Raw genomic sequence first — 226770 nt, forward strand, 5'->3', positions numbered from 1 at the left:
GCCTGGTGGGCTACCGTCTATGGGGTCGCACAGAGTCAGACACAGCTGAAGCCACTTAGCATCAGCAACAGATACATTAGAAAAAGTAAGAATATATTTTAAGTGACTCCGGAGGGTAAAACTGGACTCTAAAAAATATGTTATTGGAGTCCAGTTTTACCCTCCAGGGTCACTTAAAATATATTCTTACTTTTTCTAATGTATCTGTTACCATTCCCTGGTGGCTCAGAGGTTAAGGCGTCTGCCTGGAATTCGGGAGACCTGGGTTTGATCCCTGGGTCGGGAAGATCCCCTGGAGAAGGAAATGGCAACCCACTCCAGTACTCTTGCCTGGAGAATTCCATGGACAGAGGAGCCTGGTAGGCTACAGTCCATGGCGTTACAAAGAGTCGGACACGACTGAGCGACTTCACTGTTACTATTCTAAATTTTTTTTTTTATTCTTTGTTATTGTTCTGCTCTTTTCTCCCTTTTTTCTTTCTTTACTCCCCCTGACATAAAGTCAAGAGGGAACAGAATAGTAAGAGTAAAAAACAAAATTTAGAAAACTAATAGAAATAGTAGAGAAAATAAGAATATGTAAAATATGTATCAAAAAACCACTGGAGGGTAAAACTGAACTCCGCTCTCAAATAGTAGAAAAACAAAACAAACCAAAACTCCCCCAAACCAACAACAACAACAAAGGCAGAAAAAACCATGCCTGTGAAGGGCAGAGTCTAGGTGGGGAAGGGCTTAGGCAGTGTCACTGTTTAGGTGGGGGTAAGATTTAGACAGGGGTGGGGATGTAGAGTCCTGAGTCTGGACCCATGCCTTCAGAAAAGGCCCTAGTGGGCATGGGCTGGGGGGTGTGGGGGGTGGGGTGGGAGTGGGGTGAGGGTGGCGAGGCCTGGTTGCATCCAGTCAAGAAGGCCTCTTCAATGCCTCTAGCTTCAAGCTGCAGAGGAACAGGCCAGGGCTCCAGGAGGCTCCCCAGGGCCAAGTGGGAAGGGGAACACTGGATGGGTTCTCCACAGCTGCAGGGACCCTCCTCCTGCCGACCCTGCTCTGTCTCCCCTCTCTCTTGTACTCACAGGACCTACATGGGCAGAGAGTGCCCTCAGAGGGGACGCTGAAAGACAAAGGGGACTGTAGAGTGTGGAGGTGGGTCCCCAGAAGATGGAGGTGCCCTGGAGGAGGGAGCCCCTAAAGGAGGAGGGTATGGAAGGATGGGGGCTTGCCCAAACGATGGGGGCCTTGGAGACAGAAGGAAGCTGGAAAGCAGAGGGGGACCCTAGAAGGTGGAGGGGGCCCCTGGGTGGCACAAATCTCAGCCTGGAGGGAGGAGGGGGCCCCCGAGGAAGGAGAAGGCCCCCAAGGGAGGAGGGGGCCCTGGAGGGCAAAGAGGATCCCTGGAGAGTGCCTGGAGAGTGGAGGGGATCCCAGAGAGCAGAGGGGGACCCTAGAAGGTGGAAGTGGCCCCTGAGTGGCACATATCTCAGCCTGGAGGGAGGAGGGGGCCCCAGAGGGCAAAGGGGATCCCTGGAGAGTGCCTGGAGAGTGGAGGGGATCCCAGAGAGCAGAGGGGGACCCTAGAAGGTGGAAGTGGCCCCTAGGTGGTGCAAATCTCGGCCTGGAGGAAGGAGGGGGCCCCCGGAGGGAGGAGGGGGCCCCAGAAGGAGGAGGGGGCCCCAGAGGGCAAAGGGGATCCCTGGAGAGTGCCTGGAGAGTGGAGGGGATCCCAGAGAGCAGAGGGGGACCCTAGAAGGTGGAGGGGGCCCTTGGGTGGTGCAAATTTCAGCCTGGAGGGAGGAGGGCCCCCGAGGGAGGAGAGGGCCCTGGAGGGCAGAGGGGATCCCTGGAGGGTAGAGGTCCTGGTCCAGAGTGTGGATGGGGGTCCACAGAGGGATGAGAGGGAACCCAGATGATGGTGCCCTGAGGGGAGGAGGAAGCTGGAAGGCAGAGGGTGGCCCTGGAGAGTGGAGGGGATCCCAGAGAGCAGAGGGAGGGCCCAAAGGGTGGAGTGCTAGACCTGGGACCTCAAAACACTCCCCAGGGCCAAGTGTGTTGGGACCTACCAAAAGCCATGATAGAATTCAGGGACTAAGGTAGGACTCACGGGAAAAGCTGAGTCATTGTCCAGTGAGGTCATCCCCGCAGATGCCAGGACTTGTCTAATCAGCATACTCCCCGTAACCTGGTTTGAGTTTATCAGGACGTAAAAGACATCCCCCTGCAGCCAATAGCCAATTAGTAAATACCAGGAAACCCCTACAGCCAATAAAGATTAGCCAGTTGGTAAATACTAGGAAACTCCTGCAGCCAATCAGCCCTTGCCAACTCTCTGTTCTAAAACCTATAAATACTGCTGTAAATCTGGGCTCGGGACTCCTTGGTCCACTCCACTGCGTTGGATGTGGCGGGAGCCCTAGCTCAAGCTAGAAATAAAACCCCTTCGTGCTTTTGCATTGCTGTGGACGTCTTATTCTCTCAGTTTTGGGGACTTGGACTCTGGGCATAACAAAGTGGACATGGAAACACCAGGAAGTTCCCTGCTCTGCAACCCTGCAGAGCCTCCCCCAGGATCCTCCCCTCCTTTTCGTGTCCACAGGACCCACCCTGGCAGAGTATGCCCCAAGGACAAGAAGACCCTAGAGGACCGAGGGGGCCCAGAATGCAGAGGGCTCAGCCAGGGGCCTCAAGGGATTCCTGGGTGGGGGGATGCTGAATGAGTGGTGGAATGCCAGGCAGTTCTTACCCCTCAAACCCCAGAAGGAGCCTTTCTTGGCTTGGCTCCCCGCCCACAGGACCCACCCAGGCACAGGGATCCATGAAGAGCAGAGGGTGCCCTGGAGGGCAGAGGTCTCGGCTGGGAGGGTAGAGAGGGCCCCAGAGAGTAGAGGGTCCCCAGAGGGTGAAGGCCCCACCTCAGGGCCCCAGTAGGCTCCCTGGAGTCAAGAGTAAGGGGAACCTCAGGGGCTTCCCCTAATGGATCCTATGCTCCCCTAGTATCCCTCCCCCCATCAAGCAGACACGCCACTCCCTAGCACCCAAACAATCCCCCTCCCCCAGCAGCCCCTCAGTTGCACTGGTCCCCTGGCTTCCACCCACCCAACTCCCCCCACCCAGTAGCTGGTAAGCCCAGGGCTCCTCCTGTCGGCCTGTCTGCTGGAGTGCCCCTCCAGCATCTGCTGAGCGTCCTAGGTCGGGGAGGCCCCAGACTTTTGGTCGCCACCTTGGCTCTGTCTTCCAGAACGTTTTTTTAAATGTAGAGACTTCTTTAATTTTACAGTAGATCAGTGTTTTCCTTTATTGTTTCTTCTTTGCTTTTATGTTTAAAAAGTATATTCCATGCTTTTTCCAAAACCAATCCTTTTCCACACCGATCTGAGATCAAATCTTAACTATATTTTCCTTTGTTGCTTCCTCAGTTTCATTTATATTTAATTTTTTAATAACATGAAATTACAAGGTGTCTGATGTGAAGTATGATTTCATACATTTTCCAGCTAGTTAATCAATATACTAATCCCTGGGAGGGATTGGAGGCAGGAGGCAAGGGGACGACAGAGGATGAGATGGCTGGATGGCATCACTGACTCGATGGACATGAGTCTGAGTGAACTCCGGGAGTTGGTGATGGACAGGGAGGCCTGGCGTGCTGCGATTCATGGGGTCACAAAGAGTCGGACATGACTGAGCGACTGAACTAAACGAAAGTGAATCCCTTTTACTTATTTATTTTAATGTTTAAATTAATTTTTATTGGAGTATAATTGATTTACAATGTTGTGTTAATTTCTGCTGTACAGCAAAGTGAATCAGTTATGTATATATTGTAATACACACAAGAGAAGACTCTACACATGGACATCACCAGATGGTCAACACTGAAATCAGATTGATTATATTCTTTACAGCCAAAGATGGAGAAGCTCTATACAGTCAGCAAAAACAAGACCAGGAGCTGACTGTGGCTCAGATCATGAATTCCTTATTGTCAAATTTAGACTTGAATTGAAGAAAGTAGGGAAAACCACTAGACCATTCAGGTATGACCTAAATCAAATCCCTTACGATTATACAGTGGAAGTGAGAAATAGATTTAAGGGACTAGATCTGATAGATAGAGTGCCTGATGAACTGTGGATGAAAGTTTGTGATATTGTACAGGAGACAGGGGTCAAGATCCCCAAGAAAAAGAAATGCAAAATGGCTATCTGAGGAGGCCTTACAAATAGCTGTGAAAAGAGGAGAAACTAAAGGCAAAGGAGAAAAGGAAAGATATACCCATTTGAATGCAGAATTCCAAATAGCAAGGAGAGATAAGAAAGACTTCCTCAGTGATCAGTGCAAAGAAATAGAGGAAAACAACAGAATGGGAAAGACTAGAGATCTCTTCAGGAAAATTAGAGATACCAAGGAACATTTCACGCAAAGATGGGCTCAATAAAGGACAGAAATGATATGGACCTAACAGAAGCAGAAGATATTAAGAAGAGATGGCAAGAATACACAGAACTGTACAAAAAAGATCTTCACGACCCAGATAATCATGATGGTGTGATCACTCACCTAGAGCAAGACATCCTGGAATGGGAAGTCAAGTGGGCCTTAGAAAGCATCACTACAAACAAAACTAGTGGAGGTGATGGAATTCCAGTTGAACTATTTCAAATCCTGAAAGATGATGCTGTAAAAGTGCTGCACTCAATATGCCAGCAAATTTGGAAAACTCAGCAGTGGCCACAGGACTGGAAGAGGTCAGTTTTCATTCCAGTCCCTAAGAAGGGCAATGCCAAAGAATGTTCAAACTACTGCACAATTGCACTCATCTCACATGCTAGTAAAGTAATGCTCAAAATTCTCCAAGCCAGGCTTCAATAGTACGTGAACTGTCAACTTCCAGATGTTCAAGCTGGTTTTAGAAAAAGCAGAGGAACCAGAGATCAAATTGCCAACATCTGCTGGATCCTCGAAAAAGCAAGAGAGTTCCAGAAAAACATCTATTTCTGCTTTATTGACTATGCCAAAGCCTTTGCCTGTGTGGATCTCAACAAACTGTGGAAAGTTCTGAAAGAGATGGGAATAGCAGACCACCTGACCTGCCTCCTGAGAAATCTATATACAGGTCAGGAAGCAAAAGTTAGAACCTGGACATGGAACAACAGACTGGTTCCAAATAGGAAAAGGAGTACATCAAGGCTGTATATTGTCACCCTGCTTATTAAACTTATATGCAGAGTACATCATGAGAAATGCTGAGCTGGATGAGGCACAAGCTGGAATCAAGATTTCTGTGAGAAATATCAATGACTTCAGATATGCAGATGACACCACCCTTAAGACAGAAAGCGAAGAAGAACTAAAGAGCCTCTTGATGAAAGTGAAAGAGGAGAGTGAAAAAGTTGGCTTAAAACTCAACATTCAGAAAATGAAGATCATGGCATCCAGTCCCATCACTTCATGGCAAACAGATAGGGAAACAGTGGCAGAATTTATTTTGGGGGCTCCAAAATCACTGCAGATGGTGACTGCTGTCATGGAATTAAAAGAAGCTTACTCTTTGGAAGAACAGTTATGACCAACCTAGACAGCATATTAAAAAGCAGAGACATTACTTTGCCAACAAAGGTCCGTCTAGTCAAGGCTATGGTTTTTCCATTAGTCATGTATGTATGTGAGAGTTGGCCTATGAAGAAAGCTGAACACTGAAGAACTGATGCTTTTGAACTGTGGTGTTGGAGAAGACTCTTGAGAGTTCCTTGGACAGCAAGGAGGTCCAACCACTCCATCCTAAAGGGAATCAATCCTGAATATTTATTGGAAGGACTGATGTTGAAGCTGAAACTCCAATACTTTGGCAACCTGATGGGAAGAACAGACTCATTTGAAAAGACCCTGCTGCTGGGGGAGATTGAAGGCTGGGGGAAAAGGGGATAACAGAGGATGAGATGGTTGGATGGCATCACTGACTCAATGGACATGAGTTTGAGTAAACATCGAGACTTCGTGATGGACAGGGAGCAACTTAACTTCTAATCATAAGTTTGGTTTCTACATTTGTGACTCTATTTCTGTTTTGTAAATAAGTACATTTGTACCATTTTTTGAAGTGAAGTGAAAGTTGCTCAGTCATGTCCAGCTCTTCATGACGCCATGGACTGTAGCCCACCAGGCTCCTCTGTCCGTGGAATTCTCCAGGCAAGAATACTGGAGTGGACTGCCATTCCCTTCTCCAGGAGATCTTTGCAACCCAGGGATAGAGACTTGATCTCCTGCAAGGCAGGTAAATTCTTTACCATCTGAGCCACTGCTGCTGTTGCTGCTGCTAAGTCACTTCAGTCATGTCCAACTCTGTGTGACCCCAGAGATGGCAGCCCAGTAGGCTCCCCTGTCCCTGGGATTCTCCAGACAAGAACACTGGAGTGGGTATCTGAGCCACTAGGGAAGCCCATTTTCTTAGACTCCACATATAAGCGATACCACATGATAATTGTTTTTCTCTGTCTGACTTACTTCACTCAGTATGACAATCTCTAGGTCCATCCATGTTGCTGCAAATGGCATTATTTTGTACTTTTTAATAGCTGAGTAATATTCCATTATAAATGTGTACCATATCATCCTTATCCATTCCTCTGTTGATGGACATTTATGTTGCTTACATGTACTAGCTTTTGTAAATAGTGCTGCACTGAACATTGTAGTGACTGTGTCTTCAAATTATGGTTTTCATTGAATCATATGGTAGCTATATTTTTAGTTTTCTTTAAGGAACCTTCATATTGTTCTCCATAGTGGCTATACCAATTGACATTCCCACCAACAGTATAGGAGGATTCCTTTTTTCTCTGCACCATCTGTTGTTTGTGGATTTTTTGATGATGGCCCTTCTGACTGGTGTGAGGTGATACCTCATTGTAGTTTTAATTTGTATTTCTCTGATAATTACTGATGTTGACCATCTTTTCAAGTGCTTTTTAGCCATCTGTATGTCTATCTAGACCTGCCCATTTTTTGATTGGGATGTTTGGTTTTTTGATATTGAGCTGTATGAACTGTTATATATATATGAGATTAATCCCTTCTCTCTCTTCATTTGCAAATATTTTCTCTCATTCTGAGGGTTTTTTCATTTTGTTTATGGTTTACTTTCCAATTTGAAAGCTTTTAATCTCCCACTAGTTCATTTTTTTAAATCACTCTAAGAGATGGATCCAAAAAGAACTTGGTGCAATTTATGTCAAAGAGTGTTCTGCCTATATTTTCCTCTAAGAGTTTCACAGTATCTGGCTTTACAGTCAGGTATTTAATACATTTTGAGTTTCTCTTTCTGTATGGCATTAGGGAATGCTCAAATTTTATCCATTTACATGCAGCTGTTGAGTGTTCCCAGCACCACTTATTGAATAGACTGACTGTTCTGTGTGCACTTGCATAGAAAGTGTATTCTGCTATTTTTGGGTGGTGTGTCCTATAAGTGTCTATTAAGTCTCTCTGGTGTGTCATTTAAGGCTTGTGTTTCCTTATTAATTTTCTGTCTGGATGATCTGTCCATTGGTGTAAGTGGGGTGTTAATGTCACCCACTATTACTGTGTAACTGTTGATTACCCCTTTTATGGCTGTTAGCATATGCCTTGTATACTGAGGTGCTCCCATGTTAGGTGCATATTTACTTGTAATTGTTATATCTTCTTGGATTGATCTTTTGATCATTGTGTAGTGTCCTTCCTTGTCTCTTATAACAGTTTTTATTTCAAAGTTTATTTTGTCTGATAAGTGTATTGCTACTCGAGCATTCTTTTGATTCTATTTGCATGGAATATATTTTTCCATCCCCTCATTTTCAGTCTGTGTCCCTGGTCTGAAGCAGGTCTCTTGTACACAGCATATATATAGATCTCTCTTTTGTATCCATTCAGTCAGTCTGTCTCTTTTGGTTGAAGCATTTAATCCATTTATATTTAAGGTAATTATCAATATGTATGTTCTTATTGCCATTTTCTTAATTGTTTTGGATTTGTTTTTTTTGGTTTTTTCTCCTTTTCTTCTACTCTCTTACGATTTGATGACTATCAAATGTGTTTGGGTTGTTTTTACTTGTGTGTTTCTACTGCAGTTTTTTGGTGTGCACTTCCCATGAGATTTTGGTATAGTAGTCTATATAGGTGTAAGCTTGGTTTTTCCAGTAGAAATGGATGGATGTGAGAGTTGGACCAAGAAGGCTGAGTGTCAAAGAACTGATACTTTCTAACTGCAGCGCTGGAGAAGACTCTTGAGAGTCCCTTGGACTGCAAGATCAAACCAGTCAGTCCTAAAGGAAATCAACCCAAAGTTAGTAGAAGGAAAGTGTTGGTTTCTGCCATACATCAGCATGAATTAGCCACAGCTATACATATACCCCCTCTCTCTTGAACCTCCCTCCCGCCTCCCAGAGCCCAGGTTTGAGTCTCCTGAGTCATACAGCAAATTCTTTTTATTTCCTAACTGATGCTACATAGTTTGTACTGAAGTTTGTTATAGCATTGTAATTATAAGACAGCATTTTTAAAATTTTGTATTATTTTTAATTGGAGGATAATTACTCTACAATACTTTGCCCACCTGATGAAAAGAGCCAGTTCATTGGAAAAGACCCTGTTGCTGGGCAAGACTGAAGGCAGGAGAAGGGGATGACAGAGAAAGAGATGGTTAGATTACATCACTGACTCAATGGACATGAATCTGAGCAACCTCTGGGAGATAGTGAAAGACAGGGAAGCTTGGTGTGCTACAGTCCACAGAGTGCAAAGAGTTGGACACGACTGAGTGACTGAACAACAATAATATTATTCTGAAAGGTGAAAAGCTGGAAGCATTTCCTCTAAGATCAAAAAGAATAAATGATGATAAATGGGATTGTTTCCTTGATTTCTTTCTCTGCTCTTTCATTGTTAGTGTATAGGAATCCAAGAGAGTTCTGTGTATATATTTCGTATCCTGAAACTTTGCCAAATTCATCGAAGAGCTGTAGTCACTTTCTGGTAGCATCTTTAGGATTTTTCTATGTATAGTATATCATTTACAAAGAGTTAGTTTTACTTGAAGCTGGCTTAAACCTCAACATTTAAAAACTGAGATCATGGCATTTGGTCCCATCACTTCATGGCAAATAGATGGGGAAACAATGGAAACAGCGACAGAGTTTATTTTCTTGGGCTCCAAAATCACTGCAGACGGTGACTGCAGCCATAAAATTAAAAGACACTTGTTCCTTGGCAGAAAAGCTATGACAAACCTAGACAGTGTACTAAAAATCAGAGACATTACTTTGCCAACAAACGTCCACTCTCGCCACTATTATTCAGCATAGTATTGGAAGTCCCAGCCACAGCAACTAGAAAACAAAAAGAAATAAAAGGAGTCCAAATTGGAAAAGAATAAGCAAAATTGTTTATAAAGCACAAATCAAGCCTCAGTAGTTTTAATAAAACTGAAATCATATCAAGCATCTTTTCTGACCACAATACTATGAGATTAGAAGTCAGGTACAGTGAAAAAACTGAAAAAGGCACAAACACCTGGAGATTAAATAATATGGCATTAAATAATCGATGAATCACTGAAGAAATCAAAGGGGATGTTAAAAAACATACTGAGAGACAAATGACAGTGAAATCACCATGACCCAGAACCTATGGGAAGCAGCAAAAGCCCTTCTGAGAGGGAAGTTTATAGCAATACAGTCTTACCTCAAGAAACATGAAAAATCACAAATAGGTAACCTAACCCTACACCTAATGCAGTGTGGCTTACTCTAGAGATGGTCAGAGGATCTTGCTGTGATGCATGGCATAGTGTTCTGCCTATATTTTACTCTAAGAGTTTTATAGTTTCTGGAAGTGAAGTGAAGTCGCTCAGTCATGTCCGACTCTTTGCGACCCGGTGGACTGTAGCCTACAAGGCTTCGCTGTCCATGGGATTCTCCAAGCAAGAATACTGGAGTGGGTTGCCATTTCCTTCTCCAGGGGATCTTCCCGATCCAGGGATCAAACCCGGGTCTCCCGCATTGCAGGCAGATGCTTTAACCTCTGAGCCACCAAATCTTTAATCCGTTTTGAGTTTATTTTTGTGTATGGTATTACAGTGTTCTAATTTCATCTAAAAAGATGTAGCTGTCCAGTTTTCCCAGCACCACTTACTGAAGATATGGTCTTTTCTCTGTTGTATCTTCTGGCCTCCTTTGTCAAAACGAAGGTGCCCATAGGTGTGTGGCTTTATCTCTGGGTTTTTTATCTTGTTCCATTGGTCTGTTTTTCTGTCAATACCATACTGTACAAGTTTGCATGCCCACCAACAGTGTAAGAAAGTTCCCTTTTCTCCACACCCTCTCCAGCATTTATTGTTTGTAGACTTTTTGATGATGGCATTTCTGACTGGTATGAGGTGATGCCTCACTGCAGTTTTGATTTGTATTTCTCTGATTATGAGCGATGTTGAGCATCTTTTCCGCTTGTGTCCGTTGGCTTTTGTTGTTTAGTTGCTCAGTCGTGTCTGACTTTTGCGATCCCATGGACTGTAGCTGGCCAGGCTCCTCTGTCCATGGGATTTCCCAGGGAAGAATACTGGAGTGTGTTGCCATTTGCTACTCAGGATATCTCTCAACACAGGGATCAAACCTATATCTCCTGCATTGGCAGGCAGGTTCTTTACCACTGAACCACCAAAGAACTCTATGTTCATTTGCCATCTGTATGTCTTCTTTGGAGAAATGTCTATATAGATCTTCCACCATTTTTGGATTGGGTTGTTTTTGATATTGAGCTGCAGAAGCTGTTTCTATATTTTGAAAATCAATCCCTTGCCAGTTACTTTGTTTTCAAATATTTTCTCTGATTCTGTGGGTTGTCTTTTTGTTTATGGTTTCCTTTCCTGTGCAAAAGCGTTTAAGTTTAATTAGGTCCCATTTACGTGAACCGTGAACTTCCAGATGTTCAAGCTGGATTTAGAAAAGGCAGAGGAACCAGAGATCAAATTGCCAACATCCGCTGGATCATGGAAAAAGCAAGAGAGTTCCAGAAAAAACATCTATTTCTGCTTTACTCACTATGCCAAAGCCTTTGACTGTGTGGATCACAATAAACTGCGGAAAATTCTGAAAGTGATGGGAATACCAGACCACCTGACCTGCCTCTTGAAAAACCTATATGCAGGTGAGGAAGCAACAGTTAGAACTGGACATGGAACAACAGACTGGTTCCAAATAGAAAAAGGAGTACATCAAGGCTGTATATTGTCACCCTGCTTATTTAACTTATATGCAGAGTACATCATGAGAAATGCTGGGCTGGAAGAAGCACAAGCTGGAATCAAGATTGCCAGGAGAAATATCAATAACCTCAGATATGCAGAAGACACCACTCTTATGGCAGAAAGTGAAGAGGAACTAAAGAGCCTCTTGATGAAAGTGAAAGAGATTGAAAAAGTTGGCTTAAAGCTCAACATTCAGAAAACTAAGATCATGGCATCTGGTCCTATCACTTCATAGGAAATAGATGGGGAAAACAGTGGGAACAGTGTCAGACTTTATTTTTTGGGGCTCCAAAACTACTGCAGATGGTGACTGCAGCCATGAAATTAAAAGACGCTTACTCCTTGGAAGGAAAGTTATGACCAACCTAGATAGCATATGAAAAAGCAGAGACATTACTTTGCCAACAAAGGTCCATCCAGCCAAGGCTATGGTTTTTCCTGTGGTCATGTATGGATGTGAGAGTTGGACTGTGAAGAAAGCTGAGCACCGAAGAATTGATGCTTTTGAACTGTGGTGTTGGAGAAGACTCTTGAGAGTCCCTTGAACTGCAAGGAGATCCAACCAGTCCATCCTAAAGGAGATCAGTCCTGGGTGTTCATTGGAAGGACTGATGCTGAGGCTGAAACTCCAGTACTTTGGCCACCTCATGTGAAGAGTTGACTCATTGGAAAAGACTCTGATGCTGGGAGGGATCGGGGGCAGGAGGAGAAGGGGACGACAGAGGATGAGACAGCTGGATGGCATCACCGACTCGATGGATGTGAGTTTGAGTAAACTCCGGGAGTTGGTGGACAGAGAGGCCTGGCTTGCTGCGATTCATGGGGTTGCAGAATCAGACATGACTGAGCTACTGAACTGAACAGTTTACTTTTGTTTTTATTTCCATTAATCTAAGAGGTGGATCGAAAAATAGTGCTCCAATTTATGTCAGAGTGTTCTCCCTATGTTTTCCTCTGTAGTTTTATAGTATCCAGCTTTCATTTAAATCTTTAATCTATTTTGATTTTATTTCTGTGTAGGGCGTGTGTTCTAATTTCATCTATTTATAGGTAGCTGTCTAGTTTTCCCAGCACCACTTCTTGAAGAGAGTGTCTTTTCTCCATTGTATATTCTTGCCTCCTTTGCCACAGATTAGGTGACCATAGGTGTGTGGGTTTGCCTCTGGGCTTTCTATCCGGTTCCATTGATCTATGTTGCTGGTTTTGTGCCAGTAGCTTTGTAGTATAGTCTGAAGTCAGGGACCCTGATTCCTCTAGCTGTTTTTCTTTCTCAGGATTACTTTGGGTATTTGAGGTCTTTCATGTTTCCATACAAATTGTTAAAAAAAATTTTTTTTTCTTATTCTGTGAAAAATGGCATTGGGAGTTAGACAGGGATTGCTCTGAATCTATAGATCACCTTGGGTGCATGTGTGCATGCTTAGTTGGTCAGTCATGTCCAGTTCTTTGCAATTCCATGGACTGTAGCCCACCTGGCTCCCCTGTTCATGGGGTTCTCCAGGCAAGAATACTGGAGTGGGTAGCTGTTCACTTCTCCAGGAGATCTTCCTGACCCAGGGATTTAATCTGGGTTCCTGCATTGTAAGCAGATTTTTTTTTTTTTTTAACCATCTGAGCCACCAGGGAAGCCCAAGTCATTTTCACAATGTTGATTTTTTCAATCCAAGAACATAGTATATCTCTCCATCTGTTGGTGTGATCTCATTTTTTTCATCAGTATCTTGTAGGTTTCTGAGAAAGGTCTTTTGCCTCCTTAGGTAGGTTGATTCCTAGATACTTTATTCTTTTTGATGCAATGGTGAATGAGATTGTTTCTCATCTGTCTGATCTTTTGTTGGTGGTGTATAGAAATGCAAGAGACTTTTGCATAGATTTCTCAGTTTTATTGAGTTTCTCATATATTGTCTTTCGGTTACATTGATATTCTCTACTGTTCTTCCTGTTTTCTATTTTACTGATTTTTATTACTCCACTTCTTATGTTTACTTTGAACTTAATTTCTTCCTCTGCTAATTTCTTAAGGTAGAAGATGAAGTCATTAATTTGATCGTCTCTTCTAATATAGGCTTAGTGCTATCAATTTCCTAAGTATTGTTTTAGCAATATACCATCAATTTTGATGTTTTCATTTTTATTGTTTAACTTGTTTTCTAATTTCTCATTTGATCTCCTTTTAATCCTTAGGTTATTTTGAAGTATGTTACCTCATTTCCAAACATCACTGGATATCTTCCAGAGATCTGTTCCTAATTTCTAATTTAATTCCATTGTGGTCAGAGAATGTCATTTATATGACTTGAATCCTTTAGAATTTAGAATTGTCACTCATTTTTATGACCCCAAATCTGGCTTATCTTGGTATACAGATCACATATACATAAAAAGAATGTGTTGTGTGTGGCAGGTGGAATTTTAGAAATGTTATTCAAGACAGCTGATTGAGAGCGTTGTTCAAGTTTTATATGTTCTCAGTGATTGCTGTGGTCAGAAACAGGAGGGACCTCCAGCCAAATTTTGGTTTGGATATTGAGACACACACGCATACACACGTGCACAGACACACGCACACATCAAAAGAAGATAAACAGGCTTGTTACTCACATTATGAAGTGTTAAGATCCAAAACAGATTGAGTGAGCAGGCACAGAAGACGGGCAGGGAAGGGAGACTGGCTTGGGGTTTCTATAGTTATTAGGGAATAGAGTCAGGATGAGGCTTCCACTTATAGTGTGAATTTCCCGTGATGCCAGAATTTCCCATGATGCCAAGGGATGGGCACTAGGGTTTAGCTAATCAGCATGCCCAGATAGGGAGTGGAGAGGGGAGGTGATGCTTAAAAGCTGGTAGCACTCAGACCTCAAAAATGGAGTCACCTCTATTACAATGGCTTTCTGTCTACTTGTTGGGTCATTTATTGAAATAGCTGATTGTGGCTGTGAGTTTGTCTATTGCTCTCTTTGCAGTTTTATCTGTTTTCCAGGGTTTTATCTGGGACCAGGGATTTCCTGGAGGCTCCGGAGAGCCACTGAGCACTTCCAAGCAGTGGCTGAAGCTGTGCATGCAGATCCCCAGGACAGCAATATGCAGGATCTGCCCCTTGGGATAGCGGCTTGACCATCAACATCACCTGCTTGCTCCTCTGCCTGTGCTGATGAATACAGCAATTGAGCTGCTTCCAGAGGGCCATCCCCATTTTCAGGAGCAGGGGACTGCTCCTGCAGTCGGGGTGACGTTAACCCTGCTATGTGGGGGTCCTAGGAGGTAAGGTAGCCGCTGGCTTCTGCTCCCAAGGTGCTGTGGGAAGTGCTCAATGATGCTGTAGTGTGAACAGGTATTCAGTCTGTTCCAACCCAGCCTCTCCCCTTTGCCCAACCAGAAACATACCCCCTAATAAAGGAATCTGACAGCTGCCTACTTAAATTCTGGAGGAAGCTTGTGCCCTCATAGGTGTTCACATCCAAGGGCTATTGGATGTGAATCTGTGAGCCCATGCTGGGTTTCCACATTTCAGCCATCTACCCTTGCAATATTTGCCATTAGATCATGGCACCCCACTCCAGCACTCTTGCCTGGAAAATCCATGGATGGAGGAGCCTCATGGGCCACAGTCCATGGGGTCGCTAAGAGTCAGACACGACTGAGCAACTTCACTTTCACTTTTCACTTTCATGCACTGGAGAAGGAAATGGCAACCCAGTCCAGTGTTCTTGCCTGGAGAAGCCCAGGGACGGCAGAGCCTGGTGGGCTGCCATCTATGGGGTTGCACAGAGTCGGACGCGACTGAAGCGACTTAGCAGCAGCAGGATGTGCTACTTTTACCTTTGAGTACAATTATCTTACGACCAATCTTTACCATTAGCTCATACTTGCTTAAAAGGAATGATTTAAACAAATTTGCTGTCTGAAAAAGTAAACTGCATGACTGCCATCGATAGAAAACCTAAGTAACACAAGCCACAGACGGACAGTGAAAAAATGAACACAACGAAAATACACAATGTTGTGACATGTGGTAAAACATTTGCCTACTCTGCTTCATCACAGAGAGCACACACCGGCACATGTCCACTTGGCCTGGGCAGCAACACCAAGAGCTGACAAGGGATGAAGTGGGCAGCCCCTATGTATGTCCAAAAACTTCACCTGCACACCCTCTGGGAAGCTGTGGGGAGGCAGGAAGCCTGTGCTGCTCTGCTTGTGTCAGCCAGCTGGACAGGTATTGAGTCTAAGGGGCTGGCAATTTGTGTGACAACCATACGTGATACTTGGGGACACCGTGACAACTACAGTGTCATACAAAGCATCTGTGGGCTCCAGCGGTGACATAGCCCAGGTGCTCCTGCTCCAACTCCACATTCTTCACTGGAGGAAACACTAAATTGCACTCAGAGATTACTGAAAACCAAGATACAATTTTCTCATCCCAATGAATGGGACCCCCTGAATTCTACACCAAACTCCAGGTCCCAGTGTGATCCCCCTTTCCAGCTGGCCAGGCTGAAACTTTACTACCGCACGCTACTCTGTGAAGCCCCTAGCCGGTTCCCTGGCTTTCACGCTGTGCTTCGGACACCCTTCCATGGTGGTAGTGCGGCCCTACAAGGACCACTGGGCGGATCCTACCCCCCACTGAAGTCAGGGGCTTCAGACCTGGGCCTGGCCCCTCCCAGTGGTGCATGTGAAATCTGAACGAAGGGTCATTTCAAGCCACTGTGGATGCCCGTCCTGTGCCTGGGGGGGTGTATGATCATGAGTCTTCAAGTGACTTAGTAAGGAAGCCTGAGGGGCGGCATAATGAACGGAGCTGTGTGCACAAAGGCCCAAGCCTGGATGGGCCAAGGAGCCATTAACAGGGATGGGCACCACTGTTCAGCCTCCAGGGCTCTGCATAGAATGGGGCTGTCCTGGGTGTGAAGGAGCAGAATGCCTGAAAATTGGGGCCAGGATGCTTGCGATCCACAACCTCAACTGCTTCTCTGAGAGGTGGGTCTTTATCACATGTCTGACCCATCCTAGCTGCTATCCGGACACAAGGACCTTGAGCTATCTTGGGCACTATTAAGCACCATAGAAAGTGTCATCCCTATAATCAAGAACCCCTTAGCTAAGTACAGCTTAGCTAAGTACTTACCCCCAGACCCGTCCAGCTGTGCGATCCCAGGAGTTTCTCCAACACCCTCATTCACTTACCACCATCACAGGTTACCTGCCTGTCTGGGGACCACCAGAAAGGAGAGTTTGAAAAACCAAAGTCCTGTTTCCCCCAAAATATTTTTTTATTCTTGCTTACATTTGTGTTTCCAATTGTGAATAAAAAATGCTTAGAAAGTGATTACAAAACATCGTGAACCGGACACGAGGCGTGGGCTCGCCTTCTCTGCGTGAGATGACACAGGGCCTGGCGTCTGGGTCTGGGTCGGCCTGCCTGGGCTCAGTCGGGCTTCTCACTTTCAGAATCTAGAAAACAAAACCGCCACAGCTCATTATAGGCCTGCCGTGACCACGTGAGGCCCTGGAAGCTGGAATGGTGACACCAGAGCGGTCACACGCCTTGGAGGGCCGGGCCGCCTGACCACGACCCAGGCACTATACAGGTAAGACTCCTGGCTGCCTCTGCCATCTGGCCGCCTTCCACACTGAGCAACCGCCTGAACCAGGCAGGGCCTCCCAGGGTCCGCACAACTGTTGCTCTGGAGAGTGAGGGACCTCTGGCTCCTTGGGCATAGAAGCCGCCCCGGCCTCTGGTCAGAGCCAGTGCTGAGGCGGAGCACTGCGGGTGGCTGGAGCAGAACGCCTGACTGCACCTTGGTGGAAACACAGGACAAACAGAACTGGGCAGTGACCCCAGCTGGGTGGAGTGGGAGGAACCACAACTCCCAGCTTGAGTGCTTGCAGCAGGCATGCAGGGGCACTGCCAGCTGAGCAAAAGGCCATCAGGGCCGCTGAGCCAGGAAAACGTGCTGAGCCCTGCAGGGCGCCTCCTCCAACTTGCACCCTGCTGGACAGCAGAGCCGCTCAGGTGACCGGAGGGCAGGTGGCCCAGCCCCCCACCCAGCTCTGTCTGGAGTGAGTCACACAAACCTGGCTTTCTGTTGGACACGGACAGGGCTCAGAGACACCTTTCAGTTGGCCATGAGACTCATACCCTCCATAGGCAGAGGCTACCGTACATCCAAATACAGTTCAGATTCAGAGTCTGAAAGCCGAGTGAACAGGCCAACCTAGGCCCGGAGCCACAGAGCTAGCCTACGAGCCCTGCCCAACACCCCACTCTCATCCTCTGAGTCAGGTCGGCTCAGCGTCAGTCACACCAGATCCTGTCAGGAAGACAGCACCTGCCACTCAGCGCCCTGGCCCCTCCTGGCCGCCCTGGCCTCCTGGGCGAGGTGCTGACAGCAGGCGTGTTGCTGAGAGTGAAGCTGTGCCAGGACAGAGCAGTGCTGCCTGCCAGGGCTGCCCACCCAACGCTCCCTATGAGACTGGCTGGTTCAGCTTCTCTGTGGCCAGAAGTTAAGAAAAAGATGTGGCTCCACACTGTTTTCAAGCAAAAATGTTTATTTTTCTCCTTCAAATATACAATCTCTTGGAGAGTCTGTGCCACTGACCATTCCTGTTACAGGCCAGGACTCCAAACCGCATGTCTGGCACAGCAGGGGGAGTGGGAATAGGGCAGTTTCCACCACCCTCAGGAACCAGGCACACATGATTCTCAATCCAAGGACCCAGGGGCACATTACAGAGAACAGAAATCTCTTACTATAGCTTCATGCCCTGGCAGAAGATTCTGCATAATCACCTAGAAAATTCAATTCTAACTGAATTGATGGAATAATACATTTAAACCAAAAGAATTCAGCCAGTCCTAGTAAAGTTCCAAAGTATAGCAGAACTATAGAATTCACAGCTGGGCAGCCCAACCAGCCGCCTCCCAGTGGGAAGTGGGAAACATCTTGGCCAGTGAGGAGTGGGGCCTTCAGCTCCCACCCTGGGCTGTTGGGTGCCTGTCTGAGATGAGTAGCACTGAAATTTCCAGGAGAGGAACACTCCTACCCCCCAGCACGATGGCTTGGTGCCTGCAGAACAGTCTGGAGGCCAGAGGTGGGCAGAGTAGCTTGTGAAAACATGGGAAAGCTAGGCCCAGGTGACCACAGGCCTCTGTGCAAACAACAGAAAAGGAAGGCAGGCTGGGAGGGGAGGCTGGTGGGCCCCCTGAGCAGAAGGGGCCACACTCTCTCTGCAGAGCAGGTGGCCTGCCTGTGCTTCTGCACCTCCAGACACACACCTTTACCTCCCCCCCACTCATAGCAGCCCTGCAGGCTCTGGGTCATGTCTGCTTACCCAGCACTTTACAGCAGGTTCCACGTAGCCAAACACAGATGCTAACATTCCTGACTAAGAGATCAACTGCCATTAGCAATGCACTGCCCCAATAACCATGCACCCCTGGGCAGTCTGCTGGCAGTGCCCACGGCACTGCAGTTGAGGGAATTTGTCCATCTGTTTGCTATCTGTGACCATACAGCTGGAGAGATTATGAGTACAAAGCAGAGTTACTCTAGCATTTCCAACTCTTCAATATTCAAGGTCACTAGGTCAATTTTTTTTAAAGCATGTACAACAGAAAAGATCAGACTTTAGCTTCAGATTTGTAAACCATTCATATCTCTGCAACTTAAAATGGGAAATAGAGATATCAATGCACAAACCAACTATAAACGAAATACACCTTTTCTGATACACGGTTTTTTAAAATACCTCTTTCCATCAGGGAATGGAAAAGCTGGAATTCAAGGCACTGTACTTCTGCAGGGTTATTACAATGTTCTAACCATCGATTCAAGTACAGGAAGTGAGTGCAAAGACAGCAAGTGTTGACCACAGGAACCTAAGAGAAAATACGGTCTGCAGCAATAAAGGAAGCAAGGATTGCTGCCCATGTGCCAGCTCCCTGGCTGGGCACCCATGAGCAGGCAGCGCAGGACTCGGAGGCCAAACCACAACCCGACTCCTCCAGGCTGTTCAGTGTCTTCCACTGGCAAGTAGTGAGACAGAGAGCTACATGATCTGCAGCCTGGGGCCGGGCATGCTGACCACAGTTGGCCTGAAGAACACAGGGAGGGCTGGCGCATCTGCTGCCCCCAGGCTTGGCCCCGCGTTGAGGCTCCGGCTGCCTGCCTGGGCTGCCCAGGAACCCCAGGACACTGGAGCTGGGATCAGGCTTCCATACTGGCCCAAAGGTGGGGCTGGGAGGCAGGAGAGGGCAGTACCTGGCATGGGCACAGGAAGGGCTGAGGCAGCTCCAGGAATGACCACGGTGGGTACAGGGCTGGGTACCGGGGCCAGACATGGCATCCCCATTGCTGTTCGAGAGGTGTTCATCTACAAGACAAGAAACATGGCTTCAATCAGCTAGCATCACTCAGTGGCCTTGGGGGTCCCTGCAGTTTCTCTATCCTCAGGAGAGGGTGGTCTCAGGACCTGCCCTGGGGCACCTTTTAATGGCTGACAACAGAGTGAAAATGTGAGGCAAGAAGGCAGCCACATGCCGTGAATGTCCACAGGCCAGAGTGGGCTTCAAAGCAGACCCAGCAGGACCTAAGCCCTGAGTAACAGGGAGGGAACAACACACCCCCACCCAAAGACGTCCTGCTTGACTAGTCAGTGCCATTATGGGAGGTCGAGAACAGCTGGGAGCTCTGCAGGGTTGTGCCCAGAGATCTGGAGTCGGGGGCAGGGTGGCGCCTCTGCTCCCTGCACCTCAGGTACAGCCCAGGAAGAGAAGCAGCGCAATGACAGGGAAACGAGCTGTGATGGTTAGTGAGGCCCATGGCCATGATGCAGAAACCTGATGAAGCTACTGCAAGAAAAGAGATGACAGACCAACAGCCTTCAAACTCTCTAGACACAATGTTGGCAGACATAACCAAGCAACTACAAAAAAAAAGATAAATCAGAGCCAAGTGAGGTTTTGCCCCACAAATGCAATGATGTTGTCTCAGCAAAAATCACTGCATCTTACCACTGTTACATACAAAAGGAGAATTCCATGTGATGCTCCCCACAGATGCAGGGGGAGTATCTGAGAAGTTCCACAATCCTTCACAGAAAGCACAGGGGCTGAAGCTGGAGGGTCCCTCCTCCATCTGGAAGGGCCTCTGTAGAACCCACAGCCAACCCTGTGCCAATGGTGAAACGCCAAATGTATTTCCCCTTACCCCTTGCTCCCCTTGCCCCCAGCCAACAACTGTATGGGAAAGTTCCAGCCAATAAAAGAAAAGGAATAAGGAACACGGACTGAAAAGAAAAAGGAAAACCATCCTCATTTGCAGACAAGACCATGCATGGAGAAAACCAAAAAGACCAGACAAACCAATTTCTAGGACAAAGAAGTAAATTTAGCAAGATTGCAGGATACAAGGTACAAAGATAACCATATTTCTATATACTACCAACATAATCTGTAAAAGAATATTTTAAAGTAATAAAATTCATAATCACATTCCAAAACATCAAACTATCTCAGGTTAAATTTAATGAAAGACGTGTAACACCTTTACACTGAAAACTAGAAAACTTCACTGAGAGTAAATTCAGTTCAGTTCAGTTCAGTTCAGTTCAGTTGCTCAGTCGTGTCTGACTCTTTGCGACCCCATGAATCGCAGCATGCCAGGCCTCCCTGTTCATCACCAACTCCAGAGAGAAAATTAGACATAAACAAAGAAATGTCATGTTTATAATAGACTCGCTACTGTTAACATGTCAAATCTTACCCAGATGATCAACAGACTTAATACAATCAGAATAAAAATCCAATAAGGCTATTTTGTAGATATATACAGGCTGTCTCTAAAGTGCAAATGGAACTATTAAAGACCTAGAAAAATCAAGAAATTCTTGGAGGACAAATAAGAAGTATTAACAGATACAAACTATACATAAAAAGATAAACATCAAGAATTTACTGTGTAACACAGAATTATACCTGATATCTTGAAATAACGTATAATGGAATACAATTTGAAAAAAAAAAAAAAAGACCACTAACTAAGCCTTCAGCAAACAAAAGCAGCAAATGCTGGGGAAGGCAGGACTCTGTTTTCCAGAGTTATCACTTATAATATTCGGATGTCCAGTTTTCACCAAGAAATCACAAATATTTACATACCGAAAATGGAAATTATGATCCATACAAAGGGGAAAACTCATTAATAGCAACTGTCCCTGAAGAAGTCTAGACACTGTCCTTACAAAATAAAGACTTTAAATCAACTGTTTCAAACACATTCAAAGAATTAAAGGAAACATGGAGAAAAAGGAAATCAGGATAATGACACATGAACTACATGAGAATATCAATAAAGTCAAAGAAGTTATAAAAGGAACCAAATATTAGAGCTGAAATATTAGAGCGAAAAAGGATAATAACTGAAATTAAAATTCCACTAGAGGCTTCCCTAGTGGCTCAGACAGTAAAGCGTCTGTCTGCAATGCAGGAGACCTGGGTTCGATCCCTCGGTTGGGAAGATCCCCTGGAGAAGGAAATGGCAACCCACTCCAGCATTCTTGCCTGGAAAATCCCATGGATCACAGAGCCTGGTAGGCTACCATCCATGGGATCGCAAAGAGTCGGATACGACTAAGCGATTTCACTTCACTTCAGAGGAGCTCAAAAGCAGATCTGAGCAGGCAGAAAAAGAATCAGCAAATTTGAGACCATATAATTGAAATAGTCAATTCTAAGAAACAGCAAGAGAAAAAAAAAAAGAAGAAGATAAGTGTACAGAGCCTATCAAGAGGAGAAAACTAGAGACAGGGAAAAATACTTGAAGTACAGAAAGAAAAGACTGTCAACCAAGATTCTACACTGAGCAGGTTGAAGGAGAAATTAAGACTTCTAGATAAACAGAAACAAAGGCAGGTTGTTACTAAAAGATTTGCCTCACAAGAAATGCTAAACGAAAAACTTCCATTTCAGGTTGAAATGAAAGGATAATAGACAGTAACTCAAAAGTCATGAGAAGAAATAAATGAAGCAACTACATAGCTAAATACAAAAGCCAATAGTATTATTTAAGTTTGGTTTTAATTCCTTTTTCCCTTATATGATTTAAAAGGCAAATGCATTATATAACAATTATAAATCCATGTGAATGGGCAACAATGTATCAAGATGCAGTCTGTGCAAAAACACAAAGGAGAAGGGATGGAGATATACAGAAGTAAAGTGTTCTCACACTATTGAAACAAGGGGGTATCATTCAAATAAAGCTGTTATAAGGCTAAGATTTTAATTATAAACCCTAAGGTAATCAATAAGAAAATAAAAATATACACAGAAAAGTTAAAAGGGGGAGGAATCAAAGCAACACACTACAAAAAAAAACTTAAGGCAATAATGAAGTAATTGAGGAATAAAAAACTGTAAGAAAAAAAACACAGTAGAAATCTTTTATTATCCATAATTACTTTTAATGTAAATGGATTGAAATCTCCAAATAAAAAACTGTAAGGAAAAAAAAACACAGTAGAAATCTTTTATTATCCATAATTACTTTTAATGTAAATGGATTGAAATCTCCAAATAAAAGATTGGCAGACTGGATAAAAAAGCACAAGTGATCTATATGCTGTCTACAAAATACTCACTTTAGACACAAAAACACAAAGACATGGAAAGTAAAAGGATGGAGGAGAGGAGATCAAGATGGCACAGTAGGAAGATGATGCCAACCTCACCCTCCCCCGTGAACCCATCAAAAATACATCTAATATGTGGAGCAACTCTCTCTGAAAATAAACTGGAAATGGAAAGAAAAATTCTTCTAAAACAAAAGCTGTAAAAGAAAGAGCCATATGAGTGACGTAAGAAGGGAAAAGAGCTATGAGGCTGGGATCTGGGCCCACAGAAGAGAAGGGTGATATGTGGTGGTCACTAGGAGATCTCTCCTGGTGGTGATTTGACCTACATATTCGGTACTTCAGCCCTGGGGTTCAACATGCTGACATTTACAGTACAGGAGTTCCAGAAGGATATATGTCTTCTTCAGTGGTCTGAAAATCAACTGGACTTTGAGGAGGGTGAGAAACCTAGAAACCTAGACCCATGCTTGCTTACTCCCAGGAATGAAGTGTAGGATGGGGTTCTGGAGAGTTTCATGAAACTGCCTAGCATGTGCCCAGCCCCTCTGCCTCTGGAGATTTCCCACCAGGTTGAAAGCTATCATTGCTAAGGAGAGTGTGTAGCTGGGGGTAGAGCTGGCTCAAACCTAACCCTGCATATACATGGGACAACCACGGCTGGTACTCAGAGGCAGCAGATCAGGAGCTGATTGGAGCTGACTAGCCTACTGGGACTGTCCCACTGTACACCCTGCCCCACACCTGGTGCCCACTGCAGCCCTTTCTGCTCTGGCACTGTGCCTCCTGGGGCAAAACTGCCATTTCTAGGAGAGGGCAGAGTGCACACTTAGAGGGAAAGCAACCAGCTCAGCTACCACCCCAGCTTCAGCACCTGGTGACAAGGCCCCACCCCTGATAGGGTAGTGATGACCATTCAGCATAGAAGAAGCTTCAGTTCACACTTGGCTACGGCTCTAGTCCCTCCATCTCTAGCCCCATCATCCACCAGGTGATACCAGACAGCACACCCTGCGGGGGAGACATGACCCATCAGATCCACCTCTCACATCAAAACTGCTGAGCACAGGCAGACTGCATAGAGGTCTCCACGTAAGTACAAGACCAGGATAGGCAACAGTTTCACCAAATTTCGTAGCAAGAGGAAATGTTAAGCAAAGTGAGAAAACAAAGGAATGTCTTTCCAATGAAAGAACAATGACAAAACCACCAATGAACAGAGAGAATTTACCAGATAAAGAGTTCAAAGCATTGGTAATAAGAATGTTAAACAAACTAGGGAAAAGAACAGATGAACACAGAGAGAATTTTAACAAGGAACTAGAAAGTACAAAAGCCAGTCCGAATTGAAGAATGAAATAATTAAAATGAAAAACATACTAGAAAGAATTAACAGAAGACTAAGTAATAGAGAAGAATGCATAAGACAGAATAATGGAAATCATCCAACCAGAATGGTAAAAAGATAAACAAATTTTTAAAAAACGAGAACAGTTTAAGGAACCTCTGAGACAACATCAAGTATGCTAACATTCAAATTATAGAGCTTCCAGAGAGAAGAGAGAGAGTGAAGAGGGTTGAAAATGTATTTAATGAAATTATGGCTGAAAATTTCCTGAACCTGAAGAAAGAAACAGATAGCCAGGTATTCAGAGTATTCCAAACAAGATGAACTGAGAGATATAGACCAAAACATATCATAGTTAAAATGGAAAAAGTTAAATAAAAGAGAAAAATTAAAGGCAGCCAGAGAAAAAGTCACATAAAGTCACATACAAAGGAATACCCATAAGTCTATCAGCTGATTTTTCTGTAGAAACTTTGCAGGCCAAAAGGGAATGGCATGACATACTCAGAGTGGTAAAAGGGAAAAACCTACAACTAGGATTATTTCCAGCAATACTATCATTCAGAATTGAAAGGGAAATAAAGAACTTCTCAAATAAGGAAAGGAAAAACCCCACAAGTAAACACAAATATGTAGTAAAGGCTGTGGGTCAATCACTCAACATAAGCTAGTACAAAGATTATAAGACAAAAGTTAGAAAATCCACTATAACTACAATAAACAGTTAATGTATATACATGAAGATGTAAAATATGACATCCAAAACCTAAAACACAGGGGAAGGTAGTAAAGTGTATTTGAACTTAAATGGCTACCAGTTTAAAAAAGAAAATATATAGGTCAACATATATGAACCTCATGGTAACCACAAATCAAAATACTACAATGGATACACAAAAAATAGAGAAAGTAACACAAGCATATCACTAAAGAAAATCATCAGATCAAAGGGAAGAAACTAAAGGAAAAAGAAAAGACTACAGAATGACAAAAACAACCAGAAAACAAGTAACAAAAAAGCTGTTAAATACACACCTGTATGTATCTAAATGTTTCAATCAAAGACAGAGCAGATAACTGGACCCATCTGTGGGCAAGAGACTCTCTTTAGAGACACACAGACTAGGATTTCTCTGATAGTCTAGTTAGGAATCCAGCTGTCAGTTGCAGGGGTCATGGGTTTAATCCCTGATCCAGGAAGATTCTACATGCCGTGGGGCTACTAAGCCCGTGTGCCACAACTACTGAGCCCGTGTGCTGCAAATACTGGGCCAACATGCCTACAGCTGCTGAAGACTAAGTCTAGAGACTGAGCTCTGCAACGAAAGAAGTCACTGCAATGAAAAGCCTGTGCACTGCAACTAGAGAGTAGACCCTGCTCACCACAACTAGAGAACCTGCATGGAGCAATGAAGACACAGCATAGGCAACAAATAGATGAAATTTTCAAAAGACATGCACACTATTTTACATGCAAATGAAAATGACAAGAAAGCTGGTATCAATACTTACATCTTACAAATAAGACTTAAAGGAAAGTCCATAAAAAGAAAACAAAGGGCATTATATATATATAATGATATAGTGATCAATTTTTAAAAAAAGAATGTAACATTCATACATGCATCCCATATAGCTGCAACTAAATTTATGGAAAACAAATATTAACAGACATAAAAACAAGAAATTAACAATAATAGAAAAATGGTAGGAGAGTTTAACACTTCACTTACATCAAGGGACAGATTCATACAGATGGAAAATCAATAAGGAAACAGTGGTCTTAAATGACACACTAGACCAGATATACATAACATATGTATATATAGGACATTCCATCCCAAAACAGCAGAATGCACATTCTTTTCAAGTTCACATGGAAATGTGCTCCAGGATAGATCACAGACTAGGCCACAAAACAAGTCTCAATAAATATAAGAACACTGAAATTATATCACGCTTCTTTTCCCCCAACCACAACAGTGCGCAACTAGAAACCAATTATTAGAAGAAAAAACACAAACACATGGAGCTTAAATAACATATCTTTAGAAGAAACAATGGGTCAGCGAAGAAATCAAAGAGGAAATCAGAAAAAAAGAGAAATAAAAACAAAAACACACCTTTGTACCACTGATGTGATGCAGCAAAAGTAGATGTAATAGGAAAGATTATAATGATACATACATATCTGAGCATACAAGAAAATCAAGCTATCTTCTACCCAAATGAATTAGAAAAAGAACAAAGCTCAAGTCAGCACAAGAAATAAGGCATTATTTTAAAATAATATTTTTATTGATCTTTATTGAAAAATAATAAAGATCAGAGAGGAAATGAATAAAACAGAGACAAAAAATAGAAAAGATCAATGGAAGCAAGAAATGACTTTTTAAAAGGATAAACAAAATTGAGAAGCTTTTAGCAAGGCTCATTAAGAAAAAAAGAGAATTTAAATAAGCAAAGTAAGATAGGAAAGAGAAGATTACAACCAGTATCAGTGAAACACAATACTGTCAGAGAATATTACAGACAGTTATATGCCAACAAACTGAACAACCTAGAAGGAATGGATAAAAATTTGAGAAACACAAAGTATTCAAAGACTGAATCAGAAAGAAAGAAACAAACTGAACAGATCAATAAGAAATTGAATTAGTGTTAAAAAAAAAAAATCTCCCAGCAAACAAAAGTCCAGGAACAGATTGCTTCCCAGGGAAATTCTACCAAATATAATGAGAAGAGCTAATACCTAGCATCACAAACAATTCCAATAAATGAAGAGGAGGGAACACTCCCAAATTCATTCTACAAGGCTATTATTACCCTGATAAAATTTAGAAAAACGTATTACCCAAAAAAGAAAATTACTTCAGTATCTCTGATGAATACAGACACAAAAATCCTCAAAAATATAAGCAAACCAAATTCAACAATATATAAAAAGAATCATATACCATAGTCAAGTGTGATTTATTCCACAAATACAAAGATAGTTCAAAATCCACAAGTCAATCAGTGTGATACACCACATTAACAAATGGAAGGATAAAAATCACATGATCATTTCAATAAACACAGGAAAAACATTTGACAAAATTCAACTTCCATTCATGATAAGGACTCACAACAAAGTTGGTACAGAAAAAACCGTATTTCAACATAATAAAAGCCATTTATGACACACTGACAGCTAACATACTCAGCTTTTTCCTCTAAAATCAGGAACAAGATAAGGATGCCCACTTTTGCCACTTTCAACATAGTACTTACTGGCAGTCCTAGCCACAGCAACCAGATAAGAAAAAGAAATAAAAGGTATCCAAATTTGAAAGGAAAAAGTAGAAACGTCACTATTTTCAGATGACTTATTATATATAGAAAATTCTAAAGTCCCAACAAAAAACTATGAGAACTAATTAATGAATCCAATAAAGTTGTAGGATATAAGATTGACAAACAGAAACCTATTGCTTTTCTAAACACTAATAATCAACTATCAGAAAGCAATAAAATAATCCCATTTAAAACTGCATCAAAGAGAATAAAATATCTAGGAATAAACTAAACCAAGGAGGCAAAAGGTCTATAACCTAAAGACTATAAAACTAAGGCAAAGGAAACAAAAATAAAAATAAACAAGTGGGACTTAATTAAACTTAAAAACTTCTGCACAGGTAAAAGAAACCTTTGACCCAAAGAAAAGACAACCTATTCAAAGTGAGAAAATATTTGCAAATTATATGACTGATAAGGGGTTAATATCCAAAATAAATAAACAGTTCATATAACTCAATACAAACAAAACACCTTATTTTAAAAAATAAGCAGAGGACTTGAATAGATATTTTTCAAAGAACACATACAGATGACCAAAGGCATATGAAAAGGTTTTCAACACTGGTAATCAGAGAAATATAAGTCAATACCACAATGAGGTATCACCTTACACCTATCACAATAGCTATAACCAAAAAGATCACCAATAGCAAATGTTGGCAAGGATACTGATAAAAGGGTACCCTAGAGAAGGCAATGGCAACCCACTTCAGTACTCTAGCCTGGAAAATCCCATGGACGAAGCAGCCTGGTGGGCTGCAGTCCATGGGGTCGCTGAGAGTCCGGCATGACTGAGCGACTTCACTTTCACTTTTCACTTTTAAAGCACTGGAGAAGGAAATGGCAACCCAACCAGTGTTCTTGCCTGGAGAATCCCAGGGACAGCGGAGCCTGGTGGGCTGCCATCTATGGGGTCGCACAGAGTCAGACACGACTGAAACGATTTAGCAGCAGCAGTACAGGGTTGATGGGAATGCAAATTGGTGGAGCCACTATGGAAAACATTATAGAGGTTTTTAAAAAAACTGAAACTAGAAACACTATATGATCCAGCAATTCCATTCCTGGGTGTGAATCAACAGAAAATGAAAACGCTAATTTAAAAAGATACATGTACCTCAATGCATGTTCACAGCAGCATTATGTACAACAGCCTAAGAAACAGATGAATGGATAAAGATATGTGGTTCACATATATAATGGACTGGACTATTACTCAGCCATAAGAATGAAATTTTGCCATTCGCATCAATATAGATGAAGCTGGAGAGTACTGTGCTTAGTGAAAAAACTCAGAGAGAGAAAGACAAATATTGTATCTGATCAGATATATGTGGAATCTAAAAAAAAATGAACATAACAAAACAGATACAGATTCACAGATATGCAGAAAATAAATTAGTGGCTACCAGTGGGAAGCTGGAGGGAGAGAGGGCAAGACAGTGGCTGGAGATTAAGAGGTATAAACCAATATGTATAAAATAAATAAGCTACAAAGATATACTGTACAGCACAGGGAATATAGCCAACATTTTATAATAATTTTAATGATATACATCTATAAAAATATTGAATCATAATGCTGTATATTTGAAACTAATAAATAGTTTAAATCAACTATCAGTTCAGTTCAGTTCAGTCGCTCAGTCGTGTCCAACTTTTTGCAACTCCATGAACCGCAGCATGCCAGGCCTCCCTGTCCATCACCAACTTGCAGAGTTTACTCAAACTCATGGCCATCGAGTCGGTGATGCCATCCAGCCATCTCATCCTCTGTCGTCCCCATTTTCCTCCTGCCCCCAATTCCTCCCAGCATCAGGGTCTTTTCCAATGAGTCAACTCGTTGCATGAGGTGATCAAAGTACTGGAGTTTCAGCTTTAGCATCAGTCCTTCCAATGAACACTCAGGGCTGATCTCCTTTAGAATGGACTGGTTAGATCTCCTTGCAGTCCAAGGGACTCTCAAGAATCTTCTCCAACACCATAGTTCAAAAGCATCAATTCTTTAGCACTCAGCTTTCCTCACAGTTCAACTCTCACATCCATACATGACTACTGGAAAAACCATTGCCTTGACTAGACAGACCTTTGTTGGCAAAGTAATGTCTCTGCTTTTTCATATGCTATCTAGGTTGGTCATAACTTTCCTTCCAAGGAGCAAGAGTCTTTTAATTTCATGGCTGCAATCACCATCTGCAGTGATTTTGGAGCCCCAAAAAATAAAGTCTGACACTGTTTCCACTGTTTCCCCATCTATTTCCCATGAAGTGATGGGACCAGATGCCATGATCTTTGTTTTCTGAATGTTGAGCTTTAAGCCAACTTTTTCAATCTTCTCTTTCCCTTTCATCAAGAGGCTCTTTAGTTCCTCTTCACTTTCTGCCATAAGGGTGGTGTCATCTGCGTATCTGAGGTTATTGATATTTCTCCCGGCAATCTTGATTCCAGCTTGTGCTTCTTCCAGCCCAGCATTTCTCATGATGTACTCTGCATATAAGTTTAATAAGCAGGGTGACAATATACAGCCTTGACATACTGCTTTTCCTATTTGGAACCAGTCTGTTGTTCCATGTCCAGTTCTGCCTGTTGCTTCCTGAAATGCATATAGGTCAGGAAGGTCTGGTATTCCCATCTCTTTCAGAATTTTCCACAGTTTATTGTGATCCACACAGTCAAAGGCTTTGGCATAGTTAATAAAGAAGGAATAGATGTTTTTCTGGAACTCTCTTGCTTTTTTGATGTTCCAGCGGATGTTGGCAATTTGATCTCTGGTTCCTCAGCCTTTTCTAAATCCAGCTTCAACATCTGGAAGTCCACGGTTCACAAATTGTTGAATCCTGGCTTGGAGAATTTTGAGCATTACTTTACTAGCGTGTGAGATGAGTGTAATTGTGCGGTAGTTGGAGCATTCTTTGGCATTGCCTTTCTTTGGGATTGGAATGAAAATTGACCTTTTCCAGTCCTGTGGCCACTGTGGAGTTTTCGAAATTTGCTGGCATATTGAGTGCAGCACTTTCACAGCACCATCTTTCAGGATTTGAAATATCTCAACTGTAATTCAATTAAGAAAAATTTTTTTAAAGAAAGTAAAATGATGTGAAATAAAACTCCTGAGAGCTCATCCAAGATGGTGCAGCAGGAAGAGCTCAGGCTCACCCCCTCTCAGGAGCATACATACACAAAAAACTGCTGAGGAATCATCAGTAAAAAAAACTGAAAGTGGCCAAAAAAGATATTCTGCATCCAAGGATAGAAAGAATAAACAAAAACAAGATGGTAGGAAGGGTGTACTTGCAATGTAATCAAATCCCATACACACTAGGTGGACTATCCACAAACTGGAGATTAATCACATCACAGAAGTTCTCCCACATGAGTTAGAGCTGTGAGCCCCAAGCCAGGTTTCCAAGCCTGAGGCTCTGATATCAGAGGGAGGAGCCCCAAAAGCACCTGGCTTTGAAGGCCAGCAGGGCTTGACTACAAGAGCTCCACAGGAGCGACTGAACTGAGCTAGGCCACAAAACAGTGCAGAAAGATATAAATCATACAAAGTATACTTTCTAACACAAGGGATGAAATTAAAAAACTAGACGACTGGCATATATACACACACACACACACACATACATACGTACATAGTAAATGACAAACTCAAACAATCAAATAGTCAAAGACATTATCACAAGGAAAACCAGGAAACACCTTCAGTTCAGCCACTCAGTTGGGTCTGACTCTTTGCAACCCCACGAACTGCAGCACAGCAGGCCTCCCTGTCCATCACCAACTCCTGGAGTGTGCTCAAACTCATGTCCCTTAAGTCAGTGATGCCATCCAAACATCTCATCCTCTGCTGTCCCCTTCTCCTCCTGCCTTCACTCTTTCACAGCATCAGGTTCTTTTCAAATGAGTCAGTTCTTTGCATCAGATGGCCAAAGTACTGGAGTTTCAGCTTCAGCCCTTCCAATAAATATTCAGGACTGATTCCCTTTAGAATGGACTGGTTTGATCTCCTTGCAGTCCAAGCGACTCTCAAGAGTATTCTCCAACACCACAGTTCAAAAGCATCAATTCTTTGGTGCTCAGCTTTGTTTACAGTCAAACTCTCACATCCATACATGACTACTGAAAAAACCTAGCTTTGAATATAAGGACCTTTGTCAGCAAAGTAACGTCTCTGCTTTTTAATACACTGTCTAGATTTGTCATAGTTTTTCTTTCAAAGAGCAAGTGTCTTTTAATTTCATGGCTGCAGTCACCATCTACAGTGATTTTGGAGCCCAAGAAAATAAACTCTGTCACTGTTGCCACTGTTTCACCATCTATCTGCCATGACGTGATGGTACTAGATGCCATGATCTTAGTTTTTTGAATGTTGAGTTTTAAGCCAGCTTTTTCACTCTCCTCTTTCACTTTCATCAAGAAGCTCTTTTGTTCCTCTTCACTTTCTGTCATAAGGCTGGTGTCATCTGCGTATCTGAGGTTATTGATATTCCTCCCTGCAATCTTGATTCCAGCTTGTGCTTCATCCAGTCTGGCATTTTGCATGATGCACTCTGCATATAGGTTAAATAAGCAGGGTGACAATATACAGCCTTGACATACTCCTTTTCCTATTTGGAACCAGTCTGTTGTTCCAGGTCCAGTTCTAACTGTTGCTTCTTGACCTGCATACAGATTTCTCAGGAGGCAGGTCAGGTGGTCTGGTATTCCTATCTCTTAAGAATTTTCCAGTTCGTTGTGATCCACACAGTCAAAGGCTTTGGCAAGTTAATAAAACAGAAGTAGATATTTTTCTAGAATTCCCTTGCTTTTTCTATGATCTAACGGATGTTGGCAATGGGATCTCTTGTTCCTCTACCTTTTCTAAATCCAGCTTCAACATCTGGAATTTCACAGTTCACATATTGCTGAAGCCTGGCTTGGAGAATTTTAAGCATTACTTTACTAGAGTGTGAGATGAGTGCAATTGTGTAGTTTGAGGTAGTCTGAGCATTCTTTGGCATTGCCCTTCTTAGGGATTGAAATGAAAACTGACCTTTTCCAGTCCTGTGGCCACTGCTGACTTTTCCAAATTTGCTAGCCTTCTGAGTGCAGCACTTTCACAGCATCATTTTTTAGGATTTGAAATAGCTCAACTGGAATTCCATCACCTCCACTAGCTTTGTTCGTACCAATGCTTCCCAAGGCCCACTTGACTTCATATTCTAGGATGTCTGGCTCTGGCTCACACGATTGTGATTATCTGGGTCATGAAGAACTTTTTTGGATAGTTCTTCTGTGTATTCTTGCCACCTCTTCTTAATATCTTCTGCTTCTGTTAGGTGCATACCATTTCTGTCCCTTATGGTGCCCCATCTTTGAAATGTTCCCTTGGTATGTCTAATTTTCCTGAAGAGATCTGTAGTCTTTCCCATTCTATTGTTTTCCTCAATTTCTTTGCATTGATCACTGAGGGAGGCTTTCTTATCTCTCCTTGCTATTCTTTGGAACTCTGCATTCAGATGGGTGTATCTTTCCTTTTCTCCTTTGCCTTTCACTTCTCTTCTTTTCTCAACTATTTGTAAGGCCTCCTCAGATAACTATTTTTGCATTTTTTTTTTCTTGGGGATGGTTTGATTCCCTGTGTCCTGTACAATGTCATGAACATCTGTCCATAGTTCTTCAGGTACTCTGTCTATCGTGTCTAATCACCTTAGAACAAATTAAAAGGAAAACACAATAGTGTCCAGAGGGAAATTTGTAACTGTAAAAGTCTACATTAAAAAAGAAAGATCTTAAGTCAACAACTTAACTGTATACCATAATAAAGATTATAAGTAAGATAAATATGCAAAATACAGAATAGAAATACAATAAAGAAAAATCAATGAAATAAAAACTTGGTGTTTTAAAAAGATAAAAAGTTGGCAAAGTTTTTAGCCACCAAACTGGATAACTCAGATGAAATATACAATTTCCTAGAAACATATAAACTTCCAAAACAGACTCAAGAGGAAACAGAAAAATCTGAAGAGACCTATAACAAGGATTGAGATTTAATTATTAAGAAAAAAAGAAATTCTCAACAAAGAAAAGCCCCAGGATAAGAAGACTTCCCTGGTGAGCTGTGCTATTTAAAGAATTAATACCAATACTTCTCAAACTCTTCCAAAAAGCTGAAGAGGTGGGAACACTCCCTAAATCATTACATGTAGCCAGCATCACCCTGATATCAAGGCTAGATAAAGATATCACAATAAAAAAATTATAACCTAACACCTTTGATAAATACTAATGCAGAAAGTAGCAAACTGCATTCAGTCAATTCAATGACCAGGTGCAATTTATCTGAGGAATGCAAGGATCATTTAATATATGAAAATCAATCAATATAATATACCATTATAGAATGAAAGATTGAAAAACTATGATCTTAATGCAGAAAAGCCACTTGTCAAAATCTAACACTCTTTCATGACAAAAGCATTCAACATACTAGAAATAAAACAGAATATTCTCAGTATGATGAAGGCTATATATGAAAAATGATGTGAAATATCATTATGATGTGAAAAATCTGAAAGCTTTTCCTTTAAGATGAAGACAAAGATGGCCACTTTGACCATTTCTATTCAATATAGTACTTGGAGTTCTAGCCAGAGAAATTAGGCAAGAAAAGGAAATAGAAGGCATCCAAACTGGAAAGAAAGAAGTGAAATTACCTCTGTTCAGAGATAACACGTTCTTATATGCAGATAGCCCTAAAGAACACACATACACGCAAACACACAAACTGCTAGAATTTATGAATTTAGCAAAGTTGCAGGGTACAAAATCAACACACCACAGTCAGTTGTATTTGTATTCACTAGCGATGAATAATTTGAAAAGGAAATTAAGAAAATAATTACATTTAAAACATAGAGAATAAAATACTTGGGAATAATTTAACTAAGGAGTTGAAAGACTTATACAATGAAAACTGCAAAATACTGCCAAAAGAAGTTAAAGAAAACATAAATAAATGGGAAGACATCCCATATTTATGGATTTGAAGACAATATTGTTACTATGTCAATACAACCCAAAATTAATCTAAACAGATTCAACAAATCACTATCAACGTCTCAATAGCATTTTTTCAAGAAATATAAAAACTCATCCTAAAACTCATTTGGATTTTTAAGGGATTCCAATAACCAAAACCATTTTGAATAAGATCAAAATTGGAAGACTCTTACTTCTTGACTTCAGAACTTACTGCAAAGCCACAGAAATCAAAACACTGTAACGTTAGCAGCAGGATAGACTGTAGACAAGCGGAATCGAATAGAAAATCCAGAAATAAGCCTTTGCATATCTAGGAATTGATTTCCAAAAAGAGTGACAAGAGCATTCGATGGGAAGAGAACACTTTTTTTTTAAAACAAATACTGCTGGGACAACTAGATACCAACATGCAAAAGAATAAAGATGGTCCCTTACCAAACACCACATATAAAAATTAACTCAAAATGGATTAAAAGTTCTAAACATAAGAGCTACAGATATTTAAACTCAGCATCTTTAGAGAACTCTTAGAAAGAAACATGGAGAGAAAGCTTTATAATATTGGATTTGGCAATGATGTACTGGATATGATACCAAAGTCACAGGCAATAAAAGAAAAAAATACATAAACTGGACTTCATGAAAATTAAAAACTTTTATGCATCAAAAGACATTATCAATAGAGCAAAAAGGCAACCCACAGAATGGGAGATGATTTTTGCAAATGATATTATCTGAAAAGAAATTAATATCCAGAATATATAAAGAACTCTTCCAACTCAACAACAACAAAAAACTCAATTCAAAAGCTCTTTCCACTGTACAATGCTGGCTACAATAAGGAGTCTGCAACCTAGAAAAAGGCCCTCACCCTAGCATGCTGACACCCTCATCTCAGACATCAAGCACCCAGGACTGTGAGAAATAAATTTCTTTTGTTTACAGTTTAAAAATGGGCAAAAGACTTGAATCAAAGAAGGTATAGAAATGGCCGATAAGCACCTGAAAAGATGCTCAACATCACCTATTATTAGGGAAGTGCAAAATAAAACTAGAAGATATCACTTCATACCTATCAAGATGACTACTATTTTAAAAAATCAGAACATTTTTATGAAGTGTTAGCAGGGATGTGGAGAAAGGGAAATCCTTATATACTGTTGGTGGGAATGTAAAATAATGCAGCTATCTGGAAAGTAGTTTGGTGATTCCTCAATAAGTTAAAACTATAAATACCATATGATTTAGTGATTCCACTTCTGGAATCCCAAAGAACTGAAGGCAAAGACTCAAAGAAATATCTATATACCCATGTTTATAGTAGCATTATTCACAACAGTTAAAAGAGAGAAGCACCCCAAGTGTCCATCAGTGGATGAATGGATAAAAAAAGTATGGTATGTACATACAAAGGACTATCACTTAGTGTTAAAACACTCTCACTTATGCTACAACATAAGTGAAACCTGAAGACATTATGTTAAGTGAAATAAACCAGTTTACAAAAAGACAAATACAATATGATTCTACATATATTAGGTACCTAAAGAAGTCAAATTCATAGACAGAATGATAGTTGAAAAGAGCTGCAGGAAAGGGGACATATATAAGCAGTTATTTTTCATTGAGTGTAAAGTTTCAGTTCTACAAAATGAAAAAATTTTGTAGACAGATGGTGGTGATGGTTGGACAATATAAATATAATTAATACCACTGAACTGCATATATTTTTAAAAGGTTAAGATGTTAAATTTTATGTTATACGTTTTTGACCACAATTTTTTTTAAAAAACTGAACCTGGAACACATTATACTAAGTGAAATAGGTTAGTGACAAAAGGGCAAATATTGGATGGTTCCTCTTACATGAGGCATGCTGCTGCTGCTGCTGCTACTAAGTCGCTAAAGAGAAGTCAAATCCACAGAGACTGACAGTAGAATAGCGGTTACCAGTGGCTGGATAACCAGTTATCAGAAAGAGGGATTGGCTAGTTGTTCCTTACTGAGTTGTTTCTGTCTGGGATAACAAAAAAGTTCTAGAAATGGATAGTCATGAATAGTTAAGAAAAAACCCAAAACCTTATTAAGAATCGCAGATATCTGAACAGCACAATCAGCAGAGCTGACCAACAGGACGTGGCCCAGCACAGATCCAGAGAGTTGATGTGGTGGAGTCTGAACAGAAAAGTAGCGACTAGCCTGCCTGAGGACTGGGTGCAGACCCTGCAGGGTCTTGGGGCCAGGTTATGAGCTCTCCATTCTGTCCCAGAATAGTGGAGCATAGATTTGAGGAGTTTAATGGAGGTGCAGAGTCAGGAGGGTGCTACAGAAGAGGAACAGAGGAAGTTCAGACGGGGAGTGTGGATATGAGAAGGAATCAAAGAGGATGACCTCAAGCACCTGTGCAGCAGTGACCAAGACTGACAACTTGGGTCAAAAATCCAGTCCTAGCAAGCTTTTAAAGAACTGAAAACACACAAAATTTGTTCTCTTACCACAGTGCATTTAGGCTAAAAAAAAAAAAAAACACTAACAAAAAGATTAATAAATATATTGCTCAGTTGTGTCCAACTCTTTGCAATCCCATGGACTGTAGCATGCCAGGCTCTTCTGTCCATGGGATTTCCCACGCAAGAATACTGAGTGGGTTGCCATTCCCTTCTCCAGGGGATCTTCCTGATCCAGGATTGAACCTGAGTCTCCTGCTTGGCAGGCGCATATTCTTTACCACCTGAGAAGACCCTAATAACTATATTACCTCCATTAATTACTATATTACCTCAAATCACCATGGAAACTATAAAATATTTGAACAGAAGGCTAAAGAAAATGCTACATTTCAAAATCTTTGGAATGCAGCTAGTATCAGTAGAAGGAATTTTATATCCTGAATACCTATATTAAAAAAAGAAGAAAGGCTCAAAATCAATGCACTACATATTTCAAGAAACTTTCTAGAAAAAAGTAATCCAAAGATAGAAACAATAATAAAAGGAAAAAACTAATGAAACATACAATAAAGAATTATCATCAAAGGGATGTGCTCTTTGAAAAGGCTGATAAAATTTATAAACTCAGAGAAATCACCATTATCAGGAATGAAAAACAAGACATCACTGCAAATCCTGCAAACTGTGAAGAGAAGATGTTATAAACAAATTTATGCCAATTAATTGGAAAGCTTGGATAAATTTAGAGATGTACCAATTGTTAGAAAAGAGAATTTAACAGAAAGAATAGAAAACCTAAATGGTACTAAAACTGTGAAGGAAATGAAATCCATAGTGGAAACCTTACCCTCAAGGGATGGAGAGAAATGTGACAAATACGTACAAGCAAAATGTCAACCACAGCTCACAGGCAGAGGGTACCTGAGAGTTCACTGAAGAATTTTCAGTCTTTTGTACATTTGAAACTTTTGAACCTTCCCACACTCAAAAAAATAAAATAAAAGGCCATCATCAAAAAATCTACAAACAATAAATGCTGGGGAGAGTGTGAAGAGAATGTTGGTAGAAATGTAAATCGGTACAGCCACTGTGGGCTTCCCTTGTGGCTCAGCTGGTAAAGAATCCGACTGCAATGCAGGAGACCTGGGTTTCGATCCCTGGATTAGGAAGATCCCCTGGAGAAGGGAAAGGCCACCCACTCCAGTATTCTGGCCTAGAGAATTCCATGGACTGTATAGTCCATGGGTCACAAAAAGTCGGACATGACTGAGCGACTTTCACTTCACTTTATAGCCACTGTAGAGAACAGTATGGAAGCTTCTCAAAAAAGTAAAAATAGAGCTACCATTTGATCCTATAATCCCTCTCCTGGGCATGTATACGGACAAAAACATGGCCCCAGAGGATACATGCACCTCAGTGCTCATTGGAGCACTGTTTACAATAGGCAAGACATGGAAGCAACCTACTTGCCCATGGACAGATGAATAAAGACGTGGCACACATATACAGGGGAACATTACTCACCATTAAAAAGAATGAACTAATGCCTCTTGGAGCAACATGAATGGTCTTAAAGACTGTCATACTGAATGAAGTAAGTCAGACCAAGCAAGACAAATATTGTAAAATATCACTACTGTATGCAAAATCTTAAAAAAAAAAAAGATACAGATGAACTTATTTACAAAACAGAAACAAACTCACAGACTTGAACGAACTTATAGTCACTGCAGGGAAGGACGGGGGAAGGAACAGTTAGGGAGTTTGGGACTGACATGTACATACTGCTATATTTAAAATGGACAGGGACCTCCCTGGTGGTCCAGTGGTTAAGAATCCGCCTTCTAATGCAGGGGACGTGAGTTCCACCCCGGGTTGGGGAAGATCCCACATGCTGCAGGGCCACTAAGCCTGCACATTGGCAACTACTGAGCTCACACACACTCTAGAGCCTGCATGCCACAACTAGGGAGCCTGTGCACCAAACAACAGAAACCCACACACCACAACTAGAGAGAAACCCCCATGCACAACTAGAGAGAAACCCCCATGCACAACTAGAGAACGCCTGTGTGCAACAAAGAGCCCATGGGCCACAATGAAGACTCAGTGCAGCCCCATCCCCCACCAAAAAATGGATAACCAACAAAGACCTACTGTATAGCACAGGGAACTTTGTTCAGTATTATGAAACAACCTAAATGGGAAAAACAATTTGAAAAAAGAACAGATACATGTGTATGTATAACTGAAACACTTTGCTGTACCCTTGAAACTAAGACCACATTATTAATCAACCACATTCCAATATAAAATAAAAAGTTAAAAAAAAAAACAGAATAAAATAAAATCTCCTGGCCCAGATGGCTTCACCAATAAGCTCTGCTAAACATTTCAGGGAGAAATAACATAATCTTGCACAAACTCCCCCAGGAGACTGAAAAAGGGAATACTCCTTCAATGTAGGTTTTGAAGTCAGCAGTCCTGATCCAGGAACAAATCACACAACAGAACCAAAGACAGCAGCTCCTCACTTCTGCCCTACATGTTCTGGGCACACCTGAGCTAAAACACAACAAGAGGTATTCCCCTGGGTACATCATGCAGACTTTGCCAGCTTGGGTTCTGATGGAAGACAGTGAAGGTGGGGCCACCAGGACAAGGCCATATCTGCAAGATGCTGGCCAGTCCCACCTAGACACTGCCCAGCACTGGGTCAGGCCCTACTGCTCTGCTGAGATCTGGAGTCATGGCTTCACTCCCATTCCATCCCCTCAACTCTGGGCAAATCCACCCCCCTTCACCCCCTAATCATGCCCCACTTACAGCCCGTGCCTCGCCAGAGGCCAGGGGCCAGCCTGCTGTGGCTTCCATGTCATGCAATTTCTGCGTCTGCTTCAACTGGTTGAGTGACGGCTTTAGTTGTGTGGCCCCGACCGTCTTGCTTGTCCACTCGTCCACCAGCTTGTGCAGGTCGTCCGTGAAGGTGCCTTTCTTGTTGTTGCTGTTGTTCACCTGCGCCTGGATGTGCAGGGCAGGTTGGGGGCCCGGCTCAGGGCCCGGGACCAGGCTGCTGGTGGAGGACCCTGGGGAGCACACACAGGCCAGGGTTGGTGACACCACACACCAGCACCACTGGCCGGCTGCAGTCATTTAAACCATGGTCTTGCTTAAGCCAGGCAACACCTTGCTTCAGGAGATGGTCTGCATTTGGGGGTCCATGCAGTTTTAGACACAGTGGAGTGATCTCAGGCTACAGGGCTTTGCCAGGCAGCCATCGCCCATCTCAACAGTCAGGGGACAGGATCCCAGCTGCTGGCAGCTTTACACAGTATCCCTTCTGTGCCCACACTGTCCAGGACCATCAGACCTCCCTGTGAGGGAGTTCAGAAAACTGCAGGGTCAGCTGGACACAAACTAGGGGCAGAGTCCTCCAGCTTCTGCTCTCTAAGTTCTAACGTGAGTATTCACAGGAGACTCAATAATACTTTGGGCAGAGTGCTTAGCAGCTGCCAATATCCTTTCAGCAAAGGGAAAACGCTTGCAATAGGTTGGACTGCTGTTTCTGTAAACGATAATGATTTGGTGATCTGGAATTTAAGGCACAGAAACCATACCTCTCCTTACCAGAGCATGTAATAATAATAAGGTGTACAAACACCCAGAACCTTGGTGCCAACTAAGGGGCTGACGCCTGTAGAAGAAGGATCTGTGCAGCCCAGATGCCCACAGAAGGCTTGGGGCTGTGGCTTAGGTGAAGCACACCTGGCCACGTTACTCAAAGATCTTTTTTTGGATCAAAATAGACTTTTTAACTTTTAAAAATTGTGTCCCTTCCCTCCTCCAGTACATAATTTCTGGTTGGCAATTTTGGATAGGCCAATTTTTTAATTTTCTGCACTAAATAAATAACCTACTGACCATCTCTTCAAACAAGTCATTGCCAAACACAGTTTACTTTAGAGGCTAGCAATGAAAAAGCACAGACACAAACAGTTAAACATTAGTGATGAGATTTTACACATGTTGCTATTTCTACATGAACATTTCAGCCCAAAAATAAAAACAGAAAAACTTTTTAAATTAAAAAAAAAAAAAGAGGCATGAGATGAGAGCAGTGGGCGGCCCAGGTAAACTGATACCCATTTTGTCCCGGCATCTCTCCTCTGTGGGGGCACTCATCTTTAGCACTTGAAGGAAATACTCATTCCTACGGTTTTGGAAAAGGAGCCAATTAATGATTGGTAATACATGGATGTTTCGGAGAAGGAAAGCCAGTTAGATGTGAACTGGCGAGAATGCACAAACTCTAGGAGCCACGGAGGCTTGCAAGTGTGCCTGAGGGCGGCTATCTCACCAGGTGGAGGCCCAGCAGCACCCACGGAGGGTGGGCACAGAGCGGGTTCACACCCGCCTACCCGCTGGGCCCTCGGCTCCCGGTCCAGCCGTGGAAACCCTGATGCGCACTAGCCACAATAAAGCCCATGCGATGGAAGCGGACAAGGGGTAAAAAACCCGATAATTACGACTGCTGTGCTCTTTGCCTAGACAGAGACGCTTCAAGGCAGACCCTGCAAGGGAAGAAGAAATGACACAAGACCACAGGGTTAGGCAGGACAGCACACGAGGGGGACAAGCCACCACACTCTAAGCAAAAGTCATCAGTGTGCGAGGAGGAGCAAAGGCCAGCAGTTCAGAAAGAAGGGACCAGCCTCCTGGGCTAACTGGGAGGCCCCCAAGTCAGTGTGGAGGTTCACACGAGCTTCGCCGAGGGGCGGAGGTGCAGGGCCAAGCCCCAAGCTTCAGGTAGAAGTGTGTGTGTCTCTAGAAGCATATTCCAAAAAAAAAAAAAAAAACCAAAAAAGAAAAGAGAGAAAGAGAGATAAAGAAAGAAAAAAAAAAACAATTATAAAAAAAAAAAGCAAAGCACACTGCTTGGCTTTCAAATATAAGGTTTTTGGGAGTCCTGCTGGTTGAGGCAGGATGCCCACTAGAAGTCAGCCAGGAGAGCTCTCAATGGAGCACAGCCTGGCCCTGCCTGGCATAAGGCTCATGGGCAGTTTTCCAAGTGTAAAAAGATACATTGTTTTGCAGATTTGAGGCCAATCCCAGATCTTAGGCTGCCCTGAACAAGCCAGTGATGAGCGTGGAGGGGAAAATATGAGGAGCCCTGTCTACAGAGGCCAGAGGGAAACTGACCCTCATTCTCGGCTGCCTCATCAGGTATTCCCTGTCCATGGGGCAGGGTGAGAGGCCTCCTTACTGCACCATCACTAAGAGGTCCCAGACCCCGTGCTCCCAGAGGCTGCCTGTGCTAAGACAGATGGGCAGTGACTTTAGTGTTTGGCATTGACAATTAGTGCCCACCTGGAGGGCAGATGAGCTGGCCGAAAGGGGCTGCCACACCTGGCTTACCCTGTGGCATTCCAGGCAGCCGAGCAGGCAAAGGTGGGATGGGCAAGGACGGCTCAGGTGCTCCCAAGGTCACTCAGCAAGGCCACGCTAGCATGGAGGGTCTGTTTGTGCTCCCACCCATGGCCCCTTCCCTGGAGCACGATTCCTTACACACCCCCAATCTCCCAAGAGAGTGCCCACCACAGCACGATTCCCAGCCCCCTCACTACGGAAGGCAAGACACTGCTTCCTGTATTGGGGGACAGGGGCAAAGGCTTATTGGGGAAAAGCTGTACTCATTGGTTCAAAAACTAGCTCACACTGAGCTGCACTTATTTTGGCTCATCCTGTTGTGTTCGCTGCGGCTGACTTGGTAAAAAGGGAGGTGATATTCAGTTGGGGTCTGTTATGAGAATAAAATGGAATTGGGCCAGGCAGGAGCAATCCAGACTGATTCTCAGTGGGAACTCTGAAAAGTTTTTGCTGGTCTGTGTCCTGAGATGGACCTCAGCTGAAAGCACAAAGCCCTTTAGGGGTTCCAAGGTACAAAGGGAGGAGGGTTCTGGGCTCTGTGACCGTGCATGTGAACACAGATTTCCTAGTCGAGATCCTGGGGTTGTACTGTCCTCTGGACCACAGCAGTCCCCTACAGACGACCCTGGGACCTGGGACTAAGTACTTCTGCAAGATCCCTGCAGTCTAACCATAACAGGTTCTTTCGAAAGGCTGCTCTGTGCCTGCCTGGCAGCTCCTAGTGTTGCTACAGCTCTGCATTCAGAGCTGTCTCCTATCACCCTCATGGGAAAGAGAACACGCCAGCCAGCCATAGAAGCTGGCTGCTAGAGGGAGTCTGTGCCTGCGATCAGCCAGAAATCAGGGCTCCAGACTGGTTACCCAGTCTTTCTGGTTACCCAGGCAGGGTAAAAGACATCAGACACCAGGACACCATCCTCAGAGCCAGAAAGCAATACCAACCCACACCCTCACTGGACACCGCCTAAGGGATGGAGCATAGCTCCTGGCCATCCATGCCCTGGCTGAACACGGGCCCTGAGGTGACCAGAGCCTGGTCAGCTCCCAGTCCTTAGGGTGGATCTTTAACACAAACAAACCAGATTTGGATCCCTCCACACAGGTCACACTGTCTGGCTCTACAAAACCACAGCTGAACAGGCATCATGTGGCTAACCAGTCCACACTCACGCCAGAGCCCTGTCCATCCTCAAGTGGCCCCTTGAATCTTGTCCCCTGTGTCTGTTCCCTGGCCTAAGTCCTGCTCTAAACACACACCATGCAGACAGCGTCTGATGAACAAGTCTCTACCCAGCCCTGCTGAACCCACACTGTGCTAGTATACACATCGAGTTCCTGCCTACAGAGCAGGATGGAACAAGGTAGCTGCAAGGAACATCAAGCTACAAGGGAGCAATGCAAGGGCAGCAGGCCTGCACAGAACCCACAAAGGGCCCACATGGGATACATCACGGGCCCACTTGTGGCCCACAGGATACCTACATGGGACCCACACATGCCTATAGGAAGCCGACATCAGGCGCACATGGGGAATAATGGTTTTAACCAGCCCCACCCCCTGGTTTCCCATGAAGAGAGAGTCCTCCCCATAGCACTTCCATCCTTAGCCAAGGCTTGGCAAAAGCCAGCTTAGCAACCCCAGAAATACTCCGAGAAGCCTCCACATAGGCAGATGCTAGGGATCTGGGGCTTGGCAGCCTCTCCCAGCTACTGAGAAAACTGTTCTTCCCAGACTGCAAAGGAGCAACACAACTGAATGACCTAACATCTTGTCCTGGTGCAGCTCGTGTCTGCAAGAACCCCATAGCCAGGCCAGGAGTCTCAGGCATCGCCCAGGCCTGCATGCAATGAGGCCCCCCACCCCACTTGCCCCTACATTCACTTTGGCATGGAAACAGAGGCAGCTCCTGGTATGGATGGCCAGCCCTGTCAGGCACCTGATGCTGTTTAGACCCTTGAAGTGCCAGAAGGACACCTCAAATCCCAGGATACATGATGCAGGCAAACTGCTCAAGATGCGGGCCAGGGCAGCCACTATCACATCTGCCTGGGCCAGGCCCTGGAGCCACTATCACACTTGCAGTTTACCAAGCTTCAAATACTAAGAAGCTCACAAGGAACTGGGGCAACAGGCTCAGTGCAGACCAGCCAGGGGCCTCCCCACTCCCCCCGTGGAAGAGGCGAGTCCGTCGGTTACCTTGTGCCTGGCAGCGGTGTCAGGTGCCCTCTTCTGGCACAGGAGACAAACGGGACAGAGACAAAACATCATCCTGAGTGTCTCCGTACCAAGCCACCTAGACCCGAGCATGGAGCTGAAACTTTTCTGGGAAGCATGGGCAAGGAGGAAAGATGTGTCTCAGCTCTACCCTAGGATGACTCCACCCTGAACTTCATTCCCCGAGTGGCACAGGGCCTACCCTGAGGACAGTTCAGCCTGAGTGCCTGGATGAGAATAGTCCCAGGTGAGGGAAGAACCTGGGGGGCTGCACTGTGGCACCTAGCGGTCCCAGAGACAAACTGGCTACAGCATGGACGATACCCGGCCTGCTGCTGCTGGACACGTGAGAAAAACACAGCAGACCTCACTGTTCCATGTGCCCGTGCCTGTCTCTGTTCCGATGAAGAGCGGGGGCAGGGAGGACCAACGGGTCTGACCACAGCTTCTGACTAACAGGACACAACCACTTTCTGAACATGACCTCACACCCCTGACTACAAGCTTCCTTGAAGCCTCCACTGGCTGCAAGGAGGGGTCTGTGCCCAGAGCCTCACTCCCAAGTCTGTCCTTCCCTGAGTGTTGGCCCACCTACAGCTCTGAGGGCTGGCCTGTTCTGACACCCACCGTACGGCAGCACCCACCCCTGGCTTCACCCTGGGTGAAGCCTTCACCCTCCCCTGGCTCTCCATCCTGGGCATGGCTACTTCGCCACCTCAAGTTACCTCCCCACCTCCCCAAGCTGCCTGCAGCTCCACCCCAGGTGCCCCCACCCATCTCTAACCCCTCTTATCTTCTCCAAGCTTCATGGAAGCTGGGACCTTCTTTGTATACTTCAAAGCTTAACACAGGTTTTATTTTGCTAGAGTCCTGTCTCCTGTACAAACTGAAAACATGCTCTTGGCTTTACCTCCAGCTCTGGGCTGGACCAGTTGCCCCCACAAGCCCAGAGCCATGGCCCTCAGCACCCAAGCTCAAGCTCCCTCTGCCCTTGCAGCCAACCCGAAGTCCCCTCGCCTCTCAGCCTTCAGGGGCTGAAGCCAGCCCTAAATATTTCCCTCTGGTCTCTCACTGAGGCATATGCTCAGTCTCCTCTCAGAGCAAAAAGCTCTGTGGTCACCCAGAAACCGGCAGACTACAGGTCCAAGAGAACCCCCTGCAGGGCTCAGCAAATGCCAGCACACATGGGACAGGATGGGCAGTCCTGGGGTATCCCACCCCGTTAGAGTGGCAGTGGCAGGGGCACAGGCTCAACCTTCACATGGCTCAGCTGGAGGCTGCAGTGAGCGGGTCCAGGGCAGGAACCCACAGTACACCCTCCTGACCAGCAACCCCAGAGCATGTGGGGGCCACGTTGTGGCCCCAAGACTAGGAGCTCTGCCATGCTGCTGCTGCTGCTGCTAAGTCGTGTCAGTCATGTCCGACTCTGTGCGACCCCATAGACGGCAGCCCACCAGGCTCCGCCGTCCCTGGGATTCTCCAGGCAAGAACACTGGAGTAGGTTGCCATTTCCTTCTCCAATGCATGAAAGTGAAAAGTGAAAGTGAAGTTGCTCAGTCATGTCTGACTCTTAGCGACCCCATGGACTGTAGCCTACCAGGCTCCTCCATCCACGGGATTTTCCAGGCAAGCATACTGGAGTGGGGTGCCATTGCCTTCTCTGAACTTAGCCATGGTATGCCTAAAAGGGCCACTGTGTGAAAACAGGCAGCATTATTGGATTCATGGCATTGGAGGAAATAAAGCCTTATAGGCCAGCATGTACCACCACCTATAATCAATCTACGTGGGCCAGCTCCCCATTTGCCACCAAGCCATGCCACACACATTTCTTTCTTCCTAGCCACACACACAAGCACAGAATGAAAACATAAACCCTTTGTCCCTACTGAGCCTCAAATAATTTTTTTTATCTTGAAACAATAATTAATAATGATATAAATGAAAACCCTTAAAAAAGAATAGAACCACCTGAGTAGAAAGGTAGCCTGGCAAGGACCTCAGGGGCCACATGGTACTCTTCATTCACACTTTTACCCCAAATGCCCTGCTCTAATCTGCTTCCCACTCCTGGCTGGCCACCCTCAAGCAGTGATACACACATTTGTCTGACTAGGAGATGCCTGGAGATGCCTAGAGGGGCAGGTGCCCTCACCACAGCTTCCCAGGCGAGAGCCAGGCACACACAGGCAGAAGAAAGAGGACGAGCGGGTGATGTGCGAGGTGAGTGGGGAGCCAAGATGCATGCAGGCTCCCAGCCCCCTACTAAACTTGGCAACTAACCTGCAGACCCAAGACGCCTGAGCAGAAACGGGGGTGGGGTGGGGGCTGTTAGCAGACAAGGAGCACTGGGCAGTTCCTGCGCATTTCTCCACAGTCTGATGCCTCTGACCTGGCCCTCCTGGGGAGGGTGCCAAAGTCACTCTGATGGGGATGCACACTGAACTCTGATGGATGCCTGCCATGGATGTGGCCTCAGATCCCAGCAAGCACAATGTATCTTTATTGTACCAGCAAAAGCCAGAGGCCCTAAACCAGCATGTACAATCCAATGGGTAAAAAAGCTTAACGCTTCTGTTGAAAAACAAAAACCTGAAAACCTCACAGCTTCTGAATCATTGGCCAATTGGTCTGAAGGATGGAAACGATTCTGGACAGCCTGAGCAGATGTGCCATTCCTGGACACGGAGTCCCTGGGTACGAGCAGTGTGTTCCAGGGAGGCAGATGATGACTGGGACTTGAGTTTTGATTTAGCAGAGCTTTGGGGAACTGAATAATTGACTTCATCTCTGAGGTCAGTGAGATGAGAGGGAAATACACCAAGTAAAGTGCTCCAGCTAGAGAGAAGGCCAGGAGGGGCCGGGCCCACACACAGGGGCACAGCAGGAGGCTTGGAATCTCTCAGGGTCAGAGATTCCTGACATGACAAGAATGGAGGGGGGGGCTGGGGCATCCTAGCTGGAGCACGTTCTCTCAGCATTTCCACATGCAGGGAGTGGGGCAGTGGGTTAACAGTACTGGATGTTGTGATACGGCCCTTGTACAGAAGTTACACCCTCCAGTGACCTTCTAGAACTGTCTCGGCTCGCTACATGCATGTCTTCAGAGTCCAGACACGTGTGAAACACACCATGCGTCTAGAGAAGGCCGGGGCTGTCTTTTTGTTGTCGCTGGAACTGGGGACAGCAGACGTGTAAATCTGCCACGATTGCAACAGAAATAAAACTACGTCCAACATAAAAAAAGAAAAAAAAAAAACACTAAACAAACGAGTGACAAAAGAAATGCAGAGCACCTTGGGGCCTGGGGCAGAGCGCCAGAGGCTGGGAGTGGGCAAACCACTGCACATGCTTTTGGTGTCCAGGCATGAGCCAGCCAAGAGCATGCACTGGCGCTTTCTGGGGCTAGAAGGGTGGGCATGGACGGGGTTCCATTTTTTATATCAAGTACATGATTTCAATGGGGGTAGGGTAAGGTGTCCTACAAAATGTATGGAAGATAATGAAGACAGGGAGGGGCAAGGGAGAAACCAAGGGCCAGGAGGTGATAAAATACAAAAGAACAAATACAGACAGATGGACACAGACACGGGTCCACTGAGGAATCGAGCGCGAGGTTTGCTACTAGACTTATAGGTCACTCTCTCAGACGTTGGGTGGTAAACCGTCCAGCCTGCAAATGAATATAGAGGGAAGAAAACAAAGAGACAGGCATCAAGTACAGTCTCTGGGATTCCTCCTACACACCACCAGCCATATCAGCCTCTTCACTTAGCATCCACGGCTCCACCTAGCCCAGCCCAAAGGACCACAGCCACTGATCACATAATGGAAAGGAGGTGATGTTGGAGCGGAAGAGAAGCGGACCCCAGGAGAGCGTGCGGGGCAGGGTGGGGGGTGGGCACCAGCAGCGGTCACCACGACTTCTCTGGAGAGAGATGGTGGGGGTGGAGCACCTCATCGCGTAGCCGCTGCATCCACAGCAGCGGTGACGAGCATTTCCTCCTCAAGGCCAATCTCCCAGCTCGAGAGCTGTGCCCTCGTCCCCCCAACTGGCCCTCCTGACAGAAGGACCCATGTTTAGTGGGGAGTGGGGTAGGGTGGGGGTGGGCCAGTGCCTGGGAACTGGCGCAGAGCTCACAGCAGATGCCACATCTGACCTCTCAGTGGTCCTGGCGCCTTCCCCAGGCCGGCTCTTGCAAAGCACACCTCCCTCTGAGCCGCTTACAGCAAGACTTGATGATGGGCAGGCCATCCACTTTTCTCATTCAAAATCTACATCTAAAGTTTTTTTTTTTCCTTAAGAGGCTGTCGGCAGCCTTGGCCGCAGCTCATGTCCCCTCTATGCCACACGGGCCCTATGAGGCTAGCACATGCTCGGAGACGGGCGAGCTGGGAATCACCTGGGCCATGCGCTCCGCCTCCATCACTGGCCAAGCCGGAGCAGATGTCTGCAGACAGGGAGGCCCGCACGGAGCAAGGCTGCTGAGTCTGAACTGCCTTCCCACATGGGTCTGAAGCTGCTGTGGGCCCTGCCCCAGCTTGGGCAGGGTCCTTAGCAGGAGGGGCTCTGCTGCAGTCTGACAAGTGACCTGGGTTGGGGGGAGAAGGGGTGACAGGCACGATGAGGCACCACAGGACAGACCAGCCAGCTCAGGCCACGTCTATCCTCCCTGCTCTTTGCTGGGTGACCTTGGGGAAGCTGAGTCCCTACAGGCAATGGGTACATTGCTGGATCACCCATGTGCAGTTGTCAGGAAGATCGAAGAAAATGATCACTGTTTCCACTGGTGCTAACCTACGTTGCACAAACACTGTGAAAGAACCACGGCCCATCTGCAGATGTACACATGGGCTCAAAGGGGACCCGTGGATTTCCTAAGTCTCTGAAGTCTCATGTTAGCTTTAGGAATTGATATGGAATTCATGTAATTTTGGGTAATCTTAGAAATTCTTGGGTGTGTATCCTGCAGGTTACCTGCAACATGGAGAGGGAAGGCTTAAGGTCAGCTCACTGCTGGCTTCCCACCTGGTGCATTTGGGGCTTTCAACTCACTGGGTCCCCACCCCAGAGTGTGGGGGCTTGGGGTGTGTACTCTTAGTGCCTGGGCATTGTGGTTAAAGGCTGGGGAGCAGGGAGGGTCCCTATCATCCTCTCCCTCCCTCAAGGCAGCTGCTCAACCCCCACTGTCAGGGGCTGACATATATCTGAGAAACGGGATCAGAGGAAGCAGGCCCCTGCCCGGGCAGCACTCTGCAGGGAGGAGCACACTGCAACCCACAGGCAGCTGGGACTCTGGTTCTTCCTTCCTGGCAGGAGGGGTGGAGGCCTTGGCTCTCTCGGGCCTGAAGACACTTCCTTGCTCCAATGAAAGGAGATTCAAGAAGCGCTCTTCCAAGGCCTAGTGCCTGCCTCCCATTTGCCCAGCTCCCACGTCTGAGGGTGGCTAGGAGGGCCCTGGGCCAACCTGTGCTGGAGGCCACGACCTTGAGCTGCTGCACCAGGGGGCTCAGCAACTTCCCCGCCTTCAGCTTGCTCTTGCTGGTCTTTCTCCGGCGGCCAATGGGTGGGGCCGTGTGGAAGAGGCCTAAATTGGGGGGTAGCGGCTTGCCTAGGCGGCGGTACAGGGCCTCAATCTCCTGTTTCTGCTGACTTTGTAGCTCTGAGATCTCCTTCAGATGCCTGTAGGAGAGAAAGGAAGAGGGAAGCCAGATGGGCATTCTGGTCGTTTCCAACATGAGGCCCCTCCAGGAGAGCCCAGAACTGGTAGGATGGGTATGAGGAGTAGAGCCTGCAGGGTAGGCTGGGCAGACAGGCCATGCACAGGGGACACAAGGGCATTTAAACATCACCTTCTGTTTACACCTAAGCCAAATGGGAGTATCACTGAGACCTCTGGCATCAACTCACCCAACAACAGAACTGCATGAAGACTAGCCTAACATATTCAAGTTTTCTGATATATCCAGACTCGTAACATTGCTGCGTTTTTTTTTTTTTTGGGGGGGGGGTACCAGGGGAGGATATGAACAACTTCTCACATTTATGCTTACAATACAAACCCTACTCATAAACATGGGTGAAGAAACAAATAATCAGGGCTCAGAATTGGAAGGCTGCCTTAGCTTATCAGGCAAATAAGTGTTACTTCCTCCATGTGAGGGAACACAGCACAAGAGGCCTCTCAGAGGAGAGAAGCCTGTACAAGCGAGTCTACAGAAAATATGTTATTACCCAGGGCCCTGGGGCTCCAGCTGTGCCCAGGAGAGCTTCCAGCTAAGGCTGACCCCACAAGCAACACTATTCCTGAGAATAGAGCCGAGATGCCAGGTCACATGGGTAGGAAACTGCTGTTAAGACTTGAGTGGAATCACTGTCTGTGGGCAAGGGCAGTTTCTAGGAAAGTCTAGGAAAGGGCTGGGTGGTCCCAGTTGGCCTTCCTCAGGGAGCATGCAGCTAAGGCTGGGGCCCTCTCTGCACAGCCAAGAGCAGGAGAGAGCACAGGCTTCTCCTGCTCACATCTCCATTTCTGGGCCCACTCCAAGAGCCCATAGCCACTCCTTCCCAAGGATTCCAGCCTCTCCCGACCTTAGTAACTAAAGTGTGGGGCCCTCTTGTCCTGAAGGAGACTTCATGGCTTAGCTGTATCTCAGTGACCCTGACCACAGCAGGAGCAAGTAACCTTGCACGGGGAGAGAGCAAGTGCGATCAAGGCCTATGTGTGAGACTGAAGGAGGAGGGGAGGTGTGGGCCCCAGAGACCAGGGACCAGATCTGATGGCAGGGACACTGCCTCTGCCCTGTCACCCAGCCCAAGCAGCTCAAAGTGCGCATGGCAGGACGTGGACTTCAGCTGCCGGACACTTCCCCTGACACCATAGCCCAGACCTGACCTGTTCCACAGGACCTACTTCTCTCGAAGACTCTGCAGCTCTTTCCTGATATCAGCATCCTCAATCTCTGAGTCGTTGTCACTGCTGATGTAGGATGACTGGGAGTGGAAGGAGGTCACGCTGATGGTGGGGACCTTCACGCCCATCCTGCTGGGTGTCTCCAGGCCTGGGGAGCCAGCCCGAGAGGACCTCTGCAGGAAGGCAGCGGCCTTCTTCACAAAGTCACTGGCCACACCACCACTGCTGCTGGGCAGGGAGGCATGCTTCTGCACAGAAGGCCTCCTGCGAGGGGACTCGTCCCCAGAGTCACTGGACATGGGCTCTTCCATGCCGACCTCGATGGAGGAGGCCGTCTGTGCCCGCCGCACAGCCAGCTTCATGTCTGGGCTGCAGGGAGCCTCGTCCAGGTAAACGTCAGGTGGGGCTGAGTACCGCAGGCTATTGGGGGAGGCCAGAGTCCACTCATCCTGGGTGCTGACCACTGAGAACCGGCCCACGGTTTTGGCTGGCGAGCTGCCATCCTGCTGCCCTGGCCACTTCGGAGGGGATCCTGATACCAGAGTGCTGTGAGGCTGGGGTTGGCTGGCCTGGCCACCCTCAATCAACGTCCCCGGGCAGCTCTGCATGGACTCGGCCAAGGTTTCCCCAGGGACCCTGCTGGTCCGGTCTGTGGGCTCCAGATGGGCAGGGATGGCAGAAGCAGGGACATCCTTGGGAAACAGTGGAAAGGAAAAGATTCCACGCAAACACCATCAGAGAGCAAGCCCGCCAACCCACTGAGCATCTCACTGGAGAAAACTTCTTACCTGGGGGGCACTGGGTGCTGCAAGCAAATCTGAGGCCACCTGTGCTCCCTCACGGCCAAGCGTGTGGCTCAAAGATGATTCAGCTGTAGAAACGTTAAAACCATTACTCAGGCTGGTGCAAAGAACAAAGGCAGGAATGACCCAAAAGCAGCCATCCAGAAGAGAAAGGGAGTGGCAGTGAGAAGCGGTGTGTGCAGCTGGAAAACAGAAACTACTGACATCCTAACCCCATCACTTCACAGGAGATGCCCTGTGATCCAGAAAAGGGGGGAGACATCAGCCCAATACTACCCAGATCCCTGAAGACCCCTGGTCAAAACCCTCAGGCACAGCCAGGCCTTCCATGCACCTGATTACCATCGCCTGCCTCACCTGTCCTCTCTATACCCCTGACGTGCCTTGTCTCACCTGACGGCATCGCCTTCTCTCTCCCCGGCATGTTCTGATGATAAAAGGCTCTTATGAGGCCGAGGAAGATCAGAATAATAAGGCTGACTCCTAATCCTGCTGCTCCAAAGTCTATGGAAGGTCCCTGTCATCTGAGACTGTCCCATTTCCCCATCTACAGATGATACATTTGACCAGCCTTCCCAGGTTGCTGTGAAGAGTAAACAATAGAAGCAGAAGGAGCTGATGTGTGGAAGCCTGGCCTGAGTTGGGACCTGCACATAGCAAAGAAAACCAGAGCTGTGTGTTAGCCTGAGCTGAATTGACATGCTGCTGTGCACAGGGGATTGGGGGAGGCATGACAGGGGCTGAAAGAGCCTCCAGCCAGGCTGGGGGGCTGCCCCTGCAGATTCCTGAGAAGACCCAGATCCATCTGTCATGCAGCCCCAACTCTAGGCAATACACAATACTCCTCCCTACACGACTATGGTGAAGATCATCCAATCTTGCTTTGCACACCTCTGGGGACAGGAGGCTCATTACCAACTGTACTCTATCTCTGATCAGCTCTGACCGCCAGAAAAATTGACCTTTTCCAAACTAGAATCTATCTCTTAAGAGTTTCCCTGTCAGTTCCATACTCTGGAAGGCTCCGGCACTCGAAGGCACTGATGCTGCATAAGGTGGCTGCCCATGGTACACAACTCACAGAAAGAAGGCAAAAGGAGATGGAGCGGGCACTCAGGTACAATCTCTAACCTTCCCCCTTGCCCAGCCCACTCCTGCTTCATCCCATGATCCTTATCTTCCCCAGGTAAACACCATATGTTACGCCTTCTGACCCCAATCCCAGAAGCCCCATCCCTCTAAAGTTGTGGCATCTATAAGAATGCAGTGTCCTGGGGTCCAGCCACAGAATCCAACGGTCCACTCCCCTTGTTCTGTGATCTGGGAAGACTGTTCTTGCCACTGATACACACCCATGGTCCCATTACAAGGTCAGCTGGATCCTTATCTTGCCCATCTCTCAAGAAATTACAGGCCGAGAAAGAACCAACACCTTAGATCAGACCAACTCCTTGTGCTAAAACATATGTGTTCAGGTAGACTTCACTTTCACTTCACTTTCATGCACTGGAAAAGGAAATGGCAACCCACTCCAGTGTTCTTGCCTGCAGAATCCCAAGGACGGGAGCCTGGTGGGCTGCCGTCTGTGGGGTCGCACAGAGTCGGACACGACGGACGTGACTTAGAAGAAGTGAAATGAGAACGACAGCAAGAATTCCTGCAGAGATGCACAGTACTCAAAGAAAGTACTGAAGAAATCCTGTTTCAGAACTTCACGGATGGCTCTAGCCTGGCAGCTTCCACAGACCTGTTGGAACTCCCCAGCCCCAGCCCTGCATTCTGTCCAAAATAACCACAGTCACCTTATAATCTCCTATAGAAAGAGGAGCTAGGGGTATCCACCAGAATATACTGAGAGCACTGGGGAGCCAGGCAGGCCCTGTTAAGATCCCAATACCCAGTCAATAGGGCTTTCACCCATTTCCACAGAGGGCTTTCTCTTGGAGTGTGAACACATGGTTTGTGCTAGAACTGCTTCTGCCACATCTGGGTCCCACCCAAGATGCTGTGGGGATGAAGGGTAAAGGAGCAGAATGTTTCAAAGTAAGGAAGGCTGGTAACACCTATGGCTTGTTACCTGTCACTGACGAGGACACGGACTGCTCCAGTGTGACCTCTAATCCAGGGGCCATTTCTGACTTTTCCAACTGAAGAAAGAAACAGAAAAAAAGAGCTGTGAGCCTTACTTGCTAACATCTCTGTAGCAAAACTGCATATCCTCTCCTCCAGTTCAAAGGATGGCCTCCTTCTCCCTAGGCAACTCAAGCAAAGCAAGTGTGGGTGGGTCAGACATGAATTGCCTGGAGACAGTTCCTCGGGCAGTACTCACCGCAGGCTGAAGCAGCACGGCCAGACTGCCCCCAGAGGCCTCTGTACGGGGCTCATCCCCTCTTGGGAGTTCCAGGGTGATGTCTCGGTCACCTGCCTCCACAGGGGTCCCGGCCGAGGCTGAGGAGGTGGGCACGTGCTCCTGGTAGAGCAGAGTCCTCAGCTTCTCGTCCAGGCTCTTGATGGTGCTGTCCACAAAGCCCACCCTTGGGGGCGGCCCTTCTCCATCTGACTCCAAGGCTGAAGGTGGCTGAGGAGGGCCGGTGGGTGCCAGCGGGGGACTGGGGAGCTGGGGAGTGGCCAGACTGATTGCTCCTACCACAGTGGGGAGTGGGGGAAGGGGCTGGCTCACAGTGGGCTGAGGGGCCCCACCAGGGGCAGCAGATGTGGGGGCCAAAGCTGACAGGGGCTCCCCCTTGGTGATGGGCTCTCTGGCTAAGGCAGGATCCCCCAGACCCATGGGGTGAAGGGGGGCCTCCAAAGGTGGGGCACAAGGCCCTCGGCCCATGTCAGGGGACTGTGCAACAAGGTGAGCATCAAGAGTCTCCATTAGTGGCCAGGGAGTCTTATGCTCACTGGCTGGCCCATGAGGGGTTCCTGGGCCCCCGGCCTGCATGGCAGGCCCCGTTGCTGGCTCCAGCTTAGGACTGGCAGCTGGTGGGGCCATGTCTTGGGACAGAGCAGTCACGGGAGGGGATGACGGCACCAAAGGGGCTGGTGCACCACCAGGAAGGTCCCTGGGGCCTGCTTGGCTCAGAAGCTGCAGATCAGTTGAGAAGCTGGGTTTCTCCTTGGAGGATAGCTGGTCTTTAGAGGGTGCTGAATCTAGAAGAAATAGGAAAAATGCCTCTATACTAACCTATTCTGGTCCTATTCACCTGGCACTTTGCTAGCTAAAAAGATGCCTTCTTTGGGCTGGTAGTGCTCTATATACCAGTCCTCTTCTGCTTTTCTCCGACATGCCAACTTCATGCATGTGCTAGCTCCGGCCTGAGACTCCTTGCACACATCTCCCTGCGACCCTGCTTCCCACCTCAGGTTGTGTTCCAGAAGTGTCCCATTCAGCCGCACTAGCACATCCCACCCTCCTTCTGATTTTTCGGTAGCACTTAGCCATCAGGCATAACCTATCCCTGTCTGTTGACTGTCTTTCCATGCCCCCATGTGCCAGGCGAGCTCCATAAAAACAGCTCTTATGACCCTTGCACTGGCCCATTCCACAAAACTGTAAATAAAATTATAAAGTCTTAAGTAGCAAGCAGTACACATTCCCCTGCCCTGGAGAGAACAGTAACTTCTGATAAGCCAGACACCATGCTTTGGTAAGATCAGAAGCTCGGACCAGAGAGAGATCAAGATGAAAGAGTTGAAGGACAACGTGTTCACCACCCTCTGCGAACACATCAAAAATACATCACAGGTGGAACAATTCTCACTAAAATCAAACTGAAGACTGGCAGGAGGCCTTTTGTACAATCAAGTCTGTAAAGATCGACACTGAATCGGGTAGAAAGTGATCGGGTCAGAACCGATGCCCCTAGAAGGGGACACAGAGGTAAAGGGGGATTACATGGGCTTGGAGATCCTTCCTGAGGAGTGAGCGGTATGAACCACATGTTAGACATCCCATCCCTGGGGTCTGACACCGAGAAGATGAGCCCCCTTGGTTGATTTGAAAACCAGTGGGACCAGTGGGATTTAAAAACCAGGAGGGCTGTAAGAAACCTAGAATTTGCTTGTGAAGAGTGTTTACTTCTAGGAGCAAAACAGAGGAAGCAGATTGAAAGTGCCTGGGACTCTGGTCAGTTTCCTGCAACTGATCCAAGGCATGCCCTAGACCACACTGAGCACCCAATCCAGCACCAGTAGCTTCAACACAGCTTCCCACTAGGTCAAAGGCTGCTATGGTGGAGGAAAATGTGCATTTGTGGGAGACAGAGCTGGCTCTCACCCAGCCCTGCATCTGGTCAGGGGTAGGGTGGGACAGCCATTACTGGTGTTCACAGAAGCGACAGACTAGAGCTCTGATTGGTGTGCAGGCACAGTACAAGCACACACACTGGCCTATACCAGGTACCACTCAGATCCTCTTGTTCTAGCACAGATCTCCACTGGAACAAACATTTCATTGTCAGGAGAGTGGGGAGCACATACTCAGAGGGAAAGGAGGCAGCTTGAACTCCACCCTCAGGGATTCTGCTCTAGACTTTGGGACCAGACCCCACCCTTGATAGGGCTGTGATGACCAATGAGCATACAAGAAGCCTCAGATCATACCTGGCTCTGCCTCTAGCCTCTCCATCTCCAATCCTACCTACCATCAAGGTGATACCAGCCCGCACACTCTGGGAAAAGATATGACCCTGCTTAGTTCAGATCCAGTTCTCCCACCAAAGCCACTGGGCAAAGACAGACTGAACAGAGATGCTCCCATACAAGCACAACTCTTTAAGACCAAGACGGGTAACGTTTCACCTAATTTCATAGAGAAAACAGACATTAAGCAAAATGAGAAGACACAGGGACTTCTCTCATATGAAAAAAGGAGAAAAACCCCTGAAAAAATAAATAATAAAACAGAGATAAATAATTTACCAGAAAGAGTTCAAAGCCTTAGTAAAAGAATGCTCAATGAACTAAGGAAGACAACAGATGAACACAGTGAAAATTTTAACAAAGAAGTAGAAAATACAACAAATAAAGTCATAAAATACAACTGAAATGAAAAAACACCAGAAAGGTTTAACAGCAGAGTAAGTGATACAGAAGAATGCCTGAGAGAGCTGGGAGACAGAATAATGGAAACCACCCAATCAGAACAGAAAAAGAATATTAAAAAATGAGAATAAGTTAAGGGACCTCTAGGACAATATCAAGCATACTAACATTTGCATTATTGAGGTTCCAAAGGAGAAAAGGGTAAAAAAAAATGTATTTGATGAAACTATGCCTGAAAACTCTCTGAACCTGAAGAAAAATAGATATCCACATACGGTAAACACAGAGTGTCCCAAACTGAACATATACACCAAGACCTACCATAATTAAAATGGTAAATGTTAAAGACAAAGAATCTGAAGGCAGCAAGAGAAAAACAAAGAGTAACATATAAAGAAACACTCATAAGTCCATCAGCTGATTTTTCTGCAGAAACTTTATAGCCACAAAGGAATGGCTTGACATACCCATAGTGCTAAAAAGGAAAAATCTAAAATTTAGGATAATCTACCCAACCAGATTATCATTCAGAATTAAAAGACAGCTAAAGAACTTCTCAGATAAGGAAAAACTAAAAGTTCATATTTAACCCAACTTTAAAGGAAGTCTTAGATAGTCTTCTCCAAGTGGAAAAAACGGCGTACAACAAAAGGAAAGAATTTATAGGAAGGGAAAATCCCACCAGTAAAGGAAAATACACAGTATATACAGCAAAGACCGTGGATCAAATGCTTATATAAGATTAAAAGACAAAAATTAGAAAGTTGACTATAACTACAATAAACAGTTAAGGGATATACATGGAGATGTAAAATATGACATAAAAAAACACAAAATGTGGTGACTCCACTGGTGGTGCAGTGGTTAAGATTCCACACTTCCACTGCAGGAGGCACAGGTTCAATCCCTGGTTCAGGGAAATAAGATCCTGCATGCTGCGTGGCACAGCCAAAAAAACGAAAAACGAAACACTCACAAAATGTGGGGGAGAGGAGTAAAATAATGGAGATTTTTAAGAATGTGCTTGAACTTAAATGACTGAAATGACCAAATTAAAATAAATAGATATTTAGGTCAACATATGGCTCAGAGGGTAATGTGTCTGCCTACAATGTGGGAGACCCGGGTTTGATCCCTGGGTTGGGAAGATCCTCTGGAGAAGGAAATGGCAACCCACTCCAGTACTCTTGCCTGGAAAATCCCATGGACTGAGAAGCCTGGTAGGCTACAGTCCACGGGATTGCAAAGAGTTGGACACGACTGAGCGACTTCACTCACTCATATGAACCCCATGGCAACCACAAATCAGAATCCTACAGTAGACACACACAAATAGGGAGAAAGTAACACAAGCATACCACTAAACAAAACAATCAAACCACATGAAAAGAAACTAAAAGAAGATGAAAAGAACACAGAACGAAAAAAATGACCCAGAAAACAAGTAATAGAATAGCAATATGTACATACCTACATATAATCACTTTAAATGTCAATGGACTAAATGTTCCAATCAGAAGACATAGAGGAGATGACTGGATAAAAAACAAGACCATCTATTCGAGAGACTCTCTTTGAGTTAAAGATACACAGACTACAAGTGAGGGGATGGAAGGAGATATTTCACAAAAATGAAAAAGACAAGAAAGTTGGTAGCAATACTCCTATTTTACAAAATAGACTTTAAGAGAAAGTCTAGAGGGGGGAGGGAAAGATGGCGGAGGAATAGGACGGGAAGATAACTTTCTCCCTCACAAATTCCTCAAAAGAACATTTCAACGCCGAGCAAACTCCACAAAACAACTTCTGTAGGCTGGCAGAGGACATCAGGCAACCAGAAAAGCAGACCATTGTCTTCAAAAACAGGTAGGAAAAAATATAAAAGACGAAAAAGGAGACAAAGGAGGTGGGGAGGGAGCTCCGTCCCAGGAAGGGAAGCCCGTCCCGGGAAGGGAATTTTAAGAAGAGAGGTTTCCAAACACCAGGAAACACTCTCCCTGCTGAGTGTGTGGCGAGCCTTGGAAACACAGAGGGCAACATAACAGGAAGGAAAAATAGATAAATAATTAAAACCAACAGATTACAAGCCCAACAGTAACTCTCCCAGCGGAAAAGCAGCACAGACGCCTGCATCCGCCATTGGGAAGTGGGGGCAGGGCAGGGACGCGCGGGAGGCGCGGGCTGCAGGGCTTTGCAAGAATCGGGCAGGAACGCCCCTCGCGCACCCAGAACGATCTAACTTGGGCTAGCAAACCAGACTGTGGGATAGCTACCACGCGAAAAGCTCGAACATAAGACACCGCCAGGACCCAGCACAGAGCAAAGGACGGAACAGAAAAAGCCGGCTGCAGACCATTCCCCGCCGGGGACAGGCAGCCAGAGCCGTAAGGACTGGAAAGGGGCAATTGCAGACCCGGAGAGACTTTACGTACCTAACTGCAAGCAGGCTCCTTTGCTAAGACTTCTGGGGGTGCTGGACAGTCACAATCTGCCTCGCGGGGTGCGCCAGTGGTCCACCCAGAGAGCTGAGTGGCAGTGGCGGAAAAGGTGACAAGCCGCGGCGATCGCGCTCGCCAAACTCCTGAGCTACTCGGACCTGGGAAGGGCACAAAGCGCAGTCCCAGCCAAATCTGTGCCTCTGAGGGCTGCCTGAGCGCCGAACCTGAGCGGCTTGGACTGGGGAAGTGCATGCAGCCTAAGGCCGGCCCCAGACGGTTCCCGGCTGAGCATTGTAGAGCCGGAGCAGTTTGAGCCGCGAGAAAGGACAGGTCAAGTGGGGCTGAGATACGGTGTGCACACGACAGTGCTGTTTGTTTGCAGCATCCCCCCTCCCCACAGCGCGACTTAACTAGTGAGCCTAAAAAACCAGCAAACAGAAGAAGTTAAACAGAGGGAACCACCTTGGAAGTGAGCCCACACGGCCCATAACATCAGAGAAGGGCCAAATATATTTTTAATATTTTTAAAATCATTACTTTTTTTTTTTTTTTTGCTTTTTTGGTTTTTTTTTCTTTTTTTTCTAGCTTTTTTTAAATTGTTAAGTCTTCTATTTCTCCTCTAATTTTTATTTCTATAACCTATTATTACTATTTTTAAAAAAAAGACTTTTTTTTTTAAGGCAAACGCCATATATACTCTTTGGATGGTTGTTGGTGTGTTTTTTTTGGTTTGTTTTTTAATAATTCTTTTTTTTTTCTTTCTTCCTTTTTCCTTCTGCTTTTCTTTAATATTGTATCTTTGAAAATCCAACCTCTACTCTAGATTTTTAATCTTTGCTCTTAGGTTTTTGTTGTCAACTTTGTACATTTAAAAACCTAAACTTCACTACCCAAGTTTACCTGAGAGCGAGATTACGGGCTTGACCACTCTCTCCTCCTCTGGACTCTCCTTTTTCTCCACCAGGTGACCTCTGTCTCTTTTCTCCCCCATCTCTTCTCTATCCAACTCTGTGAATCTCTGTGTGTTCCAGACAGTAGAGAACACCTAAGGAACTGGTTACTGGCAGGATTTGTCTCTCTCCTACTCATTCCTCTCTCTTATCCTCCTGGTCACCTCTGTTTACTTCCTCCCTCTCCTCTTCCCCGTATAACTCTGTAAATACCTCTGAGTGGTCCAGACTATAGAGCGCACATAAGGAAGTGACTACTGGCTAGCTTGCTCTCTCCTCTCTTGATCTCACCGCATCTCATTCCAGTTACCTCTAACTACCCCCTCCATCTTCTCTTCTCCTTGTAACTCAGTGAACCTCTCTGAGTGTCCCTCAATGTGGAGAAACTTTTCATCTTTAACCTAGATGTTTTATCATCGGTGCTGTATAGATGGAGAAGTCTAGAGGCTACTGTAAAAATAAAACTGAAAACCAGAAGCAGGAAGCTTAAATCCAAAGCCTGAAAACATTAGAGAACTCTTGAATTCAGGGAACATTAAGCAATAGGAGCTCATCAAATGCCTTCATACCTACACCGAAACCAAGCTCCACCCAAGGGCCAACAAGTTCCAAAACAAGACATACCATGCAAATTCTCCAGCAACACAGGAACACTCCCCTGAGCTTCAATATACAGGCAGCTCAAAATTATCCCAAAACCTTTGATGTTTCATAACCCATTACGGGTCACTCCACTGCACTCCAGAGAGAAGAAACCCAGCTCCACCCACCAAAACTCCAACACAAGCCTCCCTAACCAGGAAACCTTGACAAGCCTCTGATAGAACCCCACCCAAAGTGAGGAAGCTCCATAATAAAGAGAACTCCACAAATTACCAGAATATAAAAAGGCCACCCCAAATGCAGCAATATAACCAAGATGAAGAGACAGAGGAATACTCAGCAGGTAAAGGAACAGGAGAGTTGCCCACCAAACCAAACAAAAGAGGAAGAAGTAGGGAATCTACCGGAGAAGGAATTTCGAATATTGATAGTGAAAATGATCCAAAATCTTGAAATCAAAATGGAAACACAGATAAATAGCCTAGAGAAAAGGATTGAGAAGATGCAAGAAAGGTTTAACAAGGACCTAGAAGAAATAAAAAAGAGTCAAAATATAATGAATAACGCAATAAATGAGATCAGAAACTCTCTGGAGGCAACAAACAGTAGAATAACGGAGGCAGAAGATAGGATTAGTGAAATAGAAGATAGAATGGTAGAAATAAATGAATCAGAGAGGAAACAAGAAAAACGAATTAAAAGAAACGAGGACAATCTCAGAGACCTCCAGGACAATATGAAACGCTCCAACATTCGAATTATAGGAGTCCCAGAAGAAGAAGACAGAAAGAAAGATCATGAGAAAATCCTTGAGGAGATAATAGTTGAAAACTTCCCTAAAATGGGGAAGGAAATAATCACCCAAGTCCAAGAAACACAGAGAGTTCCAAATAGGATAAACCCAAGGCAAAACACCCCAAGACACATATTAATCAAATTAACAAAGATCAAACACAAAGAACAAATATTAAAAGCAGCAAGGGAAAAACAACAAATAACACACAAGGGGATTCCCATAAGGATAACAGCTGATCTTTCAATAGAAACTCTTCAGGCCAGGAGGGAATGGCAAGACATACTTAAAGTGATGAAAGACAATAACCTACAGCCCAGATTACTGTACCCAGCAAGGATCTCATTCAAATACGAAGGAGAAATCAAAAGCTTTACAGACAAGCAAAAGCTGAGAGAATTCAGCACCACCAAACCAGCTCTCCAACAAATTCTAAAGGATATCCTCTAGACAGGAAACACGAAAAGGGTGTATAAACCGGAAACCCAAAACAATAAAGTAAATGGCAACGGGATCATACTTATCAATAATTACCTTAAACGTAAATGGGTTGAACACCCCAACCAAAAGACAAAGACTGGCCGAATGGATACAAAAACAAGACCCCTCTATATGCTGCTTACAAGAGACCCACCTCAAAACAAGGGACACATACAGACTGAAAGTGAAGGGCTGGAAAAAGATATACCATGCAAATAGAGACCAAAAGAAAGCAGGAGTGGCAATACTCATATCCGATAAAATAGACTTTAAAACAAAGGCTGTGAAAAGAGACAAAGAAGGCCACTACATAATGATCAAAGGAACAATCCAAGAAGAAGATATAACAATTATAAATATATATGCACCCAATATAGGAGCACTGCAATATGTAAGACAAATGCTAACAAGTATGAAAAGGGAAATCAACAATAACACAATAATAGTGGGAGACTTTAATACCCCACTCACACCTATGGACAGATCAACTAAACAGAAAATTAACAAAGAAACGCAAACTTTAAATGATACATTAGATCAGTTAGACCTAATTGATATCTATAGGACATTTCACCCCAAAACAATGAATTTCACCTTTTTTTCAAGTGCTCATGGAACCTTCTCCAGGATAGATCACATCCTGGGCCATAAATCTAAACTTGATAAATTCAAAAAAATCGAAATCATTCCAAGCATCTTTTCTGACCATAATGCATTAAGATTAGATCTCAATTACAGGAGAAAAACTATTAAAAATTCCAACATATGGAGGATGAACAACACACTTCTGAATAACCAACAAATCACAGAAGAAATCAAAAAAGAAATCAAAATATGCATAGAAACTAATGAAAATGAAAACACAACAACCCAAAACCTGTGGGACACTATAAAAGCAGTGCTAAGAGGAAAGTTCATAGCAATACAGGCATACCTCAAGAAACAAGAAAAGAGTCAAATAAATAACCTAACTCTACAACTAAAGCAACTAGAAAAGGAAGAGTTGGAGAACCCCAGAGTTAGTAGAAGGAAAGAAATCTTAAAAATTAGGGCAGAAATAAATGCAAAAGAAACAAAAGAGACCATAGCAAAAATCAACAAAGCCAAAAGCTGGTTCTTTGAAAGGATAAATAAAATTGACAAACCATTAGCCAGACTCATCAAGAAGCAAAGAGAGAAAAATCAAATCAATAAAATTAGAAATGAAAATGGAGAGATCACAACAGACAACACAGAAATATAAAGGATCATAAGAGACTACTATCAGCAGTTGTATGCCAATAAAATGGACAACGTGGAAGATATGGACAAATTCTTAGAAAAGTACAATTTTCCAAAACTGAACCAGGAAGAAATAGAAAATCTTAACAGACCCATCACAAGCACGGAAATTGAAACTGTAATCAGAAATCTTTCAGCAAACACAAGCCCAGGTCCAGACGGCTTCACAGCTGAATTCTACCAAAAATTTCGAGAAGAGCTAACACCTATCCTCCTCAAACTCTTCCAGAAAATTGCAGAGGAAGGTAAACTTCCAAACTCATTCTATGAGGCCACCATCACCCTAATACCAAAACCTGACAAAGATGTCACAAAAAAAGAAAACTACAGGCCAATATCACTGATGAACATAGATGCAAAAATCCTCAACAAAATTCTAGCAATCGGAATCCAACAACACATTAAAAAGATCATACACCATGACCAAGTGGGCTTTATCCCAGGGATGCAAGGATTCTTCAATATCCACAAGTCAATCAATGTAATTCACCACATTAACAAATTGAAAAATAAAAACCATATGATTATCTCAATAGATGCAGAGAAGGCCTTTGACAAAATTCAACATCCATTTATGATAAAAACTCTCCAGAAAGCAGGAATAGAAGGAACATACCTCAACATAATAAAAGCTATCTCTGACAAACCTACAGCAAACATTATCCTCAATGGTGAAAGATTGAAAGCATTTCCCCTAAAGTCAGGAACAAGACAAGGATGTTCACTATTCAATATAGTTCTGGAAGTTTTGGCCACAGCAATCAGAGCAGAAAAAGAAATAAAAGGAATCCAAATTGGAAAAGAAGAAGTAAAACTCTCACTGTTTGCAGATGACATGATCCTCTACATGGAAAACCCTAAAGACTCCACCAGAAAATTACTAGAGCTAATCAATGAATATAGTAGAGTTGCAGGATATAAAATCAACACACAGAAATCCCTTGCATTCCTATACATGAATAATGAGAAAGTAGAAAAAGAAATTAAGGAAACAATTCCATTCACCATTGCAACGAAAAGAATAAAATACTTAGGAATATATCTACCTAAAGAAACTAAAGACCTATATATAGAAAACTATAAAACACTGATGAAAGAAATCAAAGAGGACACTAATAGATGGAGAAATATACCATGTTCATGGATCAGAAGAATCAATATAGTGAAAATGAGTATACTACCCAAAGCAATTTACAAATTCAATGCAATCCCTATCAAGCTACCAGCCACATTTTTCACAGAACTAGAACAAATAATTTTAAGATTTGTATGGAAATACAAAAAACCTCGAATAGCCAAAGCAATCTTGAGAAAGAAGAATGGAACTGGAGGAATCAACTTGCCTGACTTCAGGCTCTACTACAAAGCCACAGTCATCAAGACAGTATGGTACTGGCACAAAGACAGACATATAGATCAATGGAACAAAATAGAAAGCCCAGAGATAAATCCACACACATATGGACACCTTATCTTTGACAAAAGAGGCAAGAATATACAATGGAGTAAAGACAATCTCTTTAACAAGTGGTGCTGGGAAAACTGGTCAACCACTTGTAAAAGAATGAAACTAGATCACTTTCTAACACCGCACACAAAAATAAACTCAAAATGGATTAAAGATCTAAATGTAAGATCAGAAACTATAAAACTCCTAGAGGAGAACATAGGCAAAACACTCTCAGAAATAAATCACAGCAGGATCCTCTATGATCCACCTCCCAGAATTCTGGAAATAAAAGCAAAAATAAACAAATGGGATCTAATTAAAATTAAAAGCTTCTGCACAACAAAGGAAAATATAAGCAAGGTGAAAAGACAGCCTTCTGAATGGGAGAAAATAATAGCAAATGAAGCAACTGACAAACAACTAATCTCAAAAATATACAAGCAACTCCTGCAGCTCAATTCCAGAAAAATAAATGACCCAATCAAAAAATGGGCCAAAGAACTAAATAGACATTTCTCCAAAGAAGACATACAGATGGCTAACAAACACATGAAAAGATGCTCAACATCACTCATTATTAGAGAAATGCAAATCAAAACAATGAGGTACCACTTCACACCAGTCAGAATGGCTGTGATCCAAAACTCTGCAAGCAATAAATGCTGGAGAGGGTGTGGAGAAAAGGGAACCCTCCTACACTGTTGGTGGGAATGCAAACTAGTACAGCCACTATGGAGAACAGTGTGGAGATTCCTTAAAAAATTGCAAATAGAACTGCCTTATGACCCAGCAATCCCACTTCTGGGCATACACACTGAGGAAACCAGAATTGAAAGAGACACATGTACCCCAATGTTCATCGCAGCACTGTTTATAATAGCCAGGACATGGAAACAACCTAGATGTCCATCAGCAGATGAATGGATAAGAAAGCTGTGGTACATATACACAATGGAGTATTACTCAGCCGTTAAAAAGAATTCATTTGAATCAGTTCTGATGAGATGGATGAAACTGGAGCCGATTATACAGAGTGAAGTAAGCCAGAAAGAAAAACACCAATACAGTATACTAACACATGTATATGGAATTTAGGAAGATGGCAATGACGACCCTGTATGCAAGACAGGGAAAGAGACACAGATGTGTATAACGGACTTTTGGACTCAGAGGGAGAGAGGAGGGTGGGATGATTTGGGAGAATGACATTCTAACATGTATACTATCATGTAAGAATTGAGTCACCAGTCTATGTCTGACGCAGGATGCAGCATGCTTGGGGCTGGTGCATGGGGATGACCCAGAGAGATGTTATGCGGAGGGAGGTGGGAGGGGGGTTCATGTTTGGGAACGCATGTAAATATTAAAGATTTTAAAATTTAAAAAAATAAAAAACTAAAAAAATAAAAATAAAATAAGAGAAAGTCTATAAAAAAGACAAAGAAGGCCATTATACACTGATAAAGTGACCAATACCAGAAGAGAATATAACATTCTTAATATATATGCACAATATATATGTAATATATTGACTACACTAAAGCCTTTGACTGTGTGGCTCACAACAAACTATGGAAAATTCTTAAAGAGACAGGAATACCAGACCACCTTACCAGTCTCCTGAGAAAACTGGATACAAATTGAGAAGCAACAGTTAGAACTGAACATGGAACAACTGACTGGTTCAAAACTGGGAAAGAAGTATATTGTCACCCTGTTTATTTAACTTCTGTGCAGAGTGCATCATGTGAAATGTTAGGCTGGATGAATTACAAAAACTGAATCAAGACTGATGGGAGGAATATCAACAACCTCAGATATGCAGATGATACCACGCTAATGGCAGAAAATGAAGCGGAACTAAAGAGCCTCTAGATGAGAGTGAAAAAGCTGGCTTAAAAGTCAACACTTAAAAAACTAAGATACCAGGTCCCATATAGTCCCATCACTTCATGGCAAATAGAAGGGGAAATTTGGAAACGGTGGCAGATTTTATCTTCTTGGGCTCCAAAATCAGTGTGGACAGTGACTACAAGCCATGAAATTAAAAGATGCTTGCTCCTTGGAAGAAAAGTTACAATGAACCTAGACAGTATATTAAAAGCAGAGACATCACTTTGCCAACAAATGTCCGTATAGTCAAAGCTATGGTTTTCCTCGTAGTCATGTACTGAAGTGACCATAAAAAAGACTAAGTGTGAAAAGCTTTCAAACTGCGGTGCTGGAGAAGACTGTTGAGAGTCCCCTGGACAGCAGGGAGATCAAACTAGTCAGTCCTAAAGGAAATCATCCCTGAATATTCATTGGATGGACTGTTGCTGAAGCCCCAATACTTTGGCCACCTGATGCAAAGAGCTGACTCACTGGAAAAGATCCTGATGCTGAAGACATCTCTCTGTTAGAGAGCATCACCAACTTGATGAACATGAATTTGAACAAACTCTGGGATATGGGGGAAGACAGAGAAGCCTACACTCTATGGGGTCACAAAGAGTCAGACATGACTTAGCAGCTGAACAAAACCAAATGCAGGTGCACCTAAATATGGAAAGTAAATATTAATAGTCAGAAAAAGGAAAAATTGACAATAAAATAAGAACAGATGATTATAACACTTCACTTATATCAAGGGAGAAATCATACAGACAAAAAACCAATAAAGAAACAGTGGTCTTAACATTAGACCAGTTGGACTTATTATATACCTGTAAGACATTCCATCTAAAAACAGCAGAATATACATTCTCTTCAAGTGCATGTGGAACATTCTCCAGGACAGATCACATGCTAGGCCACAAACTAGTCTCAAAAACTTTAGAGGACAGAAATTACATCAAGCATTTTTTTCTGACAATAATAGTATGAAACTTGGGCTTCCTGGTGGCTTAGAGAGTAAGGAATCTGCCTGTAATGCAGGAGACCTGGGTTGGGAAAATCTTTTGGAGAGGGAATGGCTACCCACTCCCATATTCTTACCTGGAAAATTATATGGATAGAGGACCCTGGTGGGCTATAGTCCATCTGGATGCAAAGAGTCGAACATGACTGAGCAACTAACACTTTCACTTTTCCACTTCCCACTTTTGGGACTTATTACAGGAAGAAAAATGGAGAAAAAAACAAAAACATGGAGACTAAATAGTATGATATTATAAAAACAATGGGTCAATGAAGAAATCAAAGACGTTATCAGCAAACATTTGGAGAAATGAAAATAAAAGCACAACGTTCCAAAATCTACGTGACACAGAAAAGGGAAGTTCTAAGGGGGAAGCAATAAAGGTCTACCTCAAAAAGGAAGAAAAATCTCAAATAAACAACATTGGTTACTGTCTAAAGGAATCAAATAACAAAGCCCAAAGTCAGCAGAAGAAAAGAAATAATCAAGATCAGAGAAGAATAAAATAGAGACCAAAAAAAACCAAAAAACAAAAAACCCACCTCAACAATAGAATAATCAATGAAAACAAGACCCAGCATTTGTTGCCTTTTTTTTTTTTTTTTAGGATAAAATTGATATCTTTATCCAGGCTCATTAAGAAAAAGAGAGAGGACTCAAAATAAGAAATGAAAGAAGAAATAATGAAACCAATATCAAAGATATACAAAAAAATCATACAGGAACAACTTGGACAGCCTAGAATAAATGGATAAAAACCCTAGAAACACACACTCTTCTAAGACTGAATCAGAAATAAATAGACAATTGGAATAGACAGTTAAGTAGTAGTGAAATTGAATTTGTCATCAAAAAACTCCCAACAGACAAAAGTCCAGAACCAGACAGATGACTTCACAGACAAAATTCTACCATATAAAGAAGAGCTAATACCTAGCCTTCCCAAACTATCCCCAAAACTGAAGAGGAGGGATCATTCCCAAATTCATTCTAAGAGGCCACCATTACATCCTGATACTCAGAAAAATACATTTACAAAAGAAAAAAATTACAGGCCAACAACAGTCATATAAAAAGATGGTCAACATCACTAATTATTAGAGAAACGGAAATCAAAACCATAATGAGGTACCACCTCACACCAGTCAGAATAGCCATCCTTGAAAGTCTACAAATAATAAACGCTGGAGAGGACATAAAGAAAAGAACGCTCCGACACTGTTGGTGAGAATGTAAGTTGGTGCAGCCACCATGAAAAACATGTATGGAGGTTCCTCAAAAAGCTAAAAATAGAGTTGCCATATGATCCAGCATGTATCTGGAAAAAACCTATAATTCAAAAAGACACATGTACCCCTATGTTCATAGCAGCATTATTCATAATCATCGATACATGGAAACAACTTAGATGTCCTTCAACAGATGAATAGATAAAGAAGATGTGAGATATATATACAAATACTACTTACCCATAAAAAGAACAAAGCAATGCCATTTGCAGCAACATGGATAGAACTAGAGATTATTATTAAGTGAAGTTTCAGTTAGAAACAGGACAAATACCATATAATATCATTTATATGTAGAATCTGAAATATAACACAGGGGCTTCCCTGTTGGTCCAGTGGTTGAGAATCCACCTGCCAATGCAGGGGACACAGGTTCGATCCCTGGTCTGGGAAGATCCTACATGCCCCCACACTCTAGAGTCCATGTGCCGCCAACTGCTGAAGCCCACACACCTACACCAAAGAGTAGCCCCTGCTCTCTGCAACTAAAGCTCATGCTCAGCAACAAAGACCCAGCACAGCCAAAAATACATAAATAAATAACTTGAAATATAACATATAACACAAATGCATTTATCTACAAAAAAGAAATGAACTCACAGATATAGATAACAGACTTGTGGTTGACAAAGAGTAAGGGGACTGAAGGAGGGTGGATTGAGAGTTTGAGATTAGCAGATGCAAACTATTATATACAGAATGGATAAACAACAAGGTCCCATTATATAGTACAGGGAACTATATTCAATTTCCTGTGATAAACTATCACAGAAACCAATACCAGACAATGCCCTGTGGTTGGGTAGACCAGCTGAAATTGATAGCAATCAAACTGAGACATTAACTGAGATCAATGTTATACCACATGGGAGACAGCCGACATACTCAAACTATCCAAATCAAGCAATGAAAATCATTTGTACCAGCTTGGTAAGGTTAATAGCTTTGATATTTGGGTTCCACATCAGGAACGTCAGGAACATCGCTCAGTCGTGTCTGACCCTTTGCGACCCCATGGACTGTAGCCTACCAGGCTCCTCTGTCCATGGGATTTTCCAAGCAATAGTACTGGAGTGGATTGCCATTTCCTTCTCCAGCGGATCTTCCTGACCCAGGGATCGAACCCAGGTCTCCCGCATTGTAGACAGACCCTTTACCGTCTGAGCCACCAGGGAAGTCTCGTAAGTTAAGCCAAAAAAAAAAAAAAAACACCACAAAAACCCTCTTGAACATAAGTCTACATGTGATCCTCTATTGAAATGCAAGAAAAACATTCCATTTTAAAAACAAATTGTGAAGGGTGATGAAAAGTAGATTCTGTGAAACAATATAGAATGGGAGAGATCGTGGGGCAAGTGAAAGGAACCACCACCACCAACAAAACCGAAGGCCAGTCTTCATCCAAAGAAGGTGATGTCGTGTATACAGTAGGACTGGAAGGGAGTCCTCTATTTGCAAGCTCCTTCAGGAAAACCAAACAATTAATTCCAACAAGTACTGCTCCCAATTAGACCAACTGAAAGCAGCACTTGATGAAAAGCATCCAAAATTAGTCAACAGAAAACGCATCATCTTCCATTAGTATAACACAAGACTGAATGCTTCTTTGATGACCAGGCAAAAACTGTTACAGCTTGGCTGGCAAGTTCTGATTCATCTGCTGTATTGACCAGACACTACACCGGATTTTTGTTTATTTAAGTTTTGCAAATTCTCTTAATGGAAAAATTCCAACTCCCTGGAAGACTATAAAAGACACCTGAAAGAATTCTTGCTCAAAAAGATAAAAAGTTTTGGGAACACGGAGTTATGAAGTTGCCTGAAAAAAGGCAGACATTAGTTTTTGCCACAGGCCTGGGAAAACAGTGATTACATGTCTTTAAAAGAAGCTGAATAAATGATCCCTGATTTCACTTAGGGGGAAAAAAAAAGGAAGCCTACTTTTAGCTGGTACAAACTCAGACAAGCAAAAATTTGCTTCAGAAAACTTTGTTTTGAGATAAATGTATTTACTTCACATGAAAAATTAAGCTATTGTGCCAGCACTATGACACTTCTTTAAATATTTACAAAAACTGGACAGGGCATGGCTCTTAAAGGTAACTGTAGATTGGAATCACCTGGAAGGTACAAGAGAGTGATGCTGGGTCTCATGTGTAGAAATGCAGATTTCACTGTGTAAAGCAGGGCCTGGGCTTCTTCGGTATTATCGGTTTCTTCCTCTCTTTTGTTCTTTCCTGCTTTTTTCTCCTCCCCTTTCTCTCTGTTTTCTCTCACCCTCGCTTCCTGCTTCATGTCTTCAATATTTGTGATTTATAGGAAAAACATGTATTTGGTGTTCATCCATACCTCCTGGCTCACAGATTCCCCAAATCCTTGGACTCTCCTGACCATTAAAAGCATTAATTATACATTACAAGTATAATATTTGGCCTCTTGCCCTCAGTTCCTGAAAATGCTTCACAGAAGATGACTTTTGGGTCCCACCCAAGGGTGGGGACTGGGTGCCAAGAGAACCAACCATGTGATCAGAGGGTTAGAACTTTCAGTCCCAGCCCCTGATTAAGACGGAAGAGAGGTTGGAGGTTGAATTAATCACCAATGGCCAATGATTTAGTCAATTGTGCCTATGTAATGAAGCCTCACCCTGCTTATTTAACTTATATGCAGAGTACATCATGAGAAATGCTGGACTGAATGAAGCACAAGCTGGAATCAAGATTTCCAGGAGAAAATATCAATAACCTCAGATGTGCAGATGACACCACTCTTATGGCAGAAAGCGAAGAACTAAAGAGCCCCCTGATGAAAGAGGAGAGTGAAAAAGTTGGCTTAAAGCTCAACATTCAGAAAACTAAGATCATGGCATCTGGTCCCATCACTTCATGGCAAATAGATGGGGAAACAGTGACAGACTTTATTTTTTTCGGCTCCAAAATCACTGCAGATGGTGATTGCAGCCATGAAATTAAAAGACGCTTACTCCTTGGAAGGAAAGTTATGACCAACCTCAGTTCAGTTCAGTCGCTCAGTACTGTCTAACTCTTTGCGATCCCATGAATTGCAGCACACCAGGCCTCCCTGTCCATCACCAACTCCCGGAGTTCACCCAAACTCACATCCAGAGAGTCAGTGATACCATCCAGGCATCTCATCCTCTGTTGTCCCCTTCTCCTCCTGCCCCCAGTCCCTCCCATCATCAGAGTCTTTTCCAATGAGTCAATTCTTCGCATGAGGTGGTCAAAGTACTGGAGTTTCAGCTTTAGCATCATTCCTTCCAAAGAACACCCAGGACTGATCTCTTTTAGAATGGACTGGATAGATCTCCTTGCAGTCCAAGGGACTCTCAAGAGTCTTCTCCAACACCACAGTTCAAAAGCATCAATTCTTCGGAACTCAGCTTTTTTCACAGTTCAACTCTCACATCTATACAGGACTACTGGAAAAACCATAGCCTTGACTAGACGGACCTTAGTCGGTAAAGTAATGTCTCTGCTCTTGAATATGCTTTCTAGGCTGGTCATAACTTTCCTTCCAAGGAGTAAGCGTCTGTTAATTTCATGGCTGCAATCACCATCTGCAGTGATTCTGGAGCCCAAAAAATTAAAGTCTGACACTGTTTCCACATCTATTTCCCTTGAAGTGACGGGACCAGATGCCATGATCTTAGTTTTCTGAATGTTGAGCTTTAAGCCAACTTTTTCACTCTTCTCTGATCAACCTACACAGCTTATTAAAAAGCAGAGACATTACTTTGCCAACAAAGGTCCGTCTAGTCAAAGCTATGGTTTTTCCAGTAGTCATGTATGGATGTGAGAACTGGTCTATAAAGAAAGCTGAGCACCGAAGAATTGATGCTTTTGAACTGTGGTGTTGGAGAAGACTCTTGAGAGTCCCTTGGACAGCAAGGAGATCCAACCATTCCATCCTAAAGGAAATCAGTCCTGAATATTCATTGGAAGGATTGATGCTGAAGGTCAAACTCCAATATTCTAGCCACTTGATGCGAAGAACTGACTCATTGGAAAAGACCCTGATGCTGGGAAAGATAGAAGGCAGGAGGAAAAGGGGATGACAGAGGATGAGATGGTTGGATGGCATCACCAACTCGATGGACATGAGCTTGAGTAAACTCTGGGAGTTGGTGATGGACAGGGAGGCCTGACGTGCTACAGTCCATGGGGTCGCAAAGAGTCAGACACGACTGAGCACCTGAACTGAACTGAACTGAACTGAATGAAGCCTCCATAAAATCTCTACAGGACAAGGTTCAGAGAGATTCCAGTTGAACACATGGAGACTGGAGAGAGTGGTGAGCCTGGAAAAGGCACAGAAGCTCGACACCATTTCCCAATGCCTTGCCTTATATATCGGTTTGTCTGGCTACTGATTCTTATACTTTTATAATCCTCATGCGAAGAGATGACTCATTGGAAAAGACTCTGATGCTGGGAGGGATTGGGGGCAGGAGGAAAAGGGGACGACAGAGGATGAGATGGCTGGATGGCATCACCGACTTGATGGACCTGAGTTTGAGTGAACTCCAGGAGATGGTGATGGACAGGGAGGCCTGGAGTGCTGTGATTCACGGGGCTGCAAAGAGTTGGACACGACTCAGCAACTGAACTGAACTGATAATAAATCAGTGATCCAGTAAAACACATGTTTCTCTGAGTTCTGTGAGCAATTCAAGCAAATTAAAGGGTCATGGGAAACCCTGATTTATAGCCAGTCACTCAGAAGTACAAGAAACAACCTTAACTTGCAAGTGACATCCTAAGTTAGAGGATGTCTGTTGGAAACTCCAGTTTGTAGCAAGTTGGTTAGATGCACAGATAATAACCTGGGCTTGTGACTGGCATCTAATGTGGAGGGTTGTCCAGTGGAACTAAACTCTTTACCTCTGGAATCTGATTCTATCTCCAGGTAGAAAGTGTCAGAATTGAGTTGAATTCTCAGACATCTTGCTGGCATCTGAGAATTGCTCGCTGGTGTGGGGAAGTCTACACACACATACAAAGTTGGTATTGGGTCTGGGAACCCATTTACAATGTCCTACTCTACACTGGGCTATTGAGGACCTCCAGTAGGATACTGAAAATAAATAGTGATAATGAGTATCTTTATATATTGCTCTCCATCTCAAAAAAAAAAAACAAAAAACAAAGCAGCATATCACCATTAAGTATATTTGCTGTTATTTTTAAAATAGATATCCTTTGTCAGATTAAACAAATGCACTTTTATGTTTATGTTCCTATTATCTAAAGTCATTAATAGATGTTGACTTTTATCAAATGTTTTCCTCCATCTATTGAGATGATCATATGCTTCTTTAATCTGTGCCTCTGGCAAATCACCATTCCACTCACTGGTTCTATGAGCTCAACTTTTCCCCCCCAAATTCCACATACAACTGAAATCAAGGAGTATTTGTCTTTCTCTGCTTGGCTTATTTTACTTAGTATAATGACTGTGATTTCATCCATGCTGTCACAAATGGCAGGATTTCCTTCTTTTTATGGCTGAATATGCCATGTTTTCATTATCCATCCAACTAGTGACACTTAAGATTGTTTTCATATCTTGGCTACTATGGATAATGCTGCATGAACATGGAGATGCAGATATCTCTTTGAAACAGTGATTTCAGTCCCTTTGGATAAATATCCAGAAGTGGGACTGCTGGAACATATGGCAGTTCTATTTTTAAAGTTTCAGGCCTTAAGTTTCCGTCTTTAATCTATTTTAAGTTGATTTTTGTGGGTGGTGTGAGACAGATGTCCGATTTCATTTTTCTCCATTTGGATGTCCAGTTTTCTCAGAACCATTTATTGGAGAAACTAACCTTTCCCCCAACTGTGTACATATGGTGCCCTTGTCATAGATTAGTTGACCATATATACTTGAGTGTATTCTGGGCTCTCTGTTCTGCTGGTCTGTGTCTATTTTTATGTTAATACCATATGCTGTTTTGATTATCATAGCTTTACAATATAGTTTAAAGTCATGAAATGATATACTTTGTTCTTTCTCAAAACTGCTTTGGCTATTTGGCTTTTTTTTGTGATTCCATATGAATTCTAGAATTTTTCTATTTCTGTGAAAAATGACACTGGAATTTTGATGGGGATTGCATTGAATCTGTAGATAAGTTTGGGTAGTACAGACATTTAATTTTTTCAATCAAAGAACATAAGATATGGTTCTATTTATTTCAATCTCTTTCATCAATGTCTCATAGTTTTCAGCACACATGGCTTTCATCTCCTGGTAAAATTTATTCCTCAGTATGATGCTACTATAATTGGGGTTGCTTTCTTAGTTTATTTTTCAGATTGGTTTATAGAAATAAAATTGATTTCTGCATGTTGACTTTGTATTCTGCAACTTCACTAGGTTTATTAATTCTAACAGTTTTTTGATGGAGTCTTTAAGGTTTTCTGTATATTCAGTTCATTTCAGTTCAGTTCCTCAGTCATGTTCGACTCTGTGACCCCATGACTCAGAGCACGCCAGGCCTCCGTCCATCACCAACTCTCGGAGTTTACTCAAACTCATGTCCATCGAGTCGGTGGTGCCATCCAGCCATCTCATCCTCTGTCATCCCCTTCTCCTCTTGCCCCCAATCCCTCCCAGCATCAGAGTCTTTTCCAATGAGTCAATTTTTAGCATGAGGTGGCCAAAGTACTGGAGTTTCAGCTTTAGCATCATTCCCTCCAAAGAACACCCAGGACTGATCTCCTTTAGAATGGACTGGTTAGATCTCCTTGCAGTCCAAGGGACTCTCAGGAGTCTTCTCCAGCACCAGTTCAAAAGCATCAATTCTTTGGTCTCAGCCTTCTTCACAGTCCAACTCTCACATCCATACATGACCACTGGAAAAACCATAGCCTTGACTAGACGGACCTTTGTTGGCAAAGTAATATCTCTGCTTTTGAATATGCTATCTAGGTTGGTCATAACTTTTCTTCCAAGCAGTAAGCGTATATTAGATTATGTCATCTGCAAACAGACACAATTTTACTTCCTTTCTGATTTGGATGCCCTCTATTTCTTCTTCTTGACTAACTGCTCTGGCTAGGACTTCCAGGGTGACATTGAATAGAAGTAATGAAAGTATGAATCCTGTCTTGTTTTTAAACTAAGAGGAAAAGCTTTAGCTTTTCATGATTCAGTATGGTGTTATCCGTGGGCTGATTATATACAGCTTTCATTATGCTGGAGTACATTCCTTTTACACTCTATTTGTTGAGTTTTTTAAATAATTTAAATTTTTTCAAATATCTTCTTTCTTCATCTATTGCCATTATCATATGATTTTCTACTTCATTCTGTCAATATGTTGTATCATATTTATTAATTTACTTATGTTGAGCCATCCTTGCACCTCAGGAATAAATCCCAGATGACTGTAGTGTATGATTCTTTTAATGTGCTCTTGATTCAGTTTGGTAGTATTTTGTTGAGAGTTTCTGTATATAAATGTCATACAGATCCATCAAGGATACTGGGCTGTAACTCTGTTTTCTTATAGTATCCTTGTCCAATTTTGGTATCAGGGTAAAGCTGGCTAGCAAAATGAGTCAGAAGTATTACTTCCTTTTCAGTTTTTTTTTTTTGGAAGAGTTTAAGAAAGATTGTGCTAATTCTTCTTTAAATGTTTAATAGAATTCACCAGTGAAGTTTTCCAGTTCTGCACTTTCCTTTGTCAGGAGATTTTTGGTTACAGATTTAGTTTCTTCATTAGTTACAGGTCCATTCAGATTATCTAATTCTTAATGATTCAGTCTTGATAGTCTGTGTGTTTCTAGGAATTTATCCATTTTTCTAGGTTATTTGATATTTTGGTATGTACTTATTCATGGTATTTTCTCATGATTCTTTTCATTTCTGTATTATTAGATGTAACATCTCCCCTTTCAATTCAGATTTCATTTTCTTAGCCTAGCTAAAGGTTTGCTGACTTTAACTTTTCCAAGAACTAGCTCTCAGTTTCATTGATCTTTTTTTTTTTTTCCCGAGTCTCTATTTCTACTCTAAATTTTGTTGTTTCCTTCTTTCTGCTAACTTTGGGCTAAGTTCATCCTTTCACTAGTTCCTTGAGGTGTGAAGTTAAAGAGTTTGAGATCTTTCTTGTCTTTCAATGTAAGTTTTTGTAACTATAAATTTCCTCTTAAAATTGCTTTTGCTGAACGATGTAAGTTTTGGCACATCATGTTTCCATTTTCCTTTATATCAAGATATTTTTATTTCCTTTTTAATTTCCTCTTTGACCCATTTGTTATTCAGAAATGCATTGCTTAATTTCCATGTATTTTTACACTTTCCAGCTTTCCTCCTGTTGATTTCTAGTTTCATGACATTGTGGTTGGAAAAATAATCTGATGTGATTTCGGTCTTCTTAAATTTGTTAAGACTTGTTTTATAATCTAACAAACAATCTATCTTGGAGAATGTTTCACCCGCACTTGAGAAGAATGTGCACTCTGCTGTTTTGAGTAGAATGTTCTGCTTATGTCTGTTAAGGTCCATTTGTTCTAGGGTCCTTTTGTTCTATATTTTCTCATGGATTTTCCATCTGGAAGGTCTATCCATTATTAAAAGTGAAGTAGTTTAAGTCCCCCACTATTAGTGTACAGACATCTGTTTCTGCCTGCAGACCTGTTAATATTTGCTCCATATATGTAGGTGGTCACATCTTAAGTACATACAGAATTACAACTGCTATATCCTTTTGATAAACTGATTATAGAATGACTTTCATTGCCTCTTGTTACAGATTTTGACTCACAGCCATTTTGTCTGATAACACTGCCCCTGCTCTCTATTGGTTTCCATCAGCCTGTAATATATCCTTCACTTTCAGGATATATACGCCACTAAAGTTGAAGTGAATCTCCTGCAGACAACATACATAGTTTTGTCTTATTTTTTAATTCACTCAGCCACTCTGTACTTTGGCCACCTGATGCAAAGAGCCAATTCATGTAAGATCTTGATGCTGGGAAGGATTGAGGGCAGGAGAAGTGGGAAACACAGGATGAGATGGTTGGATGGCATTGCCGATTAAATGGACATGAGTTTGAGTAAACTCCGGGAGACAGTGAAGGACAGGGAAGCCTAAGCATGCTGCACTTCACAGGGTCCCAAAGAGCAGGACATAATTTAGCAATTGAACAACAACTCTATATTTTGATTAGAGACATTAATTCATTTTCATTTAAAGTAATTATTGATAAATATGGACTTACTAATTGCCATCTTCTTGCTTTCTGTTTCACACTTCTTTCTTCTTCTCTTTCTTCCTTTCTGATCTGACGATTTTCTATAGTGGTATGCTTTATTTCCTTTATCTTTTATGTATAGGTATTTAGTCTGTGACTGCCATGAGGCTTAAAATAAAAATATAGTTATAACAGCCTATATACTTTTACCACTGAATTTTATACTTCCATGTGTTTTCATGAGGCAGGTACAGTGGTGATGAACTCCCTCTACTTTTGTTTGTTTGGGTAAAGTCTTTATTTCTCCTTCATTTCTGAATGACAGCTTTGCCAGTTGAAGTAGGATTCTTAGTCATCAGCTTTTTTCTTTCAGAATTTTGAATATATCATTCCACCCTCTCCTGCCTTACAAGGTTTCTTCTGAGAAATCTGCTGAGAGTTATTTTTTTTCATATAAAACAAGGTTTTTTCTCCCAATTGCTGCTTTCAAAATTCTTTGTCTTTGATTTTTGATAGCTTTATTATAACGTATCTTCGAAAAATCTTCTTTGGGTTACATCTATACAGGGACTTAAGAGATTCATGGACACAGATGTTCATGATCTTGTCCTAGATTTGAGAATTTCTTTTAATTTATTTTTAATTGAAGGATAATTGCTTTACAATATTGTGTTGGTCTCAGCCATACATCAACATGATCCAGCCATAGGTATACATATGTTCCCTCTCCCTGGAACCTCCCTCCTGGAAATTTCTTAAAATAAGTTTCCTGCCCTTTCTCTCTCTCTTCTCTGGGGATGTCCACAGTGAAAATGTTAGTTACTGGATGGAGCCCCATAATTCACATAGGCTTTCTTCACTTTTTTTCATTCCCTTTTCTTCTATGACTTGATAATTTCAAATGACTCATCTTCAAGTTCACAGATTCTGTCTTCAGCTTGATCAAGTCTATATGGCACACTTGATCTCTATTGCATTTTTTTAAACCTCATTCACCATATTTCTTCAGCTCCAGAATTTCTGTTTGGTTCTTCTTACCATTTCTGTTTCTCTGTTAAACTTCTCATTTTTGTTTGTGTATTGTTTTCATGATTTTGTTGTCTACATGTGTTCTCTTATAACTCACCAAGTTTCTTTAAAACAATTAAGTTTGAATTCTATGGCAATTCATAGATCTCCAATTCTTTGTGGCCTGTTACCGGATAATTATTCTGCTCCTTTTGGTGGTGTCATTTCCTTGCTTTTTTCCATGTTTCTTGTAACTTTGTGTTGATGTCTGTGTATTTGATGGATCACTCATCTCTTCTAGACCTTACAAACTGATTTTGGTGGAGAAGACCTTTACCTTCCAGTGGGTACAGGGAAGCTGGTTGGATGGAGTATGTTGATTGCAGGTGCAGGGCAGGCCCAGCACTGTAGTCTCTGTGCAGCTCACCAGCTGAGGTCAGTATTGGCAAGGATGGTATGAGTCCTCAACTGCAGGTAGCTACAGAGGCTGTGGGACTATTGGGGTCTACAATAGTGAGTTTGTGGGCACCTTCTGATCCTTTTTTTCCCATGGGGATTTTATTGCTGATAGGCTACCTCTTAGCACTGGATCCAGCCTGTGGACACTCTCCTGGCAGTGGTAACACAGGTGTCTGATGTATAGCTGCTGATGGCACAGAGACACAGCAGAAGTCTGGAGTGCAGGCACTCACAGAGGGATGATGGCTCCAGGTTCTGGTGTGCTGACTGGTTCACAATGGTGTTGGCTCCAGCATCTCAGGTGCATGAGTGTGCAGCTACCATGCAGCTGGGATCTGAAGCATGGATGCTACCACAACAGCCAGGGTTCTGGGGTCTGGGGTATGCACAGGGTTGAGGGAGGCAGCCGGCAGTCCTGGTCCCAGGGCAGCAGACCAGCAGCTTCTTCTGGGGAGGGAAGAATAAGGTGCAGCAGCATCTCTCTCCCTAGGGTGTCTTGTGGTGGTGATGGCTGCTGGGCTGGTTAACTCCATGGTGAAAGCACCCAGCATTCTCTGTGGAGTAGGCAACTGGGGCCCATGCCCACTATCACTACAGGTTCCTCTGCTGTGAAAGCTGTGGGGAAGTTGCAGCTGCCATGGGGGCGGTAAAGGTCCTTAGCCACAAAGGCTAACAGAGTCCTTCACAGACCTGGCCACTGGGGACCATGGTGGCACAAGCTGTGTAGCTGATACAGATACCTCGATCTTTTTTGTTCCTTGCCATCTCAGCTGATTCCCCCTAATCCTTTCTGTTCATTAATTCTTCATTTCTGCTCCACTGTGTTAACACAGGTTCTTAACTGGAATTCTGAGCCATCCCACGGCCACTTCCGTTCATGTATCGATGTCCAACTGTTGTTTTTATGTGAGGACAGATGCTGATATCTCCTGCTCTGCAATCTTGCTGACATCACTCCACCCCCATTATCCTCTGAGGGTCTATTTCAATCTGATTTTTTAATCTGGGCAGAGTTTTCCACATCTCACATGAACCTTTTGTCCTTTTCTTTTCTTCTCAACAATTATTACCTCTTTTCCAACATTTGAGTGAGTCCACCATTCTCACTATCATGAACAACTTTCTGGTTTGACGATAGAGCATTCATCCCTTCCCTCATGCAGCAGCACTCTTAAATTTCCTCCAGGGAACAGCTTTCTTTATTTTCAAGTTCAGGGATGTGCATATAACTTGGGAACAGGTTGGTCTGTGCAGCCACCTGGTCACATGACTGCTTTAGTTCTGCATAGTGGAGTTAGGCTCAGAACTTCTGAATCCTTCTGAAAAGTGATAATTCTCCTGCCTATATTTGAATCTGGAAGACTATACACTGTAGCTGTTCCAGCAATCTTCTGATCACAAAATATAAATGTGAGGTTTTTAATTATTCAACTTTTTAACATGTATGGCACTCTTCAGATTTTATTTCTTCTTATGTTAGTAAGAAGTGTGCTAAGTTGTATTTCTCCAGGACATATATTTGCCAGATTGTAGCAATGTCCCTTTTTCATTCCTGATATTGACTGTGCCTTCTCTCTTTCCTAGAGTCAGTCTCACCAGTGGCTCACCAGTTTTATTTGCCAAATCAAAGAAACAACTTTAAGCTTTGTTGATACTCTATATATGAACAAAGCTAGTGGAGGTGATGGAATCCCAGTTGAGCTATTCCAAATCCTGAAAGATGATGCTGTGAAAGTGTTACACTCAATATGCCAGCAAATTTGGAAAACTCAGCAATGGTCACAGAACTGGAAAAGTTCAGTTTTCATTCCAATCCCAAAGAAAGGCAATGCCAAAGAATGCTCAAACTACTGCACAATTGCACTCATCTCACACGCTAGTAAAGTGATGCTTAAAATTCTCCAAGTCAGGCTTCAACAACACGTGAACTGTGAACTTCCAGATGTTCAAGCTGGTTTTAGAAAGGCAGAGGAACCAGAGATCAAATTGCCAATATCTGCTGGATCACTGAAAAAGCAAGAGAGTTCCAGAAAAACATCTATTTCTGCTTTACTGACTATGCCAAAGCCTTTGACTGTGTGGATCACAACTAACTCTGGAAAATTCTGAAAGAGATGGGAATACCAGACCACCTGACCTGCCTCTCGAGAAATCTGTATGCAGGTGAGGAAGCAACAGTTAGAACTGGACATGGAACAACAGACTGGTTCCAAACAGGAAAAGGAGTCCATCAAGGCGGTATATTGTTACCCTGCTTATTTCACTTATATGCAGAGTACACCATGAGAAATGTTGGGTTGGATGAAGTACAAGCTAGAATCAAGATTGCCAGGAGAAATATCAATAACCTCAGATATGCAGATGACACCAGCCTTATGGCAGAAAGTGAAGAAGAACTAAAAAGCCTCTTGATGAAAGCCAAAGAGGAGAGTGAAAATGTTGGCTTAAAGCTCAACATTCATTAAACGAAGATCATGGCATCTGGTCCCCTCATTTCATGGGAAATAGATGGGGAAACAGTAGAAACAGTGGCTGACTTTATTTTTCTGGACTCCAAAATCACTGCAGATGGTGACTGCAGCCATGAAATTAAAAGACACTTACTCCTTTGAAGGAAAGTTATGACCAACCTAGATAGCATATTGAAAAGCAGAGACATTACTTTGTCAACAAAGGTCTGTCTAGTCAAGGCTATGATTTTTCCTGTGGTCATGTATGGATGTGAGAGTTGGACTGTGAAGAAAGCTGAGCGCCGAAGAATTTATGCTTTTGAACTGTGGTGTTGGAGAAGACTCTTGAGAGTCCCTTGAACTGCAAGGAGATCCAACCAGTCCATCCTAAAGGAGATCGGTCCTGAGTGTTCATTGGAAGGACCGATGTTGAAGCTGAAACTCGAATACTTTGGCCACCTGATGCAAAGCGCTGCCTCATTGAAAAAGACCTTGATGCTGGGAAAAATTGAGGGCAAGAAGAGAAGGGGACGACAGAGGATGAGATGGTTAGATGGCATCACTGACTCAATGGACATGGGTTTGGGTGGACTCCGGGAGCTGGTAATGGACAGGAAGGCCTGGAATACTGCAGTTCATGGGATTGCAGAGTTGGACACAACTAAGCAACTGAACTGAACTGATACTCTATTGTATATTTATTTTGTATTTCATTAATTCATGTTTTTATTTCTTCCTTTTAACTGCATTCAATTTTCTCTTCTCTAACTTTTTACAGTGGATATAGTTTGATTGTTTCTAATCTTTTCTCCTTTCTAAAATGTGCATTTGAGACTGTAAAATTTCTGCAAAATATAGATTTAGCTGCATTCCACACATTTTGATAATTAATGTTTCATTTGCATGATTTTCATATCATTATTATTTAGAATAGTTTCACAACTTACATTATAATTTTTTTGTTGCTTCATGAGATAAACCCATTTCCTAACTGTCAAATTGTGGAGACTTCAGGTATCTTCTTGTTTTTCAGTTCTAGCTTACTGCCAATTGTAGTTAAAGAACATGCATTGAATGATTTCAATCCTTTTAAATTTGAAATTAGCTTTGTGTCCTGTATATGGCTAATTTTAAAATATCCTTTGTGTACTTGAAAATATTGGCATTCTTCAGCTATTGGGTGTCCTACATATGAAACAAAACTGCTAATTCTACTGTTGAAATCCTTTATATTCTGAATTTATTTTTGTCTTCCCACTTGAAAAGTTAAAACTCTCATGATGATTTTTTCATTTATTTCTATTAATTTTTGTTTTATATATTTTGAGGCTGTGTTATTGAAGACATGCAAATATAGAGTTATTTGATCTTCCAGGAGAAATGAATCTTTCATCATTACTTTTTTGTCTATTTGTCTGATATAAAAGATCTATTCTAAGGGACTTTCCTGACAGTCCAGTGATTAAGACTGCACTTCCACTGCAAGGGGCACAGGTTTGATCCTTGGTCAAGGAACTAAGGGGCTTCCCTGGTGGCTCAGGGGTAAAGAATCTGCCAGCAGTTCAGGAGCTGCAGGAGACAATGGCTTCAATCCCTGGGTCAAGACAATCCCCTGCAGTAGGGCATGGCAACCGACTCCAGTATTCTTGCCTGGAGAATCTCCATGGACAGAGGAGCCTGACAGGCTGCAGCCCACAGGATCACAGAGTAGGACATGAGTAAAGCAACTTAGCATGCAAGCACATAGGGAAGGAAGATCCTACATGGCCCATGGCTCTGCCCACTCCACAAAAGAAAAAAAAACAATCTACTCTAGCCTTCTTTAGGTATTAGCATGCTTTTTTTTTCATTTCTTTACTCGTCACCATTTGTAGTCTTACGTCTTAGTTTGTTATTAGTTTGTTCTCTTTTTTCACATTTGACAAAGTTTGATATTTATTTCATTTACATTTAATTACTCATCTACTAGGGTTAAGACTACCACCTTACAAATGATTTCCTATATTTTCATCATGTTCAATGTTGCTTTTTCTCTTCTTCCTTGCCTTTTGTTTTCAAAAAATTCTTCCCTACTCTACCCCTCCCCCATGACTGTGAAAGTTATCTACTACTTTACAATTCTCAAAAGAGTATTCTATAGACTACAATATACATTCTTGATTGTGGCTCTCTTCTCTAACAATGCAAGAATGCAGGAGCCCTTTGAGTACAATGCCCTTCCCCTGGTAAACACGCCCTTACTTTCACATATTTTAGCAAAACAAATATATTTCAAATCTCTGAAGACACTATGTTTTTAAACAGTTAACACTCCTTTTGACTGGTCTATGTTTTATAATTCCATTATTTTTATTCCTTCCTATATTTCTGACCTTCCATCTGGCATCATTGTGGTTTAGCCTAAAAATATCCCATCTTACATTTGCAATATGTAGGTATTGAATCCTTTTCATTTTTATCTCATCTTAATTTATGTAGCATGCTAACCACCAGGTAGAGATTCAAGATTTATGTTTACTTTCCTTAGCACTTTGAGGATACCAGTATTTCCTAACCCAAAGTCACACAAACATTCTCCTGTGTTTCCTACCATAAGTTTCACAGTTTTCAGTTTTACATTTAGGGTTACATTACATTTTGAGTTGGTTTTTTTATATGGTGTTAAGTATGGATTAATATTCATTTTTCACATATGAATGATCAATTATTCCAAGACTAGAAAAACCTATTCTCTTTTCATTGAATGTCCTTTATATGTTTATAAAAAACTAAGTGTCTCTCTGTCTTCTCTTTATTCTATTTACCTGTAATTACTCCAATACCACACCTTCATGGATTACAGTCTTGTCATGAGTAACTTGAGTAACTCAATGAAGCTATGAGCCATGTTGTACAGGGCCATCCAAGATGGGTGGGTCATAGTGAAGACTTCTGGACAAAATGCAGTCCACTGGAAAAGGAAATGGCAACCCATTCCAATATTCTGGAGTGGTTTCTTGCATGGAAAACCCCACGGACAGTATGAAAAGGCAAAAAGATATGACACCAGAAGATGAGCAACCCCTAGGTTGGAAGGTGTCCAATATGCTACTGGGGAAGAGTGAAGGGCAATTATTAACAGCTCCAGAAAGAATGAAGTGGATGGGCCAAAGCAGAAACAATGCCCAGCTGTGGATGCATCTGGTAGTGAAAGCAAAGTCTGATGCTGCAGAGAACAATATTGCAAAGGAACCTGGAATGTTAGGTCCATGAATTACAGTAAACTGGATGTGGTCAAGCAGGAGATGGCAAGAGTGAACATTGACATCTTAGGAACCAGTGAACTAAAATGGATGAGAATAGGCGAATTTAATTTAGATGACCATTACATCTACTACTGTGAGAAAGAATTCCTTAGAAGAAATGGAGTAGCCCTCATAGCCAACAGAAGAGTCCAAACTGCAGTATTTGGGTGAAACCTCAAAAATGACAGAAAGATCTCAGTTCCTTTCCAAGGCAAACCATTCAACACCAGGGTAATCAAAGTCTATGTCCCAACCACTAACATTGAAGAAGCTGAAGTTGAAAAGTTCTGTGAAGACCCACAAGACCTTTTAGAGCTAACACCAAAAAAAGATGTCCTTTTCATCATAAAGGACTGGAATGCAAAAGTAGGAAGTCAAGAGATACCTAGAGTAACAGGCAAGTTTGGTGGTGGAGTACAAAACAAAGCAGGGCAAAGGCTAATAGAGTTTTGCCAAGAGAATGCATTGGTCATAGCAAACACCCTCTTCCAACAACACAAGACTGTTTACACAGACATCACCAGATGGTCAATACTGAAATCAGGCTGATTATATTATTTGCAGTCAAAGATGGACAAGCTCTATACAATCAGCAAAAACAAGACGTGGAGCTGACTATGGCTCAGATCATCAGCTCCTTATTGCAAAATTCAGGCTTAAATTGAAGAAAGTAGGGAAAACCATTTAGGCCATTCAGGTATGACCTAAATCAAATCCCTTATGATTATACTCTGGAGGTGATGAGTAGATTCAAGGGATTAGATCTGGTAGACAGAGTGCCTGAATAACGATGGATGGAAGTTAGTAACACTGTGAATGAGGCAGTGACCCAAACCATCCCAAAGAATAAAAAGGTTAAGTGGTTGTCTATGGAGGCTTACAATAGCTGAAGAAAGAAGAGAAGCAAAAGGCAAAGGAGAAAGGGAAAGATACACCCAACTGAATGCAGAGTTTCAGAGAATAATAAGGAGATATAAGAACTCTCCTGTTCATAAATGAACAATGCAAAGAAACAGAGGAAAACAACAGAATGGGAAAGACCAGAGATCTCTTCAAGAAAATTGGAGATATCAAGGGAGTATTTCATGTAAGGATGGGCACAATAAAGGACAGAAAAGTTAAGGACCTAACAGAAGCACAACAGATTAAGAAGAGGTGGCAAGAATACACAGAAGAACTATACGAAAAAGCTCTGAAAGAACCAGATAACCACAATGACATCATGTCACTCACCTAGAGCTGACATTCTGGAGTGTGAAGTCAAGTGGGCCTTAGGAAGCATCACTACAAACAAAGCTGGTGGAGATATTTAAAATCTTAAAAGATGATGCAGTTAAAGTGCTGCACTCAGTATGTCAGCAAATTTGGAAAACTCAGCAGTGACCACAGGACTGGAAAAGGTCAGTTTTCATCTCAATCCCTAAGAAGGGCAATACCAAAGAATGTTCAACTGCTGTACAATTGCACTCATTTCACATAATAGCAAGGTTATGTTCAAAATCCTTCAAGATAGGCTTTAGCAGTATGTAAACCAAGAACTTCCAGATGTACAAGGTAGGTTTAAAAAAGGCAGAGGAACCAGAGATCAAATTGCCAACATTCGTTGGATCATAGAGAAAGCAAGGGAGTTCCAGAAAAATAATATCTATCTCTGCTTCACTAACTATGTTAAAGCCTCTGACTGTGTGGATTGGAACAAACTGTGGAAAATTCTTAAAGAAATGGAAATACCAGACCACCTAACCTGTCTCCTGAGAAACCTGTATGCAGGTCAAGAAGCAACAGTTAGAATCGAACATAGAACTAACATGACTGGTTCAAAATTAGGAAAGGAGTATGTCAGGCTGCATATTGTCACCCTGCTTATTTAACTTATATGCAGAGTACATCATTTCACATGTACATCATGCGAAATGCCTGGCTGGATGAATCACAAGCTGGAATCAACACTGCAGGAGAAATACCAACAATCTCAGATAAGCAGATGATACCACTCTAATGGAAGAAGGCAAAGAGGAGCTAAAGAGCCTCTTGATGAGGGTGAAAGAGGAGAGCAAAAAAACTGGCTTGAAACTTAACATTCAAAAAACTAACATCATGGCATCTGGTCCCATCACTTCATGGCAACTTTATTTTCTTGGGGTCCAAAATCACTGCCAACAGTGACTGCAGCCATAAAATTAAAAGACGCTTTCCCCTTAGAAGGAAAGCTATGAGAAACCTAGACAGCATATTAAATAGCAGAGATATCATTTTGCTGACAAAGGTCCATGTAAGTCCAAGCTATGGTTTTTTTCTAGTAGTCATGGATGGATGTGAGAGTTGGATGATAAAGAAGGCTGAGCACCAAAGAACAGATGCTTTTGAATTGTGGTGCTGGAGAAGACTCTTGAAAATCCCTTGGACAGCAAGGAGATCAAACCAATCAATCCTAAAGGAAATCAACCTGAATATTCACTGGAAGGACTATGCTGAAGCTCCAATACTTTGGCCACCTGATGCAAAGATTTGACTCAACAGAAAAGACCTTGATGCTAGGAAAGATTTAAGGAAAAAGGAGGAGAGGGTGGGAGAGGATAAGATGGTGAAACAGCTGTCACTGACTCGATGGGCATGAATTTGAGCAAACTCTGAGAGACAGTAGAGGACAGAGAAGCCTGATGTGCTTCAGTCCATGTGGTTGCAAAGAACTGGACATGCCTCAAGTGACCAAATAACACTACCAACAACACCGCACTGTCTTGATCACTACGATTTTATAATAATTCTTGAAATCAGCTAGTATTAGCATTGCAATCTGTTTCTTTTACTTCCAAATTCCAATGGCTTTTACATTTTCACAGCTTTTCAACTGCTAGAAAAAAACTTTTGGGATTCTAGTGGGATCTGCATAAAATCTGTTGATCAGTGAGAGAGAATTAAAACTGTAATAATACTGTGTCTTCTGACCTGAGAATAGGGTACTTCTTTAGGTCTTAAGCTTCCATCCACATTGTTTTGTAGTTCTTACTGAACAGTCTTACAGATGTCTTATCAGATTTAACTCTACATTGTTCATGGAGAATTTGCAGAGGATACTTGCAGTTGTTGAATTTTGTGAAATTCCTTTTCTGCATTTATTTAGATAATCTTATGGACTGCTTCTTTACTACTTTATCAATATGATAAATTACATCTCTTTCCTATAGTTTTTTGGACATATGGAATAGAGCTGTAATTAATTGTATTAATGTCTGCTAACTCTAATAGCTTTGTCAGCTATGGGGAATAAGGGATTTTTCTCCTATTGTCCTGCTTGATAATTTCAGTTGGATATCAGACAATGTAAAACTTGCCTTCTTGGGTGCTGTATGAGTTTGTATTCCTAGTAACATTCTTTGCTATGGGATGCAGTTAAGCTACTCTGGCTTGATCTTTTGATATCTTGCTCTTAAGATTTGTTCAGCAGGACAAGAACAAATTTTAATTTAGGGCTAATTATTCTCCATGACAGAGGCAAGGCCCTTGTCAGTCCTCTACCCAATGGCCCTTGAATTATAAGTCCTTCCAGCTAACTGGTAGGAACAGACATTCCCATACTATGAGTTATAGTAGTATTCCCTCTAATCCTTTGGAGTGGTTCATTTCCTGGCATTAGCTAGTTTCCTCACACACTGTATGCTGGAAAATAATCAAAAAGAATCCTCTGTCAATCCAGAGACTTTCCTCTTTGTGCTCTCTCCTCTCCAAAACTCTACCCACAAACTCTTGCCCCAGGGCTTCCCAAGGCTCTCAGGTCAGTCTCCTCATTATGGGAAATCTGCTGAGCTCTACCTGGTTCCCTCCCTCCCTGCTCTGGGATTGTGAAAACTTTCTTAGTGCAGTCAGCTGAAATGATCATCGAGTTTTTTCAGTCTTGCAGGGATCAATGTCAGTCACTCCTTTATGTTCAAAGTCTTTAAAAAACATACTTTTGTATATTTGCGTGCTTTTTCAGTTGTTTTAAGGGAAAATAAATCCAGTGCCTATTATCCAATGTGACCTAAAGTAAAAGTCTGAGGATCTCTTTTGTTGTCTGTTCTTGTTGCTGCTTTTCTTTCATGCTATATTCCCTCATTATCTGCCAGGTTACGTCAGTTCAATTCAGTTCAGTCGCTCAGTCGTGTCCGACTCTTTTTGACCCCATGAATCGCAGCACGCCAGGCCTCCCTGTCCATCACCAACTCCCGGAGTTCACTCAGACTCATGTCCATCGAGTCAGTGATGCCATCCAGCCATCTCATCCTCGGTCGTCCCCTTCTCCTCCTGCCCCCAATCCCTCCCAGCATCAGAGTCTTTTCCAATGAGTCAACTCTTCACATGAGGTGGCCAAAGTACTGGAGTTTCAGCTTCAGCATCATTTCTTCCAAAGAAATCCCAGGGTTGATCTCCTTCGGAATAGACTGGTTAGATCTCCTTGCAGTCCAAGGGACTCTCAAGAGTCTTCTCCAACACCACAGTTCAAAAGCATCAATTCTTCGGTGCTCAGCCTTCTTCACAGTCCAACTCTCACATCCATACATGACCACTGGAAAAACCATAGCCTTGACTAGACGGACCTTTCTTGGCAAAGCAATGTCTCTGCTTTTCAATATGCTATCTAGGCTGGTCATAACTTTTCTTCCAAGGAGTAAGCGTCTTTTAATTTCATGGCTGCAGTCACCATCTGCAGCGATTTTGGAGCCCAAAAAAATAGTCTGACACTATTTCCACTGTTTCCCCATCTACTTCCCATGAAGTGATGGGACCGGATGCCATGATCTTCATTTTCTGAATGTTGAGCTTTAAGCCAACTTTTTCACTCTCCACTTTCACTGTCATCAAGAGGCTTTTTAGTTTCTCTTCACTTTCTGCCATAAGGGTGGTGTCATCTGCATATCTGAGCATATTGGTATTTCTCCCGGCAACCTTGATTCCAGCTTGTGCTTCTTCCAGCCGAGTTTCTCATGATGTACCCTGCATAGAAGTTAAATAAGCAGGGTGACAATATACAGCCTTGACGTACTCCTTTTCCTATTTGGAGCCAGTCTGTTGTTCCATGTCCAGTTCTAACTGTTGCTTCCTGACCTGCATACAGGTTTCTCAAGAGGCAGGTCAGATGGTCTGGTATTCCCATCTCTTTCAGAACTTTCCACAGTTTATTGTGATCCACACCATCAAAGGCTTTGGCATAGTTAATAAAGCAGAAATAGATGTTTTTCTGGAACTCTCTTGCTTTTTCAGTGATCCAGCGGATGTTGGCAATTTGATCTCTGGTTCTTCTGCCTTTTCACTTTCTTTCAATATATGTTAATTTTTTTTCACTTTTTAAATTATCATACAGTAAAATGGACTTCTTTAGCTGCAGAATTCTGAGAACTTTAGCATACATATATCCATATAATTAGTAGCATAATGCATAGCAATTCAATCATCCCTAAAAAACTTCCTTGTGTTATTATCCCTTTATAATCACATTCTCCCCTCTATCTCTAACTCCTTGGAAACACTGATCTGATATCTACAGTTTTTTTGAGGATGTCATTAAAAATAGGATTATCCAGTATGCAGCTTTTGGAGACAGATTTCCTTCACTCAGTATGCCTTTGGGGTTCACCCATGCTGTTGCATGTGCCAACTGTTTGTTTCTTTCTCAAAGCACCATAGTCTGTTTTTCCAATCACCCACTGCGGGATATTTGGGTTGTTTCCAGTTCGGGCAATTATGCAAATTAACTGCTATAACTATTTACATATAAGTGTTTAGTAAACATGAGTTTTTATTTCTCCTTGATAAAGATTGACTAGTGAAATCGTTGTGTCATATACTGAGTATATCTTTGAGTTTTAAAATATCCAACTAAATATTTTCCAGAATATCTGTACCATTTTGCATTCCCGCTAGCATGAGAGATCCAGTTGCTCCATATCCACACAAAATTCAGTATTGTTAGCTTAGCCAATCTCACAAGTGTGTGATGATTCCTCACTATGGCTTTTATTTGCATTTCCCTGGTAGTCAATGACATTAATTTTTTTAAATGTGCTTAACTGCCATCCTTATATTCTCTTTAGGAAGTGTCTGTTCCAGTCCATTGTCCATTTTTCAGTTGAGCTGTTTTCTTAGGAGTTTTGAGAGTACTTTATTTATTTTGTGAACAAATACTAAGCTGAATATGTAACTTGCAATTATTAGTGTATAGATTGTCTTTTCATTCTCTTAACAGTGGTTTTCACAGCATAAAAGAATTGACTTTGATGATGTCTGATTTATCCATTCTTCTTTTATGCATTATGCTTTTGGTGTTATATCTAAAGACTCCCTCGGCACAGGTCACAAAAGTTCTCCAAAAATTATAATACAGCTTTATATTTTATGTTTGGATATACAATGACTTTTTAGTTAATTTTTGTATAAAGATGTCAGGCATAGGTCAAAGTTCAATTATTGCAGGTGGATGAGCAACTAGTTCAACACCATTTGTTGAAAAGACTATCCTTTCTACATAAAATTGCTTTTGCATCCTTGTCAAAAAATCAAATGGCTATATTTCTATGGATATATTTCTGGGCTTTATATTCCTTTTCACTGTGTGTCAATTGATCTAGGTGTCAATTCTTTTGTCGATACTATACTTTCTAGGTTACTGTAATATTATAATGTCTTGATATTGAGTAGTATGATGGCATCTGGTCCCATCACTTCATGGGAAATAGATGGGGAAACAGTGGAAACACTGTCAGACATTATTTTTTTAGGCTCCCAAATCACTGCAGATGGTGACTGCAGCCATGAAATTAAAAGACGCTTACTCCTTGGAAGAAAAGTGATGACCAACCTAGATAGTATATTCAAAAGCAGAGACATTACTTTGACGACTAAGGTCCGTCTAGTCAAGGCTATGGTTTTTCCAGTGGTCATGTATGGAAGTGAGAGTTGGACTGTGAAGAAGGCTGAGCACCAAAGAATTGATGCTTTTGAACTGTGGTGTTGGAGAAGACTCTTGAGAGTCCCTTGGACTGCAAGGAGAGCCAACCAGTCCATTCTGAAGGAGATCAACCCTGGGATTTCTTTGGAAGGAATGATGCTAAAGCTGAAGCTCCAGTACTTTGGACACCTCATGCGAAGAGTTGACTCATTGGAAAAGACTCTGATGCTGGGAGAGATTGGGGGCAGGAGGAGAAGGGGACGACCGAGGATGAGATGGCTGGATGGCATCACGGACTCGATGGACGTGAGTCTGAGTGAACTCCGGGAGATGATGATGGACATGGAAGCCTGGCGTGCTGCGATTCATGGGGTTGCAAAGAGTCGGACACGACTGAGCGACTGAACTGAACTGAACTGATGATGCTTCCAACTTCATCTGCCTTTTTCAAAACTGCTTTAGCTATACCTTTGTATTTCCATATAAATTTTAGAGTCAGCCTGTCTGTATCTGCAAAAATTACCATTTGAATTTTTATTGGCATTCTATTAGATCTATATAACATTTTGGGAAGAACTGCTGAAATCTTTAAAAATCAACATTTTTAAGGCTGAATCTTCTAATTCATAAACACAGTATGCTTCTCCATTTATTTAGCTCATCTCTAATCCATTTCATCATTACTTTATAGTTTTCACTACACAGATTCTATATGTTTTGTTAAATTTAAAGCTATGTATCTTTTTTTTTAGCTACTATAAATAGTATTCTTTCAAAATATTATTTTTAATTGTTCACTGTCAGCATATAGAAACATAGTTATTTTTGTTGTTGACTACATATCCTATGATCTTGCTAAACTCTCTCATTGGTTCTCAGAGTTGTTTCTGTTTACAATGCCTGTGAATTTTTTCCACATAAAATCATACTAGCTGCAGAGACGGTTTCATTTCTTCCTTTTCACTCCACATGACTTTAAAAATTTGTTTTGGCTATGGCAGCATAGCCAGACTTATGCTGCACACGGGTTTTCTCTAGTTGCGCGAGTGGAGGCTGCCCTGTAGTTGCAGGCGTGGGCATTGCAGTGGCTTCCCTTGTTGCAGAGCATGGGCTCTAGGCCACCTGGTTTTCAGTGGCTGTGGTTCATGGGCCTAGTAGCCTAGTGGCAAGTGGAATCTTCCCAGAACAGGGACTGAACCCGGGTCCCCTGCCCTGGCACACGGATTTCCACCCACTGGACTACCAGTGAAGTCCTCAATCCACATGGCTTTTATTTCTGTTTCTTGTTCATCTGGAATCTAATATTTCTAGTGTGACGTTGACTAGAAATAGAGAGATTAAACATCTATGCCTTGATCCCCATCTTAGGGAAAACACATTTCGCTTTTCATCACTAAACATGATGTTAGCTGTTAGTTTTCTGTAGATGCCCTTTATCGAGTTGAGGATTTTCCATTTATCCCTAGCTTGCTGAGCATTTTTATCATGAATGGGTGTTGTATTTTGTCAAATACTTTTTCTGTATCAACTGATATGATTGTGTACCTTTCCTTTTGTAAGGAAATGAGATTCCCTTTGACATCAATATGGTGAATTAGTTGATTCTTGAATATTGCCTTCCTAGGATATACTCTGCTTTGTTATGGCATATTCTTTTTATATTGCTAGATTTGACTTTTTAACATTTTACTGAGGTTTTTTTTTTCCCCTTCTATATACTTGAAAGATTAGGATATCAGATAAAATAGATAAAAGTGTCTGTCACTTTTTTTTTTTTTGTGGTACTACCTTTATATAGTTTTGATATAAGGGCAATGTTGGCTTCATAAAATGATTTGAAAAGTGTTCCTTTTTCTTCAATTTTCTGGATGAGTCTGTAGAATTGGTGTTATTTCCTTTTTAAAATGTTTCATAGAATTCAACAGTGAAACTATCTGGGAGATATTTTTGACGCTAATTCAATCTTGTTAATAGGTATAGGAGTATTCAGGTTATCTATTCCATCTTGGATGAGTTTTAGTAGTTTGTGGCTTTCTTACAGTTAGTTTGTTTCAACTAAGTCGTCAAATAAATGCGTGTAGGTTTGTTCAAAATAGTCCATGACTATGATTACATGATCAACATCTCTTTATGCTGGGTCTATAGTGATGTCTCCCTTTTTTCCTGATAATGGTATTTTGTGTCTTTTTCTTTGTCAGTCTTACAAGAGACCAGACATTTTTATTTTTTTCAAAGAATCCGTTTTTGGTTTCATTGTTTTTTCTATTGTTTTGTCTCAAATGTCATTGATTTCTGCTCTTACCTTTATTTCTTTCCTTCTGTTTGCTTTGGATTTTCTGCTTTTTCCTAACTTCTCAAGGTGAAAACTTGGGTTATTGATTTGAGACCTCTTTCTTCCTCTAAACATTTACTGCTATAAATTTCCCTTTAATTACTGTTTCAGCTGCATCTCACACATTTTAATATATTTTCATTCTTGTTCATATCAAAATGTTTTCTGATTTTCCTTGAGAATTTTTCCTGCAAAAACACTGGTAGGAAAGGGCAAGGGCCTCACCTGCACTGTGAAGGTAACTGACACGCCCAAGCCTGAGTGCCACCTCGACTTCACTTATTTGGTAGACAACTGGGACAGGGATACAGACAAGGACACAGCCCCACAGACTGCTCTGGGCTTTGGGGTAACAGTGCAGGGTGGGGCTTTTGCACTTTGTTTGGCACACAGCACATGCTGGCAAAACATGAGCACAAGTAAAGTCAGGCTGAGGACCATGAGACAATGTGGAGCAATACACAGGAAACAGACAGAATTATCAAGTAGGCAGGGTTGGGAGTTCTGGCTGCTCATACCTTGGCTGGTGTCTGGCTGCAGGGAGCTCAGAGGAAGTGGGGGTGAAGATTCGGGGGCCTCTACTGCTGGGTGCTCGGCCACCGGACAGATGATAAACCACCTCTTCCCAGTGTGCAGGACTAAGAGGCAGGACAAAAACAGCTGGTGAGAGTGAGTACCCCTCCCTGCCAATACCAGACCTGTCAAATGGGGATTTGAGGAATTCATCTCACACCAGTGGGGAGGATGTACAGCCCACTGAGGGGGCTCCTCACTGGCATTAGAGGATCTCACAAGTTCCCCCAGCAAGGGCTTATTTCCAAGGTCACCTGAAGTACATCAGTGAAGTGGTAATGCTGGCTAGGGGGCCAGCAGTGAGTCCACACTATGCTCAGTCCCCACCCAGACCAGACATGGCTCTTCAGAAAGTGGAGCTGTCCCCAGATGGGGACATGCTCACCATACACTCCAACAACCCCCCAGTGTGATGGCCAAAACCCCTTACAATATGCTCAGTGGGGGGGCCTTATCAAATGCCTACTGGGAGCAGAGAAGGGACAATGGCAGACATGACTCCTCCAAATGCATGTCTGATTGGCAGGGACAGCCATGAAGGGAGACGTACCATTTTGCTGGTACACTGGGGCGTTTGCTTGGGATTGGCGATTCTCCTGAAAGAGGTAAAGGATCAGAACTCAGCCGACTGCATGGAAAAAAAACTTCCTTCAGAGCACAACACTGTCTCAAATCATCTGAGAGGCCTCAAGAGCTCGGACATTTCTAACTGGACAGAAGGCGCCTACCCTCCCGGCCACCTCACCCAACACTGCATGGCACACAGGTTCCTCTAACAGGCCACATCACAGCGCTGTACTTGCAGAGCCTGGAGCTGGGGTATAAGCAGGCCCAGAGCCTCCCAGGACCTCATAAGGGGGACTTACCTCCCCAGCACCCAGGCCACAGGTGCTGAGGTGTGGCGGGCTCACCCCAGGGTCGGAGGCACGGTCCACATCCGTGTCCTCACTGAGCATATCCTCTGCCTTGTCCATGACATCCTTCATCTGCTCAATGAATGTCTCCCGCTCGGCCTGCAGGATGAAGTCATGCTCTACCTGCAAAACACATCAGCCCTGCTGGTGGGGCTGTGCCTCAGGCCACTGGCCACACAGCATCTTCACTGATGGATTCATTTGGTTTCTACTCTGGACTAAGTCAAGAGGGGAGACACGGCCACTGAGCTCAGTTACCAATATCAGGGCTACACAGTTCAGCAAGAAGCCACAGCAGGCCTCCAGGTGATGGGCCAGTGCTATCTCCAAGAGGCAGCCACTGGCAGAGGTGGGCAACCAGTACTCCCCTCGATGGGGCTGGCATGCATGTGCCCAAGGACACAAGGAGACAGCCTCACAGTCCCAGGGGAAGAGCTATGGGCTCATCTGACCAGGCAAGACAATAGCCTCACCATGTAGGTAGCGATCTCGTCAGGCGCGTCCCCATCCAGGTCAAACTTGAACGTCACCATCTTGTGGTTGTGCGTCTCCAACTGGCACTCCACCATCTTGTCACCCGTGTTGCACACCTAAAGGATACTCAGGCAGTGAGACCAGGGAGGACACCGTGCCCAGCCTGCCCTCTCTTGCCAGCCTGCTCTGCCTGGCTACTCACATTCAGGATGGTCAGTCGGGGCCGACTGGCCCTCTCCTGGCGGGAGCGCACACGCGTGGACCTGCGGTGATGTTTCCGGGCGGCCTTGCCTTCCAGCTTTCCCCCACCAAATGCACCTTCGCAGCTGTCACTCATCTCTCTTCCAGAAGGGACGTCAGAGCCTCCATAGCTACATGAAAACCAAGAATGTTACAGCACCCAGGGAACCCAGCCTGCCTCACGTGGGAAACTTGGCTTCCCAGAAAACCAACAGAAGCTTTACTGTCGGGGTGTGCTAGGTGGAAAACCCAGAGGGTCTAAAGCTGGCCATGCACAACAGAGGGACCCTGAGCCCACTGCCCCTCCTCATCCTGTAATATCTGTCCTGTATGGTGATGGGGTCGTACGGAGCATATGACCTTTCTGACCCAGGACCTAAGTCTTTTCAGCTCCTGACCTGTGAATCACACTTAATCGGCTCACAGTATATGTCAGGATTAAGACACAACCCACCCCCATGCCTTGGTTCCCCCATCTGTTGAACAGCAATGGGAACATGTCAACAAGGTGGAACTACTGTGGCATTTGAGCAGAGTTTGCAGAGCACTGAGCTTGGTGCTGGCATGACCACACGAGGCCACTTCCTGTAACTAGGTCCCTCCCTAAATGCAACACTGGCCACGCCTGAGGTGCTGGGAGACCTGGGATGTGGGCCGGACTCTGCCCTGCTCTCCCAGCCTTCCACTGTCCCCGGACCTGGTGACTCTCCATCCATAGCCTCTCCCTGCCCTTGGCATTGCACACCAGCACCAGGACCCGGAATATAAGTGGGAGTATCTGACTACCAAACAACAGCAAGCACTAACAAACCCCCCAGAGGAGCCCCCTGAGGCTCCCCCAGGTCAGGCTTGGAAATGGGCGACGTTGTTAGAAGCTCTGACAAACGAGGGCAAAGTGTGCCATTACCTCTCACAGCTCTGAGGGAGGCTGGGCTGCTTGTCCTGCGAGGCCTGCTCCTGAAATAAAACCATGGAAAGGAGGCCAGGTCACATTCATTCCCCTGCGACACAGCCACGTGCAGTCTGCCATCTCCCCACCATCACCGCCCAGCCCGCCACCCACTCCCTTCTGACTGCAGGGAGCAAATCACGTGCAGGCTGGCAGGAGTGATTTTATGGCAGGGATTTTACGTTTAACACTTAGAGCCAAGCAGATTCCTATAAGCTGGGGCCACCTCCTTTCCAAACATGCTAACCCACTTTGATCATCCCTACGAGGGAGCACATGGCCCAGGAAGAATTATCACAGGTTCTTCCCATCGCCTCCAAGAAAAGCACTCTGAATCCATGTGTAAAAATCAGGGTCTCCAGCTGGATGTGTGATTAAGGAAAATCCATCCAGGGACAGCAGAGGAAGAAGAACAGCACCTGTGGTTGTCCCCGGACACACACTTCCACCTTCCTGAGGGTATTCCTGACTTCTGGAGCTGAGCCGCAAGGTCACAGCACAGGAGGGCTGCAGTGATGCTGGGGTCAGCAATCAGGGTGACGGACTGGGGGCTGAGCCTCTAGGGGAGGGCCACACACCTCGGGGGCTGGCTCCACCGTCAGCTGAACGGTCGGGCAGGGACCAGGGATCCCAGGCCCACTGGGCAGCGGCAAGTTAGCAGGCGGCAGGAGAGCAGCGGTCTGGACAGGCACGCTCTGAGGAGCCGCCATCACTGTGGGGGCCAGAGAGCCGGGGAGCTGAGGCAGGAGCTCGGGGGCAGGAGGCAACAGCACTTCCGGCAGAGGTGGGGAGAGAACGGCGGCAGGCGCGGGCACTGTGGCGACCTGGGTGGTGACATCCACAGCATATGTAGGCGGGTGGCCAAGCAGGATCTAAGGACACAGGCGACAGGGATGCGACTGGGGTGTGGGCCATCGCCTCCCCTGAGGGTCCTGGATCAAAGCAGGCGTTTCCATCACCCAAGGGGGTGAGCAGGTGATGAGGACGAACCTCCCCACCCAGCCACACCCCACAGACAAATCACAGCATGCGTGTATGCAGACTTAGCAACACCAAGGACAAGACACTCTCATGTCCCCATGTGTATAAAATCAAACCTAAAACCGCACTTCATCCATGAACCTCCAGCTGTTGTCAGGCTGAGAAGCTGGAAGCGCGGCACACACTTAGCACCTCTCTGGGCTCCCTGCCACCACCCTACAGGGCCAGATCACCATGCTACGCCACCCCAGCCTCCTGTCAGGTCAAAGCCTGTGTTCCAATCCCAGCCGTGAGCAAGAGGGGCTGCGGACCTCAGCCTTCCATGGGGTGACTTAGAAACTGGGCCAGATTCCCTCCTGTTCCCTCTTTAAAGGCTTTCAGGAGAGAGGCTAAAACAGGCTGAAGGAGAGCCACGGCCTGAAAGGGCCCCAGTTTGGGGTTGAGGTTGGGAATGGGAATGACCTGCTACAGGGCCTACAAGTATGAGACTGATCAGACACGTGGTATGCGGGCTGAGATGGGAAAGCCACAGGCTAGCTGTGGAACTTTCTCTTCTGGACAGATGCCCCAGCCTCCAGGGGAGTCTCTTCCCTTGGCACAGGGAAGCCTCTGGGCAGCCAGCCTAGCTCATCGGTAAACTCCAGACCCTCGGTTGGCAAGACCACTGGGAGGCCACCAGGCCTGGGCAGTGACCTCTAAGCACCCACACCTTCTCCAGCCGCTAACTAAGCAGACGACCCAGTGTCAGCAGTGTGCTGGGCCAGCACAGGGCACAAGACACAGGCCCATCAATGATACCACACACCCCCAGGCCTCCACTCAGCCCTAGGCTCTCCCCAAATGACCCTGAGCCCTGAGTCAGTGTTACTCCAAGAGATCAGGGAGGTGGTCGCTCAGTCAGGGCACTGGACTGACGACAGGCCTCCTCACGCTGGTTTTGAAACAAGCACCAGCCTACTGGGCAATGGAAAATCACCCCTTCTTTCTTGAAATACAAACCCCTTCTCGAAATCAGGGACAAACATCCAGGAGAATCCATGCATACTTATGACAGTGCCTCATTCTAGAATGGATTCAGTGCAAAATGAGCTAGGGGGACACCTGGCCCCGTAGCACACTTTCAGTATGATTCCTCACAACAAAATCAAAAGGGGAGGAGCCTGAGCTTAAAAGGCAAAGGACATGCCCACTGGCACATGGCCATTGAGGCTTAGAGCCAAGGAGGATCCCTAGGTAAAAGGCTCCCTAGGTAAGAGGATGCCCAAGTGAGATCCCTGCCCCTAAGATGAGAGCCCTAGGCCAGCTCCTCTCCACACAGGAGGCTCGGTAACAGGCTTAGAGTTACAAAATGCGCATGGGCTGTGCAGGTGTGTGGAGCCACAGGGAGGTCCTCCCAGCCAGCAAGGGGCGTGTCCCTTCACTGGCAGCCCAACAAGCTGCCCATGGCCCTCACCTGACTCTGAGACGACATCCTTGGGACCAGTGGCCCATGTACACCCAACACGGCCCAGGTCATCACCAACAGACCCCATCAGAACCCCATTTTCCTCATTTGCTGACTGCAGAGATGGGGGCTGTCCACCTACTTTCCTTTGGCAGGTAACAAGATAAGCAGTGTAGCCTCTCCAGCACCCATGGAGGGGCTGATGTGGCTGTACCAAGACTGCCAACTCTAAGCATGTGAGGGCAGATGCCACAATGCCCAGCATGGCCAGGGACCCTCCGCCCCCACAGACAGCTCCTCCAACACCTGGGAAGGAACCAACAGTGAAGCTTTTAGTCACCCCAGTCCCCAAGGCTCCTAACACATGCTGGGAAGTGAGAGGAAACATTAGATATTCCCCACACTGGGTGAGACACTGCAGTCATGGGACAGCGCTGCCTGCTTGTCCATTCCCACTCTGCTACCCGGGTGAAGATCCTGAGAAGGAGCAGAGATCTGTGAGCCCCTTATGTGCTAAGGGGTCTCCCAGCGCCTGAAGGATGGGCCCTGGCCAGCGGGTGGGTTACCTGGCTTCCAGCGCTGGCAGCCGGAGCAGCCTGCTCCGGGAGGCGGGCAACACTCGGCTGGTGGGGCTGCGGCAGCACGGGGGGTGTCGGCTGGGGAGCGGCAGCCTGCACAGTCTGCGCTGCGTGGAGGGGAGAAGGCGGGACGTCGCTGGGCACCATCTGCGGAAAGGCCGCTGGGTACACGGGCTGCGCCGGGAGCTGGGCCACAGTGGGGTGAATGGACAGGGTGGCCACACCCTGTGGGGCCACAGCCAGCAGAGGGATGGCGGTGGCAGTCGCCGCCACATTTGGCACGATGGTCCGGCATGGCACAGCCAGCGGTGCCCCAGCAGGGTGAGGCAGCTTGACTGTCTGCAGAGGCAGAGCCGGCGACGCAGGCAGGGGAGCAGTGGTGGCACTGAGTGGGAGGCTTGGCAAGATGACAGCTGGAGAGAAATACTGAGAGGGGGGAGGCACGGTGGGCCCACTGGTGGCCGGCAGGTCAGGAAGGGCTGTGGGGAGGCTGTCAACTGTGGCCAGCGGAGCGATGGGGGGGACAACAGGAAGTGGAGGCATCTGAAAGAGAACAAGCTCATCAGGACTGGGACCTGCCGGCGGCACACTGCACGGGGTGAGAGGGTCCACATCGCCCCACCAGGACTGGGCCCTGCCGGCAGCACACTGCACGGGGTGAGAGGGTCCACATCGCCCCACCAGGACTGGGCCCTGCTAGCAGCACACTGCACGGGGTGAGGGTCCACATCACCCCCAGCTTCTGCTCCCAAGACACTTTTCATGTAGCTGCTATGGAAGGGAACCAAAACGTAAACCCAATTTAAACAAAACCAAGTATGTACGACACTCAAACAGAAGTAAAGACAGGAGGCCTTAGAAGGATGTGGGATATAGACACAACCTTCAAGAGAGCCCCCATTTAGCACCACCTCAGAGAGTCTCAGGCTAGCCCACTCTCCTTGGTTACTGCAAGGATACTAGGGGTCATAATAGTGACCATCAGATACCCAGCTTTGGCATGTTCTCATTCAGAAGTACCAGGACTGTCTGAGCTACCAGGCTGGCTCCAAATATCTGAAATTACTTTGGTTGATTCCCTCCAATCTGTGTAAATTCAGAATGAGACCAAATTCTTCAACAAGTTTTCTCAAAACAGGCAAATCTTCCAGCCTCTCCTCGCTGGCTGAATGCCCCTGCACCATGCGGCCTGGGAGAGAGCGGCATAACGCAACAGCAAAGCTCCAGAACCTTCTGTGTCTGGTCTTCTATCCTGGAGACATCTCGTGGATTTAGCACTTGAAACATTTCAGCAGATTCTCTGACAGTCCTAAACTAAAGCCTTTCTGGTTATAGACACATGCGCATCACACGACATGTACCTCTGTGCACTTATAAGACAGAAAATACGCAAACTGACCTCTGTGTATTTGAAAAGCTACTAAATGCCACGACCACTGGGAGCAAGGGGTTGGATTAATTAGATGCTGAAAGTGACTCCAGTGTAGGAGTGATGAAGACAAGGCAGGTGACAGGCAACAGCTGACATGAAAGAACCTTCTGAGGGGTGCCTGCAAACCGTAGGAACACTCACATCCTCCCTACAAAGAAGCACTTCCCGTCCTAGCCCCACCAACAAGCAACAATGGGACCCATGAAATGAAAGCCGTCCTGTGGTCAAGATTCACTAGAAACATGCATGAGCACCAAAAGCATTAGCCTGAGCAAGAGCACCCAAGTATCAACCACAAGCTATCACATGGTACTGGTCACATGATGCTCCCCCAAAGACAGTCCAATCTCTGCGGCTGGCAAGCTGCTCAGCTGTCTACTGGTCCCCCAAGAATCCACGGTCCACACAGCCTCAGTAGCTCCATAGAAAACAGTGACCAAAGCTTTGTGCTTACAGCTCCATCCTGGCTCTTCTGGCCTAACTCTGGACTAAACCTTTCCCAATCTTGGATGCATCTGGGGCAGAAGTCAAAGGCAGAACACACCAGCCCAGCTGTCTTGTCACCAGGGAGTGTTTCTTGAGGCACCCACATGCCCTGAGGATAAGGACTGGCCAACCAGGCTTGGGGAACAGGCCAGGCTGGAGAGCAGGGGACAGACAGGTACCTGTGGGGGGATTTGAGCAAGTGGCTGCAGGGGCGCCGGAGGCATCTGGAGGGGCTTCAGCTGAGCAGGGGCCACCACCTGAGAGGTTGGAGCCAGGTACGGAGGCAGGTGGGAGGGCGCTGGCTGCAGAGGGCCCACGGGTTGTGGGGCCAGGACCTGCGGCAAGGGTACCGGCTGGGTCAGGAGAGAAGGCTAGAAAGAGAGAGGGGCTCCTCTTAGATCAATGTCCTCCTGAGATTTATACTTAGACATAACACACATGCACACATACCCACAGTGACACACAGTCAAGCATCCAGCCTGGGGCCCAGGACACACAGATCTGAGAGGACCACTCTGTGCAATGGGGGCCCTTCCAAATGCTGTGTAACCCTGAGCTCCACAGACACAAGAGACCCATCTCCACTTCTGTCTATACCCCAGACCCTGGGGAACTGCAGAGAAGGAGCACAGGGGGCCTGGACTTGCCAGGAGGTTCACAGGCCCTGGGCTCAGGCCAGCCAAGATGGACAGGCAGGGCCTGGGGAGACCAAGATACCCATGGCACCCATAAGGAGGGCAGCCAGCACTCACCTGGTGGGCAGGGGCTGTGGGCTGGCCTGGGCCTGTTGGCACAGGGGCACTGGGCGGTGGTAGTACAGGGGCGAAGCTCATGGCTGGCTCTGGGAAAGGCTGCTGTGGGAGCGGAGGGCGGGCGGTGGGTGGGACAGAGCCCACCGACAGGCCAGGCTGCAGAGAGCACACAGAGCCACGCTTAGCAACTACCATAAGGCCCACCACCAAGAACACACTCACCATCTTCAGGGACCCACCTCTCATTCCCTACGTCTGCCATCCTGCCAAGGACATTTTCCTAGGAACAGGATTCATCAGAAGCAAGATGTGACGGCCCCCAAACCTCCCAATCAGGGAATGTGCTAGAATTTCAATTCCACAGAGTATCATGCAACCAAGAGATTTGTGGAACCTTGGGAAATGCTTGTGATGGCATTAATTGAGGGAAAGATAAAAATGCACACATCTCTCATTTATAGAGCTGAATAAAAGGTGTACATGCAGACATATTCACAAACAGAATATGGAAACGTGAGGATAAAAAGCGGGACAGAGCCTGAGAGAAGGGTGCTCTGCAGAGCTGAGTCTCCCATGACTCGCCATCAGGAGAGAAACGAGGCCACAGACGTGAGCCTTCAGCACCAGGCAAAGCATAGACACGGAATGGGAAAGAGTCAGAAATGTGATCACTGGATGCTTGATGCAGCTAACTTGTTCCTTTTTAGGTACAATAATGGTACTGGGTTTTGTTTGCAGAGTCTTGATCCTGCAGAGGTATAGATGGAAATATCTTGGGGGCAAAATATCTTTCTGTCTAGGATTTACTTCAAAATACTGGGGGTGCGAGCAGGTGAGAGCTATGGAAAAAAACACCGAGATGACTTCTGAAGCTGAGAACACACTGACATCAGAAGCTTCTCTCACTTGAGGTTTTCTAGATGAAACAGGTGACCATCATTTCCAAAACCATTATCACTCACTTCATCTTTCACAGTAAATGCTGTATGAAAAGCAGCGTGGGGTAGGATGGAATCTCTCCTTTGCATTAACTTGAAGCCACAGGACAGAATGAGTCACCTGCGCACATGTTCCCAAAGCCGCAGTCACCGGCCCAGTGGGAGTCAGGCGCTCAGGCAGCCCGGAAGCCTCAGAGAAGCAGCTTGTATTCCTGACTCCACCAGCTATGCCCTTCCTTCCCTGAGTCCTAGGGGCACATTACCATGGCAACACTCCCCAGGAACCCTCGGTGCACCCTGGGGACCCCTTCTGTCCAAGGTGTTTCTGCATAAATCGTCAAGAGATGGGAGAAAGCACCCCAGACAATGTCAGGTGCTTCCTGGCCTGGCCCCTGACTTCCCTATGCTCAGGCATCCTGGCCTGTGAGCCAAACCTAGGAAACGCACAGCACTGCAGAGACCTGGGTAGAGAACACACTGTGTGACCTGCCCTAGAGGGGATGAGGGCCTGTGGACTGGTCTGGCTCAGCCCCGGCACGGGTAACCTAAAGCCAAGAACCACTGCTCTGAGCAGTGAACTCTTCTTGCTGTAAAATCATATTTTACTTAATTTTGTAAAACGAGTCAAACTGCAAAATGCAAATTGAAAATGAATCCTGGGCTCCGGTTAGCAGAGGCAAACGCTTCAGCTATTTTTCCAAGGGGACTTTTCTGAGCCTGAGCAGACAGAAGGGGAGGGAAAAGAGACAGAGGTGGCTGGAAAGGCTGGCACCTGGCACTCAGGGAGCCCCAAAAGGCAGCCACAGTGTGAGAGCACATGATCGAAAGGACATGCGAAAGCGAGGAAGTGAGAGCACGTCTGGGCGCCGCGGTAACCGAGGACCAGGCAGGAGAGGCTCCTCGGGCAGAGGTTCCTGGGCCTGCTGCTGCTGCTGCTGCTAAGTCACTTCAGTCGTGTCCAACTCTGTGCGACCCCATAGAAGGCAGCCCACCAGGGTCCCCCATGCCTGGGATTCTCCAGGCAAGAATACTGGAGTGGGTTGCCATTTCCTTCTCCAATGCATAAAGTGAAAAGTGAAAGTGAAGTTGCTCAGTCATGTCTGAGGAGCATCTAAATCTCCCTGTGGACCCCTCTCTGCAGCCCAGCTCAAGGGCAACAGAATCTGGGACTGACTGATTGGGGCCTGGGAGATAAGCAATTGTTCTGCTTTCTTTGGCATTAGAAAAAAATCAAAACAATAAATGAAATGTGACTCCCTCATCTAGCAATTTCCATCTCATCTAACAGCCTTAGGTTTTCCATATCTTACAAATTTTTCCACAGGCATAAGCATGAGGCCCTTTCAATCCCACTTCTGAAATATCACTAAAAACATTCCCTATGATTTGGTTGTTTGCATACCTCTAACTTTTAACGGCTGTATAATAAGCAGAGGAGAAATGCCGGGAGGTACTTAACACTTTCTCAGTGAAGCTGCAAACTAACACAAAATCAAAGATTTCAGTGCTATAAATGATGCTTTCCCATCACCTCTGCAACAGTCAGAAGTTACTTTTCAGGCCCAGCATATAGGGCAGGACCTCACCAGCTTTATCACAGCTTTGTATGTACGGGTGTCACTGGGCTCTGTTTTCAGGACTTTCTCATCAAGCAGGTCTTTGAAGGTACATCACAGGCTGCTCCAGCCTGCAGCCCTGCAGTTACCAGCAAGGATGGACTTCCTGCAGGCCCACTTTTGCATGGTTCTGAACTGAAAACAGGCCAGCACAGACTGAATGAACCATCACAGACTCGAGGCCATGTGGACCGGAATACTGGCCAGAAGGGTTGGGCTGACTCACCGTGGCAGGCTGCTGGTAGGCCCCCAGGGAGGGCAGGCTATGTGGCAGGACAGGCCCATCACTCACGCTCACAGGGGGGCTGCACACACACTGGGAGGGGGGTGGCGCTCCGTCTGCCAGTGACCCCAGCACAACACTCTGCTGGCTACTCTGCGAGTCTGAATACACCGTGGAGCCCTGGCCACTGTCGAACGTGCTGTCCGCTGGGGAGGGAGGAAAAAAAAGCATGGGTCAAAGCAGGCACCTCCAAACATCACCCGCACAACACGTTGTACAAGTCCCAGGGAATGCAAACGTGGGACAACTTGTCTGTACGTTTTCTTCTGTAAAACAAGACTTGATTGCATTTCCAGATCACAAGCATAATAAATGTGCATCATTTTAAACAATCACCTATACAGAAGCTATAACTGCACCACCCAGAACTGGCCCTGAGAGCCCGTACCCAACACTGCCTGACACCTGTTGGTGCTCACCATGGACTACCACGGATCCCAGGTGGGCAACTCACACCATCCTCTGTAGGCAGGACGGCCACCTCCACCAGCTTACAGATAGGGACCTCACCTGCCACCTGCCCTGGCCCTGAAAGTGGGCACTTTCAGCTCTTCAAAGGTAGAAGATTGAATGTCCAAGTTAGGAAAAGCTGCAGTCATGTGGAGGAAATTACCAGCTGTGTTTTATAGTGGGAGTGGGCCCTGACCACCTCCAGTCACCACAGCAAAGAGCCTAAATTAGGAAGACTTAGGCCCAAATCTAACCTCTCAGTTCACAGGCTCAGGTCTAAAGTGGCTGGAAAATGGGGCTGACAAGGCCTCTGCCCCACAGGGAGGCCATGAGAGGAGGACCCAAAGGTTCTGCAGCCTCAAGATAGCCTCCCAAGAGGCCAGCCTCACCCAAGGTAAGCCCAGACTGGCCTGTCAAACCCAGCCTGGGTGGAAGAGCTGCCTGTACAGGTGGCACAGACAGGACCGCCACGGCCCACAGGCTGGTCTCACCAAGACACACCTGGGAGGAGAGGGCACCTGCATGGTCGTGCCAGCCAAGAATGAAGAGCAGAAACCTGTGTGAAGTGGTGTTTTTGTTTTACTGCCTCCATATTCCAAAAGCTACATAAACATTAGGATTTGCCATCCATGAACACCAAGCTAATTCTACAGGACACCTTTTGGTGTGGATTTAAACTTTCAATTTTCACTTTAAATAAAGTACAAGAGAACTCTAGTTGGCTTGCAACAAAATAATTTTTCCCAAGAGCTGAGCAGAACTTATTTTGACCCAGAAGACTTATGAATGGTGAGGTTTGATTGTGAAGAACCAGTGAAACACGTGGCTCTGATTTCTGATGAGGTGGCCAGTAGTCATTGTTACTTAGAGAGAGAGAGAGACAGAAACAGGCCAGGTGTGTGCACATGAGAAATGGAGAGTGTGGGCACATGAAAGAAAGATGAGACAGAGAGAGCGCACGAGAGTGAGCGAGACCAATCTCAAGCAGGGTGATTTTAACCATATACGTGACAGCTTACATTTCTAAGTGAATGTGTTTATTTGTATGATAAAAATTACTTAAAAAAATCATTTCTAAGCTATTGAAAACTTGTGTTCTCACAGTCACTGACGCTGGCTCGAGCTTGGTCTGGACTGTGGTGGGTAGCTTACAGAACGCATAGTGGGAAGTTATCTGATACTCGCTGCACCTGCTGATATATGAAAGTCTGTGTGCCCATCTTGTTACCGAAGACCAGGTCCTCTACAGTGATGTGTGTGCTGCTTGGTGTCCCTATTAGTTCATCTTTATGAAGCCAGCGTGGTCCAGCCAGCTACAGGCACTGCAGCCAGAGGGATGGCTGAGCACAGGCTTTCTGCTCTGACCCACAGCAAGGTGCAGAAGAGCATGAGCAGGACGCTGGACTGTGGATTACAGGGAGACACGGGGCCCGTGTGCACGGTATGTGTCCAGATGATGTCGCGAAGGTGTAATCTCTGGAAGTGAAAGTTAAAAGACATTTAACATCAGCGACCTCCAGGGAAAAAAATTAACTGGCTTTTGCTGTATATTCTCTTGGATTTTCTAAATTGTACACAATGTGACTATATTATCTACTTTAAAGAAAATGATTGAGTTGGCCATAAACTTCGTTTGGGCTTTTCTGTACGATGTCCTGGAAAAACCCAAGCAAACCTTTAGGCCAACCCAATACAATCAACAGGTAAAAATGTTTTTGAGAACTACGGCCATGACGTGAAGCACACTCCTCATTCTTAGTCAGGAAGCGGATCTGTGTTCAGACACAACGTCCACTCTAAACGCATCTGTCGATTCACGTCTATGCAGCAGGTCAAGCCTGTACCATGACGTCTTACCACAGCACAGCCTATTCTAGGTCCAAGACTGTATCTCTGCAAAGTTCAACAAAAGGAGATTTCTTAATTCCTGTCCTAAAAATTGTTCAACCAAAAATTATGTTCTCAAAGTATGTAGTGGTATGCCAGGTGCGGAAAGCTTTTTCCTACAAAAAGTTTATACCTGTGAATTAATTTTTTGGTTTATCCGAAAATGTAGTAATGATGTAACGATTCTATTCTCCAAAGCAAACTTGAGCAGGTAGGAGACAAGTAAACAGTTGGCAACTTGTCTTAAAGTGATGGCCAGCTGCTGGTTTGAATTTAAACAGCCTACTTTGGAAGAACGTTTAGCTATTCTACTGATAAAGAAAGGATGTAACTATTAAATAAACAGACTATTTTGGTCTTTCCACACAAAAACACCTAAAATAGTGGCCTGCAAGGGCAGCCCAGCTCTCCACGCTTATTCACAGAACAGACAGAAAAGACTATATCCTCCATCCGTGGCTCACAGCTGAATTTTGAAGATACTGAGGGTAAAGGCAGAATTTCTACTCAGACTTAAAGAAGACACTGGATTCTCCCCGTGGTTTGAGATGAAGCCAGGTACAAAGTAATTCTCACCAATCCATTGGTGACATTCCCTGGGAAACATACTAAAAGTCACAAGTGCAGTACCAGAAGGGAGGTAACCTTGGGGATGGATAATCCAAGCAGTAAAACTCACAACCAAGACCACAGCAAGACTGGAGGCTGCAGCCACTGGCAGCCTCAGAACCACAGCATGCAGCTCAGATGCCTCCACTGGTCAGTGAATCCAGGGTGGAGGTACAGCCCTCAGGTGCCCTGTGAGGCTGGGCTGAGAGCCTCCAGAGGGGATAAGTAGCTGAACTGAGTCAGCTCCAGCCCCGCTGGCTTAGTTCTGAGCCTGCCCTGGGAAGCCAGACTTCAGGGACACATAGATCTCTTTGCCACATGGGGATGCCTCCCAGGAGAATCCCTCCCTGAAGAAATGCTTGCCCACATCAATCATTCATACCCACAGGTGGGTTAGAGGGAGGGGTGGTGCAGGGGGAGGGGGCGCCTAGAGAGGCAGCACTCACAGGCCAGGGAGGTGGCGCTGGCCGGCAGCGCAGGGGTGAGGAGGTGCTGGTCGGCCTCGGGCTCCTCGGACTCTGGCAGCCCGGCCTGCGAGTGGTAGGTCACCTGGACCTGCAGGGGCGTGGGTGGGCCCCTGGCCTTGTCAGGGCTGCCGAGCTCCCGCTGCTCCTGGGGCTGCAGCGCTGGCCAGATCCTCTTTCGCCGCCACTGGATCAGTGCCACACGGTCACGGATGGACTTGGCCACAATCTTCACGTCACTCTCATGGAAAAATCCTGACTCAATCTGCAAAGGAAATCGCCATATCATTACCGGGACCAGCTCCAGCTGCACACCCCACTTCCAGGGGACCCTGCCATCTGCACTGCTACCTCCTGCCTGGGGAGTCTCTGCCCTAAGTCCCCTCGTAGGGTCCCTCACCCTCATAACCAAGTTTACCAAGCTCATCGCTGTCACGGACACTCTCATCATCCCGGAAGTAAACATCCTCCCACCACTGACTGTAGATCCACGGGGAGACTGACCATCTAAACCTACAAGAATCCAGCTCCTGGGTCTGTGGCAACACAGCCGATGCTCGTAACCATGGGCCAGGTGTGTGAGGGGAAGAGAGATCCCAATCTGCCTCTGGCAGGGCCAGAACACAGGGCAGACTCCCACTGGCTGGGCCCCAGGGCTTTCCTGGAGCCCCTCCCACAGGCTGGCCAAGGGTAGGAAGGAGGTCCTGGCTGCATCTGTGTGCTCAGGGACAGGTACAAGGAGCCTCAGCCAACACTGTCCTCAGTGTCGTCCTGGACACTCTCTGAGAAATCAAAGACTGGAGGAAAGAGGTACATTCAGTAACAAGAGACCAAGAAGGTATGTAGCCATGCCTAGCAAAACTCTGAACCCAATTCACCCAACAGAGCATTTGAGAGCATCTGTAAAGGAGTCAACAGTCTCTAGGAAACATCACGGTGCCCTCTGAGAATACCTATGGCAAAACCACGAAACAGCGGAAGCCGGGCTCCTCACCATCACTGTGGGATTCCCCACGTGAAAAGAGAGAAAACAACAGAACAGGCCTCGTGGGGCTGGATGGGAATGGTGCGAACTCACAGTTTTCAAAGCACAAGACACAAATACACCAGATGTAGATGTGAGCACATATAACACACGGCGTAGTGCGTGCTTCTGAACCGCCCACTGAGTGGGCCTGGGGCAATGGCAGCCAACAAGTGGAGCCTGGCGGCCGTGATGCGCAGGACTCCCCACGAGACGGCAGGCTCAGGCTTGCGGGGAAAGGGCGGCGGAGTCGGACGTCTCACTGTGCCTGAGATCGAGGACCTGCTGGGAAGACGACAGACAGCAGGACAACACGGAAGCCAGCATCCAAGGCCTCCTACTGGCTGAATCCGGGGCACTCTGAGCATTAAAATAAAGTGATACCACAACGGTTTGAAGGACATGTCCACAAACGCACACAGGGGAAACGGAACTGATCTGCGGTGGCAGAAGTCCTTGGTTTGCTGCCAATATGAGGCTACACAGAGGACTGCCACGTACATGCAGCTTGTCTCTCTGCCTCTCAGCCCTCTCGGCCTCTCTCTGTGCCTCTCTGTCTCCGTCCTTCCCTTTCTCCATCTGTCTCTCTGCCTCTGCCTCTCTCTCTCTCTCTCTCAGTCTGACTGTTTCTCCCTTTATTTCTTTCCCTCCTGTGGATCACTTTCTCCCATGAAGCCACTCTTGCCATGAAGGCATCACTGGAAGGCTCCAGACCCTTGGTGGGGCAGGGCTGCTCTCGGGATTCTGACAGCTGAGGCAGCTGTGAGCAAAGTCCCCATCTGTGGGAAACAGACACAGATATATTCAGGGTGCTCAGTCTGTAAAGAATCTGCCTGCAAGTGCAGGAGACCTGGGTTCGATCCCTGGATTGGGAAGATCCCCTGGAGAAGGAAATGGCAACCCACTCCAGTATCCTCGCCTGGAAAATCTCACGGACAGAGGGGCCTGATGGGCTGCAGTCCATGGGGTCACAAAAGGTCGGGCACAACTGAGCGACGAACACTAACTAAAGTCATCTTGAACGGACCTGTCCCACATTTGCAACTTCCCTCTAAGTTTGTGATTACTTCAAAAGACTCCTGTCAGAAGACAACTCCACTGGACAGAATGAACCGTGCAGACGTTCACCCTGAGGCTCCCACCAGGCTCAGCCCAGGATGGCAGAGGTGCAAGCTGGGCTGTGCCCACGGCCAGGACCCGCTGAAGAGGCCAAGCAGGTTCCGCGCCCACCCTCAGTGCTACCCACGTGGCCGACCTGACCAGAGGCCGCTGAAAAGAAGGCATCCCACAGACACACCTGCCTGCCATTTCTATTTTCTGCCCATGACCCATTTTTCCTTACGTCTCCATTTTCACAGTCACCACCCAGTGATCCTCTCCAAAGTGTTCCTTCTATTTTTTCCCAATCAGGAGAGAATTTGGCCACACTGGGGCATCCTGTTATCTGGAAGCTGTGAAGGTGGAAGGGCTGGTACCACTGACACAAGAACCCTGGGCTAGGCTCCAAGCCCCCTACCCTCCCACCCTTGGGGGTCTACACAAGGGGTCATTTCCAGATCAAAGCCAACCCAGGTCCCTAAAGAACTCACCCTTCTCTCAGCTATGGGGCCATCTTTGTTCTGATCCACATCCACGTGGGCCACCTCACTGCATCCTCTACCCACACCAGTGGCCCCCGCCTCCCCTGCTCCCCACAGGACCTGCTGCAAGTTGACGGTAGAGGGAGAAGAGAAAGCTATTGCATCGGCCTCCTCCCACCCCCAGCAGCCTCAGGAAAGCAGCCTCATCATCTTCAAAACTTAACGCTTGCTAATCTTAGGCGTTAACAACAGGGCAGCCCAGAATGCGGACCAGGTCCTAAAACTGTGTTGGGTTAAAGCTATCAGCAAGTGACCACCCAGCAGAGCTGCCAGGAGGCTGTGAGCTCTGAAAGTCTCCCCAGCTCAGGCTGTCTCCAGGGACAGCCCATGAAAGGCTCAGGCACCTACCATCAGGACCCCAGGGAGAAGAGCCTCAGACCCCAGTTTTGGGTCTGGTGTTTACAGATGTGTGGGGAGGGGAGAGGAGGGAAAGGGAAAGAAGGGGAATTAGACCCTCACCACGGGCTGCAGCACTAGCACTGACCTACAAGACCCAGCCAGGAGACAGGAGTTGCAACCAGTAACAATCGGGGCATTCACGCGGGAGGAAGACCCCACTGTGCAAATGCGGCCACGTTCTGCTCATCGCAGGCACCCAGGGTTCTGGGTTCATTCTGTTTCTTAACAGAGTGCTGGGTATGTGTTGGTTTTTATTATTCCTTAACTGAACACAATGATGTGCCGCCCTCTGCACAGCTGCCATACAGCATGGAGGGTGTGCCCATGAAAAAGTGCTTTTAAAGGAAACACAGGAGAGGAAAGGGGGAGAAGCTGGGCCCAAGGCCTGTGCTGTGAACTCTCAGAGACACCTTCTGCCCATGAGTGCAGGCAGGTGCTAGAGACTTGGTGAAGACAGGGCCGTGGCTATAGGCACAGGCGTGGATCCAAGGGCCTGGGGGCCATGGGCATTCTCTGTGTTAAGCCATAGGAGGGATGAGTCCTCTCAGGAAGGTAGGCAGGTCCTGGGAAGGGGCCCAGGCCATGTTTGGGCACCGCCGTCCTATAATTGAAGAGTGTCTGGAACAAACCAAGAATGAAGCCAGAGCTGCAGGACGTACCTGGCGTAGCTGAGACACAGATGGCTCCAGCTGTCTGGGTCCCAGATGCCTCCAGGACACGCCACCACGTGAACCTGTGTCCCCTGCCATTCTCAGACCACCGCTATATAGTGTTCACGGGGGAATGAGAACACTGTTCATCACCTGTGCTTTCCGAGGTGCCTGCACGTTGACAGACACAATCCCTCAAGGCCATCCAGGGTCCTACCTCATCTCCAAGCAGGGCTGTCCCAGCCCTCAGCCTGCCTCCCCTCCTCTTAACACCGGGACAGCTAGAGCTGCAGGCCAGGTACTCCCAATCTCCACGGTCCCTCCAGGATGCTCGTCAAATGCAACTCACCCTCATGAATCTCAGCTCACAAGATACCAGCCTACACACAACCTTGGCTGCTACTTATGTCTATGCTTTAAACTTCAGCAGAAAACTTGGAGGGACCAATGTCACAGTATGGGGAGAAGAAAGGTCCTGAATTCATAGGACTAATGGGTTGGTAACTTTTTTTTTTTTTAACTTTTTTAATGTGGAATCTAAAATATAATTAATCTATTGATATATATAAAAAAGAATAGACTCACAGACATGAAAAACAAACTATGGTTACCAAAGGAGAAAGGGAGGGGGAGGGGCAAATTAGGTCTAGGGATTAACAGATACAAACTACTATACTAAAATAGATAAGCTGGTAATTAACTTAATGCAACTCTCAGCAAATATGCAGCAATTCAACAGCACTATGCAAGGTCATAGAAAGATACTCCGGGAAGCCACGGAGCTAAATAATTCTATTCAATCCGATTATAGCAGAGGTGTCTGTTTCTAAGTCCAGGAATGTGACCAGCAGCTGGGAAGGAGTCCTGACATGGGCACCATGCCATCAGCAGGACGTCATACCCACCACACATGCCAGCAGAGGCACAGGCTGCTGTCAAGTGCAGGGCAGGGTCCTGGGTGGCCATGCACCTCCCACTCCTGTCATGCACCAACCTGCTGCAACCACCTAAACCAAGCTCCATGGACCCCTCACCTGACATGTGCCCAGTCCCCCGAGGTCCCCTTGCTTTATGACTCCCACACCTTACATGGCATGGCCAGCCTCAGCTTCCTCATCTGACCAGAGTTCCATGGCACAGTGGTCAGCAGAGGCTGGACCCAAAGATATGCTGCCCACAAGAGCCTGTGCAGGCAGTCTCCCCTCTACCTCTTGTAGCCCACCTTCCAGGGCCATATCAGGGTCCTTCCCTACCAAATTACCAGTGGCCTTATTAACTCTGAACAAAACAAACTAGAACTAGAACAAACAGAACTAGAATAAAATAATTTTACAATTTGTATGGAACCACAGCAGACCCCAAATAGCCAAAATAATCTTGAGAAAGAAGAACAGAGTTAGAGGAATCATGCTCCCTGACTTGTGACTATACTACAAAGCTACCATTATCAAAATAGTGGTACTGGCATGAAAACAGAAATATAGACCAATGGAATAGGACAGAAAGCTCCCAAATAAACCCATACACTCACGGTCAATTAATCTACCCTCCAAACAGGCAGGCATATACACTGGAGAAAAGACAATATGTGGTACTGGGAAAACTGGACAGCTACATGTAAAAGGATGAAATTAGAACATCCTCTAACATCACATATAAAAATAAACTCAAAATGGATTGAAGACCTCAGTGTAAGACTAGATGCTATAAAATTAGAGGAAAATACAGGCAGAACACTCTTTGACAAAAATTACAGTAATATTTTTTTGGATCTGTCTTCTACAGTAATGAAAACAAAGGCAAAAATAAACAGGACCTAATTAAGTTTAAAGGCTTTGCATAGCAAAGGAAACTATAAACAAAACAAAAAAAAACCCCTACAGAATGAAGTAAAACATTTGCAAACGATGCAACTGAAAACGGATTAACTTCCAAAATATGCAAACAGTTCATATAGCTTCCCTCTCTCTCTCTCTCTCTCTCTGTACATATGTGTGTGTGTGTATGTGTATGTGTATATATATATATATATATACATATATATATATATATATATATATAGCCAAATTTTCACTGGAAGGAATGATGCTGAAGCTGAAACTTCAATATTTTCACCACCTGATGCAAAGAACTGACTCACTGGAAAAGACCCTGATGCTGGGAAAGATTGAAGGAGGGAGGAGAGGGGGATGACAGAGGATGAGATGGTTAGATGGCATCACCAACTCGATGGATGTGAATTTGAGTCAACTCCGAGAGTTGGTGATAGACAGGGAAGCCTGGCATGCTGCAGTCCATGGAGTCACAAAGAGTCAGACACAACTGAATGACTGAACTGAACTGATATATATATATCAAAAAAATGGGCAGAAGACCTAACTAGATACCTGTCCAAAGAAGACATACAGATGGACAACAGGTACAGGAAAAGATGCTCAACACTGCTAATTATTCAAGAAGGGCAAATCAAAACTACAATGAGAGATCCCCTCACACTTGTCAGAATGGTCATCTTCAAAAGTCTACAAATAATAAATGTTGGCAAGGATGTGGAGAAAAGGGAACCCTCCTACACTGCTGGGGGGAATGTAAATTGATACAGCCAGTTCAGAGAACAGTATTGAGGTTGCTTAAGAAATAGAGTTACAATATGATCCAGAAACCCCACTCCCAGGTATATAACTGGAAAAGACAAAAACTCTATTTTGAAGAAAATATGTGCACCCCAGTGTTCTATTTACAATAGCCAAGACATGGAAACAACCTAAATGTCCATGGACAGATGAATGGACAAAGAAGATGTGATACTGTATACATAAAGGAACATTACTTAAATAAAAGGAATATTGAAAGTGAAGGTGAAAGTCACTCAGTCGTGTCCAGCTCTTTGCGACATCACAGACTATACAGTCAATGGAATTCTCCGAGCCAGAAGACTGGAGTGGGTAGCCTTTCCCTTCTCCAGTGGACCATCCCAACCCAGGAATCAAACCAGGGTCTCCTGCACTACAGGCGGATTCTTTACCAAGCTACCAGGGAATATTACTCAGTCATAAAAAAGAATGATGTCAATTGCAGCAACATGGATGGACTGAGAGATAATCATAGTAAGTGAAGTAAGGACAGATATAAACATCATATAATATCACTAATATGTGGAATCTTAAAAAATGATGCAAATGAACTTATTCACAAAACAGAAATAGACTCACAGACACAGAAAACAAATTTACAGTCACCAAAGAGTAATGGAGGGGAAGGATAAATTAGGAGTTTGGGATTAACAGATACACACTACTATACACAAAACAGATAAACAACAGGACCTACTATACAGCACAGAAAAGTATATTCAATATGTTGTAAAAACCTATATTAAAAAAGAATCTAAAAAAGAATATACATACACATATACATAAAAATACATAAACATATATAATTGAATCACTTCGCTGTACACCTGAACATTGTAAATCAGCTATACTTCAATTTTTTTAAATATATCTTATTGATTAAAAAAAAGAACCTACTGGGGTTGAGGGAATCCACTTGTAAAGAAAACATCAGCCATACCTTTGTGACCTACTGCATTTCTGAAAGATGTGCTATTTTCAATGACACGTTATTTTTTTTAAAGAGGAAAAAAAAGGACATGCACTTCTGTGGTTATGACAGGTGCAGCCAAGTACTCACTCTACTGCAATAAGCATGTAGATTTTCACTTTTGCTCAGATTGTCTAGTAAAAATCAGTGTCTAGTTTATTTCTCTTCTTTCCCCCTGTGATATGACGCGTCTCTATACTCCTACACTCGCCAGGCTCTTCAGACCACAATGCTCCTCAGAAACAAAGTGAAATAAAGATCAAAACTCAAAGGCCTACATCTGCACAAAGTTAGCAAGAATCTGGTCAAAACAGGGCTCTCCCTACTATGCGACAGTCCCCAGGGGCATCTCTGCACTGGTCCACAAAATCCTTTCACTGCACCATTTCCAAGGTGATGTCCTACGTGCAGCATTGTGATTGTGACCTACGTTGTCCTTCACAGCTGCACTCAACAACTGGGGGTCCTTGCTCCCAAAACCGCATACCCACTGAGGGACCATGCTCCTTTTCTGACTTCATTCTAATGTTTGGAAACCACACACTTGCAAGGCACGCACCCAGATTTGCCGAGGAACAAGCACACATTACCATTTCCTGTGCCACGTCATCTGGCGTCTCCCTCTCCAGGTCGAAGGTGAACTCTATGGCCCCGTTGTCCTTGGGCTTGCCCTTCAGTTTCTTAGGGTCCTCAACCCAGAGCCGCAGGGCAATGGTGGACTTCCTGCCATGGTCCTCCTCGGCCAGCTCCACCCTCACACCTGTGTCCTCCGCGAAGAAGGCGTGGCTGAGCAGGTCCTTGATCTCATACCTGGGAAGGAGGCAGCTGTCAGGCAGGGCACGGGCACACTACCTGAGAGGGTCCTGTACCTGCCCAGCTCCCCCTGGAAAGTCCTCTGACCTACTCACTGGGCATTTCTGCCCCCGAGGGCAGCATACCTCTGCATTCCCTAACTCTCGGGGGAAGAGGAAAAATCTGCTACTTGAACACATCTAACTACATACTATGTAAGACCTTTTTTTCCCTGTCATTATAAAAAAAATCTCCACTATTAAGAAATGTGGGTAATTCCAAAAAGAATTTGTAAATCAGGCTCTGCACTGTCCAGACAAAGCCTGCTGAGATGCTGGGGAGCTCTCAGCTGTCATAGGATACCGTGAATCCAGGTAAAACTGAACTGGACCAGGACAAGGCAAGTCCCAACCTCCCCAGTTCACCACCCGAGGGACCCTGGCCTCCAAGAAGCAGGGATAATTTTGGAGCCTCCCAAGGATGGGAATTGGGGGTGGGGGGTGTCGTGTTGCCCTGCTAACCACTCTACCGCCCAAATCCACATCCCTAAATGCTTGCCTAGTTTCTGATCTCTGGCACAAACAGATCCCAGTGCTGTCCAGGGCCTGGCTTCCTCCCAGCTTCCTGTCTGTGGTCACTGTGGGCTTTGAGTTCCAGTGGCCCATCACCGATTCTACTGAGGGCAACACATCCCACAGGCGGTGGAACCATGCCACCTGGATAGCTGCATGCATGAAAAGGGGAGAGTAGGGTAAGCAACCCTCACACAGGCTGACAAATGCCTGTGGAGACCGTGGGGAAGCCCAGAAGTTAGGGCCCCTAGGGGCGCAGAGGGCACAACCCCTGGGGACTCTGTCCTGGTCTGGGAGGTGGCTTCTGTACTTTTCTGATGTGAGCTATAGTTCACAGGTTTTTAGTATTTTCTCTTTAAGAAACAAAACATAATGTGCAGAGGGCAAAAGAGAAGACTCAGGAGATCAGGTCAGGCCTGAGAGATCAGGACAGGCCCCTACATGAAAGATGACAGAAAGAACAGAATCACAGTGCTGCCCAGTGTTGGGCACAGTAACATGGGGGAAAAGGCATGAGCTGGCTGTGCAAGGGCAGAGAGGGAATATGAGGGGGTGCTGCTGCTGCTGCTGCTAAATCGCTTCAGTCATGTCCGACTCTGTGCAAACCATAGATGGCAGCCCACCAGGCTCCATGTCCCTGGGATTCTCCAGGCAAGGTGGGTTGCCATTTCCTTCCCCAATGCATGCATGCATGCTAAGTCGCTTTAGACGTGTCCGACTCTGTGCAACCCTATCGACAGCAGCCCACCAGGCTCCTCTGTCCACAGGATTCTCCAGAATCCTGAGAATACTGAGTGGGTTGCCATGAGGAAGAGGTATTAAGGGGAGACACGGAGGAATGGGGAAGGTGGGGAATGGGCAGGATAAGGGGGTAGGGGAGGAGGAAGCGGGGGAGGGAGATGGGAGGAAAGAGGAGGCATAGAGGGTTGACGGGAGGGAAGGAAGGAAGGTAAGAAGGAGTGGGGAAGAGAGAGAGTAAGGAGTGAGAAAAGAAAGGAGAGACAGAGGGAGGAAGGAGCAGAGAGGAGGGAGAGGGAGGGAAAGAGGAAAGAGAGACGGGGGAGGAAAGAAGGAAGGAAGGAGGAAGGCTCGGAACACACACCCAGCTTCCCGGCTGACCAGCTGAGGAAGGAACAGCCTTGATCTGAGGAGGGAGCTGGTCTAGGGGCACCTGGAGGGCTCTGACTTGAATGTGGGACTTTGAAATGGGTCAGACAACAGGTACACGAAAGACGCAGCCTAGAGGTGAGAGAGTGGGCAGAATGAGGCTCGGTGGGAACCCTGGCATGAGGTGTCCTCCAGACTGGGGGGATGGATAGGCTTGAGAGGGACAACACAGAAAAAAAGCAACAAGGGCAGAATGAGGCCCCAGTAGCCCCCACACTCCAGGCTGGGTGGGCGAGAAGCAGCCAGTAAAGGGGATGGGGACTCTAGGACAGTACCCAGAGCCAGGGAGCGTATTCCAGGCAGCAGAGGTCAGTCAGGGGCTGCCCTCCGACTGCCCGGTGGGCTTGCTGGGACCCAGTACATCTGTGACCTGAAGTGGCCTGTCTCCCAACTCTCACCTTCTCTTGGGATGTGATTTCAGGCAGAGCAATAGCCCAGATCCAGCGCTGCCTGGGAACTCACCTTTCTTCCTTGTTTTTGCAGATACACTCCCCAATAATCTCCTTGATTTCAGGATCGTGTACTTTCTCAAAGCTGGCTGGCTTGATGCCCTGAAGATGACATGAGCAGAGTCACCTGACATCGAATTGGGGTCTGTTTCTTGCTTACCTCACACTCACCCCAGTAGAAGAGAAAACGGGAAGCGCAAGAGGCTTGTTTGGGGTTGGAGGGCAGGGGCATCATTTCATTCTAAGGCCCCACTGAAGGGTTACTGGGAGTAGTGAGGTCTGAGGACGAGAAAGACTCAGGGGAGACTCAGAGCAGACATGCAGAATGCTTGCTCTGCCCAATCCAGCTCCACACAAGGGAGCATTTACACTCTTGCTGCACAGAGGAGGTGGGTGTGAGGGAAGGCACATCTATCCAAGGCCACACACCAGCCAGGCAGGACCTCCCATGCCAGCTGCCCAGAGGGTCTCAGAGGCTGGACAAGGAACCCTAAAGAGCTGGCCTTTCTTGCCATACCTCCCCGGAGGATGCAGAAGTCACTCTGTGGTCTCTGTTGCTGGCCAAGGGCCACCAGAGACTCTGGCCACACTGCGGTCACAGGCAGGGCTGACTTCCAAGGCCTAGTGGCTGGAGGGGGTTGCAAACAAGTGTCTGCACCATGAAGGTCCACAGCCGGCGGCCAGATCAGATGACTTTCAGGCAGCAGGAGCAGGAGGTGGCCGAGTACTAAAGCGGACCAGAAAGCCAGCGGGTACCAGGGGTGTGCAGCCAGAGGCATGGGGGGAGCAGGGTTCCGATCCCACAAGCAGATGGGATTCCAAGAGAAGCAGGGGCTGGATGGCAGGGCTTATTCGCAATCTGCCCAGGGAGGGGTTTGGGTGGAGGGGATCCTGGCTTTTGAAGATTTGGAACATAGTGAGGGCTCAACCATCATGTTCTTCCTCCTTCAAAAAGACTGACTTCAAAGGTCTCGTCCTGACTTTTTTTTTTTTTTTTAAGCATATATTTTCCCACAGAGAGGGATGGGGGAGAGAAAAAGTGTACCCTGGGAGTGCAGGTGAGGCCCCAAAGCGCCCAGCAAACTCCTGCCTAGGACACCCGGCCATAACCAATGGGTCATGCTGTGTCTGACATGCAGGGGAGTTTGTGCAGTAACAGACACAGCCCTTGGCTTTAAAAGTGGGCGAGGGGTCCTCCTTGAACATGAGACCCCCGTGGTACTCCACTGAAGCCAACAGAAAAAGAAATTTAATTATGCCAGAAAGAAAGGCCACAATCCTACCAGGGGTGGGAACCAGTGGTCTGAGAAACTATAAATACAGGTAAGGTGCACAGAAGCAGCATTTAAATCTCTGGAGGCCTGTGGCAAAATGTGCCAGAACAAGGTGTTGTTTTGAAGGGGTTCACATCTCTGGGCTCAGAAGCACAGAGTCGGGGCAGCTGAGAACAAAGGATACCAAGACCCTACAAGGACTGGAGCAGATGCTGGCGGCTGGACCTGTGTGTGGGTGTGGCATGAGGGCCCAGGGGACCCAGAGCACGAGGGTGTCATGGCAAACAGAGGAAACACTAAGGATCAGGGAATGCACCTTTCATCAGATTTCCTCAAGGAGGCAGGGTAGGTAGGGCCTTGCTTTACTCAAACCAACACGGGTCCATATAGGAGCCTTGGGACCCTGACGAGTGTCCTGTTTCCCAGGGCCTAAATGGGGGGCAGAGGTGCTACTGAAAGAACCCAGGTGGCTAAGGAGTATGTGCCCAGGAGACTCAGTCCCTGTCTCCCCAAGCCCAGCAGAGGGACCACCACCCCATCCACACACACAACCAGGACCAAGGTCAGCAGCAGCTCCACCTGCACCCTGGGCCCCAGCGCTCCTCCAAGGCCTGGCAATGAAGCCCTAAGCTCCCTTGAGTCCCTGTCCCCCTGAAGGACCTGCCCATGGCCGATGGGTCACCTCTCTGGTAAGCACCTCTGGGGAGCTGCGCACCTCCATGGGTATCTGACCCACACCCACTAGCGCCACTAACCAAGGACTCTCTTCATACCTTGCACCCTCAGCAGCACACAGGAGGCGCTTAGAGTGAAAAAAATGACTGATAGATAACTGAAAAGGAAGACTCAAAGGACAGAAACAAGCTGTGACCTGCAGGGAGGGCTCAAAGTAGAGGGCGGGATGAGGGCAGGTGCTCTGGGGTTCCAAGAGCCATGGCGCCTCACGCTTCTGCAGAAGTGAGGAGGCTGCAGGGATGTGGGGGCTGGGGTTGGGGAGAGGCAGCCAGCATTCGGGCGGTGGGGCCTGGTACCTGCAGGTACAGATGGACAGTGAGGTAGCAGGGCCCAGAAAAGGCACAGCCCCAGCTGCCCTGGGCTAGATGCTCCTGCTGCACTCCCCACCCAGCAGGACAGCCACAGCGGGAGGACAGGATGCCGTTTTCAGAGCTGAAACCACCTGATCAAAGTCTAGGGACATGCTAGAAGGCGGGAGGGCCAGCAGCCTCCAGGTGGCACAGAGGAGGGTCTCTATGGACAGGTGGCCTGGGCCTCCTGCAGAGGCCCCTTTGGTGCTCCAGCCCCGCAGCGCTGCCTGAGGCCCCAGTGAAGGCTGCAGGGTCCACCCACAGCCCACGTTACAACCGCTGCTACTCCACAGAAGCTAGGAGACCCCCTACTAGTCCTCTAATTCTCCATCTGTAAAATGGCTTCCTTCCCTTTCTCACATGGCTCCTGTGAGGATTTTACAAAGCACACAGAGCTCAACGTGGGACACACAGCCAGCCCATCACAGTGGCCGGTGGACTCACACAGGTGACCTTCCTGTAGATCTGGGCGGCATTCTGGCACTCTGAGTAGGGGTACTCCGAGGTGGCCATCTCCAGCATGCACATCCCGAAGGCATACACATCCACGGACTCATCGTAGTGCTCCTCGTACATCTCTGGTGCCATGAACTCGGGGGTACCTGCACCCAGGAGCAGAAGACGCAGGGTCAGTGGTCACTGGGCCTCGGAGCCCCCTGGGCCTCTCATCAGAGTCCCACACCTCCTTCCCCATCCACAAGCCAGGACAGGCCTGCCCCCATGCTCCTCGCCACTGGTTCTAGAATCCAGGATTCAAACAGGATTCTGCTTTACTGATAGGAGTTTCCCCAAATCCGCGCCACCACCCCCCCATACCCTCCCAATTCCAGGGTGGATCAGTTTATAGCTCCATCCCCTGACCACAGAGCTGGGAGACCATTGCTTCCCAGGAGACAGGGTCTGTGCCAGAAATGATGGAGGTGCCTCTCTTGGAGGAGGCAGAAGTCTGAGCACATCCCTCCTGGCTACAGGCCCGGATAACCCAGAGCAGACAAAAACTTGGGGTCACCACAGAGCTACGTAAGTTGTAAAAGCCCAGAAAGGCCCCCATGTCCCTAGACAGGCAGAGCATCAGTCAGCACAGTGATCCTCTTCACTAAAGATGGCTGCCTGCGGACAGCTGGGCACATGCCAATCATCTGGCAGGTACCAGCAACGTGTTATGGTGAGAACTGCCCGTCCATTCTAAGCACAAGAGATTTTAAAACAAAGCTCACTCTGAATTTGTAAGGACATGATAGACTCACATAGGCTGAGTAAAATAAGCAAAATATATGATTGTACATGCATGCTGGCCATCCCATATAAAACCATAAGCACAGACAAAAATGACTCATCTAGAAGGTGGCGTTACAGCTTTTTCCTTTAGTCTGGTGTTTTTTAATTTTTCTGTAACAAATATTTGCTTTAAAAATCACAAACTCTTTTTTTTTTTTTTTAAAGAAAAGGTCCAACTGAGCATCTGTCAAGCTGAATGCAAAGAAATGGGGCCATCAATTTCAATAAGACTGCTTAATTTCAACTTCTCCATCTTTGTTGACCTTGGAAGATTCTCAAAACGTTCCAGTTTTTTTTTCAAAAAGCAGATGTAAAACAGTACAAACTAGTGTGTTAAAAAGCATGAGGTTTTGGGGTACCTGGCATGCAGGGAAATTAAGGGTGATTTTAATTTTTTTTCCTTTACCCATAATTTCAACTTAAGATGTATTATATATTTACCAAAAAAAAGAAGTTAACAGTTTGGGTAAAAAATGGAAAACACAAGAATCTACGTTGAGTTACAAACATGCATGAAGAAGTCTCAAAGATTGCATCAGAAATAATGATGAATAGAGAGAGAACTGGAGTTCAAGGGACCTTGCACTGGCCATTTTTCATCCTTTTGGGTTTTTGGACCATACGATAATACTGAAAATTTTGGCATTTGGCCATGTCCATCTAGAAGGATAAGAGAGAGGAGCCTCAGGGCTGCTGGCAAGCAGCTGGGAGCAAAGCCGGCTTAGAGAGGACCCGACTTACCTGCCCAGACCTCCTGATCACTCAGCTCAGTCTCTTCTGAGACCCTTGGGAACCAGAAATGCTGCTTTGCAAGAAATACCCCAAGGACCCAAGATGTTCTGACTTTGTGGGAGCAGAGTGGACAATGGGTGTGTGTGGGGCCCAGCTGCAAGGTGGGATGGTGGTGATGCCAATTTTGCACTTGTGCAAGGGCCATGGACACCAAACTTTTTTCTTTTTCCTTACAACACAGCTGTTTAAATCTAAATGTTAAGAAGAATGTGTGTATGCTGGCACCCATACACACATGTGTCCAGGGACCTCTGGGCGCACCTCCTACGCCCCACAGCTCTGCATCCCCCAAGTCCCAGCCTCCATGGCTGTGAACACCTGCAGGAAGGACTGTGCCAACTTCACCTCCACCCACTCAGGGCCCGGCCAGCACAAACGCAGTGAGAGCACCCCATGACGGCGTCAGATCCACGCAGCCCTCAGGGACAAACCCCACAAGGGTCAGGGGGAGCCTCTAGGAGGCTGCCACCGCCAGATATCTCAAATCACGTCTTATTTGCACAACACCTCTCTGACGGCTGCACCTAGAATGGGTCTATAGTATCAAAGGCCCCCATAGGTACCCTGGACACAGCATGGAGGGAAAAGCCTCATTCATAGGCCTAGGGGATCCTTCACCTGACCACAGACCCCCACTCAGCTGAGGCCCCTTGCTGGGGACAGGGTCTTGCTGCCCACCTGTTTAGATGTGCTGACCAGCCCCCATTTACAATGAGCATGGAGCTTCGAGGGCTCCAGCTGAGCAAAAGGTGGGGTGATCAGGGAGCCCTGTGGAGCCAGACACTGAGTGGGGCTCACTGTGCCTCCAGAAACACGCAGGCTTCACCTCACCCCACTGCATCACTCAGCAACTGGACGTCCATTTCCAAGAGGAAAAAGCTGTCAAAGAAGCCCTGACTTCCAAGGCCAAACCTGCAAAGCCTGCCTGGACACCTCTAGCAGCTCGGAGGCTTGGTGGTGTTTCCCCCAAATCCCTGGGTCCCACAACCAGGCCCTCACCTGCTCCACCCATTTCACAGATAGGGAACTGAGGCCCGAGTCAACCCTTGCATCACCACTCAGCTCCCCTATCCAGCCAGAGGCCACAGGCCTCACATCCGCAGGACACTTGGTGGCTACCTTGTCCCAGATGTTGTCACATTCCAAAACCACTAGGCTGCCAGAGAAGTTTCCAGATTCCCAGCAGTTCCATGTTCCACAAACAAGTCAAGTTCTGTCTCCAACCATACAACAAAACCATGAACTTGCCAAGCCCTAATCACCCTCTCATCTTGCTTATGTGGGAAGACGCCGTCGCATCATGGCATGGAGGAAAGCCTCTCCCAATCTTACCTGATCCAAACTTCCAGAGCCATACCCTACAGCCACCTGACCCTGCAGCTCACTGGCACTTTCCAACATCCTGAACCCTATAAATGGCTGCTCCACAGCCCCTTCAAGCACATTCTTTGCAAAATCTAGGAAGGGCTCCCCGCAGCTCTGGTGGACACACAGTGCCTGCTGCATGCAGGACCAAAGCTCAACCCCACGTGGGGCTGGCATGAACTGCAGACCATGTCCTCACGATAGCCACAGCCACAGAGGAGCTTCTCTGAGGAGGATAAGAAATGCAGAGGCTAATAGCCAGCAAACTGCCATCCACATGAAATCCCTCAGCCCCACACCCCTCATGCTCACTCCATACCCCAAACTACCCCAAAGGTTCCCTCTGTGGGTCTTGGGGTCTGGGGCACCCTCCCCACCCTCAGTCCACTGAAGGCAGCTCCAGCCTCAATGACCACGAAGTCCCCACATACTTCTGTCCTTCAGATCTCTTTCCTGCACCCAAGTACCCTTAGTGTCCACAGGCCCTTGGGTGTCAGTCAGCCTCAGCACCCAAGGGACACAGCTAAGGGACACACACAGGGCATCCAGGGCTGCAGCCAGGCATAGGGGGCACAGGCAGCAGAGCCAGCACTTGCAGGATGGTGATCCCGGGCAGGTGGGGAGGTGCCCTGAAGCACAGGGGCATGAAGAGACAAGACGGGCTCACCTATCACGCTTTTAGCAAAGGATGCTCTCTTGAGGGTGGCCAGGCCCAAGTCGCCGATCTTCACAGACCCTGTGGGCCCAGTGATAAAGATGTTGTCACACTTGAGGTCCCGGTGGATGATGGGGGGCGTCCTGGTGTGCAGGAACAGCAGGCCCTTCAGGATCTGCCGGCACCAGCTACGTAGAACCTTGGGCTTCATCACCTTGAACCGCTTCAGATACCTGCAGGTGGGGGTGAGGCTCACCCACGGCTCGTGTGGGGAAGGGACTCCCAGTTGCTGAGGGCTGTGTATTTATTTCCCAAACAGGGGCACTTCTGAGAAAGGGCTGCTGGCCACACCAGCCAGGACCATCCCAAGCAGACGCAGGCCCAGGGCCTCAGCCATTGCAACTCTTGAGGCCCAGGCCAAGCCCACCCCAAGGCCCCAGCTGGCTGGGTGGGTAGCATGCTCACGTCTTCAGTGTCCCCGAGGTCATCAGTTCGGTCACCAGCACAATGCACCGCTTCCCCCTGGCACTGGACTCCCAGAAGTCATAGAAGCGCACAATGTTAGGGTGCTGCAGGCCCTTCAGCATCTCGGCCTCCTCCTTGAACCGCTGCCTCTCCAGTTTGGTGAGCTTCCGGTCCTAGAGAGAAACACACACGGACTGAGAGCGATACTTGGCACAGCCTCAGGCAGAGGCCTTGCAGGGAGCCGGGGCCAGGACTCTGCCAGGCCGCTCTCTCGGCTCTTAACACACAACACGGCAGGAGGAAAGGACTAGATATCTGGAGTTGAGGGAAATCTGACCCAGTTTCAAGTCCTTCCCCTCTTTACCCACAGAGAGCAGGACAGGCCTGATTCATGAAGCCAGCACAACTGTTCACGATTGTCCAACATCTGGACCATCAGACCCTGATATCTCATCAATTTCAAATTAGCTTCTCTCTGCTCAAGAAGCTCAGCAAAAAGGTCTCTGGGAATCAGAGATACCGCCAAACCCCACACTGTAATACTCATGTGTTTTTTCCCCCAAAACACCTCTGAGGGGCAGCATCAAGATGGCAGAGTAGGAAGATGTAGAGTTTGCATCTGCTCACAGCTAGGGCGCTGACGAGGCCCTGATGCGGGACCTGGACACCTGAGGGGTGGGAGGAATTCCCGAGCAACCAGGTAGGATGTGGGAGGGAGGGAGAGAAGAAGAGTGGCGGTGGGACCAGACAGGCACCACTGAGGGTGTCTGGAGGAGAGGGAAGGTTTCCGCACTCAGAGGAGCCCACTCACCACCAAGGGATCAGCGAGGACAGGGAGGAACCTGTGGGAGGCTGGGAATAGAGGGGAACACAGCCAGCGTCTCCTCTGCCCACTCAGCCCCGGTGAGTCTGTGGGGGTCCTGGGCCTGAAAGCCCCACCACCCGCTGGGACCCCTCCAGCTGCACAGATCTCAGGCCTAAGACCACCCGGCCCCCCTACCACCCCAGGCCTCTTCCAGACGCTTGCATCTTAGGCCTGAGTCCAGCCCCAACGCCTCTTCCAACTGTGTGGATCCCAATCCTGAGCCCTCACACCCACAAAGGCCTCTTCCAGCCACACAGTACTGGCAGCCCAAGTCCCGCCCCTGACAGAGCTTCCTTTGGCCATGTAGGTACAGGCAAGCCGGACGCCACCCGCCTCCAAGGCCTCTTCCCTGGCTGCGCCAGCCCCTATGGGCACGCCAGTGGAGGCCTATGCCCCAACTGGCCTACATGGCATGTGTGCTCCAGGCCAGCTTCAGGAGCAGATGCTAGTGAGCGGAACACCAAAGCGGGTCCAGAGACCTATCTGGAGGTCTTGGAGGGTCCCCTGGGGAGGCAGGGGGAGGCTATAGCTCACAGTAGAAGGAAGAAGACTGGAAGAGGAGGCGTGGAGAGTATTTTATTTATTTTTTCTCAATAGTTACTTATTTTTATTTATTTATTTGGCTGTGCTGGGTCTTAGCTGTGTCACGTGAAAGTGAGATCTTTGACCTTCCTTGCAGTAAGTGGAATTTTTAGGTGTGACATGTGGGATCTAGTTCCCTAAACAGGGATCAAACTCAGGCTCCCTGCAATAGAGCACAGAGTCTTAGCCACTGGACCACCAGGGAAGTCTTATTTTTATGTCTTTATCTTTTATTTTTATTCTTTTTCTAATTAGTTTTTAAACTGCTTTATTGTCTTTCTTTTGCCTTTCTTTTTTCTTTTTTTTTTTTTTGCTGTTATCATTCTGTTTTATTTTGTCCTGTTTAATTTTTAGAGTTATTTTGCTAAATATAGTTTTTACTTTCCTAATTACCTTACTTTATTGTTTGGTATTGTTCTGTTCTTTTCTGCTTGTTGCTTGCTTTTTTTTTTTTTTTCTTTTTTCTGCACTTTAAGGCTTACTGGGCCTTAGTTCCCAGGCCAGGGGTTGGGCCTGAGCTCCTGTGGTGGTAGTGCCAAGTCCAAACTGCTGAATTAACAGAGAACTGCAGGTCACAGGGAAATTAGTCAGTGTGAGGTCTCCCAGAAGTCCTCATCTCAGCACCAACACACAGCTCCACTCAACTGTCTGCAAACTCCAGTGCTGAACTAATCAGGTCAAACAACCAGCAAGACAGGAACACAGCCCTGCCCATCAAAAACAATGGGATAACAAAAAAAAATACGTTACAGATGTAGAAGCAAGGTAAAAACCTTACCAAATAAATGAAGAGGAAACAGGCAATCAACCTGAAAAAGAATTCAGAGGAACAGTAATAAAGATGATCCAAAATCTTGGAAATAGAATGGAGGTGTGGATCAAGAAAATACAAGAAATATTTAACAAGGACCCAGAAGAACTAAAGAATACACAGTGATGAGCAACACAACAAGGGAAATGAAAAATACACTGGAAGGAATCAATGCAAATTATCTGAGACAGAAGAATGAATAAGTAAGCTGGAAGATCAAATGCTGGAAATAATTACTGAGGAGCAGAATAAAGAAAAAGAATGAGAAGAAATGAAGACAGTCTCACAGACCTCTGGGACATCACTGAACACAACAACATTCGAATTATAGAGGTCTCAGAAGAAGAAAAGAGAAAGGGTCTGAGAAAATACTTGAAAAGATTGGTCGAAAACCTCCTCAACATGAGAAAGGAAATAGCCACCCAAGTCCAGGAAGCACAGAGACTTCCCTACTCAAGGAGACAAACCCAATGATAATCACACTGAGACACATATTAATCAAACTAACAAAAATTGAATTCAAAGAAAATATTAAAAGCAGCAAGGAACAGCAAAAAATAACACACAAGGGAATCCCCAAAAGGTTATCAGCTGATTTTGCAGCAGAAACTGCGTAGGCCAGAAGGGAGTGGCAAGATACATTTAAAATGATGAAAGAGAAAAACCTACAAATAAGATTATTCTAGCCAGCAAGGATCTGGTTCAGATTTGATGGAAAAATCAAAAGCATTACAGACAAGCAAAAGCTAAGAGAATTCAGCACTTCCAAACCAGCTTTACAACAAATGCTAAAGGAATTTCTCTAGGAAACACAAGGGAAGAGAAAGACCTATAAAAACAAACCCAAAACAATTAGAAAATGGCAATAGGAATATACATATCAATAATTCTCTTAAATGTAAATGGATTAAATGCTCCAACCAAAAGACTGGCCAAATGTATACAAAAACAAGACCTGTATACATGCTGTCTACAAGGGACCCACTTCAGACCTAGAGACTCGTACAGACTGAAAGTGAGGGAATGGAAGAAGGTATTCTATAGCAAATGGGTATCAAAAGAAAGCTGGAGAAGCAATCAGATAAACTAGACTTTAAAATAAAATAAAGACTATTACAACAGAAAAGGAAGAACACGACATAATGATCAAGGGATCAATCCAAGAACAAGATCTAACAACTGTAAATACTTATGCACCCAACATAGGTGCATGTCAAAACATACGGCAAATGTTAACAGCAATCAAAGGAGAAATCAACAGGATTACAATTACAGTGGGGGGATTTAACATCCCACTTATACCAATGGACAGATCATCTAGACAGAAAATAAATTAGGAAATACAAACTTTAAATGACACAGCAGACCAGACAGACTTAACTGATACTCAGAGGATATTCCATCCAAAAGCAACAGAATACACATTCTTCTCAAACACACACAGGAAATTCTTCAGGATAGATCACATCTTAGGTCATAAACCAAGTCTCAGTAAATTTAAGAAAATTAAAATCATATTAAGCACCTTTTCCAACCACAATGCTATGAGATTAGAAATCAATTATAGAAAAACAACTGTAAAAAGCACAAACACATGGAGGCTAAATAATATGCTACTAAGTAGCTAAGACATCACTGAAGAAATCAAAGAGAAAATTGTAAAAATACCTAGAAATAAATGACAACAAAAACATGACAACCCAAAACCTATGGGATACAGCAAAAGCAGTTTTAAGAGGAAAGTCTATAGTAATTCAATCCTATCTCAAGAAACAAGAAAAATATCAGATAAACAACCTTATACCTAAAGCAACTACAGAAAAAAGAACAAGCAAAACCCAAAGTTGGTAGAAGGAAAGAAATCACAAAAATCAAGAGAAATAAATGAAATAGAAAGGAATGAAATAATAGCAAAAATCAATGACACTAAAAGCTGGTTCTCTGAAAAGAAACAAAACTGATAAATTGTTAGCCAGATTCATCAGGAAAAAAAAGGGAGAGGATTCAAGTTAATAAAATTAGAAATGAAAAAGGAGAAATTACAATTAATACCACAGAAATACAAAGGATCATAAGAGACTGTGGTGGTGGTTTAGTCGCTAAGTCGTATCCAACTCTTGTGACCCCATGGACTGTGTAGCCTGCCAGGCTCCTCTGTCCATGGGATTCTCCCAGCAAGAACACTGGAATGGATTGCCATTTCCTTCTCTGCTGCTGCTGCTAAGTCGCTTCAGTCCTGCCCGACTCTGTGCAACCTCATCGAGAGCAGCCCACCAGGCTCCCCCGTCCCTGGGATTCTCCAGGCAAGAACACTGGAGTGGGTTGCCATTTCCTTCTCCAATGCATGAAAGTGAAAAGTGAAAGTGAAGTCGCTCAGTCATGTCCAACTCTTTGTGACCCCATGGACTACCAGGCTCCTCCGTCCATAGTATTTTCCAGGTAAGAGTACTGGAGTGGGGTGCCATCGCCTTCTCTGATTTCCTTCTCTATAAGAGACTATCCAAGCAACTACAGGCCAATAAAACAGACAACCTGGAAGAAATGGGCAAATTCTTAGAAAGGTACAATCTCCCAAGACTGAATCAAGAAGAAATAGAAAATTGTTTTAAACAGATCAATTACAAGTAATGAAATTGAAACTCCAATTAAAAATCTTCTGACAAACAAAATCCAGGACCAGATGGCTTCACAAGCAAATTCTATCAAACATTTAGAGAAGATCTAACACCCACCCTTCTCAAACTCTTTCAAAAAACTGCACAGGAAGGAACACTCCCAAGCTCATCCTACAAGGCCACGATCACCCTGATACCAAAACCAGACAAAAAAAAAAGCACAAAATAAGAAAATTACAGACAAATATCAGTAATGAACATAAAGGCAAAAATTTTCAACAAAATACTAGCAAACAGCATCCAAGAACATACAAAAAGGATCATACACTATAATCAAGTGGGATTTATCCCAGGGTTCTTCAATACACATAAACCAATCAGCGCAATAACCCATATCAACAAATTAAAGAATAAAAACCATATGACCATTTCAATAGAGACAGAAAAAGCTTTTAACAAAATTCAATATCCATTCATGATAAAATCTCTCCAGAAAATGGGCACAGCAGGAACCTACCTCAACATAATAAAGGCCATATATGACAAACCAACGGCAAATATGCTCAGTGATGAAAAACTAAAAGCATTTCCTCTAACATCAGAAACAGACTTAGTAAGAATGTCCACTCTCACCACTATTATGCAACATAGTTTTGGAAGTCCTAGTTATGAAGAAAAAGAAATAAAAGGAATGCAAACTGGAAGAGAAGACATAACACTGACACTGTATGTAAATGACACGATACTATACATAGAAAACCCTAAAGATGTCAGTAGAAAGCTACTTTAGCTAATCAATACATTTGGTAAAGTTGCAGGATACAAAATTAATGTACAGAAGCTTCTTGCATTACTATACTCTGACAACAAAAGTTGAGAAAGAAATATCAAGGAAACTCCCATTTACCACTGCAACAAAAAGAATAAAATATCTAAGAATAAGCCTACCTAAGGAGGTAAAAGACCTGTACTCAGAAACTAGTACACATCAGTATATGACACTGATGAAAGAAATCAAAGATGACACAAACAAATGGAGAAAGATACCACACTCTTGGATTAGAAGAATCAATATTGTGAAAATGACTATACCACCCAAAGCAATCTATAGATTCAATGCGATCCCTATCAAATTACCAATGGCATTTTTCACAGAATTAGAACAAAAAATTTTACAATTTATATGGAAATACAAAAGACCCAAAGAGCTGAAGCAATCTTAAGAGAAACAGAGCAGAAGAAATCAGGCTCCCTGACTTCAAACTACACGACACAGCTCCAGTCATCAAGACAGTATGGTACTGACACAAAAACAGAAACGCAGATCAGTGAAACAGAACAGAAAGCCCAGAGATAAACCCACACACCCATGGTCACCTAATGTATGACGAAAAAGGCAAGAATATACAATGGAGAAAAGACAGTCTCTTCAATAAGTGGTGCTGGGAAAACTGGACAGCTACATGTAAATGGATGAAATTAGAACACTCCCTAACACTATACCCAAAAATAAACTCAACATAGATAAAGACCTAAACTTAAGACTGGATACTATAAAACTCTTAGAGGAAAAGACAGGAAGAACACTCATTGACATAAATCACAGCAACACCCTTTTTGACTCACTTCCTTTACTAATGAAAATAAAAACAAAAATAGACAAATAGGACCTAATTAAACTTAAAAGCTTTTGCAAAGAAAAGGAAACCATAAACAAGACAGGAAGACAACCCCCAGAATGGGAGAAAATATTTGTAAATGAAGCAACTGAAAAGTGACTAATTTCTAAAATATACAAATAGCTCACACAGCTCAACATAAACCACCCAATCAAAAAACTGGTGGAAGACCTAAATAGATATTCCTCCAAAGAAAACATACAGATGGCCAAGAGGCGTATGAAAAGATGGTCAACATCACTAATTTTTAGAGAAGTACAGGTCAAAACCACAATGAGGTATCCCCTCACACTTGTCAGAATGGCCTTCATCAAAAATCTACAAACAATAAATGCTTGAGAGGGTATGGAGAAAAGGGAAACCTCTTGCACTGGAAATGTAAATTGATACAACCACTATAGAGAGCAGTATGGAGGTTCCTTTAAAAAACTGAAAATAGAACTACCAAATGACTCAGCAATCCCACTACTGGGCATATACCCTGAGAAAACCACAGTTTAAAAAGACACATGGCACCCCAATGTTCATTGCAGCACTATTTACAAAAGCCAGGACATGGAAGCAACTTAAGCATCCATCACAGACTAATGGATACAGAACATGTGGGACAGGGGAATTCCCTAGTAGTCCAGTGGTTAGGATTCCACGATTCCACTGTAGGGGGCGTGGGTTCGATCCCTGCTCGGGGAACTAAAATCCCACACTCCCCCTGGTGTGGCCAAGAAAAAAAGAGAAGACAGTGTGGTACATATATATATATACAATGGAATACTACTCAGCCTTAAAAAGAAACAAAACTGAGTCATTTGTAGAGACGTGGATGGACCTAGAATCTGTCATACAGAGTGATGTACGTCAGAAAGAGAAAAACAAATACTGTATATTAACACATATATGTGAAATCTAGCAAAACAGGACAGATGAACCTATCTGCCGGGCAGGAATAGAGATAAAGATGTAGAGAATCTTTGTGGACATGGCGGGGTGGAGGGGAAGTGGGAGTGGATTGAATTGGGAGATTGAGACTGACATTCATATTGCTTGCGGGGACCTCAGTTCAGCCTTCTGTGGTGACCTAGACGGGTGGGATGGGTGGGGGAGGGCCAAGACAGAGGGGATATATGCATACATATAGTCAGTTCACCTCATCGTACAGTAGAAACTAATACAACATTTTAAAGCAACTATATCAAAATTTAAAAAAGAAAAAAAACCTCTGAAACCTTGCTCCGTCCACACCCACTTACTGAGTATTATTAAGAGAAAGAAGCATCTGTTTACTTCTAATTTACCCGTAACTTTGAGGACATGTCCACAACCACAGCAGATGACAACCAGAAAACAAGGAAACAACGGCATGAGAGGTAGAGACGAGTAGCAGAGTCCCAGGCTCATCTGCATCAACGCGAGAGGACACAGAAGACACACTCGCTAGGGCCTGGGGATACCTGCAGCTCGGGCACTGAGCTGGGACGGCAAGGTTAAGTAGGGAACTGTAGCCCACCATCACGGTACGGGAAGGCACCCCTGGGGTGTCATCCATAAGTATGCCCAGCCACATCTTGGGAGGAAGACACGGACTCCTCAGCACAGTCCCACACACCAAGCACCTTCCCTGCCCTTGATCCATCTGCTCCAGCATTACCTGGATCCCAGTCCACCAGCAACCCGGCCACCTGTCTTCATCCCTCCTCTGCAGCCTAGATCCTGGCCCTTCCCTTCTTAAATCCCTCCAGTGGATTTCCACCAGAGTTCTGTTGTTTTCAACTTCACCTCATGGGTGAATCTTACCCCTAGATGCCCCAGCACAGCCTTCTCCCCAAGCCTGAGTATGTGCCCCCAGCGTCACCTCCATCACAGCCTAATCAACCTACAAAGCCCACCCTTCACCTTCCCACCAGGAGAACTCTCAGAAGGAAACATAAATACAAATGAACACAAACCATCAAGTTTTTGAGGAGTTTTAGGAGAAGGCAATGGCGCCCCACTCCAGTACTCTTGCCTGGAAAATCCCATGGACGGAGGAGCCTGGTGGGCTGCAGTCCATGGGGTCGCTGGGAGTCGGACACGACTGAGCAACTTCACTTTCACTTTTTACTTTCATGCATTGGGGAAGGAGATGGCAACCCACTCCAGTGTTCTTGCCTAGAGAATCCCAGGGATGCTGTCTCTGGGGTCGCACAGAGTCGGACATGACTGAAGCGACTTGGCAGCAGCAGCAGGAAGACAGAAATGGATACATTTCAAAAATCAGAGCTGAAAAAAACACAGCCCAAGACCTCTCAGGTCCTTTGAAAGACCCCAGAGGACATCAAGCCAGACTCCAACCAATCCAAAAGAAGAGAAGGGCCCTGGGGTCATGACAAGATTAGCTGGTTAAGGAATTCTATCCCAAGTAACACTGTACCCATTAGGCATTCTCCCACCCACCAGGCCCACCTCAATAAACCGTCATCAGACACTCCAGGTACAAGCAGGACTGAATAGAATAATCACCAACAAAGCAGAGATACAGCAAGACTGATTCCAGAAAAACAAGCAATTCAGGCACAAAAGCCACTTCCCCAAAAATCTAGTTCATGTCCTCATAAAAATCCAAGAGCTTGACACAAATAAATAAGAGCAGCTTCTATTTAAATAGGAACAATCAAGGAAGAGCTTTTGCAAATTAAAGCTCTGTATTTTAAGAATAAGGTATTCTGTAACCCAATGAAACAGTAAATACAAAAAAGTTATCATTTCACCAAGACAATAACATGGAAACATGTTCTGCTCATCAAAAGCAATACTTTGTTTTAGAAAGTAAGTCACCAACATATTCTCAATAGGTGCTTTTGACATGGAGTTACATCCAGAATATAGATAGAACTCCCACACCTCAACAATAAAGACATAAAAAGAAAAGTCACAAAAGATGCAGAAAAGGCCAATAAGTACATGAAAATGTGTAAAGCACCATGAGTCACCAGAAAAATGTCAATTAAAAGCACAAGTCACCACTTCACACCCACCAGAAGGGCTAAAATAAAAAGATGGATCATTCCAACCACTGGGCATCCGAGAGCAGCTGAGCTCTCTGGGCACACAGCTGTTGGAAACACAAGCTGGTACAAGCCTCAGAGAGCCCTTGGCAGGTTCACCCCTGCTCTAGGTTCAGCTACTCCCCTTCAACTTTGTTGCTGTTGTTCAGTTGCTAAGTTATGCCCAACTCTGCAACCCTATGAACTATAGCCCATCAGGCTCCTCTGTCCATGAGATTTTCCCCACAAGAATACGGCAATGGGTTGCCATTTCCTTCTCCAGGGATCTTCCCAGACCAGGGATCAAACCTGCGTCTCCTGCATTGGCAAGTAGATTCTTTACTGCTGAGCCCCCAGGGAAGCCCAGCTCCACTCCTAATATCTCCTGAACTCCAGAGAAGGCAAAACTCACACATGGGGTTGAAACCAGAGCAAGGGCTTGCCTCTTGGGTGAGGGGCAATGCAGAAGCTGCAAACCTGGCGGGGGTGGGGGGAGGTGAAGGATGGGGGGGGGTAGTGGTGGGGGATGAGGGCGTGACAGAAACATTCTACATTGTAACTGAAGACAAAGGTTACACCTTCCCACGCATATGTCAAAGCTCATCATGTATACACTTGAGATCTGTGTTTCATTATATGTAAGTTATACCTCAATGTTTCGAATGTAAAAAGTAAAATGAAAGCACCACAAAGCCAAATAGATAAAGAGAAGAAAAACATCTAGAGACACGAAAGAACCAGCTGGAAGTCCTAACAACACGGAACAGGAGGAGAGAACAGGTACCAGGAAAGAAGACGATAGCAGAGTAACATTTCCCCAAGCTAAAAGGAGAACTATTTAGAACAAAAGCATACGCCACGGCCGAATCAATGAGAAACGACCCACCTCCAGTCTCATTCCAGAAAAAATCAGATTCCCAAGGGCTGAGACTAAGTCCTACCTCCCAAGGAACACCCAGACAGGCGCCCAGTCTCACTGGTAATACTGGCAGCATCCTCAAAATGCCGACTCAAACCTGCAATTCTATCATCTGCCAAAGGGACATCAAACCATGAGGCCCAAAGACTTATTCTCAGACACTTGAGAACCCAGAGGTTACTTCACAGCACCCCAGGTGAAACAGCTACTGGAAGCGTTTCTGCAAAGCAGAGAACACAAAAAGGAACTCGGTGAAGCCCCGCTGGCCTACAAGGGGTGACTGAACTTGGCTGCACCCTGTGACAGAAGCCTGAAAGGACACGGGGTGCAACACTGTGCCACTCCCAGACCCAGCAGCCATCTGGGCAACGACACTTCAGTTACTAAACCGTCTAACGGTCTAGTCATTTGTTCTAAAGCAAACTCACAGGATTACTTACAATAAAAATTGTTTTTGCCCGTATTTCAGCATCAACCAACAGTAAAGCAAAAGATTTCATTTTAGTGCAGAGCAAAAGGTTCATGTTATAAATAACCTAACTAACAACACTGAGAGGGAGAGGAGAGTGCCCTGCATATGCCACAGTTTTGATTTTCAGATGCCAGCTAAACATGGTAAAGCCAAGACTCAAGTATGACACAAAAGTCAGATCTTTAACAACAGCGCCACTTGGAGCTGGACTGGGTGTGGAAGTGGGAGGGAGCCGACCTTATTTTATGTTCTAAGCCACTGGGCTATTTTTAACTAGGTGACACACTGCTCGATAATTTAAAAGGTCAGCTGGCATGTCCTCAGAGCACTGTCCAGAGCTGCCTGCAGTATGCTGCCCAGCGTCCCTTCTCTCAGAGCTGGCTGGGGTCCTTTCCAGTTTGTTGATTGCTAGCTGGCCCCATCAGCTCAGTGACTCCATGAAGGCAGGACCACCACAGTGACTGACGCGTTATCACTGTTTGTGGAGTGATTTCATTCTTTGATGTGCTGGGGGCTCAAGTCATAAGTCAGGGTAGGAAGAACGCACATAATCCCTTTGAGACCCCCAAATCCTGCCAGAGTCAGGTTGTTCTGGAGGTCTGATGTTGAGGAGGTGGGCTCTGGCTGGTCACATAGTATCGCTACGGGACAGCTCACCCCCACCACACAAGAGGGTGAGGTCTCTTAGACCAGCCTCTCTGCCACCAGATCCCTGGTGGAGGGTAAATTATTGGTAAATAATTTATTGGGTAAGGATGGTCAAAGTCAACCAGATGATAAAGGATAAATCCATTCTGGGACAATGCCAGCCCTTTTCTCCTACAGGAAAAAGGTCCAGCCAGTCACAGATGGCACCCTCTGAATAGGGTAGGGGCAGGGAGAAGAGATGGCTAAGGTGGTCAGAGGAAGAAATCCCTGGATCTAATAGGCCCTCCCAGCCACCAAGGGGTCACCAGATCTGCCCAACATCACATGAGTGAGAGCTGAAATCATCAGACCCAGAGGGTCACCCTGGCTGTTCTCAGGGGATTCTGCAACCATCTCCTTTCTCCATGCAAAGCCAACCAACCCCATGAGGAGCAGAGCTGCCTGGCAACCCTGAGTCCAGACAGGGAAAGGCAGGATCCACACACACAATACAGACAGGGGACACGAGCAGCTGGGAGAGTGTCAAGAACAGCCAGAGTCCTAGGGTTAGCAATCTGGACCTCTCTTCAACCCCATCTGGTCAAAAAACAAAGTGTCAAGGGTCTTTGTTGAGAACAGTCCCATGTACAGAGAGTCACCTGAGGACAGGGGATCCAGGAACAGAGTGGGCCCAAGGGCAGGGGTCACTGGCCCTACACAGTCTTCTGCACACTCTAGGCCCTGGATACCACTGGTGGGAAGAGCCTTCTCGAGTCTAGAGGACCTGATCCAGGCTCAAGCTGCTGCGGAGCTGGCCCATTCTTCACCACTCTCTCACCATAAAACAGAGAGAAGGCACAGGGTCTCGGGTCCAAGGAGGAGTGGGACACAGGGAGTGGAGATGTCAATGGAGAAGAGGACACTGCTCTGTCCCTGACTCCTACTTCAGGCAAGGATCCCTGCACCTCGCTCAGTCAACCAATGGTCACTGAGGCTCTAGGCATGCAGGAAAAGCCGTGGACAACCTCAGGTTCAGCAGGGATGGCAGGCAACAGAAAAGCACGCAACTACACTGCACCAAAATCAGAGCAAAGGGATAGGTGGGTGTGCCAGCTGCAGGCACCATGAGACAGAGAACATTCCCAATGGCCTGGGGAGAAAGCCGCCCCCACCTACCCAGGGCACTGGCAGGGCAGGGATTCCAGTAGGAAGCATCCTATATGAGGGTGTGAGGTCCCAGAAGAGTGGGCTGATTGTGGTTTACAACCCACCACAGGGGCTGGTGGCTGCAGGGACAGCAGCCAGGTGCTGGCTCTGCCCCAAGGCAGGTGGCTCAGTGGGGCTGTCCTGACCTCTCTCAAGAGCTACACTCCACCTGGGCAGCAAAGGAGAGCCCTGGACAGACGGTAATATCACACACATTGGGCTGTGACCTGTTCCCTCTAATATTTACTGTATTTACTTCTTTTAAACTCAAGTGCTCTCTTCAGCTGCATCTAAGCAAAAAAATACACAAGCTCACAGAAAAGGGAGGGATGTTTTTTCCTAAATCATTTCCAAACAAAGGCATCAAATAGTGTGTACTCTAGAGTATGAGCTCACACCTCTCCACTCTTTGATCAAAGAATACAGTTTTCCTTTGCTTCTGAAGAAATACAAGATAAACTAAACTGAACTAAAATAAAGGCACCATTACTGAAGTGAAAAGTCCTCCCACTGCTACCATACGATGGAATCCCGCTTCTCAGAAGTACAGACCCAACATAAAGGGTCCATGGAGTCTCAGAAAAAGGAAGATCCCACTGGGCACGGGCTGAGAGTAAAATCTCAGCAGACAGACAGGTCAGGGAGGGCTGGACACTCCAACACTCACACTTTCTTTGTCATGGGTGCCAGCAAGCTTATAATTGCTGAGAAGGAAGCGTGAATATCACCATCCAGCCTCTCACTGCCTTTGTAAACAATACTGTCTTCTCTGGGGTGGAGGGAGGTTTAGGTACACAAATGACTCAAAAGTAGAGTCTCTAAGGGCCTTTGCTCTTTTAAGGCCACCCAGGCCACTGCCCTTCCCACAAAAGGCAGAGCCACCAGTGGCCAGCCTCCCCGGGCCCCATTCCTTCTGCCACCTACAGAAGGACTATGGAAAACGAGGTGCCCTCACCACACGCAAGCTGGCATACAACTATGCCACAAGTTTAATGAGCTGTAAAGGACGTCATCTGTAGCATACTGGAAACAGTGTCATTATTTCAACGCTCTATGAAATGGTTCCCATGGAACTTCATAGTATCCCAGCTATATCATAAAAATACACCAGGAAAAGCATCTCTAATACAGTTCAGATTCTTATTTTCACTCCACAGACCTAATATAATACAGGTTTTTCCTAAAAGCCTTTATTGATCACCCGACCACACTTCTCTGTCACAAAATGATGCATATTGGAATTTAGGATTTTTATTTCCTATGGTCACGTAACTTTGAGGTCCAAATATGTTTCTTACGCACCAAGTTATTATTATGAAACAGTAGTGCATAGCTGATCAAACAGATACCAAATGTGACTGAACATGCATTTTTTACTGAGCTGGGTGGAGCCTTTTCCCTACCATTTCACATATTCTCCATGACTGAATCTTAATTATCACTCGATTGAGGCTGAGCCAGCATCAGTATTTCACCTCTGGCTCTAATCAGCCAGCAGATGGGGTGAGGGAGCAGTTACGGGCCCAGCACAGACCAGTTCTTCAGGACCAGCTGGCAGCCTCATCAGGCCCGCCTTCATTTCTGTGAACATAGCAAAGTGTGTCAACCCCTCCCCAGACCCTCACTGGGGTCTACTGTCACTTTTTACTCTGGGTAGGGCTAGAGGTGAGGTCTGGTGGGGGGTAGGAGGGTACAGGAGATGGCCCCTTTCTACCCTTTAGGAAGCCCTTATTCCAGGCATGAACACAGTGGGTCAGTTTTGAGACGGCTCTTTATACTGGGCACTCCTGGGGTGGAGGCCTCTGCCCCATGCCCCACCGCAGGCTCAGGGTCATGGGCAGGCTATACCCTACCCCAGGCCTGCTCATCCTCCTCACCACAGGACAGGCAGGGCCACAGTGAAACTGGCAGGAGCTGTCACGACTTGGTAAGGACAGGTGGAGAAAAGGAGCCAAACAGGGAAGAGGACCAGACACGGGGTGGGGATCATCTCAGAGAGCAGACAGGCTGCGGGGTGGAGGGAGGGGCGTTGAGGACAGCACCTGATCAGAGACGGAGCCCACTGGCATACTCAAGGGCAGGAGCTCGCCGGGCAGGCCCCGGCCCCTTTGCAGGATCCAATCCCAAGCCCTCCAGTCCATAAAATCTTTCATGGGACCTCCCTGGTGGCTCAGCCAGTAAAGCATCTGACTGCAATGCAGGAGACCTGGGTTCGATCCCTGAGTCAGGAAGATCCCCTGGAGAAGGAAATGGCAATCCACTCCAGTACTCTTGCCTGAAAAATTCTATGGACTGAGGAGCCTGGTAGACTACCCACAGGGTCGCAATGAGTCGGACACAACTGAGCGAATTCACTTCACCTCACTTCAGGCCTCACACAGGCCACAGACAGACCTGACCCAGCCCTGCAGATAGTCACAGATTATGACAGATGGTCATGGCCAAGACACACTTCCTCCTATCACAGCTGCCTTGAGCAGGTCTCCCTGGCAAGTCCTGGGAGTCAGCCCTCACGGTCTAGCTCGCCCCTCCTGGCCGAGCCATGGGGTCTTAACTATACAGCTGTGGTCTCGCCACACCTCATTCCTCTCCATACAAAGGGGAAGGATGGAGGTCTTATGCAGGTGGCACCACAAGCTCAGGTCTGTTCTCTCCTGGAAGCAGGCAGACAAGAGAGAACAGAGTAATGGAGTAACCCTGGTACCCTGGGCCAGAGCAGTGGGCCATCCATTGTGGTGTGAAATGCAAATAGGAGGTTAGTGAGCAGGGGAGCTAGCACCCGGCCTGTGCCAATCCCACTGGCCACTCCCTGGCCCTGCCCTAGCTCCCCCTCTACCCTTCAAGCAGGGGAAGTCATCTGAGGCGGCCCCAAGGCCCAGCAGGCAGAAGCTCGGGAGCAGTCACTCACTGTACGTGGCCACACCATGTGTCTGGTTTCTAGGAAGGGCCAACTCTAGCCCAGGCCACATCCGCACAGAGACACCTAAAGATAGATGTGGACAAAGGTCAGTTGAGGTGAGTACCTCACTGAGGACAGTGCCTATGAGAGAAGTGGGACAGGACGGCAAACACTGCAGCAAACGCCAGGGCCCAGCTGCTGCCTGGTCACTCCTTTGGGGCCTCCTCATTGGCCCCATTTCCTGTAAAGGATCTTCCTGCGGCTGGGGCACCCTGCTGTAACAGCAGGGTCCATGGTCCTGTATCAATCTGCTGAATGCTATGGACACTCCCCCAGAAAACAGACCCTCCCCCACATACCTCCAAGCCCAGGAACACCTAGACCTGCAGCTCTGACTGCTCACAGAAGCAGAAAGGAGAGAGAACCCAATGCTTCGTACTACGGAAGGTCCCATCCAGCCAAGTCCTCTAAGCCCCACCCCACAAAAAATGTGGCCCAGACTCACTCCACTGCTATCCAGAGGCCCTGGGCAGTCCAAGTAATCTAACCATCAGAGGTAAGATGACCACACGGGCCAGGTGGCAGACTGATGGCCTCAGGTTAGTGTCTGCTGAGTGAACATGCTCCCAGTCCTGGACATACATGGTGTCCCTCTGGGCCAGGCACTCTGCACCAGGGTATAGGGCGTGGGGGGGGGAAGCAGGGTGGGGGGAGAGCTGGTGTCCCCTCTGGGCCAGACGCTGTACCAGGATACCAGGATGCAGGTCAGGAAGCTGGAGATGTCCCTCTGGGTCAGGTGATGCACCAGAATGCAAGGCGGAGGGAGGCATTGTCACATAGACAATGCAGGGGATCAAGAAAACAAAGGACCACAGACAGAAGCTCAGGGCTCTCTGGGGTGAAAGAAAGGCTAGTGGCTCCCATCTGTCCCCGTCCTGTGAACCAACTCCTTGGTTCCTCCTCAAGATGGCAGCAAGAGCCCTGGGGCCTCAACGAAAACAAGAGAGCAGGCACAAAGGGCACGTGCATGTGAAATGGGCAATAAGCCGGGTCTGCTCCTCTGAAGAGAAGGGAACCCCACACTCAGCCACATCCTCCTCTAGAGTCGTGTGGCCTAAGACAATAGCTATGAGTCACACGTGGCTATGAATACGTGACATGAGGCTAGTGCAAACTGAGATGCTATCTAAACCTAAGATACACGCTAGATTTCTAAGACATAGCATTTTTAAAAGCTATTTTTAAGTCTGGTTAATAATCTCATTTTAATTACAGCTGACCCTTGAACAATATGGGGGTTATGGTCGATGATCCTCTACACAGTTGGAAATCCACATTCACATTTACAGTGGGCCCTCCAAACTCACGGTCTGCATAATCTGCATCTACAGACTGAACCGACCACAGATCATATAATACTGTCACATGTATTTACTGGAATAAAAAATCCACATAGTAAGTGGGCCCATGCAGTTCAAACCCACATTGTTCAAAGGTCAACTATACACGTTAAAAAGATATTTTTGATATATTAAGTTAAGGAAAATATATTATTAAAGTTAACTCTACTTGTTCTTTCTATACTTTAAAAGTGGCTTTTAAACTATGTATTACATATATGGTTCACAATAAATTTCTACAGGACCAGTGCTGCTCTCGGAGAAGGCAACAGCACCCTACTCCAGCACTCTTGCCTGGAAAATCCCATGGATGGAGGAGCCTGGTGGGCTGCAGTCCAAGGGGTCGCGAAGAGTCGGGCACGACTGAGCAACTTCGCTTTCACTTTTCACTTTCATGCATTGGAGAAGGAAATGGCAACCCAGTCCACTGTTCTTGCCTGGAGAATCCCAGGGACGGTGGAGCCTGGTGGGCTGCCGTCTATGGGGTCGCACAGTCGGACACGACTGAAGCGACTTAGCAGCAGCAGCAGTGCTGCTCTACCTTAGAGCATCGGCACTACCACCACAGACTAGACACTGAAGGGCTTGGCAGAGCTGCAGCAGTGCGACAGGGTCTGCTGAGGCAGAGAGGCCTCAGTGAACACCCAGGCTTCAGTCTAATCCCCCCAGAAGTGCTAAGTGCTAGGAACATGGATAAAAGGGAACAGAGCAGCCCTCACAAAGGGTGAAGCTCCACTTTGAATCAGCTTAATTCCAGACTCGATTAATATGATCTCCTCTTATTCTAACTGCCTCTGGGAACAAAAGTAAATCTTCTCCAGAGAAAGACAAAATCACCCACAGCCTCCCTCAGATATCTCCGTAAGTTTTCATCACATCCATCAGAAATGGCCAGGCAGACTAGGAGACAAGGTCAAACGATAGGAAATCGAGAGGGAAAACAATGGCAACAGCCAAAACAAGAGGGCGTAAAGAATGGAACAAAAGCAATGTGTCTAAAATAACAGCCCAAAGTTTTCTAAAACTGAAACAAGACATCTAGACATAGATTCTGTAAGTACTATAGACCTTAATCACGTTAAATATAAGGAAAATCACCCACGGGCACACTGCAGCCAAATAAAACTCCTACAGAACAAACACAGAGGAAAATATTAGATACAATATCACCAAAGGCAGGCAGGGGTAGGTAGATACAGTGCAATGTTCTAAGACCCCTGCTTTCCGTGCCCAGGATGCGGTCAAAGTTCTAGTTCATTGTTGTTGTTCAGTTGCTAAATCATGTTCAACTCTTTGCGACCCTATGGACTGTAGCATGCCAGGCTTCCCTGTCTTCCACTACCTCTCAGAGCCTGCTCAAATTCATGTCCATTCAGTCAGTGATGTCATCCAACCATCTCATCCTCTGTCGTCCCGTTCTCCTCCTGCCTTCAATCTTTCCCGGCATCAGGGTCTTTTTTAATGAGTCGGCTCTTTGCATTAGGTGGCCAAAGTATTGGAGCTTCAGTTTCAGCAACAGTTCTTCCAATGAATATTCAGGGTCGATTTTCTTTAGGATTGACTGGTTTTATCTCCTTGCTGTCCAAGGGACTCTCAAGAGTCTTCTCCAGCACGACAGTTCACAAGTATCAATCTTTTGGCACTCAGCCTTGATAGTCCTACTCTCATATCTGTACATGACTACTGGAAAAACCATAGCTTTGACTATACCAACTTCTGTCAGCAAAGTGACGTCTGTTTCTTAATGCTGTCTAGGTTTGCCATATCTTTTCTTCCAAGAAGTAAACGTCTTTTACTTTCATGGCTGCAGTCACCGTTCACAATGATTTTGGTACCCAAGAAAAGAAAGTCTGTCACTGTTTCCATTTTTTTTCCATCTATTTGCTTGAAGTGATGGGACCAGATGCCATGATCTTAGGTTTTTGAATGCTGAGTTTTAAGTCAGCTTTTTCACTCTCCTCTTTCACCTTCATCAAGAGGCTCTTTAGTTCCTCTTCACTTTCTGCCATAGGGGTGGTGTCATCTGCTTATCTGAGGTTGTTGATATTTCTCCTGACAATCTTGATTCCAGCCTGTGATTCATCCACCAAGCATTTTGCATGATATACTCTGCATAGAAGTTAAATAAGCAGGGTGACAATATACAGCCTTGACATACTCCCTTCCCAATTTGGAACCAGTCAGTTGTTCCATGTATAGTTCTAACTGTTTCTTTTTGACCTGCATACAGGTTTCTCAGGAGACAGGTAAGGTGGTCTGGTATTCCCATCTCTTTAAGACTTTACCATAGTTTGTTGTGAGCCATAGTCAAAGGTTGTAGCATAGTCAATGAAGCAAAAGTAGATGTTCCTCTGGAATTCCCTTGTTTTCTCTATGACCCAACGGATGTCGGCAATTTGATCTCTGCTTCCTCTGCCTTTTCTAAATCCAGATTGTACATCTGGAAGTTCTTGGTTCACATACTGTTGAAGCCTAGCTTGAAGGATTTTGAGCATTACGTTGCTAGCGTGTGAAATGAGCACAATTGTGCAGTAGTTTGAACATTCTTTGGCATTGCCCTTCTTTGGGATTGGAATAAAAACTGAGCTTTTCCAGTCCCACAGCCACTGCTGAGTTTTCCAAATTTGCTGACATGTTCAGTGCAACACTTTATAGCATCATCCTTTAGGATTTTAAATAGCTCAGCTGGAATTCCATCACCTCCACTAGCTTTGTTCATAGTAATGCTTCCTAAGGCCCATTTGACTTCACACTCCAGTATATCTGGCTCTAGGTGAGTAACCACACCATTGTCGTTATCCAGGTCATTAAGACTATTTTGATACAGTTCTTCTGTGTATTCTTGATACCTCTTCTTAATCTCTTCCGATTCTGTTAGGTTCTTACTGTTTCTGTTCTTTATGGAAAAACCATAGATTTGATTATATAGACCTTTGTTGGAAAAGTGATGTCTCTGCTTTTCAATACACTGTCGAGGTTTGTTATAACTTTTCTTCCAAGGAGCAAGTATCTTTTAATTTCATGGCTGCAGGCACTGTCCACAATTATTTTGGAGCCCGAGAAAATAAAGTCTGTCAATGTTTCCACTTTCTCCCCTTCTATTTGCCATAAAGTGATGGGACTGTATGTCATGATCTTAGTTTTTTTAATGTTGAGTTTCGAGCCAGCTTTTTCACGCTCCTCTTTTACCTTCATCGAGAGGCTCTTTAGTTCCTTTTCACTTTCTGCATATCTGAGGCTGTTGATATTTTCTCCTGACAATCTTGATTCCTCCTGTGTTTCATCCAGCCCAGCATTTCACATATTCTGCATAGATGTTACGTAAGCAGGGTGACAATATACAGCCTTGGTGTACTCCTTTCCCAATTTGAAATCAGTCAGTTACTCCATGTATGGTTCTAACTGTTGCTTTTTGACCACATACAGGTTTCTCAGGAGACAGGTAAGGTGCCCTAATCTCTAGTTGGACTACTAAAAAACTTAGGAAAGAATGCATAAGAAACTTTCTAAGTACAAAATCTAAACTGCTCAAAGCCTAGAGAGCTAAGATTGGTTCATCCAATTACAAGGCATACACACCTGAAACCACAGCTCAGTTGTTAAAATTCCCACTGTGTGGATACACAAGTATGTAATGAAATAATGACCGAAAATCGCAAATACACAGCCAAATGAAGTAAAATGAAATGACCAGTGAAATAAGCACACCACCCCAATTACCCTGCTCTTTGTCACCATTCATCCTGCCCTCTTCAGTTATGCAGCCCTACCACCCAGGTTTCCCCAGGGCACGCCTACAAATGACAACATCTTTGTGACCCCAATCACCTAGAGGATGATGGTACAATCTTCCCAAGATAGAAAAGAATCCCAAATCCAATGCAGAGCTAGTATTCAGTGGGGCTCCCTTCTGCAGGAGACGGTAAAGCCACCTCCCCATTGCACGATTGAGACCTACAGATGCCAGGCCTGGCACCTCACAGGGGCTGCTCTGCCTCCATCTGTTATATCTCACCTCGGACAGTTAGGAATGACTCCTGAGGCCAGGAGCAAACTCTGAGTTCTGACACCCTGAGAACTCAGGGTCGGAAGAACCAGTGTCAGGGAGTCTCTCTCCTGTCACTAACACCCTGATGGGTGAAGAAATACCTCCACCTCCTCCATACCTCTCTCCCTGAAGCAAACACTTACCAATAGCCATGCCCTGCTGGACAGCCACACACTGAGCTAAGGTGACCCTAAGACAAGACCTCTGCCTTTGCTGTTCAGCCCCATAAGCCCTGCAAGTCGGTGCTGCCCCATTTTACAGAAGAGGAAGCTGAGGCTCAGAGAAGCCCAACACCTCCGCAAGCAGCAGGTCAGAACATGATGCTCAGCCACCCTGGCTACCACTCCCTCCAGGTATGTGCAGACTCCTGGGGACATGGTTGAACATGGGCGAAGCATGACTGCAGAAGACAGGCAGATCTCAGAGTGGGGGGAACACATCACTCCAATGAGGAGCCTTGAAAGAACCCAGGACCCCCGCACAAGCAAAGAGCAGGGCGAATTCCCGAAGATCACCCTTCAGCTCCCCCACCCCCAGGCCTCTCGGCAGATAACCAAGTCCCTCACATACCCTCTGCCAGACAGCCTGCCCCAGTCAGCACCCACACTGTGGCAGGGACCACAGCCATCGGCACAGGCCCCAGGACCATGCGGCACCTGCGCCCCCCCCCCCCATCCCAGCTACACTCACTCCAGAGTCTTCTAACCGTGGCCCTGTGAACATAAACAGCTCCACCTCACCCACACCCCAAATTGTCCTCAAATCCACAGGCAGGGGCATCACGATGTAGAGAGATGGCCGGGAGAGGGTGGAATGCCACTCTCCATCAGGGACAGTGCCTGGAGCAATCAGCACGTCGGCCACCTGGCCATGGGGCCCGCCCACCCTGCCACATGGTCAGAGCCCTGACTCTCCCCAACTCCACCATTCACACAACGCAACTGCTCTTCCCACCGGAGACCAGGGCATTGACCAAATGACAGTGCTCTTCAGTGACCTTCGGCACACCACTCCTCAGGCCAATGTGGGCTCCTCCCTGGCTGTGCCTCAAGGCACCCACAACTCCCTAGGACAGGGCCAGGGCTCAGGCACACGTGACCCACACGAACCAGCCCCATCAGCCTCCTAGCTACTGACACGGGGAACCTTCTTGTGTGGTCTGGCTGCACAGGAAATGCCTAAGACAGGTGTAGATACTCGGCCAGTGTAAGCCACAGGACACAGTCAACTCGCTCGCTCGCAGCCTCCTCTACCAGGGTCACCATCACCTCGAAACTCTTTGCAGCCATTCCCCTTCCCACCCGTGACCCAGGAGGAAGCCGGGGGCGGGGGGTGCAGTGGGGTGCACCGTTTGAGGCCACTGGGCAATGGTGACTCCCATGCTCACAGCACCCTCACTGACTGCCAGAGGCCACACAGACATACACCCAGCTCCCAGCAACGCAGCATTGGTTCCCTCTGCCAGGCACAGCTGTCTCCTCTGAGCTGCTCCTCCTCAGCAACGCCCCCCAACCCGCCGTCTGAGCAGCCGGGGAAGTGCTGAGCGCAGGCCGACTGCACGTGTGTGAAGGCACACACACAGAAGGACACGGGCAGGGGCACGTTCCCACCCTCGGACCGCAGACAGGAGTCAGGTGTCTCTTCCCTACCAAAAGCTACTTCCTCTACTGTATTTACAATATTTCTCAGAGAATACAACGTAAGAGGGCGGCAGGTAATGGTAACACTAAAACTTCATTTGCAGTTGTTCACACTGTCCAGCAGGCACCGCAACCCAGAAATGCACCCACAGCCTGTGAGTCCTGCAGAACCCACCTGGGATTCTCAGCCTTGTGCTCCTCCACAGGGAAACCATCCAAAACCACAATGCCTCTGTGTGTGTGTGTGTGTGTGTGTGTGTGTGTGTCTGGAATTCTTCACTGGATGGTTATTTATAATTTTGAGAAATAACCGGACATCCCAGGACAGGCCTGGCGGCAGTGACTCAGATCATGTGGTCTACAGGGCAGTTATAATCCCCAACTCCCAAGAAAAGTGGTGAGACAGCCAAGGATGAAAAGCACCATGGGGGTACTTAATAAAATTCACATGGTGAGAACAAAACGACCAGTGAGAACGGGGCGCGGTGGGGGGGGGGGGGGCGGGGGGAGGGGCTGAGTTCAGGGAGGAGGCCATAGGGACTTTTCTCTTCCTTCCTTCTGTTTCCCCCACTCTCTGCAATCTGCTAAACTTCACGAAACAACACAAAAAGCACTCGCCAGCTACATCCCCGGATCATGTTCTGGGCAGCAGCAATGCTTACTGCAAGGCTATTTTCCTCCCCAGGGTGAGGTTACCATGGCGTTTATTTCAAGTGCTCCCTTTGGCATCTGTTCTATAAATGGCTTTGGGTTTGCCCCAAACACACTCATTGGAGACAGAATTCCTGATTCTGTAAAACCCACAAACCCTGAATGCTTCTTCCTGTTGAGCTCCATCTCCTCTGGGGGGCAGATGGACCAGTCCAATCCTCCCGTGTGTGCACTGAGCACTTACTGTGTATTGATTAATGGGAAATGCAACCTTCTGCAGGGGCTGGGGGGGAACTGGCAGATATTGCCTGTCAATGATGGTAGCTAAGGTCCCTCCAGAGATCTGGGCAGGTCTAACCCCTCAGGTCTGTACTTGAGAGCTTATCCAAAACTGAGAGATAAAGTATAGGAACCTCCTGATAATAATTTGGGGTGGGATGAGGTTTATTAGTCTACTTTCTGACGTATATGGAATTTCCATGATGATAGATCAGAAATAGCAGCTGGGTTGTCTGGCCCTCAGTCAGCACCAGTACCCTTGACTCTGACTTGGATGCCCTGTCATGACCCTTGCAGGAAACCTGGCCAGGCATGGGCATCATGAGCAATGCCACAGCCCCCTGCAAGCTGCCATCATGCCCACGTGGAGGATCAGGGAGCAGCTCTTAGTCACCCTGGGGTGCAGCACACCCAGCCACCTCCTCAACAAGGAAACCCATGAGAGGGGGTTGGACTCCCTCCCCGAGAGGCCACAGCTCCCCACCAATGGCAGCAGATGCATTGTGGGCCACCCTCAGTGACAGTCCCCCGAGGAAAAACCAGCACACATCAACCCCAGCACTGGCTCATGGGAAAACCTGTCCATTCCGTCATCCATCTGGCTGCCAGCCCCCCTGCTGTCTCAGTAAAGGACCCTGGAAACCCATGGCCCCCAGCCACATGCCAGGGTGTGCCTGGGCCAGACGGGGCAGATCCCATGCCCCTGGGGTCTCCCAGGCATCCCACTGGCATTCCCAGTAAGGAGCAAAGCTGTGTCGGGGCAGGTGCCATATGTGTGGGTCACCTCTACTCGCAGGGGCCAAGACTAGAGCAAAAGAAGGGTACAGTCCCAACCCGCAAAGAAATAAGGGGGCTCCCACACACTAGAGGAGGGCTTCCCTGATAGCTCAGTTGGTAAAGAATCTGCCTGCAGTACGGTTCGATTCCTGTGTTGGGAAGGTTCCCTGGAGAGGGAATGGCTACCCACTCCAATATTCTGGCCTAGAGAATTCCACAGACTATATAGTCTATGGAGTCACACAGAGTCGGACACGACTAAGCAACTCTCACTTTCACACACTAGGGGAGGAAGCTGAGCCCAGATATTTTGCCATCTGTGGGTCTTGGGGGGACAGAAAGACGTCTCAGAAGGAGATGTCTAGCCAAGGTGCTCAAGATCACCCTGGTGGCATCAGTACCCCCAGCCTGTAAAATGGAACCCAGGCAGCATCATGGGAACTTACAGCGTCAGGCTCCAGGGCCAGCACTAGGTTGGCTGGTGCCCAAAAGGCCAATGCTCTGCATGCTCCCAGTGAGCTATTATTGTGACTACTAGCTCAGGCCCAAGGCCTCAAGGCTTCGGTAAGACCACTCCTCAAGTCCAGGCTTACCCCGCTGGTTTCTCCTGCTGTCCAGAGTCACTGCCCCGAACCTCTAGTACAATCTGTGATCCCATGATCTACATCCCCAGAGGCTGCTCAAAGGAGCCATCATCTCTGACTGGGTCTACAGAATCCCCTAGGGAAGGGCCCGCATCTACACAAGGCGGCTCTTGAGCCCGGGGCCCCTCCCAGTGCAAAGCCTCCCTTGAACACTGCCCCCGGCTCTGTCTGTGTAGTGCTCACTCAAAGAGGAAAAGTCAAACCAAAAATAAAATAAATATCTCTCTGCAGTGCCAAAAATACCTCCCCATGGGATGAGGAGGCAGGCAGTGGCTTCCACAGCAGCAACTGTTGCTATGGATACAGAGCTCCTGTTAAGCAGGGGGTGGGGACAGAGATGGGGGAGGGGGTCTTTTGGGGGAGGGGAGTACAGAGACGAGATTGCAGAGAGATGGTGGGGTACAGACAGTGCCAGCAGCAGGCAGGAGAGAAGGCTGGTCAGCTGGAAGGAAGCACCTCGCCAACCCTGGCCCTCGTGCCTCCCATCATTGGTAAAGCTGATCTGCAAATACAGACTTTGGGGAGGGAGGTCACTAAACAATAATATTTGTACCAGAATGGAGGGGGGAAAACAGGATCTCCCACAAATGCAAACACTTTTCTGATTTGAGCACAGTCTAACATATTTCCCCAGAGAGCCTTGATTCCTACTATTCACTGACTCCTTTACCTCCTACGGGCTGAATTTACTCTTGGCCAGTAGGGAGCAGCAGGACAGCCCTCCAGGAGGGAGTCCGAGGGAATGGCCACAGGACAGCTAGCTGTGTCCTCTCCTGCAATCCCTCTCCCTGCCATGGAGACCCCAGCCCTGGGAGGTCCCATCTGGCAGGTAAGGTCCACTCGACTCTCTGGCCACAGGACATACGCAGCTCTGTGACACGTAGAGGGGGTACATGTGCCATCAGCCCAGAGCCAGGCCCCAGGCAGGAGCTTTTAGGATAGACCCCTCAGAGCCCATGGGCTGGCTGCACATGCCTCCCCAGAGAGCAAAGCCACCCCTTCCTGGAGCCACAGGCAGTTCATCACATGCCACAGGTGGGGCCTTCTTTTTTTCTGCCACCCTCAACACTGATGTGAGTCAGCAGACTGCCTGCATGGACAGATCGCAAGAAGGGGCCACAGCCACCCAGTGCCACTACTGTTCCCACCATCTCACACGCAACTGTCAAGCCCTTGTTCCTGAACCCTGTTTTATATCACCCCTGCAAGGGCCTGCAACACCCCCTCATGCACACTGACCAGGTTAAGACCGCCAGTGTGCTTCCTTGGCCGGAGCCCCTTGTCCCCAGCACTCACACCAGACACATCTCTCCCCAAGCCCGCCGTCACCCAGTCTCACAACTGACACTCAAGCGGTAATACCATCTTTTTAATTCCTCTTTTACCTCTCTAGATGAAGAAGGAAGCCCCACGTGGGACCTCTTCCATCTACATCCCATCTATCACTGCCCACATGGGGCCATCTGTCCACGCTGCCAAGACCTGAGCCCCCTCCTGGCCTCCACACCTTCCTCCAGCCACACCCAGCTCATCAGGCCCGGGGGCCCTCACTCCAGCTTCACATCACAAACCAGGTTCAGCAAAGCGTGCTCAAGGCTCCCAACAGTGCCCTGCCCCCCTGCCTGGGTCAGACTGGCTGGCCCTCTTCCCACAGCCCCCAGAAACGGCCCCTCCACGTCCAGGCAGCGGGGGCTCCCGCCTCGCCCCTGCAGCAGGACTGAGAGTATTCTGAGTGGCCAACAGGAATCCCAGACAAAGGCAGCCCAGGGCAGTGGAGGACAGCTCCAGCAAGCACAGCCTTCCTGGGCCTCAGAAGATAAACCAGCCTCCTGGGGTAGCAACCGGGACTCAGAAACATAAGCACACACATTAACACAGGTCCTCAGTGAGCTTTCAAGAAATTGCCATAGCTCTTATCATGACCATTAATAATTATACTCAGAGACAAGGTCCTTTGAAACCCTCGTTAATTCAATCTCCACCAAACAATACCTACCCCCACCCCGCCCACAATATCTCCCCTCCTCCAAAGAGAAAACACAGCAGAAACCCTTCGTTGAAAGGCCATCAGCCATAAACACCCACCTGGAACACCCTCCTCCACCATCAGGAGCACAGAGGCCCACTAGCAGTTCCTGCCCCACCCAAAGAGAGGGCCTTCCCTGTCTGGTAGGGCTGTGGCCCTGACTCCAAAACCCTGGAGGCCTGCTCCCCCTCTGCAAGGCTGCCTCAAAGGGTTTGTCATTCCCACGGAAGCGCGCACGGGCTAGGGAGGCCTCTACTCTGGCACACAGACCCAAGACGACAGGTCTAAGTGCACACAGAGGCCAGCACAGCCTGACGGGGCATCTTCACCACACTCACAGCCTACACGAGCAACAGACAGTGGTGGGGAAGCCAGAGTCAGGCGCCGCTGCTGCCACATCCAGGTCACGAGGGAAGGACTAAGGCAGCAGGACCACAGGGCAGAGCCATGGGGACAGGGCCACGAGGGAAGGACTAAGGCAGCAGAACCACAGGGGCAAGACCACGAGGGGAGGACTAAGGGGGCAGGACCACAGGGGCAGGACCACAGGGGCAGGCATGTGATATACCTGTGACACTCCAGCTAAGCCCACAGGGCCCAACAGTACTGGCCAGCCACTAACCTTCCTGCTATAAGGTCTGGCGCCTATGCCAAATCCTAGTCCCCTGGCTTCTCTGAGCTCCTCCCCAGGACCTGTGGCCAGGGGTTTGTCCCAGGTCACATGTGAAGGGCAAGATCCTACTGTGAGCCTCGGCCTGGCCAGCAGCACTCACAGAGGCCCAGCCAGGCTCCAGGTGGAAAGTTGGCTACACTGCCTCCGTTCTGCCTTGCCAGACTGAGAACACAAAGGGCCTGCCTCAAAAAATGTGTCTATAAACCTCTCCAGGAAGCAGTCAGCAGGGCCAGAACGTTCCAGAGTCACCATCTTGCTCCCCTCCAGGAACAGAGCAGGGCTTTGTTTTTTATCATCGCCGTCATCAAATATTTACAGAGGCTGACGGACATCTCAGGCAGGCCAGCCGTGAGCCAAACACCACGCTTCCCAGGACACGGGGAGCTGCAGGTGAGAAGGCGGGGCGGCGAGAGGGCTGGGGTTTCCTGCCAGGCGGCTGCTCTCTCCAACCGGAACAAGCATGCCCACCATGGGTCTGGGTCCTTGCTGTCTGGACACAGAGCCCCAGGGCAGGCTGCCTCCACGCTGACCCCACTGCAAGTACAGAAGGGCTCTCCATACTCAGGACTCCCAGGAAGTCAAGACCAAGGGCATGAGTGGGCATCTACGAGGGCCCGGGCAAGCAGGGGGCCTCATGCCGCTGAGGACGAGGAGAGAGCAGCCCCTGACCGCCACCTCCGCCTCTGCGGCCTCCCTCCAATCCGTTACAGTCCAGACTGGAAACCACCCAAGTCTGTCCACAGACTGACAGACTGAGGACACCTACACAGCAGAAAAGAGACTGGCTGTGATTGGTGCAGCCAGGGCTGAGTCCCAGAGGCATACTGACGTGCTTGGGCAGCGGACAAAAGGCTGAACATACACTGTGTGATCTACGTGCAGGAAATGTTAGGGCAGGCAGGCGATCCGTAAGATAGCAGCCGGGCAAGGGGCCCTGGGGCCGGGGTTACAGGGAAACGTCTCCTCTGCCAGGTGGGGCTCACAACACACTGACCTGCTCTGTGGGCTCCAGCAGTTTGATTTCCACGAAAATGAATGAATGCCCCTCCATCATTCAGCATTTTGTTTTCCTTTACTTTCAAACAGTATCATGTATCCCTTTCTTTTTAAAAAACTTTCACTGTTTATTTTCATCTGCCGTTGCTTCATTTTATTTCTGATAGTTTTTTAACATGTTTTACCATTTTCCCTAAACTCACCCTGTCCTCTTCCTCTGAAGTATGCCTAGCTGATGTATTCACTTCCCAGTTTCCCTTTTAACCTTCTTTTCACAAACAGCAAATGCAGTCACCTGTGCATAACTCCCCTCCGGCTGAGCTGGGCCTGCAGCCACAACAACCAGACCCCAGCCAGGGCAAAGCACCCAAGGGCCGTAGAAACCCACACTAGCTCTGTAGATACCCCAGGGGTACTGTCCAGGGGATGTTAACCTCAAACTTGCAAAGACAACTAAGCAAGATGGGCAGAGGCAAGGCAAGCCCTCCTGAGGCTGGGCCCCAAACCCCAGGAGTCAGCATAGGTAGGGAAGGTGGGTCCACTGGCCAAGAATCCCATTCACAGTCAGGGTCGCCAATGCCTGGGGACACCCCTGCCATCGCTGGAACCAGCCCTCTCTGAGGGGCTCCAAATCACTCACAGCAGCACACCTGTGCTGACAGAGGAGCCTCAGTGCTCACCATCACCCCACGGGAAAACTAGGACCCAACCGAGACATCAGGAGCCCGCCACCCTCCCCGCACAACAGAGCTGCTGTCCCTCTCCGTGAAATGGAAATAACACCCCCCTGATTACCTTCTTCCCACATGGCAGCACCAGGGTCCAGACCACTCAGCACCCACACAAGGTCCACAGTTTAGGGCCCATGTCCTCAACCCAAGGTCCTCACCCAGAAACCTCAAAGGCAGAACCACTCCAACCAGATGCCCCTAAGAAGCTTGCCAAAAGACAGACAGCCACCACTGAGGGCAGCTTTTGTCCCCCTAGGAGCCCAACAGTCCAGGTGACCAAGTCAAGACTTACACTGGCAGGGGTGGGGGGAACACGACCAACCATCTGCCAGCAAACGTTACAGCAGATCACTCTCATATGTCACAGGTCCAGTGCAAAGCCAAGGAGAGGCAGGGTGCTACCTATGTCCCCAGGGCCCGAGACAATGCAGACATCTAGACTGTTCCACAGGGTCCCCTAGAACCAGCTCACTCTGCCTGTGGCTGTGGCCATCAAGACCTAGACCTTTGGGAATCTGCTTCCAACTGGAAACACAGGATGGTCCCAAAGACCTGAGAGGATGGGGGGTGTGGGAGGCTTTCAACAGTGGCAGAGGACCCTCGCACTGCTGCTAACCAAATGACCCTGCAGTCCCCTTAAGTCAATTCTATTGCCACAAAACACTTCAGGATGATAGAGTATTTCTAAAATGCAAGGACACATGGGCCCTCACCACACCCAGGAATATACCTGGGGACTACACCACTGCCCTCCCTGTCCCCGGTCCTTGCTCCTTCACCCTTCAAGCTTACAACACTTCTTCCAAAAAAGCCAAATTTATTCTCCCACTTGAAACTTTTAATTAAAGAGAAGAAATGCCTCAGAACCTGTTGGGGCAGGTGTCAGGGGATTGCTGATCTTCCTGGCTTGAGACACAGCCCAACAGCCAGCTCCTTGTGAGGTGCCCCAGAGACCACAGCAGCACCAGGGCAGAGACGCTGCATCCCCCATGGTGCAGGGGCAGGCACCCTGGCAGGTCTGGCCCCAATCTGGAGATGAGAGGGGCATGCCAAACCGTGGGCCCAGCAGTGCGCAGGGCAAGGAGTGAGCCCACCCTGAACTTACCCCCGAGGGAAGAGGGAGGCTGGCAGACCCACTCATCCCTGTGGTGGGCTCTCACCAAAACTTAAGGAGGTAGAAACTGCAGGCATGCAGTGTTTCACCATCACCACACACATTAGTACAAACGCTACAATTATGACTTTGCAAAATACCCAAGAACATAAAAAGAGAGACAAAAAGGGCACGTACCAAAGTGAAAACTGCTATGTCAGAGGAAAGACATTTGAGGCAGTTTTTCCTTTTTTAGGTTTCAGCACGGTCATGTCCATCACCCTCCCAGAAATTCGGTAGCGGGAAATGTTCCCCTAAAAGCTCACAGTGGCCTCCCCATCCATTGTCCACAATCCCCTCCATCCTCACAAGCCCGACACACTGGAGGGGCCCAGTGCCAGCACGCTGTGGGGGAGGACCTTTCTAGATGAGAACTAGCATAGCAACCAGATGCAGTGCATGACTCTTGACTGTATCCTGGATCCAAACAGGAAAACTATTATGAAGGCACAGTCCACATCAGACGTGTGGCTGACAGCATCCGAGTTAGACCTGAGTGGGACACTGAGCTGTGGTTTTGCAGGAAAATATCCCCACTCCTATAGGAGACACGTGCTGAAGTGTTCAGGGCAAGCTGTATACAGGCCAAAATAAAACACACGCAGAGGTACAGAGACAAAGCTAACATGCCAAAATGTTAACAGCTGATAACTTCAACTCTTCTGTCCAAGGTTTTCAAAATAAAAAGTTTGTGGGGAAATGTAAAGCTCAGAGAAAAAGGAAAGAGGGCACATAGAGAGCTCCCAGGTCACAGGATCCCAGCCACAGACTCTTGGAAGTGAGAGGTGGGAGGAGTATGGCATAGCAGCCCCTGGAGGCACCTAAAAGAAGTAGAGTATGTGGGCTGTTCTGTCCAGAAGACAGGCCCAGGTGGAGGGCCTCATCAAACATGAGCACCAATCAGATCCTGGGAGGATAAGGTAACCAAGACAGACACAGGAAGGCACCCCTCTGCACTTGCCCACTGCCTGCCACACCTTTCTACCAACAAAACCCACTGTGCCCCACCCTAGGAAACAAATCACAACCCATCTACACCATCAAGCCTTTCCCAGATGCCCTCACAACTAAGGGAGACCACACTATCTCACTGTAAACCAGAAAAACCAAAGAAGCTTACTGGCAAATATTTCCCTTTATGGATTAAAATATGGACATCTTACCTAACTGCCACCTAACCACCTACTTGCTTCCTGTCTTCAAATATGGTTGTGATACCTGGAACCATGGCAGCTTTTCTGCCACCATGAGACAATGAGACAGGGGACAAATTCAACAAGGCTAAGGAAAGTACCCTATTGACACTGTTGAGTCTCTAAAGTCCTGGACTGGCCATCCCCAGATTTCAGATTCAGGGAATTATCAAAGGTCTGCCCTGCTTAGCCACACTCGGCTTACAGCTAAGACTTTTCCCAGTTTATCCACTTCTGAGAAAGCACAGAGAGAGTCAGGAAAGCAGGAGGCCTGGGAGTTGGGGGTGGACATCAGAAGGAGGACAGGTCCTTCCAGGGTAGCTTCTGGCCTGAGACAGGTAGAAACTCTCAAGGGCAAGGCCAGCTTTCCATGTTTAGATCCAAGTGCTGCCAACAGCACCAGCAGTGAGTGAGATGGGAACTCCCATGGTGTTTGAAAGGAAGCCAAGACATGCCACAGGAATATACGTACCTCGACCAACAGTCAGCCAACAGGATGCCCCCCAAAGCCCATCCTGGTCCCACAAAATGTTCAAAGAGCTAAAGAAAAGGTGGAAGGGATGCAAGGCCTCCCATGCCCCATTGAGAGCCTCACAACACAGTGAGTATTTTAAAGGCTCTGAGAAGTCCCACAACAGCAATTCATGCTTGACCCAGCATTCCCCACACCTATTTAGTCACACCTCCCTTTCCACAGCAACCCTCTGAACACACGTGCTGTGCTATACTGAGCTGCTCGGTCGTGTCCGACTCTTTGCAACCCCATGGACTGTAACCTGCCAGACTCCTCTATCCAAGAATACTGGAGTGAGTTGCCACACCCTCCTTCAGGGGATCTTCCCAACCCAGGGATCGAACCCAGGTCTCCCGCATTGCAGGCGGATTCTTTATCATCTGAGCCACCAGGGAATGTCAAGAATACTGAAGAGTGTAGCTATCCCTTCTCCAGAGGATTTTCCCAACCCAAGAATCGAAGCAGGGTCTCCTGCATTGCAGGTGGATTCTTTACCAGCTGAGCTACCAGGGAAGCCCCTGAACACACATGGAAAATGACAATCCAGGGGAGAGGCCTGAGGTATGCCACCAGCTGCTGCCCCTTAGTGTGAGCTTAGAGTGCCACCTCCCCTGAGTCTCCTTCTCATCAGTGGAAACAGAGTCCCAAGACTTCTCAAAGGTTCCAAGGACCTAATAAACTCACATACGGGTCTACACATCCATTTCAAGTTCTCCCCACACCACAGCTTCCTCCCTACCCTTGTGCCCACATCCTGCTCATGGCCAGCCGATAGTCAGGCCTGAACCTCACTGCCAAGGAGCAACCCCTCCACCTGCCAAAGCCAAGTGAGGACAGCTCTGTGCAAAGCACCAGAATAGGGGGGCACCAGGCCTCATCTGGCACCCCACAGCCTCCTCTGCCTGTGTGCCTGGGCAGGGTTCATGCCATGCCATCTTTAATTCCTGAAGCCACCAAAGAGACCCCACTCCTGAGCACCGGGGGAATATCCCAGCTCAGGAGCTGGCCATCCCTGGTCCCTAGGGAGGTGGGGCATGAGGGGGTCCACTGTCTAGACCCTCCTGATTTGTGCACAAGGCATAAACACCACTCCAGGAGCACAGAAGCTCCTGGAAGCAGATGCTTAGGGAGCCCACAATTCAAGAACACCTTGCCATGGTTAGGGACACTCTGCCCAGGCTGCACTCTGCTCCCCACCTTCAGAGTACAGCTGAGCAGGGCTTTCTGGAAAACCCCTCTAAGAGGACCAGAACAGGAAGCACAAAGACAGGAATGGACCCTAAACCACAGACTCTCCTTGCAAACCAATACATACGATTAACAAACACTCAGAAACATAAACTTTAAAAGCAATGACACCTAGGGACTATAATGGTATTTATAAAAGCCATATATGGGGAAATAAGAACTTGAAGGTAATATGCAAAAATAAGTAATTATAATCACTTAATTATGAGTTTTTTCATTTCTGCAAACTTCTTTAATGTAGCTGTTACACTGCTTTGTTTTATTTTTAATTAATAAACTATTTTTTAAGACATTCTCAGCTTATAGAAAGACTGAGCAGAAAACAAGAGATCCCCTATATGCCCTCATACCTGCACCGTATTGTCTATCATTAACACCTTGCTTTGGTGTGGTACTTTGTTATAAGTGATGTGTCAATATTGATAAATTATTATTAACTAAAGTCCATATTTTATATTTCAGTTCTCTCTTGGTGCTGCACGTTCTCTGGGTCTAGACAAATTTATGACATGTATCCATCATTATGGGCTTCCCTGATGGCTCAGGCGGTAAAGAATCTGCCTGCAACACAGGAGACCTCCATAAAGCTTTGCCTTATCCAAAAAGCCATGTAATTGGAATTATATAGTATGCAGACTTTTCAAATTGACATCTTTCACTTACTAATATGCATTTAAGAGTCATCCATATCGATCTGAGAGAACAGCATTGAAACATGTATATTAGCATATGTGAAACAGATCACCAGTCCAAGTCTGATGTATGAAGCAGGACACTCAAAGCCGGTGCACTGGGACAACCCAGAGGGGTGGGATTGGGAGGGAGGTGGAAGGGGGTTCAGGATAGGGGACACATGTACACCGGTGGCTGATTCATGTCAATGTATGGCAAAAACCATCACAATGTTGTGAAGCAATTAGCCTCCAATTAAAATAAGTTAAAAAAAAAAGATTCCCCCATATCTTTACATTGTTTGATAGTTCCTTTCTTTTTAGCACTGAATAATATTCCACTATCTGGTTGTACTATAATTTATCTGTTCAACTACTGAAAGCTATCCTGGTTGCTTCCAAGTTTTGGCAACTATGAACAAAGCTGCTACAAACATCTGCATGCTGGTTTTTATGCAGACATAAGTTTTCAACTTATCTGGGTAAATATGAAGGAGCATGGTTGCTGAATCGTATGGTAAGAGTATATGGCAGTACTCTTTGGCATTCCCACCAGCAATAAATGAGTGTTCCACCTGCTCCACATCCTTGTTAGCATTTGATGATGCCGTGCATGCATGTGCTAAGACACTTAAGTCTACGGACTGTAGCCCACCAGGCTCCTCTGTCCATGGGATTCTCCAGGCAAGAATACTGGAGTAGGCTGCCATGCCCTCCTCCAGGCGATCTTCTCAACCCAGGGATCGAACCCGTCTCTTGCATCTCCTGCACTGGAAGGCAGGTTCTTTACCACTACTGCCACTCAGTGATGCCATGTTCTGGATTTTGGCCTTTCTAATAGTTGTTTAGTGGTATCTCATCTTAATCTGCATTTCCCCCAGTGAAATATGATGTATCTGTTCAATGGTTAGTATACCTCCTTTGATGAGATGTTTGTTAAGGTCTTTATCCTACTTTTTCTTCCAGGAGCTTCCCTCTGTTCTAGAAGCCAAGGTTAGAAACAAGGAGAAGACTGTGGGTCTGTGTTCACCTTCCCTGACTCATAAAAAAACACAGTTGACCCATTTTTTAATCTGGTTGTCTGATTTCTTATTGTTAAGTCTTAAGAGTTAAGAGACCCAGTATTCTGGGGCTTCCCTGGTGGCTGAGATGGTGAAGAATCTGCCTGCAATGCAAGACTCCCTGGTTCCGGGTAACAGCCCTTTATCAGATATGCATTTGGCAAAGATTTCCTCCTAGTCTGCATTTTGTTTTCTCATTCACTTATAGGCCTTTGCAGAGCAGAAGTTTTTCATTTTCATGTAAGTTGAACTTAAAAAGTTTTTCCTTCACAGATCATATCTTTGGTGCTGTATCTAAAAAGTAATTGCCAAACTCAGTGTCACCTGTTTTCTTCTATGTGATCCTCCAGGAGATTTATAGTTCTGTGTTTTAGATTTAAGTCTATGAGCCATTGTGAGTGAACTTTTTTGAAAGGTATAGAGTCTGAGTACAGATTCCTTTTTTTGCATGTGGATGTCCAGTTGTTCCAGCACTGTTTGTTTAAACGACCCATTTTTCTCCATTGTGTTGCCTTTGCTCCTCTGTCAAAGGTCAGGTCATATATTTATCTGCATTTCTTTCTGGGCTCTCTATTCTGTTTCAATGATCTATTTCTCTATACCACACTGCCTCTTTTATTCAATTCTTTTTTAAAAACTTTAACATTTACTTAGAGAATGCTGACATAAATCGAAGGCAGTGATCAAGTATTCCAGAAAATCTTAGAATTTAAGTCAGGAGCAGATCTGGATTTGAAAACTATTTGAAGGATGAAAACCCACAGCTGACTCAGGCTGCCAACCTCAGACAGACTGGGCTTCGGCATCCTCACCAAGGGAGCCTCTCCACCCAAAACACAGCTCCTGCATTGTCTGTGCCCAGAAGCAGATCCTAATCTGCTTCTGGGAGAGTGCAGCTGCTTCGTTCACACCCTTTCCTTATCTGCAGCTCACAGGATAAGGTGGCAGCAGCCAGGTGTTCAGGCAGAGGCACAGGCCCTCCAGCCTCGGGCAGGCCTCCCTGCTCCTCCAGATACAGCTTGCTCTCCACCTCAAGCTCAGCTTCTTAAAACTGTTTAGACCAACACGCGTGGGTCCAAAGGTAGCTCAGATGGCAAAGCATCTGCCTACAATGCGGGAGACCTGGGTTCGAACCCTGGGTCGGGAAGATCCCCTGGAGAAAGAAATGGCAACCCACTCCAGTATTCTTGCCTGGAAAATCCCATGGACCGAGGAGCCTGGTAGGCTACAGTCCATGAGGTTGCAAAGAGTCAGACACGACTGAGGGACTTCACATGGGGTGAGAAGAGTGCCTGCTCTACGTTCAGTGCTGAATGTACTTCTCCACACTCCCCATAACCCTGTGAGGGTTGGCTAGCACTATCTTCATTGTACAAAGAGGCAGGTGCCCTCTCTATGGCCTCTCTGCTGGGAAGCTGTGGGGCTGGGACCCAAATGCAGCAGGGTACCTTGCTCCCAGAGTGGGTTCACACAGTGTGCCCTGCCTTCCTACCACCTCAGGCAGATGCCAGCACCAATCTCACCGTTCAGCCAAGGCAGACCACAAAGGAGATCCAAGCCCATGGCCCAAACTCCTGCAGGACTGGGTCAAGTTCTCCTGCTTCAAAGTGGTGACCTGGAGCTCTGTGGTGTCACCTCCGGCATCATCCAGCTCCAACCCAAGCCAACAACCCCAAGAGATGCCTACAGCCAGGCAGAGGGCTACTAGAGTCAGCCATTCTGAAAGGTGAGTGGCAGGCACCCAACAAGGCCAGCCAGCCCGGGGCCGCAGGACAGTCTCTCCACAGACTCACTCTCTTGCCTCCTGCATTCTTCTCGCAAACACCCCCTCCTCTGAGAGAACTTGGCTCTCCCATCAAGATGCTCCTGTTCACTGTAGTATCCAGGGCTGGAACCAGCTCATGTGCTCAAAAAACGCCAGCTGAACCAATAAACCACACCACCCTGCACTGCTGAGCCCAGACACAAGACCCAGCATTGGGAACCTTCTTGAACATCCACTCTCTACCCTCCTCTCAGCAATTCTTTCTCTTGCCACCATCCTATTCCAGCTTAACGTAACAGTCCACCAGCAAAGCTTCACCCACCTCAGACTTACACCCCAGCTACCACCTGAAATGGCACAGGGGGCGGAGAAATGCCCACTACCCCTCCACTCAAGTTAGACAGTCTGAGGATCCTCCCTCTGGGCTCCAAGTCACTGGGCAATTCAGGCCTGAAACGCTCAGCCTGGTATATGCCAGAGCCCTGAGAACACCTTGGGACACACATACTTAGCCAGAGAAGCAGCTTCTTCCAATGGGGAATGAGCCACAGTGCCCAATGTGCCCACAGTGGTGACCCACAGTTCAGGCTGCTTGTCCATCACTGCTGACCACACTCTGACCACACCCCCAACAAAGCCTGGGGACAGGGGAGGCCCCTCTGGGTTCTGGACGTGGATGCTTCAGCACTGGTGGGCCCCTCCCCAGTGCATTCCACAGGCTTCTCAGGCAACTGGCACCCACCTTTCTCACCAACCAGACCAGAACTGTGGTCAAGGTGGCACATGGAACGTCATTTGAGAAAGCAAATTCAGTGCCAACACCCAGCTGCTTTCAAATTATACCTCTCGCAACAAAATTAAGCTCTTAAAAGATTTCTTTTTTAATAAAAATAAAAAAGTACAGTGACTGCCAATCAAATTGAGCTGAGCCCTTTCTAAGCACCCCTGGTGGCTCAGACAGTAAAGAATCCGCCTGCAATTAAGAAGACCTGGGTTCAATCCCTGGCCTGGGAAGATCACTTGGAGAAGGGCATGGCTTCCCAGTATTTTTGCCTGGAGAACCCCCATGGACAGAGGAGCCTTACAGTCCATGGGGTCACAAGGTGTCGGACACAACTGAGGGACTAAGCACAGCACCCAAGCATCCTACTACAGCAAGCAAGCACCATCTCCTCTGCACATCCCCTTGACTCCCCATGTCAGCTGGATCCGGCTGCTTGTGGCTCCTCTGAAAGCAGATGAGGCAGCACCTGAGTCTGCTTTGGAGGCCACAGGGAACACCTCTCAATCCCAGGCCTGAGGTTGCCCAGCACAGCAGGACAGTGCCTGGTCTGTCCATGAAAGATGACGGTACGCTTGTATGATCAGAGTATGAGTTCAGCACCCAGTACAGCCATGGGAGAGGTTCCAGGCCACACCAACAGCAGGAAGACCTGGTCACCCTTTGAGGACAGTAAGGGGACCAGCATGCTCAAATGGCTGCACCCGACAGACCCCTAGAAGCATTATCCACATCCAGGGCGCGGGGAGGCGAATGGGACAGAGGTCTGGCTGGAGTGGGTGGGTTGGGAACACGAGTCCTCCACGGCCACAGGAAGGAGATGGCAGTAGGTCCTGCGGTCCTCACGACTCCCAGGCCTGGAGTCCAGGCCATCACCAGCCCATGGGGGTACAGTCACCTCTGGACAGTACCAACCAGCAGGACAGCTTCATGATGACACCTGAGGAACCCAGGCACCCATCCCTGGCTGATGGGGACTCAGGCCCTATGGTATCTCTTTAGGACTCCCATGGCCCTCAAAGCCCCTTCAAGTACTCCAGAAAGGTCAAGAGCTGACACCTCCATGAGGCAAAATGTCTCCCGCACTGGCACAGGCCAGGAACAAGAGCAGGAAACATGAGCTCCAGGTGGAATCCCCCGGAGGCAGTGCCCAGCCCTGTAACAGCAGCTTTCTGTGGGGAGGAGGAAGCACACGGCACCTGAGACCTGTCTCCCTGGATGCAGGGGCCTGCTGACGGGAGGGGCAGTACTGACCAAGGGGGCTGAAAACCAAGGTTCCTTCCAAGTTCTCGAGAAAGAGGCTTAAGCAGGTGGTCCAAAGGCCATCTCCCACGAGGCTTCTGGACACTGGCCGGGATCTGGGGTGGCTGCATTTTCTCTGCTCCAAGGCCCCGCCCATGGCTCGGCGGCATCAGCAGGTGAAACAGGGTGCCTGGGTCACTTGGGACCATGTCAGTGATCCACATCTATCCTTCCACGGCAACCCAGAGTCAACCAGAAGCCCCAGCTATCCCATGCACTGTCTGATAGGATGGGGTCTGAGAGGGGCCAGAGCTGGCCACGCAGACGTGGGAAACGTGAGTTAAAGTCAGTGGTTCTAGGTCCCTGTTGCTACGTAACATGTCCTGGTACCAGAAATACACGTTCATTGAAAATAAAACAGAAGGGGAGGTAATACTTTAAAATGGCTTCCCCCTCAAAATCTGTATCAGTTCTGAATGTCTGGAGAATTCAGGAGGTAAAAACATATCGTTGCGCTTCACTGTGACGTGAACACATATTGCTCATTCCGCAAAGCTCTTTCAAAACTAAATTCTAGAAGGAAACTGGAAGTCATGGGGATCTTACATCCTCCAAGCCAGACTCATTAGGTCCAAAAATGCAGCCTTTCCTTCCCATGGTAGGGAACCCTGGAAAAATCAAATAGGCGACACTGTCTCAGTTCTGGGGGAGGCAGGCAGGTGCCAACATCTCCCACGACCCCAAGGTTGAGAGGAGGAAGCAGACTTTTGAGGGTTGATTTCCAGGGCATTCCAAAGCTGCCTGCTGAGGAGCCTGTGGGGACTGGGGAAGGGAGGGTTGGAGAGCAGGAGGAATCCTGCAAAGCACCCCGAACTGAAGGCAATGCTCCCGGCAACCCACCCTCCCCGGAGCCCTGATGCCGGGGAATTCTGGGCGCTGGGTGGAAGATGAACGTCTCCACCCTGTGCACTCGGAAACCCCTTCCCCACACACAAAGCCAGCAGGTCACTTGTCACCCTCCCCGGTGCTTGGTGATCTAAGAGGACTGACTCGGCATCTTGCCCTCCACCCTTCTCTCCTCTCCTAAGGACGGCTGGTGGCCTTTTCCCACAACACTGCCATCCCTTCTATCATCTGGATCCTCACAGGTGACCTTGGTGGGCGCTCAACAACCAAATGAGGGAGACAGCAGCCTCCTGTTTAGTAAAGAGGAGGGTACACACAGCAGACGCCTGGCTGCTGCCCTAAGCTGGGTCCCAGCCCCATTTGGTATAAAACCCTCTCAGACCCGCCCAGCAGAAAGCAGCTGAACCCAAATGCTGCACCATCAGCCCTCTTTTTAGCGGAGATACAGGAACAGTTTTCTGGCTGGCATGGGGCCCCCAGTAATTACTGTAGAAGAAGCAAAACCAGACAGAGTAGAAGCCAAATCTCCCACCTTCCCACTCCCACCAAGAGGACAGGAGGAAAGGCCCCCTGGATAGCTACACTCTGGTGCCGCTCTGCTCAGGGACCCAGAGGCAGAACAGCTTGCCTTGCCTTAAAGGGAATGGGAATTAACAACCTCCTCCAAGGGTCACATGAGCCTGCAGCGCCTCAACGAGATCAGCTGGGCTTTGCTGCTGAGGTCTAACTCAGCTCCTGCCTGCTGCAGCACCCCACTCCTGTCCTCTACCCTGCAGAGGCATTCCGTGGCAGAGCACCAGTGGGTGCCTGGAGCACCACACGAGGCCACTTGGCTAGCGTAAGAAGGGAGGGAGGGAGGGAAGGCACATGACCGCACTCTAGAATCAGGAGTCCTTTTTCCTCTCCCATCTTCCCTTTCCGGGTCCCCTCTCTCCTATGTGTTCACACACAGCAGTGATGCCCAGCCCACGACTGTGCCATCCCGGCACACCATCCCGAGGGCCCCAGACCACAGACCACTGAGGCCAGCCCTCAGCAGGGCCCAGAACCTGCAGCCATGAGGGATAGGGTCTCAATGGAACACCACTGGCTTCACCATGAAAAACCTGTATTTCCACAGAAGAACCAAGGAGCTGTGGGGAAGGGTAGGCTCCAGAGCTCTTTGTGTCAGGAGAAAGGCTGAAGACAGGTGGACACTGGACACATTAGCCAGCTCCACATACATACACACACACACACACACACACACACACACACACACACACACACACACACACACAGGCCACCCTGCAGGGGCCCAGAGGACAAAGCAACCAAATCCCATTTCTGAGCCAAAAAGGAAAGCTGCCTGCAGTGTGGCAGGCAGCCTGCGTCAGGACTGGCAGGCCCAGCTATTATAACTTTACAGGGTGCTGAGGTAGGCTTACACCCGCACGGCCAGCTCTCGCATAGGCCAGCCCAGTGCCTGACAGCTGTTCCCCCAAACAAGGGAGGGCCCATAAACACCCACTGTGACAGGCGCTGCCCCAGCTTCCAGGACTGGCCCAGGGCAGCTTGAGTTACCATTTATATAATCTTCTAGGGCTGGGGCTGACACAGCCAACAGGAGGGCAAGGTTATGAAAAATCCATGTCCAGAGCCTTTATATCCACAAAAACAAAACAAAACAAAACAAAACCCCACCTGCATTTTGCATGACTTGACTTTAGGACTTCTCACACATCCACATCGTGAACTAACTAGTGACAACACCTCCAAGTTTTGTCCCCCAGGCCTCACTGTAGACAGACCCCAGGTCAAAGGAAGCCCCTCAGATATCCCCAACTAGGGCGTCTACACTCTGCAAGATACTGGAAGGTGTTCATTTATGAGCAGCTGAGAGTCCCCCAAACCACCCTGTGACCACTTGGACACAGGGCTCTGAAGCCCCCACACCCACTGTCTGTGTCAGTACAGCCCAGAAGAGCAGCACTAACACACACTGGAAGACACACCCTCCAAGTGCCCACTCTTCATCATGGGCTCACATCGTGCCACAGTCACACACCGCACACTGGGAGGTTCGACCTCCATCACCCAAACCTTCACCACACAGACCGCCAGCACAACCAACCACCCACATAGAGAGCGACAGACAGACGGCCGCCGCCAGGGTTGGCTTAAGCCAGGCATGGCGCCATGCCGGAACTGCACTCACCCACCACCCACCTGCGGCCAGCGCATCCCTCACCTGCAGCTCGCACCAGGCTACCTCCACCCAGGTCTCCGTATCCAACCCCTTATAGACAGTCTTGAAAGAGCCGCGGCCAAGCTCAATGTCAAACTTGAGGAACCGGCCATCCAGGGAGGTGGCCACAGCCTTCAGGTCGTCCTCGTCGTCTTCCTCCTCCTCGGGCTCCTCCCGGCGTGCGCGCCCGAGCTCCGGCCTGGCCTCGGGAGCCCCCGTGTCCTCCTTCCTCGTGGCCGCTGTCTCCTCTCGGGGACCGCCGTCGGGGGCGGGCACGGGAGCGGGCGCGGGGTCCGGGCCGGGTTCCTGCGCTCCCGCCGGCTCCAGGCCGGGGTCGGCAAGGTTGCTCGGCGGCGCAGCAGGCGCGGCGGGCGCCGGGGCGGCCGGGCGACCTCGGGCGCGCTCGGCGATGAGGCGGCGCGTCTTGCATAGCAGCAGCACCCTGCGCTGCAGCGGCTGCGGGGGCTGCGCGCCCGGCGCCTCGGCAGCCTCCAGGCCCGGCGGCTCCTCCTGATCAGACTCCACCACGCTGCGCCGCAGGAAGCGCTGGGGCCCCGGCCGCGCCGCCCGCACCCGCGGCACTGCCGCGGGCTCCGCCATGCCCGCGGGCCCCGCACCGCGCCCGGCCTCCATCAGTGCGCCCGGGGCGTTCCGGCGGCCGCCATCGTCGTCCATCTCTGCGGGCAAGGACACACAGCGCTGTGTGAGTGCTGGCCTCGCCGCACCTGCCCGGGCCGCGGGATGAAACAGCACCGCCCCGGAGTCCGCACCCTGCCCTCCCTGGCCGCGGAGGGAGACCTGCCGAGCTGTCCGTGGGGAGTGGCTGCAGACCCGACCAGGAGGCCGGGTTGGGTGGGAGGGGGCCGTGCCCTGCTCAGGCCTGGGCCGCGGAGGAGCCCTGCAGGGCTGTCTCACGGGGGACCGGGGAAGGCTGCAGAGGGGCCAGGAGGCCGAGGAGAGCACACCTGTGCCCTGCCCAACCGCGGGGAAAGGGGCCTATTGGGATGTCCCTGGGAGGTGGAGATGGTGAAGACCGGACCGGGAGGCCGGGGCTGGGGGAGTGGGACCGCCGTGCCCTGCTCAACCCTGGGCCGGGGAGGGGTGAAGGAGATTGGGGAAGAAGGAGGTACTGGCCAGGCGGCGGCTCCACAAAGGACGCGGCCCGGGGCGCAGGAGGGGCGCGCGGGGAGGGGGCTGCGGCGACGCGGCGCGCACACAAAGGCAGCGGGCGGGGGGCTCTGCACTCACAGGGCGAACGGGCGCCGTCCATGCCCGCGGCCCGGCAGCAGGGTCGAGCGAGGCCGCTCTCAGGGCCGTGATCCGCGCTCGGTCTGGGTAGCTTTCAGGGCCCGGGTCCGCGCTCCAGGCCCGGGTCACCCTCGGCACCAGGGCGCGACGCTACTCCCTGTGGCCGGCCGGCGCCGGGGCCGCGCTCCCGCGTGCTGCTCCGGCTCCGCGCGGCTGCGCTCCGGCACGGGATCCGACCCGGCGCGCGAGGAGGGCGGGGCATTCGGCTGCCCGCCCCCGGCCGGCGCGGCGGGGCGGGGCCTGGCACGCCCACCTGTCCTCGGGCGCGCGCGGCCACCTGCAGGCCAGCCCCCGGGGCCGCGCAGGCCCGCTGCAGCCCTCTTGTTCCCCCTCCAGGGGGCACTGCTGGCCTCTGAGGATCTTAGGAATGCCCCACCGGACTGCTGGCCGCGAGTGGTCTGTTATACCCCCTGCAGAAATGGCTTGACCATCCTAGTTTGTCCGCCTTTTGGAAAGGCTGCCGATTTCATCAAGATTCAATCAGTCCAGGAAGACATCCTAAATTACAAGCCTATCCTTTTCAAGCCTGTCCATGACGGACGAGCCTAGGCCTATCAAGGGATGAAGCTAAGCATGTTCCAGACAGACACATGCAAGTCAGTCTGGCTTCCTCCGTTCTCCCTAGGACATGCTGGTGGCATGCGGGCATCATGCCTGCCCGGTGATGGAGGAGATGACAGGCAATTCATGTCATCGCTGGCAGACCACTGCCCACCCACACCTGGCAGATGTACATAATATGGCAGCAAGTATCCCCATACATCGAAGGGGCAACCTAAATGCTGGGGGATCGAAGAGAACCTGTCCCTGACCGAGTGCTCTGTGCTTGCTTTCTGTGCCCTTAGGGGTACTTTTGGGCAGCCCTGCTTGCCTGACTCTCATTGACAGGGAGCTCACTCTCTCTGCTGACCCATGACCCATGAGTACACAGCTAAGCAGCTAGTGGACATGTTGCAGTTTGCTCATCCATGAGATTAACCATGGTTAGTCACAGCTGGTATTCAACAAATGCTTACAGAATGGGAGGAGTGGAGACAAGACCTACCCTCTGCCTCTGCTCCAACCAGTTCCCAGCACAGCCCACTGATAGGAAGGTCGGGGTCTGGCCTTGCCCCCAGGGAGCCCAGTCAAGGTGCACTGAGACGACCCAGAGGGATGGCACGGGGAGGGAGCAAGGAGGAGGGTTCAGGATGGGGAACACGTGTATACCTGTGGTGGATTCATGTTGATGTATGGCAAAACCAATACAATATTGTAAAGTAATTAACCTCCAATTAAAATAAATAAATTTATATTTTTTTAAAAAAGAGGTACTTTTGAGGGTGGGCCTGCCTTTAAGTGGGCTCAGACAGCCTGGGTTCAGTCTAGCGGTCAGACCTAGTGCAGCCAGGCCACTTCCCTGAGTTCCCCCCACAGGCTACTACATGGGGAGGCAGTCCCTCACTTGATGACTATGTGGGGTCCACCCCAGGCACAGGTGATATAGTGGAGAGCCAGGTCCCATAAGGGGATGGGGCAAATGAGGGGACTGTGTCAGGAGAGCAGAGTTGGGGTGATGGGGGCAGAGCAGACTTCTCAGGGACTGAAGAACATATGCTGGGACAGGGAGATGGAGTCGGGGCATATGGGACTCCCAGGCTTGAGCTCCGAGGCCCTGGAGGCTCCTGCAACTGAAGGTAAATGGTGGGGCACCTGGGGCTCTGGCTCCTTGGGGAAGTCTCCCCATCCAGTGGGGGCCGAGCAGTTCTATAATGCATGTTTTCTTCTTTTATAATAAGATGATATAACATTTCTTTTACTCCCAAATTTGAAAATATGTGTTGATTTTTTTAAATAACAACTTTATTAGGATATAATTTAGTTACCATGAAATTCACTCTTTTAGAGTGTACAAGTCAGTGATTTTTACTGTATTCACAGAGTTGTGTGACCATCACCACTGTCTAATTACAGAACATTTTTATCACCTCCAAGAAACCCATGCCCATTAGCAGTCACTCCACATTACCCCTTTCTCAGTCCCAGGCTAGCAGTGATCTACTTTCTATCTCTATAGATTTGCTAATTTATAACATCACATATGAGCTTTCCCAGTGGCTCAATGGTAAAGAATCTGCCTGCCAATGCCAGAGATGCAAGTTCCGTCCCTGAATCAGGAAGATCCCTTGGAGACGGAAATGGCAACCCACTGCAGTGTTCTTGCCTGGAAGATCCCATGGAGAGAGGAACTTGATGGGCTACACAGTGCATGGGGCCGCAAAAAAGTCAGACATGACTTAGCAACTAAATAACAGCACACCATCACATAGAAATGGAATCATATGACAGTACTTTGTGACTGGCTTCTTCCATTCAGCATATACAGATGCAGATGGCACCACTGACTCAATGGACATGAATTTGAGCAAACTCAGGGAGATAGTGAAGGACAGGGAAGCCTCAGTTCAGTCGCTCGGTCATATCCGAGTCTTTGCCACCCATGGACTGCAGCCCGCCAGGCTTCCCTGTCTATTACCAACTCTCGGAAAGGAAGGGAAGCCTGGTGTACTACAGTTCAAGGGGTCACAGAGAGTCGGACACAACTTGGCAACTGAACAACAACAACAAGTGTGACTTCCACTGCACCACCCGTAGCAGGCACGTCTTTCCATGTGCAGCTGTCCACTCAGAAGATGCTCATCAGGCTTGCATCAAATAACTGAATAACAATTCAAACCTTTTTCCCCTATGCAGTGAGTGACTTAAATTTATTTAACTTTACTCAGCTTGGCTCGTACCAGATGCTACATTATATATCCTTGTGGGTTCAGTCCAGAGAACACTGCTTTAGCCCTCAGATATCCTGAATGTGCAAGTGTTTGAAATCCTCTCCCTATGACTCGGCTGTGAAGTGAGCCTGCCTCCAGGTGTGAGAGATTCTGTCCGCCCTCAGTCTCCCATCAGGGACCACCCCAAACTGCACAGCTCAGTTCCTGACCCCAGGCTTTTTTTTTTTTATAATGAATTCAACTTTTAGAAACAGTTTATTTCCATTTTATGGTTAAGAGTCTGAACAGCTAAGACCATTCAATGGTCATTCCTACCCATTCAGTGGCCTGAGCTGTGTGCAGATCAGTCTCAGCGGGAACTACTAGGTGGGCACAGAGGGCACCTGCACACTTTCAGACCAGCCTTCACCCTCGGCAGGAGTCATGGTAAATTCCAGAGCCGAAGCAGTGCATTCACCCCAACCATCATCCTTGGTCACAGCCTGCCCTTCATTCTCTGTCTCTGGTGGAAATAGATGGAGTGTGGCCCAACTCCTGGTTGCACAAAAGAGATGATGCTTGTGTCCACCACCTGAGACCCACTGAATGAGCACTCTTTTCGTGCCTCAGAGCAGGATTGACTTTGCTTTGTAAAAAGAGGGTCCTCATGGCTCTAGAGACCTGCATGGATCATAGGGAAAAGGGCAGAAGAAAACACAGGCTATTTTCCATGTTTTCATTTTCCATGTTTTCATCTCTCCTAAAGCCCCAGGAATTTGAATCAGGGGTCTTGAGTAACATTGTTGTTGTTCAGTTGCTAAGTCATGTTCGGCTTTTTGCCACCCCATGAACTGCAGTGTGCCAGGCTTCCCTGTCCTTCACTATCTCCCTGAGTTTGCTCAAACTCATGTTCATTGAGTCAGTGATGCCATCCAACCACCTCATCCTCTGCTGCCCTCTTCTCCTTTTGCCTTCAATCTTTCCCAGCTTCAGAGTTTTTTCTAATGAGTCAGTTCTTTGCATCAGGTGGCCGAAGTATTAGAGCTTCAGCTTCAGTCCTTCCAATGAATATTCAGGGTTGATTTCCTTTAAGATTGACTGGTTTGATCTCCTTGCAGCCCAAGGGGCTCTCAAGAGTTTCTTCTCCATCACCACAGTTTGAAAGCATCAATTCCTCCATGCTCAGTCTTCTTTATGGTCCAACTCTCACATCTGTACTTGACTCCTGGAAAAACCATAGCTTTGACTATATGGACCTTTGTTGGCAAAAATGATGTCTTTGCTTTTTAATACATTCCCTAGGTTTCTCATAGCTTTCCTCCCAAGAAGCCAGCATCTTCTAATCTCATGGCTTCAGTCACCATCCACAGTGATTTTGGAGCCCAAGAAAATAAAGTCTGTCACTGTTTCCATTTTTCCCCATCTGTTTGCCGTGAAGTGATGGGACCAGATGCCATGATCTTAGTTTTTTGAATGTTGAGTTTTAAGCCAGCTTTTTCACTCTTCTTTTTCACTCTCATCAAGAGGCTCTTTAGTTCCTCTTCACTTTCTGCCATAGCATGAGTAGAGTACCCGATAGCCATCGAAAATAGGGATGAGTCACTGAGCCCAGTGGGTGGTGGGGCCTAAAGTAAGTCATGCTGCTGAAATAACGATAATGATGATGATCCCCAGTGCTGAGCTAAGTTTGCAGGAATTCTCTTGTCTTGCCCCACACTGTCCTAGGGGGCCCTGTTATCAGATGGGAAGCACAAGAGAGGCAGAGTCTTGCCTTAGTTTGTTGATTGCAGACAGTTGACCTGGAGGTGAACCAGCTCACACCTCACTGTGAGCTGCCTCTCAGCCTGAAACTGCTGCCTTCTAGCCTTTTCAGAGCTTTGTGGCTAGTCCCTCCCCATTGACTTTTTGCTAGTTTGAGGGGCTGGTCTTCAGCAAGCTGGTACATGCCTCATCACGCCAGCTCTCTCGCATCCTCTCTTAACACCTCTGCCCATGTGGCCCCTGGAGCTCTAACTCTGCTGGCTCTTCTGTCACATGCCCACGATCCATCCCACCTCCAGCTCCACCCCATACAGCACTGAGGCTGGGAATCTGTGCTCCATCTCTCCCAGCCTCCAGTGGCTTCAGAAAGGCATTGTCAGAGGAACTGCTGGCAGCAGCAGATTGAAAGGAGCTCCTGTCCCCATCCACTGAACAGGGGGTATACAGTACTCTCCATCAGACTTCTTTTGGTCCCCAGAGCCGGTCACATGGCTCCACTCCTCTCCTAGGGAGCAGCCAGAGCACAGCAGAGCCCCCTTCCACACTCCGAGTCCCCGAGGCTGAGCATCCCCTGAGGTGGCCACCCATCCAAGCTCCACAGCTTTCTTCTGTCCATACTCGGAGTATGCACTGCTGTCTGGGTTTCAGTGGGAGCAGGGTCCCCAGTGTGCTCAATTAGCCTGTCAACACCTGGTGTCTAAGCCCTAGGATTGAATGGATGCTCTGCCCAGTCTCGGCCTCAGCTCTCTCCTCAACTCTCAACTCTTGGGGGATCTGTCTTAATGGGCAGGCTGAGGAGTGAGAGGTGGTGGTTTAGTCACTAAATCATGTCCAACACTTGCAACCCTATAGACTGTAGCCTGCCAGGCTCCACTATCCCTGGGATTTTTCCAGGCAAGAATACTGGAATGGATTACCATTTCCTTCTCAGGGGATCTTCCTGACCCAGGGATCAAATTCTGGTCTCCTGCATTGCAGTCAGATTCTTTACCAACTGAGCTGACCCTCCCTCAACTCTAGCTTGACCCTAACCACATCTATCTATTGTCCTCTGCCTGGGATTTGGGATGCCAAATCCCAGTTAAGGCCCCAAATTCTGGGCTGTGTTCTATTAGTCCTGATGGCTCACACCAGCCCTTGCTTACCATGGCCCCACTGCCTCTCTTATCCTATTGCCCAAATGGATCCACTGAGTAGGCTAGCACAAGCTTCCTGGAAAGCAATTCATAGTTGGAGCAAGAATGTAAAAAATGTTTATACCCTTTAAGTCAGTAATTCCCTGGTCACAAATGAAGTGAGCAGCTATGCGGATGGTGGTGCATAAAGATGTTCACTGAAGGGTTGTTTATAATAAGGATTAGGAATAATGTAAATTTTCAGCAATTGGAAAATGGCTCAGTAAACTGTGTTATTCTGACATAATCAAATATGACGAAGCCATTTAAATGCTCTTGGAGTTTTATAATGAGGCAGGAAGTGATTAGAGATAATTTGAAGTGACAATGTACTGGAGAAAAACCAGAAGAGAACACACCAAAATGTCAGCAGTAGATGGTTTTGCTTTTGTGCATTTTTCTGCACTTTGGACAAGAGGTAGCTTCACTTAATGTGTGGCCCATGTCTTTGGAAAAGGGGGCGCACTGATTCAGCAAAGGTCTGGAAGCCTGGATCTGATTCGAATCCTGGCACCATCTGTTGGCCATGAACTGCAATTCATTAATTAATGTCTCTGAACTCCAGTTTCCTGATTAGTCACAGGGTGGTGGCAGCACCCAGTTCCTGGGGTTGTGACAGAATCACTAAACGAATCCCCAGGGCTTCTAGCAGACCAGTAGGACTGAGACGTGGTAGCCATCCTGGACTCTGACCACCTCCTACCTTGCCACCTATCTCCTTGCTGGTGGGACCTGACAGAGAAAAATGACCCCTGATTCAAGAGAGCCGCTGAATCCCCACTCCCCCAGGGGGACGTGGAGGCTGGATGTCTTAGCAATTTGCTTAGGACCACAGAGCTAGCGAGGAGAGGGAGGGCAGACATGTGGGCGTGGAGAGCCAGGTGCCGCAAGGCCTTGGCTGGAGTCCTCAGAGCAGAGCCAGGCCACCGTCTAGGACAGGTTCTGACAAGTGGCCGAGGTGGGCTATGCCACCATGCTTCACAGGGGTCACACCCAGAGTTTCCTCTTTACAGTCAGTGGGCCCCATCAGCCCCCATGAGCTCTCAGGGGAGACACATAATTCTCCATGGGATGCCAAAGAGGCTTTTTCCACTGGCTGGAAACTTGGCCTACTTGACTTGGGGTTTTCCAGCAGATCCAGTTTAAATTGTAATACCTGCCCCTGGGAATGCCTGTTCATTCAGAATGAAAAGGTGTCTGGGTCATAAAATATATCATCACCAAACACCTGTTGAGCCCTCTAGAGAAGTCTCATCCTAGTGAGGCCCCAAATTCTGGCCTTTCTCCTACTAGTCCTGTTGGCGCATGCCAGCCATTGCTAGCTGTGGACCTACTGCCTCTTTGTCATCCTGCTGCCCAAACAGATTCACTGGTGGCCAGGCCTAGTGCACACTTTGGAAAATGACCACATCGTAAGAAGAGGCACTGCCTGTCTTTCAGCAATGCTTCCTTCTCTGTTGGCTTCACGTACAGTCTGACTCTTCCTGGAAGAGCACCCATGCCCACCAGTAGCTCCACATTGACATTCCCAGTGTTTCCCTCCACAGCTCTAGGAAAAGCCTTGGAGATGGATGTCTTTAGCTGAGAGGTCACGTGTTCATCCCTGAACCACCCCTGGGGACAGGGCTGGGATGTTCTGACATGCCAGACTGGGTACATGTCCCTCATTGGTCCAAAGACTGGATGTGGGAAGAGGGCTTGTTCCAAAATAAGGAGGAAGCATCCCACTTACACCCTGACCTTGACCTTGGGGAAGGAGGCATGGCTCCTCTTTGAATGTCTGCACCAACCCCCATGCATTCCTCTTATACTTGTGGCTTTAATTTGCTCATCTGCTGAATGGCTCACCTCATCAGACCATGCAAGGGAGAGTGGGAGGATCCTAAACAACCTGGCACACAGTAGGTGCTCATTAAACATTAATGCCACCCTCCTAGGCTCAACACTCTGCACACACCTGCCAAGGCAGTGGGTCACAACCTCAGAGGCCATTGGGCTGCAACATGTTTTTCTATAAGGTTTCATGTGAACTACACATCCAGGAATGAAGTCACTGATCAATAAACCACAGCAGTGACTCCAACACTTACTGGTCTTAGAGATAAAATTGCCATTTTACAAAGTAACTGGGCAGGCCCCAACAGCCAGAATCATACTCCACTTTGAATAAAGACCTGAACTATAACTGGCATTAGTAGGATACTGCAGGCAGCCTCAGGCCCTGCGGTGGTCTCTACATCAGCATCACAGGGACAGACAAGCAGGAGCTGAGCCCTGGATGCCATGGGGTAAAGATGTGGGGTATAGTGGGCTGCAAGGGGCTTGACATGGTTCTGGTCTGTCTGTGAGGATGTGAGCGGTAGGAGGGCTAGGGGGCAGGGTGCCTTGGTTCTGAAGCTGAGGAGCAGAGGCCAACACAGACACCAGCAAGAGCAAAGTAGGGCTTTTAACAGGAGATACCAAGGCTAGAAGAGGAAGAAGGAGCTGCCCAAGAGCACGCGGTGATCAGGCTATAGAACTAGGCCTCCAGGGTCAAAAGAGGCCCTGTCTCTTGCTGGAGGGAGCTTTAAGTGATCATTTATTAGATGTGTGTGTTTGCGTGTGTGTATTGGTTGTAAGGGGACACAAAAGCAAAAGGGGGCAGGGCAGGGAGGAGAGATCAGAGATTTAAAAAAGAAAGATAACATTGATCAAATTTTTAAATATTAAGAAACAAGATCTAAAGGCAGCCATTCCCTTGAGGAAAAAGATTCACAGCAGATACAAAGGGCAAGGAGAGTTATCATTAATATACAGAAATTCACATGAGTCAATACGGGTTCAGTATTAGCGGAAAAAAGCCAAATTCCCCCAAAGAAAAGAGGATGAAAGTCATGCCAACAAGCACAGAAAGTCTCGGAATGTATAGAACCACAGTTTTGTCTCACCAGGAACTGTTAGAAGGCAAGTAAAACAAACTGGCATCTTCATGTGGAGATTAGCAGTCCTGGTTTAATAATAAGGCCCGGTGCTGGCAGAGGGGAGCAGACAGACAAGCTGTGAGCAAGTAGTCAGTCCCAGCCTTTCAGGAAAGCAGCTTGGAAAAGCCTCACACTTATTTCTTACTCTGATTCACTTTTGGCATCTACCCTGAGGAAAGCAAAGATTTAGACCTAGAGTAGTTTATCTCAGAGTTACTATATATACCAAAAGATTGGAAATGACAAGGTTCCAGGGGGAGGCCTGGGTAACCCTTCGTTATCCTAAACCAAGGAGTTTGTGATAATTTGTTACTGCAGCAATGTGGACTGATACACTCCACACTGGATTCCTGGCACAAGAAAGCTTGATGTATTCTGGAAGCTCAAGGAACAATTGTTAAAGCAGCCAATAAAGGAATAATCTCAAAGAAAATACACCAGATAACAGCAGTGGTTATTTCTATCTGGGCTTCCCCGGTGACTCACTTGGCAAAGAATTCGCCTGCAATGTGGGAGACCTGGGTTTGATCCCCAGGTTGGGAAGGTCCCCTGGAGAAGAGAACAGCTACCCACTCCAGTATTCTGGCTTGGAGAATTCCTTGGAATCTATAGTCCATGGGGCCGCAAAGGGTGGGACACGGCTGAGTGACCTTCACTTTCACTTTTATTTCTATCTGGGTGAATTCCATTTTTTGTTTTCATGCTTTTCTAGTATTTTCAAATGGCAGTCATGGCTGTCCTACAGCTTGTACCATGCACTCACTTGCTTGGCCAACCCTGAACCAGCTGCTCGGTCAGAAGTTCATGCATTCATAATTGTGACAGATTTTGGCAAACTGTTCTCAGGAGAGGTTGTACCAATTTACACTTCCACCAGTGTCGTAGGCTTGCCCACGGAGCACATTAATTGACTTTTGCATTAGGAGAAACACTATATCCCCCCAAGGATTTAATTTCCATGTCTCCCGTCACTTGTGAGCTCAGCCTCTGCCCGTGGGCTCAAACCAGCTTTCTTTCCTTCTAACTGTCCTTACAGAGGCTGACATCTCCCTGCCCTGCTGACCTCCAGACCACCTTCGCTCAGCTTCTGAGTCACTGGTTCCATCTCCTTTGTCAGCCCTAGGCTCAGAAGTCACCTCCGCAGAGGGGTGAGGTCCCTGAGGGGCCCACAGCCCTGCCTGACGTGCCCACAGCCCTGCCTGACGTGGAGCCACCATCAGAGCATCTGCTTCTCTGCAACAGGCACTCAGGTCACAGCCCAGAGCCCCTGCTCCTCTGGTCTGGCAGCCCCCTCGCCCCAGCAGGGCCTGAGCCAGTTGGAGATGAGTCTGTGCTAACTGACCCATCTCACTCCTCTGGGCTCCCCATGGAGCAAGGCCTTTGGCCTCAAGATGAAGGCCCCTATGGTGGCCATCAGAAGTGTGGCTTGGACTCAAGTCCAGCCCCTTGGCCACCCTAGGCCACACCAGCCTGAGGCAGAGATGCCTAGGCTGGGGGTGGGGAGGTGGATACTGCAACAAGCTCGTCCCCTGGGCCTTAGTTTCCTATCTGCCAACCAGCAAGGTCACCATCAGGGTGACAGAGCAGACATCTGCAGTGCTTCCAGTGGGCAGCCTAGGCCCGGGCACAGGAGGAGTGGTCACTGCAGCTCTAGGCAGCTGAGGGCGCATGCCCTGAGCTCTCCATCCTTCTCCAGATAATGCTGGGCTGGATCAGCATCTCAATTCCCAGGGCCCACTTTGCCTGTGCCACAGCTGGGGTGGAGGCTGTTGGACTGATCGATTAGTGCATGCCTGGTCCCTGCCAGACAGACCCTTGACCCTGGGGTCCCCATGCCTGCCTGCAGACCATGCCTGATTCTGGTGGTAGAGGCCAGTGCCCCCCATACCATATGGACCAAGGGTGATAGACAGTGTTAACTGGAGTCCAGGGTGTTCTCAGAGTGGCACCTGGGGAAGGGCCAGCATGACCCAGGGCTGCACGGGTACCTCTGTTCACAAAGCACCAGCATTCATTCACAGGGGTCCAAGGAGAGGGTCAGTAGTTTGCCTGGGAGGACCAAGCCTGCAGCCTCACACCCTCATCTTCTTTCACAAGAATTTAACACAAATGGCATGAGGCCCTTCAGACACAGATGGAGGCAGCCAGGAGGCTCAGTGGCCTTAAGCAGGGGGTGGTGCCTCTCTCCAGCCTTGGTTTCCCCACTTGCAAGGAGAGGAGGACAGCCAGATGAGTGAATGAACATGTTCATTCATGCTCATTCATTCATGAGTGAATGAATCTGCTCAAAGGATTGGAGGATGGAAATAAGGGAAAGAGGGAAGAAGGTAGGGATACAGAGAAGGAGGGAAGGGAGAAGGGGGAAGAAAGGAGGGAGGGAAGGGAGGAAAGATGAATAGGCAAAAAGACAGGATCACAATCTGCTAAGGATGAACTAGAAAGTTGCCCCCGTATGGTCAGCTGGGAAAACCTGGACAGATTTGCTGATCTCTCTGAGCTACCCACTCCAGTACTCTTGCCTGGAAAATCCATGGACAGAGGAGCCTGGTAGGCTGCAGTCCATGGGGTCACTAAGAGTCAGACACGACTGAGCAACTTCACTTTCACTTTTCACTTTCATGCATTGGAGAAGGAAATGGCAACCCACTCCAGTGTTCTTGCCTGGAGAATCCCAGGGATGGGGAAGCCTGGTGGGCTGCCGTCTATGAGGTCGCACAGAGTCAGACACAACTGAAGCGACTTAGCAGCAGCAGCAACAGCTGAGCTTTCCTTGTTGACCTGCAGGATGGAAACCATAATAATAGAGATGAAGATAGCTTGTCCTGCATCCCCAACACCTGGAGCTCCCACACCCTATGCTGTTCTGGTACTTTTCTTGGCTCTGCACTTTTAGAAGCACACCATGATATTCAGCACGAGCTCACGGTCAGCTCATGATGAACACTCTGCTGCACTTGGTTTCTCAGGGTTGGGAGGTGCTGCCTCTGTCTGACTTCACCCTAACCTCACCACAGGTGCCAAAGGTAAGATTTCATCACAGGCAACTAGGCAAAATTCTGAAGTCATGACAAGGATGTACCTTTCAGCGGTTTTTTCGCAGCTGATAGTAGCTGAAAGTGAAAAGTCGCTCAGTCATGTCCAACTCTCTGTGACCCCATGGACTGTGGCCCAGAGGCTCCTCTGTCCATGGGATTTCCCAGGCAAGAATACTGGAGTGGGTTGTCATCCTCTTCTCCAGGGGATCTTCCCAACCCAGGGATTGAACCGAGGTCTCCTGCACAGGAGGCAGATTATTTACCATCTGAGCAAATAGGGAAGCCAACTGTAAAACAGCGTTTATTTGTTAAATAAATTAGTCTACTCTGAGGTACGGTTTGTAACACTGGAACTCTTTTTTAAATGCATGCATGTTGTGAATAACACAGAAAATCAGCATCATCTGGTCCAGCCCTGAGCTGATAGAGGAAGCCTCTCCCAGGACCTGAGGGGTGTCAGCCAGCTCTGCTGGAATCTCTCCAGGATGGGAGCACATGGCCTTCAAGATGCCCAGATGGACCACAGACCTGAAGCTCCTATGCTGCAACTGCCCTGGGACAGCCAAGCAGAGTCCCAGGGACGGTGAATACCCCCACCCCACCCATACAGCCTGGCCCCCAGCTGTGCTTCTGTCTGCCACACTGCAGTTTTCCATCACATCTCCCGACTGTGCCCTAGAGAAAGAATCACAGAATCACAGGGTGAAATGAATGAGGATATGAATTTGACAGAGAGCTGAAATTGTCTGGAAACTGCCCCTCTTCCCCCCTGCCCCCCCAGGTTGCCTGCCTCCCCTGCCCCCAGGGGGCAAGATGGGAGAAGGCCAGAGTTGCAAGGACATGACCAATACTCAGCCACTACATTTCACTCTGACCAAGAAAACCTTTTTTAAAAAATTGGGACATAATTTGCATGCCATAAAAAAAAACCCTTTTAAAGTGTACAATTCAGGGGTTGTTAGCACATTCACGGACTAAGACAATCATCATCACTAAATCCAGAACGTTCTCATCATCACAAAAGAAGATCTGGCCCTCCCAGCTGAAGCAGGAAGCATGATGGCCTTTATCTGCCACAACCTACCTCTTTAACTGAACAGATAAAACAAAATTTAGAAACTTGATTTTTGCCTTGAAGACCAGAAATTCAGACACTGTAAGACTGAAGACAGAGGTAATCCATGACAGTGACCAACCCAAATGCTTTGAAAAGTTTCTCAGAGATGTTCACTGTTCTTTCAAGATTCTAGATGGACAAGAAGCAATTGGCTGGATTCTTGGTTTAGCTGTTAGACTTGGATATGAAGATAATGCTGAAAAACACAATTACTTGGTAACTGATAATGCAAAAAATGCTGACAACACAACTAAAAATGCAGAGCCCATGATCAATTTGGACATAAATAATCCTAATTTTAGGGCAGGTGTCCTGGCCCAGGCTGCCTTTCAGAGTCAACCCATGGTGATTACCTGGCAGTGCTTCAAGCAATTAACATTTTGGTCCAGGAACCCTGACATGGCATGCAGTTGCTAACACAAACCCAACAGAAGAGGGCTTGCCTGCTGCTTAAGACAAGCGTATTCTTGGTTTTAACACAGGAGCTGAGGTTCTTAATGAAGCTGCTCAAATTCTGCACTTGGTGCATATAGAAGAGCTCAGAGAGCTGCAGACAAAAATTAATGTAGCCATAGTGACTGCTCAGATGATTACTGCTCATCCAAAGACAGATCAGACTGGGTGGAAGATGAATATTAGAAAGTTCATCCAAAATTAGAATTTCAGCATCGCTCCTACGTAGTACACACTGGCATATATGGAAGCAAACGCTACATTTTCAATGGAAAACTCCCAGAAATTTGACTATGTTCTAGAAAGCAATCACTGTTGCTTTTTCTTTAATAAAGTTTGGGAAAGAAGAAAACAAAAAATAGATACCGTACCCAACAGGCAATCAGCCCCCACTCAGGGCCCCCGCACCCTGACATCCATGAATCTGACTCTGAATCTGCCTATTCAGGACATTTCATATGAATAGAATCATAACATATGTGACCTTCTGTGTCTGGCTTCCTGCACTCAGTGTGTTTTCTAGGTTTATTCACACTGCAGCACGCACACCACTTCACCCTTCTATAGCTGATTACTTTTCCATTGTTTGAATACACCACATTTTGTTTAATCTGTCATCCAATCATATACACTTGGGTTCTTTCTGGGTTTTGACCATTATGAACAATCATGTACACGTGTTTGTATATACCTAAGTGGTCTATGGGAATACCAGACCACCTGACCTGCCTCTTGAGAAATCTGTATGCAGGTCAGGAAGCAACAGTTAGAACTGGACACGGAACAACAGACTGATTCCAAATAGGAAAAGGAGTACGTCAAGGCTGTATATTGTCACCCTGCTTATTTAACTTATATGCAGAGTACATCAGGAGAAATGCTGGACTGGAAGAAACACAAGCTGGAATTAAGATTGACGGGAGAAATATCAATAACCTCAGATATGCAGATGATACCACCCTTATGGCAGAAAGTGAAGAGGAACTAAAAAGCCTCTTGATGAAAGTGAAAGTGGAGAGTGAAAATTTGGCTTAAAGCTCAACATTCAGAAAACGAAGATCATGGCATCTGGTCCCATCACTTCATGGGAAATAGATGGGGAAACAGTGGAAACAGTGTCAGACTTTATTTTGGGGGGCTCCAAAATCACTGTAGATGGTGATTGCAGCCATGAAATTAAAAGACGCCTACTCCTTGGAAGAAAAGTGATGACCAACCTAGACAGCATATTACAAAGCAGAGACATTACTTTGCCGACTAAGTTCCATCTAGTCAAGGCTATGGTTTTTCCTGTGGTCATGTATGGATGTGAGAGTTGGACTGTGAAGAAGGCTGAGCACCGAAGAATTGATGCTTTTGAACTGTGGTGTTGGAGAAGACTCTTGAGAGTCCCTTGGACTGCAAGGAGATCCAAACAGTCCACTCTGAAGGAGATCAGCCCTGGGATTTGTTTGGAAAGAATGATGCTAAAGCTGAAACTCCAATACTTTGGCCACCTCATGCAAACAGTTGACTCATTGGAAAAGACTCTGATGCTGGGAGAGATTGGCTACAGGAGGAGAAGGGGACAACCGAGGATGAGATGGCTGGATGGCATCACGGACTCGATGGACGTGAGTCTGAGTGAACTCTGGGAGTTGGTGATGGACAGGGTGGCCTGGCGTGCTGCGATTCATGGGGTCACAAAGAGTCAGACACTACTGAGTGACTGAACTGAACTGAAGTGGCCTTGCTGGATCCTAAGGCAATTCTATGTTCACTGTTTGAGGAACCACCAAACTGTTTTCCACAGTGGCTGTATCATTTTGCTTTTCCACTAGCAGTGTATGAGAGCTCCAATTTCTCCGTCTCCTCACCGACACTTAATTTCCGTGTTTTTCTATCCTATCCATCCCAGTGGGTGTGAGGGGCACCTCACTGTGGTTTTGGTTAACAGTTGTGATGTTGCGCATCAAAACGTGTTTATTGGCCATTTACATATCTTCCTGGGAGAAATGTCTTTTCAAGACCTTTGCCAGTTCTTGAATCGTGTTGTTTGTCTTTTTGTGGTTGACCTTTGTGACATCTCTACATATTCTGGACACTGGATCCTTGTGAGATCTGTGACTTGCCAGTATTTTCTCCCAGTCTGTGGATGGTCTTTTCACTATTTCGATAGTGTCCTTTGATTCCAAAAGTGTTTAATTTTGATGAAGTTGATTTTTCCTTAATGTGTCTTATTTTGTTTCCTTATTTTTCCCTTAACGTGTCTGTGCCCAACAAAATCTTTGACTAAACTCCCCACACTCCTCAGACCAAGGCCTGTGCCCTCTCTCCCTGCTCACTCTCCTGGACAGCAGGTCCTTTCTTAGACGCTGGTGTGCTGCGCCCCCTGGTGGCGCTTGGCCATTCAGGATGGGTGTGCAACTCAGGCAGGGAGGCACAATCAGGCGCCAGGGGCATCGATGTGAGATTTGACAAAGCATTTGCACTCAAGGAAACCTTCTTTCTCTGGGAAGAAAGATAGAGGAAAACATTGCTGCTTCCCAATCCCAGACACAGCCGACCACTGGCCGTCTCTCTTTGTACTCTGCCTACTACACTGTGAGGTGAGGATTCCAGTTCCCTTTCTAATAGCAGAGGAAGCTGAGGTTTGGGTAAGTGCAGTAAGTGTCCAAGGTCCAGAGTTACTGATGGAGATGCTGGATGCTAAGTTGCTTCAGTTCAGTTCAGTCGCTTAGTCGTGTCCGACTCTTTGCGACCCCATGAATCGCAGCACGCTAGGCCTCCCTGTCCATCACCAACTCCTGGAGTTCACTCAGACTCACGTCCATCGAGTCCGTGATGCCATCCAGCCATCTCATCCTTGGTCGTCCCCTTCTCCTCCTGCTCCCTATCCCTCCCAGTATCAGAGTCTTTTCCAATGAGTCAACTGTTTGCATGAGGTGGCCAAAGTACTGGAGTTTCAGCTTTAGCATCATTCCTTCCAAAGAAATCCCAGGGTTGATCTCCTTCAGAATGGACTGGTTGGATCTCCTTGCAGTCCAAGGGACTCTCAAGAGTCTTCTCCAACACCACAGTTCAAAAGCATCAATTCTTCGGCATTCAGCCTTCTTCACAGTCCAACTCTCACATCCATACATGACCACAGGAAAAACCATAGCCTTGACTAGACAGACCTTAGTTGGCAAAGTAATGTCTCTGCTTTTGAATATACTATCTAGGTTGGTCATCACTTTTCTTCCAAGGAGTAAGCGTCTTTTAATTTCATGGCTGCAGTCACCATCTGCAGTGATTTTGGAGCCCCCAAAAATAAAGTCTGACACTGTTTCCACTGTTTCCCCATCTATTTCCCATGAAGTGATGGGACCAGATGCCATGATCTTCGTTTTCTGAATGTTGAACTTTAAGCCAACTTTTTCACTCTCCTCTTTGACTCTCATCAAGAGGCTTTTTAGCTCCTCTTCACTTTCTGCCGTAAGGGTGGTATCATCTGCATATCTGAGGTTATTGATATTTCTCCCGTCAATCTTAATTCCAGCTTGTGTTTCTTCCAGTCCAGCGTTTCTCCTGATGTACTCTGCATATAAGTTAAATAAGCAGGGTGACAATATACAGCCTTGACGTACTCCTTTTCCTATTTGGAACCAGTCTGTTGTTCCGTGCCCAGTTCTAACTGTTGCTTCCTGACCTGCATACAGATTTCTCAAGAGGCAGGTCAGGTGGTCTGGTATTCCCATCTCTTTCAGAATTTTCCACAGTTTATTGTGATCCACACAGTCAAAGGCTTTGGCGTAGTCAATAAAGCAGAAATAGATGTTTTTCTGAAACTCTCTTGCTTTTTCCACCAGCCCGCTGTAAGTTGCTTCATTCATGATCAACTTTAAGATGGACTCTCGCCTGCCAGGCTCCTCTGTCCATGGGATTCTCCAGGCAAGAATTCTGGAGTGAATTGCCAGGCCCTCCTCCAGGGGACCTTCCTGATGCAGGGATCAAACCCGCATATCTTGTGTCCTCTGCATCTGCAAGTGTGTTCTTTACCACTAGCGCCACTTGCGAGATGGAGCTGCAGGGGCGAGCTGACCCTTCACTTATTCACTCAGCAAACATTTGTGAGGATGCCTCCTCATACGGACACTAGCTGAACACTGGCCAACTCAGCAAGGACAGACTAAACAGTTTTAATGCCATAGGAAAGTACAGGCCAGGCCCCCAGGCCCCCCTGATTGCTGACTGAAGAAACCCTGGGAGGGAGATGTCAGAGACCTCACTGGTCTCCTGTGAGTGGAACCCTTTTCCCATGAAGCACTCAAGTCCCCCAAGAGCTGGCCAGGAGGCCCATCACCTGATAGAAAAGGAAAGGAACAGTGCAGGAGCAAGAAGGGGGCAGGAGCGAGAGGAAGAGGTTTCAACACACTGTTTTGAATTTCATACTGTGTGGTCAGCCTATTTAACAAAAATGTAGATATAAATAAGATTTAAACTTAAACAATGATTAGAACTTATCAGAATGGTGGCTCAGAGGTTAAAGCGTCTGTCTGCAATGCGAGAGACCTGGGTTCGATCCCTGGGTTGGGAAGATCCCCCTGGAGAAGGAAATGGCAACCCATTCCAGTATACTTGCCTGGAGAATCCCATGGATGGAGGAGCCTGGTGGGCTATACAGCCCATGGGGTCGCAAAGAGTTGGACATGACTGAGTGACTTTACTCACTTCACTCACTCAACAGAGATGGCTAAGTGCCCTCCATCATCCCTTCTCTACCTCTATCACAGAAATCCTGAACTTTCAGTTAGGAATATGGAGGCCTGGAACGTAAAGTACATCTCCCTGCTTGCCTTCCACCTAGGTATAGACACGTGGCTAAGTTCTAACCAAAGATGTGAGTGGAACTGTGCAGAAACTTCTAATAAGTGTCTTAGAGAGTTCCCTGGTGGTCCAGAGATTAGGACTCAGTGCTCTCATTGCCATGGTTCAATTCCTGGTCAGGGAACTAAGATCCCGCAATTTGCACAGTGTGGCCAAAAAAAAAAAAAGTCTTACAATGTAGGATGCGTATTCCTTTCTCTCTTCCTCCTTCCTGCTGGCTGGGATGCAAGCAGGATGGCTGGAATTTAAGCAGCCATCTTGGGCCACAAGGTAGGGACTACATATTAAGAACAGCAGGACAGGAAATTAGGAGGAAACTGGGCTTCTGACAGCATGGAACTGCCACACCAGCCCCATCCTGCTTGCCTTAGGACGTCTTCTGTGTAATAAGAAAGAATGTCTTTCTTGATTAAGTGACTGATATTTTGGGGTTTGTGCCATCACAGTTGCACTTGCCCTGAGTGGCACATCGTATAAAGCACCTGATAAGCATCCGGCCAATTACAGGTATCCCGGCTGAGGATCCAGCCCAGTCACACCGTATGACAGGGATGCAGGAGAAATGCACCCAGGCCTGTGAGCCTGGGAGGGAAGCTGACACCAAGAAAACCACGATACTCCACTGCCCTGTCCCAGCCCCAGCCCAGCTGTTGGTCCTTAGTCTCTGAAAGCCAACGCCACCTAACAAGATGACATGTGTTAAGCCACATGCTTTTCTGACTCTATGTTTTGCCAATTGAATTAGATTTTCCCCTGGTTGATATTGGAGTGAGCCTTCATTTCCTGACCATCTGCTGTTTGGGTGGCAGGAAAGTCCTCTGAGTGCCAGAGGAGAAGCAGCCCAGTTTGAACGTGCTCCAGGAACACCCCAGGAGCAGAGGGACTGCTGGCGGGCTCCCAGGGAGGCCCCCACAGCCACGCCGCACTCAGGGACTGCCAGCTCTGAATCTGAGCCTGGGTCCAGAGTCCTTCCTGCTCTGGACACTGGTAACATAATTCAGTTTAAAAGAAGGAAATTTTGACACGTGACACATAGTTGAACCTTGAAGACATTGTGCTAACCGAAATTAGCTGGTCTTAAAAGGACAGATACTGTACGATTCCACGTGTATAAAGCACCTACAGTTATCAAATTATAAAAACAAAAAGTAGGATGGGGGGGTTGCCAGGGACTGGGGGAAAGAGAATGGAGAATTAGTGTTTAATGGGGACCGTTTCTGTTTGGAATGATGAAAAAGTTCTAGATCTTTTGTACAACAAGGTGAAATCATTTAACACTGCTGAACTGCAAATTTAAAAATGATTTAGTGGCTAAAAAACAATTACCTGTATCTGTATTGATGGATCTCATGTCTCATTGATCACAGACCTTGGAGAGTATCTCTGTGACTGTATTAATCTGTGTCCAATCAGATGGTAGGGACCACACAGTGACCTGAACAGGATGTCTAATAGGCCCAATTAGTAAGCACTGATGAGACCTAAAAGAAAGCCCTAGGAAACCCCAGGGATGAGGAAGGGAACTTGAGGAGGTCAGCTTGGAGAGAGCTGGGCCTCAATGGAGAAGGCATGCCTGAACCCACTAGTTGGCAGGCAAATCTGCTAGTCTGTGTGGGCCAGGCTGGTCTGCAACCACCACAGCCCAGGCACTGTGCCTACTGGCCTGGGTGCTAGCAAATTCGGAGCATCAAGAAGGAGCTGGAGGCCAAGAGTGGAGAATCTGAATCTAGAGGCCTCGGGAAGGTAACCACCAGGACAGGGCTGCAAGGTCACAGGAATGTCATTTGGGGTGCATGGGCACCAAGTGTCCTGAATTCCACACTTCAGACCCCCAGGTATCAGAACTCCATCCTCTTTCCACCCTTCCTGTTCTCTGTACTGGGGGAGCCTGACATTTTGCTCACCAGGAAGGAGAAATGTTCAAGGGTATTTGGAGCTCAGAGGCAATGGACTGGTATGCTGGCCTTACGGGTAAAGGGGCCTCCAGGACAGGATGCTTAAAAAAAATACCTGATCAGAAAATATAAAATTGTTTTATCTGAATTTACTTATCTGAATAAAATCTGGTAGATTGGACTTTATAAAATTGAAAACTTCTGCTGATCAAATGACATGACTAAGAAAGTAATAGACAAGACACAGATTTGGAAAAAAATACCTGTATTTGAAAAAAACACATGTGGCCATAGTGTGTAAAGAACTCCTTTAAAAATCAAGGCTAAAAAGATGAATAACCTAACATTTTAAATGTGCCAAAGACTTTAACAGACACTTCACAAAAGATATATGAATGGCTGGGCCCCTGAAAGTGTGCTAAGTGTCATCAGTGAAGTACCTCCACCAATCATTGTAACATCTAAAAATTTTAAAGATAGAAAATAACCAGTGTTAGGGAGGCACGGAGCAACTGGGACTCATGTTTTGTTGGTAAAGAATAGTACAGCCGCTTTGAAAATGGTCTGGTGGTTTCTTATAAATATACACAAGAGATTCCTCTCTGTTTGGCCGAGAGAAGTGAAAACATGCTTGCACAAGTCCTTACACACTGCACTAAGAGTAGTTTCATTCATAACAGCTGCAAACAAGGGCCACCTTGATGACTGTCTGCAGGTGAATGTGAAAACATGCTGGGTGCCCCCGCATTGGGATGGGCTCAAGAGGGAAGAGGGATGGGCTGCTGATACATGAACAGCTCTGATGAATCTCAGAAACATTTTGTGAGTGAAAGAAGCCAGACATGTAATAAATTAATCCATTTATTTGCTGATTCAGAACAGGCAAAGCGGATGAGAACAGGGGTAGCAACTGTAGTGGGGAGAGAGGGCTTGACTGCACAGGGGCCTGGGGGAGCTTTCTTGGGGATAGCAGTGTTCTAGACTTGATATTCGTGATGGTCAGTCTATACAGTTCTCAAAACACATCAGTCTGGACCTCCAAGATGGGTGCTTTCTTGGTGTATGTGAGTAATAGAGTGAAAGTGAAAGTTTAGTCACACAATTCTGTCCGACTCTTTGCGACCCCATGGACTGTAGCCCACCAGGCTCTTCCTGTTCACGAGATTTTCCAGGCAAGAGTACTGGAATGGGTTGCCATTTCCTTCTCCAATGTAACTAATAATCCATTGCTGAAATCTAAAACACGTCTCACCCTGTCTAGCCCTATCCATCCCACAGGATGCCATATCCCAGTGGGCCCCTTCTTAGAGGGAGACCCAACTATGCAGAAGAGAAAGGCTGAAGATGGTGAGAATTTTCTGTCTGAAGAGAAGCAGCTCCATGTGATGAATCAGCCAAGGATCAAGCTATGAAATGATATTCCACTCCATCGAGCAAACACCAGGGCAGTGGGCTTACTGTACTGACACCTCCCGAACAGCCACTGTTCCCTTCTTGTGAACAAAACTCCAGTGAGTTGAGATGATGGTTTGGAACTCAGTCGCATTTGGCTGTTAAGAAGACAGGAAGAGGTGGTATCTATTTGGGGCTAATCCAGTTAAAATTTGGGGGTTCAGTTACTAAAAATCAAGAAGGAAAGAATGAATACTGCGTGGCAATCTCTGCCCCAGGGACAGCATCTTCAGCCCAGGTGACAGGTGACTGGGCCAGTTCTGCTCCATATTTCCGAGCCTCCCTTGCAGTGAGGGGTGGCCCTAAGATTTAAAGGGCCGTCTGCTGGAGAAAGGCAGAACTTCTGCTCATGAAGGCGAACAGATGTGGCTGTTGGCCTTCTCCCCGGTCTGCACACAGACGTGATACCTGAAGCTATGGGAGTGAAGTTATGACCGTGAGGGAACAACTCCAAGGAGAAGGCCTAGATCATTGCAGTTACTGTCCAGACAATGTCAAGCTTCTGAGCAAGGCAGCAGCTGTTTGGGTCTGATCTAGTGATGGGGAGGTGGGGGGATAAAACTATGTCTATTATTGATACCCCATAAATCCCTAGTGGATAGACAAAGCCTAGCTTATAAGCCAGCCGTGACAGCTGCTCCCAGGGATGAGTTCTGAGGATGTGGTGAGTGCTAGGAGTTCTCTGGCTGCTATCACCCAGGTCAGACTGCAGACCAGAAGGGAAGACACATATTTAGTGGCACAGTTTGCGAAGCTGCCTAAAAACTAATTCACACTGCCTTAATCGTTGCTCCTGATGTCCCAATTTCGAGGTGAGGAGTGAGCATCGCACCCACTTTGGTGTTTCCGTGACCACAGGCCTGTGTGGTTCCTGGAGCCCACCTCCAATCAGTCTGCTGCCTCTTTCCATCCCTGGCTGGGCTGTCAGGAGCCCAGTGTGGTGGGGAGGAAGCACTCACCTGAATCCACTCTAATCGGCATGTGTTTTAAAAGCAATTTCTGGGCAACATTTAAAAAAAGGCAGAAAAATTAATGCTATCATTTGCCATTATGGCTGATGCTTTTAAACAGGAAAAGAGCTTCTGAAATTCTCAGTCCAATTGTCTTTTAGATACACAGGGCGAAGGGTGGACACCACAGGTAGCCTAGCGGCAGTAATTGCTTCCTGCCCCTCACCACAGCTCAGGGGTGAGCTGCCAGCTGAACCAGAGCCCCAGGGAGGGAGGGCAGCTGTTAGGACCCACTGTTGACTGCTGTGAAGTTGGGCCTCATGCCAGAGGCATACCCATCAGGGGATGACCCAGGGTGATGCCACCATTGCTGGCCTTAGTGATGGTATGTGCTGTATTGGAGGAGGAACTGCCATCTCAGTGGGGAGCTGGGCACCAGGATCTGAGGGCACAGGGGAGAGAGCAGACCCCAGACCAAGGAATGCCACAGGGCCACCTGCAAGAGTCACTCAGGCCCTCACTGCATTACGCACCCCTTCCCAGTCAGTCACTAAGCGGCTGGCTGCCTCTCTGGAGATCAGAGCCACCACGCACCTGAGCAAAGCCAGAGGGAGGTGGGCGGTGACTTCAAGGGGCAGCGAAACCGAGAACAGGAGCCGGTGGGAGCAAGAGGCAGACTCACCTGCCCCACTCCCTCTGCTCCTAATAATCACATCACAGCGTTGGACTCATGTCCTCCCTGGCACTTTTAATCCTCCAGCTGCCTGGTTTGCCTTGTTCTCATGCAGGCCCTGAGCTAAGGCCAAGAGCCTCTAGAGATTGGGGTGCACCACAACCTGGCCATCTTCCTCCTCTCCTCCCTTTCAGCTTTCAGGCTCCTCCCTAGGAGGCAGCCCCTGGGCCTGACACAGCAGCTCTCTGCAGCCTGAGTTTTGGTGATGACCCCTATTGTGACCAAGACCTGAGCCTTGTGACCCATCCTGTGTCCCTGTCCGCTTGAACCTGGCCTGCACCAGGGTGGAGCTGCCCCCTCACAGAAATCATGTGAGAGAGCTCTGGCTGGACCTCCAGGCTTTCAAGCCCTCTCCTCCACCCATTAGCTCTGCCATCCTCTGGGCCTCAGTTTCCTCATTATAAAATGGAATAATAGTATCCACAGTTTGGCTTATGAGCAATGTGTGCAAGCCAGTCCCCCTCCCTCTAGGACACCATTCACCAGGATCAAAGATTGATGTTCCTCAGCACACAGGCCTGCAGAGACAGCTCTAGCACAGTTCAGAGAAGTAAGACCGAGGCCTGAGGCCAGCCTTGAAATGAGTGGGTTGCCCGGGTTCCCTCTGCCCTCCCCAGCCCAAACCCTGGTGACTAACTTCTGCACCCACTCCTCTGTCCACCCAGCCCACACCCTGTGGTGTCTGTGAAGGACAGTACACTCAGCAGGTGGTGGGCTGGGAGCAGAGGCCACCTTTGAGGGGGATCCCTTGGTATCACTGAGGGTCTATGGGTCTCATAGGGCCTTGGATATCATGAAGGTCATGAACATCACAGGGGCCATGAGCATCACTGTGGCTACATTACAGGGGGTCATGGACATCCTGGGGGCCATAGGTACCACGGAGCTATAGACACCATGGGAGCTATAGGCAGCAGGGGGGCCAGGGGCATCATGGGCATCATGGACGTAATGGGAGGACATGGACCTCATGGGGGGCTATCATGGAGGCCACGAACTTCTGGAGCCAGTGAGGTGGGAGATGTCCCCAGCCTTAGGCTGGGCTCTCACTTCAGCCTAAGAGGGTGGTGCCCAGGTGGGTTATCCCAGCCCCATCCCTGGGGATGCAGGACCAGCACTCTGATATGCTTTGAAGCATCCCTGCTCCCACCTGGCCTGCCCCTCTCCTGCATCCATTCCTGGGGAAGCTTAGGGAAGCTCTCACCTGGAGGGGATAGTGAAGCCAATAGATGTGACTTTGACTAGAGATCAGAAAGACCAACAACGCTTTTTAAATTGCTTCTACCAACTTTTTTCTGGTTATAAAATGAGGTAGGTTATAAAGAATGTAGTGTTTTCTCCCTGTGTTTGTATCATTGAAATAATTTAATTTTGCGACGTCTCCCCATAACAGTATAGTGTCAGCTATGACAAGTTGCACAGCAAGCATCTCTTGTAATGATTATGCAATATTTTATCATGGAGGGGGTGACAAATTATCCTTTCCCTGGCATGCATTTCAGTTGCCTACAATTTTTCATTACTTCTTATAATGTTATGGTGAATTATTCATAATGATTTTGTCATATTAAACAACATCTTTTTAGAATAGAGTTCCAGCAGCAAAATTATTTGGGTCAGCGTGAAAGTCGTTCAGTCATGTTTAACTCTTTATGACCCCATGGACTATACAGTCCGTGGAATTCTTCAGGCCAGAATACTGGAATGGGTAACCATTCCCCTTCTCCAGGGGATCTTTCCAACCCAGGAATCGAACTGGGGTCTCCTATATTGTAGGCAGATTCTTTACCAGCTGAGTTACCAGGGAAGCCCCTATTTGGGTTGGAGGATATAAATATTCTAGAGGCCCTTGGTATAGATTGTCAGATTGTCATATGGAAGAGTCACTGTATTTGTACATGTTTGTCATGTAGCAACTCTGGAAATTTGAGCACCCTCAGGATTTGTTGTTCATTGTGAATCATGATTTCAATATATAGATCTTTAGTTCTGCGTTTACCTTTTAAAAATATATAGTAACCATTTATAGTTTCTTTCGATTCATTAGCAGAAATAATGCTCAGTGCAGTTCAGTTCAGTCGCTCAGCTCAGTCGTGTCTGACTCTTTGTAACCCCATGAACCACAGCACACCAGGCCTCCCTGTCCATCACCAACTCTCAGAGTTTACCCAAACTCATGTCCATTGAATTCGTGATGCCATCCAACCATCTCATCCTCTGTCGTCCCCTTCTCCTCCGGCCCTCAATCTTTCTCAGCATCAGGGTTTTTTCAAATGAGTCAGCTCTTCGCATCAGGTGGCCAAAGTATTGGAGTTTCAGCTTCAACATCAAGAGTTGGTCAAATTATTTTCTGGGTCCCATACATCTGGGTGTGATCACCTGCCTAATTCTCACCATCTGGATGTGAGAGGCAGTGATCTGCTTCTTGACTGAAATATGCTGGGTCCCTGGGCACTACCTGGTTGAAAAGCAGAGGAGCTCCCTTACCCACATTAGGTGTGTGGGAGTGAGAAATAAACCGTACTCTGTTAGCCACCAAGACGCTGGGGTTTATCTGATAACAAAGTGGAACTGGGCCTCTCGATCAAAATATTCACACTATTACATATCTATCACTTTAAAACAAATAAGTGGCTTTAAAACATAATCAGTTAATGTCTCCAGCGGTTTCTGTTGGTCAAGAACTCAGGAGTGACTCTGCAGAGTGGCTCTGAGCCAGGAGAGAAAGGCAGAAGCCGCAGTGCCCTCTATAACTCAGCCACAGAAGTCACACACCATCACCTCTGCTGTAATTGATTGGCCATAGAGTCTGGCCTTTAAGAAGACACTATAGAAGGATGTGAATAAGAAAGCAAAGATTATTGCGGCCACCTCGAGGTCAACTATCTCCCTCCCTAAATCTACTTTAGAAATCTACTCTTTAAAAATGTCATAGATAGTGCTTCCCTGGTGGCTCAGTGGTAAAGAACCTGCCTGCCAGTGCAGGAGACATGGATTCAATCCCTGAGCCAGGAAGACGTCACATGCCTCGGAGCATGCCCTTGCGCCACAACTGTTGCGCCTGTGCTGTAGAGCCCGGGAGCCACAACTGAGCCCACACGCTGCAGCTACTGAAGCCTGTGCACCCTAGAGCCCATGCTTCACGACAAGGGAAGCCACTGCAAAGCTCATACACCACTAGAGAGTAGCCCCTGCTCTCCCAACTAGGGAAAAGCCCCCGCAGCGACAAAGACCCAGCATAGCCAAAAACATAAGTAAAAAAAGAATAATTTTTTTAAATCATGGATATACACAAAGACTTAGGTACCAGGAGAGGATAGTCACTGAAGCATTGCTTTTAGAAGCAGAGAAAAAGGGAAGGGATATAATGTCCATTAAGTTGAATAAGGCATCATGTGACATTAAAATAGAATTGTATGCAGTCATATGTTGCAGAATGATTTTATGACATAGAAAGATGTACTTATAATTGAGTGACAAAACAGAGGCAGAATGATTCTGCTGTGTAAAGAACATGCCTTTTACTATTTATTGCACTGGGTTTTCATTGCCACATGTGGGCTCTCTCTAGTTGTGGCAAGGAGAGGTTCCTCTTCCTTGCAGTGCACAGGCTTTTGATTGCAGCGTCTTCTCTTGTTGCGGAACACAGGCTCAATAGTTGCGGCACACAGGCCTAGCTGCTATGCGACACGTGGAATCTTCCTGGACCAGGGATCACGCCCGTGTTCCCTGCACTGGCAGGCAGATTCCCACTCACTGTGCCACCAGGAAAGTCCTGAAGTACATGCATGTGTGCTAAGTCGCTTCAGCTGTGTCCAATTCTCTGTGGCCCTAAGGACAGCCTATGAATCAGACTCCTCTGTCCATGGGATTCTCCAGGCAAGAATACTGGAGTAGGTTGCCATGACCTTCTCCAGGGAATCTTCCCAACCCAGGGAGAGAACCCTCATTTTTTATGTTCCCTACATTGGCCAGCAGGTTCTTTACCACTAGTGCCACCTGGGAAGCACCCTAAAGAACATGCCTTTATATAAAGCATAGAAAATGTAGGAAAGGCTACACATCTAGGTAATTTGGGATTATAGATGGGCATGTATCCACACACCTCCCCTTCAGTTGTAAGCGGAGGACACTTTCCCATCATGTTGATCTTGGGCTTGGCCCAATGGTTTATTCTGGCAGCAGCATCAGTAGCCGATTCCGATTCCAAACCTTCAGAGGACTTGCATGCTCTCCTTGCCAATCTGGGAATTCCAGACTCTCAGCAGGAGAGGAGCATCCAAGTAGCAGGCAGTCCCAGGAGAATGGGAGGATTGTGGAGCAGACCTGGACCAAACTGGAAGCTGAAGCCGAGTCCTAGCCAAGTCATAGGTACAAGAGCAAGACCTGCCCTTCCCCGCCCAGCACCTCCCAGTGTTCACAATGGCTGTGACTGATTCAGTTCAGTTCAGTTCAGTCGCTCAGTCGTGTCCGACTCTCTGTGACCCCATGAGTCGCAGCACACCAGGCCTCCCTGTCCATCACCAACTCCCGGAGTTCACTCAGACTCACGTCCATCGAGTTGGTGATGCCAGCCAGCCATCTCATCCTTGGTCGTCCCCTTCTCCTCCTGCCCCCAATCCCTCCTGACTGATTACACAACATCAAAATAGGAAAAACTGTTATTCCTGCATAACAGAATCAATTTCTTTTTTTCCCCTTACCCTCATTTTCTAAATTTTCTGATATGAACATAATATTACATTAATCTAAGTATATATTTTATTCCATTATTTTATATATATTTATTCCATTTTATTTATTATTTATATATTATATTTTATTAAGCATAACATTTTACTATCTATGTACATTTTTATTGTTTATATGTGTTATTATTTATATAAGTTTTTTTATATAAAGAAATGTGTATGTGTGTATGTATAAAACAAGCTTTTGGGATGTTTACAAAGAAAACCTTTCCTTAAGGCCACTTGGTGTTTCTGTTCCCAGCCTTCTGCAGGTGCACAGTAACTAGTAATGACTGCAATGCACATTTTGATATCCTGACTTTTCTCTGAAGTTACATTGTAAAAACTCTTTTTGTCACTATATGTCCTTCATGAGTAACATTTACGGTGACTGAACATCCCACCAAGTGAATATAACATAGCATGATCATGTGTTTTCCCTGCTGGAAATTTAAGTTACAGTCGTAACTTTTCCTATTGTGCTTTGGTTTATTGCGCTTTGTAGATACTGCATTTTTCACAGATTGAAGGTTTGTGGCAATGCTGCATCAGATGATAGTTAGCATTTTTTAGCAATAAAGTAGCAGCTGAGCTACTTCTTAACCTCTCCAAAACATTACGAGCATTGGCTTTAGCACACTGAATTTTTAAAAATTATGTGTAGGTGTCCAGGAAGCCTTAACTGCTGCTTAATTGGGCATTTTTGGAGGAACATTATAGGCAGAAGGAGGAGCACCAGCAAAGCTATCATGGAAATAACAGCCATTTTCAGAAACACAAGAGTCACTTCCTGGAGCATGACATCATCCAATCTCATCTTACTGAGAGGGTGTCAGGTAAGACACTAATGCATGTCACTCCCATCATGGAGCACCACCGAGACACAGCATCTCAACAGAAACTCAACCTGTGTTTTCATGTTTCCAGTCTCTTTCTCCCCCTCCACTCTCTCCCCCTTTCCCCCCTCTCTCTAATAGTTTTAGCAAGAGAGGGATCAGTGAGTCCTCTGTCCAGGACAGGGTGAGTAACTCACATGAAAAAGGGACAAGTTGCATAGCTCGGAGAAAGAGCTGGAAAACTGACACCCTCAGAGCAGGAGAGCCCAGCCCTGCTGGCACTCTGTGAAAGGCTATTTCTGTCCTCCCTGCATTCAGATGGAGACATACCATCCAGTCCAGTAAATGCCCCTTTGTGCTAGATGGGTTTCCATCAACTTATGAGATGTCTTTAGTGAGAGCTGGTTGCACCCTGCCTGGCCTCTGCCCAGCAAAAGTCCTGCCAGCTGGGACACCACAAGAGCCAGCAACAGCAGAAGGGCATTTGGGGGAGACACCCTGGAAATTTCAGCCTCTGCACAGCGCAGGCAACATCCATGGGCTAGATGAACAGCTAGCCCCACAAAGGGGCCAGTGACCACAAAGGGTCCATGCAGGGCCTAGCTCTTATACATGCCTTGAATATGGAGCTAGTGGCCTCAATGGTCTGGTGGTTTGGACTCCCAAGCAGTGGTAACCCCAGAACCAGCCCCTGGGTATACCCAGCCCCCATCCCACTCCATGTTGGACCAGGAGGATACACCTGCCTCCAACCTGCTCCTGAAGGGACAAGGGTCCTTTCCTGGGCAGGCCAATTCACCCCCCAAACCTTCATACCAGCTGTGGAATTGAATGGAATATCTCAACTTCCAAGTTCTTCCAATTAGCCTAGGCTGGAAGCAAGGAAAGAACCAGAGGCTAGCCAAGCAAATGGAATTCATGAGCAGCTTGAAAGAAGAGGCTGTGGAGACCAACATTGTCAGACTGAGAAGCACAGCCCAGGGGTTACAGCAGGCAGGCAGCAGCCAGAGGGCAAAGAGCAAGTTAAAGTGAAACCATCTTGCTCCCTCACCTGGCTGCCCCGCAGTTATTCTTAGCAAGCAAAGTCCTGTGACACCCTTGCTTTTTGACGGCATAGGCATAGGCAACCTTGCTATTGGACCGAATTTGCTCATCAACTATGAGAAATGACCGATGACAGGTCATCAAGAACCCAGCCAACATGAAGACTGTGCCGGCAGACCCTGAAATCTGAACAGGATCCCTCCTTAGGACTCTTTCCTTCATGGATTTATGCAAGTGAAATAAAATGGTGCCTTTGCAGTACAGGCATTTCTAACATGTTACCCTGAGGAGTCTTAGCTTTTCCAAAGCAGGATACACATGCCCTGTGCTGAGGGGTCATTGATGACAGCATCTGCACAAAGGCACCAGGGCCAAGGCTGGTGCTCAGCAGTGGGGTCTCCTCCCCTCCGCACCCCTCAGTCAAATCCACTTGACTCAAATTCCCACGCTGGGTCTCAGAGTGGGGTCCCCAGAGCAGCCACACCAGCTTCCCATGACCTGGGTGGAAATGCAGGGAGTGGACAGCGAGCAGTGTCCCTCGGGAGTTCTGATGCTGGCCCAACCAGGGTCAGAACAAGGACACTGACGTGGATGGCACTGCATGATGTCCACAGACACAGCGGCCACTGTCCCCTCCCCACCTCAGAGCGGGAGGCTCAAACTCCCCACCCTGCTGTGGCTCCTAGGGTATTTTCAGGGGTCTCCCTAAGGAAAGTGAAGCCATGGGTCAGCCCACAGCTGAGGTGGGCCTCGCTTCTCCAGGGAAGAGCGGAAAGGGCCTGGGGCGGCTGAGTGTGCCTGTGAGACTCACCTGTTTCGTGGTAGCTCCCAGTCCCCATCTGGGGCCGGTGGGGTGGGCTCAGGAGACCTGGGTTCAAACCTCAGCTCTGGGAGGCTTAGTTTCCAAGCAAGCCGAATGGGCGCATAGTGAGAGAGTTCACACCAAAGCCCCAGACCAGCGTCCCTCAGCAACGCTTGCTAGTTCTATCCTTGACCTCTTGGTGGCGGTGTCTCCACTTGTCCACAACCTGTGGGAAGCTGTGGGTGCTGAAGGAGCCAGCCCCCGGCCTGAGCCTTGAGACCCTCAATGTGGGTAGGAGTCTTGGAAGGCAGTGGGAGAGACCTGAGGGTGTGAAAGCATGCCTCAGGGGCGTCTTGGGGTTTCCCAGAGGAGGCAGTCCCCAGGCTTGGATAAAGAGGACACTGACCCTGGCAGGGGAAGGCAGGAAGTGGCAGGGTGGTCTTCAGGCTGGAGATGCACAGGCCCCACCAGTCCCTCAGCAACTTTTCTCTCAGCACCTGGTGTGCAGCTTTGAGATCCAGTTTACTATGGAGGAGCCATCATCAGTCCATAGGACGTCGTCATAGCCTGGGTTTGGGCTTTCTGCCTAGCTGGTTCCCTGGACAGGGCCAGGCCAATCAACCTTCGGAACAGGAAGTGGGGTACCTAGACTAGACTTGACCTGTTCCCAGAGGACACCTCTTTGCCAAACCACAAGCCACCTACCCCACCAGCGCTCCAGACGCCTGTTCTCACTCCCACAGTCACCTGTGGCCCAGTAGCTTCATAGTTTGAGTCAGTGGTTCACTGTCAGAGCCAAGAATATGGAGCCCCCTCATTAGTGGTTTGCAAAGCACAGGCTGGGCTGAGCTGGTTAGGCTGAGGGACTCCCGAAGCCTGGACAAAGTAGGCACGGCCAGGGCATGCCCGAGGCAGCCACTAGGCGTGGGCTGAGGGTCAACAGTACCTGGGGCTTTGTGTCCAGGTGGGGGAGGAGGCAGTTAACACACAAACAACAAGCATGGGGTTTTCAGGGGCTGATCCAGGGCACAAGCTGAGGGAGGCCAAAGGCTACTGCAGACAGAAGGTAAACAAACAGATGGGATAGTCAGATGTCATGAAGAAGCTGGACACGTGGAGACCTGGGAACAGGATCTTCAGGTGGGGAATATGGGGAATGCAAAGTCCTGACACAGTGATGAGTCCAAGGAACAAACAGAGGGGCAATGAGGAAGGTGAGGAGAGGGGAGGATGCTGGGGTGTCAGATTTATAGGTCCCAGGAGTGAGGATTTTCATAAGGATTCAGAGGGACTTACCCTGGTTAGGGATATAACCTGATTTACTTTTTCAAACTAGGACTATGAGGAGGGGTGAGTGTTTTAATTTGTTTTATGTCCTGTGTTTAAAGTGGGGGAAAACCTATTTATCAATGAAAAATATAAACATATATAAAAACTAGGATTAAGATCAGCTGTATCAGGAAAAAAATAAAACAAAATTCCAGTATCCTAAAACAAGATAGTTTTTTGTTTGTTTGTTTGTTTGTTTACACTTAAGAAGTATTGAGGTGGGCAGGTTAGGGAAGGCCTGGGCTCCAAGGGGACATAGGCTCCTTCTATCTTTAGCTCTGCTGTGTGAGACTCCCATGCCCAGTCTCATGGTCCAATATAGCTAGTGGAGCTCCAGTCATTACATTCATGCTTCAGCCAATAGGAAGGTAGAAGTAATTAAAAAAAAAGAAGAAGAAGAAGAAATGGTATTCCTCAGTCCCTTTCCTAATGTTGCACACCTCTTCCATTGCCAGACTGTAGCCACACAGCCACACTTCAGTGCGAAAGAAGTTCAGAATTGCAGGAGAGACCTCTCTTCTGGGAAACCATTGGCTGAGCTAAAACTCAGGAGCCTGTGACTGAAGGAGAAGTGATGAACCAATAGCAGGGATGGCCGTTATCCCTGGCCCTTTGACATGCTGTGGGAACAAGGACTTGGCTGGGCCCAGTAGGGACTGGGGAGAGAGACGGATACACAGATGGCAGGACAAATGGGCGGATCAAGTCTCCTTGGAGGAAGCTGCGTCTCACTGCTCTCTCTCCACAGTACTGGGTGGGTGCCTCCAAGTCACCCAACCTGCCTGTCACACTCTGTTGATGGCTACAGAACATCCAGACACTGTCATGTTGGTGATATTCCAGAATAAGATGAGCATAACTCAGCGACACCCTCGTGGGAGAAACCCACTTTGTTTGGGGGGTGAGGGCCTAACACTGTGACCTTAGGCATGTCACGTCTTGCAGGAGGACTGAGTGAGGTGATGCATATGCCTACCTGGGTGCCCATTTCATGCTACCTAGTCCATTACCATGCATGACCTTGGCCAGTGCCATCCCGTCCTTAAAATGAGGGTGATAACACAGAACCTCCTCACATGCCTGGCCTCCCTCCTCTGTCCTGGAAATGGGGTGGCAGCCCTGCCCTGCTGCCTGGCTCTGAGCACTGAACTGGTGGGAAGTGTACTGCCTGGAAGTGCTTGATAGGAATGCAGAATTCTAGTCCCACCCCAGAGCCATGACAAGGTTCCCCTTGAGTGGGTAGCAGGCAGTCAGGCTGCCAGCTCCCAGGGAGCACCAATTGCCCCAGGCTGACTGCCAGTTGGTTGCCCTCCTCTCGTTCTCCCTGGTAGTGGGCATGTGTGGGCTGGTCTGGGCCCTGGCAGAGGCAGGAGCTTCAGTTGCAAAGCCTGCCTCCCAGAGCAGGATTGAGCACAGGCCTGCCTCACTGAGCCTGGGGCATCCCATGCATGTCACAGCACCTTTCCAAACTTGGTCTCCTCTCTCTCTCTGTAAATGGAAATGGCCTCCCTGTCTCCTTGCCTCTCAGAGATGGAAAAGGGCCAGGGATTCAGCCATTTGTGAAGGTTCCCATTCACGTGATCTATCTGAATGTACATCTTCCCAGATCCCAGCTGACACGGCCATGCTCTCCCCACAGTAATTCAGGGGCACAGGCAATATTCATCCTCCTCCTGGTGCTGTGTTGGGTGGAGCGGGGCCCAGGCCCCTCTAGCCATGAGACCCCTATCCCTCCTGATGAGGAGTGAAGCCACCCAGGCATCCGGTCTCTGTCTCACCCAGAGCGTGAAGCTACCACCCTAACAGCCACCTGATTCTGAGGCCTATTCTGGGTGATGTGGCTCTTGACTATCATTGGCCAGCAGGATTTCAGCACCTGCTCAAGGTGGCAGCACGGGGAGGGAGTGAGGTCAAGACTGTCATCATCCCCATTACTGGGAGCTGGTCTGCGCTTCACCCGGCCTGGGTCACTTCATCTTCAGAGCATCCCCATTTTACAGACAGGAAATGCACCTCCAGTGACACAGATCAGAATGGGCAGGTGAACTAAACATCATGCGACATATGTGTGTCTGAACGTGTGTATTGACTGCACATGAGCCCCTCTCTTGTGTGTCTCTTTGCTGTAGAACAGTGCCTGGCCCTGTCCCTTCCCGGCCCACCTTCTCTCCTGGGACATTCCCCAATGGTCACTTCCCCATAGACCGAAGCCTCACAGTCAGAATCTGGGAACCAACCTCGGACACCCATGCTGATCTCTCCAGCAGGAGAATCTGAAACCAAGTAGATGTGAGGACATCCAAGTATGGACTGCCCCTTTCAGTCTGTCCTGGGAACAGTATGGCAAACAGACAGCACGGGCAAATGAGGATGACAAAGCAGACTGGGAAAGTCCCTCCCTGAGGACAAACGCATCTGGAGGATGAGACCCTGCCAAGGACTGACCATGCCCCCATCAGCTCTACTCAAGGAAGGTGAAGTGCCTGCCAGGGTCCCTGGTGGTCAGTACAGAGCATGGTTACAAACCCAAGTCTAAACGGCCAATTATTTAGTCAACCATGATCTCTCCTAGCTTCCTCCTTTTGGACAGAGGGAATAATGAACCTCAGCACAGAGCTGCCATGGGGCCCACGTGAGAGACCCTGGTGACACCCACCGAAACTCTCTCACCCAATAAACAGGCAGGAACAGAGCCCTCTCAAGCACTCTCCTGCCACCTCCCCCCACCTGCCCCCCCCCCTGCACCTGGAGCCTCCCCTGTGCCCTCAGGGCCCTCTTTCCTGGCTGCCCTCTCCCAAGCCTCTCCAGGGGCCAGGCTGCTGCTGCAGCAGAGATTTCCAGCTGCTTGTGTTTAGTTACATTTAGGTTTTGTGAGAATAACAGTAATTGCTACTTGTAACAGTCATCACGCCTGGGTCTGACCAGACCCCCAGGCACTGTTGTGTCCCCACTCATGTTGGCCTTGTCAACTAGGACTGAGGCAATAGCCATCTCTGTGAACCTCAGTTTTCTCAGCTATGAAGTAGTGGGACAACAGCAGTTCCTCCTTCACCAGAGGGCTGTAAGTGGGCAGAACTGAGGCCCCATTAAGATGCACTGGGTCCTTAGCAGCGCTGCAAGTGGGCAGGGCCTGCCCACACCTGCACAGAATGGAGGCCTGTTGGTCTGAGCTGTGGCTGCAGGACTTTAGGGCTGTGGTCAAGACAAGTTCCCAGGCAGCCTAGCCCATACAGACCCCAGTGTCCCACCGCGGCCACAGCCCTGAGGAATCAAGCCCAAACAGCTCGCTGAACAGAGGAGGAAATCATACAGTCACATCACACAGTTGGTAAATACTCAGCTGGGTTTAGCCAGGGCTGTGGGAGCCCCAAGGCCCCCAGCCTGTCCATCACCACAAATGGTGCAGACGTGCCAGCATGTCAGGAGGATTTAGAGGAAGTTTCCCTCTTCTGATAAATCTCCAAGGTGACTTACATTTTCCATGGTTTCAGCTTCACTTTCAAAACTTCTTCTAGGGATTCCCCTGGTCGTTCAGTGGTTGGAAGCCTGACTGCCAATACAGGGGACAAGGATTCCACTGTCCCCTGGGAGGACTGCACATGCTATGGGACAGCTAAGCCCATACACCACAACTAAGGAGCTGTTGCAGGGAGAAGTCAATTCTGACTCCATGTTGAAATGGTTTCTTTGACTTGCTTTCCATTGCTTTTATTATTATAATTACACATAATGGCCTGCCTCAGAGAATCCTACCCCTCTGCCTAACTATTAAACTAAAGTGCCTTTGTTCAGAACCCTGTCCTTGTTTAGATGGCAAGAAGGAAGAAATTAACACATCAGTCTGCTTGAGGCTTGCCGTCTAGGAGATACTTGCAAGATTAAGTGGCCTTTTAATTTGTTTCCTCACCTCCCCCCATCTCTGGTTCATAAAAGAACCTGGCATCCAGACCCTAACAAGACGGTTATTTTGAGGCATTAGTCTGCCATCTTCTCTGTCTGCCAGCTTTCTGAATAAGAATAAAGTCGTATTCCTTGCCTCAACAACACCTTGACTCTTGGACTCATTGGCCTAACGTGCAGTGGGCAGAGTGAGCTTGGACTCAGTAACAAAGCTATTGCAATGAGAAACCTGCACACCACAACTAGAGTAGCCCTCACGTGGCGCAACTAGAGAAACCCCTCATGAAACAACTAACACCCAGCACAGCCAAAAATAATTAAATCAATCAATTAATTTTTAAAAAGATAAGATCTTTTTTTTTTAAAAAAAAAAGCTACTTCTAGCAGTAAGGGTAAGGCATTGCTGCTGCTGCTGCTGCTAAGTCGCTTCAGTCGTGTCCGACTCTGTGGGACCCCATAGATGGTACCCAACCAGGCTCCCCCGTCCCTGGGATTCTCCAGGCAAAAACACTGGAGTGGTTGTCATTTCCTTCTCCAATGCATGAAAGTGAAAAATGAAAGTGAAGTCGCTCAGTCGTGTCCAACTCCTAGCGACCCCATGGACTGCAGCCCACCAGGCCCCTCCGTCCATGGGATTTTCCAAGCAAGAGTACTGGAGTGGGTTGCCATTGCCTTCTCCGATGGGTAAGGCATTAGGCAGGGGGAAACAAGGAGGTCTTGATGTGGAGGGAAATCACTGGTGAGGCAGGTACTAGGTTACAGTGCTCATGGATGCCCACCTGCTGGCTGGTGTTGACTGAAAAAATACTCACAGCCTAAAAGTTGGGAGTTATATTTATTCCATGGAAACTTTTAGCACTTCTAGTCCGGGAGACAGCTTCTCAAGTAACCCTGAGAGAAGTGGCCCGAGGAGATGAGGGGAGGAGCCAAGTTTTGCAACAAAGGGCAGGTAGTCTCATCATCAAAAGATTATTGTTATTTAAAGAAAATGAGACATCCCAAGGTAAGGAAATCAGCATTTTTCTATTTATAGGAAGACGCAAGAGTCTGCGCTCACTGAAATCATTCCTTTTACAAGCACCTCGGCTATCTGGGGCCAGTACCCCGTGTTTTCACATCTTGAACTTCCTTTCCTCCGGGCTCACCATAGAAAATGGCTGTAGTCTGCTGGCTGCTAGATAAGCAGGTATTCTTTGCCTTCCTGAATTCCCTTAGGGCTCACTAGCTCACTTTGGAGGGCTGCAATTACTGATGACGGTGGCATCCTTGTTTACGGACACAGCAGGAACTATTTCATTTCTCACTGGCTAGACCAGCCAAGCGGAGAAGGCAATGGCACCCCACTCCAGTACTCTTGCCTGGAAAATCCCATGGATGGAGGAGCCTGGTAGGCTGCAGTCCATGGGATCGCGAAGAGTCGGACATGACTGAGCGACTTCACTTTCACTTTTCACTTTCCTGCACCGGAGAAGGAAATGGCAACCCACTCCAGTGTTCTTGCCTGGAGAATCCCAGGGACAGGGGAGCCTGGTGGGCTGCCGTCTATGAGGTTGCACAGAGTCGGACACGACTGAAGCGACTTAGCAGCAGCAGCAGCAGACCAGCCAAGAGAACAACAAGTCCACTACTTGCAGATCCATGCAATCCCTCCTAGGTCTCTTCCCATCTATGCCTCAGTTTCCTCCCATGTCAAGTGAGAGGGTAACCCCTGTTTCACAAGGCTATACCATATCACCTCCCATCTGCCCCATAACCCTGTTCCAGGCCACAGCACCCAGAACAGGGCCTAGCATAAAGCAGGCACTCTGGTTACAGGAGAAGGCGATGGCCCTCCACTCCAGTACTCTTGCCTGGAAAATCCCATGGATGGAGAGCCTGGTAGGCTGCAGTCCATGGGGTTGCAAAGAGTTGGACATGACTGAGTGACTTCCCTTTCACTTTTCATTTTCATGCATTGGAGAAGGAAATGGCAACCCACTCCAGTGTTCTTGCCTGGAGAATCCCAGGGACAGGGGAGCCTGGTGGGCTGCCGTCTATGGGGTCCCACAGAGTCAGACACGACTGAAGCGACTTAGCAGCAGTAGCAGCTGGTTACAGGATGAATGAATGAGCTCTAGGCCAATGTAACTATCTCCCGACCTTGGCACTGCTGCTTACTCTCTCTGATCTCTGGTTTAACAGGAGGGGTAAGGTCACGCCCACATGGCCTTGGTCAAATGCCTTGTGCTAACAGAATTTAGCAGACACTGTGAGAGAAGGCAGAAAGTGGGGCGGGAATGGGGGTGGAAGTGGACAGCGCAACAGGTCCTGGGAGCCAGGTCAGGGTCAGGGCAGAACACAGAGACCCAGACCTTCGCCTACCAGGCTGGGGAGATAATGCTTGGCCTCTGCACCCGCCTGACTTCTGGGAGAGGCCTGCGTCCCGGGAAACAAGGGCTGAAAGTGTCAAGGGCTGGAGGAACCAACATTCTTTTGCCACCCCTAGCGGCTGGCACCAGCACAGACAAGGTGCCACCCCAAACAAGGGGCCCTGCCTGAAGACACAGAGGCTGCTCCATGATGGGCGGCAGGCACAAAGAGGGCCCAAGTTGCGGTGATCTGCTGTCTGCCCCCTCCTGGGTGAGTGGGAGGCATTCATGTCCCCTTTTCCTAGAGAAGGCCAAAGTTCAGAGGGTGTGAGACCCAGGCGACTCTCAGGTTTCGCATGCGGGGCGAGCGATGTGTTGGCGAGAGCTGCACCGGGGCCCTGGGGGTGAGCGTCATCCGGCAAAACACAAAACCACACCCGCTGCAGTACCCGCTAGCCTTCATGCCAGTTAGTGAAGCGGCAAGGGAAAGGCCGGTTCTTGCCCTCGTTTTATGGATTAAAAGTGTCCACGATAGGAACACAGAAGACGACGTGCGTTACCACGAACACTAGAGGTCGGGGACCTAACAGAACCGAAATTCAGCGCTGGTTCCCCCTACCATAGCGGACCACGCGGGGCAAGCCCGGGGTAGCCTAAGCCCCGCCCCCGGCCTCCGCCAGTGAGTTGGGGGCGGAGTCTGAGGGCGGTTGCGTGCGCCGGGCCGGAGGAAGGCGGGCAGTGGGCGGGCCCGCAGCGGGGTCTGTGTGCGCAGCTGGGGCGCAGGCCACGCTGAGACCCGGAGCAAAGCTGACCCAGTGCCTCACCATGGACTCGCGCCCCGAAGAGTACGAGCTCAACGGCGATCTGCGCCCGAGCTCGCCCGGATCCCCGGACGCCTCGGTAAGCACCCCCTCCATCCGTGCCGCTGTGCGACCTTGTCCGACGCCCGCCCTCTCTGAGCCCTGCTCCCACGGCTCCCAGGCACCTACGGGCGCCGACCCGCTGCGCGCCGCGTCCGCAGTGAGGGTCGGGGTGGTCGCCATGCCCCCTGGGTCCCGCCCCCTTGCCAGCGTGGTCGCGGGGAGCCCAGGGATGACCCGGGGCTCAAGCCACTCTGGAAGGTTGGGCTGGGGCGCGGGCGGTTGGCAGGCTGCCGTAAGTGGCCCGGGGCAGGTAGCGCCCACACGGAGCTGCGCAGCCGTGGGGCCTGGGCGCCACCTTCACTCCGCTTTGCGCGGCCCCTGCCTTCCTGGCTCTCTCACGGCGCTCCAGCTCTGCCTCTGCTCTGGTTCGCTGCGCGCCGGGGGTAGGCGCGGAACGGATCCCGGCCTCTGGGCTCCGGGCCAGCAGCGGGCAGACAGTTACGTCACTTACGGTGTCCACAGCGACCGCACAGTCTTGTGCATGCCCTGATGGAGAACTTGGGGCCGCTGTGGTCTCCTCCCCTCTCTCCACCCTCGGGTTCTTGCGCCTCAGCCCGCCTTGCTGGCCTTGGAGCGCTGTGAGCATGGGGGCAGGCCCTGGCAGTGGTCCCATTTAGATCCAGTACCCTCCCACCCTGGGGTCCTGTCCCACTGTTGGAGCAGGGCCAGAGTAGCGGTTCGTAACCGGCCTTGCCCAGGACCAGCACTTCCCCCGGGCCTCTGTTTGTGGCGCAGGCCTGAGCACCACCCTTTGGTAACTTGTTGACATTGGACATTCTTTCAGTTTCTGACCCCCTGGGGGCAGGGACAGGACAGTGGCCTCTCAGACATGTACATCAGACTAAGGCCGAGACTGACCCTGCTCAGGTGTGGGTGACCAGTCCTAGGTGATGCTGTAGTAACAGGCCATATTTAGGGGGTGGAAGGCAAACATGTGGGGCAAGCAAAGCCCTGGCCTGGGGAACAGTCCCTCAGCAGGCAGGGATCCCTGTGCTCAGGGGTCACTGCCATTGGCTTTAGGACCAGTTGCGGGTGCTACAGCCCTGTTCCACTCAGTCTGAGAGCCTAGACCAGTCCTCACGGAGAAACCATGGGCAGAGCGCTGAACACAAAGGTGGGTAGGAAGACTTCCTGACCAGTGGGGACCTTGGCACTGAACCCTGGGGTGTCAGTATGTGTGGAAGGGCATCCTAGGCAGGAAGAACAGTGGGAGAAGGGCCCAGGGGCTGGACCACCAAGTACATCGGGGTTGGGGATAGGAGGTCAGACCTTGCCAGCTGCGGAGGCCATGGAGGCTCATGTGAGAGTGGACATATTCTTCCAGGGGGCTCCAGTCACAGGCAAGGAGGCTCTGGGAGAGAAAGTCAGGACTGACAGCTGCTCTGCTCATCCAGCCTGGGGTCCAGGCCCACCCAACACTGCTCTCTGTCCAGCCTCTGCCTTCCGCTTCCCCCCCTCAGGACCTGCCTCACTGTGCTCTGAGGCACATTACTCTGTGTCTCAGTGTCTTATTTGTGAAATGGGGTAAGAGCAGCACCTCCAACAGAGGGTTATGAGAGAAAGTAAAAGTGCTAGTCACTCAGTCGTGTCTGACTCTTTGCGACCCCTTGGACTGTGGTCCGCCAGGCTCCCCTCCGCCAGGCTCCTCTGTCCATGGGATTCTCCAGGCAGGAATACTGGAGTGGGTGACCATTCCCTTCTCCAGGGGATCTTCCCAACCCAAGGACTGAACCCACATCTCTTGCACTGCAGGCAGATCCATTACTGTCTGAGCCACCAGGGAAGCCCTCAGAGGCTTGTGGTGAGGACTAAATGGGCTAATGTGTGTGCGGTGCTGGGGTAAACTGGACACATAGTATTAACATTCCTGCCTGCCAAACTAGATCCTCTTTCAAAGATGACATCCTGGCAGGGTTTAGGAAGGGCAGCACCTTCCCCCAGGCGCAATCCGCCCTCCCCCTACCCCACCATAGGCACAGCCCTCCCCCTGCACCTCACCTGGCTCTTCCACAGCCTTCCCTCCCAGTGGCCCCTGCCTGAATCCTAGTCCCAAGGTCCTGCTTTAGGGGTAGAAAGGCTTACTGGGAGGAGGGGAAAATCCCAGGATCTTCAGATATGTCCCCACTTGAGCAAGAGCCCCCAGACAGCAGGATGTGTGGGCTGAGTCACCACGATGTTGTCAATGTGCCCCTGGCTAAGGGGAGGACTGACTGGGAGCCCAAGCCCAGAGCCCCATCGGTCTCAAGATGCCCTGCTGCATGGCCTTGGGCAAGTACAGACTCTCTCTGTGAACCTGTTTCCTCTTCTGTAGAGTGGGGAAGAATCACTCACCTCCCAGTGTGACTGGGCTCAGAGGAGAGTTATATGTGTAATCCAAGGGCAGATGATCTGTCAGGCCAGGGCAGTGAGGGAGCGCCACAGATGTCCACCTCCACAGATGTCCCCCTTCACGTGCTGCCTACCCCTGTGGCCTCCATGCAAGGCCAGTCTGCTTAGGGCCCCTGCTGGAGTGAGTTGGTGTCTTTAGTCAATTAACTCACTTTTGGATGGCAGCAGAAGTAAGAAGCCTTAGTTATATTGTGAAAATAAATGTGGCCATGCCCAGGGTTTATCTGAGGGGGCAGCTGCCTTGGACACTGCAGCAGACTCTGGGGCTATAGCCAGCTGAGGACACAGCAGGGCGCTGGCAGGACAGGGTGGAGTGAGGCTTGTAGGGCAACATTTGGGCTTGGAAACCAAGTCCCGGGAGGGAGAGTTGCTTGCATAGCCTCAGCTGCTGGGAGAGGTTTGCTCTTTTTCTCTTAAACTCTTTTTTTGGCCTTGCTGAGCTGGCATGTGGAATTTTAGTTCCCCGATCAGGGATTGAGCCTGTGCCTCCTGCCTTGGAATTGTGGAGTCTTAATCATGGGATCACCAGGGAAGTTCCAAGTTTGCTCTTTTTCTCATTTCTGCTCTTCTGGCAGATCCTAAAGCTGGCAGGGTCTTGGCCATGTTCCAAAGGGCAACCCTGACGTGGCTGCGCGGTTACTCCTGGTCAGTGTTGAGCCCACAGGAAGCAGGACTGCCCAACCCTGCTCAGCTGCTGCGAGGACCTCCCACCCCCACCCCGGGAAACTTCCTGCCAGGAACTCAGACATGGAACAAGAGACCTCCCAAGGCTGGATGGGCACAGATGGTGTGGGGACAGTGCAGGAGTGAGCTAGTGTGACCTGGGGTGGGTGCCTTCACGCTGAGCCCAGGCAGTGGGCACAGTAGCAGCTTATGCTTCACACTGATGGATCAGACAGATCCTACTCGGCCCCAACAGATCCTGCTTGGTCGGTTCTCAGGTCCCAGCCCAGAAGTGAGGACTCCAGAACCCCCACATCCACTGTTGCCCACTGAGCCCAAGGGGACGGGCCCTATGCAGGAGGGCCCATCTGGAGCTGGGCTTCACTCAGCTCATGCAGTTTCTCAGGCTAGTCCTCTCTCTTCCTTGTTATGGACTTCTACAATAGAATTAATTACAAATTGTTACAGTTCATTTGGGAGGCAGCCTTTCAAAGCCGTGAGGCTGGATGGTGAGGAAGAGGAATATCCAGTCCTGCCCTGCCCCAGCTGTGCTCTAACCAGCCACTAGGCTTCTGAGCGCTTCATTCACTCCCCATCATATGCCCGCCTGCCCATTTTATAGCTGAGGAAACTGAGCACAGACCAGCCACTCTGCTGGTCTGTGGTGTGGCAGGATGTGGAGATAATAAAGGGAAGGCCCACATCCACATCCCACCTCTTCCCAGAGCAGCTGATGAGCCTCATAGATTTTGGGTCTATGAGGGCCTTGGACTCTCATTCTTTAGATGTGAAATTGGGCTCTGGGAAGGGGGGCAGGAATTCCCATGTAGGCATCTTGTTCCATGCTTGTACCTGGGATTTTGAGTAAGTGGCAGAATTGTGGGCAGGCAGGATTGGAGGAAGTCCATAACCCAAACCTTGAGGTCCTGCAGAAATTCAGTCAGCCACGGCCCTGGCCTGCCTTCATCTCCCAAGGAAACAGAGGGTTTACCGGCAAGAGGCTGAGGATGGGCCAGACCTCGTGGGCCCAGCTGGAGGCCATAGGCAGCCTCTCCAAGCCCAGGGTGAACTGGAGGATGCACTGTGTTGAAACTGAGTACTCTGAGTACCGCAGACCTGTTTTGAATCTTGCTTCTGTTCCAACTTACCTCCCTGTCCAAGCTGAGGTTGCTCATTGCAGTGTGACCCTGGGCCAGGTGGCCTGGGTCCCTGCGAGCTGCCTATGTACAAGTGACTGGGATGATGCACTCTGTCCACAGAAAGTAGGCTCAAGGAGCCAGCCTTGTGGGCACCCCTGCCAAAACCAGCTCCTCCTCTACAGGCTCCTTCCTGGCTTTTAGAAGGAAAAAAAAGGAGGGGGGGGGGCAGCCCTGAGCTCACTCAGCTTCTGAGATGCCACTGGGGTTTCAGTGAATTCCTTTTGGCCCCAGGGACACATTAAACTGGCCGTTTGTTCCCTGCACTGCCCAAGTCATGGGCAGAGGTCAGAGGTCTCAGTGGGAGGGTCCCAAGCATGGCTCCTAGCAGCTGGGTGGGGAGGTGAAGCTCCACACCTGTGCAAAATGGGCTCTGACTTCCCCCCAACTTGGGTGACCTCCTCAGGATAGCGCCTTCCCTGGGATTCACCTGTACAGGGGTCACCTCTCGGGCCCAGAGCTCTCCCCACAGCTCAAAGCCCCTCCCCAGAAGGCTGGGGTACCAAAGTCAGGCATGAGGGAAATAAATCAACCCTGAAATCCACCCCCCACCCAAGGCCCTACCACATAAAACTTCCTGGGCCTCCTCCCCAGTGTAGACATGAGGCTGTGCCATGTCCTGGGTGGCCCTTAGCTTCAAGATGGACAAGCTGGGTTCAAATTCTGATCTGCCTCTCCCTCACGGTGGCCCTGAGTAAGCCCCCTTGAGCTTTAGCCTTCCACTCTGTAGAATGGGAGAACGGTGCTCTTTCTCACTGTTAGGGTACTTGGTGGGTGGTAGAACTTCCCAGACTGTGGCCTGGGGTGTACAGATGGGAAAACTGAAGCCCAGGGAAGGGAACATGTTGTCAAGGCTACACTGCAAGCCTGTAGTCAGCTAGGGCTTGACCAGAGTCCCCTCCCCACCAGCTGTCTGGCCTGCACCCTCTGGCCAGTGCTCCTTATCACTGCATGGGTTGAATGGGAAGCAGATGGCTCTGTGGGCAGGAAATGACCTGGCTAGGAGGGACATATGGGCTGAGGCTCTTGCTTGCTACCCGGGGCCCTGAGACAGTGACCAGACTCCCCAGAACCTCCTGGCATGTTTGCTCCCTGGCCCTATTGCACATCTAGGGAGCTCAACCGCAAAGGGGGCTGGGGTCTTCAAGCACTCAGCCTCACAAGTGACCGTGACCCCATTGCCGCTCTGCAGGGCCGGAGGAGACTGTGGTGTCAGCTCTCAGAGCTTCTGAGCCCTGGGACCTGGGTTCAAATCCCAGTGCAGCCCTCACTTCCTATTGACTTTGGACGTTTCCTCCACGTACAGCCTCAGTTTACCCCTGGTAAATGGTTGTAAAGACAGGGACTCCCTGGAGGAAAGCACTGAGCTGAAGGGTGAATAGGATGACGGGCTGTGCCCTGGGAACCCAAGGTGGAGGACGGTGGGGCACGGGGTCCCTGTGATGGGGCACTGCTGCTGCTGCTGGCATTGTGGATTTGAATGTGTGTGTGGTTGCAGAGGCGTGAAATATTTTTACAGCTCAAGAGAGTTCAAAGTAAAAGAGGAATTCTCCCTCCTGCCCAGAAGCCTCCACAGTTAGCCATGTGTGTGTTTGTTAATGCGTACATACGTATACATTGTATGCATGTGTGTACATGTATGTGTACATGTATCTACACGTGTTTGTGCGTGTGTACCATGTATACATGTTAGTGTGCTTACACACGTATATGTATTGTGCTTCTGTGTATGTGTGTATAGATGCGTGTGTATGCCATGTATGTGTGTATATGCTCATGAATGCGTGTATTTGTGTGTGTATAGCTCCCCTGCCCCCAGAAGGTGGAAGCTCCTTGGAAGACCTGCACCTGGCTTTTCCTCTGGGATTGGGGATTGGGATGAGCCCTGAGGTGGCCTCAAGGGAGGACGTTTTGATATTTCTGGTTTATGAAACTTAGGGGCACATGGCCAGCAGGCCAGGGCCTCGAGGATGCCTGCACCCAGTGGAGCACGTACATGATGGAGCATGGCCAGCTGTGCCACTTCGCAAGAGCAGAGCTGGGAGACAGCCTGGGTGCTTTTGAGGCAGGGCATAGACCCTGGGGAGGAGTGGTGTGCCCTGGGTGTTCTTGGCCTAGGTGGTGGCCCACCCAGCTGTGAGTGCAGTTGTAGGCCTGGCATGGAGAGTCAAAGGAAAGACCCCACTTGAAGAAAGAAAGAGGCTGCACATGGAATTTCCCGGAGAGCAGGGCCAGGGCGCTGGGTTGGACAGAGAAGGCTTTCCCAGCGAGCTCTTGGGTCTAGAATTTTAAACCAAGGGGATTTGCTGCTTAAGAACAACTGAGACTGAGGAAACACAGGACACAGGAGTCTGTTCCCATGCACACCCTCCTGTGCCTGTTATTCTAGATTCAATTTACACTTTAAAAGAAACAATGTAGTGATGACCTAGAGGGGTGGGTGGGGAGGTTGGGAGGAAGGTTCAAGAGGGAGGGGATGTGTGTATACACACAGCTGTTCACTTTGTTGGACCGCAGAAGCTAACACAACATTGTAAAGCAGTTATACTCCAATTTAAAAAAGAAGATATAATGTAAAAGTAGTTTTACTTCTGTAAAACTTCTGTATTTCTGTAATTTCCATTGTATAGTTCTGTAATCTCCATGCTTTCTCCAACTGCAGAAAGTAGAAGCTTGCCCTCCCCAGAACCCCCACCTCCTATCCCTGCATCTTTCATGAGTCTAGAAATAAGATCTCCCCAATGGCCCCAGGAGGCCTAGGCTCAGGGAGGCCTGTGGACAAGTGGCCAGGGCTGAGGGGTACAGGTTAGTGCTGGGAGGTTGGGAAGGGGCCTGGCCGGGGCAGCTCTAAGAGGGCGGATGGGCTGGCTACCAAGAGGAGGCCAGGCGGCCTCCAGTTGCCTTCAAGTGAAACAGCCGTTGCAAGAGGCAAATTCCAGTGCCTCTCGGGAGGGGCCTTTGTGGCCTGGACTCCAGCTTCTGAGGCCAGCCTTCTTCCGCCTAACTCCCCTCCCTGCTCCTGCCCCTGCAGAGAACCTAGCCTGCAGAGAAGGTCAGCTCTGGGTGGGGCCTTGAGGCACGGCGGGCGCTCGGGAGTGACAGGGGCCTGGCCTTGAGGACTGGGGATGTTCTCAGGCAGAAGCAAGGGAGGAGGCAGCCGAACTTGTGTCACATTTTATCAGCACAGACATGAAGCAGGATAAGCTCCAGAGCGCCACACACCAGGACCAGTGGGGCACTCTAAGGGGGACCTCGTGCCTACTATCACAAATACTAGTAATGACGGGTCAGGAGGAGACTGGAGGCACAGACGTGTGGCGGCCTGGGTGTGGTGATGGTGTCACGGTGCACACTTAGCTCCACACTCCTCAGGTTGCTTATGTCTATTATGTACAGCTTTTTGTGTGTCGATCACATCTCACTCAGTAAAGTGGTTTAAAATTGTTTTTAATAAAAAAATAAGGAAGAAGCTAAGTTTAGCTGTAGATTAGAATACTGAGGCATCTCTTGAGCACCTGCTGTGTGCCCACACAGCTGGGAGATGGCCTGGGTGGATCAGCCGTCCCAGGAAGGCTTATTTCACAGGTGGGCAAGTGTGTGGAAATCTGGGATCCAGCTGCTGTCACGTCACCTCCCTGGCACCAGTCACCTCCTGAAGGGAAGGGCGGGCAGGGGCACGCAGGGGAGGCTGCCAGACGGCCCCACCCATGGCAGGCAGATGGCTGGCAGCATTTTCCCGTCTAAAACCAGAGTGTGCGCTGAGGCTGTGTTTTGTCTCCTTTCTCTCCCAGGACTTGATTCCTAGGGTGGGTCTTGCAGGGCTGTACAGTCTCTTCTCTGGGCCTATTGTTCTGTTAACCAGCACATCCCTTTCAAGCCTCATCTGCTGACCCGATCTACCCCCACCTTCTTGCCAGTACCTAGGAAGGAGACCAGGCTCAAAGTAGGGGACACCAGGGTGGGCCCGGGCCTACAGTCCCCTGCTGCAGAGCCTGGCCTGACCACCCCACTCCCTGCAGCCTAGCCGCTGGGGCAGGAACCAGCCCATCAACATGAACCATTATGCCAACAAGAAGAGCGCAGCTGAGAGCATGCTGGACATTGCACTGCTGATGGCCAACGCCTCCCAGCTGAAGGCTGTCATCGAGCAGGGCACTGGCTTCGCCTTCTTCATCCCCCTGGTGGTCCTCATCTCCATCTCCCTCGTGCTGCAGATTGGTGTGGGCGTGCTGCTCATCTTCCTCGGTGCGTGCCTGGGCAGGGGGCTGCAGCAGCGGGAGGGCCCTGGGTACCCCTGCCCTACAGCCAGCTGATTCTGCCCGCATACACTCTGGGATGGGTCACAACGTTTTTCAGGCCCTCATGAGCCGCATGGGAGCCCAGCCCGCCTCGCTAGGCCAGGCGGTCCAAAATGTATTAACAGCTCCCACTGTGGCCCCCAGAGGGCCCCTCACATCTCTATCCTTCCACTCACACAAGCTGAGGACACAGGAAAACATCAAAACCACACAAAGAGTTGACGTGTATTGGGCACCTACTGTGTACCTGCTAGTCCTTAGGTGGTCTATAGGGACCAGGTGATGGTCCTGCACCCCCAGGTGAGGGTCAGGTGTAGAAGCAGCAAGAGTTTGGGTTCCCCTCCACCTGGCTGTGTGACCTCAGGCAGGTGGGCCTGTTTCCTTGCCTAGAAAGTGGGCGTAAGGACAGCCTTGGGTACGTGTGGGAATGGCTTGATTATCACGCACCAGTGCTCAGAATGGTGCTTGCCTATGTGTGTGCAGTCCCTTGTGCCTTAGAATGCAAGCCTGGGCCTCGGGCCTCCACGCCTTCCACTTCGTGATGAGGTGCCAGGCCCCTCTGAGTTTCTTTTCACAGAGCAAGCAGGGCTGTAGCAGTCAAGCCAGAGATAGCAGCCTGCCTGGGCCAGGCCCCATTTTTGGCAGTGTTTTAAAGTAGGCATGTCTCTCTCTGGGGGTGCAGAAGAGGGCCCCATATCTCACAGTGCCTGCTCCCTCTCACAGTTAGGTATGACCTCAACAACCCTGCCAAGCATGCGAAGCTGGACTTCCTCAACAACCTGGCCACTGGTCTCATCTTCATCATCGTTGTGGTCAACATCTTCATCACTGCCTTTGGCGTCCAGAAGCCTACCATGGACACGGCACCCCGGCAGTAGGGGCTCAGGTGAGCTGGCAGGGCCGTCCCCAGCAGGGTCTATTCCTCCACGAACCCACCCGCTCACCCCACTGGGCTGCTGACTCAGTGTGGGAAACTCAGGGTCTTTTGTGCAGACCTCCCGTGACTGCATCTGTCCTTGCCTGGGCCTTGCAGGGTGGGTGCCCCTGGGCATGTGCACCCCCTACACCATACTCAGCCCACTGTCCTTGCTCAGAGAGACCCAGTGCCTACTCAAGGTGACCCCACTTGGGAGCAGAAGCCACAAGGAAGTCAAGTGAGCCTCGTAACACACTCAACAAGCCCCTCCTATAGGGAGGTTGTGGGGGCTCAGATGCAGGCAACCTGGATTGTCATGAGGGCAGATACAGAAGGCTGGCAGGTCTGGCATGTGTCCTGGCCAGGGTCACACAACGCAGGTCCACGGGGCCCTGGACCCAGCAGTCCTCAGGCCTGCCACAGAGGCAAGGCGGGTGCTATAGACAGACAGCAAACACCTGTGTGTCAGGGACATAGGAGGAAACCTTCCAGATTGACCAAGTGGACAGTGAAGCAAGATGCTGGGAGCAGGGCCTTTGTGTGGCCCCATTGTGAGCATCTGGCTTTTACTTGCCCCCGCCATCACTGTTGGCTCCACCTGGCATCAATTCACTGCCCAGCTGCTGGCCACAGATTATTGTTCAGTCTGTCCCCCATGGAATCCTCTGGATACCAGCCTGCTCCCTCACTCATCACATGACAACCGGGCCATTTATTAATCACCTGCTGTGTGCCCCAAACAGTCTTGAGTTCCCCAAGCATCAGTCTAGTGAGGAGACTTCAAGGTCCCCATGGCACATGCCGACCCACCAGCCCCTGCTCTCAGGGGTGCCCTGTCAGAGTGTGCTGGGCCAGGCTTTTAGACCCTGACAGTGTCCCACGGGGGGACACCGTGGCTCTCCCAGGTCAGAATTGGGCTGACTCTGGAGTCAGAGTGGCCCCGACATTTATGGGCTGGTTAGCAGACACCACGCTGAGGCAGGGTCACCAGAACAGGGCTGGAGGCTCCTCCGGCTTTGGTGACTCCATGCCTCTCCTCTTCTTCTCTGCAGGTGCCCCTGGATTGTGCCTGGCCGCAGCTGCCTAGACACAGGAGGTGCCTCGCCCTTGAGGCCCATCCTCCTGTGCACGGGATTCCCCTAAACCGCCGGAGCCCAGGCTGGCCCCACCGGACTGCATCCAAATAAGCCACACGTGCTCAGGCCACTCTGGCCACACAGGGCCTGCCCCGTCCTCAGCTGCTCCTCCTCCTGGAGCATGGAGTAGCCAGGCCCAGAAGATGGAACTGGTGAGCCTTCAACAAGGGTTATCGCTGCCGTGGACATGCAGCAGGCCCAAGGATGGGGGTCAAGGGGCTGGCCCCATCTAGGGACATTTCCAGAGAGACGAGGTGATGCCAGTGCAGCAGCATCCTGGCCTTGTGCGCTGCCCACCCTGGGTGACCTGTGACCTCTGCACTTCCTGACCCAGGACTATAGACCATCAGTGACACTGTGGGCCCCCCACCGTGGCCACTGACTCAGACCTCACACCTTCCACCAGCAGTGACTGGGCAGGGCTTTAGCCCCTCCTTGGGGATCTGAGCCCCCACTTTTCTATATATAAGTAACCAATAAAGCTGATTCTTCTCTTCGTGTGGCTCCCAGCACCACCCTCCCTGCCACCCAGGCCTGGGTGCAGCACCGTGCCCCTCAGAGTCCCCAGCCTATACAGCCCTCCTCTGTCCCTCCCTCTAAGCCTGTGGTCTATGGGAGGAGCAGCCTTTGTTGGCATCTCCAGACATCACCCCCACATGCATGTCCTCGGGGCAGTCAGCTCAATGATCCCTGAGCAGACCCTCGTGAAAAGTTCCAACACTCCCACATTTCCTGCAGTTTACATGCCCACTAGCTCCCTTCTATACCCACAGTACTGGATCAAGGAGAGTGGGGCTGATGCCAAGCCAGCTTCGACCCTGCAGAGACACCAATGAGAGCCAGGTGCTGTCTCTGGGGCTCAGGGAGCCACCTCTCACCTGGCTGGGACCCCCAGCTCCCTCAGTCCACCCTGTGACCACTAGGGCCTGAACCCTCACTCTCAGCCCCCTTGTCATCTCCTTTCTGACCCTTGCTGGCCCCATTCCTTCATCTCAAGTCAGCAATGCCCTCAACTGAGCCTCTCCAGGTGGGATACCTGAGAACTCCCTCCAAGCACTGGAGCCCGGGGAGGCGATGCAGCCCCCAGGAGCTCCCAAGGCCCCTCCCCCATCACTTCTCTTGCCCTCCCCACTCAGCCTGGAGCAGCTCCAACAGACATTCAGATGACCCCACAGAGTCTTCTGTGGGCCTGAAAGATAAGCACAGAGTGCTTATGGGTGAGATGATCTAATCTGAGCTTTGCTTTAATATGAGTAACTCAGGAAAAAGGTACAGGGAAATGGATGAAGCAAGATTGGAAGTGCTGGGGACTGCAGAGCTGGGGCCCCAAAGCCAGCTCTCTGCTCTTCTGAGTGTCTGAATGTCCCATAAAGAAGGCTACTAAAGGTGATTCACACATGGGATGAGATCCCTGAAGAAGCAAGACCAGCAGGTGGGCAGTGAGTGGACATGTGAGCCTGGGGCCAACCTGGTCAGAGGCGGGCAGACATACAGCTGTCGGGGCTGGGCCCTGGGAGCAAGCAGTAGAGAGGCCAATCTCTGCGGCTGGTCACCGTGAGCACCTTGGCTGTCTCATTGCCAGGAAGCAGCAGGGGTCAGTCTCCTGGCTATGAACCTGCCCCACTACCTGGCCCTCGTGGTGGATCCAAGGTGGTATCTGGGCCCATGCTCCCAGGTCCAGCCCCACTCAGGGCTCTGCACAAGTGGAGGCTGCCCAGCACCATAGCCCTGGGGTAGCCTGAAGCTGTGGCCTGTGGTGTGGGCTGAGCCACACCAGGGGTGATGCCAGCCTGTGTGGACCACGGACATGGCCAGCAGATGGCTGAGTTCCTCCTTTGGCCAGGACAGGAAGTTTGCCCAGACCTGACCAGACAGGATAAACCCCAGATGGCTGGATGGGTCCTAGGTCACCAAATCAGACCCGGCCCCCTGACCCTCACTCTGGATGCACCCCTGTCTCAGGGCCTTGGCTTGTGCTGCAGCTCTCTAGGGTCAGGGCTGTGCCCAGAGGTCTTCCCCACTGGCCCTCCTGACCCCTACTTCTGGTCACTGTCACGATGGGCCATTTGGGTTTGCTCTGCCTTTGATGTCATTGGTCATGTCACTGCCCACAGTGTCCCCCTGGGGCCCTCATCTGAGCCGTGACTACCCCCACGTCATCTGGCCCATGATCAGGGCTGTTGCCTGAGAAGGAGGCTCCTGCTCACCATCTCCCTGAAGGCTACAGGAGCTCTGCCTGAGCTGGGGAAGGAGGTGGACCTGTAATCATACTTGTAGTTCTGTTTGATCTGCCCTGGCCCTTCCACTTGATGCAACCACTCAAAGCCTGTGCTCAGCACTGTGTCTGGCATACTTAGTCTAGGTACTTAGTAAATGTCTACAATAGATCTACTCCTCAAGTTCCAAGCTCTGCACATGTGTTACAGTGGCCAAGGGATAGACAGGAAAAAAAAAAAAAAAAAACGGGGCCCAGAGAGTCGGTCAGGGCCAAGCCCTGCTGTGTAGCTGCCCCATCTGGGGACCCCACTCTGCCATCCCGGAGGACAGCAGAGACCCTGAGAGTAAGCAAGGGGCTCGAGGAGTAAGAAGCAAGGAAATATATGTGCTCCACAGAGGGATACACACAGGGAAGTCAAGACCGAGAGAGCTCTCAAGGCTGATGCTCCGGGACCCAGGACCAGGAGGGAGCCCTGTGGAAGGACAAGCCTGTGGTGCACAAGCCCCAAGGCCACATGAGCTGGGGCTGGCCTTAAAGGAGTGTAGGATGGTCAGTGTTGGGGAGGGGGAAGTCACGAAGAGCTAGGAATTGGGGCGACTGAGGGAGCTGGGAGGATTTTGCGCTTAACTTCCTTGTTTTACAGTATAGAGAGATGATGACGGATGGAGGACAAAAAGATTATAGACTGATGGACAGATGGATGGAAGACAGATAGATGATAGATAAATAGGTATAGATAGATGACAGATAGGGGTAGGGATAGATGAGTCATCCCAGGTCACCCTGGGGTTCTCCTCCCCTGACTCTCCATCCCCAGTGTCCACCCTTCAAGGCCCAGGCCCACTTGATCTGAGAGAGGGAAGGACAGGGTGAGGCAGAGAGCTCTGAGAAAGGTAGGCCAGGATGAGATGGGCTGGGATGGGGCCCGTGGAGCGAGAAGGTGGACTTCCGCTGCAGGATTGAGTGGTTCCTTCCTTCCACACCTGCCACACCCACCCACCCACTTCCCTCTCTCAGGCACCTTTTCTCCCACCTTCCTTTAATGGAATTTAATTCCTCTTTTCTCACCACATTAAAGAATCCATGAGCAGAATGTTCTAACATTTTTCTTCTCTCTCTCAAGTATTTATTTCAGGGGAAACTAAGCTAACTAAGCGGCTGGATCTGCGTGTGGCCCAGGGAAGATGCCTCATGGCAGCAGTGCCCCCCAGACCCTACCCTAGGCCTCCATGCCCTCTGAGCGGATATGGGGCTCCAGCCCTGCCTCCAAGTGGGATAAGAATTGAGGTGCCAGCTGCCACCAAGCCAGCGCTGAGGAAGGGCAGCGGCTCCACACTCCCACCCCCACCCCACCCCCCACAGTCTACAAGATTGGGGCCCCATGGCCCATCCAGCAAGGACCTGACATGCAACTTGGTCAGGCCTGGGGTTTGTGCAGAGGTTCCTGGGTGTGGGGTGGGCACTGTGGGATAGCTCTCAGAGCACTGACCTGGTGGGTTGAAAAAACAACCCCCGATTCCAGCAGTGTCAGCACCCCCACCCAGACCGTGTGCCTTCTCCCAGAGGGGAACCCTGCCTTGTGCAAACGGCAGTTGCGTTTCCGGCTCCACAAGCAGCAGCCTGTTGCTTCACTGGGCCTGAAACCGCATCCCTGAGAGCATCTAAGGCTAACTGCCTCCACCACAGGACCTCTGCTCTTCACAGACACACCTCCTTCACAGACACACTTCTCCTGAACGCCCCCATCACTTCCGTCCCTCCAACCCTCCTCACATCCCCCCTCACTCCCCTCCCAACACCTGGGAGCTCTTCCCCACCCAGGCAGACTGGAGATGGGACAGTCATCCCAGCACTGTGGTAGCTGAGGTACTGTGATAGAGGAACTATTCTTACTAGAGTTTGGTGGGGGGGCTTTCCCAGTTGAGGTGGCATTTTACCAAAGATCTGAAGGTTCAGTAGATGGGGGGAGTGGTTAGTAGTCTTCCAGATGAGGGAATAGCATGTGCAAAGGTGGGGGGTATGGATCATGAGCAGTTCCAGTTGTTGAGCTATGGAGGTAGGGACAGGGGACAGAAGGTAAGGGCCTGTCCCAGGGGGCCAGCAAGTAAGACTGTGGCCCTTGGCATCTTTCGCACCTTGATGGACTTAATTCATTACAGGTCATGGTTACTGACTGAGCAAGTAGTTGGCAGGGGGCTCTCATGGGGAGAGGGGCTGTGCCTAGACATGGATGCCCCATTGTTCCACCTCGCCCAGTCCCAGCCTAGGAGTGTGGTCATTGTATGGCTGGCACAAGCCAGGGGCAAGCAGATGGGAGAGGGGCCTGGCTGGTGGTCTGGGCTATTGCCACAGACTTCAGCTGTGGGCACTAGGTCCAGGCACAGTTGGAGAAGAGGCCATTGAGGCTGGGATCCACGGAGGGGGTCCAAGAACAGCCTGAACTCAGGGGCTGCTTTGGACAAGGGCAAGGCCTTGGGTGGGTCATTGCTGGAAGAAGAAAGTCAGCAGTCACAAGGAGCGGCCCAGCTGGAGCCAAGGGAATAGGTGCCCTGGACTGCCACGGCTCACCAGCTCCCCTGAGACCCGGGACCGGCACTAGCTGCCCCTCACTCCGAGGACGGACCCTGCCACAGGGCTTCACAGATAAGTACGAGGACCTTCCCTGCCACAGCCTGTTTCTGGGATGTCCCCTCAAAGGCACTTCTACTTAATAGTTCAGGATTGCTAATAGCAAAGGACTGTATTCCGGGGGGTATGTAAGTCACATTTATTTCAGGAGACTGGAAGACTGAGGTCAAGGCACTGGCTTGGCGTCTGCTTTGCCTGCAGCCTACACACAGCGGCCTCATTTACCCAGATGTCTCTGTCACCTGCAGCCAGGCATCTGGCGCCTTTACCCGGCAGTGTCCTTTACCCAGTTCTGTCACTCCCACTGGCCGTGTGTCACTTCCACCCAAGCACGTCTGTCAGAGAGCAGGACAAACATCAGTAATACCTTGGCATCTGCCCAGGAAGCAACTTCCCTTGGGAATCGGGGTCTTACCTGATTAGCGGGTAGAAGGGCTGCAGACTGGACAGGATGTGCTGGGCTGGCCTCAGGGTTCTGCTGACCTACCTTCTGAGCTCGGAATCCAGAAACTAGTTCCTTGGTCTGTATGGCTAGCCAGTACGGCGGCCACTCTCTGCTAGCAGTAAGAGCAGTTTACATGGGGCACTGTTTGCAAGAGACCTGGAGTGCAGTGCCTGTTTACAGCTCTGGGGAGGGAGGGGAGTGGATATGTTCACAGCATCACTCCCTCTAGACCCTGAGTGAGGAACCTTCCCGTGGGGCCCAGCCTTGAGGGTTCTGTTCAGCTCACACGGCTCAGGGTGCTCACTTCCCCCAACGAGGGTCTGTTCCAGAGGAACATGCACTGGCCGCACCGTTAGCACAGCTTTAGCGGTAAATTCAGGAAGCCGTTTCCAGAAAACGGCACTCGGAGCAGTGCTATCCAGCTCAGGATATCCATGCTCAAGGAGGGGTCTTGTCTCTTTGAATAGATGGGTCAACCAAGGCTCAGAGTCTGGAGACAGCCCCCCAGGACCGACAGGGCAGGGATGGCAGAGCTAGTGGTAAGCCGTGCTGTCCTGGGCTTCAGGGCGGGCGGGAGGGCTCCT

The 226770-nt window shown here is 47.8% G+C and overlaps 2 protein-coding genes and 1 pseudogene across 10 annotated transcripts; 2 read left to right on the forward strand and 1 right to left on the reverse strand.

The window, feature by feature from the left end:
- Positions 1-16532: 16532 nt before the first annotated feature.
- On the reverse strand, positions 16533-171434 carry WNK2 (WNK lysine deficient protein kinase 2). 9 transcript variants are annotated; one of them, XM_069575628.1, is made up of 30 exons: positions 171201-171434; positions 169956-170629; positions 127632-127804; positions 127179-127399; positions 123521-123678; positions 120731-120819; positions 118328-118547; positions 110404-110686; positions 106955-107157; positions 104175-104330; positions 103602-103793; positions 101493-102047; positions 99080-99325; positions 98460-98509; positions 97515-97683; positions 97312-97428; positions 96791-96961; positions 96475-96520; positions 95870-95989; positions 54767-55590; positions 54515-54584; positions 52423-52505; positions 51635-52326; positions 50192-50406; positions 49127-49315; positions 48298-48396; positions 41608-41652; positions 39908-40167; positions 19543-19654; positions 16533-16732 (listed from the first exon to the last, which is right to left on the reverse strand). In XM_069575628.1, the coding sequence occupies exons 2-30, from the start codon at positions 170625-170627 to the stop codon at positions 16707-16709; spliced, it is 6456 nt and encodes a 2151-aa protein (XP_069431729.1). In that variant the 5' UTR covers positions 170628-170629; positions 171201-171434; the 3' UTR covers positions 16533-16706. The 9 variants fall into 9 exon arrangements, with proteins under 9 accessions (XP_069431729.1, XP_069431727.1, XP_069431735.1 ...); XM_069575626.1 differs by having other exon boundaries at positions 99080-99373; XM_069575634.1 differs by lacking the exon at positions 99080-99325.
- Positions 171435-181868: 10434 nt separating this feature from the next.
- Positions 181869-184713, forward strand: LOC138432320 (RNA transcription, translation and transport factor protein-like; annotated as a pseudogene).
- A 24646-nt stretch (positions 184714-209359) lies between these two features.
- On the forward strand, positions 209360-221391 carry NINJ1 (ninjurin 1). Its single transcript, XM_069573895.1, has 4 exons — positions 209360-210275; positions 218565-218790; positions 219567-219729; positions 220812-221391. The coding sequence occupies exons 1-3, from the start codon at positions 210201-210203 to the stop codon at positions 219719-219721; spliced, it is 456 nt and encodes a 151-aa protein (XP_069429996.1). The 5' UTR covers positions 209360-210200; the 3' UTR covers positions 219722-219729; positions 220812-221391.
- Positions 221392-226770: the final 5379 nt, after the last annotated feature.

Source organism: Ovis canadensis, chromosome 2 (genome assembly GCF_042477335.2).
Source record: "Ovis canadensis isolate MfBH-ARS-UI-01 breed Bighorn chromosome 2, ARS-UI_OviCan_v2, whole genome shotgun sequence".
Classification (NCBI taxonomy): Eukaryota; Metazoa; Chordata; class Mammalia; order Artiodactyla; family Bovidae; genus Ovis; species Ovis canadensis.

What these genes read in the sequence shown, in the direction of transcription:
- WNK2 (XM_069575626.1), bottom strand. Translation starts at nt 170,627, where the DNA reads ATGGACGACGATGGCGGCCGCCGGAACGCCCCGGGCGCACTGATGGAG. An exon ending in CTTTGCTAAAAGCGTGATAG is followed by an intron (nt 123,679 to 127,178) that starts GTGAGCCCGTCT and finishes TCCTGGGTGCAG; the next exon opens with GTACCCCCGAGTTCATGGCA. An exon ending in TCTACAGGAAGGTCACCTGT is followed by an intron (nt 120,820 to 123,520) that starts GTGAGTCCACCG and finishes TGTCATCTTCAG; the next exon opens with GGCATCAAGCCAGCCAGCTT.
- NINJ1 (XM_069573895.1), top strand. Translation starts at nt 210,201, where the DNA reads ATGGACTCGCGCCCCGAAGAGTACGAGCTCAACGGCGATCTGCGCCCG. An exon ending in CCGGATCCCCGGACGCCTCG is followed by an intron (nt 210,276 to 218,564) that starts GTAAGCACCCCC and finishes CACTCCCTGCAG; the next exon opens with CCTAGCCGCTGGGGCAGGAA. An exon ending in CGTGCTGCTCATCTTCCTCG is followed by an intron (nt 218,791 to 219,566) that starts GTGCGTGCCTGG and finishes TCCCTCTCACAG; the next exon opens with TTAGGTATGACCTCAACAAC.